Source organism: Peromyscus leucopus, chromosome 3, assembly GCF_004664715.2.
Source record: "Peromyscus leucopus breed LL Stock chromosome 3, UCI_PerLeu_2.1, whole genome shotgun sequence".
Taxonomy (NCBI): domain Eukaryota; kingdom Metazoa; phylum Chordata; class Mammalia; order Rodentia; family Cricetidae; genus Peromyscus; species Peromyscus leucopus.
In genome coordinates this window covers 57,122,207-57,409,858 of record NC_051065.1, presented here as the reverse complement: position 1 = coordinate 57,409,858, position 287,652 = coordinate 57,122,207, and the positions used below count along the sequence as shown (strand labels likewise).

Below are 287,652 nucleotides of genomic sequence, written 5' to 3'. Positions count from 1 at the left end.
CCAGAATGTTTCACACTAACTGAATGAGCTACAGAGCGAGCGAACTGTATATCCGACCACAGAAACTCGCCAGCACTAAGGAGTCAACCGCTTGCATCCCCCGATGTGTCTCAAGGACGTTATCTTGAGTAGAAAAACAGCCATCTGAAAAGGTTATATATTGGGCAATTCTGTTCATATACCATTCTTAAGATGGCAGAATTACAGAGGTGGAGAACACATTTGTGGCTGCCAGGGATAAGGGCTGTAAAAGAGGAAATGGGTGTGCTGGGAGAGGTACCATGAGGGAGCTACTGTAGTAACGAAATTCTTTACTCTGACTGTAGCTCTACACACATATAAATCTGGATTATATTAAACCTACATATATGAAGAGATGGCCTAGAACTATGCACAAATTGTACAAGCTTTAATAAATACCTAGTTCTGATGTGTACTTGTAGAAAACTGAGTGAAAGGCACACAGACCTGTCTCACTATTTTAGCACCTTTCTGCAAAGTTTTTTTTTTAAAGGGACATCAGAGTGGAAAACAGCTCTTAAAAATTAAAATGATTGGGGTCTAAGAGATATCTCAGTTAGTAAAATGATGGCTGGCCAAGCATGAGGATCTGACTTCGAGTCCCAGAATGCATATGAAAACCTGGGATGAGGGGCTGGAGAAATGGCTCAGAGGTTAAGAAAACTGGCTGTTCTTCCAGAGGTCCTGAGTTCAATTCCCAGCACCTACATGGTGGCGCACAACCATCTATAATGAGATCTGGTGCCTTCTTCTGGCCTGCAGACATACATGCAGGCAGATCACTGTATACATAATGAATAAATAAATCTTTAAAAGAAAGAAAAGAAAAGAAAACCTGGGATGATATGCCTGGAATTCCAGTGCTAAGGAGGCAGAGACAGGTGGATCCCTGGGGTGTGCTGCCCAGCCAGCCTGGCTTACTGCTAAGTCCCAAGTCAGTGAGAGACTTTGTCATCAAAAAAAAAAAAAAAAAAAGAAAGAAACAAGGTGAATAGCATCTGAGGGAGTACCTGAGGTTGCTGACCTACATATACATATACATACACACACATGACCCCCCACATACCCACAAAGATGAACACACACACACACACACACACACACACACACACACACACATCCATACACATGACTTCTTACCATATACCCACACATATGAACACACACACACCAATACTCTTCTCTCTCTCTCTCTCTCTCTCTGACACACACACACACACACACACACACACACCCCCCATAGATTACAACCAACAAAAGAATTATAAAATAAAGTTAAATTTCTTTAGCAGAAAGACAAAAACACAGAGACAGGAAATAAAAGTGAAAAAGCCAGAACCAGTTACATGGATCTAATATCAAAATAATGAATCCAAGAAAGAGGGTGGAGATAATGAAGTCAACAATAAAACAACTCAAGAAAAGTTTACAGACTAGAAAGATACAAGCTTCTGGTGTTTACCAAAGTGAGTGCAAACAGACCATAGCAAGGGATCTTTTTGTGAAATGTCATCAACACTGGGAACAAAATGAAGCTTCCTGAAGGGAAAACCAGTCACAAAGCAGCAGGATGGCTTTGGATTTTTCTACAGAAACACTGGCTGCTGGGCCACTGAGCAATGTTTTCAAGATGGTGATGTTTTCCAACCATGAATTCAGCCACAATCTCAGGAAAAGAAGAAAAAAAAAAAAAAAAAAGGGAATCTAGAATAAAAAGAGTTCTAGACATGCCTTACATTTTAGGTACAAAAACACTTCTGTATTCTTTCTCAAGAATTCCTGGAAACTCTCCTCCACTCAAAGACGGCAGTAAACACAGTAATTGTGTGTGCCTTCCTCCTCTAACACACTCTTCCTCCTGGACCCTCGTTTCCTTCATGAGAACCAATGAGTGGTCCCAGCTGGGAGTCCCAGCCATCCCTCTCAACGCCATCTCTCAAGGGTGCACATGCCCCATGGAGTGTTTTACACCTAATATTTCTTCTTCATTCTATCCTCCCTTCCTAACCCCAGTTTAGACGTTCATCAGCAGTCACCTAATCAGTCTCTCTGCTTCTTGCCTTGGCCTTCTCAACTCCATCCTCCACAGTGTGGCTGGCTGGAATTGTGCCTAAGATGCAAATCTGACCACACTACTAAAACATTGTAAAAGCTTCTTGAGTTCTGACCAACAGGCTGGAGAAATATGGTGTCGCTCTACAGCTCCCTCTCCCAACCCATCATAGGCATCTACTATTAATATTATTTTAGTGGACAAAACATTTTAATTTAGTGCTGATATGCACACACTGTGGAATTATTAAATCAAGTTAGTAAATATAGTCCTCACTTCACATTTTGTGACAAGAGCTTTGGAACGTTCTCTTAGCTAATCTGAAATATACATTAATTTTAGCCATCTGCTGTACAATAGACCTCCAACTCTTAGTTCTAACAAACTTGCTATCCTGTGACCAGCATCTGTACATCTCTTTGTACCTCCATGCCCAACTTCCGGCGACTCCTATTCTTTTCTTCTTCAATGAGTCGGACTTTATATTCCAAATGTAAGTGACTCTGTGCAGTACTTACACATTACTATCAAGGCTGGGTGGGGGTGGCGCATGCCTTTGATACCAGTACTCAAGGGGCAGGGGCAGGCATGGATCTCTGTGAGTTTGAGGCCAGCCTGGTCTACAGAGCGCGTTCCACGACAGCCAGGGCAACATGGGAGACCTTGTCTCAAAAAACCAAAAACATAAAATACTAGACATTACTATCATGACGCTCCAATGCACACGCTACAGTTCCCTCAAACACCAGGCATTCACCCAGAAGTGAAAGACCTACAGCTGGCGTTTGATCTGAAGGCACAGAAGGCCCCTCTCACCCTGCCCCTTGCCTCCCAAGATTCCAACAGGGGCTTGGTAGGAAGGAGTCCATGTCTCCTTAGCACCTGACCAGTGAATGGCCTTGGTGTGTTAGGACTCTTCCAGCTCCAGAACCTCCCTCATTCTCTCAGTTGAGCTCTATCTTTCCTCTTCCATGTACTCCCCAATCTCCCTGTACTCAACTCTAGCGTACAAGTTGCCATCACCAGACTGATCTCACAAAGGGTGGTGGGACTTTGTTGTTCTCTCTGTAGGCCTGGAACTTGTTAAGAGTCAAATAACCGTGGGTGACTGCAGGGAAAGGCGATGAGTAAGTCAAAGATACAACAGAAAGGGCCCCATTTTGCTCCCTTGGCAAGGGCTCGGTCTGCTTGTACCCCGCCCCTCAGCAGTGATGGCCCCTACATCTCCGTCCATGTTTCTGGAGAGGGCTTTTATTTCCACTGGCTTTGCAAGTGTGACTCCTAGACTGTCAACTCTTGGAAGGCAGGGGCTGTGTCTTTATGAACTTGGCGCCTCCAACCCTCACGACACGGGTGCGTCAGTCAGGTCAGCACTGGGGGAGCGCAAGCCTCTCACCACGGGCCTTGGGAAGCAGAGCCAGGGCCTGCCCCGCCCCCGGCCCTGCGCTCGGCCCCCTCCTCACGCTGGCTACTTCCCGCCTTCCAGGCGGCGGAAGTGGCCGGCTGCTCGTCCCTGCCCACGTGGCGCCCTTTCCGGTGCGCCCGCCCCCTCCGGCTCTCGGGTCCGGACCTGGCCCTCACCTCAGGATTCCCAATGTGCCTCCGGGCAGACATATTTGCTCCAACCGACCACGCTCGGGGTTCTAGCCTCACGTCTCGCTCCTAATCTAGCTTCCCACCCCCACCGCCCGCTCAGCCGCCTCCCTGTAACCTCGCTTCCGATTGGCCCGGCTGTCCAGGCCATCCAATAGGAGCTCCGTTTACTGCTTCGGCTGGGCGAGGGAGAGCGAGAAGCGGCTCAATGGTTGCCAAGGGCAACGCGGGACGCCCGCTAGCGCGGCTTTCGGGGCTGGGGCCTGTGGGCCAGCTCCAGCCTGAACGCGGGAAGAGGGGCGCGTGGGTGGGGGCTGGGGGGAGGGGAGGGGAGGGGAGGCTGCGGCTGCGCAGAACTGATGAGAGGGGGCCCAACCTCAGGCTGAGATGAGAACACAGATTCAGCCCAGGTCGCCCCTAACCCTCCGTACGGCCATTCTAACCAAACATAGGGGCTCCTTCTTCCGCGACAGAGGACCATAATATGGGCCATGGTTGTTCAGCTGGAACGAGTACATGGTTTATTATTTTCAGGTTAAAGTTATTATGCAAATTATGCAAAATAACATGAGTAAACACAGTAATTATTGTTGCTTTAAAAGCTTTTAGTCTAACTAAAGAACGGCAGCCTTAATTGCAAAGAGCACACACCGTTCAGTGGCTCATCATTCATTTAACAAGTATTTAATAAGCACCTTGTGAGGAAAGCTGCAGTACGTTTTGTGGAGGATGGGAGAGATGACTAAAACCCATTCCCGTTGTCATGGAAACCATTGTGACTCCTGCCACCAACCACCACCTGTTCTCATTCCAGATCTGAAAATTAAGTCCCAGCACCTTTACAAAACAATTACCCACACAGTTTGACTCGGCTCCTAAATGTCCCACCGAATCCATCAAAATTAGTATTTCCTTTTACAGGGAGGGAGCCACACAGTAACCCTTTGTCCTTCACTCTAAGTCGTTTTTCCAGGAATAGGGAAGGGATCCATTGGGTGGTTCATACTGGCTAACTGTGTGAATAATAACATCCACGTGAACTACGGCAGGGGCTGTGCAGACGACCCATTCAACAGCATGGTCTCCCATACTCCTGTCTTGCTAGCTGCTTCAGGACCCTACTCTTAGGGCCATACCTCTGTGGATTAAGTCATTCAGACAGGCTGGACCTCCAGGATCTTGGACTATTGTCATAGCTGGTCCTATGCTCTAACCTCCCAAGCTGTCCCCCAAGCTCCTTTACCATCTCTAGTCCTTTAACTCTTCTCATACCCCCACTCCCTCCCATTCTACTAGAATAAAAGATCGGGGGCTGCAACGAATTAGTAGGGAGTAGGTAGGAGAATTTTTATCAGATCTTTGCATAGGAAGCAGAAGCTTCTAGACATATATTTAGAGTGTGTGCTTACCTGTGCAGCGTAGACTTGGAGTGGCCATGGGAATTATGGGTAGAAAATGAGACCGGGGCAGGTAAAGTGGATAAAGGTCCTGACTGCCAAAGTGAATGACCCAAGATCAATCCTTGGAACCTACATGATAGAAGGAGAGGACCTACTACTTCCAAGTTGTCCTGTGACTTCCACACATGTGCACACACGTACAGACTCACAAAATAAGCGGATATGAAAACAAAAAGAAAAGGAGAGAGGAATAAGGCAAGAGGTGGGGAGAGAAGGAAGAAAGGAGAAACTTCAAGACTTCTGTAGGCGACATTATAGTTATACATGCAATGGGATGGGCAGGGTGAGGCACTGGAATGTATCAAGCGTGGCTATAAATCTTTAAACTTGGAAATCAAGTAAATGGGTGATAATGCACTAATGAAGTTGCATTAGTTACAGAACAGCAATCAAGTATCCCAAGAACAGCAAACATGAATGTCCGGCACACATTCGACTTCCATTCTTCAGTGCTGGAGTTCACCTCTTTGTAATTGTTATGAACTGTTAATTCTTGTTCTAGTGGGTCTAGAAATATCAGGTTTACTGACCATAGTGGCCACTGTGTTCATCAAAAGAGCAGCACATAAGACATATAACAAGGTTATGGAAGTGTGGATTCTTCGATATGATGCTGCTTGTGACTGGGGTGGAGTAACTTAAACACATGATCCTTCTCCATCCCCTGGATTTTGATACAGAAGAACCCAAAGGCCACGCTTCAAGGGACTCTGCTAGGGAAGAGCCAGCCTTGCTTTCATAGTTTGCCTCCACAGACCCTTTGGCAGTGTCAAGCTACAAACCAAAAGGCTTTTCTCATCAAGATCCCTTTCAGATCCTGCTTGTGTCAAAACTGGACCAAAATTAAAGGGAGGTGTTTACTCTCCACATGAAAAGTAGCTAAATTCTATCAAATGATAATCCATGGGAAAAAGTTCAATAAACAGTAAGATATGTCTAACAAGGCCAAGAGCTACGTCTCATTTTTCAAATAACAGAAAAAGATACTTCTATTTTTTAGAACGTTAGCTATATGGTGCCTAGCAATTCATGAAATAAACACCTTCGGATACAACTAGTGTGCATATAAAGAGGTGTGACCTGTTGAAGAGTAATTTATAATGGCTACAGAGAAGTCTTCAAATCTTTTTTGTTTTTGTTTTGTTTGTTTTGTTTTTGAGACAGAGTTTCTCTGTGTATAGCCCTGGTTGGCCTGGAACTTGCTCTATAGACCAGACTGGCCTCAGACTCAGAGATCTGCCTGCCTCTGCCTCCTGAGTGCTGGGATTAAAGGTGTACACCACTGGCTAGAAATCCTCAAATCTTAATATCCTAAGAATTTCTAGGGAAATAATCAGAGCAATGTATAGCACTGGCATGCGTCGATGTTAACTGGAAAAAATGGAACCAACTTAATTGATCATCAAGTAAAAGATGATTAAAATATATGATGGCATACTCATAAAAGATATTTTTACAAAACCATTAAAAATTATATTTCAAGGACTAATTGGGACAATGGAGAACTACTCCTGATGCAGTAAATGAGAAGGACATTGGGAAAATTCTTATTTAATATGATCCTGATATACATGGGGGGAAAATACAGGTCTCCACAAAGAAAAGAGTGGGAAAAAATTAATAAAAGCTATGTTCAGATTACAGAATACAGATATTTGTTTTCTTCGGTAGACATTTTGTGAATTTCACAGATTTTCTTTAGTGACTCTGAACTCATTCCATACTTTAAAAATCACATTCTTCCCCTAAGAAACAAAACTCGTGATCCTGGCTGTGTCCTGAAAGCTGTCTATGGCTTTTGTCTGAGCTGATTTAGAGCAGAACAGAATTCTGAGTAATTCCTCTATGTGAAGTGCTGTAGTTCTTGGCAGTAAAAGACTCTCCAGGCACTTGAGTGAGATCCTTGCAATCAGAGCAGTGATTGCTGAGAGGTTCGAGCTTTGTTTGCAAGAGAAGGAGTTCTGATTCTTTTCTTTAGAAGTTCCTACTCCCACTGATTAGTCCTATTTTTCTCCAAAGTTACAAGTGCTCTCATGAACTTTCATTTGTTTGGCGCCTCCTTTTTAACCCTGTGTGGGCTCCAGAAGCTTTTAGTCTCTGTTGAGGTGGCGGGGAGGGAGCCATCAGGTAAGATCAGTGTGGTTGATGGAAAGCTGGTCTGTAGTTTAGGTACCCCTGGGTCCACTCAGTCCCCCAGTTCCCCTCTCAAGAACTAAATGGGCATTTTGGTACCAGAAGGATGATCCTTCCCATGCTTCGAACTCCCTGTCCCTTCCTTCACCCTGAACCCCTCTAATTGTCCAGCTTCGCATCCTTCATCCAATTGTTCTCACTGCCCTCCCTTGGGTGTCAAATCTATTTTCTTGATTAAAGCTCAAATTCCGCACTCCAACAGACCTGTCTCATGATGTTCCTTTTTGGATATGGGCCTTGGCTCCATTCCTTGGCTTCATCTGTTCTCATTTCCTAAATGACATACATGTCCAGATGTTAAGGAAATAGTTCCACCCAGTCTAGTCCGGTCCTGGGATCCTTTCCTGGGTCCCCAGGAATGGAATATAGCTGAAGTAGAGAAACTCTACCCTGTGAAAGGTTCCTGTAACAGTGGCAACAATTTGGTGCTATTCCATTGGTGTAGAATGTGTCCACAGGAAGAACATACCGAATCTGAGTGGGATACTGGCCCTTGTCTACACATCTCGGTAGCCAGTCCAAAGGTGAGAGTGACCGATACTCAAGGCTGGAGTCACACACTGCACTACTTTCTGCTGAAACAAACAAATTGATGTAGATGATATCCGGGTTGATTTGCTTCTGGAGTCCATGTTCCTTCCTGTGCAGTTTTGCTGCCACGCCTGTGTCTTAGTACATTTTCTGTTCTTATAACAAAAATACCAGAGGCCAGACAAGTTACAAAGAATAGAGATTCATTTAAGTCAGAGTTCTAGAGACCGGGAACTCCAAGAGCATGGAGCCAGCATCTGCTTGGTCCCTGGTGATGGCTTTCTTACTGCATCATGACATGATAGAGGGCATCCCATGGAGTGCTTATTGCTGAGGGAGAATCCTTCTGTATGCTGTGAATACGTATTACTCTCATTGGTTAATTAAAAATCTGTTTGGCCTGTAGCAAGGCAGTATAAAGTTAGGAGGGACAATCAAACTGAGATCTCAGATGAAGAAGGACAGAGACACCAGCCAGCCACCAAACAAGCAGGACATGTAAAAATTGAGGTAACAAGCCATGAACCACATGGCAGAATGTAGGTTAATAGAAATATGTTAGCTTAAATGTAAGAGCTAGTGAGTAATAAGCCTGAGCCATCAGCAGAGCATGTATAAGTAGTGTAAGCCTCTGAGTGGTTATTTTGGAATTGGCAGGTGGGACAGGGAATGTCCATTTACATCTTATTTTCCAGAGAAGGTATTCTATTCATCTATTAATCCATGAGTGAATTATTCTATTCATGAGGACAGAGCTCTTAATGATCCTATTACCCCTCAAATGTCCCATGTATAAATATATGAATTAGGGGTTAAAATTTTCAACGTATGAAATTTGGAAGATACTTTCAAACCCTAGCAGTGGGCCACATGAACTGCCTTGCTGTGACAGAAAGTGGAGGTGATGTTCCCTCCTAGAAGATCTCATACTTGTGATAGAGGCCAGGATGTTAGGGTTAGGGTAATACAAGAAATGTTCTGGCCTTTGGCATGGGATTTTTTAAAATTATGTATATATTTACTATATATAATAATTATATATTTTTTTATTTTATGTGCTTTGGCATTTTGCCTGCATTCATATCTGTGTGAGGGTGTCAGATCTTGGAGTTACAGACAGTTGTGAGCTGCCATGTGGGTGCTGGGAATTGAATTCTGGTCCTCTGGAAGAGCAGTCTGTGCTCTTAACCGCTTGGTTTGGGATTTTTGTGGAACAGTGTTCTTCCACAGACCCAGTGCCAAAAGCACTCTGAAGAGCTGCCCTGGGTGAGAATGGAGGAAGAGTAGGAGTTTAGAGGTACTTACTATATTCTGGGCACAAGGAATGGCCAGTGGGCCTGTGTGCCAGGAGAAGTCCAATAAGGGCAGGATGTATCAGATGATCATATTTATCAAAAATAACACAAGAGCCGGGCGATGGTGGCTCACGCCTTTAATCCCAGCACTCGGGAGGCAGAGGCAGGCAGATCTCTGTGAGTTCAAGGCCAGCCTAGTTTACAGAGGGAGTTCCAGGATAGCCATGGCTGTTCAGAGAAACCCTGTCTCGAAAAACAAAACAAAACAAACAAACCCCCACAAGAACTCAGGTTTTCTGGTGAAAACTTGAGGCCACTAGTTTGTAATCCCATCCCCTTGCCTTCCTCACCTCTCATCCTCCCTCCAGATATAATTCTTGTCCACAATTTTTAAACAATCAAGATCATACCCATGGTAAAAACAAAACAAAAACACATTGACAGGCATTCCGCTTCCATTTAGTATACAAAGGACTGCAAGGGAACTCCACTCCATTCTAACGAATGGAAAAGTAGCTCATCTATAAAAATAACATTTTCTTGAAGCCTTCAGAGAGATGAGCTCATGTTCATAAGGCAACCACATAACTAACTCCAAAGTCCTGTGGAGTCCCACTCTGCCCACTGGGATGGACAAAAAGGTTCTGGTCATGGAAGTGGGGAAGAAGAAATGGGTTCATGCCCAGAGGCTGGATATGGGTTAGCAGACCAGGGTGGAATAAATAATGGGGAGCCTGTGGTAGTTAATTCTGTGTGTCAACTTGGCAGGACCAAGGCACCCAGATGTTTGGTCAAACATTAATAAGGGTGTTTTTGCAAAGTGTTTTAAAAGATGAGATTAATTTTGATTTTGAGCAAAGCAGATAACCCTGTGTGCTGTGGTTTGGCTTCATCCAAACAGTTGAAGATCTTAAGAGAAAAAACACTGACCACCCCCAAGCAAGTGACTTTCCCAGCAGGCTGCCTTTGGACTCTCTTCCCTTTGTCTCCAGCCTGCACACCCTCTGCAGACTTTTTTTTAACTCTTGCTTCTCCTCTCCCCTCCATACAGAGAAATCCTCTTATAGTTAAATGGGTAGAGATATCCACACCCCATTTCTTCTGTTTCTCTAAGAACATTGACCAGGATAGAGACCCTGACACATGAGGACATTTGAACTCTCTTGCCCATCCATGTTCCCTGGTTACTCACAGAAAGATTGGAGCAAGACAAGGTATCCAAGGGAAGCTACCATGGAGGAATAGATTTGCAGGAAGTGATCGGTCACTGCTGGGGACAGGCACAAACATTACCCCATATCCTATGACTCTTTGTAAGTGATAAAACCTTAGACCATCAGGGCAGGGGGGCCCACGAAGGGGGGAAACATCTGGGGCCAGGAAGGAAGCTGGCTTTCCATTCCCAGGAATTCCACAGACATCTGTTGTTTTAGAGAAAGGGTAGAGGTATAAGCTGGTTTGTGTTGGGGGCAGGATGGGGTGGGTCAAGAAAACTCTCTAGATCCCAAGAACTTGCACCAATATACAGCAGAGATAGAGTGCCAAGGGGCGTGGCAAGTGATGCCCTCCAAAGTTACCAGGCAGGTATGGGAGGAGGACTGAGCAGGCCTCTGGAGATGAATTATCCTTGCTGGAGACTGAGAGGGCCTGGACCCGAGGAATCTAAAACTGCCTTTCTCTTACTTCAGTCTGGTGACAAGCAGAGAGCTGCAGCTTCTATTGTAGATGGGGAGAGAGCGCTAGAGGGAGGGCTGTGGGTACCGGTGTGTACCCACACTTGGAGTACCAGTTTGCAGGGAGGCAGGGAATGCCAGAGGTATCCTGCACACTGAAGAAACCTGTCCAGCCCCAGGCACAGAGCTGTGACCGGTCTGGTACCCAGGGAAGTGAGGGCAAAACCCGAACATGAACCAGCTCAACTACTAAGTTAGCTAGACCCCCACAAGAGCACCCAAGAGAGGAGGCAGGCTGCCCACATCCGGTGTAAACTCATTACCTCACTTCTACTAACTTACATAATGGCTGCGGCTTGGTACCAAATCATGCCATAGAAACACAGAAGAGAGAAAGCAAGACTTATAGTCCTTAATAAAAGATCCATCAGACCTGGATTTTACAATAACTGACTAAATACTAAAACTTCTAGCGAAAAAGGTAGAAAACATATGGGTTAACATATGGAGAATCTTAGCAAATAGGGAGAAACTATGAAAATTGAAGTATGAGGAATAAAAACAGCGTCAACAGTGAAAATTTTGGGGCCGGCAAGATAGCTCAGTGGGTAACAGACACTTCCTGCGAAGACTGAGTGTCTGAATTTGGTCCCTCGGACCCACATGGTAGAAGGGGTGGGCTGACTCCTGTCCTCCACACACGTGCCACGGAATGCACAGGCACTAAATAAATACATTTTTTTTAAACGTTGAAAAATTCTCCTAATACCAGTGTCAACCTAGCCACAGCTGAGGGAGCCAGTTGTTGGTTTTAATGCAGCTGTTACCATGCGAGAAAGGCCACAAAGCACAACAAAACCCATTATCAGAGCTTGCTAGGAGGAGAGAGACAGAAGGGAGCATGGCCAGGCCTGTGGAAGGCAAGTGCACAGGGAAAGAGGGAAGGAGAAGAAGGGGTGGGGTCTGTGACCCACTTCTTATGGATTCGCCTGCACATGCGCATATGGGCGCAACGCATGCGCATAGATTGCGTGTTCGCAAATTACGCAATCTCCTGGTGCTGGGATTACATAGGATGTAAGGCCCCTTGCTTGGCTACTGAATTGCGCATGTGCGGTCATATACTGAATTGCGCATGTGCGGTCATATAGCTGGGGGAGTGGCCAGAAATTCCAACACCAGTGACCTTGAAGGCAAAGATCCAAAATGAAACACAGAGAAAGCCTGGAAAAGAAATACAGGGAAAAACAAAACATTAAAAATTCTGGCGGGGTGTGGGGTGGGGGGACATGGCTTAGCTGAAAAGGGTCTCTGTGCCTGGACACCCATACTCTCACACTCGAATGCACACAACCACACATAAACATCATCCAGGCACCCACAAGAGTTAATTTCTTTTTTCAAATGCTGGGAAGTCATCAAGACGACACTCAAGCAGGAGAGATGCTGATGACGGAGGTACAGTGGGGACGATTGTCTAAAATGACTGGAAGATAACCAAAGCAGAGGTCCGAGACCCAGCGGTGTGAGCGCAACCAAATGGAAGCAGAAATGAAACCCACCTACAGTGTTGACACAGGGGAACGTCAGTGACACTCAGAAAGGAAAGAAATACTACACATGGAGAACAGAGATCAGGTCACAGAAAAGGCCTTTTCGGTAACAAAACAGGGCAATTAAGGGATATGTTTTAAGTGCAGCAGAGGGGTGGGGGGAGGTCAATTCCGAATTCTACAATCAGAGTATCCATTTGTTGCCCAACGATGGTGGTGCACGCCTTTAATCCCAGCACTCAGGAGGCAGAGCCAGGCGGACCGCTGTGAGTTCGAGGCCAGCCTGGTCTACAGAGTGAGATCCAGGACAGCCTCCAAAACTACACAGAGAGACCCTGTCTCGAAAAACAAAAACAAGAACAAACAAACAACAAACAACCCCCCCAAAAAAACCAGAGTATCCATTTGTTTGTTTGTTTAAGGGGAGAAGGATAGACTTGGGGTTGTAGTTTTAGAGATCTCTGTCCTGGCAAGGCAATTGTATTGGAGCAGGCTCACATCCTAGTGTCAAGGCAAATATTTTTTAAAAAACAAAAATAGATATCCTTCAGACAAAATTTGGGAAATTCATTGGCAATTGTCTTGTATTAAACAAAATATTAAAAGGAGTTCCGTGCCAGAAAAAGCATGATCGTAGTGGGAATCGTGGCGAACACAAAGAACAATGAAGAATTGTTGAACAATGGGAATAATTTTTTTAATGAGGATAAATACAAAAGACATTTCCCGTCAATTTTTATTGTCTTGAAAAGAAATTCATTAAGTACAAGTGGTAACAATGTCTTATGTGATTTATAGTGTGCATAACAAAATACTCAAGAGTAGGTAATTTATGAGGAATAGACGCCCTGGGAGCTGAGAAGTTCAAAGGCACAGGGCCAGCACCTGCTCAGCACCTGTCGGGGCTGTCTCCATGTGTCATATGGTAAAACAGGCCAAGAGCAGAGTCTTACTCTCTCATAAAACCACTCATGCTGTCACGGGGCCCACTCTCATGATCTCAGCTAATCCTAATGGCCTCTCAAATGCCCCGACTCCAAATGTCATGAACATAGGAATCTGGCTATTGAGTTTCCAAAGGATGGCGTTTTAGAGGGTACATTCCAACCACACTAGACTTCAAAACTACTCAGTGATTCTCCACAATGGAGACTCTTGAGGTTCTCTTCCCACCTAGTGGCAGAGGTCAGCTTCTCACCACCCTGAGGACTCTGGTCACTCCAAAGGACAGCTCTTCCAGCACACCATGCCACCTCGTGCCTCTCAGTCCTCTGTCTACACTGTCTTTTGTTTGGCAAGTCTGTCTTCAGATCGTTTGCTTACCGTCTACGTATCCTTTAGGAGAAATATGAAACCGCCTCACTCTGGGAACCTTCCGTGACTGACCTCTGTCTTTATCCCAAACTTTGGGAGATACTGTTTTCAAATGCCACCAGCACAAGCCTGGAAACAGCCTGGACTATGATAGGTGATTTCTTGATCTGTTTCCTTCATCATTCAACATCCTACTTGACACTCCATGAAGCCTCATTCTTCACACTTTTGGTGTCTGGGATAAGATAGGTGTTCAATATTTGTCAAGAACGAACTGTCGACAGTTCCCATGAAGACACACAAGAGACTGATACGTGGACAGCCTCCTCCTTTGTCACCCTGGCCATCCTCAACCTGCTTATCTGCTATCTAGTATATCAATAATAAGGCCTAATGATAAATGATCTCCAGAAGTGATAAATAATATTTTCCTTTGATTGTTAGACCAATGAGACCCACATGTGATACACGCACAAATGTCTGCAAATGTCATCCTAAGAAACAGGATGCTGCAGAGCCTGGAACTCTAATCAAGGCATGACGGAATGTGAAGGAGAGCTGTAACCTAATCAATGGCCTTAACAGCTGAAGCAAGAGTATGGGAACAGGAGGGGGTTGGTCTGTGGGGAGTGCTGAAGAGTGGAGCCAAGGAACAAACATTTGTCATTGTGTCTCCAGCCCTGTCAAGGGAAAGGGTTGTGTTCTGACCGTTAGACATGAGCATGCAGTCCACCCTATATCCCCATGGATGCCACAGAACTCATCCAGTTCCCTCCCTTTGTTCTGATTTCATGCTCACAAACAACCTCCTGATTATAATTTGGCTTCCCATGTAGATTTTCCGACAGGAGAGAATGCGCTGACCAGTCAGCATGAACATCTGGTCCATTTGGCAGGGAGAGTTCTCTTTGTATATGAATGTATTAGTGTTCTGGTTTATATATCAGTCAGTTTATACACCCCAGGGGCTACAGAGGTGCTCATTCTCCCAGCCCTTGCTAAGGCCGTCAGCGGGGCCCTAGTTCCCCCTTTTCCTCACTCTGTAGGCAGAGGACAAAGGGTCGAGAGTGAGCCCCAGCTTCTACTGGGTCAAACTTTCCTTGCTTTGGGCTCACTTGTTCTACAGCAGTGGCAAGGGCACACTCCACTCAACCCACTGCCGGGACTCAAAGTCAGGGTGTGTCCGCCTGCTCCCCCTCTTCAGAAATCTGGTCCCCTGCTCAGTTCTTATCTGCCCACACCAAGTTTCTTCCCTAGTAAGTTCACTCATTTTAGTGATGACTTTTGAAGGTTGGGGATTGGAAGGAACATTTTCAGAGAGATGGTTAGCCTACAACTCTTTGATCTTGGATAAATCCAGCTGGTTTTAAATGTAAGGTAATCCTCCTGCCTCAGTGGTCCCAGTGCTGGAATTTTAGGCATGAGCTACCATGCACAGTTCTCGGTGCAGATTACCTAGCTCTCTTAGTCCACTTTCTGTGACTGTAACAGAATTCTGGACATGAAGTAATTTATAGAGAAAAGAGCTTTGTCTCACAATTCTAGAGGCTATAAGCACCTTCTCCTCTTCTGCTGAGGGCCATGTGCCGCTTAACCTCATAACGGGAAGTACAAGGGTGAGCTGCCATGATGAGAGAGAGAGAGAGAGACAGACAGACAGACAGACAGACAGACAGAGACAGAGACAGAGACAGAAACAGAGACAGAGAGGAGCTTTGGGGATGCAGAGATTAAAAAGTGCATGCAGAGGACAAGAGTTCAGTTCCCAGCACCCACACCAGGTGACTCACAACCGCCTGTTATTTCAGCTCTAGGGAATCTGACTTCTTTTAGCCTCTTCAGGCACCCACATATAGAGATAAACACACATATACATACAGATACACATACCACACACAGATACACACATACCCACCCACATACAGACATATACATACACACACACACACACACACACACACAGATACAAACACATACACATACACATAGTTAAAAAAAAAAAACTTCAAAAAAATAACAACAATGAAAAGAAAGAGATGGGTGTGGCACACGCCTTTAATCCCAGCAAAAGAAGCAGAGGCAGGTGGATCTCTGTGAGTTCCAGGCCAGCCTGGTCTACAAAGTGAGTTCCAGGACAGCCAGGGCTGTGCAGAGAGACCCAGTCTAAGGGGAAAAAAAAGTTAAAGGGACCCAACTTACGATGACTAGTCTAGCTCTTCAAGAAAAGCACCATCCCTTTGAGAAGGCCTCTCAGGACCCAAAGACTGCCTACTATGTCTCACGAACACAGCAGCCTGGGGGGCGGGGCGGGGGACGGGGCGGGGGGCGGGACCCCCGCGGCGAGCGTCCCACATGACTCATGAGGAGAGAGTCCGGCAGAAGACTAGCCTTTGGGTGCAGAAGAAAAGCTGGGGGCTTTTGGCTTTTTATATTTTCTTTGAAGAAGTGTTTATTCAGTAGTATTCAATTCGAAGATTAGGGTTTTTTTTTTTTTTTTTTAATAAAAACTAAACATATCCTACATATAAAACACTTACTAGATATAGAATTTGCAAATATTTTCTTTTTCCCACTTTTTTAAATTTATTTTAAATTTTCCCATATATTTCGATCATATTCTTTCCCCTCTTCCAACTTCATGTTCTCTCTCTCTCTCCCTCTCAAAAACATGACAAAAAAAACAAAAACAAAAATAAAAGCCCTTGAGGTTTGTGTTGGCCAGCTCCTCCTGATGTACCAGTGACACTCTCTTGGAGAAAACCCGATCTTCGCTTTCCCAGTGGGCATCGGTTGTGCACAGCTTCTTGGCTGGGGTGGGACTTGGTGTCCATGTCCTTTCTCCAGGCTGAAATGGTGACTGACTTCTACAAGTTTGTTCACTTTCTTGATGATATCTTTCCAAGAAAAAAAGACTGGAAATTTTTTATGAAGTCAAATTTATCTGTATTATTTTTCTTTTTGTATTATGTTTGTCCTTTGGTGTTGTTTCGAATAATCTGTGCCCGACCTAAATTTAGGAAATTTTACCCCTACATTTTCTTCTAAGAATTTTATTTTATTTTATTTTATTTTTTGGTTTTTCGAGACAGGGTTTTTCTGTGTAGCTTTGCACCTTTCCTGGGACTCACCTGGTAGCCCGGGCTAGCCTCGAACTCACAGAGATCCACCTGGCTCTGCCTCCCAAGTGCTGGGATTAAAGAATTTTAGCTTTTAAAGTTAACTTGGGTATTTTATCAATATTGTTAATTTTTACATAGAATATAAGAAAGGATCTACGCATTTTCTTTTGTATCCAATTACGCTAGAAATGGTTGTTGAAAGGAGTGTTTCTTTTTTTTTAATTTTTTTTTTATATAATTTGATTTAATATTACATATCAGCCACAGATTCCCCTGTCCTCTCCCCCCCGCCTTTCTTTTGTCTTAGTACCCATGTCAATGGACCAAAGCCAGACATGGTGTCCAACACCTTTAATCCTAGCAATCAGGAGCAGAGGCAGATGAATCTTTGAGTTCCAGGGCAGCCTGGTCTACAGAGTGAGTTTCAGGACAGCCAGGGCTACACAAAGAACGCTGTCTCAAACAACAACAACAAATAAATAAATAAATGAATAAATAAATAGGCCATAAACGACTGGGTTCATTTCTGAATTTTCATCTCTTCTGTCTGTCTACATTTTCATCAATGACAGGGTTCTGCACATTGTGATTTTCACAACTTGAATTTGGGAAGCAGCTTTGTTCTTTATCAAGATAGTAGAGTTAGGCTTGGGCTGGAGAAGTGGCTTAAGAACCTTGGCTGCTCTCACAGAGGACCCGGGTTCAGTTCCCAGCACCCGCGCAGCAGCTCACAACTGTCTATAACTCTAGTTGCATGGACCCAAGGTCCTTTTCTGGCCTCTCTGGGCTTGCAAACACGTGATACACACAAACTCATGAAGGTTCATATACATATCCACAAATAAAAACTAAATAAGTATGTGTTTTGAAAAAGAATGCTGGGATCTTCTCAGTTCCCTGTATTCCCATTCAAATCATCAGCTCGTCTATTTATGAATAAAAGGGGAGGGTTTAGAAACTTTATAGGAACTGAACTGAAACTATGTAATCTACTTCCGGAGTTTTGCCACCTTAACTAGAAAATCTCCCAGTTCTTCAGCAGTGCGTTATTCCATTTTCTAAGTTTCCTTCAGTTATTTCAACAACACTGAAATTTTCCACTGTACATGTCTCTAGTGTCAGAAGAAGCAGACTCTTGTGGTCTTGCTGATCATGTGTATAGCCTGAGGCATGAGTGTATTGTATGCAAACACATAACTCTGACAGTCCAAGAATATATGCATTTTGATCCCCCCAGGAACATTTCGTCCCTAGACTTTTCTTTTGAAGCTTCCTGGTTAGTCTATTATTTGTCCCAACCATTATTTGCAGACTCAAGCAGCCATGAAGTTAAACAATTAGCTCTAATTGTTTTTGACAAACATCCGAGGGAAAAGTGGGCTTTACTTGCACTGATGAACTCTAATCAAATAAAGAAAGCCTTGCAAATGGAGTCTCCCAGGGAAACCCCAGATAGGTGAAATAATAACAATTCTTTCTGAATGAAGCTTTGCAGAGGCTCCAGTTCTTCCAAAGAGGCGTGAATGGGCTCTCTCCTTAACTGCTGGGCCGCTGGGTTTATTACAATGGTGGCCTCTTTGTTTTCAAGGCTTCTATGGAGCTAGAAACCCAGTAGGGGAAGAGGGCAAGTTAAACAATCATCAACTCACTTAACAGAGACTCAGTAGCCTTTCTTGAATAAATGCTCACTCCCTGGATTTACTGAATCCATGGTTGACGTGGAACCATTTCACTTTATGGAGAAGTGGATTTTGAGGTCCTCAGTCCACCATGTTTACTGATGTCACTCATTCAATAATAGTGACAGTGATAACCACACAAGATTTCATTTTTTAGGCTGATTTAAATTTTCTTATTTTCTACAGTGTATGTGATGTGTATTACAAGAACAAGCAGCCATTTAAGCATACAAAAAGAAAGCAAATATAAAGCTGAAAAAAGGAACTTCACTTGTCTTCTCAGAATGAGTTTGGCTATTTAGACTAGACATCATAAGCTAGGAACATTCTTTATTTTATTAGTTTTTAAAATTACACTTTTTTTGGGGGGGGGGGTTTGGAGACAGGGTTTCTCTGTGTAGTTTTGGAGCCTGTCCTGGATCTCACTCTGTAGACTCACAGAGATCCACCTGGCTCTGCCTCTCGAGTGCTGGGATTAAAGGCGTGCACCACCACCGCCTGGCTAAAATTACACTTTTTTATTTGTTGTTGCTGCTCTGGTGGTGGTGGTGGTGGTGGTGGTGTGTGTGTGTGTGTGTGTGTGTGTGTGTGTGTGTGTGTGTGAAGGTCAGAGGACAACTTCTAGAAGTAGGTTCTCTCCTACCATGTGGGTCCCAGGGATTGAACTCAGGTCATCAGGCTTGGCAGCAAGTACCTTTACCCAGTGAACTCTCTCAATGGCCTAGGAACAGTCTTTTAATTTTTCCATATTGGTTATTTCCATTTTCAATCTCAGTTTAGTGTCTAAAAAGTAATGCCTTTGAAAGGAAAAGCCAGCCTTCATTTCTGTGGGGGCTGAGAAGAGCACAGTGTCATGACTGTGACTTCCCAGTTGGTTTTGAGAGGACCTATTCTGGGGTGGAGGGGCAATTATTAGAGGGAGATGTGCCCACGTCTCCCTAGAACAACCCAGTTTGTGTTTTGTTGACACGGTGCAACTGATAGCATTCACGTTTTACTCTCGAAAGATCCCACTTTGGGTGACATATTTTATGGTCACCTTAATGATTGACAGCTGCTGCGGGTGGGGCAGCCAGGCCACAGTTTTAGGAACCGCTGCAACCAAGGGATGCAAGGCCTGGGCATGGCTCCCCAGCGAGGGTAGAGAGGGCTGCCAGCGCTTCTCGGGTATCCTTTGAACTTCTATTTGGGGCAGTTCCTCTTCAGAGTTGGTTCCTTCTGCACACCTCACAGCCATTGCTCGATCTTCCTTCCTCTGCTTGTGGTGCCCAGGTGAGTTCAGGCTGCTTCAGGCTCTTCTGCTGTTTGCGTTAGAGCCTCAGTGGCTTGGCCGCATGGCCCCTCAAGCTCCTGAGGCCAGATTGTGGGACTAGCGTTGCTGGGCTGTTGGTTTGAAGAAAATGCTTGCTCTCTGGTCCTTCAGAAGTGCAGTGTAAAAGACTGTTGCAGATAAATGCCATGGTAAGCGATTGTGACGGCGTGGAGACTGAGGCCTGCTGCCTGTTCGAGGTAAAACCCGACTGTGGTTGAGAGAACTCTGCATTCTTCCGGGTTGAAGACAGACAGCTTTTCACTCACTGCTTTCTTGTTTGGGGACAAGAGGAGTAGCAGGCGGAAGTTCTCCTGGTCTTAATGTTGGGAGGCAGAGGCAGGCGCATCTCTGTGAGTTAGAGGCTAGCCTGGTCTACAGAGCGAGTTCCAGAATAGCCAGGGATACACACAGAGAAACCCTATCTCGAACAACAAAAGCAAAAAAAAAAAAAAAAAAAAAAAAAAAAAAAAAAAAAAAAAAAAAAAAGGATAATAAGATGGGAGAAATGAATTCAGTGTCGTTAGCGCAGTAGTGTAAACCCTCCCTGTGAGAGAAATCTTTCAGAAAAAGAGTCAGGACGCAGGGGTGATGTCATCTTGCCCAGGTTTGTTCTGGGCTGCACTGGCCCGCAGTACCCATAATGCAAAGCTCTTTGTAAAGGGGGCAAACAGAGGTGGTGATTAGGTGAGAGGCAAATCAGCAGCCGAGTCAAACCACTCCCATAACATTAGTCGGCACTGAACCGGAATCAGCTGGAAAGAGACGTTTTAAAAAGTACCCTGTGTGTGCCTACAGACTTCCCTGCCTCATTTATGGTCCCTCCTCACCTTTACTCCAAAAGTATATTGAATTATATCAACTGATTTTTGAATGTTAAGCCAATTTTCCATTCTTGGGCTAACCCCTGCTTGGTCATGATATGTAGTGTCCTTTTATTGTTACATTTGGATTATTAATATTGAGTCTGCTTTCATATATATGTTCACAAATGGATGTTTTGGAGTTTTGCTTGATTGTAACGTATGTGGTTTTGGAGTCGAGGTATTGCAGGTCTCAAGAAATTAATTAAAACGCATCCTAACCTCTATTTTCTTTCTTAACCATTTAATACAAACTAGTGAGACCATCTGGGCCTAGAGATTTTCTTGTAGAAAGATTGTTTATACTCAGCGTTATTGAGTTGTAATTTACAAGCAGTAACATGTACCAATTTCAAACATAAAATCCAATGAATTTTGAAAAGTGTGTGTACCCACACACACTCAGTTCAGTCACACTGGGAATGTCCTGTGTCCAGGAAGCACACTAAGATCCCAGGCTACCACAGATCTGCTTTTGTTACTACAGATTGGATATTCATTTCTGGTTCATCCATATAGAATCATATATTGTGGTTACTGAGATTCATCATACTGTCGTAAAATATCTGTTTAGTTTAAATTTGGACACAGTCATTGCACATATTTATGGGGTACAGGGTGACATTTCAATGCGTAAATACAATGATCTGGTTGAGGCCCTTGACTCAGAACATTATTTTCTCAGGAATCAGCACTCTGTTACTTTTTATTATTTAGTATAGATGTACCACAGTCTGTTTCCATTCACCCACTTATTGACAGATTATTTTCAGATTTTAGAGCCCCTGCATAAAACCACTATAAATATTCCCAGCAAGCTTTTATGTGGACATGTGTCTTCGCTTCCCTGTGTAAACAGGATGGCTGGGTTGCTGGATAAGGGTGTGCTTATCTGTGTAAGGAAATGACAGACTTCTTTGAACGTGACCGGAACCTTTTGCAACCTCACATGAGACAGAGTATTTTAACTTTGGAAGTCATAGTCATTGTAGTGGATGTGTAGTGGCAAAGATGGCGCTTTGGGATGCGTTTCTCTGATGCCTAATGACATTGTATCTGTGTGCCAGTTGGCTCATTAAATACGTTCATTTGTAAAGAGCTCTTTAGATCTTTGGTTTTCTTATTAGAGGATTTTAAGAGTTACATACATGCTGAATACAAGCCCTTTTTCTTATACATATGTTGTGAATTTGATTTTGGGTCTGAGTTATAAGTTGTGTATTTTGTTTAGGTGTCAGCTCATCATAAACTAATTCATAGGGCCGCTTTCTTCCCCTCTGTCTGTATTGTCTGGTGCTAGCCCTTCCTTCTGATGTCAGGGCATGCACTCTTTATTTCTTGATCAAGCCCAGGGTGTGTGAGTTTTGTTGATGTTTTTAAGGAAGGACTTTAAAATTGTCCCTTCTCTATTTTCTCCTTACTAATTTCTGTTCTTCTCTTTATTATTTCTTTACTTTATTGATCATAAGCTTTCTTGTTCTTTTTCCAGCTTTTTAAGGCAGAAGCTTAGATTATAGACATTCTTAGAGTCAGAAAAAGTTTCCCTTAGCTGCATCCCCCAAAATTCTGATTTATTACTTTTTTTTTTTCTTTAAAGACAGGTTCTCATGTAGCCCATCTGTTGTCAGACATTATATATCCAAGGATGAACTTGGACTTCTGATCCTCTTCCCACACTACACCGGTGCTGGGATCACAGACATATGCTATGATGTCTGCTTTTCTGTGATACCAGGCATGGAACCCAGGGCTTCACGTACACAAGGCAAGGAATCTGCCGACTGAGCCTCATTCCTCAGTCCCCAATATAGTTTCATTGTTGTTCAGTTCAAAATATCTTCTCACTTCCCTTGTGATTTCCTTGACCCATGAAGTAGCTATAAATGTGTTGTTTGCTTTCTTTCTGCTTGGCTATGAAGACCATACAAAGGCTTCTGGGACCTGAGTTACCTCTGGGTCTCTGAGGTTCATTTCCTGCCAGTGTCTCTTGCTTTCTGCAGGATGTTGTAAAGTTCACCCACTCCCCGGTCTCACAAGCACATGTGTTTGCTGCCTCTGAAATTTCATGGTAGGTGGGAGCTCTTTCAAGATCCCCACTGGCAGGCCTTTCCTGTTAGAAAACATTGCACTCTTGCCCATTCCTCACTTCCTGTTCTGAACTTCGTCCCAGAAAGCCATCTTCTCTACAACTTTATGAAATTAATATTTCTTTGATCATACCAAAGGAATACCATCCTGTTGACATCCAAACATGTTCTCTACATCATGGTAGGATTGCCGTGACAAGGGTTTTATTGAGTTCTAATTTTTTTTAGTGTTATTGTGGTCTGAGAGTACACTGTATGATTTTCATCCTTTTACATGACAGTTATGCTGTCTACACTGGTGAATAAATAAAACAGGCATTCTAAAGTCATTGGAATATGCTCTACAAATGTCAAGTGGGCCAATTTGGTTGGTAGTATTGCTCAAGTCATCTATATCTTCTTTTTTCTTTTTTCTTTGTTCTACTAATTACTGAGAAGGGCTGAGGTATCTAACCATAAATGTGAATTCGTCTACTTCTTTTAGTTTTATTAGTGTTTGCTTCATGTGTCTTGAGATTCCATTATTAGTCTATGAAGTGATTATTGTATCACTGTGAAATATCCTCGTGGCTGGAAGAATTCTAAAACAACCATATAGATTTCTTGTCCCTCTGGTGAGTATGGCTGTACATGGCTGCTATTACCCCTAAGATGGGAGTTGTCTGGGTTAGTGCGACCTAATCACTTGCAAGTGGAGTTTTTCTCTAGCTGGTCCCAGAAGTCAGGCCAGCAGTTTGAAGCATAAGAAAGATTTAACACCTTGGTGCTGGCTTGGTGAAGATGGAAGGGACCACATGTCAATTATGGTAGACAATCTGTGGGAACGAATGATGACCTCTGGTTGACAGGCAGCAAAGATCTGCAGGACTCAATAATAAACCACAAGGAATTTGATTCTTGGAAGTAGATTTCCCCCTCAGAGCTTCTAAATGAAGCTTTAACTTGGGAATTTCAGTACTGTAATAACTGGAAGAGAAAACTCAACAATGCCTGGCCAGTCTTCCCATGCACAGGATTGTGAACTAGCACATGGGGATTGTCTTAAAGTTAAACTAATAGCATTGTGGTCATTTATTATAAAGCAATAAAAAGTGGACACATTCCTTTATCTCTGGTAATATTTTTCATCCTGAAGTCTGCTTGGCTGAACTTCATGTGGTCAACTCTAGATTTCTTATGCTTCGGGCTTGCATATTTCATTTCATCTTCGTCTGTTTCTTTAGATGTTTAAGTCTTTCTGTAGCCACCACCGAGTTAAATCTTATTATTCACTGTGATATTATCTGCTTTACAACAGAAATTTTTGTTCATTTAGATTTAAACATACATCATTTTACCTGTGTCTACCCTTGGGATTTTATGTTTATTTTACCCGCATTTGCTTTTTCCCTCACACACCTTCTCTTGCTTTAATTTGGACGTGGTTGGGGCTTTATTTGGTCTCCTCTGTTACACTACTGGTGGCAGCTCTTTGCTCTCTTTTCCTGTGGTTGGTTGTTTGATGCCATTTAATACTCCTCCTTCAGGATTGCATTGTACCTTCAACTGGTATCTTATTATGTTAAGTCTACAACTGTACATTGGAACAGGACTCGTCTTTTGACTTATTAATTATTGTGTGTGATATGTGAGGGAGCATGGGCATGTGTGTGCCATGGGACATGTAGAGGTCAGAGAAGAGCTTTCAGGCATTGGTTCACTCTTTACACGGTGTGCTCTGGGCACTGACTCAGACTGCTAAGACTTTGTGGCAAATGTTTTTATCCATTCAGCCATATTGCAGGCTTCGTGCGCCTTCTCTGTCCTTTCTGTTCTTGTCATACGTTCTGCTTGTACATACACAAACCCAGTTAATATGTCAGTCTAAATATCAGCTATACTAAGGAAATTATCAAGGTGGAAAAAATCTTTCTTTTAACTCATGTTCTTCTGGGTGTGCCTTGGCTTCCTTTGTGTCATCCTGACAGACTGTCTGAGGGAAAGGGCCTGATGGAGGAGAGATTCCTGGGCTTTCAGGATTTCAGTCTATTAAGACAGGGGAGGCATGGAAGGCAGGAATCTGAGGCTTAAATTCTTCACATAGTGGAGGACCAGGAGTTAGAGACGGTAGCTAGAGGGCTGGAGAGGTGGCTCAGTGGTTAAGAGCACTGGCTGTTCTTCCAGAGGATACAGGGTCTGTTCCCAATACCCACGTGGAGGCTCACAAGCATACTCAACTCCAGTCCAGGGGGTCCAATGACCTCTTCTGACATCCTTAGACACCAGGCATCTACATGGAGATCAGGAGGCACATCTTATCGGCAGGATGTCACTGGTGAGGGTATCCTCTGTCCTTGGGTGAAGTCGTCTGCTCTTGCCTTCTCTATGGTGTAGTTGTTAGTCTCCATTCAGAGTGAGTCAGGGGAAGAGAAATTTCAATGCTCCAGGCTGGACTGGAGAATATCTGCAGATGGTTTGGGGTGTTGGCTAGAGCTTGAGTTCTGCTTCACTTGTTTATTACTCCTTTGGGACTTAATGTATACTTACCTTACTTGGATCCGCATTCTACACACTTTTGTTGTTACTTGAATTGTCTGAGATTTTGGCCTTGAGGAAGTCTCTCCCGCTGATCCCTCACAGCCTCTGCCCACCCCTTTGTGTTCTGAGCATTTCCTACTTTCTGGCATTGCAAAGGGCTCCGGACTGGATTGCACCATCCCACTCCAGCATCAGTCTTTTCAAGATTCATGTTTTGATTCCATTTAATGTATCTTTTATAGCACTAGAGATAGAACCCAGGGCCTCATATGTGATAGGCAATTGCCTAACTCTGAGCTGTATACCCTAGTCTAGCTGTGTAATAATTTGAAAATGTTACATACTAAGCTAGATGTTGATACTAGATTTGTTCATTGTGTTTAGAGTTCACAGCACATTGATCTAAGAAATGTATATATATATATATATGCTAATTCATAAAAATAGATCTCAATGTTTTTCCATATGTGTGTGTTCATGTGTATATATTCATGTGTGTGTAGAAAGAGAGATAGGTGATTAGGTAGGGAGGTAGATGAATAAGTTCATATTGATTTTCTGACTGCCATGCAGCCTCACAGAGTTCATTTTAGCTGTCCTATCTTGTTTTCCTGAGGCTTTCCTTTCCAACAGTAGGAAAGTTGGCTTCTACTTCTTCTACTCTGGAACTCTAACAAACCTAGGAAATCGTTCAAAATCGTTGGTGAACTTCAGTGTTGCTCTAAGGATACCTGTAGAGTTTTTACTCAGAGTGGAAAATTGGCTTTCTTGGCATCATGAAGGCAAGTGCTATTGGTCCTGCTGTGGACTCACGTAGCTGGATGGATGGAGGACTGATTTGTTGTTAGGCACACGCCCCTAACAACCTGGGCTACTTTAGCTGCACTAATAGATGAGTTTGCTTGTTTATTTATTCTCTAGGCTGTCCTGAAACTTACCTTTTAGCCCAGGTTAGACATAAATTTGAGGCAATTTTCTGCCTCATCCTCTCAGTTGATCATGCGTGGCTAGGAGAGTCCTTTTAGATATTAGACTAGAATATTCTTATGATGGGGTTAATGGCCCCATGCCCTAGAAACTTTTAAAGAGCTCATTCCTCTTGAGATGTTTAAAAATCTGGTTATTTGGGATTATCAATAATGTTGATAAATCTGTAGCCATTTTGTCAAAAAGAAAAGAGAGAAGAGACAAATTACTCTGTAAGGAATGAGTAAGGGGTATCACTACAGATCCTGCAGATGTCAAAAGGACATTAATATTTATGAATAAAAAGTATGCCAAAAATGACAACAAAATATACTACTCAAACTCATTCAAGATGGAAGCAGATGACAAGAATTGTCATGTATCTATTAAAGGATTCCGATGTATAGACTAAAAACCTCTCTTTCACAAAACAACCTCACCCACTACAGAACAACCCCTCCAGGCCAAAATGTCTTCACTGATAGTTATACCAAATATTTAAGGGAGGAATAATACTCGTTCTACATAAGAGCTTCCATAGGATGGAAAAAGAATCACTTTCCAAGTCATGTTTTTTAGATCAGCAGTGATTAGGTATTAAAATTAGACAAAGGTATTATAAGAAAACTCATCTTAATAAAATCAAATACTGCATCTTCCATATTTGTCTAAGAGAAAAATCTGTCCACATGTGGTGAAATACAACTTAGTCATAAAAAACAAACAATATGTATAGATCTCAAAATCATTATGTTAAGTGAAAAAAAGCCTATTAGAAGGGAGTACATAGGGAATTGGCAATGTTGTTCAGTGGGTAAGGGCACTTGCTGCCAAGACTGTCAACCTGAGTTCAATCTCTGTGACCTGTGCCTGTAGCCTTCTGGCTATGGGTGGGTTAGGACTTCTGTTGGTCTTTTCTGTGTCGCACAGATTGCAAGCCCAGTGCCACTTTGAGATCTTTGGCAGCAGTCACTCTACAGCTCACGTGGTTGAGTCTGTATGATAATGAGTATTCAGAGACGGGTAATGCTTGGGGGGCTGCCATCAACCTAAGACAAAGCACTTGTGTGGCCTGTGCAGGTGTGGCTATGATGGGTAAGGTGGTCTGCTGGTCCCACACAACCTAAGTCAAAAGCTCATTTAATAAAAAGGGGGGACCTGTGGGCGCCATGGGCCCTGGCCCCCGACTGTGAGTGGCTGCAGCCTTGCTTGCTGACCTTTTCCAGGTGTCCTCCCTATTCAGATTCCCTGCCGGTGTCCTTCTCACCTTAGGATCATCGGAGAGCTTACCGGAGGTTCTTTGTTCCTACATCCTGCTTGTGGTGTAAACAACTTAGGTGCATCCTGTATTTGGTGTAAACAACTTAGATACAAGAATACAGAACATTGGGTCTGGAATGTAGACCATTGGTAGCAAACTTCTGCCCTCAGGGGATCCTCCATTTGTGTTGTAAGCCTGTATTTAAGGTTTCTTCCCTCTTTCAATAAAGGGCATTCGACATCCAATCGTACGGATGACCCGCTGTCTCTTGTCTCTATTTTTTAATCCGCAGCCCTTCGCTCAGACATGGTGAACGGGTATCGGTAATGCGGGCGTTACCGCTACAGTAGAAGAGGAAAACTGACTCTCAGAAATTGTCCTCTGATGTCCACATGCTTACACACACAAATATGTAAATTATTAAAAAAAATTAAAGGGTACTTACCACATAGCACTATTTACATATAACCCCAGAATATGCTGATTGATCTACAGAAATGGGAGGTGGGACTGAAGGACAAGAAGTGGGTTAGAAAGATGCATGAGTGCAGGGAGGTGGGGGTGGATACAGGATGTGCCCATTATTTTGAATATGGTGTTATTTCAGAGTCTACCGTATCCTGGAATTTGTGAAACCACACACTTTTTTTGGAAGTTATTGTACACTGAACAATAACTTGTTAATGTACATCGCACAATAACAATTGTACAAGGACGCCATTCAGAACTTATAAACACTCAAAATGGAGAGAGGCCTGGCAAAAACTCTAGGATAACGGACTTGGACTCTGGAGGTCGCCCACCTCTGGCTCCTGAACTCTCCTGGTCTCATCCTGGGATTTCTCTAGTGTCTTGATCCTCACGCACTTTGTGTCTTAGTTTTTATTTCCTGCCATGCTGTCCGCAGTTTCAGGGGTTGGAACTTGAAGAAGGCACCAGGTTTCTCAGTCTCTCCTAAGCCCTGCTAGGTCTCTTGGCCTTCTTGGTCCCCCAAAGCAGAGGCCCTTTGGAGAGAAACAGCTTTGTTGCCCCATATTTCCTGAGCATAGTCCCCACCTGGAGAGGCTGGGGCTCTTCTAGGGCTGCTATGTAAAATGAAAAGCTTAATGATAACTAGAACAGGCAGATCATTTATTTTGTTTTTAATGCCTTTGAGTCTTTAGTTATAAAAATCTACCCATGCCTTGCTGAAACATGAACATGGCTTTACCCCCGATGCTGGTCCAGGTCCTTATATCCAGGGCTTTGGGCCCCATTCCTGACCCCTTATATACCATTTTCTCTCTTTTTCCAAGAGTCATTTTAACCAATTCCACAGCCTCCAGCTGCTTCAGCGTGAGAGCAGATGCCACACTAACAGCAGGCAGAGTTCTCCTGGTGCGATTTATGGTTTCACAGTTCTGAAAATTACAGTCATTTGCAGTCTTCTCCATTAGTGCCCTGGCCCCAGCCCGTTATGTCTACATGTTTGGTTCCTGGTGTTTAAAACTTCTTGTTGCTCTCTTACCTGGCTTCTCCAGGCTGAAAATGTGCCTTTCTGGTTTCCCAGGGGTCTTCTGAACTGCACACCTGGCCAAAGTTGAGATCAGAGGGCTACGTTTGTTTGCTTTCCCTTATTGGGCTCACTAATTCTTCGGTCACAAACCCGTAGTTTTCCATTGTTCGTGCTAGAGGGGAGAGGTGGTTGTGAATTCTCATTCTTCTCACAGCCCTACCACTTAAGCTGGTGCTTTACACTTCTCTTTCCATCCTTCACACCATCCGTCTTGTGCCTGTCTCAGACCCGGATGTAACTACCTGCAAGGGGATTGCATTACTTCTCGGCTTGTCTGAGCTGACTGTAGGCTTTAAGAGGCCTGCTCCCCAGCAAGTGTGAATCCAGTATCCATCAGAGGCAAGTCAGGGTGGCTTGAGGAGGGTGCTTCTTAATCCTCAGGGCATACCCGGACTGCTTTGAGAGTTTGTGAGACAGGCCCTGGTTCCCACCCCTGGAGCCGCTGATTGCTGGGAACTGAGTGTCAGTGTCTCAAACCCTAGCTCAGGAGCTTCCTGGCCAGGGTTCCTAGAGTTATTTCATTTTATATGTTTTATGTGTATGTGTTTGCACTTGCCGGTGCCTTTGGAGGCCATAAGAGGTCCTGGAACTGGAGTTACAGATGGTTGTGAGCAGCCCAGGGTGGATGCTGGGAACCAAATCTGGTCCTCTAGAAGAGCAGAAAAACCCCTTCACTGCTCAGCCATCTGTCCAGCCCTTTGGCCAGGTTTCCCAAACCATTTCCCCAACTACCCAGTTAATACGAAGCCCTTTGCTTCAAAGCTCTGCACACACTCACGTCTGATGCTGCAGGTGATTACAGGCACCTGGGAGGAAGCTCTGCGTTCATCTTTAGTCTTCCCTGCTAATGGCTCCCCGAGAACACCTTTGCTGGTGTGTTCTGGGGGCGGAAATAAAGAGGCAGTGTGTGCTCCGAGCAAATGTTCCTCCTTCCCAATGTGAAATCGCTCTAGGATCTGATCACCCGTCTTAAACACTACATGGAGACAACAGAGGAACGACCCTCTTCCTGGCTTCATTTTCAAAGTGGTTAAATCTGTGTTTGTCCTTTTCAGTACAATTCCTTTATGTGGTCTAGCCTGGTTTCTGAGATTTCAACCATCGTAAGTAGTGCCCATTTCCCCCCTTCTTCTTCCCTTAAGCCCTTGCTATTTTCCTATTTGCCATTTCCAAGCTAAGACGGTCTCCAGGGCAACGGTCCTCTGCTCCCTCGCAAGTCCTCAGCCCCTGCCCCCTCAGCGAAGGCCCTTCCACTCACTATGTGCAAATTGGATTTTCAGAGCCTAATGCTCCAGGTGCTGCGGCTGACTGTGATTGCCCTTTCTCTCTCTCTCTTGTTTGCTCCACCCCCCCCCCCCCCCCCCCGCTTTTGCCTTTGGGTTTGTGCTTATTTAATTTTTTCCAACCACCTAGGCCAAAGAAGCTATATTGCCAATTTAATTCTTCCCTCCTACCCTACACTCCTTATTCTCCGGCCTTTCAAATCCACTGTGATAATCAAGAGTTAATGATTAAAATTCCAGAAGGCCCCCAACAAAGAGAGACAGAAATTATTGGGATGTTGGACATCCTGTGGTCCGGCTGTAGGTTTGTGTGCATGGCCAGGAGCTGATCCTTCGACCTGTATGTGGATGAAAGCACAATGCATCTCTTTTATGACCTGTAGAATTACATAATTTAAATGAATTTAGCATGATTAATATACAAAAATATGAAGAGTAATCACGTTTAGGGTTGGTTAGCAGTTTGTTCACAGAAATGTTGAACGATCTCTAGTAAACCACTTTTGTATCAGTGAGGCAGTCTGTCATTTTCCTTTTTTCCCTATTTGTCTTTCTTGTGTGTATGTGCATGTGTGCGTGCATGCTTGTATGTGTGCACATGAACATGTGGAGGCCAGAGGTCAACCTTGTTGTGTTCCTCAGGAGCCACCCACCCCCTCCGTTCCCCTTTTTTTGAGACAAGGTCTCTGACTGTCTGCCCAGGGCTCTGCCTGCCTCTGCCTCCCTGCCCTAGGATCTCAAACCCCACTATTGATTCTGGGCTAGAACTCACCACATCTCCTGAGGAGCACTTCCCCAGCCATCCCCCAGCTCCCCTGAAGTCATTTTCACATCACTCTGAACATGGGGAACTACCTGCCCACCACTGACTCTTAGTCCTTCTGAATAATGTGGCCTCTCATAAAGACTTTTTTGGTAGTCTCCATGAAAATATAAAAAGGAAGTCTAGCTTATAGACACTGTTGTTCTTAGGGGGAGGGCGATCAGTTCTAGTTCATCTTTGTCTTCCTTCCTTCCTTCCTTCCTTCCTTCCTTCTCCCCCCTCCCCCCCCCCCCCCCCCTCTCGGTGGAGCTCTGTTGTCTTATCAACCCTGTGAACTCAAGACCTCTGTCTGGGCTCCATCTCTTTTGCCACTGACTCTGAAGCTAATGGCCAGCTTGCTGGAGTGGGTTGTTCTTAGATGAACTTTCTCTGATCCCTAGCTGCCTCTCTGAGAACACCAGGTTCCTTCTTCTACCAAGAGACACTCATGCAGACCCCAGGCCAGGGCAGGCTCCCATACTTTCCATGTGAAATGTCACCCAGGAATGCAGCTGCTCCCAGGCCTGCATGAGCAGCCCCAAGCCCCAGTCCCTCAAACCTGTGCACGCACTGATCCTGCCAACCCAGCCAGATGTCTGTGCTGTCCTCAGTAATCCTTCCACTTGGAATATGTGCCTGGCTTCTTCTGCCCAAGTGTCTGGACACTGGGGAAAAAAAAAATCCAAGAACATTGCTGATTCCCAGTCCTTATTTTTTGAAGAGGTACTTTGCAAATGTTTCTACCAAAATCTTCCTAACAGCAGAGGAGAGAGCTGCATTTGCATGAAGAGGTAGCAAAAAGCAATTTTTAAGGGATTATTGTGAGCATGAAATTTGCATTTGATCTTAAAATTCATGTAATGCTTATATTTGACTTCGTAATGAATTCCTATTTGTATTAATATGAATGTGTTTCAAATGATTTATCATCAAGCAAAATAGGTCTGACCTTTGGAAGCACAGTAGTTTCATCCTGGTGCTTGAGACAGACAGGTGGCACAAGAGATGATGGCCCACGAAGGGACCCCACTGGTGACCTGCCCGGAAGTTGGCCCAGAGGTCCTTTATTTACACCTAGCTAACTTCCTGTGGCATTTCCCTCAATGGAGTATTTGAAATACAGCTTAATCTTGTTTTGACCTCTTTTGGGAAATTACCTTCTGTTTCAGCCAGAAGAGAAGAGGTGCCCTCACATGACATCTCCCTTCACCCGCACATCTCCAAGAGTGCTGGTCCATGGGGTCGGACGGATACCTCCCTCCTCCTTCATGCTATGTTCTTAGAGATGCCAAGAGGCTATTCCCTTATGCTCAGTCGTTCTAAACAACAGCTTTATTTTCCCATTTGGAAAGTAGTACCATTTTCCGATTTGGAAAGTAGTACCTTCTACTAGGCACCAGCTGCTTTCACTTGCCTGGCCACAAGCCCTCTGTTTCCTCCATTTGTGCCTTACTCCACAGTTGCCGGTTCTTCTCTCTCCCTCCTCTGCTCCATGGACAAAGCCCCCGCCTCGGCCTGGCCATCAGCATTGTGTTCAGAGAGGGTCACGTGCCCAAGCTGGGACATGACTCAGCTCTGTCTCTCTCTGGGGTTGCCAATCAGTAGGCTGCTCTGTCATAGCATCCCAAGGGGCCAAGCGGCCCAAGAAGGAAGGCGACCCAGAGGAAAGAGCAACCAATAGGTGGAGACACCTTGTCTTCAGTGGGTCCATCCCAGTACCCCGAGCTGGCTGTGTGTGAGTCCACTTCAGACCCTGTAGGCACAGGAAATGGCAGAGTCCCCCTTCTCTTGTTTCTTTATTAGCAACTAAAAGACTGATAGAGAAGTCACCTTATGAAAAAATAGAAATTATAGAATTAAAAGGTGCAATAGAAGGTTTTTTTTTTTTTTTAATTATTTCTATGTTCTAGTTAAAAAGCTTTGCCTAGTTAAAGCCCGCTGAGTATTTTCTTCCAGAGCCCTTGGTTCTTATATTTAGCTCTGTGATTCATTCTGAATATATTTAATGTTGCCTATGATTTATCTTGAATTAAGTGTGTAAATGACGTAAGGGTTCAAGGGTTTTCATTTTTTTCACGTGCACATCCACTTGTTCCGTTTTGTGTAACATTATCTTTTTATTCTGGGTCTCTCTGGTGATCAGATGGTCATGCCTCTGTAGAGTGATTTCTGGGCTCTTTATTGAGACACTGCCCTATGTGTCTGTTTTTATACAAGCATCACCTCTGCAAGGTTTCCACAGCTACAGCGAGTCTTCAAATGGGTAATTTAAAGGGGAAAGAATGTGATCAAAATATATTATATGAAAAAAATAAATTTCAAGATAGGGAGTTGATATCCTGGGACTTTATTCTTTATTTTTAAAATTTGACTATCTTTATCCTTTGCATTTCTAGTTTGAGCTGATCATTTGCTTGTTTGTTTTTGAGACTGGGTCTTTATAGCCTAGGTTGGCTTGAAACTCACTATGTAGCTCAGGCTTGCCCGAAATTCATGATCCCCCTGCCTTAGCTTCCGGGGTGCTGGAACTACAGGTGTACCACTGGTCTTTGCATTTCACATAAACTTTGCATCAGTTTGCTATTTTCTGCTATAAAACACTTCAGATTCTTGTGATTTTTATTGAATCTACACATTAGTTTGAAGACAAATGATCCTTGAAAAAATTGAGTCTTCCAGTCTAGGTGCTTGGAACAGCTCTCTACTTACTTAGATAATTGATTTCTCTTTAGAGTGTTGATTGTTTCGTGTATTTAAATTATCCATAAGCATTTAATAGTTTTGAATGCTACTGTAAATGGTGTTTTGGAAGTACAGTTTTCAACTGGCTCTCACTGGTAAGCAGATGTGTGCCGCTGATCTTATTTACTAACCTTGGGTGTCACGACTTTACCAGACCGATTGCTTCTGGTAGCTTCTGTGTGGATTCTTTGGATTTTCAATGCATACAGTCATGCGTATACACGGACATGGTTCAATCTCTTCCTTTGCGATCTCTGTGGTCTTATTTCTTTTTGTTACCTTATTTTCCAGAACAATGTGGAAGAAAGGGGTGAGAAAGCCCCCTTCTCTTGCTTGCTGTACTCGGGGAGAGACCCTGGGAGTGATGCTGGCTGTAAGTTTTTGAGCCCTTGTTAAATTTGAGAGGATCCATTCTGGTTCTAGTTTGCTGAGAGAGCTTAATCAAGAATGGAGTTTGAATTTTGCCAAATGCTTTTCTAAATCTATTGAGATGACTCTTCACTTTTAATCTTTTAATGTGGTGAATTACATTAATTGGCTTCTGAATATTAAAATGATTTTTGGCATTTCTGTAACAAACTCCATTTAGTTATAATGTGTCATCCATTTTATGTATTGCCAGGTTCACTTTGCCAAAAAATGTATTAAGAATTTCTGCAAATGGATTTTGTGGATTCATTGGTGTGTAGTTTTCTTGTATTGCCTTTGCCTGTTCAGCAACCAAATAATGCTGGCCTCATAAAATAAGCTGGAAAGTGGCCCCTTCTGGTTCTAGGAGACCGAAGACAGGGCTATTTCTTCCTGAGATATTCAGAAGGGCGTAGTAAGATCACTGGGATTTTCTTCGCAGGAAGGGTTTGAACCCTGAGTTCAGTTCATTGAAGAGATACGGGGAGCCTCAGCCTCCCTACTCAATGAGCTTGATAGTTTGGATTAAAGGGATCAATTTCATTGAAGTTATTAGATGTATTGATATAACATTTCCTTTTTATTTAAGGATCCTTTCCAATTCCCTTCTGGATACTGGTAATTTTTCTCCTTTTTTTTTCTCTCTCTCGAGCTTTTTAATTGTATTGATTTTTTTAAAAAGGAATTAACTTTTATTTTCATTGTTTTTTTTAATATTGGCTTTCTGTTTTGTTACTTCTGCTCGCTACATTTCCTTTTCTCTATTTACTCTGGGTTTACCTTGTTTCTGCTACCGTTTCTCTAGGCAGAGGTGGGTATTTTTTTGTTTGAAACATGTCCTCTTGAATCATTTATTATCCAAACTGCCATGATAGCACAGTGCAGGCTACACCCTACAAGCCTGCTCTCTATGCTCCCATTTCTAGTCCAGTGGATATATTATTTGAGCCATGGATTACTTAGAAATTTATTCTTTTAATTTCTAAAAATTTGAAGATTCCAATATATTGTTCTATAATGAATTTATAATTTGTTTCTATCGCAGTTTTTGAATGGGTCATATGAGTTTCAAAATTTGTTGAGACTTATGGTCCAGACTTGATTTATCCAGTCATCAGATGATGGACCTTTCAGGTTTGCCTTGAAGGACTTGCACATCCCTGACAGAAATAGAGGTAAAAGGGTGGTAAGTGGCTTGTAACCCAGCTGCTTCTGTGCCCGCAGACTCTCTTTTTGTTCTTTTCTTTTTCTAAGAAATCAAGCCAAAATGATAGGGAAATGTGGATTTTATTTCCTTCACAGACTACTTTCTCCCCTTCAGCCTCACGGTGGATTCTCCATTCTTTATACCTGTTGTATACTGCTGTCTACTCACCCCAAATAGGGATCCCATGACAGACCAAAGTACAGATACCACCAAACTCCAATTCACCAATGAATTTTATTGGGGTTACTTATAGGAGTGTGGTTGAGGGGTCACTTACAGGAGCAGAAATGACTCAAAGACAGCTGCATCACCAACACCCACCCCAGCATGGCTGACAGCTCGCAAAAGCTGGGAACCTGGAGCACACTGCATGGCCTGCAGGCAGCTCAACAGGTTGGTCTCAAGTTCTTCCAGGCATCCTGACTTGTCTGGGGATCTTCTTAGCAGCTCAATTCTGCTCCTCTGAGAGGAACTCTCAGCTTTTACTGCTTACTATAGCAGAGAAGTGGCCTGGCGAATCTGGTCAGTTTCAGGGACTTCCTGAAGCTGTTTTGTTTCCCTTGCTGCTTGAGGAACTTCCCTATACTGCAGCATTGAAGGTTTTAATCTTGAAGGAAACTGTTCCACAACACTACCACAGAAGAGATGACTCTGAATTACCCACCTTCCTTCAGCAAAACTTTTTCAAATAAATCATTTTATTCTGCCGAAGAACATCCAGTAGATGAAACAGTATGGCATAGCTTGGGAACTCTCATGCCAGTCTGTCTAGCTGCTGCCAAAAACCAGAGCATGTTTCATTTGGAAATGTCCTTTGTTCTTCTCCTGAGCTTTTGCAGACTCAAAGGTTTTTAACTGTGGAAACCATCAATCCTTTGTGGTGGGCAGCATGAGCCAAGATAGCACCAATCTTCTGGAGACCTTGGCTCAAGGATGTTCCAGTTTGATTTCCATGGTACCTTGGCTGGGACCACCCCTGTTTCCTATACATCTGGTGCCAGCACAGTAAAGAAGGAGGAATTAAGTCAGAGGCACCGGAGGGTGAGACCGTCCGGGATAGTCAGGACCAGTTGTTCTTCCTCTGTACACTAGACAGTTGCCCAGCAGCTCAGGTGATGGAGCACAGATTGCAGTTTTCGTGGAGAAGGAGGACAAGACACTTGGACATTCTCTTATTGCAGTGGCTGAGAGCAGAATGAAAGAAGTTTCAAATGTGGGCTTCATTTGTCCTGGCTTCCCTGACTGCTATCTGAACCATAGCCATGGCTTCCAAACCAGGGCCTCTTCCTTCCCTACTGGCTTGCAGTTCCCACTCCCACCCCAACCCTTTCCCTGCCAGGAAAGATCTGGGTCCAAGCCCTACCCTCCCTTGAGGTATGAAAGAAACGTTTGCTAGCCACATAGAATGGAAAGTGAAGACTAAGCAACCATTCAGCCCTCCTCCTCCTCTGTCAGTTTTTATGTATATTTAGGGGCCAAGTACCAGGAGAGAGGAGGGTGTGGGTGAGGAGGCAGCTTAACGGGAACAGCAGGGGACACCCTCCTAAGATATTCAAATTTAAATCTAAAACCAAGCAAACCTTTCAGAGGAACAGATTTGTCCCTGGGACCCGCTCTATCAACCCCCCACCCCAGCCCCAGGGTTTTACAGGCATTCCTGATACATGACGGAAGTTATTCCTGCTATCAGAGTGACATACTGATCCTATATTTAACAACATGGACCATACGTGCTTTCCTGCACGAATTACAATGTACAGGCTACTTTGAATTTTGCTCTCTCACACAACACTGAGAAGTTTGGCATCTTAGAGGACCCCTTCACTTGTACCCTATAAATGGACATTGAAGTCATTTCCAGTTTAGAACAAAAAAGAAAAATTTCCTAAATAATGCAGTATTGTTCAAACTTGGACACATGCCAGGGAGCATACGTGTAGGATAATTTGACAAAGTGATATTGCTGGGTCCATTTTGATAGTGCCAAACTGTCCTCCCAAACAAGATGGACCTATTGAATTTTACCAACAGTGTTCCTCTGTTTAACTTCAACCCTCCAACCCCCGCCATGTGTCTCATTAGTGGTTTCCATCAGAATGACAGCTCCCTTCCACCAGGGCTCTGGGGATGGATGGGTGGGTGGGGGTGGGCAGAGTGAACAACTCACGGAAAATTTCTATTTGTTGAAAAACGGAGGAACACAAACAGGTTTTGCCTAAAGTTAATGGCCTGTGGTAAAGAATGTCGATTTTCAAGCAACCTTCCATGTCGTTTGGCTGGGGAAACAGTGGGGCAGTATGCTAGACACCTGGCCTCGGTTGGGATTTCAGGAGGAGGGGGGCCTTAGCGGGCTGTGCCAGCACAGTCGGCCCCCGGCCTCCCCCTTGCCTCTCACTTAATGTACACATCACTATGTTTGTACTTGGCTGTTTCTTCTACCAGAGAGGGAGACCCAGGACTGGGGGATGGGGATGTGCTCTTCTGTCCTGGAGTTTGATGTCCCTACTTGGACTTCCAGTTGCATCTGGAACTTCCTTTTCGTACAGGTCCATGGCAGCATAGGTTTCCATGATCTCTTCCACACTTTTGATGCTCTGGTATCTTTTGGTACAGTTCCAGTTCTGGAAAATTCTATCATGAGACCGCTGGGTGCCGTCTAATTTCCTTACCACTCTCCCTGTTCCCTGGGGGATCTCACTTGATACTCCCTTAGAACTTTGATCACAGCCATACTAAATAATCTATCATTTTGCTTCTCTGTTTCCCCAACACTGGGGAAGTTATCTTAGTGGCAACAGTAATTGTGGTAATCTAGTGCTTCCTGGATGCCAGGCACATTAGTGTCAGCCATGAACTCAGACCTCACGATATCTTGGTATCTCCATCTCTGGCAACTTCTTGAACATTCTAGTGATTTTCAATTTAGATCTCTGTTCTCTAACTTATCCACAAGTTTTGGATACCACCAACAACAAATAAGACATAATTGTTTTGAATCATGACATCCCTTAGCAAAAATATTCATCACATTTACTAAAATCTGAAACTATGAAGTAATAACAGGGCTGTTTTCTCATGAAGCCTGTCATCAAGACTGTCAGCTTTAGCTTCTGCGCCATCAGTTTTAGGTTAGAACCCTCTCTGGCCATCCACTGGAGGTAGAATTGCTGTGCTGGAGAATTCCCCTGAAGAGAGAAATCAAACTGCAACACTAGTACCATTAGGAAATGACTCTCCCCCTCCCAATTCTCCTAAATTCTTTGATGAGTGGATAAACATGGTTAGACTGAATTGGATTCAAAGCCTACCCAGCAATTTACCAGTCTTGAAATCTTGGCTGGAACTGTCAGACTTTCAAAGCCTCAGTTGTCTTATTGGTAAATATAAAGATATAGACAGGGACTGGTACAAAAATGATCAACAGTGTTTTGCTATTCTTCATTCTTGTCATCCTTATAAAATACTGGGTGGACAGCAGAGACACAAATAAATGACATGGTCCCTTGACTTTAAGGAGTTCAGATATGTAGGAGAGGAGACAAAGCAGATCTCCAAATATCTTAAGAGAATGTGGTAGGTGCATCTGTGGAAGCCTGCCTGAGGCACGGTGGAAGGAGGGAGATGTTTCTTTAGGAAGGCAGACAAGAGATACAGTAACTAAACTGACTTTTGATGAATGAATATGGCTTTTTTTAAAGGTAGACACAGTGGGAAAGGATACGTTTGATCAGGGCAGAGGACCTGTGTGAAAGCATGGGAAAAAAACCTGCTTGGTATTTTTGATGAGTAATGGTTGGTCAGATTGTGAAGTGTCGGAGCTCGGACAACTAGGAGGGCAAGAGAGGATTTCAGAGGGAGAGGCAAAGGCCAGATTTGGAAGGGTTTTGCATGAAGCATTTTGTACGCCAATCTGAAGAGGTTGGATTTAACATCAGTAACACATCTTAAGAAGAAATGAGATGCCATCAGATTTGCACTTTAGAAAAATCACTTTGGCAGGTTTGCCAACGAGGAACTAGAAAAGGTGTGATGGTGGAGGTCTGGGAGCCAATTAGGGAAGCCAAGGTCCAGGTGAAAAGTGAGGAGGCCTGAGCTAAGAAAAACGGTGATAGCAACGGAAGGGTACCAGGGAAATTCAAGAGGGACTTGGGAGGCAAACTGAAAAGAAACGTGTGCATGGAAGATTGGTGGTAGTCAAGACAGGACACCGAAGGAGGCAGAGAACGCGGATGGGTCAGTTTGCAGTGTGGGAAAAAGGGGGCGGAGACAGGGCGATGAGTTTAACCTAGACTTTGTTGGGTATGAAATGTTTGTTTCCTACTTAAAGATGAACAGAGGTCTTGATTAACTCTATAGACGTGGGGTCAGAGGCTAGGGTTGGAGCTGCAGACATGGGAGTCTTGAGGGTAACTGTGATGGAAGACTCACCAAGATGGCGCCATAGTTAGTAACTATCAAAACACTGCTTCCTTGGCCTTCGCTTGTAATGGTCGAACGTAGAAAGTACTCAGATGAGGCCCCACAGGACCCATTGCCCCACAGGATCCATTGCCAGGGAGTGTCAAGGGGCGGCCTGCCATTTCATCCCCTTTCCAACAGGTGGCGCCAGGCCTGGCAGGAAGAAGGCGCCAGCAATGCTGGGCTGGGGGCGGTGGGCTAGAGCGCCGAGGTGGAGACGCTCTAGCCAGAGCCCAGTATTCAGTGGCCTGACCCAGAAGACCCTGGGAACTGGGCTAAGATGAGACCAGACCTCTGGTCCCAGGAAGTGCATGTGCACCCTCCCTCCCCCCATCGCGGGGGTCCTGTAGGACAGGTCTTATCTGAACCAGGTAGGAGGAGGGCCGGTCCCACTTTCTCCTTTGCCCCAGGAGTGAGACTGATTCCTCTCGGGAAGGTGGACCTCGTCAAGTCCTGGCACCACGGGGAATGACAATGGCGTGGGCACTCTCACAAGGACAGGTTCCCCCACCCCCGCCCCAGTCCTGGGGCTGCACCTCCTCTGGAGGGAACACAAAACTCTCCTGGCCGCTGACCGACTCCCTCCTGCACCTCTCCTGTTAAGCTGGAGAGGGCCAGACTCTGCGGGTGCGGATGCAGGTGCGGGTGGGTGCCCGGGGGAGGGAAGACACATGGAAAGAGCTGAAGGGCGGAGAGCGAGGCCTGGGGAGTGTGGGCTGCTGGGGACGAAGGGCCCGAGCCAGAACTGCAGGTGGTGTGCATGGGGTCCGGTGCAGGGCCAGGAGCAGGGCAGCTGAGGGAGGTCGAGTACCAGTACGGTTGAGAGCAAGGAGGCAACCCAAAACACCTGCCCCAGGGTCTGCTCATGGGATCTGGAGGAAAACCCTAACGTGAAAGATAGCAAACAAAACAAAACAAACAAAAAAACAAACAAACAAAAAACAGGAGCAAGGGGTCCGGAGGCAGCGAGGGTGTCCAACGCGGTAGTCTTCCTTCCCAGGCAGCTGGGAAAAGAACGCCTGCTTGCTTGAAAGTAGCTGCTCCTTAGAGGGCCTGTGGCGAGCAGCAAATGAGATAATGTGTGTGAGAAGGGCAAAGAGCTGTGAAAATGCAAGATCCTATTAGTTAATTAGAATCTTTCAAGCCTACTGATGTTTGAGTGGCTAAGATGGCCTCTACCGGCAGTGGAGTAGACAGAGGGCTTCGCTAGTTCCGGGTTTGGGATTATGGGAGGCGTGGAGTACAGGGTGTGTAAGGATTGTTTAGGGGTACACTGTAATACTGCAGTGTAAGGAAAAGGCTGCTGTCTGCCCTCTAGGTTCATCTTATTTCATTATTTGGCTTCGATATTATTCCTTCCTCTATCACTCATGTTTGGTGCTCTTTGCTGCAATTTTTTTTAACCTCAAAAAGAGTCTGAAAAGGGAGGAAGATATCACTTAGGAATATATTAGAATCATTGGGTCGAGCAGGGGGGTGGGCAAAACAAACGGAAGGAATTATTAATAAACTCATAGCAACCTCTCTCCCACCCCTCAATGTGTCTACTATTCCTAAGTGAATCTGGGGCTCAGGATCGTGACTGGGGAAGACCGATGGTTCCCTGTGTCACCGAGTGGTACAAACCCTCAAAGGCCATTCATTGAGCTAAAGACCGGGACCTTACATACCTGCTGCCAGCTTGCCAAGTCCCTAGTGACAAGGAGCTTGTCATGAGCCACTCAGCCCTCTAGCAGGGTTGGACTGTTGAAAAATTCTTTATGCTGAATGGATTTCTGTTTCTGTGCCGTTTGCTCTCCTTGGAGCCATATGGAATAAAATGCCTAATGCTGCTTCCACAAATATTTGAAGACTGTGAACACATTTCCTCCTTCCACTCACTCCACAAGGCTCCTTTTCTTTAGACTAAACATGCCCATTTATTTCAAAGAGCGAGGCAGTGTGGGGCAGAGGAAAGAACGCCAGAGTCAGCCGCATCTGTGGTCAGTCCCCGCTCCTCCGCGGTAGCGCGCGATACCGGGACCTGCAGAATCTTTCTCAGGGTGAATGGAAATTCTCACCTAGCCGGTTCCTGTGGAGATGGGGGGTACATTGGGTGATACAGTATACTAGCTGCTCTGTGTTGAGTCGCATGATTTACAGAGCATTTTAGTTTTACCCCAATACATTAGTGTGTGTCTAAATGCCTCTTAATATTTACTCTGTAAAGCGGAATAAAATAGTCTCAGTGGGGTTTGATGAGCAAAATAGCACAGGATTAGGTTATTCTGGGTATATCTCCATAACTCCAGACACAGTAGATTTTTTTTCTAATCCCCCCCCAAAGGAAACCCCCGTTCCTCACAGACCCAATGAAACCTTTTTAAAAAATCAAGTAAAGCCCTAAATCTCTTTAACCAAGTGTTATTGTTCAAATGAGTTTGTCCCATTCTGCACTTTTTTAGTTTATTCAGATCTGTAACTATGGCTTTAGAAAGTGGCTCTGTGCTGTTGTCTATAAGCATCCTTGTATTTGTCCTCTTATTACAGCGCTTAAAATGGGGTTAGAAAAATAATGATTGAACCTACGGTAGAAGCCGGGCTGGTTTCTTACTGCTTGCTGTTGTGAGACCGTAAACGAAGACGTTTCTACGCTGATTTTTGCACAAATCTGAGGTGCTGTTATGTTGGGAACCCATGTTAGAAAAGGAATGTGAAGGGAATGTGGGACAAGCTGCTGGCCGGGAACTCTGCTGCGGGTCACGTCCGCCAAGATAGTTAGTGCCTGTTTGGAAGGGGGGAACCAGCGGCAAACTCGGTAGCCGACTCTTCATTTATGAAGTTTCATGTTTTCTCAGGTGCTCCCAGGGCTTTTAGAACGGAGGTCAGATTCTCCCCGCTGTGGAGGAGAAATTCTTCCCTCTAGAAATCAGTCAGTCCTGGTTGGAAGATTTCCTAACCCTTCGGATGTTAGAAAGCAAAGCTTTCCCCAGCCTTAGTTGGTCCCCAGCAGTGCGCGTGTTCCTCGGCTCCTTGCCTTTGTGTCGGAGCTGCTATCTGCTTTCTCGGTCTAACCGAGTTCTGTAGTCCACGGCATTTCAACGGCATCCCGCCCTTTTACCACCCAAGTTATTCCTCTTCATCCTGAGCAGAGAGGATTCCCCGGGCCTGGGCTGGATTGCTTTTGTGGTGCAGCAAAGCTTTCACTGACTTTCTTTCCCTGGGGGCTTAAACGTGCCCGCCCCCACGACCCTCTTGTTCCATGTGGGTAGACTGCTCCCCGGCCTTCAGAATGAGATCCTTTGTGGGGCACTCAGTCCATTAATTAGAAAATTGCCTTCATCTTCGATGCTGGTGCTTCGGCCTAGTGAGAATGAAAGTGGAATTGTTTGTAAGGCTCAAAGGTCCCATTGACAGCAAATAGGGAAAATATATACTGCAGAAGCTTTCCGTGCGGGCGGTTGTTAAAATCAGAATGCCTTTACTCTATAGAAAGCACTAGTTCAAATTTTGCTAAGTAATTTGGCCTTTAAAAGGTTTGGCGGTTAGTTAATGTAGGTAGGTAATCCTCTACTTGTAAAGGTACTAATTTAAATTGCGGTCTTAGAGGGTTTTTAAATACATCTGCAGCTTTTCATTTAGGACAAATTCCACATTCCTTCCGATGAACTACTCTTTCTGGTCCCCCTCTCCCCCCGCCTTCCAATCAGTGCTGGCGCCCAAAGGAAACACTTTTTTTTTTTTTTTAAACCAAAGGTTACGCGGTATGGAGCCCCCAGTGCTTTGCGAAAGCCGTCCCCTCGGGCTGGAATGTTCTTTGTCTCTGGTAAATGTCTATTCATCACTCAAGACAACCCCTTCCTCCCTCCCCTTAATTACTTCCTCCCCTGTGCGCCCTCAAATTCTTGAACTTATTCATGCGGTATTTGTTAGGGGCCTGCTTTGTTGCCCACCCCATGGCGGGATCTGGAATACAAAAGGTGAATGAAACATGGGTTCAGACTTTGAGGATCTTAGGCTGGGAAAGAGGGGGCCGACCTGTTAGAAAATGTTCTGAAATCAAGGAGAAAATGTATAAAGTGCCACCCTTCCATCCTTCACTCACTTTATAACCCCGTGCATCGCCCGCGGTGGTTCAGCACGACCCTTTATTTCATGCCATGCCCGAAGAAGTATGCCCTGGACCGCGCTATGCGTTCTGATGACCCTCTCTCAGGTGCTGGCACTTTCAGTGTCTGCTGGGTGGCCCCAGCTCCGGGAGCGTGGTTAGATGCCCACAGGTTAGATGCCCACAGGTTAGGTGCCGCAGGTTCAGCTGACCCACTGCGGTCCTCTGGTCGAATCTTGCTCGCCTGTATGGCCGGTCTTGGATGCCTCAAAGCCAGAGCTGCTGCGAACGGGGCGCCGAAGAGAGACCTGCAGCGCCCCCACTGGGCCAGCCTGCGCCGTGTCCCTAGCTCGTGCCTGAGCTGTTAGAATTTCAGCGTGCAGCTCCCAGCAGCACACAGGCACCACGATGCTCGGCACTTGGCGAAGATGCCTTTTTAAAAAAAGGATTATGGATTTAAAAAAAAAATCTGTAGTTTTACCCACACCTCTAGGGTGTTTGCATTGTGATGGTACTGCGCGCAAATAAAGGAGGCTTGTGCTCCCGAGGAGCAGTTCCCCCGCGCTGCTCCAGTTGGGGGCTGCGGCAGCTTCTGGCATGCCGACCACGTCGTGCTGCTGCAAAGGAAGCGTCCTGGTGCCACCCTGGTGATGGTGGTGACTTGGGCCCGCTTTATGTGGTCGTGGCCCTTCCATGACTGTGTCCACTTAGCCCAGAGGAGATAACAGAACTTGTTCATTCCCTAACCCTTAAGTGTGTCCTTCCTTCATTGTTACCATGGGTAAAGGGCTCGGGGTTGCCGCGCTCTGGTGGTCCACGTTTTCAGACTCATCGTCACTCCTAGGACTCAGCACCCACTTACGATGTAGAAAGAAATGGGTGCCACAACGAAAACCCTAGCCCTGAGGTGATTTATGTCTAACAGCCACCTTCTGGGGCTGCGGACCTGTGCGTGGTCCAAGGGAAGGGTCGGGAGGGTCTCAGGCCATTTGCCATCTTTGCCTGAGGCATTATCACACGGGAAAGGGTTTCTTCAGCAGAATGTGGGGTTCAGGATTAGAGATCTGGCGAAGAAAGAGGGGGTCGGTAACCCGGGAGGCGCCCACGAGAGAGGCCCCCCCTTCTCTGCAGCGGTGGGGAGGGGCTCTGCGGCGGGAGCGGGAAGGAGGGACACTGCAGCACGGTGGGCGGGCCAGGGGCGGGGCTCAGCGGGCTTTTAAAGACGGTGCCCGCTCGCTCCGCTCTGCCGCGGCCACCAGCACATCCCGGTGCATCTTCGCTGGCGCAGCAGCCCTCCTCTGCGGCAGCCGCGCCTCGCCTAACGGCGCAGTGCCGCAGGCTCGCCCGAGAGGCCGCTCGCCGCTGCCGCTGCCGCTGCCGCGGGCCGCCCTGCGCGGACCGTGGGCTGCGCCGACGCCACCTCCGATCCTGTACGGTTGTGGGCGCCTCGGCGCGCCCTGTGCTCCGCAATCCTGCGGCGGGCGGCCTGGGATAATGCGGCCATGGTGCGCCGAGAACGCTTGCGCAGGTGGGTGCTGCCGGCCGTGCCGCGAGGGGGGTGTGGCCGGCCCGACTCCGTGTGGGTGCCGCTGCCACCCCGGAGCTGCCCGTGGCAAAATCCTCACCAAAAGGTGGCCGCGCTGCCCCGACTGAAAGGTAGTCGCTCGGCCCGAACTTGGGATCGCCCTCGCTGGTGATTTTTTTAAAAACCCGGGGTCATTTGCCTGAGATTTAGGAAATTTAGGATCTCCGTATTACCCTGGGAATTAGGGGGTTTTGTCAGGGTCTTCGCTGTGGTGTGATTTAGGAGGTGGTGGTGGTGGTGGTGGCGCGATTTGGGATTTGTGTACCCCGGAAACGCCCCGGTGCGTTCTAAGATTTGTAGAGCTGGTCATTGTTGTGGCGTGACTTAGGATTTCTAGACCCTGGTGCGTGATTTAGGAGCCGAGATTGCCGCGCGCGACTTAAGATTTCCAGGTTCTGGCATCGCAGTGGCGTAGCTACTGCATAGGTGTGACTGGACCTTGCCGCGCTGTGCGACCGCGGCAGTAAGTGTCGTTCCAAAGCCAGAAATGGGACCCTCGGGAGGCCGGGCACACGGCCAGACTGTTAAAATGTTATGAGAAGTGTTTCCTTCGTTTTGTGGGTTCACAGCGTAGTTTTCGCTGAGAAGTGGTCAAATGGGCCGGTTTGGTGGTATTAGATAAATGTGTTTTTACATCATTTACAGAAATAAGAAATCACGGCACGTAAAGTTTGTTTCGAGAGTGGGCTGAATTTTTAATCTAAATCATGGCGCCATCAAATAATGGGGATTTGACTTAAAAATATGTATTTAACCCTTTCGCCTGATTGCCAGTTTGCTTGACCACTGAAAATTGTTAAATGTTCGGGGTGGGGGGGTATTTTTACCAGGGTAACTAAGACAGAACGGCTGGGGGGGTGCCCCCTCTCCTGAGTGGAGGAGGTGCACGTATGGACGTGGGTGTGGCACCTCGGTTCCCCTGCGAGCGGGCGGGAAGCCCCTGCTCCCGCTGTAGCCCCTCCCCGTCTTCTGCTGAGTCACTGCGATTCAGTCGGAGACCTGCACCGATGCCCCGGAGGCCACGTGAAGATGTACGAACAGGTAACAGGACCAAATGGGACCGAGGAAAACAACCAAACAAATAAAAATGGACAATAACAACAAAAAAACCCCAAACCTAACACTTTTGTTATTTGCCTTTCAAGGAGGTTCGGCGGTAAAGCCCGTTAGCGGATCACAGACTGCGATAAAACCATCATGTTCTGGCACTGTTCCAGTCATTTCTAGTATTGCCTTGAAAGGTAGAACCAAGCCATTGTGGCTGTTCAGTGGACAGAGACTTTGGAGGGTGAAAAAAATACCCAGAGTCCAAGTCTGAAGTTCAGGCAGGCAGTCGAGGTTTCTCAAGGGGTGTTGGTTTTTCCCCACCATGTCAGGTTTATTGTTAGAGTTAAAAAAAAAAAAAAAAAAAAAAAAAAAAAAAAAAAAAAAAAGAGCCACCCTTCCCCCCAAAAAGCCAGTTTTGTGAGGTTGCAGGTAAGACGCCCTAGGGCGTTCTCTACGGAGTGAGCCAACAAGCGAGGGTCCACGAGGACTCTGGCGATGACTTTGTTTTACCTGTAGCTGCCTTCCTGGCATCTCTAGTTTCAGTTTAGGATGCATTATCCCTTTTTGTCTAGGGAACCCTCTCCTTGGTGACCATGGCAAGTCACAAGTAGAGGAAATGGTTTCTAATCCCGCTTTAATTCTTGCCTCCAGTATAGATAAATTGATCTGGACCTTCAGAATTCGGGTGTAGCAAGCTGGGGGGGGGGGGCCCGCACAAATCTGTGCTTTCCTTCCACAGACAAAACCAAGTCCTGAGTGCTAGGTGTGTAGGTGGGGTCTTAATTTAAAAAAGGGAATTGCCTCAAGAGTCTGCTAAGAAAGCAAAAATATAATCTGCTGCCCAGACTTCTAAGAGATTAGATATTCAGGGTCAGGGCAAAGCTGCTTACTGGATGTGAAGTGCTGCAGCTATCTGGCTCTCATTTCCCACCCCTCTGTCCCCCTGCCCCCTCCCACTCCCGTCCCTCCTCCCCCACTCCCTCCCACTTCCCCCACTCCCTCCCACTTCCCCCACCCCCTCCCACTTCCCCCACCCCCGCCTTTCTCCCCCACCCCGTCCCTCCTCCCCCGCCCCCCCCCCCCCCCGCCCACCTCCCTCCTCTCCCGCCCCGCCCACCTCCCTCCTCTCCCGCCCGCCCACCTCCTCCCTCCCCCTCCCCCGTCCCTCCTCCTTCTCCCCCACCCCCACCCCGCCCATCAGTTTCTTAGCCCAAATCCAGACTGTAGTGCCAAGTGGGTCTTCCCTTGGCCAGAGGACATGTATTAAAGAATCAGGAGCAGCTCTCTGCTTAAGAACATGTAATAGGTTACATATATGCTTGAGGATCACATAAGGAGAGAATGGTGGTAAGTACGGTGAGTGCCAAATAGTAGAGACGTTTATCACACTTTCTCGGTAAACTTTTCTGCCATGGCCACGTGGGGTGGTATCAAAGTATTTACCTCATAGTGTCAAAGTTTCCCACCCCATGTTCCGTTTTGGTTTTTGGAAATGGACAATGTCACCTTGGCCTCTTTTCCCACAGGATGAGGGAGTGGTGGGTCCAAGTGGGGCTACTGGCCGTGCCCTTGCTGGCTGCGTACCTGCACATCCCACCTCCTCAGCTCTCTCCTGCTCTGCACTCATGGAAGACGTCGGGCAAGTTTTTCACCTACAAGGGACTTCGCATCTTCTACCAAGGTGAGAACTGGACAGTTGGAGAATCCCAAGGACATGGGTCATGTAGGTCCCAGATGAGGTCCTTATTTTGTGTCCCTTGGTCTCTGTTGCTCCATAGTGACGGAGGGGAGTAACCCCGTTTGTAAAGTGTACCTGAAATAATGGACTAATTCCCTTCATTCTTGAGAGCAGGGGAGTCAGCAGTGGAGGGAGGGGCGGGGTGGGTGGGGCCGTACCTGGTTTAGTAAGTTTCTTCCAGCTCCATCGGACACTAGTTTTCTCTTGAGCGCCCCCTAGTGTCAGGTAACATGTATATTTAGAGACCTTTCCACACCTTTGTTCCCCACCCCCGCCCATTCCTACATGTCATTTTATTATTTCCCGTGATTTGTTATATGTATCTAAACCTGATAAGATTTACTGGGGATTATTATAGCTGCTACTTAATTACCATACTCAAGGCATTCTGTTATATTTTTAACCTTCATTATCTTCATTTTTTCATTTAATCACAACAGCACTTGGAGATAGGTGCCATTAATCTCATTTTATAGGTGAAGAGACTGAGAAACAAATTGGAAAAGATATCTTTTGGGCGGGGGTCAAGAGCAATAACGAAAAATGTTTGTTTTTCGTAAACCGTTTTTCATTATTGCTCCTGACCTCCTCTCATTTGTTATATACAGTCAGGTAAGTATGAAGACTTCTTTATGTTGGCTTGTTGGTTCTTTTCCAGAACTAATATTAATTAATATTATTTGTGTAGATTCTTCAGGCTAAGTACAGTACATGATATTGTAATTGCTAATTAAATAATTTTTGAAAACTTATTACCAAAATTTTATGCCATTGACAGTATTAATTTAAATCCAGTACTGTGGCAAGGTAGTCTATTGTTTGACCGATTTGAAAGATGTCACATACAGAAGAAAGTTCATGTTCCTATTAGCCTATTTTTGTAGCGGATAGAATTTCGTAAGTTCGTTTCAGAATTGGGTGTGTCTGCTATACTGGATAGAGAGTACGAACTCAGGTGCTCCAGGTGTAAGAACTCTCAGATCATAGGAAATGTGATAAAGCAGGGATAAGGTACAAAGACTCTTTAATTTTGCTGTGATTATAACATTTTAATTGGTTTTACTTTTTATTTAACTGGTTTACTTTTTACTAAATGAAAAATAATTTGCATTTTAATATTAATAACTAAAACATGGGAATGTCTCTAAAAAATTTAAGTGATAATCAGTAAACTGTTTCCAGAATTTTCATGTAAAGTGTGCCATTTACAATTTAAAATACTAGTAAGAGGAAGCTCCTCTTATCTGAAGTATTGTAAGCTTGCATTTGAAGAACAGCATTTTATAGCATTAATTTGGTCTGCTCCTTTGTACTGAATTAGATTTTGGTGTCTCTGAGGCTACTTTGCAGGGAGTTTGCCTGATCTCTCTTTCTCCTCCTTCTAGACTCTGCCGGTGTTGTTGGAAGCCCTGAGATAGTTGTGCTTTTACATGGCTTTCCAACATCCAGCTACGATTGGTACAAGGTAATGAAGTTTGGTTTCTAGGTCCTGTCATGTCCTAAAAAACTCAAACGCTAGAATTTTTTTATTTTTGTCAGCCCTAGAAGGCTCTTGCAGATTTGAACTGCTTGATAAAAATCTCATTAAATGTAGAATTGCTTTTCATGTCCTATAAGGGAGTAAAAAATTGGCTGTCCAGAAAAGATCATTGCCAAGTTAAAGGCTGGAGTTATACTCTCAACATATTATATGCTAGGAATCATCCCTTATCCCAGAGGATCACCCAGGCCTGTGGTGGTTTCATGATTTTTTTTCACGTTATCCAAGCTGACATACAGGCATGAGTCTCGTGGGCTGCTGTGGGCAGGGCAGTGGCACGTGAGAACAGAGTACATGGCATGCTTGCTTTCTTACAGATCTGGGAAGGTCTGACCCTAAGGTTTCATCGAGTGATTGCCCTGGACTTCTTGGGCTTTGGCTTCAGTGACAAACCGGTGAGCAGCAGCTAGGTGGACCCCGGGATGGCAGGGTGGCTATGGATGTTAGTCAGGCTCTGTCTGGTGACGTCATGCTGTGTCTCTGACTTTTCTTTCCCTAGCGACCACACCAGTATTCCATATTTGAGCAAGCGAGCATCGTGGAGTCCCTTCTTCGCCACCTGGGACTCCAGAACCGCAGAATCAACCTGCTGTCTCATGACTACGGAGATATTGTTGCCCAGGAGCTGTTGTACAGGTCAGTGAGACCAGACTTCTATCCTTGGCACAGGTGTCAGGAGCTTAAGATGACAGGAAGTCCAACTGTTTTGGGATCTTCAAACCTCTGAGGGTTGTCTGCAGCCTCCTGTATGGGTACCAGTTGCTCAGCTACATGTGTTTCTTCTTGCCCTGTTACAGGTACAAGCAGAATCGATCTGGCCGGCTTACCATAAAGAGTCTCTGTCTGTCAAACGGAGGTAATTGCCTTGGTGGAGGTGGAAAGTGGGATGTAGCCTAGAAAAGCCATCTTTTAAGTCATAAAGACATCTATATTATAAGCAGACACTAGACATAGGGCATCTTTTACCTTTACTGTGCCATGAATAGTTTTGATAGTTGATAGCATTTATGGAAGACATGTTTTCAAACATACAGAAAATAAAAGGATAACCAAGGGAGGTGTGGCAAGATAACTCAGGGGTTGAGGGTGCCAAGTCTGTCAATAGGAATTTGATTCTGGAACACCCCCCCCCCACTGTTGAAGGAGAGAACTGACTCCTGACCTCTGCACATGTGTCTTGGCACCCATGTACACATGAACACAATAAATAAATGGCTTTGTTTTGTTCTGTTTTTTAAAAAGAGCTGGGCATGGTGGGGGATGCCTTTAATCCCAGTACTTGGGAAGCAGAGGTAGGCAGATCTCTTAGTTCAAAGCCAGCCTGATCTATGTAACGAGTTCTAGGACAGCTAGGACTACACAAAGAAACCTTGTCCCCCAAACAAAAACAAAAAACAAAACAAACAAAAAAGGACTACCACAAATGTGATCCTGTTGATCTGGCTGGTAAGTTGCCAGGTGTCAGCTGGGAATGAATGAGTGTTATCTGGAGTTTATTTTTCTTTGTCATTGAGGAGCTCATTGGTCCAGAAATGCCCAAATGCTCCTACCTGAACGTCTTGAGGGTGGCTGGGAAGAAGACTAGTGGGTCTGTCCCAGTATCAGTGCAAAAGAAAAGAAGTCATTTTCTTTTACTGGAACCTACTTTACAAGTGTGTTTGCAGACGAGTTCATTAACAGCACTGTGTACTCTGTGAGCACTGGGAGGAGATGCTGAAGGGCGTTTAGGCCTAGGCATCAATGCATTATGGAAGAGCACATGAATTACTTTATCCATCTTTGTATCTTTAAAATGAGGAAAGAATTCCAGTGTGTTGTAATTTGACAGCTAAGCAGAGAATCTCACAGAAATGAGCAGTGTATATAGTCATTCCTCAGCTTGGTACACATATATGCAGTTCTGTGCTGAGTGTAAGTTGTTAGGCAGTGCATAGCTATTTTTATTCATAATTCTGTTTTGGCAGTGAAAGCCTCAAATTTAGTAACCATGCCTAGGGTGATTAGTTTCTGGTAATAGCTGTGCTTTTAACTTAGAGTTGTTGGGAAATGACTAAGAAGTCTCTTTTTCCACAGGTATCTTTCCTGAGACCCACCGTCCTCTTCTTCTCCAAAAGGTTGGCAGCTCTACTGCATAGCTCCTCAGTTAAGATGTCTGTGACATTAAACACACAAACAAACCTAGGACCTTTTAAGGGCCATACCTGCAGTGACAAGCCAGACTACTGAAATCTTCATTATTATGAATTCACATTAAAGTTCATTTTTCTCTCCTTAGTCAAATAAAGCAGGCTTTCTTACACAAAACCAAACATTTCTGAGAAACAGGAGATGAATATTTAGAGAAATACAACTATATGAAGATCTTTGTCATAAGTATGATGTTTAAATAAATTGAGATCCTAGGCTAAACTTGATGATTTCATCAGTTACATTTAGGGATTATACATTTTTTTTTTTTTTTTCAGAAGAAGATATGGCTAAGTTCTATTTTATCTGGTATAAAACATTTTGTCTTGGGGAATTGCCAACTTCTCTGGATCCTTGATTTGTACTTTCACTTCTTATCTGCAGCTCCTCAAAGACGGAGGTGTGCTCTCACCTATCCTCACACGGCTCATGAACTTCTTTGTGTTCTCTCGAGGGTAAGTCATCATTGAAGACTGAGTGTGAGCTGTAAACTTTCTGAGTGGGCAAAGGGGCAGATAGTATGGCCTTCTGAGGTCCTAGTTCTGTCTGGTGCTCTGAATTCCTTCCACATGTCTGACCTTCCTGCATTTGTACTCTTTTCAGTCTCACTCCAGTCTTCGGACCATATACTCGACCCTCTGAGAGTGAGCTGTGGGACATGTGGGCTGGGATCCGCAACAATGATGGGAACTTGGTCATTGATAGGTAAGACCTTGCTCTAGGCCCCAGCAAGCTCTCTTGGAGAGAGAGGCAGGTGCAAAGTTACATTCTGCTCCTTGCTGGCTTACTCCATGTCACAAGGCTGGTTAGGGATTATGAGACAAACTTGAAACAGTCCTGCTCTCTGTTTTTCAACAAAGAAATCAAGCACAGGGTAAACCTTACTCCTAAAGCATTTGGCACAGAGAATGTGGACAAATAGTCGCAAATCTTAGTGCTTATTTGCATGAAAATGACTCAATGACTTCTTTAGACTTTTGGATAATATTAAATATTTCAGAATGTTTTAATCATAGTTTTGAAAGGAGCCTATCTGTCTCTTAAAGTACAAAGCTCTTCCTTTGCCTGTTTCTCCAGTAGCAACATGGTTTGAGAAGCAAGGCTTTGGTTTAGATGAGACTGTAGCTGTTTCCTTGGAGAGACTGGGAGACGGTAACATGAATCGCTCCTTTTGCCAGCTGCTCTGTGACTCCCTGTGTTCTAACTGCTGGCTTTGTTGTGAACTCTGTATGAGAGGCATTCCTCCCTCCCTATCCTAACCTACAAGATCCTTAATACAGTTTAAAAATATTAATCAAACTAAAAAACAGGCATGCCTTGCTTCTCCTGTTTTGCCTTACTAACTGCCCTGGAGTTAGGGAGAGCAGTCAGAATGCCATCTGGGCTGCAGTGTGGCTGGTGACCGATTCTAGAGCAGGAAGAGTTCTCAACTCCTTGGTGAGATGCAGTGCAGTGATCGAGCCCTGATCCCCGAAATTCCTACACTGGTACTTTTAGAGGTGGCTATCAACTCAGAGATTATGTGGTTTGGTTTTAGTTTCAAATGATGAATTTGTTAAAAAAGAAAAAAAAAAAAGGCTTTCTCAGCCATAGAGCTAGTTAGTAGTAGTGGAATCAAAACTGGATTCTTAGACCCAGGTTTTAAATTATGTACACTCCAAACCAACTGTAATCCTTCAGAAGATCTCATTTCCTGCTTAATAAATGTAAAGAACCATCAGTGCTCATGTTGATAGTCACCTTTGTGTCTACATGGTAGTTAACACAATGGATGCAGTAGGCTAGCTATTCCCGGGCCCCGAGGCTGCTTCTGTGTGAGGACACTTCTCTGTGGCTCTGTGACCTCCGGAACTGCACTGATAATAGTTCTTGCTCCACTCTTGCTTACTCACCTGTGCTGTATGTAGTCTTTTACAGTATATCAATCAAAGGAAGAAATTCAGGAGACGCTGGGTGGGAGCACTTGCTTCTGTGACCATCCCCAGTGAGTATCTGTGTGTAGTCTTCTGTCACTTCTTGACAGGGACCCTTGGGGAATAATGACTTAACATAATTACCACTCATAAAATCTCCATGCAGGGTTGCCAGGGTTAGCAAATAAAAACATGCATCCAAGTCAATCTGAGTTTTACATAAAAAAATAGCTACTTTTAGTATAAGTATGCTATAAAATATTTAGGACATACTTTTTACCCTTATTCCCCGTACTGAAACTCACAGAGATCCGAGTGCCAGGATTAAAGGCATATGCCACCACTGCCCAGCTAATTGCCCAGTCTTTATTCACTGGCAATCCTATTCCAAACACCTGGAATGCCAGAGTGAGGGTTTAAGGCACTGAGGTACTACTACAGATGGAGCTGGTATGGCTTACCTGCTATGGTAAATATGAACTGTTGGGACAGCAAGCTAGTAAGGGCATTAATGAAGGCGTAGATACCGGGCTGTCCTCTCTTCCACATAAAAGGGAATTAGCACAGATCACTAGCCTCACATACTAGTGGTCAAGATGTCAGAGGGCAGTTACAACAGAGGGAACTTCGAAGGATGATGATTCTAGCTACATTTCTAGAAAGAAGATCTTCAAAGTGAGCTTACTCCTTTGGGTTCAGAGTACAGAAGAGCAAGTAGGGACCACATAGTTCTATGTAGAAGACTGACTGGCCTGTTCACTACGTTCTTTATAGCTCACTTAGTAAGAATGTTTTCTATCATAACATTTTTATTCACAGATTTTAAAAAAAAAAAAAGAAGTGGAGGGAGGTCAGTTTGAGGGTAGCAATAGGAGCATAGATGGGAGTTGTTAGAAATTCCTTCTTCTTCTCTTTCCTAGTTCATTTTATCTACGGGCCATTGGATCCTATAAACCCCTATCCAGAGTTTCTGGAGCTGTACAGGTGAGTCCTCCTCAGAGGTCTTTGTTTTGTTAGTATTTCATCCTGACAGGGTTGCTGACACTTGATATTGCCTCTGACCTCACTGGAAACATACAGTAAATAGACCTAGATAGGGACAGGAAATCTTATTCTCACCAAAGTAGAAAGATCAAGAGATTTGATTACACATTCTCTGGATTCATACATCTGGATTCATACATCCTATTTTCACTGTCATGGCTGTTATCATATTCCTAAGTATAGAGGAAAGAGGAAAAAAACCTTTATGTGAACTGAACATCTTAAGAAATGTGTTAGTCTGACTGTAAAGCCAGTTCACTGACCTCCACTGAGCAGACTTCAGTGAGCAGTTATGAACAGCTCACTATGAAAAATGCTTTTTCATTTTTCATTGGTTGTTACTCTCTCAGGGTAGTTATTCAGAAGGTGCTGGAATATGAAATCTTGACTGTCACGTAAGAGTGTTCCATACCTTCCTGTGCCCTAGTAGAAGGCTCTGGCAGTCCACAGCTTGCTTACAGTTTTAAACATCACTCATGAGGCTAAGGAGGTTCTCTGTCTGTCTTTGCTTGGGCAGTGAGCTGCTGAGTGAGTACCTCTTGTTGCTTCTCTAAGGAGCTGGAAGTCATGACTTTTTGAGGACTGTTACCGAAGTGTTGTATTTGCAAGATGTTGTCTGTTGTGTTCTGAACAATTGAACCAGTTTAAGTGGAACTGGCAAGTTTATCTGGCTGAGGTATAGTTCCCAAGTAGAAGAGGAATAAGCTTTGTTTGCTTCTTCCAGTGTGGTATGTCTCCAGGGGCATTTACGGGGCTTCCCATCGCTTACATCCTCTCATCCTCCAGCCTTAAGTTCACCTCCATGCTGTTCTCTTCCACTAGGAAAACGCTGCCGCGGTCCACAGTGTCGATTCTGGATGACCACATTAGCCACTACCCACAGCTAGAGGATCCCATGGGCTTCTTGAATGCATATATGGGCTTCATCAACTCCTTCTGAGCTGGAAAGAGTAGCTTCCCTGTATTAAGTACTCCCCATTCTCGTATCTGTGTGTATTCCACTTAGAAATGCCCAAAAGAGGTCCTGGCAATCAAATACTATTCTTTCATAAAGTCCATTTTAATCACACTGGTGAACAAATTATAGAAAATAGGCAGCAAAAACTCTAAGGATGACATGATAATCCATCTCTCATTCTCTAAAGGGTGACATGATATTCCTCCCCTCATTATTACTGTGAAATCTGACCAAGTGTAGGGATCTACTGTTTTGTGTTATTACTGTTCTCAATTATGCAGAAAAACAGCATCGGTAATTTTTTCATAAAATACTTAAAAAAAAATCTCCCCCCCCCATTCTGTGGACTTTGCTGAAATATTTAGAAATGCTACCTTCTGGCCCAACCCTAATTCGAATCCTGTAGTAAAGAGTGAGGGAGGAGCTTGCTTATATCCCCTTCAAGCTCTCTATACCGCACAGCTATGAGAAGGAATATCTTGTCACACCTTACATTTAGTTTCATCAGCTGCTTCTAATTATAGACGTTTTGTTGAAACAGACATTGGCTTAGCGGGCTGGGGACGTAGCTCAGTGGTAGTGTGTCTGCCTAGCAAGCTAAAACCCAGCTTGGGTTCAATCCCCAGCACTGCCCCCCCCCCCAAAAAAAAAAAAACCTCACCAAACCAAAGTAGAATCATTGGCATAAATGATACAGTGTTCTGAATATGCTTTTAAGGCTGATTAGCATACTCAAGTGTGTAGTTTATAGGGGTATTAAAACAGTTGGCCTGTACTTGCTAGAGTAGAGAACCTCATCACACATATAATTTGTAAATAAACAGATTCCAATTATTTACAGAATTCCTAAAACCACAAGGTATTAACCAGTTGCATCTGTGCCCGAGATTTACTGTTACTGGCTAGGAAGTCCAAGCCGAGCAGTATATAACAGCCTGCCTCCTCGCATCAGAGCTTAGGTGCATGCTCCTTGAGGGCTGGAGTGGAGTGGAGGGGCCGCTGTAACAGCCACATGTCCATGAACACCTTAGGATGATGGCTGCTTAGCATCCCACTGGCTGTTCAGAAAGGCTTTCTCATGTAACTCAGCAACTCCTATACTGAGAGACAGGCAAGTCCCCAGACACTTAAGAACAAATGCTGAAAGACCTAAGCGCAAATGGTGCTGAATACTTTTTTAAGCAACAGTTTTAACTGTCTTAGTTAAAGCAGCATTATTGATTATTTTAAATTCATTTTTTAAAATTAGAAATTTCAAGTATAGCAACTTTGAAACTGGAATGAATGAGTGTTTATTTTCTATTAATAAAAACAAACTGTGACAAAAATGGATTCCGGCTTCCCCTCCCCCTCCACCCTTCTGGGACAAAATTTTCCAACATTGCCAAGAGTTTTCATACATTAAAAAAGGCATATAATGAAGCCAAGCAGCTGTAGAATAGCATACATAGATAGTATCTGGTTTTCAAGATCATTCAAAGCTGCATTGTCATACCAAAGCTGAACAAGTGAGACAATGAGAAGGGATGAACACTAAAATCCATGCACAAGACAAATATTTGCTTGATCTGCTGGCTCAGGGCCAAACATTGGATTTGCTTCTTCAAAGTCTATTAATCTTTAAGTGTGATTCTGGGAAATTCATGCCACTAAAAATCCACCAACAGGGAGAGCATAGCCACACCACCTTTCCCAGCAAGAACCTATCCCACAGAAGCCAAGATAACATCCACAGGTGTTCTCTCTTTGCTTCTCACAGTCACCTGCATGGTCACTCCATCTGCCAAGGCCAGCCTAGACCGCACTAATAAGTCACAGCCACCTCTGTATACACCTGAGAGAAGAAAGTTAGGAAAAGTATATTAAGCCCCGACTAATGGAATTTGTCATGTTTTGCCTGTACCTCCTTTCTATTATTTTAGTTTCACACGGATAGAAATTTATAGGAAATGAATCCTACAAACAATCCTACTTTCTAAATGTTCTTATGAAAGCCAGGAATATGGATGGTATTGAGTATCACTGACTTAGTGTACTCAGGGAGTGGTGCTGGCAGCTGTTAGAGATTCCAGTATTTTTGGCCAGATGTGCCTCCTCCAAGAATAAGGAGAGCCTGTAAAGGTCTCCAGTGTTGAAGGACAGACAACAGCAGGGCAGGGAGTGTCCATTCCCACCCCTTCCTTTTAAACTCTGCACTTTCAAAGGGAAAGCTGACGGGAGTCTCTTACCTGCCAGATAGAGGGAGTGGGAATTCTTATTCTCAGGTACTTTGTCTGATCTCTCACATGGCTGCATGCCCAGAAATGTGATGATGTTGTTGACAGCCTCTGTTGAGAAAGTTGAGTAACGGGTTACAGGAGTTCAACACGAGGGGCTGCCCTGCTCCAGGATGTCCTAGGAGCTGCAGCTGCACAGAGGCTACTAGTCTAGAAAATGGCTGATTTGGTCAGATGATGAAGACAAGTAGCTGGTTTTGAGTAGATGAATTAAATTAAAACATACTCAACAGAAAGGAGTTCCTTTGGAACTGCATGTATGCTTCCTGGATTTTATAATGGCCCCAGGCAGCTCAGTGGCAGCAAAACGCTTCTCACCTTCAAGGGTTTTTGTAGAGCTAAGGGCAAAGGTTTCTTCTTTCTCAAAGGTGTCTCCCACCTCTTCCCAGGCAGCAGCAAAGTTAGGTTTTAGTACCTTCTGAATATGGTCAGAGACAGTCACTTCAAGATCTTCCAGCTAGTGGACAATAAGCAGGGGTCAGTAAATAAAAGTCCTTTTGAGTCTACAACAAAAATAGAAGGAACTGATCATCATGTCTACAAACCATGCAAAGGGCCTGAAGGAAGTTCTTTCCCACTACTGTGGCCTGGGTGAGCCTGATGCTATAGATTCTAGTTCAGATGAGCAAGAGTCAAGTCAATGTAGGTTGAGTGCCAATGGCCCTATGGTGCACAGTAGTCCTATTGCCACATTTGGAGCCCTAGTTGAGGCCATACAGCACCTTCTAAACCTGACACTCTACCCCTCCTTTCTGTCAAAACTTTTCAGTCCCTGACTTGCCAATATTAGAACCAACCAAACAAAAAGTTGCTGAAATAAAACCAAAACCTCCTTTATAAACAAACTCAATCACATTAAAAATGATGCAATTATCTTAGTGATCCCCATTAAAAGAGAAAAAAAAAAGTGCATTTCTTTGCTTTAGTTATAAAGTGCTCCATTTAAATTCTGGCATGATACAATTCTATTACAGAGAGGGTTAGTCTAGGTCCCATGAGTTTTGTCAGATGTTTCTAGAAAAATGCTCTTGTGATTAGAAGTCATTTAATGTTGCAAAGGTACAGGGTCTGAAGGGAAGACTCACCACATATTCATCATCATATCCATCTTCATCTGGAACTCCAGTGTTAGGGTCACAATCCCGGACTGTAAACTTCATGGTACAGCTAAAGGTGCCTGCAACTGGAGGGAAGAGCAGGTGAATGTACATGAGTGGATAGGACAAGCACATTTCCATCATTACTGAGGAAGCACCACCTGTGCTCAGCATTGTGTTCCACATTTCAAGTGTTAACATATGCATATCCTGTTCTAAGATAGTAGAGTTCCTGATGCAGCTTGCAAGCTGGTCAAAAAGTCAGTTTCACAAGTATGATTTGAAAATATTTCTGTGCTGTAGACTAGAAGAGTACACAGGAGAGATGAACTAAGCACACTGTTTTTGTGTTGATGTGAAGACACCAGGGGAGATATTTTGGGGGGGACTTTTTGTCATGCTGGTCAAAAGGGCCAATATTTTGAAAACTGAAAGAGCCACTCGATGCTGTAGGACACAACAAAGCAAAAACTACTGACAGCAAAGCACACAGATCATCAGATTAACACTGACCAAGTACACAGTTGCAATGCTGTCTTTAGATTGTGGATTTAGTGGATCCACAGAACACCAGAATAAACTCCTCCTAAGTCAACTTTCAACATGCAGTGAGTAGATGAAAGTGAGGTTTTACTATTGGTAAAGTCTGTTTCAAATTGAAAAAGCAAGTAGGCAGTGTACATTTTAGATGACTGACAGAATTAAGTAAGAAATGAGTAATAATAAAAAACACAATTTGGGAAAGTGAAAGAGAGAACTTGGCCAGCATGGATGGAGGAAGGGCATCTATGGTCTAATCAGGGGTCTGGAAAAGGGTTATGTGCACAAAATACTAGAAACTGGAGCATTAGAAAGCTGTTTTGGGGTATGAGCAAGAGAAGAAAGGAGACTCAAATGTAAGCATGATATTATGGGCAATAAGAGGTATTTGTTCAGTCCATCCATCCATCCATCCATCCATCCATCCATCCATCCACTCACCCATCTACTCACCCCACTGACATTTAAGTAAAGGTATAAGGCAATGTAGTAGACACAAAAATGAGTTAGATATGACCTCTGTTTCCAAAGCCCATTGTCTAGGAGTTAAATTAGTGTGATTATATATACGATTAATCTATTCATGGCACTACAATTCAATGCCATAGATTCTTTAGTACAAATTTTAATAGAGTACTATGTGAAGTTGCAGGATTAGGAGCCTGGGGATAGATTGAAGAGAGACAAAATGAATGGTAGAGTAGACCACAGACTGGGACAGACTAGTTAGCTTTGATGTAGAAGCCAAGAGAAAAGGCATTTAAAAGTATTGAGGATGTGATACCTAGGGATGGATTGAGGAGGAATGTGTGAATGACACCTTTGTGGCACATTTTTTAATTAAATGATTTGGTTGATACAATGAGGACTTTCAGGGAACCTTCCAAGAGCTCCATTAAAAGCCAGGGTTAGTAATGCATCAGTAAAGCTAAAGAAGAGACAGACATTGGGAGACAAGAGGGCAGGGCAGAGGGACCCTTCCAGGGCAAGAACAGAACTTCACTATCATAACGATTACAGCTTCATCAAACAGGAAAGGCAAAAACTAAAAGGAATAAAGAAAACAAAACCTGAAGACCTCTGTTAAAGAGGCTTAAAAAAGGAAGCATATTTTTTATAAGGACTGGCTAAAAATGAGAGTTAACTGCTAAGGAGATAAGTATGAAAAGAATACAGAATTGGAAAAAAATCAATGCTGGAAGCTAAATAGGGAGAGGGATGTACAGTTGGGCTGGGGACAGAGTGTGTAGTAAACACATGTCAGGGTGGAATTGAAGTTAATCACTGAGGGGCAGACTGGTAAAAAAAAGAAGAGATACAGATCTGAAGAGATTCCTAGGTAGTTGAAGGAAAGGATGTGCCACGAGAGCAAAGAGGAGAGGGTTAAAGGAATGGATCTGCAATAGGCTGCCTGCAATGATCCACAGAGGTCTAGACTGAGCTGAGAACACAGTACACAGGAAGTTAAGGAGGATGAAGTGTTACCCGGTGAATGTAAAAAAGAAAGAAAAAATGAGTGATGGAGATGGATGTTACTTAGCAGATAGTGCTGAATCCATGGGAGCACTACACACAGAACAGGAGGGATGCTAAAAACTAAGGCTATCTCTAGATTATCTTTAGATTAAAGGAGGAGCAACAGTACAGAATTATCAACATTAAAGTTAACCACAGATGTGAAAGAGCCAGCAGTAAGGAACGACAGACATCAAATTAAAGTTAAGACTGTATTTGTGGGCCTCAAATCAGGAAGGAATGAAAATAAGAGGTAGACTGGAAGCAAAGGGAAGGAAAACATGCCTCTTAGAGGGCCAACAAGCAGAGAAAGTGGAGAATAAAGATCTCAAATGCAAAGTCCTGTCAGAGCTCAATGTAAATCTACTTGGTCACATTTGGGCATTAGAGACCATGGCGAACAGTATGAGGAAGAAGGACCTGAACAGGAAGGGTTGGAGGGAAATTGGAGGATTTGGTTGTTATGGAAGGGAAAGTTTACCGATTAAGATGCCATAGTGCTGGTAGAAAGTGGCTGGTGACAACTTTATGGAGACACTAGGATTGCTTAGTGGAGGGTGTGGGCAGGTAGCTTGTCCTGAGAATAGACTACTATTACAAGATGGAGAATGAGTAAAGATTATGAGGAAGCAAATATATCTCAAGAATTCTGCATCCATGTTGACTATAGTGCAGGTGGAAATGGAAAAGATGACAGATGCAGATTATTGCATAGTGCGCCATTAAAACTGCTGATATGCTTTGTGGATCTTGGCTGACTCTGAGTGACATACTTAGGGAACCTTGTATGAAAGTATCACAGAGAAGACAGGTTGGAATCTGAAAAAGAAAAAAGTAAGTAGCATTTTGAATGGAAGGACAGAGTGAGTACAAAGGGTGGGTAGGGAAGGGCATTGTAGAGGGCCAAAATGGGGAATGCTGAAGAAAAATAACTGAGTTGAATTTGTAGGAGAGAAATTGTGTTATGCTAGATTGCAACCAAAGATGGAGAGAAGACTGTGGCTATGAAACAGTGTTATGAAGGAGTATCATCTGCTGGTTTCTCCTTGAATGGCATCTGAAGCCACCAATATGACTCACAGACATAAGGGTTGAGGAGTATGAATGGGATGGCTCTGAGCTATGGCCAATTGCAGGAACCCTCTCCAAGTCTGAACTAAACCATATTGTACTGACTACCATGGTTGAAGGAGGAGGAGGAGGAGGAGGAGGAGGAGGAGGAGGAGGGAGACTGGGAGTTATCTGAAGGCGAGTTAATGGTAGGAGCAGCATGGCAGATGGCATGGTAATGGTAGTCCCCAGAATGGAACCTGTGAGACTGAAATAATGAGGGTCTCAGGCTGGCTGTTGGATCTTAAAGCCAGACTTTCAAAAGTGGCATACATATGTACTGGGAGAAGAGTGAGGGCATTAAATTAGGGGAGGCTTTGGTGGGTGTTTTCATTCAAAGGAACAGGAAGAGATGGACTAGGCTGGACCTTGATAAAATGACACCAGGAGAAGTCTCTGAGTAGTGTGTCCACAGAATAGATGAATAATATTGGGAGAGAGTGACTGAAGATTATGATGGGAACCCAACTCAAAAGTAAAACTTCATTTTTATTTCCAAGGAGAAATGGGGGATGGACATACATATAATTAAGACATAGGAGTACAAATTGATACATGTGTGCCATGTAGAGTGCTGCACCAAAGTTCCTCGGCTGTACAAAGGGTTTTTGTTCTTGTTTTGGAAGAGGGAGACATCTAGAGAGAGAACCTGGCTAGACAGCCTTGTTCAAGAGGAACACAGGTGGTTTCTACCAGAGGGCTGATCCTGTTTTAGGACAAGCCAGAGAGCGAGGAGGGAAGGAGTGGGAAAACAACAGGTGAAAATAAATAACGGCAGGCCCTGTCCAGGAGGAGAAACCCCTTATTTGGGTCACAAGACATGAAGAAGAGAGGTTAATGCCCCAAAGGAACTCTGAAACCTAGAGAATGATTCCGATGAGAGAGACCACGGAGCTGTAGCAGTTTCCAGAACTAAACTCTGATCACAATGAGGAGTGCATGCACAGAAAAGAGAGCAGGAAGGAGTGCTGGAGTCAACTTGTGCTGATGCCCGGGTGTGAACTTGGTAACTTACGGGCTTGGTGGAAGGGAAGGGAAGGGAAGAGCAGTGTTTCTTAACTGTGTTCTAAGTATACAGTCACAGCCCTACTGAACCTGAAATTCAGGTGGGCTCAGTAGATCAGATGAGGCATGCAGAATGTTTAAGATATGGTAGGGAGAGACAGGAAAGTTGGAGGCTGGATTGGCTGGGGACTGTTAAGGAATCTTGTAGAGTCAACTGAAGGTGAGAGACGTGAGACACAATCAGGAGAACATATATACGGGGTGGGTGTGCTTGAATGGCGATAAAGTAAGCCAACTTAGGTCGTTTAGAACACTAAGGTTCAGAGTGTCAAAAGCGACAGGCCACAAAGAGGAATGCAAGTATTACTAGCTCTGAAGTACACAGTCTAAAAGTAGTTAGCATGTAAAGTTCTTGTACACACACATGCGCACACACCACCACCACCACCACCACCACCACCATGTGCTTAGGAAGCCTTGTACCAGTTAGTTACACTCAGATGCTAATGCTAATGATTCCCTTGTACATAAGCCTGCTTGGGGTAGTATAGTTTTTTTATTTTTTAATGGCCATAGTACTTATCAGTAGGCTCATTTCCTATGATCAAGGACCGTAAAAAAAATGCTGTGAAATATTCCTGTCATCTTCCCAATAATATGGGCGAGATAACTCAAGAAACTCATCAGTTGGTAAGTAAATATTTCCAAAATATTTATTTATATTCTATGTATTTAGTATGTAAGGTATTACAACTTGTTACTTATGTTAAAAATATCACTGTTTCATCCTATAGTATGAGTATGGGATCATTTTGTACTACATAAAAATGTGTCTCTTATTGAACACTGCATGTAAAATAATTGGACAACTGTTTTTAAACATGGTTTATATTGTAAAATAGTCTTAAAATTTTTCATTATCATTTTAATGGTGGTTTGAAAATGTGCTTTTTTTTTTCTCCCAAAAGGGAGCTGGATGAAGGCCTTTTCAAACTCAGAATGTAGTGTATTTACTATTAAAAGAGTATGTGTATGGGGGGGGGCGGTTAATGATAATTGCTGGTATTTACAAAGCAGTTGAGTCAGGAAGAAGGTGGTTATTAAAGGAAGAAAGGGAAGGAGATCAAACGATAACTAAAAACAGGACATGGGAGGGAGGGGTAATGTTCAGGGAAGTATATACAAAGAAAGGTACAGTTGATAGAAAAGTTAAGAATTAGGTTGTATGTGTGTGTCCTAGGGGTGGTGGCACACACCTTTAATCCCAGCACTCAGGAGGCAGAGGCAGGCGGATCTCTGAGTTGGAGGCCAGCCTGGTCTACAGAGGGAGATCCAGGACAGCCAGGACTACACAGAGAAACCCTGTCTCTAAAACCCAAACCAAACAAAGAATTTGGTTGTGTAGCCGTGAAACAAAGCGAGTGGCTGGATCCTGCTAAGGAGCGACCAGAGAACCAGAGCAACTAAGCACAGTCTAGGAAAAGGGGAACTATGAAAACAGATTGAGGGATGATAAATTAGTCATCCCTAACACAGGCAGAATAGGAACAGGTAAACAGGTAAAAAAGCAAGGCTAAACTTACCCTTACACGGGAAAGGCCATGTGAAGAGGACATGCTGAGAAAAAAGTCTTGGCACTGTAATTATATCAAAAGGAATAGAATGTAGGTGGAAGCTAAGTATGTTATGGGTTTGATAATAGAGGGTTAGTTAGTGTCACAAGACCTTCAAGAGTGAGGTTAGCAACCAACAACAACCAAAGGGGGCAGCAGAATCAGAGCATGAGCCAAGAAAAGGACCAGAGCACGAGAGACCAAGTACACTGACGGGAAAGAAGCAAGTAGGAGACAGTCATGTAGGGCAGGATGGAAAGGAGGGTGGAGTATAGTTAAGTCTATTCAAACAAGGGGGATTGGGGAAGGGAGCAAAGACACTGAATGAAGCTGGGGAAAGGAGCTCAGAGAACACAGGGGAAAAGAGCACATCTATGCCTAGAAAGCATGTTCCATGACGACGATGACACCAGAAAGATGTTAGAAAGCAGTGACGGAAGGAGGTGGAAGGGGAGGTAAATTGAAAAATCCACGGAAAAAAACAGATACTGGACCTCTAAGTTTTAAAGAGGGAAAACAAGTGGAAATGAGGAGTAAACTATCAATCATACAGTGCAGACTATGGTTAGAACATGCTGCATGTGAATGGATGAACAGGGAAGGGAAGGAGGCGGCTCCAAAAGGAGGGTTCAGGGTCTATACAAGAAGGGAGGCACTGAGATGCTTGAGTGAGGACGTCAAGCAGTCACCACCAGAAAGCTAGGGCATGGAATGGAAACCAAAGGACAGGGAAGACAGGGGCTATCCACAGCAGTGATTCTTAACCAGGGGTGGGGGGGTGGGGGGTTCCACCCGAGGGGGGGGGCGGGCATGGCCCCAGGTGGCCTATCAGAACATCAGAGGCAGAGCAGTGATCTGCTCACAAATACCAACAATAACACCATCCAGAAGATGTTCTGATAGGCTACTGGGGGGCCATGCACCCCTGGGTGAGAATCACTGGTGGAGGGGGGGATGGAGATGGCTACAGAGAAGGAAGGGTGAGCAGATGGAGCCTGTGAGTCCAGGCAGATGGAGGCATCAGATCATGACTGTCAGACTTGGGAGAAAAGGTGCTGTCAGTGCAGGGGATGACAGTGAGCAGCTGGATGCAGCTGGATGCAGTGCACAAGGAAGGTTTGAGGAAGGATGAGAGCTGTGTGAGGGTTTGCTGTCAGGGGCAGGGAGTGCAGTGCCAACACTGTGGTTCCTGCTGAGGACTGAGGTGGAGGAGTGAGGCTGAGATGGGTAGTGTTCAGTAATAATGAAAGTTGAGGCTTGTTATCCAGGGGGAAGCAGGGCTTTAAAGAGGAGAATGGAGCTCGTAACAAAATGGAGGTCAAGGAAGAAGTTGAGTTGATTGGGAAGAGAAGCAGGACCATCAGGCAGAGGAGTTGTTGTTAGGATCAAGTTAGGGTAAGAGTAGAGGTTACTAGGTCAGGATGGGGTGGATTGTCTAGAGCAGAATACAAAAATCAGAGAGGCAGATGTTCCCTGAGAGCTTTATCAGAGTGTGACTAAAAGGGTGTGAAAAGGAGCAAAACAGGTTACAGGGAGCTGTGGATGTGGAGTTCTAGAAGGAACTCATAAGCCTGGGCCACCGAGAGTGATGGGCAGAGGGTGCAGACTTGGTACAATCAGTCTAACCCAAAGAGGACCAAACGTGGTGAAGGGGCGGGTGTGGAGGGCAGGTGAGTGAGGGTGCAGGTTCAGAGGTCCACAGGATCCAGCAGAGCATCACAGAGGGCATCTGAAGGAGCTACAGACACTGAAGGTGTGACAGAGCAGAAGAGAGTACAGTGAGAGAAAGGGCCAGCTGGGCCCAGGAGAGGGGAGAGCAGGTGAGGGCATGGAAGAAGAGCTTCTTACTGGGTCCAAAGGAGAAGTAGTGGAAGGAGCAAACAGCCAAGAGAGCAGAGCACAGAGAGCTAAGGGAAAGGTACCACAACACACCAGAGAAGAGGGGAGACAGGAGTGAGCCAGGTGAGCCAAGCTGGGAGGAAGAGAGTTTGGGTAGGACAGCCAGAGCAGGAAGCAGAGACTGGGAAGGCCCCTAGAAAACTCTAGGACTACCATGGCAACGAAAGACATGGTGAGATGACGACAGCTTCGAGGGGAAGCCCCAAAGGGAAGAAACAACTGTGTCTAATGCAGTAAAACTAAGACGCTAGGATGATTACAGGTGAGGTCAGACAGCTCAAACAGCACACTGGAGACCAAGGTGAGCTTGCAGCGATGACTTTTAGGAAGGGAGCAGACAGGGAGGGAAAGACACTTGACTACAGTGTCACTGGAAGGTGGCAGGAGAAGTAAAGGAGATGCTGAAGTACAAGCACAGTCTTTCAGGAACCCACGGAGAGGGGGTGGAGAGAAGGATGGTGGGGATGGTGAGACAATGGTTAATTTGTACCCAAGTAGGAAGAAAGCTATTAAAGCTGCCAGAGGAAGGTAGCAGATAAGAGTATTTGTTAAGGAAAAGAGCTGATTGGAAAGGCAACACTTGGAAAGTACATAAGGGGCAGTAAGTGAGGAGTCTGCAGAGGTCAGCCTTGAACATGAGATGATTACGAAAGGATTGGTGGGCTCCAAAGTTCCCATATGGAAATGTGTGCAGGTACCGGAGACAAGTCAGTATCAATGTCAAACCACAGGAGAAGAGCAGAGAAGGAAACCCGAAGCCTAGGCATTTGCAAAGCAGTAGACTTAGAGAATATGGCACAGAGAGCCACAGTGACTTCTGTTAGATCCCAAAAGTGAGGCAATGTTTGTAGTACTGGCAGGTAGTCTCAGGAACATGGAGACGGACCCATGGACACCAAGTCCAGAATGTGGGCCAGGAGGCTGGTAAATGGTGCAGGAGCATCTGCTCATCACTGCTGAGTAGACATTTTGTAGGTTTAACTTAATCCATTCTTCCCCTTTGCAGGGTGGCTAGAAGTTTGTATTGGCTGACACAGAAGGCAAGGTGGGATGAGAAGTTGACAGTGGGACCCACTGGGCATTGTGGGTTTAGTATTGGGGGTAAAGAAGGTAGACAAATAACCGAGCAGGAAACCAGGCTCTAGGAGCAGAGGGCTTTGGGGCTGTGTGGGTCTATTCTGGGTCAGCTGATCCAAAGGGCAAGAGAGGACACGGAACAACAGGATGGCAAATAGTAATTACTTAAGAAGAGGGTCTTAAAATCTAAGAATGGGTGTGTGAAGGTGGTATGTCAAGGCCGGAAGGAGAAGCAAGGGAAACTGGACAGCCTATGATCAATGGAGGTTCTTTTAGGGGGAAATAATCTGATGAGAAGAAAGGAGGAAATAAAGAAGAGCTTTGTGGAAATGTATTTCATGGGATGGGAAGAAAGAGGCTGAACTATTAGTAGGGGAGAAGTGGGCAAAGACTACTGAGACACAGAAAGGGTTGGAATCAATGGATAAACTGTTAGTCAAAGTCCCTGAAGAGAAAGTGGGATAGGGAGAGGAGGGAAAGTGCTGGGCAGTGAGAATGGGTTAAAGAAATGAGTTGATTCTTAGGAAGAAATGAGGCGGGAATACAAAGAAGTAGATCACAGGAGTATGTCTAGGTACAAGGCAGGGAGCTTTCTCTTGCCTACGAAAGAGAAGAAAGGCAAGAACAGATGTGGGGAGATTTCTGATGAGGAAGAGAAAGAGAGGTCAGCTATGGAAGACAGATAGACATGAGGCACCAGGTGGACAGACAGACAGCACTGAGTATGGTACAAGTGACACAGGCTGGACCAAGGAGAAGGAAATGGTTCCAAGGTTACAATGAAGGCAAGCACACAGAGGGGGACATAAGAGAGGGGAGAGAGAGGAAGAGAGAGAGAGATGGGAGAGCAGATGGAGGGAGGGAGAAAGAGAGAGAACAGGAAAGGTATAGAGAGTAAATGCTAGACAGAAATGTGAACACCATTGTCAAGGGTATAACATTTTGGCCAGGTTCTTGGGATCTAGTAGGAATTTAAGGATCTAGTAGGTGGGTGGATTTAAGGTGGGGTTTGGGATAGGCCCAGACTAGGCTAGCCTGGAAGGCAGGGTTGGGAGTAGTAATATATTAGAGGTGGAAGTGGGGATTGAGGACATAGGCCTAGAGATAACAATTTTCTACAAATGAGCTTGTAGATTCTATTTTGAGTGATGAGGACAATTAATGCAAGTTGAAGAAGTCTACTCTTCTTACAAAAAGAAGAAACTAGAGCAGCTTGAAGTACAGTGGGAAGGCGGGCAAAAGCAAGGGGCCATTTTCACAGGAAACAAAGCAGTATGCTCTGCAGAGGCTCCTTGTGTCTGCATAGAAAGAGGAGGGGAGGTTTAAGGAAAAAAAGATGAAAGTCCAGAGAGGACCAGGATGGAAGCAAAAATATTGACATAAGGGTGGGAGAGTATGATGGGTGGGATAGGGCCTTCAAGAGAATAATTCTCATGTCGTGTGTAAAGGGAGTAAACACAGAAAGGAAGGAGGTGGTTGGAAGAGAATGTAGGTCTAAATGAGAGGGAAATCACTGAGATGCGTGAGTGAGGACATCAAATGGTCACCACCAGAAAGCTCTTAGCTCCATATAGAATGGGACAGCAAGGGCCAGGGAGGACAAGGGGCCATCCATAGCAGTGATTCTTAACCAGGGGTGGGGGGGTGGGGGGTTCCACCCGAGGGGGGGGGCGGGCATGGCCCCAGGTGGCCTATCAGAACATCAGAGGCAGAGCAGTGATCTGCTCACAAATACCAACAATAACACCATCCAGAAGATGTTCTGATAGGCTACTGGGGGGCCATGCACCCCTGGGTGAGAATCACTGGTGGAGGGGGGCGGATGGAGATGGCTACAGAGAAGGAAGGGTGAGCAGATGGAGCCTGTGAGTCCAGGAAGATGGAGGCATCAGATCATGACTGTCAGACTTGGGAGAAAAGGTGCTGTCAGTGCAGGGGATGACAGTGAGCAGCTGGATGCAGCTAGATGCAGTGCACAAGGAAGGTTTGAGGAAGGATGAGAGCTGTGTGAGGGTTTGCTGTCAGGGGCAGGGAGTGCAGTGCCAACACTGTGGTTCCTGCTGAGGACTGAGGTGGAGGAGTGAGTGAGGCTGATAGAGATGGATGATGCATAGGGGTGATGGGTGTGTGTGTGGCTGGTTGTCCATGGAGAGGCAGGTAGGGAAACTCAGGGAAGGAAATGAATGCTAAAGGAGAAGGAGGAAAAGGAGTCATGGACTGGAGTGCCCAGGAGAAGCACTGTCAGCCCAGCAGCGGGTGAGAGTGGGGTGGGTACCTGTGTATGGATATGGGGTAACCTTTGTGGGAACAAGAATGAAGGCAGAAGACAAAAGCATGCATGGACAGGAACATAGTATAGAATGAAAGACCCAGTTTTCCTCGGCATGTTTTCAGAAGAATGTGAAAGGCAATGTGATATGTGTCACCTTGTGCCACAGATGTAGGATGCTGAGAGGATACCATAGTTCAGGCCATGAGGAGGCAAACTTTTGAGTGCCTAGGTATGGGAGTATAATGGTACAGTATGACTCCAGCTTAGTGAATGCAATCCAACACTGGGCACCAAGGGTAGCTCAGGAAAGGAGGACTCATGAAAATGTCTACTACATCAGCTAGAGGATTCCTAACAGCAGCACAAAGCATAGTGGCAAGATAGTTCTTAATTATGCACTAAAGAGAAAAGCAGGAGAAATGGTTACTCAGGGCCCACAAGTAAGAGGTTAGAGGTTTTCAACCCAAGGGAGACCTGTGATAGCTAAGATGCTATTTGGCAAGAATGAGAAAGAACAAAATGAAGGAGCCCAGCAGGAAGGAAAGAAAAGGCATGTTGAGAGGATTACGGAGGGCATTACATCTAGGAAGACATGGCCAAGACCATGGGCATGGGAATGGATAGGGAACATGCAGAAACTCTGTCTTAATGCAGGCAGAGTGCACAAGGAAGCCCAGGGAAGATAAAGACCATGGAAGAGAAGTGTGCAGCAGAGAAGCAGATGAGGCCAGAGCAGAAAGAGGGAGGAGTGGTCATGGTACTTTATCACTGATGTGCAGAAGTGAGGAAAGGTGGAGGGAAAGGATCCAGGTACGTCACTGCCTTTAATATATAGAGAGAACTTTAGAGGTGAATTTGAACAGCTGATGGATCCAGTCTTGCTGGGTAGGGACAAAGAGGCTGACAATAGTGGCAACAGTGAGGACAGGTCAACAACTGAGCAGATAGCAAGGGAAAAGAGTCCTGAGTCCATGAGTTGGCAGGGAGGTGGCAGAAAAAGTAAGGCTGGATGCTGATGGGGAAGTGGGGGGTCTCTGGAAAACAACAGTAGAGAGAGGCATAGGGGAACACCATGCAAGATTTAAATTCATGTTCAGGGCAGAAAGAGAGACTGCAGTTGGCTGCCATGGGAAAGTGCCCAGTGGGAGTCAAGGAACTGATAGGAAATGAGAAGAGAAGTCAGTCCAGGAGAAAATGGAAAGATCTTGTGTGGTGGTTTTGGCTAAAGCAAATGGGCCACTGTACAAAAGGGGAAGTCTGGATGTAAAGCTCTCCAAATGGGGGCACTGGCAAACTCAGGGGTCAGTCTGGTAGGATGGAGTATCAGTGTCAAGTCTTAGGAGAAGAGAAGTGAAACAAACTCCAAGGGTTTGCAGAATGGGGCCCTTAGGAAAAAGTAAAGGAAAGGGTCAAAGTGACTTGGCTTAATTAGAGGGAACCAAGTGACATGCACTTTATGACAGTTCCTGGACAGATGGCACTAGAAGACAACCTCAGGGACATAGGAATGGACTCAAGTGGAAAGAATTGAGCATGTGGATAGATAGAGGATGCATGTCAATGGTGGAGGCACAGCTGGGCACCAATGCGGAACAGCCATTCCGCAGTGACCACTAAATCTGCGTGCGCTTCCACCGTTCAAGACTGGCTAAAGGAGAGAGGTGTGCTGTGTAACAGAGACTGCAGGGACAAGGGATTAGTGGAGCCTTGATGCAGGGATCTTGTGACTTCAGGAGGTTTGTAGGTTTAGTTTTAGAAGGTAAAGAAAGTAGGTAACAATATTTTTAAAGGATACAGCAAGGCTCTAGGGGTTTGAGGCTTAGGAGTTCAGGGGCTGGGTTTTTGTTGTTATTTGTTTTATTTTTTATCAAGAGATAAAAAAGAGAAACAGGATGAAGACTGGTATGTGTATAAACAATGTGTATAAACAGTAGGACTTCAAAACTGAGTGAGTGTTAGTCTTATAATGTAGTGGGCCCAAAGGAGAAAAAGAAAACAAGAGTGACTTAGACTATAGGACTGATAGTGAGAAGGCAACTGTACTTCACAGATGGTGGTGCAGTCCCACTTTTTGGGAAAGGATCCTGGTACATTAGAAACAACAGAGGAAGGGAAGCTTCAAAGGAAGCAGTGTGCAGACTTTTGAGGAACCCAGTGGCTATAATGGAAAGACAGCTCCCCACCCCAATCCAAATCATTGCAGTGATAAAGCAAAGGCAGCCTAAGTGTGTCTTGAAGCCAGAATTAATGGACTATCCAGATGAGTGACAGCTGTTGGCTGCAGAAAAGAAGGTAATAGGGAGAGGATGGAAAGAGGCTGAGAAGGGTCCAGGAAGACTCCAATGGAGAACAGAGCAGGGGAGGGGATGAGGTGGCAGACACTAGGTAGCTGAGAGAAGTACAAGCCCCAGAGAAATGGGAGGATGAATTCTGTAATGCAGGTGGTAAAAGAGGAACAGATAAGAAAGAGAAAGATGGTTGGGCGGTGGTGGCACACACCTTTAATCCCAGCACTCAGGAGGCAGAACCAGGCGGATCTCTGTGAGTTCGAGGCCAGCCTGGGCTACAGAGTTCCAGGACAGGCACCAATACTACACAGAGAAACCCTGTCTTAGAGGGAGGGAGGGAGGGAGGGAGGGAGGGAGAGAGAGAGAGAGAGAGAGAGAGAGAGAGAGAGAGAGAGAGAGAGAGAGAGAGAGAAGAATAAAATGTGACCAGAGGACAACAATGCAGTCACAGTATGGCAGGCAGGTATGGAAGACAAATGGTGCAAAAGGCACCCAGGGAAGATGGAGAGCAAGAGTCAGGTGGAAGGGAGACAGGCTAGGCAACAATAGGCTAGGAAGCAAGAAGAGAGGTGCCAGGGTGGGTGTGATGGCCCTTGGAGGACTTAGCTAGCCTTCAAGGCTGGGCATGGGGAAGGGAGGGTAGAAAATGTGCTCTTAAAGCCTTGAGTGTGCTTGGCTAGTGCAACTTTTGGCCAGGCTCTGTTACAGACTGGTTAGGGATAGGTGGCTGGCAGGAAAGTTTGTGTGGTGAGGGTGAGGTTTATTTGGGGATTAGCTAGATTGGCTAGGAAGGGGAAATGAGAATAGTGGGCTGAACATAGGGAGATGAGAGGGTTAGGTTGAGAAGGTACAAGCCAGGATTCAGGTATTGAGCTTGTAGCCCATAGAGACTCCACCTTGAGTACAGAGGTTGATAAACAGAGGCTGAGATTGAGTTGAGTTTACTAAAAGACAGAGCGGGTGGGAAGGAGAGCAATGGTAAAGTGCTACCTGTAGCAAGAGGACAGTCGTTGACAACAGTGACGCGCTGTCTAGACTCTCTGTGTGTTGTAAAGAAGAAGGATCACAAGTGGGGGGGGGATAATAAGCAAATCTAAGGACCAGGTTAAAGTAAAAACTAGTATCAGAATGCCTGAAAGTCATATTTGGTGGGAGTTATGGGGAATGTGGAGGAATAGGTTTCTTTAAAGAGCTCTCTTATACAAACTAGGCTCCGAGCACATTGTGTGTGAAAGAGGAAACAGAGAGAAAGGAGGTGATTCTAGTTATTGAGTGTTGGTCTGTATGACATGGGGAAAGCACTGAGATGTGTGAGTGAGGACATCAAATGGTCACCACCAGAAAGCTCTTAGCTCCATATAGAATGGGACAACAAGGGCCAGGGAGGACAAGGAGCCATCCATAGCAGTGATTCTTAACCAGGGGTGGGGGGTGGGGGGTTCCACCCGAGGGGGGGGGCGGGCATGGCCCCAGGTGGCCTATCAGAACATCAGAGGCAGAGCAGTGATCTGCTCACAAATACCAACAATAACACCATCCAGAAGATGTTCTGATAGGCTACTGGGGGGCCATGCACCCCTGGGTGAGAATCACTGGTGGAGGGGGGATGGAGATGGCTACAGAGAAGGAAGGGTGAGCAGATGGAGCCTGTGAGTCCAGGCAGATGGAGGCATCAGATCATGACTGTCAGACTTGGGAGAAAAGGTGCTGTCAGTGCAGGGGATGACAGTGAGCAGCTGGATGCAGCTGGATGCAGTGCACAAGGAAGGTCTGAGGAAGGATGAGAGCTGTGTGAGGGTTTGCTGTCAGGGGCAGGGAGTGCAGTGCCAACACCATGGTTCCTGCATTGAGAAAGGTGGGTACTGAATATGTGGCTGGTTGTCCATGAGGAGGCAAGAACAGAGGAGAATGGAGTCAGCACTGCAGGGGATTTCATGGAGGGAGGAGGGAAAGTCAGGGACTGGACTGCCAAGAAAGAGAGCTGTAAACCCAGCAGAAAGTCAGAGTAAGAGTGGGTGATTCTGTGGGCAGATGGAGTAGGCATGTATGAGGCAGGAATGAGGGCAGAAGATAAAAAGCATTAGGGCTAAGAATTAGGTAGTAGAATCCAAGGCAGTTCCCTAAGAGCACTTTTCGAAGAGTCTGAAAGAACAGATGTGTAAGGCTGGATATGGTGACACATACCTCTAACCTCAGCTCTCAGGAGGCTAAAGGTATAGGATATTGTGTTGCAGGCTACCTTGCCATACATAGTGATATCCTATCTCATAAATGAAAAAAGAAAAAATGTAAAAGGAACCCCTAAAAGATTATAAGGAGGGAAGCCATGGTTGTTGGGAGTCAGAAAAACATACATTTGGTAGACCAGAGTGGCTAGCCTAAGAGGCTGGGGAGAGCAGGTAGATTTTGTGTAGTCTGCCTAATGAAAGGAGTGTTGGATATATTTTCATTTGTTGAGACCACAAAAAGAATTCTCATGGAACGTGACAACTGTCAGACAAATCAGAATAGCTAAAAGAATGGCAGATGGGGAAGGTTACATACTATGTAGAATTGTCGGGAAGAAGGATAAATAATTAACCTATAATCAGGAATGAGAGGAGGAAAGGAAGTGAGAAGTTTTAATTTATGGAAACCAGAAAGATGAAAAGCGCAGGAGCCCTGAGGGCTGCTGAGATCACAAGAAGGGGTGAACCCAGAGAATCCAGGGACTTACCATCCATATGGGCAAAGAGAATTTGAAGTCAAATTTTTGAGAGAAAGGACTATGACATGGATAGAGAATCCAGGAAGGAAGTGATGGTAAAAGAGGTCTAGAGAATGAGGATGTAGAGGCAGCCATGACCACTGAGGACCACTTGTTGAGTAAGAAAAGGTACAGGAAACATTTTTTGCAGAGAACACTGTCACCAAAATAGCACAGCTAGGATGGTCTGGATGAACTAATGTAACATAAAGACTTAGGAGAGCAAGCTGGAAACAGAGGTTAGCAATAATCCCAACAGTAAAAGAAAAGTTAGGAATCCAGTAGACATGGAGAGAACTGCCTGCGAGCTGGCAGGGGAAATACCACTGCATATAGGGAGGAACTGGAGGATCTCTAGAAAGCATAGCATGAGAAAAGGAAGAGCTGGCTGGGCAGGGTTCCATTCACATTCAGGGCAGAAAGAGACACACTGGAGGCGGGATGGCATGGGAAAGTGGCACATTCGAGTCAAGCTGGGTCAGGGGAGTTGATGGGAAAATGGAAGAGGAAGCAACTCAGAAACAAATGTTATGCATTTGTGGTAGTTTAAGCAAAGGTCAAGGGGCAACAATGAAAAACAGAAAAGTAGACTGTAGAGTTTCCTAGCTGGGAACACTGGCAGATCTCAGGGGACAGATGTATAGGATTGGTGGCATCAATGTCAGATTTCAGAAGAGGAGAACAGAAGCAAAAGCCTGGGTGTTTGTAGGATGGAACTGATGGCGTTTTTGGCAAAGGGACAAGAGTGGCTTGAGTTAATTAGAGGAGACCAGGTGAGGTGCACCTTATAGACTCCTGCACAGACAACTGTTAAGCCATCTCAGAGACGTGGGACTGGACTGAAGAGAGTCCAGTAAAAGTGTGGATACAGGATGTGTGCAAATGGTGGAGGCACAGCTGGGTACCAATGCGGAACAGCCACTCCGTAGTTGACCTCTGAACCTGTGTGCTTCTACTGTTCAAGACTGGCTGAAAGGAGTGAGATGTGCTGTACAACAGAGACTGTGCAGGGAGAAAAGGTGTAGTGAAAGTGGGCAGAGGGCTTCAAAACTCTTCAGGGTTTGTAGATTTCATGCAGAAGGTAAATAGGAAGCTTGTTAGTAGTGCAAAGTAGGGATTCAATTGAAAGGCTTCCTTTTTTGAATGGCAGGCAGACCAGAATGGAAACTGGTGCTTGTGCAAGAAGATGTCTTTAAAATGGTATCATTCCTATTGTGAAGGTAGGTACAGGCTGGATATGGAAGGAGATGGATGATCTAGATAATCTTTAACTGTGCTGAAGCAAGTGAAACAGACAAGGCTGTATTCAGTCTGGGGAGTCCTTTGGTGGACAAGTACAAGTAAGACAGGGAAAGAGCAGTAAGTGTAGGGTTGGCTGTAATGTTGTGTGCTTCTTTTTGATGGAAGGAGAGGAAAGAAGAGAGAGAAGGCTGGTGTGAGGGTGAAAAAGAAAAAGACCATCTTACGTCAGGTATGAAGTAAGGCCAACTGAATATCCAGACCAGTGACAGTGCATGGCTGCAGAAGAGAAGGTGACGTAGGGATGGAAAGACCATGAGCATGCGAGCATAGCCAAGAGCAGACCATCCACTGTGGACAAAGAGGTAATGAAGTGACTGATACTAGGTAGATGAACAACGAAGTAAGCAATGAAGCCAGAGGGGTTTACCTCAGCCAGGGAGGAAAGAGAAGAAATACAGCAAGGAAAAGTACCGCTACAGGAGGATGATGCAGTATACAGCAGACAGACAGGGCACAAGACATACCCAGGGAGCATGGACACCAGAGAACGAGGTAGAAGGAGACAAGCTGGAAACCATCATGGAGTAAAGACACATGGGAGGTCCCAGGATCAGAATGATGGCACTTAAAAGTGCCCAGAACAGCTTGTAAGCCTCAGCATGGGGAAGGAAAAGCAGAAAAAGGTAGTCAGCAATAGGTAAGGTAAAATAGCTAAATTATTGTCTTGAGTGTTCTTGCGGAGTAAAATTTAGGCCAGGCTCTTTACTACGGATCCGGCGGGGAAGGGTGGGTGGGTGGGAAGGGGTAAGGGATGGGGCTTACTTGGGTTAGTGGGGAGGGCAGGTTTGGGAATAGTGGGGTAGGATGGGGTGGGGTGGGGTGGGGCTGGGGGCGGGAGGACTGGGATGGGTTTTGGGTGGGGACACGAGCCAAGTGCCAGGTATTGAGAGAAAATAATTCTACTGTTTTGAGCTGGAAAACAATTCCATGTCTAGTGTTCAAATGAACAGACAGACACCTGCTGGGAAAGATGGGATCTACCCAAAGGAGAAAGAGTAACTTCAGGTGGGGAGGATAGGAAAGAAGAGGATCAGGGGATGTTTTGTAGGAAGAAAGGAAAGACAAAAATTCAAGATGATTCTTCAGGGCTCATTGTTTTAACTGTAAAAGAATAGGGGAAATTAAAAGCGATAATAAATACTAAGCAAACAGAATTTGATTGGGATAACATCAAAATGTTGGATAGTCATATTTGGTAGAGGTGATTAGGATGAGGACAAATGTGTTTGACAAAGAAAACAGAGCACTCATACAGACTGGGATTGGGCACTATAACAGTATAAAGGAATGAACAGAAGGGAAGGAAGTAATTCTAAGTGGAAAGTATTCTGTTCATTTGAGATGGAGAGGCACTGAGATGCCTGAGTAAGGACATCAAGTAGTCACCACCAGAAAGCTAGGGCATGGACTGGGAAGACAAAGGCCAGGGAGGACAAGGGGCCATCCATAGCAGTGATTCTTAACCAGGGGTGGGGGGTGGGGGGTTCCACCCGAGGGGGGGGCGGGCATGGCCCCAGGTGGCCTATCAGAACATCAGAGGCAGAGCAGTGATCTGCTCACAAATACCAACAATAACACCATCCAGAAGATGTTCTGATAGGCTACTGGGGGGCCATGCACCCCTGGGTGAGAATCACTGGTGGAGGGGGGGATGGAGATGGCTACAGAGAAGGAAGGGTGAGCAGATGGAGCCTGTGAGTCCAGGCAGATGGAGGCATCAGATCATTACTGTCAGACTTGGGAGAAAAGGTGCTGTCAGTGCAGGGGATGACAGTGAGCAGCTGGATGCAGCTGGATGCAGTGCACAAGGAAGGTTTGAGGAAGGATGAGAGTTGTGTGAGGGTTTGCTGTCAGGGGCAGGGAGTGCAGTGCCAACACTGTGGTTCCTGCTGAGGACTGAGGTGGAGTAGTGAGTGAGGTTGATAGAGATGGATGATGCATAGAGGTGATGGGTGTGTGTGTGGCTGGTTGTCCATGGAGAGGCAGGGACAGAGAAAAATGGAACCAGTAGTTAATAGGAGCTGCAGAAAGAAGATGAGCTCTGAGGGGACTGGAGTGCCCATGAAGAGAGCTGTCAAAGAAAGGATGGGCATTTCTGTGTTAGAGCTTGATGTCAGATGGCAGAAGAAATGTGCCTGGAAACTGCAAGGAAGTAGAGGGAGGGTCTCTAAAAAAAAAAAAAAAAAAAAAAAAAAAAAAAAAAAAAAAAAAAAAGAGAGAGAGAAACAGAAGATGAGGGACATGCAAGGATTAAATAGACATCCTGTCACTAGATTTGGCTGCCATGGAAAAGTGGTATGTGGGGCCAACTGTATCAGAGCTGATAGGAAGACAGAGGGATGGGGACATTCCAACTGGGAGAGAACCTCTTGAAAATGGGAGGTAGGCTGGCGGTGGTAGCGCACACCTTTAATCCCAGCACTTGGGAGGCAGAGGCAGGAGGATCTCTGTGAGTTCGAGGCCAGCCTGGGCTACCAAGTGAGTTCCAGGAAAGGCGCAAAGCTACAGAGAAACTCTGTCTCGAAAAACCAAAAAAAAAAAAAAAAAAAAAAAAAGAAAAGAAAATGGGAGGTAAGAGTGGTGCCTGCTTGTAAAGGGGGAAGGAGATTGCCGTTTCCAAATGGAGGGCATTCAGCTTCTAGTAGACAAGTCAAGGAGACAGGATGAGTGGTATGTGCTCAGGCCAGACATGCATAGACAGCACCAACAAGTAATGAGACTTGGGAAAGGCCTACTCCAGACTGAGATCATTATGTCTGTCAGCAGCAAAATACTTGCAAATGGCAGAGGCGCAGCTGGGAACCAATGCGGAACAGGCATTTCGCAGTGACCAGTGAACCTGTGCTTCAGCTATTTAAAAGTATCTAAAAGGAGAGCTGTAATGCCTGGCAGACAGACAGGCACTGGCAAACAGCATCTGGCCAGTGAAAATGGCAAAAAGATGTGGATAGGCCATCAAACCCAGCAAGGCATTATAAGTAAATTACAAGAAGGTAATGAAAGAGTAAACTTGTTTGGCCAGAGAGCACCACCCTGGGGGAAGGTTAGTGTGTCCAGGCTCAGCTTCTTTTGGGGGAGGTTTGAACCAAAGGAAAACAGGTAGGAAGAGGCAGCTGGAGAGTGGGCCTTGTGTAAGAAAGGACCTTAAATACTGAACACAGTGTGGTGATACAGGCAGGCCAAATAAGGAATGAAGAACTGGGAGATGTACATGCTGTGAATGGGTGGAGTCTATGGTAATAGATAGTAGGTATTTCCTGAAGGGAGCCCTGTTGGTGGTACAGAAATGATGAAGAGGAGGAAGTATGGAAAGTACTGGGTAGACTTTCAAGTTTTGTGGGAACCATTTTGGTGGAATAGGAAGAGGAAAAAAGAAGGAATCAGGATGACGGTGGACACAAGAAGCGAAAAGGTAGAGGAAAGAATCAGTGGATGGTAAGAAGAGTGAAAACAGTTGACTCTGGAGAAGCAGGTAGAATGTGGGGAAGATGCAGGAGTTGGCGCAGTGATGACAGGCTCAGGAAACCACTGGGGGACATAATATCTGACAAAGTGACAGGAACGAATAATTGAGAATACAGAAGAGGCAAAAAAGCTTTTTCTCTTGGTGAGGAAAAGAAGAAATAGATCAGGAGCAGAAAGCTACATGAAAGAGTCAACTATAGAAGACAGGGCAGAGACACCAGAGAGAACAGAGCAGGGAGCAGAGAGCAGGGAGCAGGGACACAAGCTGGACAACTGCAGGCACAAGAAAGTGGGAAGTCGCAGGGGCAGAAGGAGGCCCTTAAGAGCAGTCTGGCCAACTTGCAAGCCACACTTTGGGAAGAAAAACCAAACCAAAGCAAGCAGGGATGGGAAGCAAGCAGCAGGGAGAAATGGGATCTTAAAGCCCTGAATACTGCTATGTGTGAAGGAACAAACCAAGAAGGGAAAGGAAACGGCTCCAGTTTAGAGACAGGGAAGCCCTGAACTGCTAGAGTGAGGATAGGTAATGGTCACCACCAGAAAGCTAGGGCATGGACTGGGAAACCAAAGGCCAGGGCAGACAGGGGCCATCCACAGCAGTGATTCTTAACCAGGGGTGGGGGGTGGGGGGTTCCACCCGAGGGGGGGGGCGGGCATGGCCCCAGGTGGCCTATCAGAACATCAGAGGCAGAGCAGTGATCTGCTCACAAATACCAACAATAACACCATCCAGAAGATGTTCTGATAGGCTACTGGGGGGCCATGCACCCCTGGGTGAGAATCACTGGTGGAGGGGGGGATGGAGATGCAAGAAAGGAAGATGATGGGCTCGAGTGTCCTGAAAGAGCGCTGTCCTGTTAGCAGCATGTCCGAGAGAAGGTGGGCATCCTTGTTGGAGGATGAGTAGGCAGAAATGAGGGCAGAGGACAAAAGCATGTAGAAGCAGGAACATTAAGAGACAGATGCTCTCTGTGGGCTTTTCAGGAATAGTGTCATACAAAAGAGCAGCAAAGGAAGCAAAACAGTTTACAGGGAGTCACGAGTATGGAGTTCTAGAAGGAACTTACATGGACTGCTGGGTATAATATGCAGGCTTGTACAAGCAGTGGGTTGCAAAGATGAAGGAGCCTGTTAGAACAGTGGGTGTGGAGGACAGGCGAAGCAGAGTGCATACCCAGGTCGCCAGACTGAACCAGCACATCACACAGAACAGTGGAAAGGGCGTCCGTCCAGTGTGGGGGGTATGACTGCTTCACTGGAGTAAAGAGTACAGCAGGAGAAACGATCAGCTGAATGCAAGAGACGTGAGAGGAGGTTAGGAGTTTGCAACACATGAAAGAGCAAGAGAAGAGAGCATGCAGGGAAGGGCCTGATCCAAGACAAGTACACCTAGGCTCAGAACAGTGTCAGTTAGTCTGGTCATGGTGCTGAACTCAGGAGGCAGAGGCAGGCGGCTCTCTGAGTTCAAGGCCAGCCTGGTCTACAGAGTGAGTTACAAGACAGCCAGGACTGTACAGAGAAAGCATGTCTCAAAAAACCAAAAACCAACCAACCAACCAATCAAAAACACCAAAAAACAAAAACAAAAACAAAACCAAGGAGAGAGAGAAAAGTGGGTCAGTTGAGTAGGAACTCTGTTTTTAAAAGGCTGCAAAGAGAGAGAATGAGCGTGATGAATTCCGTAAAAAAGAGCATGGCCTGGGTAGTCTGGGTAGTACAATTAAGGGACAAAGGAAGAGTGGCAAGAGTGGAAAGAACAGCAAGGCTGAGGGGGTTGGAAGCACCTAGGAAAGATTGGTGATTATGTGTCAAAGGGCAAGGCAAGACGATGAAAGGCCAGTGGAACAGCCGTGACCAGAAATGACTATATCTACTTTGGTAGAAGTAAGACTTTGGGATGGTAAGAGGTGAAGTAAGGCAGTAGCTGCTCTAAATAACACCAGCTGGTGCACTACAACAAGGATCTTGAGGACCAAAGGTATAAGCTCTGCAGGGTACCATGTGTTTTAATTGCAGAGGAAGAAATGAAAGAGTAATAAACAGAAGACTTGAGTGATGCTGGGTAGGAAGGATATGATGGATAGGACTAAGGGTTAAAAAGAATAGCTTTCACATGCAGACTAGGACCAGGGTATGTTCTGTGGGAAAGAATAAACAGTGAAAGGAAGAAGGTGTCTCAAAAAAGGGAGTGAGACTAGGAAGTGCCAAGATGCTTGAGTGGGGACACTAAATTGTCACCACCAGAAAGCTCAAGGCATGGGATTGAAGAGTGAAGGTCTGAGAGGAGAGGTGGCCATCCACAGCAGTGATTCTTAACCAGGGGTGGGGGGGTGGGGGGTTCCACCCGAGGGGGGGGCGGGCATGGCCCCAGGTGGCCTATCAGAACATCAGAGGCAGAGCAGTGATCTGCTCACAAATACCAACAATAACACCATCCAGAAGATGTTCTGATAGGCTACTGGGGGGCCATGCACCCCTGGGTGAGAATCACTGGTGGAGGGGGGGATGGAGATGGCTACAGAGAAGGAAGGGTGAGCAGATGGAGCCTGTGAGTCCAGGCAGATGGAGGCATCAGATCATGACTGTCAGACTTGGGAGAAAAGGTGCTGTCAGTGCAGGGGATGACAGTGAGCAGCTGGATGCAGCTGGATGCAGTGCACAAGGAAGGTTTGAGGAAGGATGAGAGCTGTGTGAGGGTTTGCTGTCAGGGGCAGGGAGTGCAGTGCCAACACTGTGGTTCCTGCTGAGGACTGAGGTGGAGGAGTGAGTAAGGTTGATAGAGATGGATGATGCATAGGGGGGATGGGGGTGTACAGACTAGGTACAATCAGTCTGACCCAAAGAGGACCAAACATGGTGGTGAAGGGGCAGGTGTGGAGGGCAGGTCAGTGAGGGTGCAGGTTCAGAGGTCCACAGGATCCAGCAGAGCATTGCAGAGGGCATCTGAAGGAGCTGCAGATGTTCAGAGTACGACTCTCCTTCTCTGGGCAGTGAGTGGATGGGAAAGCAGGAGAAAGGGTTAGCCAGACCCAGGAGAGTTGTGAGGAGGTGAGGAATAGGTGGGAGAGCATGAGAGGAGAGCTGGTCAAACCAGCACAAGCAGTGGAAGGAGGCAGCAGCTAAGAGAGCAGAGGGTGCTGAGAGGCTCAGGGGAAGTTAACACATCAAGGATGACATAATCAGAGTGAAGAAAGAGGAAGAAGACAGAAAGTGTGGAATGTAGCCCAGGGAAGAAAAAAAGGCATGGTCTGGGTCAATTAGAGTAGGATGAAAACAGGTGAAGGAAGCATCTGTAGGAGCCTGTGGTGATCGTGATCCTCATGAAATCTTAGGACACTATGTTATAGGAGGCCAATGAGTTCATCAGTTGGATATAAAGGTCTCAGACGAGTAACTGACTTGCTTTAATGTGGTAGAACTAGGACGCCAGGCTGGCAGGGGTGGGTTCCAACAGCATGGACTCAGGAGAACTGGTTTTGAACACAGAGGCTGACAGTAATGTCTGGAATGGGTGAAGGTCAGGAAGGGAGTCGAGAAGGGGAAGACTGATGAGTCCATGCATCGACTGGAAGGCAGGAAGTGAAGTTAATAGTGTCAACACAGTGTTGGTGACAGAGAAGAGAACAATCTGCAGGGAATGATGGGAGAAAGTTTATACCACCTGCATGGAACACAAATAGAGATCTTTGGCTTGCTAAAGAACGGTGGCAGGTGGTGTTGAACTGGCCTAGGGCAGTTCGTGTGGGACAAAAAGAAGAAGCATTTCAGTAGAAAATTTCATGAGTTTGTGGTGAATTCAGTCAAGGTTGAGGGGCCACTATGGAAAACAATAAAGCAGACAGTAGAGTTCCCTAACTGAGATACTTGGCGATCTCAGGGGACAAGTTTGTTGGATAGATGGTATTAATGTCAGATTTTAGCGGGACAGAAAAGATGAGCAAAAGCCCGGGTGTTTGTAGGATGGAACTGATGGCGTTTTTGGCAAAGGGACAAGAGTGGCTTGAGTTAATTAGAGGAGACCAGGTGAGGTGCACCTTATAGACTCCTGCACAGACAACTGTTAAGCCACCTCAGAGACGTGGGACTGGACTCCTGAAGAGAGTCCAGTAAGAGTGTGGATACAGGATGTGTGCAAATGGTGGAGGCACAGCTGGGTACCAATGCGGAACAGCCACTCCGTAGTTGACCTCTGAACCTGTGCTTCTACTGTTCAAGACTGGCTGAAAGGAGTGAGATGTGCTGTACAACAGAGAGACTGTGCGAGGGGTCTTGGTGAAGCCCAGGGTAGGAAGGATGTTCTAACTGCCCAGGTAGGAAGGACCTTCTAGCCGCTCAAGGTAGGAAGGACCTTCTAACTGCCCAGGGTAGGAAGGACGTTCCAACTACTAGGTAGGAAGGCCCTTCTAACCGCTCAAGGTAGGAAGGACCTCCTAACCGCTTAAGGTAGGAAGGACCTTCCAACACCATGGTAATCTCATAGGTTTAGAGTGAAGTTAGGTCACTAGTCCATGAGCAGTGGAATGAGCCTGGTCTAAAAGGCCAGGGTCTGATGATAGGATGGATGGGCTTAGGCTACCGTGTGCTGGATCGAGAGGATAAAAGGTAAGGAAATAAAGAAGAGGATGTAGTGTGGTACTTACATAAGGAGAATGTTTCCAAATATAAATACAAGTATAATGAATATTGTATTTCCAAGTGGCAGGAAGGAAAAAAGGAACATCCAGTGGGCTTTAAAAGGTGTGTCTGCAATGAGCAGGGCTATATTCTTTTTCTGAGCTTTGTAGTGGAGGTGAGGAAGTGAGAAGGAGGAGGATGTGGGAGGACTGGCTTTACTCTTCTAACTTGCCGCTTGAGAGAAGAGGAAAGAGGAGGAGGATGGCTGACATGGGAGAGCTGAAGGCAGGGCAGTCTACGATAAGCAGCAGGGAGAATCAATGGAAAACCCAGAGCGGTGATTTGCACAGCTTCAGTAGTGGTGGTGGGACAGCAATGGAAACCATCTGAGTACGAAAGCAGATACAGGAAGGAAGAAGGTCCTAGAGACAAGAGTCATGAGTTAAGACCAAGTGGCAGGTTTTAGGTTTTTAGAACAGTATGGTCCACAGAGAAAACGCTGGGAGTCTTCCACTAACCAGAGGGCACAAGAAGAAACAGGCTTGAAGCAGAAAGGCTGCAGGAAGGAAGGAGGCACATCAAGATGATGTAGCACATGGTGGAGTCAGCTGTAGAAGACAGGGCAGAGACACCAGAGAGAACAGAGCAGGGAGCAGGGACACAAGCTGGACAACTGCAGGCACAAGAAAGTGGGAAGTCACAGGGGCAGAAGGAGGCCCTTAAGGGCGGTCTGGCCAACTTGCAAGCCACACTTTGGGAAGAAAAACCAAACCAAAGCAAGCAGGGATGGGAAGCAAGCAGCAGGGAGAAATGGGATCTTAAAGCCCTGAATACTGTTAGAATGGTGCAAATGTGGAGCCAGGCTCTTAGTCTGGATCTGGCAGGGAAGGAAAGATGGTGAGGATGGTTGCAGAGAGAGGATTTGGGCCAGGGTTAATACAGCTTGCTGGACTGGATGGAAGGGCAGGTTTGGGAGCAGTGGGGACTGGGGTGGAGACACAAGCCTGGTTTTAGGCATTGAGAAGACATCTTCCTGAATTGAGCTGGTGGATGGTTCTAGATTCTGTGTTTATAGTGATGACTACAAGCTTGGGAGAATACTGAAACCGCCCAAGAAAAATGAGTAGCTGAAGAAAGGACAGCAGGAAAGGGTGAAGAGCCAGTTTGTAGGAAAAGAGAAGGCAGTGGCATGCTGTCTGTGAAGGACTAAACAAGTGAAAAGAGTGGTTCGAAGAGGAGAACGTTTGAGGAAGTGCTACGATGCTCGAGTGAGGATTTCAAGTAGTCACCACCAGAAAGCTCAAGGCATGGGATTGAAGAGTGAAGGTCTGAGAGGAGAGGTGGCCATCCACAGCAGTGATTCTTAACCAGGGGTGGGGGGGTGGGGGTTCCACCCGAGGGGGGGGGCGGGCATGGCCCCAGGTGGCCTATCAGAACATCAGAGGCAGAGCAGTGATCTGCTCACAAATACCAACAATAACACCATCCAGAAGATGTTCTGATAGGCTACTGGGGGGTCATGCACCCCTGGGTGAGAATCACTGGTGGAGGGGGGGGGGATGGAGATGGCTACAGAGAAGGAAGGGTGAGCAGATGGAGCCTGTGAGTCCAGGCAGATGGAGGCATCAGATCATGACTGTCAGACTTGGGAGAAAAGGTGCTGTCAGTGCAGGGGATGACAGTGAGCAGCTGGATGCAGCTGGATGCAGCTGGATGCAGTGCACAAGGAAGGTTTGAGGAAGGATGAGAGCTGTGTGAGGGTTTGCTGTCAGGGGCAGGGAGTGCAGTGCCAACACTGTGGTTCCTGCTGAGGACTGAGGTGGAGGAGTGAGTGAGGTTGATAGAGATGGATGATGCACAGGGGTGATGGGGGAGTGGGTCTGGTCATCCACTGGCAAACATGACAGCAGAGAATAGAGCCAGTAGTGCTTATGGAGGGAGATGAATGCTGAAGACAGAGAAGAAGGAGCAGGATTCAGGAGACTAGAGTGCTCAGAGAGTTGTCAGCCCTAGCAGCATTAAGACAGTGAAAGAGAGTGGGGGGGGGTGCAGACCTTTAACCCCAGCACTCAGATCTCTGTGAGTTTGAGGCCAGCCTGGTCTACAAACTGAGTTCCAGGACAACCAGGATGGTTACCTATTACCTTGTCTCAAAAAACCAAAAAAACCAAAAAAAAAAAAAAAAAGACGAGTGAAAGTGAGAGCCTCTGGAGATATGATAGGCTATGTGAGCAGACCGAAATACAGGCCAGGGTACAGGCCAGGAAGAGGCTGGCACAATCAGGGATGATGTTCCCTGAGAGCTTTATCAGACTATGACTCAAAGAGTGTGAAAGGGAGCAAAACAGGTTACAAGGAGCTATAGATGTGGAGTTCTAGAAGGAACTCATAAGCCTGGGCCACAGGAACAGTTGGGCAGAGGGTACAGACTAGGTAAAAATCAGTCTGACCCAAAGAGGACCAAACGGGGTGAAGGGGCAGGTGTGGAGGGCAGGTCAGTGAGGGTGCAGGTTCAGAGGTCCACAGGATCCAGCAGAGCATTGCAGAGGGCATCTGAAGGAGCTGCAGATGTTCAGAGTACGACTCTCCTTCTCTGGGCAGTGGATGGGAAAGCAGGAGAAAGGGTTAGCCAGACCCAGGAGAGTTGTGAGGAGGTGAGGAATAGGTGGGAGAGCATGAGAGGAGAGCTGGTCAAACCAGCACAAGCAGTGGAAGGAGGCAGCAGCAGAGGGTGCCGAGAGGCTCAGGGGAAGGCACTATACCAAGAAGGTACACTCAGGATTTTGGGGGAAAAGAGAAGATGAGGTGTTCACTTCAGCCATGACAACTGGGGTGGGGTGGGAGGCAGGACAGTATCTAGAAAAATAACTGGGAGCACTATGCCATTGAAAACCATGGCCAGATGGCTCAGGTCAGACAGCGCTCCCAAGCAAGAACACATTTCTTCCCCACAACGGTAGGCTAAGAAGCTAGGTTGGTTATAGGTGAATTCAGAGAGCACCTGGCCTCACAAGAGCTTGCCCCAGGCTTAGAGGCTAGCAATGGAGGGAGCAGTAAGTGCGAATCAGGAAGTGATCAGATGGGGGTAGAACGACTCCTGAGTCGATGTGTCAGTGGGAAGGTTCCAAGAAAAGTGTTGGGGAGGAATCAGGATGTCTCTGGAAAAGTTCACATGAGAAAAATATAAGGAATGGTCTTACAAGAATTAATCCTGCATCCAAATTAGAGAGACACTGAAGTAGGTGGCCACAGGATGGTAACAAACACTTTGAGAGGGCTAGGGGAGGATAGAACCAATTGAAATTGTGGCTCACCCTTGATAATGGAGCCTGTGCAGGAAAGCAAAAGGCAGAATTCAGGGTTTTCCAAGGTGGGAGATGTTATCAGATCTCCAGGTTAAGCAATGAATGATACAAAGACTTTCAAGGCCTAAATAGAGTTGTCTTTATAAGAGAGGCAAGTCAGGTGACACAGCCTTCATGTATTATGAAAACAACTTCACTGGTTTTAAAAAAACAGAAGAGCATTAAACAAAAATCACAGGATAGTAGTAACATCATCACATGGTTAAGTATAAAATCAGGAAATGTGAGTTGGGTTTAGGGTTTAGTGGCAGGAAGATCACAAGTTGAAGGCCAGCCTGGGATACAGAGGGAGACCCTGTATTAGAAAGAGAGAGAGAGAAAAAAAAAAAAAAAAAAAAAGAGAAAAAAAAAAAGGGGAGGGGGAGGGACAGTTCAGAGAAGAGTTGGACATAGGCTGAAATATATTTAACATGGCCTGCAACAGCCCAAATGGAAAAGAGGTACTGTTAATGGAATTGGGCTACATGACTAGTGTTCATTTTACTAGTGTTCAAATTATTTAGGACATTTTGATGGTCAGATGGGTAGTGCTCATTGAAGATCTATTCTGAATCAGGAATAAAGGAAAACAGGAACTGTATACATTAAGAACTTATCAACACAACATTTGGCTGCCTAGAAGCTTCATCAGATATCACTTGATGAGTGGGCTGAGTAAGGAGAACACATGATCATATAGAGATGAGTTTGTGAATGGCTTGATCAACAATCTTCAGAAGCCAGTATTTGATAGCCAAGGATGTTTATAGATTGAGCAAAGAAAGGTATAATTAATGGAATAATATTCTGGAGAATACTGGAGAGCATGTATCTTTTGAATTGCAGAAGAACTGATTTTAAAGATGATTAAAGGAAAAGATTTAAGCAATTCCCAGAATTAAACAAAATGATGTCTATTATTTACTGTGTCTGGTGCCAGATGAGACTTATACAAATAAAATTATTTGTCCAATTCACAGAGTCAATATGTGATAGGGCCAGTATTCAAATTATTATACCTATCTATTAAATCCATATTCCTCTCTAATATTATTTTCAAGTTGAAGGAAATCATAACCAAGAACTTATATTTTTTCCCTTGTGACCATAAGGAAAAATATTTTTCTGAGATAAGATAGATATTAGAAATGATAAATTTTGAAATGACTGGTAATTTTTAAAGTATCTGCAATGGAAAAAAAAATTAAATGTTTTAAAAAAAAGGATGGGAGGAGGGATAAAGACTCCAGTACCACCTATATCCTGGTATTCACTTCATTCATTGCAAAGTAGAGTTGAGATTGGCTATGGATTAAAACTTCATGAATTCTAATAAAAACTAAAGAATAGAAAGGAGTAATCATGCATATCGTAGGTCAAACATGAAAAAGCTGAAACAAGATTAGAGTTTATAGCCACACTCTACCACTGATCAGGAAACCCTCTGAATCTAACATAAAGAAAATTCTCTAATTGCCAAATTTTTTAAACAAAATCCAAATAGTCCATGGCCAGCAGACCAAAAGTTGAAACCTCTGGGCTAATAATATGTAAGATCTGTTTTCAAAAGAAGTCACCTCCTCAGTGAAGGGGGCTGAGGCGATGTCTCTTTCTTGTCTTGGTGGATGTGTTTAATGTTACTGTTGCTTTCCTAGAATATATGTAACTACTGTAATTTCAACAGTGTTGTTTGTGTATTTTGGTATTGTAAAATTGTACTTATTCTTTTAATCCCATCCCTTGGGTTGTGGGTCCCCTGAGTTATCCTACAGCAGCGTGTACCTGAAGAGCTGGAATTAGGTAGTATTCACAACTGGGAGGGGCTGGAGTTTTCAGTGGTTCAGACTGCACTTCCCTTTGTAAGTAAGTGGTAAAGTAATGACATTCCTTAAAAATAAAACAGCCCCTCTGTTTAGAGGGCAGTACAGTGATTGTAGAGGAATTCCGAAGCAAGGGAAGAAGGCTGCTGGAAAAACAGATCAAATGCACAATCTCCTGGGATGATGGCAAGAGACTTAGAGCTATATTAAGACTGAACCCAGATACAAGTTTGGAACAGTGGCAAATAAAACTAGTTTCCTTGCGCGAACAGAAAGTTTAATTATTCCTGCTGACATCCTTCAGATACATATACCTAGAGAGAAAACCAGAGTAGGTGAGCGAAGTGAAGCAAGCGACAAGGAAACGGAATGTGAGCCATTTCACAAAGGAATAAAGGAAGTCATGAAATTTAAAGACAGATGGCTGTCAGTGTCCAGATAGGAAAGTGCCTTCCCACCCAGGGGGTTACAGATCCAGATGGCTGTACAACACAAACACAGTTCCACTCAAGATCAGAGGGAACAACCTGGGATTCAGACTCAGCAACGGTGCCAACATGAATCTACCTCGTGCCAGAGTCTGAGTAGTCTAGTCTAGCACCCAACACGGTTAAGACTGGTCAGGGGCTCCTATGAATGAACATCGAAGAAGGGATTTAGGAGAGGGGCTATAAAAATAAATCGGACTAAGCCCCAAATATAACTGAATGATGACTGGGGATAACTATTTACTAGTACTTTTCTGATTTCTTGTAACTCTGTAACTTCCCTGATGTTTGTTAACACTGTTAATTTCTGTATTTCCTGTACTTAACTAGTAGTAAAAACTGTTTAAATATTAATGTGGTATGTGTGCTTATTTCTGGGAAAGCTGGGCAACTACTGTTAGGTGGTCTGCAGTGAGCATGGGACCATTGAGTGGAGTAATGAATTCAAGTGGGATAGATAGATTCCAACATATATAGAGGATATATTGTCTAGACTACCCTAAATCCTAAAATTATAAATACTATCACTGGCACTAGCAGTTGGCTCTCTCTCTCTCTCTCTCTCTCTCTCTCTCTCTCTCTCTCTCTCTCTCTCTCTCTCTCTCCTTTCTCGAGATAGAGTTTCTCTGTGTAGCCCTGGCTGTTCTGGAACTCATTCTATAGACCAAGCTTTCCGGGAACTCAAAGAAATCCACCTGCCTCTGCTTCCCGAGTACTGGGATTAAAGGCGTGCGCCGCCACTGCCTGTCACAGTTGGCTCTCTTTTAGACCCCTTATACCACCTCCACACCAAGAATGAACATAGGTCAAGTAAATGATACAGCCTTTCTCAAATATGGACACAAAATGGTTGACTAAGTTTATTAAGCTGAAACACTGCAGACAATAGCCTTATACTACAAGATGCTTAAAATAATGTATTAAAATGCCAACCATCTGCTAAATAACCAAGCTTTCCCAGGAGCCCTGGAGAGAAACATCGTGATTCTTCTAAGACATAGCAGGTATTAGAACCTTCAGTCACGGTTACACTGTTTCAACAGATAACCTGAATCCTTTTTGGGGGCTATCACTATATGCATTCAGTTTCTCTTTTAACATTATCAGCAGCAAGTTTTTCTTACAGATTTAGTTTTGAAAGTAGTATTTCTACAAAAGTAGCCAATTTTATAAACATACCCCTCCCCCGACAACATTACGTTCTGGAAAGACCCACATTCTTGAACATTAACTACTTGTCTAGACATTCTAAGAGCTCAGGAGGTGATGCATTGTAGTTCACTAAGTATCTTCTCCTTCTAAGAGTTGGTACCTGCTATAGGGTCCTCCTCCGGCAAGCGAACAAGCGTGTAACATATTCCTGGCTGATTGTAAGTGAGGCTGGGGGCTGGGATGTAGCACAGCACTTCATAGGAATCGGATGGTTCCATCTGCACTGTTACTTTCTCCAGCAGCTGGTCATTCAGTGTGTTGGTACAATCAAACTGAAAAGCCAGCAACAGAAAAGTGGTAAAGAATAAGAGATATTTTCCGACAAGTTGTTTCTACTCATTCATAGTCCACCGTTCAACTCTGGAATCCACTGTATTCAACACTATAAATAGCACCATAAATCTCCTAAGAAGTTTTTATGAGGGACTGAACCCAGGTCTCACTCCCCGCTCCCCTTTCGACTGCCTCTCTGAAACACTGACAGGCTTCTTTTCGTTTGTCTGTTAGCCACCAATGTCTCTCCCCTGATTACTGACCTTACAAAGTGCTACAAATCTGACAACTATCAAATCTAAGTTCTTAAACAACCCACGTAGTTTATCTTGTTTAAATGCTGATTTTTCAAAGTTATACTATACATTGTCTATTTCTTGAGACACTCAATTTTTTATCCTTTAAAATTTTAGTTATCAAAAATAGTCCATCAGAAGAAGAAACCTCTATACCTCTGAAAAGGAAACTAGAATTATTGCTAAATTAATCCTCTCTGAAAGGAACTAGAATCATAAACTAAAGGGAAGTGCTATTTGGCTCCAAGATGGCAGCTTATATTTAAAGGCCTAGAAAGAACCAAGAGTCCTTTATCTCACCTGGAACACAATGTGGTCAGTAAACACGTGCTTGATGCAGCGCACGAAGTACTCTGTCTCAGCCTCTGTGAGCTGAACAGGCTCAGAAGACTTGAACAAGGGCCCCAGACTCATAAACTCAGGAATGGCAGCCAACTGTTCTGTTAAGCACAAAGAGAAAGAAAAGTAGAAGCATACTATGAAGAAGACAGGAAGAGACTTTATTAAAATGCTTTAGTTACCACAGAGTAGTACTCTGTAGTACCAGAGAGTAGTAGTACTCCGTGGCTTTAGTAATAACTAAACACTAAACCAGTGCTATCCAAGCTTCTGTGAAATCATTCCTTAAGATATCAAGTTTAGCCGGGCGGTGGTGGCGCACGCCTTTAATCCCAGCACTCAGGAGGCAGAGGCAGGCGATCTCTGTGAGTTCGAGGCCAGCCTGGGCTACCAAGTGAGCTCCAGGAAAGGCGCAAAGAGAAACCCTGTCTCGAAAAACAAAAACAAAAACAAAATCAAGTTTATATACTAGATTCCTATATGTAGTGGGGTGGGGGTGGGGGTGGGGGGGAACTAAATTGCTAATTTTTTTCCCTCTTAACCAACAAAATACACACCAGACCAATATCCTCAGGTAATAAACTAGTCACTGGAAAGTCCATGGACACCAGGTGATTCCAGCCACTATAACCTATGACACAGGTACACTTACTGAACTGAGAATTAATCAAATTGAAGAAAAGTGGTGGATGTTACTAATTTATAATGCCTAGGGATTAAAGATTATGACTTGTACTCATAAAAACATACCTTGGAAAATATCTTGCCTGGAAGGAGCCAATTTCTCTGGCTTAGGAGTCACAAGCGTGATTTCTACAAAGAAGGATATAAGCAACCAAGTGAGTCTCTTTCCACTTTTAGCTAACCTTGCATACAGAAAGAGAGGAAGGCAGTAACTTCTAGCAGATACATAGTGGCAAACAGCTCTAAGTATTGTGACAGTTTGTATTAAATAACTTAAAATTTTTTTTTTTCATCTTGGGACATTTTCCTGTTCTTACTTCTGGGTAAAATCCAAGAGACTTAAAATTAAAATTCTAAATTTAAACAATGTCATCTATCTCAGTACTAAAAGATCACCAATGGTGCACACCTTAAATTCCACACTTAGGAGGCAAAGGCAGGTGGGTCTCTGTGAGTTCGAAACCAGCCTAGTCTATAGTGTGAATTCCAGGAAAGGGCTATGCAGAGAGGCCCTGTCTCAAAAACCAAACAAACAAAAATTTAAAAAATGAAAGAGAGAAACTATGGTACTTTTAAAAGCTTTTTCTTGTTTTACCTTCTAGGTTAGGAGATATGTTAATATTTACAATTTTGTTTGTTTTTTAAATAAATTACTTACACACAGAAAAACTAACAGAGTTAAACAGTTCTGTTACCTGACTTCTGTTCAAAGACAGGAGCCGTAGCAAGAGGAATGGACTTCAAGTCAAAAGGTTTTTCCGAAGGTTCTAGGGTATACTGGTGTAAGGCCTTTTCCATCCCTGGTATAGAGACTGTCAGACCTATAAACAGGAAAGTCTCAGTATTATAATCTCTTCTAAACGCTTTCTGAAGGAAGAGAAACACATTTCAAAAGACTATAGCAATCAGCTTTAAGTATTGTGACACATTCTGTATTAAATGACTTAAAAAAAAAAAACCTTTCATCTTGGGACATTTTCTTAATCTTGCTTTTGGGTAAAATCCAAGAGAATTAAAATTAAAATCCTAAATTTAAACAATGTCATCAATCTTATTACTAAAAGATCTCGAACAACCTTTCATAGGGATGGCCTAAGACCATTGGAAAACAGATATTTACATTAAAATTCATAACAGTAGCAAAACTACAGTTATGAAGTAACAACAAAAATAACTTTATGGTTGGAGTCACCACAACATAAGAAACTGTATTAAAGGATCACAGCATTAGGAAGGTTGAGAACCACTGCTCTAGCCTAAGTAATCAAATTAAAGATTACTATATAAAACTGCCTTATAAACTTAAAAGCTCCCTTATTTCCTTCAAGGAAACATAGGAGCAGAGCATTAAAAATGTCAGCAAAAGCAAGTACCTCTCAGGAACTCAAATATCTTAGCTAACCAGGAACAAGAAAACAAAAATGGGGAGAGCCATGGAAGATGGAGCCTAAGAAGAACCAGGGATAATCAGTATTTTTTGGACGCTTTTATATTTTAAAAAACATATTCTTATACATTATTTCATAGGACTGCTATCACCAAATCTGAAAGTACCTTTGTAAATATGGGTTTCCCTAGAAATGGAATTACACTCAAAGATTAAAACCATGCAATTGCCTAAAGGAGTCAGCTAATATATGAGTCACCATAAAACAGGCTTGACCATTGGTCAACCAAAGTGCTCTGTCTCCACAACCCCGCCTCGCACTGACCATTGAAGATATATGTAGCATTCAGGGCCATCTGTCTCTGCTGCAGTACGTTCAGGTAGAAGGTAGCTCGGTCCCGTACCTCATCATCCGTATCCATCATACACCTGTTTAGAAGAAAATGGCAGAGCTCTGTTTCTATATCCCAAAGATTTCCAACAGTTTTACCACTATTCCTGTAGAGCATAGAAGAGGCCATCGGATATGATTTTTATGACAGAATTCAATAATAACCAACAGGCTCCTAAATTTTCCACAATTCTTGAACTATTATGAATTACTAAAGAAATGCTCCTATTGCAAATCAGAGTTACTATATTAGAAGGAACCGAAGTCACTAGGAAGAACACAGTCACATGACATAAAAATGTAGAGTCTAGCCTTGAACCTGTAATTACAAGAGTCCAACAAAGACTTAGCTTTTCTAAACTAAGAAATGGAAATGTTTCACTAAGGAGACAAAGAAAACTAGCACTCAGTACTGTTCAAATGGCAATCTGCTTCATTTAAACTAGTCAGTCTTGGTTTATAACTTAATTGCTTTAATTATAAAATGCAATCACAAAATATTTGCTAAGAAGGCCTTTTCTTCACTAACTAGGGAGTTATGAAGATCATGAAAGGTTACTATCAATTCTTCATATAAATCATTTAACATCATTTTGAAGTTAGTGCTTACTGTACAAACTGAGGCACATGTTTACCTTACTCTTTCAAAATCATGTAAAAGAAACCCAAAACTCAAATTTCACATGTATCTTGCACCTATATAATTATCAGAAATAGAAAAAACCCATTTGCCCCTGACTAGCTCTGTTAGCTCTACTCTTAGCCCTGCAGTGTGTCTGACATAGTGTGATGGGGTTTTGACTACTTAGCTACATGGACTCTTTATTTTTCCAAAGCTGATATTCTTTTGCATACCTCTGTAAGAGTACAAGGATGCTTGGGAGAAGGCTCTCATTCTGAGCTCCAAATTTGGCCAAAGCACTCACAGCAGCTGTTGTGAGACATAGAATAAAGCAACGTAAGTACTGGCTGCTTAGAGTTCAGCAATAAGCATTCAAAACAAACCAGACACTTGGGAGGCCAGGGTAGAAGATTATTGAAAGTCAGACCAGCACAGGCTACATATTGAGTTCCAGGCCAGCCTGGGCTACAAAACCAAAACCAAAAGCAAATTAGAGAAGCAGCAAGTATTCAGTAGAAATAAAGTCTTGTTTCATTAGCAGTTTCTGGATGACTTAAGCATAAACAGAACTGTGAAGCATTTAGCAAGCTCTACACAGGAACATTAGACATTCTGCGAGGGAAAAGAATCACATGTATATGTGTGTGAGCTGTTTCTGCCCCATGACAACCTCTCATATAGCCTCTGACATGATTCAGTTCAAATTTCAAACAACTAGTGCCAAGAAACTATTATTAAAATTCCTTTCACTCAACCAAGATTCAATGCTCACCTAAATTTTATGTGGCAGTGTAGCAAAAGCTGAGGAGCAGAAAGATAAAAGACATGGTCTCTGACATAAGGAGTCAGAGTGCAGTGAGAAAGACAAGTAAGGAACAAGACTGGCCTGCCAGGGCCTGGAGTGATGGCTCAGTGGTTAAGAGCACTAGCTGCTCTTCCAGAGGTCCTGAGTTCAATTCCCAGCACCACATGGTGGCTCACAACTATCTGTAATCAGATCTGATGCCCTCTTCTGGCCTGTAGGCATACATGCTATATACATAATAAATAAATAAATCTTTTTTTTTTTTTTTTTTTAAATACTATCTTGCCCAGTAAATCTCTGGCAGAACTATATCCAGGATGTTCAAGATCTAGGTAAGTACAGAAATGGGGTCGGACAAGGAAGTGAGACACTACTGCAGTGACTTTTGTAGAACAGTTAGTTTGGCCAGTGGGAAAACGCAGGACAAGAGTATCAGAAAGAAAAACAAATCAAAATGTCCTGTACCCAGAGCAGAAACTGTTAATTACTAGACTTGAGTGAGAAAGGCTGAGCACTGGACCCATATTAGAGTGAAAGTAAGAGACCAGAGGTAAACTAAAAACCATACATAGCTCAAACCTCGGTGTTTTAATTAAAGGTTACACTATCCCACATAGATATAGGAAATACTTGTTTTTATGATTTTTAATTATGCAAAGTGTATACGCTCGTGTGTAGGTATGTACACATGAGTGCAGGTGCTGGAGGCAGCCAGCAGTATCGGATCCCCAGGAGCTGGGGTGACAAGTGGAGCCAAATCCAGGTCCTTGGCAAGAGCAGGAAGTCCTCTTAACTGCTGAGTCAGCTTTCCAGTCCAAATGTGTGTTCCTGTAATGCCCATTCTTCATGTTTCACTAACAAAGTGTCTGTGACAACAGAAGCAGATCAGCTAGGGATCAGAAAGGAATGAAAGCCTCACCCTGGAATCAGCGACAGAAACTAAGAGAGTGAAGAAGGCAGGACAGAGGCAGACGGGACAGGACTGTGGTGAGGATGGGGAGGGTTCAAAGCCATGACCTAAATCTCTGCCTTGAGTGAAGATCAAGTGAAAATGGCAGTGTGGATTAGTTTGAATTTCACATTACATCTGGGGCTGGATGGTGGACACTGATTCAGGGGAGTCATATTTATCAACAGAGCTCCAAAAAACAATCTAGAAGAATGTATCCAGTGATAGAACAATTCTAAGAATAGCCAATTAATGTACTAGAAAGAAGAACTATAAATAAGACCAAGGAATGAGACAAAAATGAAGTACACTGAGAAAATCAAGGGAAGAGAGTTTCATTAACAGTCAGTCAACAGTATATCAAGTTGGGATGTAAGCTAAGATAAAAATATTATGTAGTCTGATTCTCCAGCTAACTTATATGTAATTTAAAAAAGTAACTTGAGAAAAAAACGGGACAAGAACACATGAAGGCAACTCTAGTGATGGCTTGGAGTAGATCTGGGAATGACATGTAAGGATAGGTCAGGAGTTAACGGGAGACAGGACTGCAGGAGAATTTATCTACCAGTGCAATTTTCCTTTATTAGACTAGAACCACTTAAAATGTATATACAGACACACCCATACATAAACCCTACATACAATCTTACTTGTCGGTTTAATGAACAAATAAGAGGCACCACTATAATGTTCTGTTACACTGAAAGGTAAGGACTGCAGGACTCTAATATAAGGCAAAAATCTGCATGGAAGTTGGAACACAAAGGAAGAGCTGTATATCTAGACCCTGGGTTTCCTCCAAAATCTCAGCACACCTGTAACTTCGTTTTCCAATTTCATTACTACCCTCTTGAATTACATCTTTTTAAAGACCAGTAATTACATCACTAGTTGTGTTCTAATGACTCACCAGCTCTGACAGCCTCATTCTCCAGGACTACCCTATTAAAAATGAATCTGATATACTTGGAGGGGACAGGAGTTCTAGGGCCCTCTTTGCCCAGTAAGTGTAGAATCTTAGTAGCCAGAACGGTGTGTTCACAGTCCTCAATGAATTCACAGAGGTGGGCTAGACCAGCTTCTTTACTCTCAGGGTTCTCTTCCACAATGCTGATTATGCAGTCCACAATGGCCTTTTTGTATTCAAAACCTCCCTAATAAAAGAGAAGATAAAATTGCCATCTGTTCTTAGGACTTTCTCCCCACCACCAACTAACACCACTACTGCCATTCCCATTCTAAGGACCTTTTTTTTTTTTTTTAGAAATGCTTATATTTCAATATTTTTCACTACCCTATCCCCATTTTAAGTTACCTTTTTTTTTAAAGAAATGCTTGTATTTCAAGATTCATGCTTACAATATTTCAATTAACTTCCTTTATTTAATAAAACAATAACAAAGTTTTTTCCCCTTCAAGTAGGAAAATAAATAGCCATAATACAGTAATTGGAATTATGTATGGTATTTGAGAGGCATACAGAAATGAGAAAGAAATATATTTAATATACGATAAAGACATGTGCTTAAAATACTAATGGGAGGTCCTGGGTTGAGCTGGAGCAAGTGCAAGAGGAAGTGAGGAGCGGACATGATACCTTGAATATATGTGTACAATTTTCAAAGAATAAAAAATAAAAATACAAACCATGTAGAAGTGAGTTAACAACAACAACAACAAAACACTGATATTTAACAGTAATCAAGGGAATTTAAGAGAACAACTTCCTATGTTTAAAAAGTATTCTCTACCTACATCATCTCGAAGCATGTTGGAAAGAAAAGTCATCATGACGCTGTGCTTTCGAGGGTACTTCTGACAGAGAGCACTAATGGCCTGTACAACCACCACCTATGGAAAAACACGCAACAGTCAAAGGAGGTGAAAAACATTCCTTGTACTTGGTTAGGATTTTTCAACAACAATAAGATACCTGATCTTCTCTATGGTAATACACACATTTAATATGATGGCAATAAAATTTTTCATGAAATCAGGAAGCTTTATTTTGATAAGGAAAACGAACATACAAGCATAGCTAGGAAAAGAATAAAACAGCTTCGATGGGGTTTAACAGTTGCTAACAGGGCCCAACAAAGCTTATTAAGAACTGTGTGGCAGTGGTGTGCAAACAGGTAAACAAACAAGTATACAGAACAGGAAAAACAAGCACATATGGAACTTGAGTAAAACAAAAGTATAGAGTGTATCTGAAGTGAACATGAGTGAATTCCTCCATACTGAAGGGTAAGGATTCTGACAATCACTAAAAGTCAAATGGAATGGACAAAAAGACTGACAACTATAACTATGCAAAAAAAACAAACAAACCCAACAACATCAAAAACCAAACCAAATGAAAACAAACAAAAACAAAACTTATGCATTACAAAACCCATTCTAATACAGTAGATAAATTGAAAACTGGGAGGAAAAAATTAGTAACACGTTTCATGTTTGTATTCTTAACATACAAAAAATCTTTTAAAAAACTGAGAAAGAAAAACAAAATGTGGTGGAAAATCTCAATAGACAACTCACAAAGAGGTCTTATGTGACCTTTAGAAATGCAGATGGTGGTTAGAAACGCTGGATCAATAGGTATGCCCACCAAGTGCGAGGACCAAGTCCGGGCACAGAGCATCTATAATCGCAGTGCTCCTCCAGGGAGATGGGAGAAGGAAACAGAGAATCATTCCAGGCAGACAAGCTAGCTTGGTGAGTGTGGTAGCAAATAGAGAACCTGCCTCAAACAAGGTGGGAGGAAAGGCCTGACACTCAAGGTTGTCCTCTGTCCTTTACACATGTGCTCTAGCACGTGTGCACCCATGTCCACAAACATACTTGCACACCAACATGGTGCAAACATACCAACAGGGATTTCAAATGGGAAAGATGTTTAATTTTCCTCATAAAAACAGAATTCAAATTAAAGCTACACACTGAAACACCGTTTCTCATCCAAAAGGTTGGCAGAGTGCAATAGGTAGGCAGAGTACAATAGCTCAACACACACTACTGGTAAGATTATGGGAAACTAATACTTTTATACACTTCTGGCAGCATTTAGCATGCTCTATGAATGATGTATTTATTATATTTAGCTTTCATACTAAATATGCCTTCAGGACACAGATCTAATGTTCTGAAAAACACATGCCCAGGATATCCATTGTAGCACTGTTCCTAAACACAAAATAACTGTACACTACCCAAACAGGAGACTGGTTCAATATGCTACATTCTACACAACTGCTGGGGTATTATGCAGCTGTAAAGAAAAATTAAGCATCTCTGTGAGTTTGAGGCCAGCCTGGTCTACAGAGCAAGTTCCAGGGCAGCCAGGGTACAGAGAAACCCTGTCTTGAAAAAACTGAAAATAAAAATTAAAATTAAAATAAAAAAGAAGCATATCTCCTTCCAAAAACTTTGAATGACTTCTATTTATTTTTAAGCTGAAAAAAGGAAAAACACTGTACAAAAAGAGCACAACAGTATGCTATCTTGAATGTACAACAAAACAAAAAACATGCATTTATCTCATATTTATAAAAGGTGTACTAAAGAAGATAAATGTGCAAGCAAATAAAGTCTTATAAGGAAGTATGGGAGGAGATATGAGAAGTGATATTCTTCTGAATATATCAGTACTTCTTTGATTTAGTATAATGTTCTACATATCAAAACTGAAATAATTAAAATGGTAGGGGCAATACTAAAACTGAAATAAATTAGTCAATTTGTACTATAAAAGATTTATAACTGTACTAAAATAAAAGAGTCCAAATAATATGGACAATATTCAACCACTCTACATGAGTACTTACAGCTCTCATAGTATACACACAGAGAGCAGCAGTAGTTAACACTAAGGTTCATTGAGACCTTACAACAACTCTATGGGGCTAATTAGTACTATTACCATCTCCTTGGTATAGCCCAGGAGACTGAGGCAGCCAGAGAGTTGCATGTCTAGTAAATCACAAGACTAAACCCAGGCATGTAGAAGTCCTTTTCTTTTCTGAGACATGGTTTCTGTGTGTGTAGCCCTGGCTGTCCTGGAACTCGCTTTGCAGACCAGGCTGGCCTCAAACTCAGAGATCTACCTGCCTCTGCCTCCTGAGTGCTGGGATTAAAGCTGTGCCCCACCACTGCCTACCAGAAGTCATTTTCTTAACCACACAGATTCCTCCAAAATTAATTCCTTGATTTGACCTTTAAAATGAGTCTTGTGTATGCATTTCTGTAGGAAATATATTTAAGAGTAAAACTGCTGGGTCACACTCAGGGCATGGATTCATTCAGCTTTAGTAAATACTACCAGTTTTCCAAAATGACTGTACCTGTATTTCCACTTAATATATGCAAGTTTTGGTCTGTCTCATCTTCATCAAGGTAGGGAAGGTCCAAGAGACTTCTAAAACAAAACAATATAGACTACTGCCATTGCCCTTGGTAGCTTCTAAAAACTTGAAAGTAAGATTCTACTGCTGAAGACACCACACACTTTGGATGTCAGGCTTTCATCCTGCTTTTAATTATGGTTCCGAGGGAGGAGTCAATGCTTTTTAACAAAAGAAATGTTTAGGTACATGTTTTATTTATGGTAATTTTGTAAGATTAAATGTTTGCTTTCATGAAGGAAAGCAGGACTATTGAAGACTGACCTTGAAGAAAACAAATAGACCCCTTTATCTCAAGTTTTTATCTTCTAGAATGCAGGGAATACAAAGGGCTTTTATGGGACATGGGATTACAGTAAGAAAGCATGCAGGAAATCCATGGGCTGAGCAGGGATGGTCTCTTTAGAAGCCACCTTAGTCTGTTTTTCTTTAAAGTTGATCTGAAACTATTTCTTAGGGTGCTGTGATGGTTTGAAAGAAAACGGTCCCCAAAGGGAATGGCACCATGAGAAGGTGTGGCTTTGTTGGAGTGGGTGTGGCCTTGAAAGGAAGTGTATCACTTTGGAGGTAGGCTTTGAGGTCTCCTTTCCTCAAGCTACGCAGGTTTACCTCCTGTTGCCTGCAGATCAAGATGTAGAGCTCTCAGCTCCTTCTCCAGCGTCATGTCTGCTTGTGTGCCACCATGCTTCCTGCCATGATGATAATGGACTAAACCTCTGACCTGTAAGCCAGCCTTAATTAAATGTTTTCCTTCATAAGAGTTGCTGTGGTCATGGTGTCTCTACACAGCAATTGAAATCCTAACTAAAACAGGTGCCTTCTGCATTTTCTTTTTAGATTAAGCAATATGAATGGGGTAGGAGAGGAAAGTAAGTGTAAAGGATGGACCTTTAGAAGATTAAGGAAAGGTAATACCAACTGGTCAGTCAAAATGAAAGATGAGTCCACTGGTACAATAGTGGCAAGTCTGTTACGGGGAGAACCAACAGTCTTCTGACTAGATTTACCTTCTAAACTGTGTTTCTGTCCATATGTTAGTGCTGCTGTCAGCTGTGGCCAGACAGTCTTCTTTATGTAGTGATCAACAGTGAATACAAACAACTCATAACTGGTCAAGGTACTAGGAGTAAATGGCTGTTAAATACACAGCCATAAACAAGACCCCCCTTAAAGGCTCATTTATTAGCGTGTGCACACACACGAGAGAGAGAGAGAGAGAGAGAGAGAGAGAGAGAGAGAGAGAGAGAGAGAGAGAGAGAGAGAGAGATGCTCTACTACAAGGAACACTGTGGTAGAAGGGCAGAAAAAATGTCAGAACAGGAAGGAGTGTGGAGTGGTGTGCAATGCTGACTTCCAGGCTTGATAGGGCTGTTGCACTCTTGAACTCATAGCAGCTATTATCTGTAGAAGACTGGGACCATCAATACCTTGTCATGAAATGGAGAGAGGCCCATGGGCCTCCATCCCTCTCTGAGGATTTATTCACAATTTATGGTTGACAGGGGAGGAAGACATTTTCTTCAGTGGTATAGCCACTGGTAAGGTGCTCATGCTTCTGTAAACAACCTTAAAAAACTCACCGGGAAGCAATCCACTGCCCCCATGCATGCATAACATGAAAGTAGAAGGAGGATAGTTGGGGAAAGATTGTAGATTAGCAGGAAGTGGAGGAGTGGAGGACAGATTAGCAGGAAGTAGAGAAATGAAGGAAGGCAAAGAGGATACTGGTGTAAAAATGATTATGTATATAATGTATGAAATGTGTATGTTTGCTGATACAAATCAATGAAAATGCAAACACAGAAAAGATAAAGGAAAGGAGAGAGAAAAGTTAACACAAGATTAATGCCAAGACTCAGGGTGAGGGCAAAAATTGACACCCCCAATTAATGATCTCATATCCAAATTCTCCTCTCCCCAAAATAAAAAAAAGTAATGTATCTGTTGTTCTGAAGATTTTCCTGTATTTTCACATTCACAGTATAAATATGATTTTTGCCTACACTGTTACATTCCTCAGCGTCAATATTTTATCCTATTTGAACAGAATGTGGGATGACATCTGTAATGGCTGCTTCATGCTGTGTAGGGATGAAGCTGGGGATTCAGGAAATGGAAGGTAAATATAAATTCTTTTTTTTTTTTTTCCACCAGAGCTGAGGACTGAACCCAGGGCCTTGCACTTGCTAGGCAAGCACTCTACCACTGAGCTAAATCCCCAACCCCAAATATAAATTCTTTACTAGTTCTAGTCTCCCAGATTTATTTTATGTCTTATTATTTAAATTGTGTAACATATATGTGTGTGTGTGCGTGTGTGTGTGTGCGCGCGCGCGCGCGCGCACATACACACACACACACACACACACACACACACACACACACACACTGCACACCCCACTCTACCAAGAAATCACTCTCAGGCACGAGCAATCATGCTAAGGGTGCTGGCTTGCCCTTTCAAGCAAACAGGACTTCTTGGAATAACTTTGCAGAAGCAGAACTGAGGCAGTGATTGATTACTATGGAATAATCCTTCTGTACACTGTGTGAATGCATGTCACTATGATTGGTTTAATAAACAAGCTGACCGGCCAGTCAGCTGAACAGAATAAAGTTAGGTAGGAAAGCCGAACTGAGAATGCTGGGATGAAGAAGGGTGGAGTTAGAGGAGTCACCAGCCAGATGCAGAATGAGTTGGACACACAAAACTGGATAGAGATAAAAGCCATGAGCCTCAGGACAGAACATAGATTAAGAGAAATGGGTTAAGTTGTAAGAGCTAGTTAGTAAATAAGCCTGAGCTATCTACTGGCTAAGCATTTGAAATTAATATAAACCCCAGTGTGTTTATTTAAGAGCAGCTGTGGGACAGAAAAACTCTGCCTACAAATGGCGCCTACTGTAGGGCACAGATCCACATAAGACCTAAAAAAAGCTTTAAAAGATCCTAAACAAACAAAAATGGAGCCAAACACAGTCATGCCAGCTACAGAGCAGAGACGTGTCTCCCAATAGCTGCCTGTGAGATGGAGCCACAAACCAACCACCATGAGCTAAGTGGCATGGTGGGTCCCCGCAGTCTCTCACATGGGCCCCAGCACAGAGAGAGGTCTGCCAGAGCAAGCTCTGCCAGCATGCTGCATGGCTGGTTTAAGTTTTTTGCTCATAAAGACAGAAAAGGTTACAGATACTCAGTAAAGATAGATTCAGATGGGAAAAAAACAAACAAAAACAAACAAACAAACAAAAAACCTCTAAACAGGTTACAATGTGTTTAAAAATATATGTAGGTTTGGGAGAGAAAAGAAAAAGGGCAGAGGAAGTCCTTAAAAAAGAAATAGAGTAATAAAAAAATATAATAAGCCACGTAAAGATGGGAAATACACAGAGAGTCTGGATCCTGTATATTATTGTGTTGTCTTTGAATTTTTTGGCTGCTAAGACACAGTGGATTATAACAACTGCTAGATTCAACCAACCTATATATGTAAAAAATATCTTGACTTCAAAATTGAAGTAAAAAAATTTTACTTTGGAGGAGAGGTTATGCTTTTATTTCCACAGGAAATGAGAGAGACTATGGATTCATTCTGGGTTAAAGAAAATCAGGTTTGATCAAGGAAGATCCCCTGAAAAATCTGACTGCAAACACAAAGAAATAAACCTAGAAGAACTATAAGACATGTGATATATTTTTTACCTTTTCAAACATTAAAAAAATTACCTTTGGCTGACTTGTGTACAATGCAGTTATACCTGTATTAATGCAGATATGTATGTTACCTGTAAAAGTTTATGCATTTTCAGAGCAAAGGGACCAAACATCAGATGGCCCAGGTGATCCAGCACTTCAAAATGCCTCTGTTACAATCTCCTCAGAATTCTGCATCCAGAACAGCTTCAAGGCTGTTGGATGAGATGTTAGAGCCTCATAGAATATTCCAGTCAGGATTTGACCATAATCCTATTTTTTTTCAGGGTGCTGCAAAGACAACAGCTCCCACAAACAACAGGAAACAGTCTAGATAACTATGCCCACATTCCAAAAGACGGGTTATGGATATTATCATTTAGGAGTGGTTGGTTACAAGGTGTTATCAGTAATAGTCAGGAAAAAAAGCTAAACAAAGGAGATTAGATTCAGGGATATCATTCTGAAAAGAAAAGTAGAGGATATTGAAACAATAGGATAAAGAGTAGATTGTTAAATCTGCTTTAATCCCCAAAACAGCTATCAATCTCAAAAGATTTTACAATGGTATGGATTTTGGTTTATTGATACAAATTTAAAGTTATTTCTGTTATACTGCTGTATATTTCTACTCTTATTTAAGGTATTGTGCTTATGCAGCTCATTAAAAAATATAACATAATTAAAAAATAGAGATTAACAGTCATCTATAGTAGTCAAACTTATAGTCCCTGTCATTAGGTAACATTTCATCCTTCTGGGGTCTTTGATGGAGTTAAACACTAAAAAGTTAAACTTGTAGTTTTCCTTAATTATGATAGAAAGCAAATTAGTTATAAAACTTTGGACTCATCAAGGTAAGATAGACAATGGAGTATTTTCTCTAATTTCACCAAATACAAATAGACTGGATGTTGTAACTGTAATTCTTACTTGATAACTGTTTTTGTTGTATTTAATTTTACTATGTTAAAGGTAAAATCTTCCTTTTTAACTAGACAAAAAAGGGGAAATGATGTGGAATAACCCTGCCATGCACTGTGTGAATATATGTCACTATGATTGGTTTAATAAACAAGCTGACCGGCCAGTCAGCTGAACAGAATAAAGTTAGGTAGGAAAGCTGAACTGAGAATGCTGGGATGAAGAAGGGTGGAGTTAGAGGAGTCACCAGCCAGATGCAGAATGAGTTGGACACACAAAACTGGATAGAGATAAAAGCCATGGGCCTCAGGACAGAACATAGATTAAGAGAAATGGGTTAAGTTGTAAGAGCTAGTTAGTAATAACCCTGAGTTATAGGCCGAACACTTATAATTTATATTAAGTCTCCGAGTCAGTAATTTGGGAAATGTCTGCCAGTTATTTGGGAGCAGGCAGTTGGGACAAGAGAACTCTGCCTACAATAGATGAACCTGACACATCTTGAGCAAGACTGATAAAAGTATGCATGTGCATGAACATATATGTATATCTGTTTTATTCTGAGTCATGAAGATGTATTCATGTGTGTTTTTTTTTTTAACTACTTATTGTTTTGCTTTGTACAATCAAATCTGCAATCCAGACAGTACTGATTTCTGTCATGGTGTGAGTGAAGGGGTTACAAATTACTTTTTCTCTATGTGATTATCTAATTTTGATTAACTCTGATGTTTTAATAACATTTTATCATATTCAAAACAGTATCTAAAATCAAAGATGTCAGAAAGAGTCAACAATGAAAGACAAGGAAACAATAAGATTTAAAACAGATCTAGTAAAAATGATATAATACGATGTTTGATGGCAGATAAAGACAAAGAATGGTAAGCTGGGGAAATGCATTTAAAATTAGAAAATACCAGCCAGGTGTGGTGGCTCACATCTTTTATCCCAGCACTAGGGAGGTAGAGGAAGGCAGATCTCTGAGTTTGAGACCATCCTGGTCTACAAAGTGAGTTCTAGGATAACCAGGGCTCCACAGAGAAACCTTGTCTCAAAAAACCAAAAATAAACAAACAAATAAGATAAAAATAAAGTTAGAAAATACTGGTTTGGGTCTCAGTTGTGCTGTTAATGCCAGTGTGATCTTATGTCAGTCATCTTTCGTCCTCAATCGATCCCCATCCCCATAAAAAACACAAAGAGCAGCATGAATATCAGTCATTTTTTATTAGTTTATCTAAGAGGACAATGGATCTTATATATGATTATGGTTATAAAGATCTGTAACAGGCACTTAGAAGTTAGAAGCTACTTTTGCTCAAAATCATAAACTTAGGTCTATAAGGTAACTTAAAGCAAGATAAAAGCCTGGCATCTGCCTTATCTTGTATCTGTCTCCTTAAACTTTGGGCCAGTCACTTGCTTAATTTGCACAGAGGCAGGTTAATCCACTCAAGAAGAGCATAAAAACTTGTGATACCAATCCATTCCCATCCCCTTCAAGGCTGAAGACACAAAGGTAACAGTAACTGAGACATCTCATTACTAACTTTATGATACTTCAAAGGGTCCTAAGGCCTTCAGTCATGTCTTAAACCTGTATTTATCTTGGATTTTAGAAACAGAAGAACCTCAAGGTCAGATCACCCCGTTATGAAATCATTCACAGGCAGGAGCAATCATGTTATAAGAACTGGCTTACCCCTAAAGCATTAATGGCCTCTTACAGGGCCCCATGTCAAATTTAGTTCAATCATTCCCTGTCACACTCCTCTCCAGAGCAATTAAAGGACCTAATGCCTATTACAAACAAACAAACAAAAACCCACATACTGCTCTGGATAATAGAACAGATTTAGAAGATAAAACAAAAATTTCAGGAGAAACATAAAGTGAATATTTTGACAAACTTCCATAAATGATCAAAGACTAAAGCTAAAGGTATGAATAAATGCCATTGTCATTGAAGGTCTTATAGACACAGGGGCAGATGCAACAATAATTGCACCCAAATCTTGGCATCCAAATTGGTCTCTCCAGGATGTAAACGTTCAGCTTTTAGGGACTAGAACTTTATCTCAGGCAAAACAAAGCACAAAGTGGGTCAAATGTATAGGGTCAGAAGGGCAGAGAGGAAAATTAAAGCCATATGTAGCTAATATAGCAATGAATTTATGGGGATGTGATTTGTTACAGCAATGGAATACCCAAATTAATATTCCTCCAATCTCAGAAATAAACCATAAACTAATGTATGTTTTTGGGAAAACTATTAAAAGGTATTATAAAGAACAGTCACTGACCATTCAAGTTGTACAAGAACAGGGCAAAACTACTGTTGATCTTTCAAAGATAGCAATAGCCCTACTTTTAAATTGGTTGACTGACAAACCTGTTTGGGTGAAACAATGGCCTTTGACATCAGAAAAATTACAGGCCTCAGAACAGCTGGTACTGAGCTAAATGCTCAACATATTGAGGTATTGAATAGTCCTTGAATTCTCTTGTATTTGTTATTAAAAAGAAATCTGGAAAATGGAGAATGGTAACAGATGTAAAAGCTATTAATAAGGTGATTCACCCAATGAGCTCTTTACAGTCTGGAATTACCCTGCCTTCTCTATTACCTACAGGATAGTCTACTATAGTTATTGATTTAAAAGACTGTTTCTTCACTATACTTTTACAAGAAAAAATAGACAAAAATTTGCCTTCAAGGCGCCTACTTATAATAATTCTCAGGGTGCTAAGAGATATCAACGGAAGGTTCTCTCACAAGGGATGTTAAACAGCCCCACCCTGTACCAATATTTTGAACAACACATGTGTATAGAGAAGTTTCCTTTAGAAGGCACTAAAGAATGGGAAGATGTTTTTGAGAAATATAGTAAAGGTCTACACTTAAAATATAGCCAATGAAAATAATAAACAACTAATGACATTGATAATAAGTTGAGATCAATTGCCACACCAACTCCAGTGTCGTCCATGTGACATAAACAATTATGTCTATAATAGCGAACGGGAGAGATGTGTTCCACGGGACTAGGCTCCCTGGAGATCCCTGGCAGAGTGTCCGAGTTATGCTTCTTTCTTCACAGATGTGAAGATATACTTTACAGATCATGAGCTCCCTGGGCTATGGGTTCTGTATAACTGCTTTTCTGATAATGTTCTAATTAATCTATGAAGCACAGTCAAAATTAATGAATGCTTGGGTTGTGAACTATGGATAAAAGAGGAAGCTGGACTTGGAACTTAATTAAATATAGCAGAATGAGCTATTTTTTAAAGACCCCAAACTGCTAGATAAAGAAAGTATAATAGTTCAGGCACTTCTAAGGAATGAACACTCACCCACTAGGAATTGTTTAGGAATCCCAAATAAAGTGATTTGTGGTAGAAAATGTTATCTCATTGGAGGCAGATGGTGGGCCCCTATGTTGAGGAAGTTCAACATGGGAAACTTAAGGACTACAACAGAACCCCTTCCCCTTACAGGCGTAAAAGTACAAGAGTCCATATTCCAACAGGTAAAAAAGGTTTTATATTAGAAGAGATATGTGGTAAAAGAACTGAAGACAGACTTAGAGAGGGTCTGCAGCATCCAAATTGGCTAAGTGGGTCATGAGAACCAAAAAAGTAAAAGTGTATAATAACCTAAAAAACTGCTAAGATAAGATAAAGGACACAGCTGCAACCGCAAGAAGTCTGCACAAGTCTAGGGACTGTATTAAGTTTAAAAAACACAGACTGCTCTTTGGGTCATAAAGTTCTTGTGGGTGAAGGGATATGTCTAGCGCTGATTAATAATTGTGTGCTTGCTGTTTTTTAAAGATGATGTAATTAAATTACTGCCAAGCTCTTATTGTTTCTTGTATGACTTGATAGTTTTCTTTTCTGTATATAAACTACTGATTTGCAGAAGTAAAATTGCAGCAGATTCAAAACACTTCTGAGTGTGTTGTCTGTCTGTCATTCACCGAATCCTTGCCTTCCTGACTACTCAAGCCCTGGTTCTCCTATGGTCATGGTACCCCTGATGGGTCAGTCCATGGCAATCAATTCCTTTTTAAAGTTTCTTTTTATTTATTTATTTGTTTGTTTATTTTATTTATTTATTTATTTTTAGACAAGGTTTCTCTGTGTAGTTTTGGTGCCTATCCTGGATCTCATTCTGTAGCCCAGGCTGGCCTGGAACTCACAGAGATCCACCTGGCTCTGCCTCCTGAGTGCTGAGATTAAAGACATGTGCCACCACCACCCAGCTTCTTTTTATTTTTATAATTCCCTTTTTATTATAAAACTTCATGCAGTCACAGAAATCAATAACTAAAAAATTGAGAAAATCACTGATGTATACTGAGTTGTAAATAACTTAATGAGGATTTGTTTTATAAGGTTAAAAAGATAGCAAAATTAGTAATGGGGAGAGAGTCTACCAATTAAAGAATATAGCTTAACAATTAAAATTATTATCACCTTTTTCTAACTTTCTTATGGCATGTTTCAGACTACTTATTAAAATTCATATTTAACAAAGTATTATAAAAAACAATGCTTATACACTTCTTTCATAGTTTGTTTAAAAGATTTCCATAATCTGAATTTCTTTTATATACCTCTTTCCTGCCTGATCATGTCTTTTGTAGCCTTCCTTGATTTCTCTCCTGATATCTTTACCATTTCCTTATTTTTCTTCAGTTTACTAATGTAGCCCCAAATAATACATATACATATACATATACCTATGTAAGTTTTGCTTACTCTTTGGTATTTACATGACTGCTATCATTTTGTATATAACCTGCAACTTGCCCAATATGTTTATAAGTAATGCACACAACTGAAATAATCTCACAGTTCAAAAAGTGAAATTGTCGGATTCTCTCTTCTTCTTTTTTTTTTTCTTTCTAGTCAGACCTGGTAGCACCTATAATCTCTATTCTTGGAAAGCTGGAGTATCAAGATTGTGAATCTAAGACCAGCTCAGCCTACCTAGTAAGAACCTGACACAAAAAGAAAAAAATAAAAAATAAAAACAAATATTCAAAAAAAATCACTTTTATTAGACATTGGATTTTTGTTTAATTCTACAAGTAGTTGTACACAGGATAGATAAATATTTCCAATGATTCATATCCGGGCCATCAAGTTTTTAAAGTACTTTAATTTTCATCTTTCTAAACTTTTTTCATTTTCTAAAACTGAAGCCAGTAGACTACTACCCAATTTTGGTTGCATTCTGCTTGACTGTTTTTTCAGACAAGAGTCTGTTTACCCAGGATGTCTAGAACTTGTATGTAGCTCAGGCTGGCCAAAATTCATGATGCTTCTGCCCCAGCCTTCCAGGTATTAGGATTATAGGCACATGCCACCGTTCCACATTTATATTCTATTTTTGTAGGGTTTGAAAGCTATGATGGTTTTAGAATTTTTTTGTTTTTTTTTTTTTTTTTTTTTTTTTTTTTTTGTTTTTTGAGATAGTTTCTCTGTGTAGCTTTGCGCCTTTCCTGGAACTCACTCTGTAGCCCAGGCTGTTCTCGAATTCACAGAGATCTGCCTGGCTCTGCCTCCTGAGTGCTGGGATTAAACACATGCACCACCACCACCTGGCAGTTTTAGAGTTTTTAAAGAATTATTAAGAATAAAAATAAAGAATATGTAAATCGATAATTTTAGGAGCCTAGATAATCTATAGTATTTATTTTACAGTCATTTAGAGAAATTTACCAACTTCCATTCTAAAACATTATCCTTACCAATACACTTTCCCTACCATTCCAGTTTATTTTGGCAAACAGCTCCAACCCAATTATTACACTCCAAAGTTTTAATATGTCTACTTTTGTTTATTTTTTCTTTTTTTATATATATATATATATTTTATTTTACAATACCATTCAGTTCTACATATCAGCCATGGGTTCCCCTATTCTCCCCCCTCCCACCCCCTCCCTTTACCCTCAGCCTACCCTCCATTCCCACCTCCTCCAGGACAAGTCCTCCCCCGAGGACTGCGATCAACCTGGTAGACTCAGTCCAGGGAGGTCCAGTCCCTTCCTCCCAGACTGAGCCAAGTGTCCCTGCATAAGCTCCAGGTTTCAAACAGCCAACTCATGCAATGAGCACAGGATTTGGTCCCAGTGCCTAGTTGCCTCCCAAATCAACTGTCTCACCTATTCATATTAAGTAGACAGTAACAGTCCCTTGTGCTATATGGCTGAGCATTAAGAAAGAATGACATGGTCTTTTTTCCCTTTCTTTACACTAAAACTTAATGTCCTTTGATCATTTCTAATACACTGTCACTGGTTGTACTCAGCACTTTATTAGAACTGCTAGCTGTTTTAATAAGGCAAGAAAAAAGGAAGGAAAGGTCTTTGGGTTCAAAATAAGGAAACCTCATTTATACAAGATATTATTATTTATACAGATAATTTCAAACAATATAGGCAATAAGGGAATTCAGCAAGGTCACATGATACTTAGCAAATATGAAAAAATTAAAAGAAAAATAGTTTCACACATTAGTAGTAAATAATTATTTGATTATTTGATTTTCAAATAAAGACACCATGGTGGTTTGAATAGGAATGGACCCCAAAGACTCAGGTGTTTGAATGCTTGGAGAATAGGGAATGGTACTATTAGGAGGTGTGTGGCCTTGCTGGAATAGGTGTGGCCTTGTTGGAGGAAGTGTATCACTGTGGAGGCAGGCTTTGAGGTCTCATATGCTCAAATTGTGTCCAGCGTGGCACACAGTCTCCTTCTGCAGCCTATGGACTAAGATGTAAAACTCTCAGCTCCTTCTCCAGCACCTTGTCTGCCTGTATGCCACCATGCTTCTTGCCATATGATAATGGACTGAACCTCTGAAACTGTAAGCCAGACCCCATTAAATGTTTTCCTTCATAAGAGTTGCCGTGGTCATGGTGTGTCCTCACAGAAAAAAAAAAAAAAACCCTAAGACAGATACTAAAGCACTCCAATAGGGAAAGGAAGTCTTTTTAACTAATTATGCTGATATAACTGGGTTTGAGTATAGGAAAACATTGAACTTATCATACAAACATTAATTCAAGTGGTCACAAACCAAAATGTACAAGGTAAAACTCATGAAACATTTAGAATAAAACATCTTTACAACTTGGAGAAAGATAAAAGCTATTTATGTAGGATACAGCAATATCTAGGAAGGAAAAGAATGATAGCTCAGACTTGATAAAAAGTAAGACCTTCTCAAAAGATACTGTTAAGGCAAGCCATTGACCAAGGCAAAGCTTGTTTAAATTCTTACCTTGAACTCATCTGAGATTTCAGACACAAAAGAAGCTATCTGCTTCATAAGCCTGTCCACACTGCTCTCACTTCCTGTTTTGAGCAATGTAGTAATGGCCAGTGTAGCAATGCTTCTGTTTGAGTCTGTGATTAAGTTTTCTAAGTCCAGGTTGCAGGCAGTCACAGCAGAGGGGTGCTTCATTGCCACCTTGTAGAAGGTAGTGAGAAAAAAAAAAAAAAGTAAAGCACATTGTTGTTGATAAAGGCCAGAACCTAAACTTTAACTAAGGTAAGTGACAATCTAAAGGGAACAGTGTAGGCCAAAGTAATCCTTTCAGATCAGGTGTGGCGAATGCCTACAACCTCAGCACCTGAGAGCTGAAGGTAGAAGGACCAGGAGTTCAGTGTCATCTATGGCCACTCAGCAAGTCCCAGGCCAGCCCGGGCTACCTGACACCATCTCAACTCCCTGCCCAAAGTAATTGTTTTTTAACTAACAAGGTTTCACTTGATAAATGAGTAATGACCACAATACAGCATAGTACTCTCCTTTGTTAACCTCTCCCATGCAGCCTTAATAACAATATCAATCTCTTTTATTATAGGTGTCCTGTTATCCTTATAGTTTCTGTGTTCATGAACGTCTCTTCTACTAAACATTAGAACTCTGAGAAAAAGATCTATTATGGTAAATGCTGATCAACAAAACGTTCTGTTACTTTAAAGCACTCCTGCAATTAAACAAATTCCTGCCAAACTGAAGTGCCCACCACTGCTAAACTATGTCAGCCATTCTGCATTGATGCTGTCCATCTCTGTCTATCCCACATTGGCACAGATCATAGATCTGCAGATCATTATCAGTAAAACTCATTCAACAGGAAAAGATGACCCAGACTAGTGAAAAATTTTCATTTATCCATGTATCAAAGAATCATATGCTTTGTGCAGAAATCTTTGTGTATTTTAATGGTTGGTTGCTACTTCGGGCCCACTGGAGTTATTATAAGAGATAGCATCATATTATATAGCCTCTCTAAAATTCACAAATGTGAATTCTAAGACACAACTAGTTTCAAGATTAGAGATGAGAAACTGATAAAAATGTTCAATCTTTGTATTGTTTTGTATGATTTTCATTAGCACAAGTGGCTATAAGCATAGGTAGCATGATTAGAGTGACTAAGAAACAGAGTCCCTTACTTAAATCTTAATAAACTTAAATTGGCACTTGTGAATGGACTTCATATTGAACAGCGTAACTCTTGAACATAAAGTGCTCAGAAGTTAGAAATGAATTGTAATCTTCCATGAACTAACGGTATAAATGGCTACAACTAAGGCCACAAGCACAAATAAGTACACATGTGAAGCCTATAGATCATATATGCTAAGCTTGAAGAGAAAGCCAAATGCTCTGTATTTAATGTTTCTGAATTAAACATACAAGTCTATATTATCAGCAGGATACCTACTTTGTTCAAGGTCCTCACAGCTGCATATCTCAAGGCTGGCTTAGGAGAGCTACAGAAAAGTTGAAGAACTGGAAAAAGGGAAACAGAAAAGTCACTGTGGATCCCACTCACCATATAGCTGAAAAGTACAATGTGTAATGAATCATGCTCATTGTGTGTATCAGGAAATAGATCACAGCATCAAACCTCCATGTGAATGAACAATAATATCAAAAATAGGGGAAAAAAGCACTGTTTGTTCAGGCATAAAACCTTCAGTAGAAAACAAGGTTTGCTTTTCCTCTTTAAGAATTAATATCCCAATTTAAATAAGAGAAATAGTGCTAGTTATGAAAGCAAATGTGTTTTCTAAACATTAAAGAAAACTGCAGTCATTAACAAGGATCTTTATTCACTGAGCAATCTTGGCCCTAAACACCACTCTTACTGACCACTCTGCAGACCTGTTGGTTTAAAGAAATGTAAGAACATAAACAGAGGACAGCTGTCAAACACAACTGACCTGAGACGGCAGGCGCCAACTCTCTTGCAGTACAGTTGGGAAGATGAATAATGGCAGAGGCAGCTTCATAAATAACCATTTCATGTTTATTTCGCAAGCAACTCTCAATGAAGTCAAAGAGTGGACTTTCATGACTGCCAATAAATACATATAGACCATGTTTACATATCAAAAAGCAGGATGTATGCACAATGGTTAAAAGCACAGGCAGACTGAGATATACTTCTGGAACACTGGATAAAAGATCACTGAAAATTTACTTCTTTAAAAAGCAATGAAAATTTGTCAAAACTAGTTTCTTCAGAACTTTAAAATTTAACCCAGTGAGCAATTACTAAAGAAAACTACGAGATCTTAGAATGGTGAGCTTTCTGGTGCTTTAACTTGCAGGAGTCTCAATTTCTATCCTTCCTTCCTGGGATCACTGTAGCTCTGGAAACCAGCAGCCTCATAACCACTGAACCTGTGAAAGCCAGCAGCCTCAGAGAATTGGTTTAATATGAGTCAAATCAATTCATGTTACATATCACATTAAAAATATAAAATATGAAAACTACATAGTTATTATTCTAACCTAAGAATCATGATGCATACAAAGAGACAGTAAAATACTGCCCAAACACAAGAATAAAAGTAGTCACCAGCAATTACTCCTGAGAAAGCCTAGATATCAGTCTTACTAGACAAACACTTTGAGTCAACTGATACAAACATGTACAAAGGACTAAAGGAAACTACATCTAAAGAATTAAATCAATCTATAACTATGAGAGATTAAAACTAATTAAAAACCAGAGATTTGGAAAAAGCAATGACTGTTCATAAAACATTAATCAAGGAGGTTTGTTGTGGAATATTAAACTATGTAAAGATGTGTTACATTTGTTTCTGCTGCCTTTGTTAATGCTGTAAAGACATGTTACATTTGTTTCTGTTGCATTTGTTCAATTATGTAAAGATGTGTTGCTGTTTCACCTTGCCCCTAAAGCACTTGATTGACCTAATAAAAAGCTGAATGGCCAATAGCCAAGCAGAAGAGGGATAGGTGAGGCTGGTGGGCAGAGAGAATAAACAGGAGGAGCAATCTATTTTCGAAGAGAATGAGAGGAAGAGAAGAAGGAAGAGACTAGAGAGAAAGAGGGACACACCTGGGGCGGAAGCCAGGCAGCCACCAGCCAGCCAGAGAAACATCAGGAAAGTAAGACAGACAGAAAGCAAGAAAGAAAAGGTAAAAGGCCCCGAGGCAAAAGGTAGATAAAAAGAAACAAGTTAATTTAAGTTAAAAGAGCTAGTCAGAAACAAGCCTCAGTTGGTCGACAGTTGGTCGAGCATTCATAAATATTAAGTCTCCATGTCATGATTTGGGAGCTGGTTGGTGGCCCAAAGATTGCAAATGTGCACGATGGACAAAGAGCCAGAAAACTGATGTAGCCAGCAAAGGGAAATAAACAAACAAACAAACAAACAAACAAAAAACAGGAAGAAATGAACAAGGTTTGGAGACCCATGAAGCATGAGCAAACTCCATGTAATTAAGAGTCTCCTAAGAAAAGAGACAAGGGGGCAAAATATTTGAAGAAATAATGACTGAAAACCTCCAGATTGATTGATCAAAATCACATCTACAGGCCACAGAAGTTCAACAAATCTCAACAGGATAAATACATATTGATACAATGTTGTTGAAGTATTAAGTAAATAAAAAATTCTGACAGCAACAGGGCAAAAACCAAAACAACTCATCACACTTCGGAGAAATCAAGACAATTATACAATTAATGGCTGACTTTGGGGACTTCACCCTATGCATAACACCAGCCTGCCTCACTGCCAGCTCCCCTCCCAGCCTGAATATTAGAGGGCACAGAAAGAAGCTTGTCTAATTCATTCATTCATTCATTCATTCATTTTTTTTTTATTTTTATTTTTTTTGGTTTTTTCGAGACAGGGTTTCTCTGTGTAGCTTTGGAGCCTGTCCTGGATCTCGCTGTATAGCCCAGGCTGGCCTCAAACTCACAGAGGTCCGCCTGGCTCTGCCTCCCGAGTACTGGGATTAAAAGTGTGCGCCACCACCGCCCAGCCTCATCATTACTTTTGCCTTTACTAATTTTTAAATTCATAATTTTATTATACATTATTTTTACTATTTTCTTTTCTATTGCCACTTATGATGTAGTAATGACTTTAATGTCTTTTAAACTATATTTCTTTTAAAGATTTACTTTATTCTAAATTATGTGTATGTGTGGATTTGTGGGTATGTTACCTGTACAAAAAAATTCAACAACTTGGACTACAAATTCAGTACTTGGGATAAAAAAATTCAGCCAAAGACATCTTAAAAATGAAAAACTCCATCAGTCAAGTAAAAACTCTTACTAGAAAGTATAATCAACAGACTAGAGCAGGTGGAAGAAAAGCTATTAGGAGCTGATGACAAAGGCAGGAAATCGATATTTAGATAACGGTGAAAACAAAATTCAAAAATAATAAAAATAACATTCTAATGCACCACTAAGAGACCAAAGTGACCCAATCCACGGTGCAGAAAGACCCAAAAAGAACAGACCAAAGGGACTGAAAATTTATTCAGAGAAGTATGGCAGAAAACTTTCCAAATCAAGAAATGGCTCAGTGGTCAAGTTCATGTCAAATAATTCATAAACACCTATAACTCTAGTTCCAAGAGATCCAACACCCTCCTCTGGAATCCGTTGGCACTCAGACATACATGTGCATATACATACCAACAGACACACCCACACATACATATAAATGAGATAAAATACATCTTTAAAAAATAATTTCTTGCCGGGCGGTGGTGGCGCACGCCTTTAATCCCAACACACCCACACATACATATAAATACATATAAATGAGATAAAATACATCTTTAAAAAATAATTTCTGTGTGGTGGCGGCAGCGGCGGCAGCAGCGGCAGCGGCGGCGCACGCCTTTAATCCCAGCACTCGGGAGGCAGAGCCAGGTGGATCTCTGTGAGTTCCAGGCCAGCCTGGTCTACAGAGCGAGATCCAGGAAAGGCACCAAAACTACACAGAGAAACCCTGCCTCAAAAAACAAAACAAAACAAAAAAAATTTTCTTATATCTTATTTATCATAATGGAATAAAATTAATATCATGAGAAAGTACAGAAGCCACATAAAAACATGGAGATTGAATATGCAAACTATATTTGCTACATACAAAGTATAATTTTTAAAAAATTAAAGAAATCCTAGAATCAAGTGAAAATAAAACCACAATTTATTAGAATTTTTGGTATACAGCAAGGGCAGGAGAGGCAAGCTTATTGAGATGAGTGCCTACATTCACAAGTCAAGAGAATTCTCTGACAAACAAATTTAGTAGGTGGAAATAAAAAGAAATAATAGAGCAGGGTAGAAATTAATGAAATGAAGACCACAAGAAGATCAATGAGCTAGCTGGTGGCACACACCTTTAATTCCAGCACTTGAGAGGCAGAGGCGGGCGGATCTCTGAGTTTGATGTCAACTTGGTCTACAGAGTGAGTTCTAGGACAGTCAGGGCTACACAGATTTTTTTCTAAAAAAAAAAGACCATCAATGATGCAGTTGCTTTTTTGAAATGATAAACAAGACTGACAAATGCTTAGACAAACTAACCAAAAAGAAAGACTCAATAACATCAGAGGTGAAAGGGGTGAAGAAAATCCATAGGAAATGAATTCTTGGCAAAGGTGCCTATTGGAGGAAAGAATGCCTTAGCCACAAATGGTGTTAGGGAACTGGATGGCAAAGACTGAAACACAATCTTCATCTCTAACCTTGTACAAAAATCAACTCAAAATGGACTGAAAGGTCTTAATATAGGACATGAAACTTTGACCCTATGAAAGAAAAATATAAACATTTCAAGATACAGGGACAAGCATCAACTTTGAGTAAGACTCAAACAACTCAGGAAATAACAGCTAGGCCTATCAAAGATCAAATCAAGTTCGCGCACAGCAAAGGAAACAACAACCTGAAAAGAGCCTACAGGATGGGAGGTAATCTTCCTTAGTTACTCATTAGGCAGGGCACTAATAACTAGAATAAAGAGCTGAAAAAATTAACTGAGTAAATGAACTGAGCAGAGAGTTCTCAAAAGCAGTACAAATGGCCAATACATATATTAAATATTTAACCATCCTTAGTCATCACTGATTACAAATGAAACTACACTGAAATCCCATCTCTGCCCCAATCAGAATAGCTGTATCATAAGAAAACAAATGAGAACAAATGCAGGTGAGGATGCAGAGATAAAGGCACCCTTAGACACTGCTAGTAGAACTGTAAATCAGTACAGCCACTATGGAAATCAATATGGTGGTTCCTCAAAAAACTATAAAGGTATACCACTGCTGAGTATGTTTCTGGATGAATCTGTGTCAGCATACTATAGGTACTTGCATACTCATTCATAGCAAATAGATAATAAATATGTATTACACAACATACTACATTACATGTAATATCAAATATAATAATAATCATAGTAAAACAAAAATTGGTTATTAGAAAAAAATCAAATGTTAAATACTACATTAATACCCATTTACTACTACAAACAACAATAACAATATTAAGAGAAACAACCAGAGGTGCTGTGGAATAATGCTTTTGTACACTGGTTTAATAAAACACTGACTGGACAGTAGCCAGGCAGGAAGTATAGGCAGCATAAGCAGACAAGAATTCAAGGAAGAGGAAGGCTGAGTCAGGAGTCATCAACCAGACACAGAGGAAGCAAGATGTGAAGACAGAATTGAGAAAAGGTACCAAGCCACGTGGCTAAACATAAATAAGAATTATGGGTTAATTTAAGTGTAAGAACTGGTCAGTAATAAGCCTGAGCTAATGGCCAAGAAATTACAATTAATATAAGCCTCTGTGTGTTTACTTGGGGGGCGCGAGTGGGAGAGATGTGTTCCAGCCGGGACACAGGAAAACTTCCAACTACATAGAGGGCATGGTCTCAATTGGATAAGGAGATCTTTAAAGATCTACAACTACTACCAAGCTTAGTGGTTTCCCTGGAGAACTGCAGGCAGACAAAGAAGCCGCCTTTCAGCATTTCTACACACTAGTGTACTAAAGACCTGAGCCAGTGAAAAGGACAAAGCCCAAAACACAGAAGTTAGTCTAGAAACAAAGAAGTAAAACCATATTTGTTCACAGGTGACATGATTTTGTACACAGAAAATCCAAAGGAGGAAGAGAGGGAGGGAGGGAGGGAGGGAGGGAGGGAGGGAGGGAGAGGGAGGGAGGGAGGGAGGGAGAGAGAGAGAGAGAGAGAGAGAGAGAGAGAGAGAGAGAGAGAGAGAGAGCAAATGAGCAAGAGCATTAGCTAGGAGTCTAACAAGTTTATAGTCTATAGACTGACATAAAAACAACTGTATTTCAATGTGCTACAAAAAGAAATCACTCAGCAATAAAAAAGGAGCAAAGATTCATGTTGTCATAAAGTAAACCTCTAAATATTAGGCTAAACGAAAACAGCATGAATATGACACTATTTATAGGAAATGTTTACACAGGCAAAATTTAAAGAGACGAAAGGCAGCTCAAGGGCTGAGGAACTAATGACAGATGAAAGTGATGGAAACATTCTAGAGACAGCTGTACTGATGGCGGTGCAGCCGGATAAGCTTACCAATAAATTATACAACTGTATGCTTAGGTGAGTGGATTTTATCATCTGTAAATTAATCTCAATGAAACTGTTCAACAATACCCAATACTGAGCTGGGCATGGTTGGCTAAGACCTACGATCTCAGCACTTGGAAAGCGGAGGCAGTAGAATTATTATGAGTCCCAGGTAGGCCTGGGCTATAAAATGAAGCCCTATTTTAAAAAACAAACATATACCGGGTGGCAGTGGTGCACACCTTTAATCCCAGTACTTGGGAGGCAGAGGCAGGCGGATCTCTGTGAGTTCAAGGACAGCATGGTCTACAGAGTTGAGATCCAGGACAGGCACCAAAGCGACACACAGAGAAACCCTATCTCTAAGAACCAAAACAAAAACAACAACAAAAACCCCAAACATATTATATTAGTTGATCAAAATTTAAAATATGAAAATCTTTTCATATATAACATTGCTGAGAAGGAAGCCTAGTTGTCCTAAACAAACAAAAAAACTCATATTCATTTACTAAAAGTTATCAAGAGGTACCAAAACAAACTATTTAAAAAGTTTTTGTTTATCACTATCGATACTATGTGTGTGTGTGGGGGAGGGGGGATAAACTAATGTGGGTATGCATGTGTGGAGATCAGAGAACAGTGTCTGGAGGTGGTGCTCTCTCCTATGGGTTCCGGGAACTGAACTAAAAGGCTTGCCTGGTGAGTGCTTTTACCCACTAAGTCATCTATCTCATCATCTGCTGCCTCGATATCTGAAACTCTACAGAGCCGGTAAACCTAGATTATGTTCTTTTAAGTATTTGTAGTGTTCCTTTATACAGGTCTTTCTTTCTTATTCCTAAGTACGCAAGGAAACTGCTTTCAATCCCCATTAACCAACTAGGACTGACTTCTATCAATCAACTGAATAATTTACAACAGTTCTTAACCACATGCTCTCTTATAACACTAAAATTTTTTAAATTTCTTTTGGGGGAGGTAGTTCTTTTTGGTTTTTGTTTGTTTTGTTTTGTTTTCAAGACAGGGTTTCTTTGTGTAGCCTTGGCTATCTTGGAACTAGCTCTATAGTTAGTCCAGGTCAGCCTCAAACTTACAGAGATCTACCTGCCTCTGCCTCCCAAGTGCTGAGATTAAAGTGGAGGTAGTTCTTCAAGGTCTATAGCCCATGCTGGCCTCAAACTTACACTCCTCTTGCCTCTTCTGCCTGAGTGCTGGCATTACAGGCATGAGCCATCATATCCAGCTTGCATTTTAATAGTGAATAAATTAAGTGTGATCCCTACCTTTTAATATTACCCTCATAAATTCTACTATATTCAAAATATTATTCAAGAAACTAGCAGAAAGTCTTACATCCAGTAGCCCTAAAACAGTTTCCAATATCCTGTTGGATACTGTCCTGGTTTGCTTTCTATGGCTGTGATAAAACACTGATCAAAAGGGTTTATCTCATCTTACACGTCCAAAAGTCCATCACTTAGACTACCTTGTAAGCTCCAAGCCAGTGAAAGACCAGTCTTAGTTAGGGTTTCTATTGCTGTGAAGACACACCATGACTATGGCAACTCTTATAAAGGAAAACATGGGGTTGGGGATTTAGCTCAGTGGTAGAGCACTTGCCTAGCAAGCGCAAGGCCCTGGGTTTGGTCCTCAGCTCCAAAACAAACAAACAGACAAACAAAGGAAAAGATTTAATTGGGACTGGCTTGCAGTTTCAGAGGTTTAGTGTGTTATTGTAATGAAAAGAAGCATGGTGGCATGCAGGCTGACATGGTGGAGAAGGAGCTAAGAGTTCTACACCTTGATCTACAGGCATAGCTTGAGCATGAGACCTCAAAGCTTGCCTCCACAGTGACATACTTCTTCCACAAAGCTACACCTCCTCCAACAAAACCACATCTCCTAATAGTGCCACTCCTTATGAGCCCATGGGGCCATTTTCATTCAAACTGCCACTGAACCTATCTTAAAAAAAAAAAAAAAATCAGCCGGGCGGTGGTGGCGCACGCCTTTAATCCCAGCACTCGGGAGGCAGAGGCAGGCGGATCTCTGTGAGTTTGAGGCCAGCCTGGTCTATCAAGTGAGTTCCAGGAAAGGCGCAAAGCTACACAGAGAAACCCTGTCTCGAAAAACCAAAAAAAAAAAAAAAAAAAAAAAATTCAAGATGGATAGCAGCTGCATGAAGTTGACCTGTAGTCTCCATATGCATGTATACACATGTGCACATGCAACCACATACACATATGCACTCACATGAACACACACATATATGCACAAGAGACTATAATCAGTGGGATGTTCTCTTTTATAGAAATGATGTGCTGGGTGATGGTGGGGCACGCCTTTAATCCCAGCACTCGTAGGCTGAGCCAGGAGGATCTCTGTGAGTTCGAGGCCAGCCTGGTCTACAGAGTGAGTTCTAGGACAGCCAGGGCTACACAAAGAAACCCTGTCTCGAAAAACCAATTAAAAAAAAAAAAAAAGAAAGAAAGAAAAAGAAAAAAATTTCTTAATAGAAATGATGCTAGTCTTCACATTCACTTTACTATGTTTTTTCTGTGAAGCAGTATTTTTCAAAGATGAAGTCATATGGATAGAATTCATTTCTGATTAAATATTTAAGAATATCTTATAACTAAATTTTCTGTATGAGTTTTTTGTTGGATGCATATTAAAGATACCTCTCAGAATTCAGACATTATAAATAATATAGGAACTGACATCTTGTTTCCTTGTGCACAAGTATTCCTCTGTGGAATTCTTGAAGAGAAACTTCTGGATTACAGACAAGCAATGTATGTGCTTTTATTTTTTAATAGGCATGCAAATGACCCCCCAAAGAAGTATCTGTTCTGTTTTATACCCCCAGCAATGTTGAGAATATTTACATTCTAGCTAATATTTGATACTATAAAGTATTAAATATGTTGCCAATATGATGATAGCTGGAAATGGTATTTTATTTTGATGTGTATGTTTCTAATTAACGGTGAGGCGAAACTTTTTAAAAAAAGTCTATTGCAAAATCTTTGTTTTAGTAAACCATTAGCTTTACTTACTGAAGAGTTGTAAAACTGTTTGATTACAATTTGTTTTTATTTTGTTGAGACATGGTTTGCTATGTAGTCAGGTTGGCCAGCCTCCCAAGTGTTGGGATTATTGTTGAGACGCCACTATGCCCACCTTTCTTCTTTTCCCTCCGTTCCCTTCCTTCTCCTCTCTACACTGACCTAGAACAAATGGGCAATGGCGGGGCCAGAGCACCTAGCACTACTTCAGTCTCTTCTGTTAGAGTTTCCTCCAATGCATCTTATACCTGTTGGATTTATGAGTCCTACTTAGTCATTTGTGTTTGGTTTACATTTTTAAAATGTCATGCAAACTGGCCCTCAAGTTGGATTTCTGCCATGGCCTTCTGAAAGTGAATCAATGGATCAGAGGTGAAAAATTTACTTAGCACCACCAGTCACTGAGATTTATCACTGACTGACAGGAAGAAACAGCCCCAATGTCACAGTAATTGAGACACCTGGGAGTAAGAACGCACAGGTATTATAATTTAGAAGGGAAAAAAGTGTCCCCACAAAAAGATCATGGGAAGGCTCATGTTTTATCCCTGATTACTGAGAGGTGACTGAGGGCACTAACGTTAATCAATGGATTCATCCACTGAGTTCACAGCGCCTGGACTACTATGATGGAGGGCATTATTGGAGGAAGTAAGTCAGTAAGGGCATGCCTTTGAACGGTGTACCTTGTCCTGGCTGCTTTCTGTGTGACTGACTCCTCTCACCATGAACTCAGCCAGTTTTTCCCATGACATGCGCCCTACCACAATACTGTCTTACCATGCATGGCCCAGAAGCAATGGAGCAACACAACCACAGACTCAAACCTTTCAAACCAAGAGTAAAGAAAATCTTTCTTCTTTTGTTTCTAGATGTTTATCTCAATGATGCAAAGCTGATTAACAAACCAAGTTAGAACTCCTGATAATGTTATAATGGTCTTGATGCAAGTCTCCTAAGAATAAACAAACTTCACTGGAAAGAAAGATAAGTAATCCTTGCTCAGATTAGACAGACACAGAGAGAAATGAGTATGAAAAATAAGGCCCGAAAAAACTCTTGTGCAGAGCAAAAGATTTGCCTGAAGCATATCTCTCCATCATTGTAACAATGTTCAAGTCAGTATGGTGGCGGCTCCGGTGCTGCCAATGAGAGCAGTGGGAAACAGGAGCCCAGGAATAGACCAAAGCATGTAAGGAAATCTAGTTTTACAATAAAGCTGACATTACACAGCAGTGGACACAGACTCATTTCAACAAATGACACAGAGGCTACTGGCTTTCTGATGAGGGGAAAGAGTACGCTGCCATTTTATATCAGATCTAGGAAACAATTTAGATAGGATACAGACCCAAAACACGAAAATTAAAACTATAATGCTTGAAATAACACAGAAAATATATTTATGAACTTGGGGTTCAAGCAAGACAACAAAAACAGTATTTGTGAACCTGGGGCTTAAGCAAGACAACAAAAACAACATTCTTTCAATAAATGACCCCTCTCTTCCTGTTCGCGGCCTCAGGTGACCCGTGAAGATGGTTCGCTACTCGCTGGACCCAGAAAACCCTACGAAATCATGCAAATCGAGAGGTTCAAATCTTCGGGTTCACTTTAAGAACACCCGTGAAACTGCCCAGGCCATCAAGGGTATGCATATCCGAAAAGCCACCAAATACCTGAAAGATGTCACTTTAAAGAAGCAATGTGTGCCTTTCCGGCGGTATAACGGTGGAGTCGGTAGGTGCGCCCAGGCCAAACAGTGGGGCTGGACACAGGGCCGGTGGCCTAAAAAGAGTGCTGAATTTTTGCTGCACATGCTTAAGAATGCAGAGAGTAATGCTGAGCTGAAGGGTTTAGATGTGGATTCTCTAGTCATTGAACACATCCAGGTGAACAAAGCACCTAAGATGCGCCGACGGACTTACAGAGCTCATGGCCGGATTAACCCATACATGAGCTCCCCCTGCCACATGGAGATGATCCTCACTGAAAAGGAACAGATTGTTCCAAAGCCAGAAGAGGAGGTTGCGCAGAAGAAGAAGATATCCCAGAAGAAGCTCAAGAAACAAAAACTTATGGCACGGGAATAAATTCCGCATAAAATAAATGCAGATAAAAGTAATAAATAAATAAATAACCCATAAACTTAATTGTCTTACATTGAAGTAGTTCTTTCTGTTCAACAAAGATATCAGAAAAAGAATAGCCAATCTAAAGTATGGGGGAATGTAGCTGTGATATTTATAATCAATCAAGAACTTCTATTATTCACATATTAAGAATTCCTATGAATCAATGGGAAGAGCAGATAATACAATAAAATCACTGGGCAAAATTAAAAAACAGGTGTTTCCATAATAAGGCAATCCAAATGGACAGTAAACTCAGAAACAGAGTGTCAAGAGCATCAATCACCTTTTACATGTCTGTTTACATCCACAGACAAGGCTACTCTCAGATTTAACGAGAGAAGCTTCTCCTAGCAGTGAATGGAGGTGAATGAAGAGACCCATGGCCACATAAGATGCTAAGAACATTTGAGTGCTCGGACCTAATTAAGGCATTTACACAACTCCCCAAGGTCCAGGGAACACTGCAGAAGAGGGACAGAAAGAATCTAGGCTAACAGACAGGGAGAAGAGTGAGAAATACCATCTTCAAAGCATGACAAGGCCATGGAAATCAGATACACAGCAGTTGAGTAATAGGCATTGGGCCCACATATCAAGCCCTCCTAACAGGCCCTACCACTTACTTCTGAATTACTGGCAACTAACACAGAATTTGGGAGAATGGGAGAAATAGTATTCAGTTGTTTGTATACCCATGGGTGGGAGAAATAGTATTCAGTTGTTTGTATACCCATTGGTGAGCCCACCAGGTTCTAATGGATAGCTCCAAACTCATGGTCATAGACAGAAACAGTTCTAGCTAACCACTGCAGGACGCAAAAACAAAACAAAACGTCATGAATATGGGAAAGAGATTTGTAAGTAAGAAAGAAGGCCGACAGCAGTAGCAGGGAATAAGAAAGGGTGTGGGAAAGTTAACCATGAAATTGTCAAAGATCAAAATTTGTTAATAAAACAAAATATTAAAAAACTGTCAAGCTTACACATCAAAACCACAACAACAAAGATGTAAACTCTGATGAATACATAATCTTTTACAAAATAATAGTAAAGCAGCAACTATTAGTCTGTTTTACCATCACTATGACTAATATGCCCAATGAGAACAACACAGGAAGGAAAGATTTACTGTGGCTTACAGTTTTAGAGAGAACAGTAAATTTCCGCTTGGTCCCATATACTCTGGAAGAAAATGATAACAGGATGTGTACGAGAGAGGAGACTGTTTACCTTATACATCAGGAAGCAGAAAATGAGGAAGGGTATATGCACCAGGACCTTTAAAAGTATGCTTCAGTAATCTACTTCCTCCAACTAGGCCTCTAACCTCCTCAAGTTTCTAGAACCTCCCAAAATAGCACCACTAGCAACAGACCAAGTTTCAACCCATGGGGAAGAAGTTATTTTGTATTCAGATCATAATATTAGTATACAAAAGAATGAAATTGAACCTCTACTTCATATCATATTAAAAATTACTTCAAGGGGCTGGAGAGAAGGCTTGGTTAAGAGCACTGTCTGCTCTTCCAGAGGATCCAGGTTCAATTCCCAGCACTCACATGGCAGCTCACAACTGTCTGTAATGCTTATTCCAGTGAATCTGATATCCCCATGCAGTCATACATACGGGCAAAACACCAATGCACATAAAATGAGAAAAATAAATTATTTTAAAAAGTTTTTAAAAATTACTTCAAAATGGTTCAAAAACCTAAATTTCTAAGATAAACCTCTAAAATTAATCTTTGTGACCTTGGGATTAGGCAATAGGGGTTTTTTTAGGTGTAACACCAAAACCACAAACAAGCAAAAATGTATAAATCAGACTTGATCAAAATTTAAAATTTTTGTGCATAAAAGAACACTATGAGCCAGGCGGTGGTGGCGCACGCCTTTAATCCCAGCACTCGGGAGGCAGAGGCAGGCGGATCTCTGTGAGTTCGAGGCCAGCCTGGGCTACCAAGTGAGTCCCAGGAAAGGCGCAAAGCTACACAGAGAAATCCTGTCTCGAAAAACAAACCAAAAAAAAAAAAAAAAAAAGAACACTATGAAAAAAGTGAAAAGACATCATAAAGAATGGAAGGAAATATTTGCAAAGTATGTATCTGTAACAGAATCCAATGTAACAAGACAAATAATCTCAACTTTAAATGGGCAAAGATTTTAAACAGACATTTCTCCAAAGATGATACATAAATGACCAATAAATATGTGAAATATAACAATATCATTAGTAATTAGGGAAATGCAAATTAAAACAAGTAAATCTATACAACCTTCATGCTTTCTAGGACAGGTCTAAAACAGATAATGATGAAAACTCTAACATATTGCTGATAAAAATGTTATAAGGTATAGCCCCTTTGGAAAACAGTTTGGCAGTGCCCTTGTGATGGGGAATATTATTTTAAGGTGTGTTACTTTTGTTTATGTTGTATTTGTTTAACTCTGTGAAGCTGTGTTACTTTGCCTGTCTAAAACACCTGATGGTCTAATAAAGAACTGAACGGCCAATAGCAAGGCAGGAGAAAGGATAGGTGGGACTGGCAGGCAGAGAGGATAAGTAGAAGGAGAAATCTGGAGGTAGAAGTAGCCAGAGAAGAACTCCAGGGGCCAGTCACCCAGCTACACAGCAAGCCACAGATTAAGAGTAAGACTTACAGAAGAGAATGGGAAGAGCCCAGAGGCAAAAGGTAGACAGGATAATTTAAGAAAAGCTGGCAAGCAACAAGCCAAGCTAAGGTCAAACACTTATAATTAAAAATAAGCCTCCATGTGTGATTTATTTGGGAGCTGGGTGGTGGGCCCCCCAAAAGAGCAAAAAACAAAAACCACCACCTTCCAAAGTTAAACACAGAGTTAGACTAGGGGCCTACAGTTCCACTCCTAGGTATATCCATAAGAACTAAGAATAGAAACATACATTCATATTAAAAATTATACACTGGGCCAGGCACGGTGGTGCACACCTTTAATCCCAGCACTCAGTAGGCAGAGGCAGGTGGATTTCTAAAAATTTCAGGACAGCCAAGGTTACAAATTAAGACCCTGTCTCTCTTTGTCTGTTTGTCTCTGTCTCTGTCTCTCTCACACATACACATACAAAGAAAAAAATTACACAATTCAGATGAGCATTCTTCATAACAGCCCAAAGTGGATACAATCCAAATGTCTCTGAATGAATGGATAAATGAACTGTAGTACATCCACACAATGGAATAAATAGTATTCATCCATTAAAAAGAAAGAAAGACTGACACTTCCACAATACAGATGTACACTGACACACTCTACTGAGTGAAAAAAGACAGAAACAAGAAGCTGTATACTGTATGATTCCATTTATGAGCAATGTCCAGAATAGACAAATGGAAATTAAAAACAAAATAAAACTAATAAATGTTTTCCAGCTTTCTATGGGCAGAAGAAAGGAAGAATGAAGAGTGACTGTTAATCAAATTAGAACCTCTTTGTGATGGTGACCAAAGTTTCAGAATATACTAAAACATAAACTCTACATTTTCAAAAGGCAGATGTTATGGTCTGTAAGCTACATCTCACTAAAACTATACAAGGTACTTCAATTGGAGGTTTTACAATCTCACATCTCAGCTTCAGGAAATCTCCCTTCTCCATGGAATGTGTGTTAAACAACCATTTTAGAAAAACAGTCTGGTGTCACCTATAAAACGTAGAGGTATATATGACAATGATTCACAATCCCACATTTCCTTATATACTATAAAGAAGTGTGTGCTTAACCATGAAAATAGGGCTTTGGAGACTGTTGTGGTTTGAAAGTGTTCCTTACAAGTTTATGCATTGAAAACTTAATCCCCAAATCCATATGTTAATGCTATTTACAGTGGAGCATTTGGGAGGTAATTAGGATTAGATGGCATCATGGGGGTTGGGCCATATGACAAAAGTAATATCATAAGAGAAGATACCTCAAGTAACACCTCTCCTCTGTCTCACCATGTGAGGCAGCAAGAAGGCTTACCAGATGAGCAAATGCCAGCAGCAGGCTCTTGGCTTCCCAACCTCTAGAACTGAGCCAAATCCAACATCTCTTATAACAAATGTCTTGGTCTTAGATATAGATGCTCCTTAACTTACAAAAGTGGTATGTCCTAATAAATCCATTATAAATGAAAACAATATAACTTTAAAAAATCCTTTCATTGTTATCTACCAAACATTATAGCGTAGTAGCGCATCACACTTGGAGTGTATTTCTCCACCCTCATACTACATACCAGGAGCTATGCTGCTCTTGCTGTTCATCATCATAAAGCACCCTACTGAAGGCCTGGGGAAAGGTTTACCCCATACATATTGCTGTCACCTACCATAAAGTTTTAAAAAAAAATACCAAGTCAAACTATCATACATTGAGGACCACCTATATTTTTATAGCAACAAAAAGGAATGAAGACAGGAGTAGTGTGAGACAAGGAAGCTATTACAGCAGTTTTATTCACAAATGCCAAACCAGAAAACAATCCAGATGTCTATTCTTAGAAGAATGAGCTGGGAAATTACAAAGGAAACATGTCTAAATGAATAGCTATAAACAAAACCAAGTGTGATTCTTACAATAAAATTCTAAGTGAAAGAAAAAAGGCTACAAAATGCAGTATGAGTCTATCAATAAAATGTTCAGAACAAGATAAAACAACTATAATGTTTAGGAATGAATATAGAGGGAGTAAAAAAATATAAAGAAAAGCAAAGAAATGAGTGCTTTAAATGTCAAATTAGTTGTTCTGGATATCAATAGTTCTAACCAAGTAACATATATAAAGCACATCAGGCACTAGAAATAATATGCTATTTCCTAATGTATGCAATCACTCAGTCCTATACACATAATACACACACACACACACACACACACACACACACACACATACACACACACACACAAAACTAAGTTTTTTCATTTTCTCTATGTATCTTATCTTTGTTTTTAATGATCCCTATGGTGGTATTCTATTTGTACTGAAATGTGATTTTAATTGTATGTTAATAAATAAAGTTGCCCAGGGGTCAGAGCTATTAGAGCCATAGAAAGAGCGTGGCCGTGGTGGCACACACCTTTAATCCCATAGATCTCTGGGTGTTCAGGGATACAGCCAGCATTGGAGACATATGCCTTTAAGACCTAGAGGGCTGTACTTACAGGCAGTAACGAGGCAGTCATGTGTTTGGGTTTACAACCAATGAGAAGGCAGAACAGAAAGACTATTTAAAGACATACACACAGGAAATAGCTCTCTTTCAGGAAGCTAGGAGCACCACAGGAGGAGGGTAAGATTTTTGCTCTGAGCTCTGACCTCTCGGCTTTCTCTTTTACATTGGTTCTGTGTTTCTTATTTAATAAGACAGTTAGTTACATCTACATCTGGCGCCCAACGTGACAAGAATCCATTAAAAACCATTTGGCTTGGCAGCAGGTTTGGTTTCCCCCAAGGGCCGGCTCCCTAGCCCGGGCGGCTGGCTCCCTAGTCCAAGCTCCCTAGCCGGGGCCCAGGTCTGCTTGGACTCAGGCCGGACTAACCGTGAGCTGCTTGCTTAAAGCCGGTGCTACAAACAACTCAGGCCTGCCCTGCCGAACAGGGCCCCTGCCTGTAAAGCCAACACACGTGGTGGGAGCTTAAGGAAGCCAGAGCCAAGCCTTGACTCGGCTCAAGAGGGAACACGTGGCTGGATTTAAGCTTTAGCCGGCTACGCTTTCTTGTGCTCTCTCTCTTCTCTCTCTCTCTCTCTCTCTCTCTCTCTCTCTCTCTCTCGATTCACACCTCGGACACTAGGTGGCTGTTTTGAAATTTCCTCAGATTTCTACTGTTCTACACAGATTTGGTAAGTCATAACATATCAGATATTTTAAAGGAAACTATGTAAAAGACAAATTTTTTCCACATTAAAAAAAAATGGGTTTATGTGTAAATTGGAAGAAAATTGGGTTTTGTTTGAAATTTTAAGCAGTCTGAAAATGGAACAACTATATGAGAAGATTAGTATTGTTGGAATTATGCAGTTTATCACTATGCTCATCCTCATTTTAATATTTAAAAAGATAGTCAATTTAAGTGCCAGGATGACAGCTTTAGAAAAACTTGTTAAACTTGTAAAAATTCAGACAGAAGAAATTAACAGTGAAATTGTTTCAAGTTTGGATCATAAGGTTACAGAAAGAAAGCCTGTTTTCACACAGTCACCCTTGATTTATCTTGTAACCATACAGCAGTTGCCTGATCAAATGACTACACAAAATATTTGTGCTCCAATTGAAATGTTGGATTTAAAAAGATTTAAGGAGGCAATAGTATCTTATGGCATGCATTCCCCACATGTAAAGCAAATGTTAAATTCTTGGTCAACATATAATAGGATTGTACCACAGGACTGGCGGGAGCTGGCACAAGCTGTTCTGGAACCCAGTCAGAGGCTTCAATTTTTAACTTGGTTTAAGGATGAAGCTAAAAACATAGAAAAACAACGGAGGGATAAAGGAATACAAGTCTGCCAGGATCAGCTTATTGGAGAAGGCCAATATGCTTCAGTACAAACACAATGTTTGTATGATGTCCAAACCCTAATTTTATGTCGAACGGCAGCCTTGAATGCATGGGACAGAGTTGAGGAACCAGGAAAAAAAACTGAGTCATTTACAAAGGTTATGCAAGGCCCAAAAGAATCTTTCACAGATTTTTTACAAACACTGGCTTCAGCAGTAAAGAGAATGGTCTCGGATTCAGAAGCTAGTAAGATAATAATTGAATCTTTGGCCTTTGAGAATGCGAATGCAGCATGCAAAAGAATAATCAGGCCGTTAAAGGCAAGATCTGCACCTTTGGAAGATTGGATTAGAGATACAGTTAATGTTGAGGCTCATGAGCATGATGATATGTGGGTAGGAGAAGCAATTTCAAAAGGTTTGAGGAATGTTAGATGTTTTGGATGTGGAAAGCAAGGACATTTGAACAGGGACTGTAAACAGGTCATTCCTAGAAACAATGTTCCTTCAAGGAACAATGACAACAGAATGCCCCTTCCTTTTGGAGTATGCAGAAGGTGTGGTAAGGGAAAACACTGGACCAACGAATGTAGATCAACAAAGGACAGACAGGGTAATCCTTTGCCTCAGTCTTCGGGAAACTCCCAGAGGGGCCTCATGCAGGCCCCCATAGCAAATCCAGTTCAAACCTTTCCTGCAGCCGTAGAGGAAACCCCTGCTCAGAGCGATTAAATAACCAAATGCCCATTGGAATAAATCATGCTGGTCGGGATGATGAAAGGCATCTTCTGAGGCCAGGACAATATGGCTGCATCCCTGAAGTGGCCTTCGCAATCTGGAAAAGGTACAGTGCCCTTTTCTTCGAAGGCAGCTTAGCAGACAGAGGACCGATGGCTTCTGTTGTGCAATGGAACAGCAGCTGAAAGCTCACACCTCTAGATAGTAGACTGGCATTTAATAGAGGGATGTGGAGAAGGGGATGTTGAGATGAAGCCATATATACACAGCCAAGAAGAATGGACAGCTGAATTCAAAAACCGTCAACAATTTCCATAATTTAAAATCCTGAATCATGACAGGACACTAGTGGAATTCAGGTGTTTCTGGTACATGGACTGCTCTCACCCAATGTGAGGTTGAACTGTTGACCTTGTGTACATCTTACTTCACAAATGAGTCTGTCAGATACACTAAGCCTATAGGCTGAAGATGATGCCCCAACACTGCAGAGAAACCTGAGGTGACTGTCCAGGCAGCTGGCTGTTTCTGTCAACTCACAATTTTTTTGGAAGTTGTTTGCATGCACTTCCTGTTTTTATTTTTGTTAGCTAATATTATTTCCTTCTTGGGTCTCTGAGGGAGTTGAAGATTAGTTAGTTATAGTTGAAGGTTAGTTAGTTATAGTTGAAGATTAATTAGGATAGGAAGTGAATTAGATACATTTTGGACTTACCAAAATAGGATAGATAATGGAATTATTTTCTCTGATTTGTCAAATACAAATGGACTAGACATTGTTTAGGTATTTATTACTTGTATATATTGTATATAGTTATTGTACTTTTGTATATAGTTTTTCTTTTGTTAGTTATAACCTTTTGCTTTTTTTTCTTTTTATTAAAATAGAAAAGGGGAAATATGGTGGTATTCTATTTGTACTGAAATGTGATTTTAATTGTATGTTAATAAATAAAGTTGCCCGGGGGTCAGAGCTACTAGAGCCATAGAAAAAGCATGGCGGTGGTGGCGCACGCCTTTAATCCCATAGATCTCTGTGTGTTCACGGATACAGCCAGCATTGGAGACATACGCCTTTAAGATCTAGAAGGCTGTACTTATAGGCAGTGACGAGGCAGTCATGTGTTTGGGTTTACAACCAATGAGAAGGCAGAACAGAAAGACTATTTAAAGACATACACACAGGAAATAGCTCTCTTTCGGGAAGCTAGGAGCACCACAGGAGGAGGGTAAGATTTTAGCTCTGAGCTCTGACCTCTCGGCTTTCTCTTTTACATTGGTTCTGTGTTTCTTATTTAATAAGACGGTTGGTTACATCTACAGATCCCTTTGTATTTTTTATATGTATTGGTGTTTTGCCTGCATTTATGTCTGTGTGAGAGTGTCAGATCCCTTGGAACTGGAGTTACAGTTGTAAGCTGCCATGTGGGAGCTAGGAATTGAACTGTGTCCTCTGGAAGAACAGCCAGTAAGTACCCTTAACCTCTAAGCCATCTCTCCAGCCACCTTTAACCTTTCTTAATTAAAAAAATGTTAAATGACATTAGATATAGCATCCTAAATATCAGGTCAGTTTTGTTATTAGTGATATCCAGATCAACCATATATATATTTTTAAACCTGAGTCTCTTTCAATAGGTAATCCTTAGGTTTATTATGACGAATGATCTATTTTGTGTATTAGATAGCCCACAAAGATGGGTTCACCAAATACACACTGTTGACTATTCAAGTCCTGTGTAGTTTCTTTGCCCAATATTGCATCAGGCGGGTATAAGAGTAACAACAGAACACTTCCAAGATTGGGTTACAAACACTACAGTTTCCAAGTTAGGTTCTCTCCCTTACACACTTGCTTTGGAAGAAGGTAGCTGTCATGCTAAGCAGACATTGGACAGACAATAAAAAGCTCTCAAAGGTGGGAAAGTGGAACATCTGGCCAATAGCCAGGAAGAAAGTGAGGCTTGCCAAAAAATATGTGAGTAAAATATGAGTGGATCCTCCAGTGACAGATGACTGCAGGCCTGACCAACATGACTCTGTACTCACAAAGTACCCCACATCAGAACCAGACAGCTAAGCTGTCACCAGATCCCTGATGATGGTAATTGAAATAAATGCTTATTTTAAGAAGTCTGAGGCCAATTCTCCACCCAGCAAGAGCTATCTAATACACGGACACTTCCATCCTGTCTCCTCCTTATATGTATCATTTTATCTTTCCCCTAACAACCTTCAGGCATCTTTGTACCATTTCTTTTTTTTGTTTTTAATATGTTGAAAAGTTTTTATTCAATTTTCACTCTTAATTACTACTATAGTTTGAACATATCCACCAACGTTCATGAATGGGAAACTAAGGCTCCAATAAAAAACTGTTAAGAGGTGAAACTTTAAAGACTTAATCCAGTCACGCAGACCTTTTAATGGCTGTTAACACAGCAGATTAGTTACCACAGAAGAGATATACTAACAGGAGGATTTTGCTCCCTTTTCCTTTTCTTTTTCAAATGGACATGGGGCTCGCAACAAAATTCCTCTGCCTTGTGTGATGTAGCACAAACACCATGCCAGATGTTGGTGCCATGCTCTTGGACAGGCCAGTTTCCAAATAGCAGGACAAATAAACTAGCACTTATAATCTACTCAGTTTCTAGTACTCTATTGCAAAAGCAGAAAGTAGACTAAGAAAATTAATAACCAATACATTTTAAAAAAATTTTTCAAGACAGGGTTTCTCTGTGTAGCCCTGGCTGTCCTAGAACTCTCTTTGTAGACCAGGCTGGCCTTGAACTCACACAGAGATCCGCCTGCCTCTGGCTCCCCAGTGCTGGGATTAAAGGCCTGTGTCACCACTGCCCAGCTGCATACTTTAATTTTTTTTTTAATTTCTTAAATTTTTTATTAAGAAAAAATTTCATTCATTTTACACACCAATCAAAGATCCCCCTCTTCCCTCCTCCCGCCCTATCAGCCTCCCCCTCTGAACCCACTCCCAACTTCTCCCTATAAGGCAAGGCCTCCCATGGAGAGGCACATCCAGTAGAGGCAAGTCCAAGCCCTTCCCCCTGCCTCAAGGCTGCACGAGTTGTCCCATCATAGGTAGTGGGCTCCAAAAAGCCCGCTCATGCACCAGGGATGGATTCTGATTCTACCGTCAGGGGGTCCCCCCAAGCAGATCAAGCTATACAATTGTCTTGCCATGCAGAGGATCTAGTCCAGTCCCATGCAGGCTCCACAGCCATTGATCGAACTTTCATGAGTTCACACTAGTTTGGTTTGATCGCCTCTGCAGGTTTCCCCTTCATGATCCTGATGCACTTGCTCATAGAATCCCTCTTCTCTCTCTTTGACTGGACTCTCAGAGCTCTGCCTGGTGTCTGTGGATCTCTGCATCTGATTCCATCAGTCATTTATACCACATTCTAATCACAACTTATTATGTTGTGATCCCCTGGAATCACAGAGCTTATTATTATAGTTTTAATAAATTTTAAAAATGGTTTAGAAGCTGAGAAGGGGTTGGGGATTTAGCTCAGTGGCAGAGCGCTTGCCCAGCAAGCGCAAGGCCCTGGATTTGATCTTCAGCTCAAAAAAAAAAAAAAAAAAAAAAAAAAAATTTAAATAAATAAAAATAAAAACATAAAAGAAGCTGAGAAGGCAGCTCAGTGGATAAAGTGCATGTCATCAAGTATGAAAACCAAAGTTTGGATCTCCAATACCTACATGAAAACTGTGTGGGAGTAACAACTTGCCTGAAATCCAGGTCCTCAGGAGACTGAGACAGGGAATATGTTGTTTGAATCTTAGATGGAATTTAATAATAATAATAATAAACCCCAGTGCTAGATATCAGGGTGAAAGCTGAAAGATCAGAGAAGCAGAGCAAGCCATAGCCAACCTCACCTCACCAACTCCTCAGCTGATCCTGTTTCCTTAGACTAAAATTCCTCACTTGAAAGGATCTCAGCTGAACTCTCTTAGTTCCTGTTTCCTCATGCCTTATATACTTTTCTCAGCCCTGTAGTCACTTCCAGGGATTAAAGGCGTGTGTGCTTCCCAGCACTGGGATTAAAGGTGTGTACCACCACTGCCTGGCTCTGTTTCCAGTGTGGCCTTGAACTCAGAGAGATTCAGATGGATCTCTGCCTCCTAAGTGACAGGATTAAGGGTGTGTGCCACCACTGCCTGACCTCTATGTCTAATCTAGTGGCTGGCTCTGTCCTCCAATCCCCAGTTAAGTTTATTAGAGTACACAATATATCACTACAGGAATGCCCTAGGGAAGCTGGCTAATTAGACTAGGTGAATCAGTAAACTCTGGGCTCAGTGAGAGATTCTGTCTTAGTAAATAAGTAGAAATCAATCAAGGAAGACATCAGATGTAAATTTCTGGCCTCTACATGAACATGTATACATGCCCTACCTGTATGCACATGCACTCAGCAATGAGAACACACATACATACACATCTCAACACTCAAAATTTTTGACTTAGAAATACCAGCTTCTGGGCTGGGAGTGAGTTGGTGGGTAAAGCGTTTTCTATGTAAAAGCAAGGACCTGAGTATGGATCCCCAGAACACACAAAGTCAGGCACAATTGTACACCTCAGTAATCCTGGTGGTCCTAAGGCAAGATAGGAGGCAGAGACAGGAGAATCACCGGGAGCTTGTGGGTTAGCTACTGTGGCACACACAGCAGTGAACATGTCATGTAAGCCTTCAGTTTGGAGTATTTTGTTATGACAGCCCACAACTAACATAGTCAAACTGGACAACAGTCCCCAATGATTCTTGTGTCCTTCTATCTGTTCCTTTTACTATTCTTAGCCTTTCTTTCCAACAGAAATGTTGGCATGTTTCTCTAAGACTAGGTCAGAAAAAATTATGCACTTTTCTCTCTTGTTCTGGAGAACACCAATGCTGTAAAGACCCAAAAAACACTATGGAGAGACATACATGGCAAAGAACTGGGATATCTCTGCCAACAGAACACCAGTAAAATAATTTAGAAGCCAAATTTCCAGGCTCCAAGATGACTACAACCCAAACAATTATCTTGACTGCAACTGCAAGAAAGACCCCATACATCCAGTAGCTAGCTGAGTATGATGGAACATGACTATGATACTTTGTGAGGAAGAAGCAAGTGAATCAGGAATTCAAGGCCACCCTGGGTTGCACAGCGAGGTTCAAGGCCAAACTGGGCTAACATGAGACTCTAGCTCAAAAAAATAGACAGAAAATATGAAGAAGAAAAAAAGAAAAAAAAGCCACAGAAATTGTTTGGGAAAACAAACGTTTATTGTTTGATGTTATCTTAATCTGGTAAACTTTAGACTAATTTCTTATGTAACAATTGATAATGCAGTATGTGATTCTTAAGGGAATTATTACAAGATTAACATGATAAGAAAAACAAGTATTTCAAGAACTCCAGAAGCACCTCCAGGCCACCTCACAAACACTACCTCAAAGATAATCACTATTTTCTTTCTGCTTTTTGGTTTTGTTTTGGTTTTGGTCTTTCGTTTTTTGAGATAGGGATCTTCTGTGTAGCCTTGGCCGTCCTGGAACTCGCTCTGTAGATTAGGCTGGCCTCAAACTCACAGAGATCCTCCTGCCTCTGCCTCCCGAGAGCTGGGATTGAATGTGTGCACCACCACTGCCTGGCTTATTTTCTTTTTTCTGATGGCACTAGACTTAAACAAGGACTTCATGCATGTTAGACAAATGCTCTGTACTGAGCCAAACTTTCAGTCTTATAGTAACCTTTAATATTAGCTTTATCTGTTAAGTCTGACATGAATATTAGTGAGCCAAGTATGATGGCATATACCTGTAATTCCAGTATTCAGCAACAAGAGGTTGAGGAAGGAGGGTCATTGTGAGTTCAAGGCTAGGCTTGGGATACATAGTGGGACCCCATTTCAACCTTTTCCCACTGAAATTAACATGAGTAGAATCTCTGTCTGTCTGTCTGTCTGTCTCTCCACCCCATGCTGTTGTCTGTAGTACTGCAGACTGAATCTATGGTCATGCCCATGCTCTACCACTGAACCACATCCCAGGCCCAGAATGTATTCTTTTGTGTACGACATCTCAGTCAGATTTATCCATGTGGTTGCATTCAAAAGTAATTGTCCATTTCTATTGCATATTATTTATATAAACACATCAAATATACTGATGGACATTTGAACTGCTCCATCTTAAGATTAAGCGTTCTTGTACACGTCTTTTTATATAATGTATGCATTTCTTTTTGGTATTTATAAAGTGACTGAGGTTTTTTGCTATAGACTCATGGAATCCACAGGTCAATTTAAAAAGAGATGATATTATTATAATATTGAATATTTCAGTAGAAAAACATAATATATTATTTGATTTTTTTCAAGTAATGCATTAAATAATATTTCATAATTTTCTGTGTAGAGACACATACAATTTGGGCAAATTTATTCCTATAGACTTTATTTCAATAAAAATATAAATCATGCTACCTTTTCAAAATTCTATCTCATTTACTGGTTGCCTGAATAAGAAATAAACTCATTTTAGACACTAATCCTTTATCTAGAAAACCTGGTAATTTCATTACAAAAGATTATAGAGATTACTTTGTTTTAAGGGAGGGTCTCACTATATATGGCCAGAATACAGGGGCACAGCAAAAGTCAGGGAGTGCTTGTACAAGCTGGATCCTTGGTGCTCTCTCTTTTTGAAAAGGCATCAGTATTCACCCATAGGGGTTCCGCCCTGATGATTTTATCTAGTCCTAATCACTTCTCAAAGGCTCCATTTCTAGACATCACAGTTCAATGAAGTTTCCAAGTTTTTATTTCTATTATTTTATTTATGTATATATATGTATGTGCACATATATATGTATGTATTTTGAGACTGTCATATTCTGTAGGCCAGACTAACCTGAAACTCAGACTAGCCTCAAACTATTGGCAATCCTCCAGCCTCAGCCTCTCCAGTACTAGGATTTATACACCTTGCTCCAATCTTTTTGTATGTCTGATGGGAATTAAAATTTCAACACATGCTGGGACACACTCAAAACAGTCTACCTACACTAGGCATGGTTCTCTAGAGGAACAGAACCTATAGAGTGTGTGTGTGTGTGTGTGTGTGTGTGTGTGTGTGTGTGTGTGTGTATTATAAAATTGGAGCCAGACAGTTCAACAATGGTCATGTGTACAAGGTAGAAGCTGAGAACTGAGTAGCTACTCAGTCCATGAAACTGTCTCAGCATCTCAGTTCAGCCCTGAAGGTCTGAGCTCCCTAGACAGTCAGTCACCTGTACTGAGAGTAAGTTGGAAATCCAAAAATGACTGAGTATGATGTCAAAAGAGAACAGCAAGAGCAGCAGTGACAGACACACTCAGATAGGAGCAGAGAAGGCAGGCTGATGCACATTTTCCAAGTATGTCTTGAGTGTTCTCACCGTAGGTAGGATTAAAAGTAGTAAGCCTATATCTTACGCTATCTTGAAATTTCCTCTGCCAAAGGTCTTGGTTTATTATTTCTGAATTCAGAACACAGGTAGAAAGGAGCCAGATTTTTTTTTTTTCCAGAATGTAATATGACTGGCCTCTGGTACAATTCCCAATAGTCCTTATTCTCCATTGAAACTGTGTTAGCCAGGATTTTACTGTTCACATTTCTATCAGTCCCTGGTCTTCTCTATACCTACCAACATGACTCTGATTACAGCATTCCAGGGCTTCCCTATCCCACAGGTCCAAATTCTTCCAAACTTCTCCCACCAATCAGTTCCAGCCAGGCAGTGGTGGTGCATACCTTTAATTCCAGCACTCAGGAAGCAGAGGCAGAGGGATCTCTCAGTTCAAGGCCAGTCTGAGCTACATAGATCCAGGACAACCAGAACTACGTAGAGAGATCCTGTCTCAAACAAACAAACAAACAGAAAGCAGTTCTGAAGTAGCTGGGACACACAGTCAGGCAGTCTCATCAACAGCCCTACTTTCTGAAATCAGTTTTCTATGTCAGTTATTTTCTTATTGCTTATTTCTTACGACAAACCAAATGAAAGGGTTTACCCTGACTCACAGGTCAGCATGACAGTGAAAGAGGCTCAGCTGTGGCAGCTGGAGTATCAGCAGCTGGAAACATTCCTACCAAGGTCAGGAAGCAGAGACAGATGAACACGACGCCAGCTTACACTCTCCTTTTGACCTTTTATTCAGTTGGGAACCCCAGGCCACATTCAGGCTAGGTCTTCCCTCTACAAAGTTAAACCTCTCTAAAATGTCCTCACAGACACCCCCAGAGGTGTGTCTCCTAGGTGATCGAAACCCAGTCAAGCTGACACTGATGAAGACCCATCACAGCAATGGTTATTCCTACTCATCTCCTTGACTCTAACATGCTGTGCTCGCTTTGGTTCCTGACTTTGTAGCTTTCTTCCACGAGCCTAGCGGTAGTTCCTTCTTAGTCATTCTATCTGAGCTCCCTCGTCTCCCCGGGTCTGCAGTTGACCCTTGTCTCTTCAAATACTCACTTTCCCCACTCCCTCTTCTCTTCCAGAGTCACACTGCGGGTACATTAAACTATGAGGTTTTTCCCCAGGCTTCAGATAGTCGATTCATTTTCCCCTTATTCTCTTCCTATATTTCAGCTTAGGCTGTTTCCACTGAGCTGTCCTCAAATTCTCTAATCTCTTTCCCACTGTAATTAATTTACCATTGCATCCTTCAAATACATTTTTATTTCTGATATTATATTTTGATTCAATTTCTTTCCCAAGTCTCTACTGGTTTGTGAAATTTCTTACCTATTTACACATTTTGTCCACTAAATCTTAAAACATTTTTACAATAGTTGCTTTACATTTTTTATAAGTTCAAGTGTATAGGGGAGTATTCGTGTGTAGTGTATGTAGGTGCATGTTCATGTGTGTAGCAGCCAGAGAACAACTTCAGGTACCATTTGTCAAGTGCCATCTGTGGATTTTTCTGAGACAGTGTCCCTCACTGTCCTGGAATAAATACATTGATTAGGAAAGGCTTTGGTGATGCAGCTGTCTTTGAGTCATTTCTGATCCTGTAAGTGACCTCCCACTCATATTTCTGTAAGTAACCCCAATAAAACTCACTGGCCTACCAAGTTGGACTTTGGAGGTATCTGTATGGTCTGCTGTTGATTTCCTATCAGGAATGAGGAGACATCTGTTCGTGTCTCCCCAGGAAACAGTTTTGTCACATAACGTAATCGGCACCCAAACAGAGACATCCAAGAGCAGAAGATGAGTTGGGAAGGAAGGAGTGAGTGCACAACCCAGGCTTAGGGTAGAGAGGCATGAAACTGAGGCTGAGAAGCCTGGGGGAGGAGCATCCCCTTTCTTTTTTAGTGTGTGTTACTGTACCTTTGTGCTAGGACAGCAGCTGTATGGTTCTTGTAGGGTAGTGAGGCATGCAACTAAGGCTAAGCCCTTAGGATTAGGAGTGTCTGTGGGAGTGATCCCAGAGGGCAGTCTTCATCTGTGTGGTATGGAATTGAAAGGGAAACAGAGCCAAAGGTAGTCTACATGGCTGAAAATGGACACTTCCAGAGTCTATAAGGTTATTTATGAAAACCCTAGTGCCAGGGGTGGGCTACCTCCCTGTGAGTTGTTGGCCAGGGAAGCCCGAGGCCTCACAAACCATAAGGCTATTGCTACTGCTGTTGACTATCTCCCAGAACTAGATGGTAAGACCCTATTGCTGAAGAGAAAGCATGTGCATGCTTTGACTGTAGGAATAGAAGAATTAAGCTGAGACTGAATAGGAACTTCCACCCTGCTGGCTGGCTTTCATGCTTGGCTATAAACCCTAGGTGTTGAAATACCAATATGCTAGACAGGATCAGCCTGCTTGTGCAATAGTGGTTTGGCTATTGTGGGTAAGACCAACAGCTTTCCAGTTGATTTAAGGCCCACTCCACAAAAGAGAGTTCACATCTGAAACTGTAAGGCCAGAACAAAAATTTGTAGCTAGGCATAGGTCCTAATAAGGAAGCAAGTTCTATGGTTTTTCTAGATGGATGTGATGTGCCTGTCAAATAGCCTTCTAAACATGTGTTTATAGATAGATCACTGTTGTCAGCCTCAACTCATAACCACTGGTGAAGCTCCTGAGAACAAGCGACTATTACTGTGGCATGGTGGCCTATTTCTATAGTGGAGATCGATAGTCACCCTCTCCAAAGCTCAGAGATCATTATAGAAGAGGGAGTGGGAAGAATGTAAAAGAGGTGGAATGTCACATTAAGGGTCTCCTTCAATATTGAAACATTCTATCCTGCAGAGAAGCTCCTTAAGCAGGAAGGTAAACAATTCAAAATAGCTTCAGGAAGTCCCTGAAACTGACCAGATTCTCTAGGCCACTCTCTGCCAGAGTAACTAATGGGAACAGAGCTGCAAAGAAGATTTAGACAATTTGAGCTACAGAGAAAACTCTCAGAGGAGAAAAGCTACAAAGGAGTATCTGAGACCAACCAGCTGCCTGGAAGAAGCAGAAACCAGCAGAGCTACCATGAAGAGTTTTAAACAAGAGTCACTTGGAAAGGACACTGTCCAACCTGTTGAGCTGCCTGCAGGCTGTGCAGTGTGCTCCAGGTTCCCAGCTTTTGTGAGCTGTCAGCCATGCTGGTGTGGGCTTTGGTGGTGCAGTTGTCTTGGAGTCATTTCTGCTCCTGTAAGTGACCTCCCACCCATAATCCTGTACAACTCCTTTGTCCACCCAATTGGACTTGGGTGGTATCACAATTAAGGAAACTAAGTTCTAGAGATATTGAGCTGTTTAAGTCACAAGAACCAGTTACTCCCAGGATCAAATTCTAGTCAGATGTATCACATCTAAAAGCATAACCATTCCATCTATTATGTTTAAACATGTCTTTAAAGTTAAAAGAATAGGAAACTGTCAAGATTAATAGACCTGGTTCCAAAAGTTATAAAAGCTGTAAAGTCAATCTCAACTACCAAAAAGCACTTCCATCAGAAAGTGCATCTATCAAAATTAGAAAAAGTAACCCCCCTATGGTGAAACTGTTAGGATCTTGCCCTCACTTCTGCACATGCGCAGTTCGGGGTCTTGTGTCATCAGTGTGTGCTGGCAACTATGTACGTGCCTTAAAAAGTCAGACGCAGACCCCATCTTCTCTCTCTGTTCTGCTCCCCTCTCCCACCATCTTTCTCTCTCTCCCCAGGCCTGGCTCTCCTCTTTCCCCTTCCCCCCTTTTCCTCCTAATAAAGTTCTGAAAACTAACACTGGGTTCTGTTGTGACCGTGACCGTGACCTTTCCACACGCTGCAACCAGTGCCGTTTATCATCCTTTCAGAAACTGTTACTAAAGTTGCTATTAACTAACTCCCAACACGTGGGTCATCAGTAAATCTGTTTCTAATACTTTTTCTTCATTAAAGTCACACTGTTCTTGCCTCTTTGTCCTATTTGACTGTTAAACTCAAGTACTGCTTATGAAAGTATAGTACAGACTAATATAAAATAATACTAAAAACAAGAAAATAGCAGGTTCTTTCTGTTATGAGAAGCCAGTAGCTAACCTAGGGCTCAGCTGTTTAGGTTTTAATCAAATTCAGCATGCTACATTCACAACTGACCTGAAAGACAGATTACTAGGCTTCCCTTCTCACAATGCTTTGATACTCAACTAGTCTAGAGATCTTGGTGTTAACAATCAAAGGAGAACTCTATTTTAAAATTAAGCCATAACTGGCCAGGTAGTAGTATATATGCCTGTAATCCCAGCACTAGGGGGCTGAGGCAAGAGAGGACAGCCTGGAGAGATCCTATCTATAAGTTAAAAAGGGAAAGCCACAGCCATTTGGGATGCGGATGCTTCTTTGCTCCAGGTTTGCTATACCTTAAAAGATCCCTAGCTTCCGTACTCCCTCTAACCTCCAGGACTGCTGCAGTATTACTAAGTCCATGTATAATTTATACTTACACAGTGACCTTGGGCAAACCATTCAATTTAGTATTTCAACATTCTCTCTTATAAAAATACAAGACTTTTTTTTTTTTTTCTAAGACAAGGTTTCTCTGTGTAGTTTTGGTACCTGTCCTGGATCTCATTCTATATATAGATCAGGCTGGCCTTGACCTCAGAGTCCTGAGGTCACCTGGCTCTGCCTCCTGAGTGCTGAGATTAAAGTCATGCACCACCACCGCCCGGCACACAAGACTCTTAATGTCCCTCCTAGCTGTCATGTTCAATCATCTGTACAACTTATGATCTATAGTACTTTTGTCCACTATCAGTTTGTAGGTATATTATTAATAATTACTATATATACTATATATACATATATACATACATTAAAGTAAAAAAAAGTGTTACTTAGAATCCTCAATCCCTTTTTAATTTGGAAAACATTAAACTTATCTGTAAAGTCAGTGCTTCCCTAAAAATATTCATAAAGGAAATACATTCTAAGGTACATTAACTTGTAAACTGAAACCAACTCAGTTTAGGATACTTACCCATCCTCACTTTCTTTCAGTAGGCGACTAGCAATTCGAATCAGCATACAGTATGCAAACTGTGATTTGAGACCACATTTGGTGAACTTATTTAACATCTTGGAGACAGCGAGCCGATCATTCTTCCTAAGGTGATAAAGCACTCCCAATGCGTGGTACTAAGAAGAAGAAAAAATGCACCATGAGCTTAGAATGATGACAAGACACCCACAGGAAAGACAACTGCATGGAACTAGACAGAAGAGTTTCGAAAAAAGGTATGCAAGTCAAATGGACACAACATAGTATCTTTTGATATGGAATTCAACACAGGGAACACTAGCAAAGAGTAGCTTACTTCAGAAATTATACATTTAGAGTAGACAAATAGGAAGGGTTGAATACAACCTGAAGCTAGATCTAGTGGGCTCAACACTGGCTCACACCCTCAGATCTAAGGTTTTGCCAGCACCACAGATTTACTCCCTTCCTTATTTATTTATAGACAGGGTTTTGCTGTATTTCCCAGGCTGGTCTCAAACTCATAAGCTCAAGCGGTCCTCCTACTTCAGCCTCCTAAGTGCTGGGACTGTAAGTACATGCCACTGTACCTGGTTCAAGGCCCCTTCAAGTGGTTTTAAATCTGTCACCACCTTAGCACAGGATTAATCTCCTAAAGTAGGCTAGGAGAGTGTCATCATCCTGACCCTTTGTATAAAAGTACAATGATCAGAAGTAGATCAATGGGTGTCTTTGAATAGAAAAATGACTGTTTTTCACATTATTAAATATGCTAATATAAGAAGCTATAAATATTAATATTTTCTCAAACATATACAGAGATTTCACATAAAACCACCAGTCAAAAAATTGATATTCCTTTTGATAAGAATAGCTTAATAAGCTGGGCGGTGGTGGCGCACGCCTTTAATCCCAGCACTCGGGAGACAGAGGCAGGTGGATCTCTGTGAGTTCGAGGCCAGCCTGGTCTACCAAGTGAGTTCCAGGAAAGGCGCAAAGCTACACAGAGAAACACTGTCTTGAAAAAAGCAAAAAAAAAAAAAAGAATAGCTTAATAAATATCTTAAGATCTCTTTGATAAAATTTCTTCATGTTTTATACATTTAAAAAAATGACTATTTTTATAACATCTATCATCAATGCCTAAGAAACAGAGTTTCCTTTACACAAATTATTTTCAAATAAAGGACCAGACTGCATTGGGAATCCCTTTGAATAAGCATATCTTTCTACTCCTCTGAACACTCTTACTGGAGATCATCTATCTTCCACCAAAGACTTAAAAGCCAATGGAAAGAATCAAAATTAGTAGATACCTACTTGATAATATGACTAATAAGTGGATTAATATGTCAAAAATTTGCCTCTAATACTGGATAATCAATACTTTGTCCTGAAACATAAGATGACAAGATTCAAAGATAGTACCTGCACCATAATATTGTCACTTGATGCAGCTTCTTGAGCTTCATTTATCCATCGTTTAACCACATCATAGCTTATCTTCATCATGTGCTAATTAAGAGAAAAGGGAGAATATATAATGCATGATCATTAGACATTAGAAACGTGAGTTAAATTTCCTACAATATCACTAAAAGACATTTCCCAAACATATTGGTCAAACTAGAGGTCAAAGTTGTTTTTTGAAGCAAGTTCTCTCACTGGGACCTGGGTCCTAACAAATGTCTAAAAATATTGTTGCTTTTGAAGTCTACGAGGTCTCTATTCCTAGGGCAACTGTAAAGTGTAATTTTTTTCTTCAATATCTCTTTGCAAGGTAATGGACACTGACACCTTTGTGATCCGGAAGAGGCAAGCTAATGAAAGCAACAAAAGGGCAAGGACCGAAGCACCAACCAGAATGGTACTGAAATAATGTCAACCAATATAAACTTTCACCCAGGAAATTCTCCTGGAAGAGAGAGATAGAGCAGAACAGACTCCTTGATCTAAACCTGATCCATGACATCCTAGAATCAGGCAGTGTTATGATTTCAATGCTCTAATGATTTATATGCATGTGTGGGTAAGTATGTTTGTTCATGGGGGTGGGATGTTGTGAGTGGGTGTGCACATATGTCCAGAGGCTAGAGGTCAAAGTTGTTTTTTGAAGCAAGTTCTCTCACTGGGACCTGGGTCCTAACAAATGTCTAGGCTGGTTGGCTGGTGAGCTCCAGGAATCTGCCTATCTCCCCCTTCCAGAGCTGGGATTATAAGCTCATGCCCATGCATATCTTTGTCTATGGTTCTGAGACTCTAACTCAAGTCCTCATGCTTACTGGTAAGCATTCCATCAGCCAAGCTGTCTCCCAAGTCCCACATTTTCTGATTTTAATCAAATGCAATGTGTAATTTTAATGAATAATTTTGTTTTGATGAAAGGAGAAAAAAGCTATTTCTGAATCAAAAGGTCACTTCTTGCAAGGAAATTCAGAAGTGGTAAGGGAGACTTTAAAGGACACAGACAGATACAGGAAACCAAGGGGAGCTAAGGACAAAGAGGCAGGAGGTAAACACGTGTGGGGCACAAAGGAAGAATGTAAACCAGCACTGGTCTTCCCTGTCCACTACTCTTATCTAACTCACCACCTTTACAAAGTACACAATTGTCAGGTTCCCAAACCTTCAAAACATGGGAAGTTCAAGTTTTTACTGCCCATTAAAACTGCTCAGTGTTCTTCCAAATAAAACACAGTTGGATAAAGTAACAGGATGTACACACATTTTTAACTGCTTCTCTTGTGAGAGAACAACAGTGATAATTTATTTTTTAACTAGAACCTAGACCATGCATAAGAAACAAACAGCTGCCTCATTCATCACTTACTAAGGAAGATACAAGTGCTGAACTGGATACACTGGAGACTTTATCCACAATGGCCTGCTTCATGTATCTTTCAATAGCTTGCAACATTGTTCCCTAATAAAATCAAAAAAGAAAAAGTTGTTAAAATCATTCATGTAAAATTACTACCCACAGAAAAAAATGTACAAAAACTGGCTATATATGTGTTCTATATAAAGATTCATTTTGCAGTAAAAGATTATATAGTAATAATATTCTAGAGAGAAGAATTCAAACAATCCAGTACAGGCTACACACACACACACACACACACACACACACACACACACACACACGCACGCACGCACGCACGCACGCACGCACGCACGCACGCAGAGACGGGAGAGAGAGAGAGAAGAGAGAGAGAGAGAGAGAAAGAGAGAGAGAGAGAGAGAGAGAGAGAGAGAGAGAGAGAGAGAGAGAAGAGGCCAGCCTGAGCAAACTAGTTAGACTCTGTCTCCCCCTAAAAAGAAAGAAAAGAAAAAGAAATTCCTATATGACAGTAGAGGTTCCTTTTGAAATCCTGAAGATGGTTAGACATTTTTATATGAAAAGTACATGTTCTATATCTTGAACAATCCTATTCATCAAATGTAATTTCTGATTATTTTAAGACATAGGAATAGTGTAATATCCTGCTATAGCAACCCCTTAGCATAGAATCTTCTGGAACTAAGGTTGTTTTAAACTTTAGCATGGAAAAAGCTTTTTGTCCTGGAAGGGTAGTGGCAGATACGAATGAAGAAACATACTAAGACCAATATTGAGATTAAAGAGAATTTTACTGCTAGCAATAATAGTTCCAAGTATTATACTAAGAATATTAAAATGAAAACCACAACAAAGTAATAAGATAGCAAAAAACAAATCCAGCTGTTTATATTATTTCTTCTAGGATTTAGATTTATAAGATTTCCAATTTGATCTGGATCAAATTATAAAATGTGAATGAGGTATGGTGAGACACACATTTAATTTTAGCACTCAGAAGGCTGAGGCAGAAGGATTATGAATTCAATGCTAGTCTGACCTATGTAGCAAGTTAAAGATCCTGTCTGAGAAGAAATTATAAACCTCGAGAAGATTGCAACAAACACAGATAGACCCAAGCATAAATCTGCAGCTATATTATCCAATCTGCCTGGCTAACTCGACCCTTTAACTTTTCCTACTCAGGGTTCCTAGAAGAGACAGCCTAACAGTCTATATAATCTCACCTCTCCACATAGAACAGACTATATTAGAGTAAACAAATGATTCAGGCCAGGCAGACATAATCTACTGGCTTTCTGGTGGCTAGTCACATATCTCTCTTCAAGTATCTGCATCACTGTTAAGTGATGGACCACTACCTGTGACTAAGGGAAACCTCACTGCTGATTTCCTGGCAGATGCCCTATTCCCTGCTTTATAACTTAATGTTTAAGGTATATCTCAGATTCTGAGAGATCTGAGTCCTACAATAAAGCTTCTATAAAAAGCTAAAATGGAATGGGTTTTTGCTTCCTATGTATGATATACCCAAGTATAACAGTTCATGAGAGCAAACAGAAAAGAACAGACTACTATAAATAAAAGGAAAAACAAGCTGATGGAGAAAATACTGGACTTACAAAACCTCTCTTCACACTGAAGATTCACCAAGTCAGACCTGGGAGTCTACTAGATCTGCATGCTAACTACAGAGATCCTTTAGCAACCCACTAAAACAAAGAGAACTTACATCTGTGATTCTGCAGAGAGCCCTGATGGCTGGGCCTCGGTATACATCTTCCTTTCCAGTCATGTCCTTGGTCAGACTAAAAGACAAATTGGTTTGAATGAGTTTAATCAAAACATTCTCTCCCTAAAGTTCACTTCTAACCAATTCCTAAACGTCTTCATAATGACCTCTCTACTACTGTACAACAAACACTGCCCTGGAAGATCCATTCCAATAGGGTGAAAAAGAAAAAATAAACCACACAAACAAATAAAAAAAAATACATAATTTTAAATACAGACAGACAATAAACAATAATGATGGCGATAATAATGGCAATGTTATAGAAAGCCCTAGGCTGAAATCTCCCCAAATCCTAGAAAGCCATCAGACTAGAGAAACTTTCTATATGAAATTAACATATGATATGCTCATTCATTCCCCCTCTTATCTCCTCAGCCACAGGTCCTAAAGTAACGAATCATCAATGACTTCAGCTCTTTCTGCCAAGCTTTAGAAATAGGCAGATGGCATGAACTGAGATGTGAGGTTCCACGTTATGATTTTAAAAGGATCCCTTCTCATGTCTTCTATGCATCTAGACTACTCCCAAACTGGCAATCAAACTCCACCTTTCTCAACTCCTCTCATATAATCTAAAATGACCACAACTGACTCATTCTGTTAGGGCAGCAGGAGCAGGAAGTATGAAAAACTGAGAGCCCACTTACTGTTTACTCTTTAAAATAGAAAGTAATTAATTTCACAAAACTTTCTAAATATTAAAAAAAAATAAATGTAACACTTGTCTCTTCTCACATACCAAGCATTCAATGCCACTAAACTGGAGATAACCAGAGCTTCTTAGTAAGGAAGTTACTAGCACTAAACACAATACCAAGATTTATTAAAATGCTCACCCATGGGTGTTGCCCTTTCCTTTTTTACTTAATAATATAACAAGAACCTTTCTAGGTCCTTGCTATTTTTCTTTTCAAAACAATATTGTTTCTTCTTACCAATTAATTGTATTAGTTAATATTCCAAAAGAACAGTACATATTAGGTATTTTATCCCATTTAATCTTCCCATTAAATTAACTGTAGTGCTGCCATTTAGGGGATCAGGCTCAGGACCCTGAACTCACTTTACCACTGAGCTGTATCCGCAGCTTTAAGTTTATGACATACTTTAGTTGCCAATGCATTCTTTACCTCTTTCTGTTTCTCAACATTTTAAAAAGAAATAGGCATTGAATTTTGACAAATACTCTTTGGATATATAATCATGTAGTTTTTGCCTTTAAATACTAACACAAGACAATACATGAAGGGAATTCCATGTGTCAAGGAATTGATAAGGGGCAGGGCGGTGGTGGCGCACGCCTTTCATTCCAGCACTCAGGAGGCAGATCCAGGTGGATCTCTGTGAGTTCGAGGCCAGCCTGGGCTACAAAATGAGTTCCAGGAAAGGCACAAAGCTACACAGAGAAACCCTGTCTCAAAAAACCAAAAAAAAAAAAAAAAAAAAAAAAAAAAAAAAAAAAAAAAAAAAAGGGAACTGATAAGGGGTAGCCTGAGTTCAATCCCTGGGATCCACATGGTGGGAGGAGACAACTTCCTTCAGAAAGTTGTCCTCTGACCTCCATAAGTATGCTATTATATGTGTATGCCAACATATCTACATACACACATAATTTAAGAATTGACCTGAAACTTCCTTATTGTAGTGAATTTTATTTAAAAATTTAAGATGCTTTTATTAGAAATATGGAATACTATCCTGCAGATATGAAATATTATAATTTATTATAATCTCATTGTGTAGCCCAGGCTAGATTCAAATTCACAATTTTCCTTTCTCAGCCTCCAAAATGCTGGGACTGGAAGTGTATACTACCTATGTGGCTACAATATGATTTTTATAATTTTTTTTTCAAGACAGGGTCTATTCTGTATAGCCCTGACTGTTGTGGAATTCACTCTGTAGACCAGGCAGGCCTCAAATTCACAGAGATCCCCCTGCTTCTGCCTCCCGAGTACTGGGATTAAAGGCATGCACTACCACCTGGCTATAAAAGTTTTAAATAAAACTGGGGATGGTGGCAAACACCTTTAATCCTAGTACTTAGGAGGCAGAGGCAGGCAGAACTCATTCAAGGTGAGCAACATTCATAGTGAGACCCTGTTTCAAACAAAACAAAAAACCTGTTAAAAGGAATTAATTTCTACAGTTAGGGTCAGTTTAAGTTTTCTGTCTCAAATTATTCCATTGTATCTTTTCCAGATCTCCAATGTAGTTCTGTAACCCTACCTACTATATATCATACAGAGGATATAAAGCTTCAGATAGGTAAATCACAGTTTAACATAGATAAGTAAAATTAACATGGAATATGGAAAAAATGTGTTTCACTTTCCTTATCATATTAAAATAGAAACTGATAGAATCTGAAGTCAAATTTTGGAATGCTGCTTTTTTCCCCAAAGGGAAGTTTTTTGAGAGGCTAAGAAAGCAATGATAATTGCAGCATTAAAAATGTTGTAAAACCTGGGGTCTAACTTAGTAATTTTGTGTATGAGCATTTATGTCCATTTTATCTGATTGTCAAATTATATGTTAAGCTGTAAATACCGAAACTGCATCATTAAATCATATTTTCTTCTTAAAAACAAAAAAAATTTGTCTCTTCTAGAGACAATTTTGTTAATTTATATTTTCATAGGAAATCACTTCTTTCAAATGTGTTCCAAACTTATTTGCATTAAAGTTTACAAAATGTTCCCGCAATAATTTACTTCTTAAATATTCCTCATTATTTCTCTTTTGTTCTAATTTTGCACAATATTTCTTTTCCTGAATTAAGCTTATTTCAGCCTTTTAAAAAATAGTTCTTTGGCTTATGCTAGTTTTCTGTATTACATTTTCATAGTTTCTGCTTTGTCATTAGTAAGTTCTTCCTTCTGCTTATTTCTAGTTTTTTTCTAATTTCATAAGTAAAACATTTACTTCATGGGGTTTTATTACTTACTCCTCACTGAAGTGGATACTACAGGTAGAGCCCTGCGTGGTATTCTAACCAGACCCTATCATTGCTGTCCATTTCTGACTGGAAAACTGACTCAAGCTTCCCAAACTACAGCCAGAGCACAGACAGAACCAAGCAGACTTGAATTTACTAGTGGGCAATGCACAGGTCAGTAAGGTCTTGAGTCAAAAGCTGCTGCTGTGTCTGGTATGGCTGCCATGGAACAGTGCATGCTTCATTCTGAATGTACCCCAGTGTTTAGTAGATGGTGGGAACACCAGCTGCTAGAGAAGTTCTGGGTGGTCAATATTTTTCTGGGTCTCCTCTCTCTGATTCTGTAGGACATACTCTTGGTTCTCTAGGCTTTCAGGAACATCTAGATCCTACTGTCAACTGTAGAAAACCCTCGGCCACAAGACATTCACTACATAATTTATACGCTAATGGCTATGAAATTTCTTTGAGCATAGCTTTAATTATTCATTGTTCTTTCATTTTCTAAATAAATTTAGTCTGATTACACTGTAATGAGAAAATGTATTTTCCACTATATTTCCATTTTCTGAAATTAAAGGTTTTCAGGGCCTAAGTGCATGCAGAATACTTTTTAATTATTCCATAAACACATGTAAAGGTGACTTTTCTATTATAAAGGTACAATTTTATAAATGTTAATCTTAATAAAATATATTATTCAAAACTTTTATGTGCTTTTATCTTCTTTGTATAATGAGACTGATAATATTTTGCTTCTAATTGCATTTATTGTGCTTTTGGTTTATGTTCTTTGATCATCTATTAACTGGTTAAATAATTCACTACCATTTTGTTCCCATTTTTCATGATCAAAAAGTACTTCTTTTGTCTCATTTAAAACTTTTTTGCACGAAAACCAATTTCCTGGTACTAACAGCATGACCTGCTTCTTTCATATGTTTTTGCCTATTCTTCTACATTCACATTTGACTTTGTATTTTTCATAGATCACAATATCTAAAATATAAAGTTTGTTGGGGTTTTGTTTCTTATTTGTTGCTTCTGCTGTTGGGATGTTTTGAGACAGGTTCTTCTATATTGCCCAGGCTGGCCTTGAATCTGCAATCCTCTTGCCTACACTTCCTAAGTGCTAAGATTAGAGATGTCCATCACCACACCTGGCTGTACTTTATCTCTCTATCTCTTTTAACAGACTACATTTAGGGTTAAATGCATCCAATCATTCTGTGTAGCAATTTTATTTTGAATACTTTCTTTGTTCCTTATAAGGCAATGTTCTTTGAGAGACTTTCTGCAATGATGGGATGTTCTATACTGACTATATTATCTGTAGGTTCTATGTTATTACTGAGCACTCACAAAACAAGGGAGGAACTAAAGAACTAAGTCTTAAATTTAACTCCAGTTAATATTCACTAATTTTAGTAGGCTTACATAGCTACTTGCTACCTTACTGAATAGAGCTAGAGTTACTGGGCTCTGCTAAGTGTTGTGCTTTCTTTCTGACATGTGGAAGATTTATATTTTAACTTTAGCTGTTTTTGTGATTGCCATAAAATTTTAGATAAAAAAGTTAACTTATGAAACCTAAGAAAATTAATGTACATATAACATCTCTTTTGTCTGCTTGCCCATCTCTTCTCAATTTTGTATCACATTTTTGCATTATTATGAAAAATATTTATAACTATATATGTATAATATTTATATTCAAATTGTAACAATAATTTCTAGAGTGGTTTACCCTTACTTTTATAATCTCAATGTTCACTGCTAACTCATTTTCTACAACTATAGAATTCACTCTTAACTTTAAAGATTACTATAATTTGAAATTTTAATTATAAGAAATACTGATTAATGTTATGATCCTTAAGTTCTTTCAAGTCTGAAAGTCTGGTTACTGTCCCTGCATTTAAAAAAAAAAAAAAAAAAAAAAAAACGGTTGCTTAGCAATTTGTAAACTACTCTTGAATTTCATTCTTCCTCTTACAGCTTTGCAGACACTGTCCCCATTCTTTTCTGACACTTAAAATTGTCATAAATGGCTAAAAGCAGACTGGGTCAAGTGGTCTGCTGTTGTCTGTCACTATGTAGCATAGGCTGGCCTGGAACTTGCTATATAGTTCAAGCTGACTTGGAATTCAGTCCTTCTCTTTCTGTTTACAAAGTGCTAGGGCTGCAGACACCCATCATCACATCTATGTTTAAGGACTAGCACTCTTTGTTTTCCAAGTTGCGTACTGGTCATTCTATTGCAAGTTTTGTTTGAATGCTGTATGCTATTTGAAGCTATAAATTCCTTTCTTCATAAGCCAAGAAAATTTCCTCCTATTTTATCACTGAATGTTTTGTTTATCTATAAACTGGGTTTGTCCCAGCAATATCAAAAGTTTGCCCCTCACTTCCATTAAGTTACCCTAATTTTTACCTTTTGTTCCACATTACAGTAAATGTTTATTACATAGCAAGTGGTATTCTGGAGATTTGGATATGTTAATGAGCAAAAGACAAAGATTCCTGCTGTCAACCAGTGTATATCCTAACAAGGACAATCTAGGGACTATTTTAGGCTTTGCAGGCTGTCAAACCTCCTCATAGCTACTCAGTTCTACTACACTAACACAAAAGCATCCAAGCACAACACCCAGAAGAGGGGGAATATTATTCCCAAGGCTTAAGCCTGAAAGAAGTTTACATGATTAGATGTCAAAACTGTTGAGCATTATGAATTCTGTCTTTCTTTCTATGCTTCTCCCTTTAAGAATGAGAGTGAGTATTAAGTGTGACTCTGCCCACTCCACCACTATATCTGGGGAGCACAAATGGAGAGACCTGTGGACCTATGGAACTAGGAAGCACAGTATTCTTCACGAGGAGGAACTATGTCAAGAAACTTGCCCATATTACATTTTGACAATTTAAATGATGACATCTAGGACTTTTGAGCTAGAGTTGACATCACGGATTTTAGTCTTTAGAGGCTATTATGAGAGGGAGAATGTATTTTATATGAAGGGTAGATGTGAACTTGGAAGGACTAGAGGGAAGACTGATCAGCTAAATGCAAGGTTCCAAAGATACTCAGGTATTATTCTCTAGAATCTACAAATTTATGTGGCAAAGTTCTTTGTAGATGTGATTATACTAAAGATTTTAAGATGGGGAATATCTCCCAGAATAGTGGGGGTAGGCCTTAAATATAAACACAAGTATCCTTTTAAGAGGAAGGCAGGAGACTGACACAGGAAGTAGAAGATGTGACAATGAAGCTCAAGGCAAGACACTGCAGGCAGCCTCCAGAAGCTGGAGAAGGTACGCAAACACCCTAAAGTGGCCACACCACTGACTACAGCCCGGTGAAATTGCTTTTCAGAGTCGTCTGGTGTGTGTTGGTATACGAGGTGGTCCAATGTGTGTCACAGCAAGCATGTGGAGGTCAGAGGAAAACCTGAGGTGCTAGTCCTTGCCTTTCACCCTGTTGTTTTACTGCTCCCTAGACCTGAGCAGCTGGCCCAAGAGCTGCCTGGGAAGCTCCTGTCTCTGCTTCTCATCTATCTCACTCAAGGACTGTAGCACTGGGTTACAGATGCTAAGGGATTCAAACTCAGGGCCGCATGCTTGCAGAGCTAACTCTGCCCACGGAGTCATCTTCCTAGCCTGATCTTAAAAGAGTCATCTGTCCTGTTTTTAAGTCACTAAGATGGCTGTTTAAGGTAGCAGATTTGTAGTAACTTGCTACAGCAGCATTAGGAAACAGGCTTGGCATTTTTCATGTTGTTTCTAAAAAGGATCAATTAGTAAACGTTTTAGAATGTAGCCTATCCGTTTCTTCAACACTACTCAAGTCTTTCATAGCATGAAAGCAGTCATACACAATATATTAAAAATGGGTATGGTGGGTTGGCCTGCCTAGCAAACACAAGGCCCTGGGTTCGGTCCTCAGCTCCAGGAAAAAAAAGGGGTGGGGGGTGGCTATATTAAAATAAAATTTTATTTTAAAAGATTAAGCAGTGATTTTAGTCATGGCCCATGGTTTCCTAAATTATGCTTTGTAACTGTCATAGCTTCCCTGTGTGTAGAAAGGCTTTGCTCCAGAAGGCTTACATGGGAATGTGTTAAAAGAACCATGAAGCAAAGGAAAGACAGCAGGTTAGTAGGTAAAATCAGTGTAAACAGATTTTCTCCAGTTTGCAACTAGTTATTTAATAAGCAACTGTATGGTTGGGGTGTGAAGTACTATCTCAAAAGGCTCATGTGTTCAAGATTCAGTTGCCAGCTAATGGGCTTTTGTGATCCTCTAAGGATTTGTAGTACGATGGCATCACTGAGAGGTGCTGGAAACCTTAGGAGGGAACACCTAGCTGGAAGAGGTATGCTTTGAAGGGCACATTTTGTCCCAAACTTTCTTCTCTGATGCTTTCTGTCTCCTGCTTGCCCCAAATGGCCTTCTTGCACTACCTGTACCCCAGCATGATGATCTGCTTCACCAGGTATGAGACCAGAAGCAAGAGAGCCAATCGACAATGGCCTGAAGCCTCTGAAACAGTGAACTGAAGTCAAAGTCTTTCCTCCATTCTTTTCTTGAGGTATGGTATCACAGAGACTAAAAATTAACAAAACAATCTTCTAAGGAGCCTTAAACAATTCTCCCACATTTCTGTGGCATATGGATATGAGTTGTATGTAATCCCACTGGATGGGAAACAAAATATATAATACAAGCCAGAAATAAGGTAGTATAAATTAAATGAGCTAAATCCTGCACAAAATTGCTCACTATACCACAGCTGAAATCAAAGAAGCCTGAAACTATGCCAAGTGGCTCAGAAGAAGCATCTAATACAGGACGTACACATCCTTCAATCTGTTTATCTCTATTAAGTCTAATCTACTATTGAAATCTCAAGATGGTAACCACTTACTATTTCAACCAAAGCCTAAACAAAGGAAAGTGAGCAGAACACATAATATGTAATCCTTGTTTCTACAACTACTTCTGAGGCTAACTGTCCATTGTAAGAGAGGCTGCCCACGTCGGAGTCAGTAGAGAACATACCCAGACACCAAATTCTTAGCACAAAGGAGATTTATTACCTGGGAGGGACAAGTGGTGGGTGGGTGGGGTTGGAGGGGTAGGGGGGTGAAGGATAAGGGGGAGGGCTGCAAAGCAGCAGCAGCAAGTGCAAGCAGGCACCAAAGCAGATATTTTTTGCAGGAGTGGGTTTTTAAGGAGAAAAAGGGAGGAATCTGTGCTAGGGTGAGTTGGTAAATCCTGATTGGACAGATTAGCCAAATAATGAGATTGTTTTTAATCAATGGTAAAAATATGCATACCAAATTGCTATACAATATATTTCTTCACATTATCGGTAAAGCTTTTATTTATACTCATTATAATTATCTGTCTGGAGTCATATAGTTTAATTGCATAGGCAAAAGGTGGTGTTAAGTGGAAACCAATCAAGGAGCCCTGGTATGGCAGTCATACGTAAGTCATTTTCAGCTTTCTGAGGAATCACCCTTCTCATCTCCCCTGGTGATTGTACTAATTTACACTCCCATCAGCAGTACATACGAGTTCCTTCCTCCACATCCTTACCATGCTTGTTTTTGGTTTAGTTTTTTGGTAATGGCCATTCTGACTGGAGTAATATTGGCTCTTGGTACAGTTTTGATTTTCACTGTCCTGATGCCTGGAGATACTGAGCTGTTTATTACATATTTATTGGTCATTTGCCCTTCTTTGGTTGGATTTGATTTTTTATGTTCTGCTTTCTGGCCTTTATCTACTCTAGATGTTAATTCACTGTCAGATAGATGGTTATCTGCAGAGCTTCCCTCCCACACTGTAAACTGTCTCTTCATTCTACTGTGTCCTTACTGTGAAGAAGCTTACTGAACTGAATATCATCGTGCCTCTCAGTGCTTGCTTCTCTTTCCTGGGTGACTGGAGCGCCACTGACTACCTGTGTCAATGTTTTCTTCTAGTACTTTCAAAGTTTAGGGTGTCCCACTAAAGTTTAGGATCTATTTTTAGTTTACTTTTATACAAAATAAGTCTAATTTTCCTAGCACCAGTTGTCAAAGAGGCTGTCTTTATCCCAAAGCAAGCCTTCAGCATCTTTTGCAAGAATCATTTCGATACAGACGTGTGGGTCTATTTCTAGGTTTTCTGTGGGTCTATATTTGTGCTGGTATCATGCAGTTTTTTTTTGTTTGTTTGTTTGTTTGTTTTTACTACTGTGACTCTGGAATATATTTGAAATCAGGTGCTATGGATACCTCCAGTTCTTTTTACTCAGTATGCTTGGCTATTGTCTTAGTCCACTATTCTACTGCTGTGACACCATGACCAAGGCTTAGTCCTTGCTTACAGTTTCAGAGGTCCATTATCATCATGGCAGGAAGCATGGTGGTATACAGGCAGGCGCTGGAGCAGTAGCTGAGAGCTACACCCTGATCCATAGGCTGAGATAGAGACTCTGGGCTTGGCCTGGGCTTTTGAAACCTAAAGCCCATGCCCACTAACACATTTCCTCCAACAAGGCCATATCTCCTAATCCTTTCAATCCTTTCAAACAGTGCTGCTCTCTGGTGACTAAGCATTCAAACACGTGAGCCTATGTGAGCCATGCTTATTCAAACCACCATGGCTATTAAAGATCTTTTTTGTATCCACATGAATTTAAGATTGTGTTTTCTAATTCTGTGAAGCATGCTATTAGTCTTTCAATTGGTAGTTATATTAAAGCTGGAGATCACTTTTTGTACCCTGGACATTTTAAACATATCACGAGACTTGAGTTCTATTAAAAGATTTGGGGATGTTGATGTTTTAGTTAGAAAAGAATTAACTCAGTTCCAGATCCTACCTGTCCTATGCACGTTGATTTCAAAGTTAGTTCATATTTCAAAACCTTTGATGTGACTTTTCACATCTGTACTGCCTTGAAAAAGCACTCAGATCTTTCCAGATCTTCTAGAATTTTCCAATCTCCCTGAATGTCATTTTTGCCATACACTCTGGCTATCAAAGACCTTTTATCAGTTCTCTTAACTAGAAACATGAGGTTACTCAGTTTTAGTTACTATGCTAATGCCCAATTTTACATAAATGGGCTCACTCTCAGGATAAGGAAGACTAAACAGAAAGTTGTTAATAATATAAGTGGATTTCTCCATACTTATCATGCACCAGGAACCCCCTTTCCAGGGACAGCTTTTTTTCTCAGGGTTTATGTGTCTATAATATCAGTTACATACCATCATAGTACAAGGGTTCTATCACTGGGGCTGGCCTCAGGAAAAACTAAAAGTAAAAGAGGAAAAAAGCAACAAGAATTCTTCCCTGTGCTCTGCAGCTCACAGGTTCTCCACTGGCCCACCTCCTTTAAATCTGTGCTCAGGCCAAAGAGGCAGATGTCTCCTTGGAGGCCCCTTTGGTACAGAGTCCTAATTGAGCCTACCCAGAACCCATGAAGCTTACTGTTGTTTCATCAGTCATTTATTAAGTAATGCTTTCTCCCCCCAATTTACTTGCTATAATTTCCTTTTGGAAGGCCTCAGTAGTTTACTTTGTATTCTTACTGAAGTTTTTTGTTGTACTGCTGGGAAAGATAGACTACAGTGTCCTTACTTATCTTGGCTAGAATTAAAAGCCCCTGACCTTCATTTCTATTCATTGTTGTTCATTAGGTTTTGAAGAAGATGTTTTATGATGTGGCCTCACTTTGCTACCTCTCTTCAAGTACTTGTCATAATTTCATTTGAAAGGGAGATAAATGTTAATCCAAATAATCAGGCTTACAAACAAGGTATGAAAAAACAAAGGGAAGCAGACACAGAAAGGTCTCTCAACACCCATTAAGTCACACCTCTCACACCTGTGACTGTGTGGAAAGCCTTTCCTAGGACAGAGAGGAAGATACAGAATCCTCTGTCTTTTCAAGGGTTTCCAATGCCCTTGCTTTAAGGAGAAAAGCAGATCATGCTATGTTCACCTTCTGCAACATGCCTATACTGAATTTCTATAAATGGAAGACACTGTTCCAGTGTTAACAGTACAAGTAGTGTAGGATATGGCTCTTGCCCTCAAGACTAATAGTGCAGAAGGCAGAGAAATGTTTAAATAGTACTTAAAAACACACTAAATATTGGACATACATACAAAACAGTGCTTTAGAAACAACTGAAACTGGTAAGACTATCAAGCAGAATAGGGAAATCAAAACACAAAATACTAAGTGTCTGAGCTATGCAGAAAAGGAAACAGGACAATTCTAGGCATGAAAAGAAACATGTAAAAAGATACAAAGTATCAAATAGCACTCGAGTTTGGCCAACAGAACTGCACTGACATGCACTCCCAGAATTCCAGTGTTCCCCTGACAGGAGGCAGGAGATGAGTAAGCACTTCTGAAGAACACACTGGAGGAGAGATGGGAGATCATTTAGGACTAGAAAATTTCTCACAGCCAAAGATGGTAGACCTTCAAAGATCAGTTGGAAATTCATTTTTTTGTTTTGCAATGAAAACATTACTAAAGATCTCTGAAAGAAGAATTCCACCACAGAAAAGACTGACCATGTCCCTGACAGCCACTCCTCAAACTAATCATTCAGGGACAACAGAGTCATTCAGTCAGGAAAACTGGCTTAGGTTTGTATGCTTCTTATCAAGTAAATGGGAAGACTTCACTTTCCTAAAACTATTTTCACTCCTCAGCCAAAATCCATACATTAACTGTACAATTTAAAAGTTTTACATGATTACAACTCTACAACACATTTATTTCTCCCAAATCATGATTTATGAACTACTGGTTTTATAAAATGAGACTAGAGATGTTAACTCCTCAAACTGAAACACCACCACTACCACCACCACCACCACCACCCCACCCCAGTCTCACTTCCTTCCTCATAGCTGTACCAATTGCTTTACAGAAACCAGTAGGATTTATTTTGGCTCATGGTTTCAGAGGTTTCTGCCCACTGTGTTGAATAGGATACAGCAGAGCAGTTGAAGTCATGATGGGCCAGGAAGCAAAAAGATGGGAAATGACAGCATTCTGCTCACCTTCCCCATCCTATAGGCCTCCAGCCTATACAGGGTACCACCCACATTCCAGGTAGATATTCCTTCCTTAGTTAAGCCTCTCAGGAAAGAACTTTACAGACATATCCAAAGTTGTGCCTCACCAATCTTCTAGGTGATTCTAAAGCTACTCAGACCAGCAATGAAGATTTACCATCACCCCTGCCACAGACATACTACTCCCAAGATTCAAGTGAAGAACCATTCTTCAGAACTCAATTCTAGAATCCTAAGCACTCTTCACACATGAACTTAGACACAGAACAGTATCACTAGACATTAATCTATATGACCAACTTTAAACCACTAACAAAATCTCTTTAATTTATTCTTTGACTTGCAATATAAACCAAAACAATACAAGTGTTCAATTAGATAAATTTTGGCAAGTGTGATGAGCATATAACCACCTAAAATAAACTATTGAACATCTGTCTGCATGTCCATAGAAAGCTCCCCCCATGCTCATTTCTAGGCAATTTCCTCCAAGCCCCCAGACTTGTAGCTTCTATGAACACAATGAGTTTGGGCTGTCTTTGAGATTTATAAAAGTAGAACCACCCATGATGTATCTTTTGTGTCATTTTTATTTTGTTCCAACATGAAGTTTTAGAGGTTTATTGATGCTGTTGTCTGAATCTGCAATTTGTTCCTTTTGTTAGCTGTGGAGCAGGCCACTGCATGAGTATATCACATTTTGTTTATCCATTCTTCTATACACGGGCACTTTGGGTTATCTGTAGTCTAGACCTACTGTAAATAAAGTTGCTACAAAATCCTTACACCGTTTTGTATGTAGACATATATTTTCATTTTCCATGGGTAAATACCTAGACATGTTACTGGTCACAGGGTTAATACATGCTTAACTTTACAAGAAACTGTTTTCTAAATAGTTACAATTCTACTATAGTGTATGCAGTGTGTAGTGTATGTAGTTTCAATTGTTCCATCTACTTTGTACTAGAATAAAAGTTTGTTCTTGTTGTTCTTATTTTTGTATTGCCAGGTTTCTTTAATTACTCTATGGTATAATAGCTTATTAAGATTTTATTTGCATTTCCCTGATAAGAACAGTTCCATATATTTATTATTCATTCATATATTGTGGGAGTCTACCGGGAGACCAGCTCTGACCTGCTACCACTTTATGAAGAGTTCTTGAGTGGAGGAGAGAGGAATGAAGAAATGATAGATGGAAAGATAGACCTAGACGAGGAGGGGAAAGACAGAGACACAGGATAGCTTCAGGAGGGCCTTGGGTCAATACCCAACACCCCAGAGGTTTATTCAAAAGGCTTTTTACTTTACTTTTTTTTTTTGTTTTGTTTTGTTTTGTTTTTCGAGACAGGGTGTCTCTGTGTAGCTTTGCACCTTTCTTGGAACTCGCTTTGTAGACCAGGCTGGCCTCGAACTCACAGAGATCTGCCTGCCTCTGCCTCCCGAGTGCTGGGATTAAAGGCATGCGCCACCACTGCCCGGCCTTCAAAAGGCTTTTTATAATATGCCAAGGGAAGAGGCAAAAGACCTCCCTCTTGCAAGATCAAAGCACACCATACAGCCAAGTGCAGATCCTTCCAAATACCTGGTAAACACGCCCATGATCAAATCATCCCACTATGCAGCCCTGCTGGGTAAAGCAAGCTCAGATTCTCAGACCCTGATTAAGTTCTCACTAGGAAGCCTCTGTGGGTCTCCACAATAAATATTCTATTACAAAGTATCTGCCTTCAGGTATTCCTGCCCTCTAACACAACTGTCTATGTACACAGAATGGCCATCTCCACTATTTGTTTTCTATTCTTACTGAAACAAATGACCACAATTAGAGGCTTAACAGCACACATTTATTATTTTACAGTTCTGTAGCATTGAAGTCCAACATAGTGCTCACTAGGCCAAAAACCATTGTGCCATGAAAGCTACATTCATTTCATCTGCAAAATACATTCAACCCATCCCAAGATCTCCCCAGACTATAGTATCAAGTATGCAGTATCAACATACTGTAGTATCAAGTCAGTCTAAAATCTCATCTAAGTTTCACTGATTCAAAAGTCCCAATATTATTATCAAAATCGTCAAATTAGATTTGAGTGAGATCCTTGTCATTCCTAGTGCAACAATTCTCCCTATCTCTAGACCTGTGACAAAAACAAAATATAAGAATTCCACAGTGTAACAATTACAGATGTGCCCATTTACAAAGAGAAAATGAAAAGATGAAAGTCATTGACCCTGTAATGGCTAGTGCAAATTATCAACTTGACAAAACCTGGAATCACCTGAAAGAGGGACTTTTGGGCATGTCTGTGGGGGATTATTTTGGACCTGCCCACTGTGGGCGGCACCATTCCCCAGGCAGGGGATTCTGGATTGTATAGGAGTGGAAAAAGCAAGCTGAATACTAAGCATTCATTTGTTCATCGCTCTTTTCTTCTCTAAATGTGGACATAATGTCACTAGCTCCCTCAGACTCCTGCTGCTGTGACTTTCCTGCCCTGATGGACTATAACCCAGAACTTTGAACTTTAAAAATAGGTGACCAGCTCTTTCAAGTTCCTACTGCTTTGACTTCCTAGTAATAATGAAATTGTAAACCAAATAAACCTTTTATCCCTTAGGTTGCTTTTGTCAGGGTCTTTTATCACAGCAACAGGAAGAGAAACTAAGGCCCTAAACAATATAGGTATAAATCTAGCCAGGAAAAGTGCTTAAGCAGGACTCTAAGTAGTTCTCAGCAGCACTCTTCAGGCCTGACCTCTGCCCATGTAGCCAGCCACCTCCACTTGGTCATAAGGTGCCGTTAACATGTACTCAAAACTGAGTAGGTCTATTAGCCTATTTCCTATGTGCTGAATTCTGAGATGTTAAAAGCTTCTTCACTTTGTCCTCTTTGTGTCCCTTCAGGTCCAAGACAGACAGTAGTATTTCTGCTGGTATAATATACTCAAGTACCTTGTGGGTCTACCGTAAGTACGGAGACTCATTGCATTTAGACAGAAGCTCAACCACAGACCTTGCCTTGATAATCTCATCTCTATTTTCAGTTTCTGCTTAAGGCTAAGGACTCACTATTGACCTCTTTAGTGTTACAAATGAACATTCTGACCTTTTCATCTAATTTTTCAGCACGGATGCCTTTCACTGTTTCTCTACAGCACACTTTCATGACAGTGACTCTCTCAGGCTTGGTACCCTATGCCTTTTAGACAGACAGAGAATTTCCAAAATTATCAAGTCCTACTTTTTTGGTGATTTGTGCTGTTGTATTTCTTTGGTTTTGTGGTGGTTGTTGGTTTTGAGACAGGATCTCATGTAGCCTAGACCAGCCTCAAACCTGCTATGTTGCCAAAAATACTTTGAACTCCTGATCCTCCTGTCTCTACCTCCCAAGTCCTAACTTGGTATCCCCTCAATTTACCTACTTTCAAATTTTACTTAACACATAAAAAGAAATCAGAATGCATCTTCAACACTTTGCTTGGAAATCTCATCAATTAAAATCTAAGTTTATTTCTTGTAAGTCATTCTTCTCACATAATCACAGAATATAATTTTGCTAGGCTTCCTGCCACTATAATAAAAAGATTCCCCTTCCTACATTTTCATTTTCATCTAAATCCTTACTATCGGCATCTCTAATGCCTATGTTTCCACTAACAATCTATTCACAATGATTTAGATATTCCTTAAGGTGATTTTTTTTTTCCTGCTCCTTTAACTTCTGAGTTTTGCACGGTGATTAAAATCCAAATTTCCACTAACAGTCTAGGGCAGTAGTTCTCAACCTTCCTAATGCTGTGATCTTTTAATTATAGTTCCTCATGTTGTGGTGACCCCCAACCATAGAAGTATTTTCTTTGCAACTTTATAACTATAATTTTGCTACTGTTATGAATTATCATGTAAATATCTGTGCTTTAGGTGACCCCCATAAAAGGGCCGTTCAACCCAAAGAGAGTGTGACCCACCGGTTGAGAACTACTGGACTAGGAACATATCCTCAAAGTTCCAAAGCTACTTTCAGATTTTCTGTCCTAGCAGCATCCCAGATTCAGGTATAAAATCTGTATTTCTTTTCTACTCTACTGTTGCTGTAATTAAGGACCACAAAGTTAGAGGGTTAGAGTAATCTTCATTCTATGTTGTAGTTAGTTTACAGTTAATGAGTTCATTTCCAAAACAGGTCTCACTGGAAAATCAAGACGTTTGGAGGCCTATATTATAAAAGCTATAGGGGTTTGCTGGGTTTGAGTATGACCTTTAAAGGTCCAGATACTGGAAACTTATTGCCCAGAATGGCAGTATGGATGTGGCAGAACCTGTAACAAATGGGAACTAGTACAAGGTACTTAAGTCATCGGGAACGCTGCCCCCAGAAGTGATTATTAAAATCACTGAGGACATGGTTAGTCCTACAAGATCAAGTTGTTATAAAGAAATAAAGATATAGAAATCCTGGCTTCCTGCATTCCTCTGACTCCTGGCCTCACCATCTGACCTTTTTTATATACACTGCTGCCATTATGATGTTTAATTATATTGTAATCCATAGAGCCCCCAGCAGAGGTCAAAGAGATGGAGCTACTCAACTGTTGTGATTTGAATGAGAAGTGTCCCCATAGGTTCATGTGTTTAAACATTTGGTCCCCAGCCGGTGCTGTTTGGGATAGTCGTGGAGTCTTTAGGAGGTGAAGCCTCATCAAAGGAAGTGGGTCACTGGGGCAGTAGTCTTTAAGGCCTTATAGGATGGCCCATCTCCTATTTGTTCTCAGCCTCTTGGATGTAGATGCAATGTGACCAGCCAGCACCCAGCTCCTGCCACCCTGCCTTCCCGACCTGCAGCCATGTCTTCCCACCAAGACAGACTGGAACTTACAGGCAAAATAAACCTTTCTTCCTTAAGCGGCTTTTTTCAGGGTATTTAGCATAGCAACAGAAGAAACAAAGATACCAATCTTGAACTTTTAGCCACAAATGCACTAAATAAACCTCCCTACTTCTTAAAGAATACAGCCCCAGGCAGTGTTTTAGCAACAAAAAAGTAAAATGGATGAATCCATTTCCTCTTTGTCTCAATTTCAAAGGTCACCTGTGCTCTATGACTGAAGGCCCCTTTTTCTATTTTCAAATCTTTAACAGCATCTCTCTGACCATGCTTGCCTCGTATCTCTTTACTGACACTCTTCTTCTGCCTCCCACTCACGTTTTTATAAAGACACATTTGTGTGTGTGTGTGTGTGTGTGTGTGTGTGTGTGTGTGTGTGTGACTGAATGACATGAGGAGGGCAGAAGAGGGCCTCCTCTCAGATCCCTTAGAGCTAGAGTTACAGGAGGTTGTGAGCCGCCCAGTGTGGTGCTGGGAATCAAACCCGGGTCCTGTGGAAAAGCAGCAAGCGCTCTTCACTGCTGAGCCATCTCTCCAGCCCTCTACTTCCATTTTTAAGAATGCTTACCCTTTTAAAGGACCACATGAATAAACCAGAATACTCCTATTGACTTTAACTGCCCTTTGCCATAGAATATAACATGTTCTCAGGTCCTGAGAATTTGGACATGGGCATCGTTAGGGGACTATTATCCGGCCTACCATACACACTAATCACTTATGAGCACTAGAAATAAACTATAATTTTATCTAATTAGGCTCAGAGGGAAGCATTAACCACTGAAAGGAAACAAACAATAGTTATTTTATCTTTAATTTTTCAAGTATTCAGTGAATTTAAAAAAATGTAACTGAAGGGTTTCTGTTTCTTGTTTGTGGCGGACACCATTAGTTGACTAATTCAACACTAATTTTCAACTCCTTCTTCCTTGCCTGCCCCTACTACTTGGACTATAAAAGCTAAATACTCACTTTCCTGGCCTCCTAAGAAGAGTCATATAATATAGATGTGCCACATGAAATCTAAAAATTGCTCAGGAAATGCTGCTGCATTCCTGCTAAAAGAGGCAGATGGTGCTGGCGCCCCTTGGACCCTTCCCAGTGTTCTCCTGCTTGCACATGGGACACTGCCAGTAATTCAAGCATCTACTCTGCCATGATGGAGGACGTCCAAAAGAATCCTAGTCCTGCCACTGTCAAATGGGTGCAGCAACACCAGCCAGCCTGTGCCTGCAGACTTACAGTTCCATGACAGGAAATACATTTTCTTCTTGTTCAAGATACTTTTTACATCTGCTCTTCTGATATTTCCACTGAAAGCTTTAATTGAAATTGTATTCAACATAATAAACATAAGCACCTTCCTTCAAAATGTATTTCATTGTATGAAAACTATATTTAGTTAAATGAGTTATAGTTAATCACTAAAAAGGCAACTATTTTTAAGTAATACTATATATTTTACTATAAATTATACAGATTTATTCTAAGATATTTAGAAATTACCAAACATTTAAATAAAATATTAGCCACAATTCCAAGCAGCCAAAGATAAATTACTATTACTACTTTATTGTGTTCACCACCATATTACACACATATATACACTACTACTACATTACTATGTTCACATTATACATATATATACACTACTACTACATTACTGTGTTGAGCACCATATGCTACACACATATATACACTATTATTAATACATTACTGTGTTCACCACATGTTATACACATATATACACTATTATTAATACATGACTGTGTTCACCACATGTTACATACATATATAAACTATTAGTACATTACTGGGTTCACTACCATATGTTACACACATCTATATAATATTTCAAAGTCAAACTCAAAAATAATTCCAAAAGCTTGAAATATCTCCTAATGTATTACATGACTAATTAAGTAATTTAACAATGACAGAAACACAACAGATGAGTAATTCAGAATGTAGTATTACTGAGGATGAAATTCTCCAGTCATAAATGCTGCCTAAGTGCTTTCTAGAAAAACAAAGTCCATTTAGAACTCTACCTCTGTGTACCAGAGCACCAGTCTTCCTTGGAGGAATGTAACAATACTTCTTTGTTCTTTTGCTGATCTGATAAGTAAATATATTATACCTCATTCTTAAATATTTAACTTACTTATTTTGGTTAATAGTGTCAGAGAGTAAAGATATTTAGATCTTTAGAATGGTTATTTTATGAACTATCCCTCAGTATTTTTTTAAGGATAAAAATTCTTTATATGTAAAATGATAATTTTTGATATTATTTGTTGTAAGTATTAATACCTATTTCATTAAGCAGTTACTTTTCAGTTTTGCTTTTATTTATTTTTATGAACTTAAAAGATATTTTATGCCTGGTGTGGTGGCGTACACCTTTAATCCCAGCACTTGGGAGGTAGAGGCAGGTGAATCTCTGTGAGTTCAAGGCCAGCCTGATCTACAAAGCGAGTTTTCTAGATAGTCAGGGCTGTTACACAGAAGAACCCTGTCTTCTTGAAAAAAAAAAAAAAAAAGAATATATTATGTTTTATGTTTGCAAAGTATCTGTTTGCAAGTATGTATGTATATCACGTGTGTACCTGACACCCACAGGAACCAGAAGGTGTTGGATCTCTGGTAACTAGAGTTACAGATGGTTATGTGCCACAACATGAGTGCTAGGAACTGAACTCAGGTTCTCCACAAGAGCAGCAAGTTCTTAACCACTTGAGCCATCTTTCAGCCCCAATTTTTATAAACTTTTAAAAACCAACCCACAGCCTAGTATCAATACCCTTTGTAACCCTCTTAGCAGATAGGGATGATTTTTATATGATGATAACCATGTTTTAGAAAAGAATGGTTTAAGATACAACATTCTTACAAATTCTTTTTGGCAGTCAAAAAGAAACATCAAATCAAAAGAATAATGAATATCATATATGACAATTGTGTTTTGGAAAAGAATGATTTATGGTATTCTTATCAATTCTTCCTGGCAGTCAAAAGAAAGAGAACAGCAAACATTCCACAAGTACCTAAGTATTTTATCGCAGACTATTCACATACCTGCTTGTGACGATGATCACATCTTCAGAGATGGTGGCCATTTCTTTGATAGTAAGGTAGCACATTCTCCTCAATGTTTGCTGAAAATGTATTTATGGATTATAGCAGGTTATTTGTAAAACAATTATTTTAATTTTTAATTAAATTACTTTCTTTTTAATTATTTTAAGTAAGACTTCAAGTATATTAAGAGAGGTGATCTTAGAGCAGCAAGACAGCTGAGTGGGTAACCGATGGCCTGAGTTTAATCCCTAGACCCCAATAGTGAACGCAGAGAACCAACTCCCACAAGTTATCTACTGACACACACATGAATAAACATCAAAACAAGTAAGGGAGATAGCCTTTAAAATATCAACCAAGCCTGGCAGTGGTGGTGCACACCTTTAATCCCAGCACTCAGGAGGCAGAGGCAGGCGGATCTCTGTGAGTTCAAGGTCAGCCTGGTCTGAGAGAGATCCAAGATGGGCTCCAAAACTACACAGAGAAACCCTGTCTCGAAAAACCAAAAATAATAAATAAATAAAATATCAACCAAAACTATCTTTAAAACTATATGGATATTAAAAAAATAATAATAAATAAAAAAAAAAACCCACCAAACTCAAAATACTACTATTTCTTAAACAAAAACACCACTTGATGCATGGATACCTGAGGCAGAGACAGGTGAATCTCTTTGAGTTCAAAGCCAGCCTGGTCTGCAAGGCAAGTTCTAGAACAGCTAAGGCTGTTACACAGAGAAACCCTGTCTCGAAAAACCATCTATCTATCTATCTATCTATCTATCTATCTATCTATCTATCTATCTATCTATCAATTACTCTTCTACAGAGATATAACTGTTTTAAAGTGATAAAGACTTTTCTCAGAAAATGTATTTTTAAGATTAAGAAATGTGTATGAAGAGATAACACTAATTCTGTTTTCCCTTCCATTCAAATACCAATGTTTCTCCTAAAATGACTCATTACTAGATAATCATCTTCCATTTTAAATTATCAAAATTTCCAGGTGGACACCAGGATCCAAAGTAAAGACAGTAACAATAACAAAGCCTCCAGCCCAGCTCTCCTCAGTTGCATCTCTGGTTCACTTGCAGACCCCAGGCTCCTTTAGTCTGTCCATACCCTTCTAAGTACCTTCATCATCTTATAAGTTCAGAAACTCACACACATCAGACCCAGTTCCATAGCCTAAGCTACAGAGAAAACCTGCTTGGCACCACTGAGCCCAATAAGAAAAGAGAAGAGGAAAATGAAAATTCTAAGTGTGATTTAACACAAGAAGGAAGGGAAGGAGAGAGAGAGGAAGAGGAAGGAAGGTGCAGGAGGGGAGGGAGGCAGGCAAGTATACAACAGATCAAAGCCATACAAGCACAAAGCTAACAACAAGAAAATGGTAAATAGAAATCAAAATTTCAGAACTAAAACAAATTCCATTCTACATAAAAGACCTAGCATAAAATGCAGATGAAAACTGGATGTGCAAAAAATTAGCCAAAGTAGAAGAAAAAAATGGGTGCTCAAGTTAGCAGTCTTAAGGCAAACGAAAATTAGATTCAGATACTACCTCATGCCCTACAAAATGGCAAAATTTCTAAAAACTAACACGGCAAAGTAGTGGCATAAATGTACTTTTAGCCAGCAAAACACATTATGTAGAAAAATACACAGAAATGTTAAACAGAATATGAATCAAAGTTTATTTTTAAAAATAGTACTTCACAGAATAAGAACTATTTGAATGTAATATATATGATAGGGCCTGCATCTAGATTATATGAACTATTATAACTCAATAACAAAAGCACAACACAATTTTTTAAATGGGCAAAGGATTTGTTAATTTTTAGAAGTTAGTTCTCTGAGAAATTCATATATTTTGATCATATCCTCTCCCCCTCCCCTTCCTTATCTACCCAACTCTGTGCCCTTTTCTAAATTTTTAAACCCAGCCAGTCCAACTTATGCTTAGGGAAACATGTGAAGAGACATTTATTCAAAAAGATACTAATGGCCAATAATCACATGAAAAGATTGATCCCAAAGTTGTACTATGTATCCATGGACAAAATACAGAGAAATTCCCAGATCAGGGGTCCTGACAGCGAAAACAAACACTCATACTCATGAAGTATAAACATGGGATGTCATTGGATGAGAAATAGTATATAAAGAATAGATTCTAAAAAGTATATTCTACAGGTGCAAGGAAAACTATTTCAGATAGTAATTTAGACATATAACAAGGAATGAAAATTAGGAAGGAAAAAAGTATTAAAGACAAATTTGAATGAAAGGGAAAATATATATATATACATTTAGAAATATATATATAAGCATGTCTGTTTACATAGTCATATATATGGTTAAGAGTATCTAAGACTGTCAAATTTCCCACAAGCAGAGAAAAGATAAAGATGAATATTAGATTTTGCTAAGTTCATGAAGCAATTTAGGGTAACTGTCAAAAACTGAAGATATTATCTGGTATGTAATGGGTCGTCTTCTTTTTCCTGTTTTCTTCCTCAGCTCTTCTCAGACTGCTTCTCTATCAGCTGTCTTCGAGTACACTGATTTTCCCCTCACTTTTCTCCTCTCTCTGGTACAATACTGTCTAAAACTGAAACTTGGTGTGTTTTGTTTGGGTCTCTAGTATTTAAGGTAGCAGGGTAAATCCAGCCCTTCACCCAGCTGGAAAACAGACCAGAAATGTGGTCCTTAACATCAAAACATGGAGTCATTTACCCGAAATAACTGTTCTTTTCCTACCCTTCCTTCGGCTTCTTTCACTGGTGATTTCTAACCCTGCTGCAGCACAGTTAGGACTACAACTAAAGAACACAGTCTGTGTGGGTTTGTTCCTTTAAAATGACTTGTCTGCTATTATTCCAGTTCTGTAGTGAAGTTCTGTAAACACCGTTCTTCATTTACATAGAAAGTCAGATAAATCTATGTGACTGTCTGTCTTTCTCTTCTCTTGCTCTCATTCTCTTACTTCACCTTTTCAATGGGTCTCACACTGTGACACAGGCTAGACCCGAACTCACTCGGCAGTCAAGAATGGCCCTAAGCTTCTGGTCCTCCTGCCTCTACCTGCCAAGTGATTATAGGTGCACACCATCCCTCATGGTTTAGGAGGGGCTGGAGACCGAACCCAGGGCATCATGCATTCAAGTCAAGCACTCTACCAACTAACCAGTATCCTCAGCTCACTCTCTTTTCCCCCCTTATTTTAGAAGAGAAAAAAATAATAGGAAAAACAATGAATCAGAAAGCTTGATCCATGAAGATATTTAAAAGATATAAACCTCTAGACGAAACTCTAAGGAATACAAGAAGATGTAATTTAGCCATATCAAAATGATAGATACCATTACAAATTCTACAGACATTATAAAAAAAAAAAAGGATTATGAACAATTCTTTTTTCCATCTTCCCACAAACTCAAGCTTGTGCACACACACACAGTGCCATGTTCTCTGACTCTTCATCAGAAAAAGTCCTTATCATTCCAATCTTCTTCCATAAATGTTCCTATCCTTCTATCAAACTGAAATCTTCTATTCCCTAAGAACTGCCCTGCTTTCTTTCTAACTGGTGGCCTCCAGACAAAGAAGCTACTCTTCACTGCTTTTCAGCTCAACACTACCTTCTTTCAGTGCACCTCCTTCCCTAAAATGTTCCAGATTTGAAATATTATGCCCTTATTCTATATCACCTACCATCATTCATTACAATGGTGACTCATTTTCACTGTCACAGCCTCTATCAGTGATAGCCACCACTCTTGGCTTCAACAACCCTGTTCACTCTATCATCACTTATAACCCCTTAATCCTGTAACTATTTGCTGACCCCATCTGGCCCAAAACCAGGTACAAAGCTGCAAAATCAGAGCTACATACAGCCTTGCCTGACTTTTATAATAGCAAGTCTTTGGGCCCTATTCCAACAACTTGAAATGCCTACTTTTCTAGTCTAATTCCTGAAGGAAATCCCTAATCCCCTAATATTCACAGTGGCTCTACTTCTTTGATTGAACCCTGAATTGTTGGTACAGGAAGTTATTAAAAGGAAGCATGTCCTGAAGGCTAAGAACTTGAAACTGCTTCTCTGTTTGGACTGAAGACATCAATGATCCTGTTTCTAGAGAATCAGGGAATCTAAGTAGTCCATAGCATGAAATAGTATAAATATGTAAGTTATCATTCGCAAAGACCTATAGAAGACAACATTTTGGGTAAATAAGCAGTTGTTGCCAGAGTACATTTTAATAAAAATTAAGTTGTTAAAACTTAAAATGTTAAAAGTAACTTGTTTGGGGGGCTGATAAAGATGATTCAGCAGGTAAAGGCACTTGCTACCAATACTGAAGACCTGAGTTCAATCACTGGGACCTTCATGGTAGAAGGAGAGAAGTGAGTCTTGCAAGTGGTCTTCTCCACAAAGGCACCATGGCATGTGTGCACACACACACATCACACACAAATCTTTTTTTGAAAAAATGATGAGCTTAACAAGTTTAAATGGACAGCTGAAAGTCTGTGAAGGACCAGTGATCCTCTCTGGTTAGGGGTGTGTGTGTGTGTGTGTGTGTGTGTGTGTGTGTGTGTGTGTGTATGTATGTTTATGTGTATGTGTGAAATAATATCTATGTATGTATGTATGTATGTATGTATAACAGGAAGCCTTTTGCCATGACCATGTGACCACAAAACTGGGAAAGCATATCCTGCAGGAAGTTTAATTACAAAACAAATTGAAGCCATACCCCTGGAGAACTTGATTGGCAAGGAAGAGGATCTAAAAGTGAGGTAGAGACAAGTGGACAGATTCTGACGAAGGTACCTAAAAGCCCAAATTCTGCCAAGCATCTTTTGTCAATACAAGTAATCTTTGATCTGAGGGGATCTGCCTGAGCATATATAGAAGCCTCCCTTAATATAACTGTCTTACAGGGGTCTGTTGATTTTCCTGAAGAACTACTCCTAAAATTTTCATTATCTAGACATATGGACAGACTCAAATCTCCAGTGGTCCTGGGAATTGGACACAAAATGTAGCAGCCTGTGCTGTATGTATGAAAAGAATTTGGCAAACATATGCTAACAGAAAGCTAAGAAATATATATCCCAGAATCCTACTCCTGTGTGTTTCTGTGCTAAACCTGGGCATAGAAGAAATGTGCCACATTCAGAAAACGGGAGGAGAGCAGCAGCAATTGTGCTCTAAGCACTGAGGTGCCCAGGGTAATGAGAGCAGCTACAGCGGGGCTGGCAGGCTTACTACTGCCCCCAGTCCAAACCCAGCTCTTGTCCACTGCCAGCCCCGCTGACCAATAGTCCAGGCCCACAAGAAACCCGACTAAGAACCAACAGATGTAGACCTATAGGTATCAACATTTTTCCCTAATGACTTCAGGAACAGCTTTATGCTACATACTTTAATTCTTCCACGTTCACATATTATTTAAAAAGCATTTGTAAGTTTTATAAAGATAAACGGCTGTAAAGTAATTTTAAACATTTCAAGCAACGCTCTTTAATTTGGAACATTCTAAGTTCCCTGGGGAAAATAAATGTTTTCATCATAAAAGAATAAAAAAGACTTACATCATTAGATTGAAACAAGCGAGTCATTGCAAAGAAGGCTTCTGTAGCTTCCATAGTTCCAAAGGGCTCACCCTAAGTAAAATTTAAAACAATTTTTTAAACTAAAAAAATATAAATGTTAAGGATTTTCTCTTTATTTCTCAAGAAATCATTTTTAATTCAGGAGATTTCTTTATAAACATTCTTGGCAACTTTTCTGCTTTCAATTTAGAAACCTGCAGGGGAGAAAAACCCCTCAGGGCCATTTAGAGACTTATTATTTAAAATAATTCAAAATAGCACAGCACAGTTCTGGAATTGTAGTCTCTACAGACCTTTAACAGAAACTGCCTCAGGGATTTACAGGGAGGCAAAACATGACAGGAAGTAGAATTTCCGATCAGCATTGCATAATAAGGTCACATAACCTAAAAACAGGGATTACACCTTGTAAATTTCCACAATCTAATGCCTGGCACATGCCCAGTACAGGACAACTGCATCATATATATATAAAACTGTAAAGGACTGCTTATGAGGAATCCCAGAAAATATGGCAAAACAGGGTCCAAACCAAAAGAGGAGGATCTAGATTCACCTTATTATTACGTTTCCAGGTGCTATGGAGCCCAAGACACTGACCTAAACTCTTAGACGATGATTTGGATCTTACGATTTTTAATGTGAATAACAGATCATTTAGGGGCGTTGTCAAAAATACAGTCCCCTTCAGTGAAATCTTGAGGGGACATGGCATTTTTCACTTGGTACAAGCTCCCAGACATGCCAATGCTGCTGGTCTGGCAGTAGCTCAGCTAGACAACTTAATTCACTAATTTTCAAAACATTTCTGGTCACAGACTTCCTCAAATATTACCATTTCAACACTTACTCCTTTCATTAAAAATGATCCTATATAGCATAATGGGCTCAATTTGTTTTCAGAGTTCAGATTTTACATAAAATACAAGTAGTCTTATATCCATTTGCCATGGGTATAAGAATTTTAATCAAAAAAAAAGTCTCAGGTTTAGGATGAAAGACAAAGAATAACAAGAGTTTGCAGCTATTTCAATCGGTGTCCAACTTGCTTATCAGCAAGAGAGAACTTTCTTACTGTGAAACTTAACAAATACCCAAAAGCCTGTGGGATTCTTCAGTCATATTAGAAAAATCTTGTTACTTTTTGACTTACAACTCAGAATATGTGGCTCTGTCAACTCTGGTAGAAATTCTGAAGGTTTTTGTTTTTTGTTTTTCCCTCATAATGTTCTACCAAGAACCAGGGAAGGAGATAAAATAAATGCTCCCAAACCTGTTTACATTACCAAGTTTATGCTCATTCTCCTTATCAAGACAACTGTCTCAACATGAGTTGCTCCAAGAAAGAGATATTGGCCAATTCTGACTTTGACTACTTTGAATCAACTTTGACTATTCCAAATTCTGCTGATACAATGGAGTTAGCCCCTTTGGACACACTACAACATATGTAACACAAAGTTAAGTCAGACTGATTTTGGCTTAAACGTTCCTAACATGCTGACACAGTAGGGTTATGCTGTTCATGAACAGATAATGTCTTTTTTAAAATTACATGCTTATTTCTCAGTCTTCATTTGCAAACAACAAAATTTTGTTAAATCTTTAGGTCTTTAGTTATAAAACAACATGATAAAAATGTTATTTTAGAGGCTGATGAGATGGCTCAGTGGACAAAGACACTTATCACCAAGGTTGATGACTTGAGTTCAATCCCCAGACCTACATGGTAGAAAGAACTAACCTCCACATGCACTTGATGCAAGCACACATAAAGTTAATAAGTAAATGTAAAAAAATAATTTTTTTTCTTAGAATTTAAGTTGGTAAGTATAACATATTTAGCATTACATATAAATATCTTAGGTATATGATGTATATAGGTTTGTATATAAATACCTATAAAGATATATATTGTCTACAAAATAAAATCATATTTTCTAAGGCTTTAAATGTTTGTGAGACTGTATTTACAGTTTGAGGCAAAAGCAAAAAACAAAATTAATAGCAATAATACAACACAGAATTAAAAAAAATTTGGGGGAGTTTTATCTGCTATAACACCAATGCCTATATAACACCAGTACATAAGATACAGCAGGTATGCAATAAAACTTGCTGAGTTACAAATGGAAAGTATTTCTAAACACAAACTATGTACCTAACACTATTATGATAATATGGTATTATCAAGTGGCACACACCTTTAGTCCCAGCACTCTGGAGGCAGAGGTAGACATCTCTGTGAGTTCATGGACAGCCTGGTCTACAACGTGAGTTCCACAGAGAAACCATCTTGGGAGGGAGGGGGGTATTGGTATAATCTTCATTTACAGAAGAGCAGTAAGGCATATAATGGTTAAATTACTTGCCCAGAATCACATTGGTAGTATTAGTGTAATAATGATACTCATATAAAACCTGAACATTAAGACAAAAACTTCAACATCTCACAATTATGCCAAATAAATAAGCAAACAAAATACTTGAAATCTGTCTGACTTAACATTGAATTTTCAAAGGATCTCAAAGTACATGTAAACTGATCTGGAGAGTTGGACCCAGCTTTGGTTCCCAGCACTGATGTGGTGGCTCACAACTGTAACTCTAGTCTCAGGGGACCTGATGTCCTCTTCTGACCTCCATGAACACCGAGCACACACATGGTGCACATACATACATTCTGGCAAAACATTCATACACATAAAATAATAAAATAAATAAAACTTTAAAAAGTTAAAAATAATTACATGTAACAAGTATATTCTAAGTATTATTTGTTGAATTCAAATCACTATATCTATTGAAATGTACATGTTTAGCTGGCTTAATACCTCATGAATTTAAGAAGAAACATAGTCCTTATATTAAAGAGTTTTTACACATTATTGTTCTAAACAAACACTGTGGATTTTCAAATTTCATAATTTTTTAAAAAACAATTCTGCCTTTTCAGTAAGTATTTCACTATGGGTCATGGATTTCTGTCCTAATACACAAATCTAAGGAAGTCAGAATAATTTACCTGGTTGAGTAAGTACAGAATCTTTGTCAAGATATGCAAGCATCTTCTCGGATTGATGGGGGTTTCATTGAATATGCGTGCCTACAGAAATATGCAAAACAATATGCTATATATAGTGTATTTTCTACCACAGACGACAGCAAAACATCTTTAATAACATGAACATCATGTTAGTACAATATCCAAATAACGTCAGTTGTCTATGCTCTCAAGTTATATGGTATACAGTAAGTAACTGGATGTGACCCGGACTTTCCTATCTATACTCTCTCATTCCCTTAGGTTGACTACTTCAACTTTAAAGACTCTACCAGAACCTCGACTACATATGAACATCAAGAGCTCAGTATCTGTAAAGTCTTCCAATAGCCTTGCACTTACCACTACTTCTTCTGGTATTTCATTATAATCCCCCAGGTCACAACAGAGCCTGTATGTCTGTATATCTCTATAGTTCTAGACTGTCCTTTTCCCTATATCCTGTGCACTCGGTTACACTCTTTCATTACTTTTAATATATAATGAAAAATGAATTTCTTTCTCTGATCAAATATGGGGAAGAGTGATTTTTAGCCTGTCAGGTGGGTCTACGCCCATCATTCTCAAACAGAATCGACAAGGGACTGTACACATCCATGCCATACCTCCTGCAAGACAGCACTCTTCTCCAAATGCTGGAAAGGATTGGAACCACTACCTATAGCACAAGAAAAAGAGAAGGTCTTCAGTAGCTGTCCTACAAAGACTTTTCTAGAGAAGGATATTGCATGCTTGGGAAATCTCACCTAAACAGGATGATCCCTTGGAAGTCACAAGGACAACCATTACTAATATGCAAATACATTGGATGAAGTAATTTTTATTCTGGTACAGATTCTGTCATTGACATACTGGGAGAATTTGGACTTCTCTAAGACAGAAGAACCCTGTCCAAAATGAGGCCTTCCTTGCCTGCTTCCCCCTCCCCCATCCCATGGATGTTAACAAATGTGTCGTTTCCACCACCACCAAGAGAAATGAGATGACAGGACACTATGGATTTCCCTAAAAGCAAGCCCTATCTTATGTGTCTCACACATGTACTGAAGCAGAAAGGAACAGTTTCGCAGAGAATCACAAATGTAAAGAGGCCATGCAGGATGAGGCCATGAAGGTCCACTAACCCAACCTTCCACCACACTTGTGAGAGCAGCTACCACTGAAGAGCTGAAGATTTTTTTTTTTTTTTTTGAAGAGGCTTGGCATCTTCCCCAGTTTGCACTGCACCACAGACAGGTATCAACACGCAAGTCACTTCTGGATGCCTGCGCAATTCAATGAGCTGTGTCCCACCGGGCAGTCTTAACCCCTGGGAACAGGAGAATCAAGGCCCTTCAGAGTCCATAAACACGCAACCCTGGCCCGGTCGACCCCAGCCCCAAAAGACAAGGGGTGCTCGCCCTGGGGCCTAACCCCACCAGCAACCCCAGGCTACCGAGACATGCGCGCGCAACTCCTCGCCCCCCGACAGGGCCCCGCGGAGGGCCGGCTCTGAGGGGCGCAGCCGGGGGGCGGGCGCGGGGGGCGGGGACGCGCCGGGGCGGAGCAGCCGAGCGCTCAAGGCGACACCCGGGCCGGGAGCGCGCGGCCCGAGGGGAGGCCCCGGCGCCGGGGGAGGGGCTTCGGGCAGACCCCCTCCGCTGCGGCCGGCCCCCCGGAGCAGGTGGCTGCGGGCGAGGGAAGGGGACCTCTGCGCTTGAGGGTGGGCGTCCGGAGCGCCGCGCGTACCAGACTCCTCGTCCTTCTTGTCGAATTTTTTAATCATCTTGGACGGCTTCCCAGCGCCCAGACCCACCGCAACCGTCCCAGGCGCCGCAGCCGGCGAGCGGAAGACGCTGCAGGAAGGCCGGCCCCGTATTCTCACACCGGTTGGGCCGGCGGGCCGTCACTCGGGGCCAAGGCCCGCCCCCCTCGGGCAGCCGTGGCCGCCCTCGCCCCCTAGGGACGCAGGCACGCCCTCTGCTCCGCCCACTGCCGCACAGGGGCGGGGCATAGGGGCGGGGCCAGGCGCTGCCCCGAGGCTTGCCCCGCCCCGCTTCCCAGCCTCAGCAACCCAGGTTTGAGGCAGCAAGTGTGGAACTTTATTTGGTTGGTGACTTCTCTAGGCCTCCTCAGTTTCTTGGAGAGCCAGGAGTTGGACTTGAAGGATTTGCCTTCACTTAATGACAGCGGCATTTTTGATAACCCACTGCTGGGCCCTCCCGTAGCGAAAGACGCTATCTCCTGGCACACATCTGGTGGGCTTCTCTTCCAGGAGCTTTGAAAATGTCAGTGGTTCCCAGAGCACTTGCGAAGTTGGCTTCTCACCCTCTGACTTCTTGGAAGCTACAACAAAGCACAGGACACATTGAAAGTGCATCTCCAAAAGTACTAGAAGGATACTTAAGGAAGGCGTGATGTGATACGTTTGGAGGGACCAGAAAGCTGGTCTTTACTCTTACCAAGAGGGTAGATTTTGGGACTGCCATTCCTGACCTCTTAGGCTTCTGGATTCCTTCTTCACTAAAACCCACTGCCAGTGTAGTCTTCGTAGCGCTCACCCTTTTCAAATGATTCAATCTGCAGCCGTATTAACACTAAAGTAATTTAAGGGACACACTCATCACACGCCTCAGTGCTTTCCCAAAATGTTTTCTCATTTTCCTTCTGGTCTCGGAGTATGAATAACACACTTTTTCTACCTTTAGTATGGATGGCGTCACATTTCTAGATGGTCTTTCTGGCTTCACCTGTTCTTAGGGCGTTGTCTATTGATGAAGTATCTTAACTGCTGTCCTTGGTTCAGGGCGTGGTTTGCCACTTAGGCAACGTCCTAACCATCTTCTAACAACTTCTACCCAGATCTCTCTCTCACACACACACACAAAATATCACGGGACAACATTTGGGGGACAGAGGAGATATTAGCTTGGAAATGCTATGATAGAGGTTGGAGAGATGGCTCAGTACTTAAAGAGAACTTGTTGCTCATGCAGAGGACCCAGGTTTAATTAACAGCACACAACTATTAGTAACTGCAATTCCAGGGAATCTGATGTACTCTCTTCCGATCTCTGGATACCAAGCACACATGCGGTACACAGCATGTAGGCAAAACACTCATACATAAAATAAAGTTAATAAATCTAATTTAAATTTTTAAGTACTATGCTAATGATTATAGCTGCCTCGTATGGCTTATGAAGTCTAACCCATACTCATTAGGTGGAATTTCTCATAAAAGAAATAGATGTTTCCTCTTCTATATTCTGGGGCTGAAAATAACCAGGCTTTGGAGGAGAAAACTGGTGTGGGATAATCTTTTTGTACACTTTGAAGATGTGTCTCTGCCAAGGCACCTTCTGATTGGTTTAATAAAGAGCTGAATGGCCAATAGCTAGGCAGGAGAGGATAGGCAGGAGTTGGGGGTGGGGGAGGAACTTGGGAAGAATCTGAGGCATGCTGAGAATTAAGCCAGTGAGATACAGAGGTAGTTAGATGTACAGTGTGGAGGAGAGGTAAAGAGTTATGTGGCAGAATATAGATTAATATAAACAGGTGAGTTTAGGTTAATATAAGTTATAAGAGCTAGTTGGAAACAAGCCTAAGCTAAGGCCAAGCTTTCATAATTAATATTAAGTCTTCGTGTCATTATTTGGGAGATGGTGGTTCAAAGAAAGTCTGAAAAGAAAGACCTGCTATAGAGACCCTCTTTTCCCTTGGCCCATAGTTATTGGGAGTCAGGTAGGGACAGGGTCATGAAACCTGGCAATTACCAAGAACAGAGAATGGGAAGGAAATCTGTGGAAGAGAGAAGAATCTAGAGGTGCGGTGAGGCTGGACTCTTTAAGCAAGATGGACCCTTCTGCTTCTTCGGCTCTTTTATACATTGATCCATTTTCCCCCTCACCACAGGTTGGTTTTAGTTGTATATGGGTAAAGGAAAAGCATAGATAGGTATAGAATGGAAGAGATGGCAAAGCGGTGTAGGCGGAGCAGAGAAGATGAAAGGAGCCAGTGAAGGGGTGGTATAATAGAACCTCTATCTCTTCAAAATGACTGTCTTAGGCTAAAGCTCTGGTTGGTGAAGTTAGTTGCATGTCTAATATACAGATGTATTTGACACCCTGAAACCCTTCAGTGAGGCCCAACTATTTAATGGAGAAAATCCAAGCCCATATTTATATACTATACAAGGCCCTTCTTGATCTAGACTGTCTTTACCTTTGGTGTTCAGTACAAGTCTAACACAGAGCTCCCCTCCATGGGTGTTCTCAAATGAGAGACAATATATGAGCTTTCTTACTATACCTTCTTCTATAACCCCCTTCCACCCTCTTCTCAGCCCTATCTCAAAGAGACTTGTGGGGCTCTGAGACTCATACTTTTTGTTGTCCTTTCAAGAGGAGGTCTCACTAAGTAGCTCTAGCTGTCTTGGAACTCACTATGTAAACCAGGTAAACTCATGAGATCTGCCTGCCTCTGCCTCTTGACTTAGCCTTTGGCCCTTTAAAGCAATTTTCCAGAAAGTATGATATGCACACATCTGAGAGGCTTTAGGTTGTACACAGATAAACATTTTAAGCTATATGTACCTAAATTGCAAAGCAATGTTGTCAGCAATTATAGTATTTAGTTTAAGAGGTTTGTTTTTTGTTTGTTTGTTTGTTTGTTTACTTTAAAATGCATCATGGCAAAAACTATGAAAGTAGTAGATGATATCGTTCAGGAAACCCTATACTTTCTTGAACCTTCTCCAATTTTGAGTATCAGAATAGTCTAGCACCATCTTAACTTTCCTTCTACAATGAAAAGTAATGGGGTTGGGGATTTAGCTCAGTGGTAGAGCGTTTGCCTAGCAAGCACAAGGCCCTGGGTTCGGTCCTCAGCTCCGGTTAAAAAAAAAAAAAAAAAAGGAAAAGTAGTGTTTGGACCCATCACAACAGATGCCAGCTCAAGCCACTCTCTAAGCCTGGCAGATTCTCCCTCCAGGCCACATCTCAGTGTTGTAAGGCACAGTACGGAGAGAGGAGAGCTTACCGTCTTCCTTTGCCCTTCTCTGGCAGACTGGAGCGAAGATGAGCTTAGGATACATTTTTTTCTGTTTCCTCAAAGCATAGATTTCGGAATACCTCCCTTCGGTCTTGAAATCATTCTCAGTGGAAAACCTTAACCAACAAAAGTACATGTGGTTGATCTAGGGCTGTGGGTTACTGGCTAGTCACCTAAAAGTCAGCTACATCCTCAGAGATCCCAAGAAAGAAAGGACAATGACCAGGGGTTTGGGGTTATTGGTTAAAAAAAAATGGAGGAGTTGGGATACTGGTCACACTACAAACCTTTCAGCTAATTCCAGAATCCCCTGTCTTCTCAATATGAGATAAACTCTCCTCCTATGAATAACTTTCAAATAAAACCTCCTTATGTTTATTTTAAAAAATTGTTCATGTGTGTGCATGCATCTGTGCATACAGAGGTGCTTATGTGTGGAGGACAGAGATATGTGTGGGTGTCTTCCTCAATCAGTCTCTTACTTTGTGAGATGGGGCTGTCATTGAACCTGGAGTTTGCTAGACTGTCTGGCCAGGAAACTCCAGGGATCCTCCCGTCTCCACTTCCCGGTGTTGGCAATCGGAGTTTGCACCACACAGCCTGGCCTTTTAACCTGGATGCCAGAGATCAAACTTCAGGCCTGAAATGAGTGCAGTGAGCACTTAACTGAGCCAACTCCCCAGCCTTCCAAAACTTCCTTTTATTTTGTATCCTCATAGCATTTGTTCCTCTGGTCCTTAACTCATGCTTTCATTTTGCTGTCTCCTCCAAACACAGACCTTAGAATATATTTTCCTTCATTCTTGAAATTATCGTCAGTGGAAAACTTTACTTTTGCATTGCTGTGTTTCTTTCATTAGCATGTAAGTGATATCATAGGTCATAGTGTCTTATTTTTTGGTTTCTTTGTTTCATTTTGTGTTTTTGTTTTTCAAGACAGGGTTTCTCTGTGGGGCCCTGGCTGGCCTGGTACTTGCTCTGTAGACCAGGCTGGCCTCGAACTCACAGAGATATGCCTGCCTTTACTTCTGGAGTGCTGGGATTAAAGGCATGTGCCGCCACCACCCTGCTTTTTTTTCTTCCTTTTTATTGAAAAAAATGTTTTCCATACAAAAAATTTTGATCATGACTTCCCCTCCCTCAATTCCTCTCAGATCCTCCTCATTCAGCTTTCTGTTTTCTCTCTCTCCAAAAAATGAATTAAAATAAAATAAAATAAGAAACACAAAAACCCATAAAAAATGAAAATCAAAACAAACAAGCAAAAGACCAATAAAATGCTAAAACAAAGAACAATTAAATTAAAAGTTCACAAAAAACAAAAAACAAAAAACATTGGTTTTATTTTGTTGTGTTGGCCAGCTCTTCCTGGGCTTGGGGCCTGTCCTGAAACGTAGTCAATATACCTAGTGAGACTCCATTGGAGAAAACCAATTTTCCCTTTGCCTGCGGGTCTTAATTGCATATAGTTCCTTGGTTAAGGGTAGGAGCCCACATCCACTTGTCAGTGCTGGGACCCTTCTGTCTCGAATCTACTTGGGTCTTGTACCAGCTGCCACAGTCTCTGAGTTCCTATGTGCCTCAGTGCCTCCGTGTCTCCACTCCCTGATGGCAAGGCCCTGTTGCTGAAGACAACACTTAGCTCATGAAACACGAAGAACGTCTTAGGTGTTTTGACATCTTTACAGCCAAAACTGCACAAGGATGCCTCTCTGTTGCATCTGCTTCCAGCCGACCTTATCCTAAATCCACTTGGGTTCCCATGTGTGTTTGCTAACTGATCTAGCAGGATGTACAAGGGAAAGAGGAGAGAAAAAACGAGCACAGTAAGAGCCAGCACTTCACCTAAACCACTGCTGCCCCTTGGCTGTAGGGTCACCTATCCGGATCACAGGGAAGACTGACTTCAGATCTGGTCTTAACTTCTTTTCCTGAGGCATTGTGAGAAGGCAGAAGTTCTTGGTGGGTTTGTGCTGATGGCAAGTTTCCTGAGGGGGGAAAAAAGAGCAAAGGAGGAAGGAAGCTGAATCCCTACAAATTTACAGACTGAGCTAAGTTCCTGGACTAAATGAGAGTGGAATACGGGGAAATGGTGCACCCAACCCTCCAGAGGGAAAAGGGGAAACTCAGAAACCACAGCGAGAGGAGTGGGAAAACACGAGATTTGTTGTCAGGTAACTTTCCCAGAGCTTGGTCCGTTTCCTGAGTAATTGGCTGAGCTACTCAGTTATGGGCTCCTGAAAAACGAATGGCAGAGGGCGTTCCTAGGTCTGGGGGAAGAGTCTATGGCGGTCACAACTGTGCCCTGCTCTAAGTTATTCCACATTGTGTAAAACAGCGACTCTCTATCTGTGCCTCTCTCCAGGTTTCTTTGGCTTCATTTTGAGTACAAAGGCAGAAGAGGAGGATTCTGTATTTCGTAGCACACATAGAAACCTTCTCCCATTCAGCACCAATCCTGAGGCAGACTGGAAAGTAACTTATTCCTAAAACTGCAAGGTAAAACCATATCAGGAAAACCTTACTGGACACACCAGACCAACGACTCTCTCCTGAACTCCATAAAGAGGAAGACACCTAACACTGTGATGGAGGCAGTCCCAGAAGCCGGTCATGTGACCAGTGTGTGTGCCAAGGGACTGACGGGTTGAGAACTCATGACTGCCCCTGAGGCTTCAGCTCAGCTGTGTCTCCACCACTTGGCAAGGCTTCCTTGGTTTTCTGCCCATCCACCCATTCCATCACCCATCCAGGCCCCATGCTGTGCCTCATCGCCATGGCCCTTTGCCTTCCAGCTCAGCTGGACCCTGAAACACTGCCACTCAGCTCCGAGCTTCAGGTAGCTTTCCAACTGGGGTCTTCTCCAAATGGCTTGTTAATCTTATCTAACTACCTCTGGTAACTCTTTTGCATCCATTCTAGCTCTCTGCCTCTGCCTCCAGTAAGATTTCTTTAAGCTCCCTAAACTCTGCAGCCTCTATAATAGACATTCCGAAACCTTCATGTCTATAGATGGATAGAGGGATAGATAGATTTGCTGTGTGGTGTGTAATGTGTACAAAATGGAGATTTTTTTTTTATTAGTAGTTAAGATTGTAATCAAATGATCTGTGTTTGCCAGCAGCCAGCTATCAAGGGAAATCAGGACTGCTTGGCAAATTGCAGCCAACCAAAGAAAGCAAAGTCGCCTGTGAGTTTATTGTTATTCAATGAATTCTGACATGGGGTAAAGACACAGATGTGCCTGTCTGTGTCTCTGACATGGCACACTTAGACCCAATCAGTGAATTGCTTGGGAGACCAAATATTTAGGAGTAAATTGGGAAACAGACCCATGGAATACTACCTTCCTTCCTTGGAGATAGCTGCCTTATCTACTACATTCTTTTCTCTGCTGTGGAACGGCTATAGAATGAAAGGTCTTATGAGGTAATAATTTTACCATTCCTGAAGGTCACATAATCAAAAGCTTTCAGACTCTTAAAAGTCATCCAGTGTGACTGTCCATCTGGCACTCGTATCCCATCCATAATCTCCCTGCCAGGTGATCCCGTTGTCCTATACAAAAGAAAAAAAAAAAAAAAAAAAAAAAAAAAGCAAACCCAACACAAGAGGTTGGTGAGCTGGCTCAGCAGGTAAAGGCACTTGCTGACCAAGCCTGGAGACCTGAGTTCCAACCCTGGAACTAATTCCACAACGTTGTCTTCTGATTTCCACATATGATCTAATATATGCACGCCTGTTCTTCCTCCTCCTCATGTAACACACACACTAATCATCATGACAATGATGCAAATAATAAGCTTCCTCTTCAACCAATCAATATCCATCTCCTTGTAGCTTTTTTCAAAATAGCTTAAACAGAAGGAATCCAATGCCTCCTGCGTAGCATGCCTCCTAGGCTCTGTTTCTCCCAAGATAAGCATCGTCAATAATTTGAACTGTTCACCTGATTCAGTTTGAATTGCCTTATTCTCCTGATTTATCTCACTAGAGAAAGTTCCGGTCAATGTTTTCCTAATGTGAGACTGTGTGAAAGGAGACCAGGATGCTGGGAGCAGCAATCCCATGTTACTTCCCAGCCCTAAATATCTATTGAATAGTCACAGCCTCTCCTGAGAACTTCCCTGAATCACACTATCTAAAACTCCCACTCACGTTCCATTCCCTGTTGCTGATTTTCAAAGCACCTGTCACATTATGGGTGATCTGCGTGGTTGTTTCTTTGCCTGTGGTCTGCATAAATAAGTCACTAGACTTCTACTTCAGCAAAGCAAAGATGCTACCAATACATGCCTAGTCTCAGTCTTCATGGGGTCTGGCACACAGTAGAAGACAGAGGGTGTCAATTGACATACCGAGCTCTTACTTTCATAATTTTAAAATCTTTTAAAAAATACATGGCATGGCCACTAAACTATTGCTTTCTTCTTCTGAACTCCTTCTCTTTAAGCTGGTCCAGTTTGAAGACACAGGACTCTCTGCAAGTTAACAGGTGATGTAATGAGACAGCAGAACCTAGAAACGAAGGCCTAGTTGATGACCCTGCCATTAAAAACGGAGAACCTAGAAACGAAGGCCTAGTTAACAACCCTGCCATTGAAAACAGCGGAACCTTAGCAGAACTGGACCTCAGAGGAAAAAAAGAAAGAAAAAGAAAAAGAAAGAAAAAAAGAAAGGAAGAAAGAAAGAAAGAAGGAAGGAAGGAAGGAAGGAAGGAAGGAAGGAAGGAAGAAGGAAGGAAGGAAAAGAAAAGGGGTGGAAAAGGCAGATAAGGCCTTATTGCCAAGTCTGATGATTCCATGATGGAAAGAGAGCCCACCCTGGGAGGATGTCTTCTGACCTCAGTGAGTCACCCCTCTCCTCTCAAAAATAAAGGCTTTTTTCTTTTCTTTTTAAATATTTAAACACAAATAAAATAAGCAGGAACTGAAAGTTATTTAGGATTCAAGATGGCACTAGTGGAGAATTCCCAGGTGTCTTAACTGGAACATATTAACAAGTCCCTTCCTGTCCTCTTCCACTTCCGTCTCTCCCCCTCCCTCCCTCTTCTCAAACTCTGAAACTTCTGTAGCCCTTCTGTAACCTATATGTATACGTGTGTAGAGATGGCTCCAAGGACGCAAGCTATGTGATTATATCTACCTTTCTCCCTGACTCCTGTTTCCTTCCTTCCCTGTAACTGCAACCAAGCATGTTCCGGGCCCTTGCACTACCCTCTACCCCATGATTTGATTCTTTCATGGCATCACTCTGTGTGCCCTTTCTTTCTTTTTCTTTCTTCTTTCTTTCTTTCTTTCTTTCTTTCTTTCTTTCTTTCTTTCTTTCTTTCTTTCTTTCTTTCTTTTTTTTAGATAGGGTTTCTCTGCGTAGTTTCAAACTCACAGAGATCCGCCTGGCTCTGCCTCCCGAGTGCTGGGATTAAAGGCGTGCGCCACCACTGCCCGGCCCTCTGTGTGCCCTTTCAATCTTCATTCCCATTGCTTTAATCTTTTCATTTTCTAATTTGGGTGCTTAGAAATGAAAATCTGGGATTTACTCAGGGATCTGGGGGCTAGCATGTTGGTTGGTTTAGTTTTGCTTTGTTTGGGTTTGGAGGTAACGATCTGCACCTCAGGTCAGTTACCAGCCTAGGACTTTAGTGACCCTGGATCTTGTATCCATACCTGGTCCATACTAGGAGTAGAGATAGGGTTATCCTGTGCAAAACAAAGCCACTGAGGCATTCTCACAGGAGACAGTGCTAGGAATGGAGTCACTTAGAAGGGACCGAGGGCAACAACTTCAGCTTGCTTACTGGAATCTACACTGTGCATGGGCACAGGAAAGAATACTTTCTTTGCATGGAGTCCTAGAACCAAAAAAGTGGTGTGTGTGTATGTGTGTGTGTGTGTGTGTGTGTGTGTGTGTGTGTGTAGCAGGAATAGTAAAGATACCATGCTTTCCAGTCTTTAGAATCAGAGACTTAACTCTGTCCACTGATATGATACAATTCCACTAGTACCGCTTGCTCATGAGGACGATCGGGTCCCGTGCCTGACCTCGGGGACTCACAAGGGACAGCGTTGGAAAGAAAGCGTTTTGTGCACTCTACGTGTTTGCTTGGTTCCCTTCTCTGTGTTAAGGAAAGCAGCCCTGGTCCACATTTGTTTCTTTCTCAGAAACACATCGCACCCACTGTCACAACAAACACTGAAGTTACTGTCAAAGGGCACAAATTCTGAGACCCGGGGACCACAGACAATGAACGCATGCGTTCTTTTTCAGTGTCCACCACTGCGATGGGCTGCCACCCACGTAGTGACTACAGAAGCACTAACTCCCAATTCACATTTGTTCTGAGGCTGGGACTTTGGGCTAGCCCATTCCCAGACTCTAATCTCTGTTAGATTCTTCTGTTTGTACTTTTATTTATTTAATTTCTTCCTGTTAGACTGAGCCTGCTCTCCAAGCTGTCAACATCTTTCTTAGCTCCTGACTCTTAAATCAATTTTCCTCACTTCCTCTGCTATTTTGAATTTAGTTCAAATTTTCAGCATTGCTCATCTCGACTATAAAAGTAACATCATAACTAATCTTTCTGCTTTTGTCTCTTCTGTAACTAATGCACCTCCCTTCAACCTGCAAATGTGCTTTCTAAATCACAAATTTCTCTCTAGAGCTCCATGAAAGCACCTCACTTTCTTATATCTCCAAGCCTTCCCAATTCCCTCAGATTGGAACGTTCTCCTATTCTTTTGTGATGAGACACCTCCCTGATTACTCCCCTTTCCCCAACAGGGAGATTCTTCTCTAGTCTATATCATTTCTATATCTTAAGTATTCTTAGATTATTCACATATCCTGGTACAGTAGAATTATTTTAATGTGTATCCTTTTTTGATCTACTGGATTCCAAGATTCTTCAAGATAGACTTTGTCCTATGATAATCTTCATAGTCTTTGTCTAGGTTTTAGCTTACTGAATATGTTCCACAATTATTTTTGTATTGTTTTGTTTTGTTTTGAGACAGCAGGGTCTTGCTATGTAGCCCATGCAGACTTTAAACTTACAGCCATTCTGATTTCATGGAATGTATGGTCAGTGGGCATGAGAAGGAGGTAGTTAGCATCTTGTAACCCTTCTCTAGGTTCAGTTGGCTTTCTCCCAGTTTACTCTAATCCCTCCCTCCCTCCGGTCCATACCTAGGCTACCAGGAGACTTTCTTGGGCACCATTACCTTTAGCTGGAATTCCGGAGGAAAGTATTTTGGAGCACCATCATTTTCCTCCTGGCCCACGGAGCAGGGAGGTGGGTTGTTGGTCATGAGCAGTAAGGTCATATCCTGATCATACTCTGTCACTTTCATCATGAAACTATTGATTTTATTCCTTTGAGTCAGGAATCTTTGCAGTTTACTGGGCTTCAAAGGCTCATAGTACTTGGCCTGAGTAGAGAGAAAGGTTTCCAGACAGACAGACGAAGGGATTAGGTCAAGGGAGGACTAAGGAATCAGTTGGCCAATCCCCCTCCCCTTGCAGGGTAAGCTGAGAGGTTGAGCAGGGCCTGAACAACGCTGCCTGCCACCTTTAAATGTGTTGATTTCAAACTTTTGGAAGCTCTCTGTCATAGCCTTCCCTTAGAGCTGCAAATAAACTAGGGGCCTGGGGAAATGCACCGGAAGGGTTACCATAGTAACAGAACAAGATGATTAAAGTCTCTCTCTCTCTCTCTCTCTCTCTCTCTCTCTCTCTCTCTCTCTCTCTCTCTCTCACACACACACACACACACACACACACACACACACACACACACACACACACACACACGGTAGCATCTAGCCCTGGTATCACAAATAGAAGTCTTCTGTGGCCCAGCCAGTTGGCCTTTCCACACCTGCCTCTGAGGCAGAGGGGAAACCCCAGAAGCTCAGCTCTGCTTTTCTCTTGCTTCCTCCAACATCGCTCCCCAGGCACAGGCATTATTATCTAGCTGTGGAGCAGTTAAAGGAAAGGCAGTCACGAAGCTGAGTGTCACTGCAGGTGTGGGTGGGCAAGGGGCTGTCACCTCCCCGCTCACCTTTCTCTGAACAGGAAGACCAGGGCAGAAGGGCGGGAGGAAGCATGGCTTACACGCGTTTTCTCTACTGAAGAATAAAATGAACTGGGACCACTTTCTCCCCGAGAAAGTCTCTCCTCCCACCTCACCAACCAATCCCAGTGTATATCCCAACAGCCTCTCCTGCTTCCCCATCCTGGAAACTGGGGGGTACTTGGAGGTATTAGGGGTACTCTGTGTCAGATCTCTGGACCCATTGCTGAAATTCACCCTTAGAGGTCTTGGGGGCTTTTCCACCTACCATATTTGGATGGACTGTGTAGTGTCTGAGGTTCTTAAGGACAAATTTTGATTGCCCTGTCGTATCATATATCTAAAGATAAGAAACAGAATTTAGTGATCTCAAGTCGCATCCCCCCCCCCCCCCGTGTGTGTGTACTGGTAGAGAGAAGTAAACATCAGGAGCCTTTCTTTCCACCTTATTTTTTGAGACACTGTCTCTGAACACAGAGCTTACTGATTCAGCTAGACTAGCTGGCAAGCAAGTTCCAGGGATCCTCTTGTCTCTGGCCCTTCCCCCCAAATACTGGAGTTATGGACCCACACTGCCACATTAAAAAAACAAAACAAAACATTTTTTTTTTTTTTTAAGACTGGGTTTCATGCATCCCAAGCTAACTTCAGATCCTCCGGCTTCCACCTATTAAGTGGGGGTTCCAGGCTTGCTCCGCCATGTCTGGTTTATCCAATACTGGGATTTAATGGAGGGCTTTGTGAGTGCCCGGCAAGCGCTCTGCCAACTGAGCCACATTCTCAACCCTGACCTGGGGATTCGACCTCAGGTCCTTCACACTTGCTGTGTGAACATTTTCCCCACTGAGCTAATCTGTCTAGTGCCCAAGTCACACCCATTAAATGCATGACCTCATCTCATTCTCACTAAAATGGTCTTTTCTAGACACTAATTGAGGAGAACCTATTCTGCCTGTGCTATATTCTGGGGTTTTTGGAACAAAGTCTACAGGCAGGAGAACAGGATTCTGAAATCCTAATATATGGGAAGTTTGTGGATGATTATGTGGACCTGCCTTATTCCATATAAGGAGACTAGGGAGCTAACTCAGACCAGAAAAGTGCTTGCCATGTGAGCAAGAGATCCCTAGCAGTCTCATAAAAAGCCATGCATCATGGCACATGATTGCAATCCCATCTCCGGGCAGGCAAATACAGGTAGAACCCTGGCGTTCCTTGGCTAGTTAGCTTAGCCTAACCAGGGAAGCCTGATACCAGTAGGAGACTCTGTCTCAAAAAACAAGGTGGGTGGTTTACAGGAGCAAAGCCTGAGGGTGACTTCTTGTCTCCATACACAGATGCACATGTACCTTCAACCCCCATAGACCCTCACACCCATGAACACACATGTACACACACATACATTGCTTCAAAGGCTGTAGTGTGGTAGACAAGTGAAATCACACCTTTCCCCTTCCTTTTTCCTCTACAGGAGTAGGTCAGGTGGCATCAACCCAGAGGCTAGCCCAGGGGCTAACCTTTAAGGAGAAAAGAAGTTACAAATGGACAACAACCTAAGAGGTGTAGATTCCAGGGGCCTCCAAGGACAACTCTGGCAACTGAGCTGGGACCCGACACTCACAGAAGAAGGGAAAAGGGAGAGCACTTTGCATTTCTGAATATCTCTGCAAAATATAATTCTTTCAGAGAGGTTGAGAAAATCGTTAAATTTTGATGTCCCTTCTGTCTAGTGCTTAACATCATTTTATTGGTAGAAGTGCTGGTATTGGGACTGTTGGAGTGTCCTGTCTGATAAAGGCCGGGCTCCTCCCCATGTACTTAGCCCTGCATTATCTAAGGATGAATGAAAGTAAGAACACAGGAGACAGAGACCTTCCTTCTTAGCATACTCAGAGATCAGAATACAAGGAGACAAGCACAATCCTCTGTTTGGATCATCAGTTTGGAAGAGGCCACGCCTCCAAAGCGTTAAGATGGGCTTCTGGGGAAGGAGGCCCCGAAAAGTGAACAAAGCTAGGGGCAGATGGAGGTGAGGGAGACAACAAGGATGGGGTGGGACTGTAGGAAGCCAGCACTGGCCTTCAGGAGAGCACGGCCACGAGTTGTGGCCCCTTCTGTTAGAAAGGGTGAGGAGAAATATGGGACAAATCCAAAGAACTAATGGTTTTGTTTTTAACTTTTGGAAAACTGACATCTACTTGTTCAAAACAAAAGTTATGAAAAACAAGCATATTGTGTGATATATGTATTAGGAAACTTAGACAGTTTTGTTGGGGGAAATGTTTGAAGGCTTTTTCCCCCCTTAAACTTTTGTTTTGTTTTAATTAATTTTAGCAGAAAAAGTCTGTGAGGAAAATATTTGAACTTCTGGACTTTTCTGAGGAATTGCGCCTCTGCTCCAAATCAGCCTGTAGCAGTTGACTAAACCTAACAATTGGAATATGTTTTTAATTTTGTCAAGTTGACTTACATTATCGCTGGTGAAATAAAAGTTGGCTTCAAAAATTCACTTGAATATGATAATCTTGGGAAAGCAACCAAGATATTCAATGGAATTTTGCTATAAGCAGTGACCTGGAAACCCTTAGGCACTGCTGGTGGGAGCTTACACTAATGCAGCCACCATGGAAGTCCATGTAGAAGTTTCTGAGGAGAATTGAAAACAGGGCTACCACAGCTATACTACTCCCAAGTCAACAGACCACAGAGAGATCTATGCATATTTATGCTTATTGCTGTACTATTCACAATTGCTAAGGGGTAGAAACCAGCCCAGATATCCAATAGATGAATAGATAAAGACGTTGTGGACTTTATTTAGCTTTAAAGAATAAAATTAAGGCATTCTCAGGAAAATGGTTGGGAACCCATCATGTTAAGTAAAACAAGCCAAACTTGGAAAGATAAATGCACTTGTTTTTCTTCCATATACAGAAACTAGATTTAAATGTGTGTGGGGGGGAGGTGAAAATAGAAACAAAATCATCAATGGGAGGAAGAGATCTCAAGGTGGTGGGTGTTCTAGTTTCCTTTCTGCTGCTGTGAAAAAAACACACAGATAAAAAGCAACTTAGGGGAGGAAAGGATTCATTGGGCTTGTACTTCCAAGTCATAGTCCGTCATAGAGAAATCAGGGCAGGAACCTGTAGCAGAAGCCAGGAAGGAATTGCTGGCTCACTCCCAGGCTTATGCTTAGCTAGCTTTCTAGCCCAGACTATTTACCCAGGGAATGGTGCTGCCCCACAGTGGACTCAGCCTTTCTACATCAATTAGCAATCAAGACAACCTCCTACAGATATATCTGCAGGCCAATTTGATTTGGGTGATTCCTCAAGAGAGACTACCTTCTAGGCGACTCTAGGCTGTGTTGAGTTGACAGTTCAAATTAACTAGGCCAGTAGATTGTATACTATAGGTGATATGAACACAGAAGAGGGTACTATTTGAGAGAGAAGAAATGGGTCAGCAAGAGGAAGATAGAGAACATAGATAAACAGTGGCCAGAGAAGGACAAATAGGAATAAATTATATTGACATAGACATATGACACATTTGATGTCATAATGAAACTTATTACTTTGCCAGGCTTGGTGGCATAGGCTTGTGGTCTTGGCTCCTCCAGAGGCAGAGGGAGAAGGAGCTTGAGTTCAAGGTTACACTGGGCAACTTGGTGAGACCCCGTATTAAAAAGTTAAAAAGAGAGGTGTGAAGATAGCTCAGTGATAGAGTGACAGACTGGTATCCATGAGGCCCTGAGTTTAGTCTCTAGTACTAAACAACAAACAAGCAAACAAAACATCACTTTATAAGCTAACTTTAAAAAGCAACTAAGTGACGTAAGAAAATAGCCTTGATGTCTAAGTGAATTAGAATTTAATACATCCTAAGGCAAGTTACTAGTTTTTAGGTTTTGTGTCCTGATTTGTTGCTAATATGTCCTTGTTGCCCACCTTAGCTTCTGTTTCTTTTTTAGAAAATAAAATAAACTAACCTCACTCTGTATATATGTGTTTGCTCCTCTTTGCTTTTGCTTAGGAAGTTTAGAAAGTCACTGTTAGTAAGATAGTTTAAGCAATCCCAAGGAAAATGACACAGGACATATACTACCGGTTTTCCTTACCTCGTCACCATCTGGACCTATTTTTTTCTGAAATTTAATAGAGACATTTCCCGCAATCTTTGATGGTCTGTTATCATGAAACCTGAAAAAGGGGTGGGAAGTCCAGGTGCATTACTGACCCGCGCCCCAACTTTCTGCACACCCTCAGCCTCCCTCTGTTAAAGTATGGGAGCTTAACGAGAGATTACTAACTTAGGTGCTCATGAATTGAATAGAACTCATGGCCAGTTTGCATGCTGAGGAAAAATTTAAGATTAAAGGGTTGAGCAAATACAGATGTCTCTGAGATATGCTGGCATACAGTAAGTTAACTTTTTTCAGTAGAACTTTTGGATCATTCAAAGAAGTTGCTTTAGAAGACTGCCCAAGGAAACTCTGCAGACAGCTAGACTATCACAGTACCTTAAAGACCCCTACTACTATTTTGACTACCTACCTGCTTGTCCTCTGCATTGAAATGGCCCTGACTTTGCCAGGGATGGCTGATTGGTCAGTCATGAAAAGGAACGTAGCTAGGGAATCCCACAACTAAATTTCTGATTCCTATTGGCTTTGCTTGGATTACTGGTCAAATCATTTTCCTAACCACATCTAAAAGTTTCTTTTCCTAGAACTAGGATATAGAAATAGCCATCAATGGCAAACAGTTAGATGTACTATTGTTTCATTTACTTTTCCATCTTCCACCACACACCAATTCCTTTTGAGGGAAAGGAGGAAGTTGCAATACCTAATAATAAAGTCTTTTGGAGTTCTTGACCTTCTTCTTTTCCCATACTGGTGATGGAACCTGGGGACTTGCACTTGCTAAACAAGGCCCTACCACTGAGCTACATCCCTAGCCCTCCAAGTTCAGACCAAAGGGCTTAAAAATATCCCCAAGTATATTGGATAGATTCAAATATGTTCATTTTGACTAAACATCTCCAAGTTTGTGCCTTTTTGATGTATTCTCTTATTGTAATGCATAATAATACTATTGCATCATTTTTACTGTAGCACTTTTCAAAATGGGGTGTGTGTGTGTGTGTGTGTGTGTGTGTGTGTGTGTGTGTGTGTGTGTGTACAAAACAGCACAGAGTCTCAGACTCAGCCTTGAACTACATGAAAAGCTCTTCGATATCCCAGCAGTGCTCATCTTGGACAGCCTGGTGCTTTGTTTTTGGCAAAAGTCCCTTTGCTGCTACATGAAACACAGATTCAACTCTGTTTTGTTTTGGTTTTTCTGCAAATAGTTGGTCAACTAAAAAATATTTAGTAAAGGTCTACTCTGTGATTCACACTGTCTAGAGTGCCGTGAGTGGCAAAGGAAGCTAGTGGAAAGTTGGTGTTCATAGCTTATTTGAGAAAAGAAGATTACGTACTTGGTATATTTTTTTGGGCCCATGGCTATTCACTGAGAACTGGACCAACTTGCAGCAAGTATTCACTGAGGCTTAAAGTCAGCGTCTCTAAGTAATTCACATTCTATGAGAATTTAAGTCAATAAAATATTCTTTTCTTAGCACACACTGTGTGCCCGACCCAATCTTGATCCTGTGTGGGAAACAAGAGAAGACTAATAAATGGTATTGTAGATGTGGGAGATGAATAAGCATGATCCTTGCCCTTGAGAAATTAAATTTATTTAACTAATGAGGGGAGAGGAAAGGAAGTAATTATTAAATCTGAAACAAAAAAAGAAAAAATACATGCTAATATATCAGCAACTTCATCTCTTAGAAGTCTCAATTTCATCTGTAAAGTTCAATCATTGACTGAATGATTTAAAGGTGACATTCTAATCTAGTGACAGTGGTGAGATTTAACCTACATAAGGATTCTAAATGAAATGAAGTCATATATATGTACAAAGGAGGGGGAAAGTCTCCGGAGCTTCTAACTTTCAGTTGACTTCTTTCAACTTACAACCATCTTTAGCTACAGCTAAGGCCTGAGACGTTCGTGTGTGTGTGTGTGTGTGTGTGTGTGTGTGTGTGTGTGTGTGTGTAGGGTGGAAGTGCTATACATTTTTTTAAAAGATGTATTTAATTTTTAATTACGTATGAAGGGTAGTACATGTGAGTGCAGAGGTGTCAGATCCCCCGAAGCTAGAGTTAAAGGTGGTTGTGAGCCACTTGATGTGAGTGCTGGGAACAAAACTCAGGTCCACTGCAAGAGCAGCAAGGACTCTTCATCGATGAGCTAGCTCTCCAGTTCCTGCTATGATTCTTAATACAGACCATTGGGAACGTGGGATACAAGCTGAGGGAACTTGTCATTTAGAGAGAGGAAAGGTTAATGGGGCTTGGGAAGGAGGTTTTCTAAAGGACGTGGGACTTAAGAAGAGCCATATAGGATGGTGTGTGAAGCATCCAAACTGGAAGGTTAGTGATTGCTGTTTTGAGCAGTAAGAAATAAAGGGATATCTCTTGCTTATAGACTCCCTCCTCTCTCTCGTCGATTGGACTCCTGGAGCTCCACCTGGGACCCAGCCATGGATCTCTGCATCTGCTTCCATCAATCACTGGATCAGGGTTCTATGATGACAGTTAGGGTATTCAGCCATCCAATAACCAGAGTAGGTCAGTTCAGGCACCCTCTCGACCATTGCCAGTAGTCTATGGTGGAGTCATCTTTGTGGATTCCTGGGAACCTTCCTAGCACTGTGCTTCTCCCTGTTCCCATGGTGTCTTCATTTATCATGGTATCTTTTTCCTTGTTCTCTCACTCTGTTCCCATTTCAGCTCGAACCTCCCACTCCCCTAAGCTCTCATCCTCTCTCTCTTGCCCTCCACTAACTCCCCTCACCTCCAGTTTGCTCATGTAGATCTCATCCATTTCTCCATCACTTTGTGATCCATGCATCCTTCCTAGGGTCCTCCTTACTAGCTAGCCTCCCTGGAGCTGTGCGTTGCAGTCTGGTTATCCTTTGCTTTACATCTACTATCCACTTATGAGTGAGTTGTTTGTCCTTCTCAGTCTGGGTTACCTCACTCAGGATGATATTTGATTGGAAAAAGTACAGAGACAACTAGCCAAACTAGTGGAAACACATGAACTGTGGACCAATAGCTGAGGAGCCCCCATGGAACTGGACTAGGCCCTCTGGCTAAGTGAGACAGTTGTTTAGCTTGAACTGTTAGGGGGCTCCCCCGCAGTGGGATTGGGACCTGTCCCTAGTGCATGAGCAGGCTTTTTGGAGCCCAGTGCCTATGGTGAGACACTTTTCACAGCCTTGGTGCAGGGGGGAGGGGCTTGGACCTGCCTCAACTGAATGTACCAGGCTGAGTTTAATCCCCATGGGAGACCTTGCCTTGAGGAGGTGGGAATCGGGGGTGGGTTGGGGGGAAAGGCTGGGTGGTAGGAGGAGGGATGACAGGACTCTGTGGTTGGTATGTAAAATGAACTGAAAATCTCTTAATAAGAAAAAAGGAAAAAAAAAAAAAAGAAAGAAAAGGAGGTAACCAATAGGGCCTTGAAAATTAAGGAGAACGTTGGTGAGACTGGGAAGCCCAGGTCCTGTAAAGACCACAGTTTGGAAAAATATTCCAAATTCATATCAATAGGTTCCCTGCCCCCTTAGGCTTTCTGTCCAGTTTGCTTGTCCAGACTGTGACTAGACTGAATGAAATCCTGAAAGATCCCTTCTTGAGAAGGGGGCTAATAAGCTCTTTATTCTTTTCTCATGTTTAGCTTTTTCTAGAATTGTCTGTTTAGTTTTGAGTGTGCATTGAAATTGAAATAAAAAATTTACTATCAATGAGAAGTTGTATGTTTTGTGTTGTTTGTGTGCAACGCAGGCTGGAGGGGAAGAATCACTGGAACACAAAACTTCAGCCGAGACGGAAAGCTGTATCTGGGCATGGTGGTACGTGCCCGGTGTCCCGGCTCCTCAGAAGACTGGAGGAGAAGGAGGAAGGCATAAGAATGAGTTCAGGAGGTTGAGGCCATCCTGGGCAACATAGAAAGACCATGACAAAGAAAGAAAAGAAAGACATGTAAGAGGGAAGGGAAAGGGAGGGACGGAAGGAGAGGGAAGGAAGGGGAGGGGAAAGGAAAAGAGAAGAGAGAGGAAAGAGGGAGGAAAGGAAAGATCCAGCGTACCATACCTTTAAGGACACTAGAAAATCTCAGGAAGATACAGTTCCTTAATAGGGAAACTTCCCATGTTGAAGGCCAAGATTCCCTTCTGGATTCTGACGGGGCTGAGGAATTTGTGATGGATTAGCAATCTAGAATGCTGAAGTATTCTGTTCTGAAGACAGAATGTAAAGGACAAAGACACATGTTTAAAGAAAAAACAACAACAACTCTGCAAGCTCTACTCTTGTCTGTCTAACCTATTGCTCCTCTCCCTCCCACCGACCTGCCTGTATCTCCTGATCTCTTCCTTGACCAACATTTTCATCCCATCTCAACACAATAAGTATGCCGTACGCACCTCGAGTTCTTCTCTCCCGTCTCCACCCCATCTTTAAACTCTCCCCCTGACCATTTGATTCTTCTTTATGCTGGTACTCAGGTCAACTTTCTGCTCCTTGCCTGCAGGCACTGTTTTTGGTGCACATAAGTATCTTGTTGTTCTAATTGTATTTTTCTTACACTGGTCTTGTTTCCCTCCAAAACAGTCAGCTCCTAGAAGATGGGGATGTGAGTTTCATACATATTTTCAGGCACTCGGTGTTTCGTATGTTAGGGCACCCAAAGTCAGCTTATTTTAATATATGTGATAATGCACCAGGCACCATCCTGCATCACTGAAACCAAACATAAAGTCAGTGTGTTTCTCAACCTTAAGGAGGGCAATTAACCCAGACAGAAACACAAAGTGCAACAAAGTGTGATGGCTACATTAGAGACAAGTTCAGGATGCCATGGGAGTAGCGAGGAAGAACACAATCCAGGGTAAGAAATGTCTCAGCGGTTTAACAGCACTTGCTTCTGTTTCAGGGGAGCTGAGTTTGGGTCTTAGTAACCATGTCACAACCACTTTTAACTAGGTTTGGAGGATCTGATGCCTTCTTCTGTCCTCTGTGGGCACACATTGACACATTTCGAACAAAGACACACATAAACAATGAAAAAACCCATATATATATATATTTTTAAGAGCCTAGTAGAGACTGAGAACTGGCATCTAAACTGAATTAATAGGTAAGGAGAGGATTTTGGGAAAGAGGAAACAGCACAGCTAAAAACATAAGACTGAAATAAAGGAGGGCTTGTTCAATGGTATTGAAATGACTGCAGGATGTCCAGGGTTTAAAAGTGGATACAAGGAAGCATGAGGTGAGATTAGAAGGACACAGAATCTCAATTTAAAAGTGGAGACACTGGTTGGAAGCTCGTAGGTTGTCCTGAGCACCGAAGAGTTATCAACAGGTCTTAAGGAAGAGGGCACACTAAACACTAAGCCAGGCGTAGTGGTGTACACTGTGATGTGCATGTTTGGGACAAGGAGGCAGAAGGCCGGGCGGTGGTGGCGCACGCCTTTAATCCCACCCAGCACTCGGGAGGCAGAGCCAGGAGGATCTCTGTGAGTTCGAGGCCAGCCTGGGCTACCAAGTGAGTTCCAGGAAAAGGCGCAAAGCTACACAGAGAAACCCTGTCTCGAAAAAAAAAAAAAAAAAAAGAAGGATCAGAAATCCAAGATCATCTCTGATTTCATAGTGAGTTTGACCCTGTCTCAAAAAAAACAAGAACAGCAAAAACAACAGACCCACACACGCACGCACGCACGCACGCACGATCAGATGAACAAAATAGAAAGTATTTTTAGACTATGACGACGGTGGCATTGAAAGTGACAAGCGAAGCTGTAAGGCTAGAAAACGGCGAAGAAGTAAAGATGAGAAGGGGTGTTGGCACTGTGGAGGATCTGCTGGAGTCGCAGATGTGCGCCATTTACCCCTGGGTCCCGACCCTGAATGACCTGATCTCTTTGCTGAAAGCCTGGTAAAGAGACAGAGATGGAAGATGACTGGATCTGTGCTATTTGCTGAAGACCCCAGATTCAGCTTTTCCTGAGGCCATGGTTATTCAGCTTTCCTTTCAAGTCTCTGAACTTTGCCAACATTCTTTCAAATAAACATTTGTGGCCTAAATTAGTCAGAGTTCATTTCCATGATTTATAACAATAACAACAGCCACAAAGTGCCTCAATAGACATTGTCGCTAAAGCACATGGTGGATGTGGGGAGAAAGAAAAGGCATCGGGATGGTAGGATTACCAGGATTGAGTAGCCGTGGGATAATGAATACCATCACATTTCAGTCTTATTGGCTGAGGAAGTGGGGATGCAATTCTGCAACTAAGAATAATAGAGAATGAGCAAGTGTGAGGAATACATGAGTTTGGTTCTGGTGAGTTTATTTGGGACAGGGTTTCTCTGTGTGGGCCTGACTGCCCTAGAACTCCCTCTATAGACCAGACTGGCCTTGAACTCAGAGATCTGCCTGCCTCTACATAATTTTGCTGAGATTAAAGGTGTGTGCCATTACTGCCCCAGATTGGATTTTTTTTTTTTTTTTTTTTTTTTTTTTTTTTTTTTTTTTTTTTTTTTTTTTTTTGGTTTTCTAAGACAGGGTTTCTCTGTGTAGTTGTGGTGTCTGTCCTGGATCTCACTCTGTAGACCAGGCTGGCCTCGAACTCAGATCCGCCTGCTCTGCCTCCTGAATGTATTAAAGGCGTGTGCCACCGCTGCCTGGCAAAGATTGGAATTTTATATTCTCCCAAGATCATAGGTTGATGCCTAACCCTCAAAACAAGGGTACTAGATGTTATAGCCTTTGGGGGAGGTAACCAATACCCTTCTAAGGGATGCTCTAGGAAGCAGCTTTGTCCCATCTGCCATATCAAGGCACAACTGAGATGCCTCTGTGAACTAGGAAGTTAATCAGAGACAGCATCTACCAGCACCTTGGTCTTGAACCTTCAGCTCCTAGAAGTAAGAGAGATAAATTTCTGTGTTTATAAGCGCCTCCCCCCCCCCCAGCATTTCACTATAGGAACCTAACTGTATTAAGACATTTGGGATAGAACTCTACAGTGAGGAGTCAGCCCCAAGTGAATGTGCTAGTTGAAACAATGGACTATGAGACTAGAGAGAAAAAATGGTGCTCTGAGAAGATACAAGGCCTAGGGCAGAGCCCCGAATTACATAAACATTGGTGAGACTCTTAACAGATGGATTAAAGAACATGGAAGAAGAAAGGCCAGGGCTGGGAGGAGAAGCACGAGGAAGCGGCTCATAGTCAGGAGAAGAGGTCTCCAAGCAAAGAAGGCAAGCCTCCCTCTTGGAGGTAGCATCTAAACGGCTTCTCCCGAAGGTACAGAGAAAGACCAAAACGTCTGCCAGGGTTGGAGGTACAAGCCTATCATCTCAGCAGTTGGAAGACAGAGGCTTGAAGACCAAGGAGTTCAAGGTCATCTTCAGTTACTTAGTGAATCTCAGGCTCCACAAGAACCCGTGTCAAGAAAACACGCCACAAAAATGACCAACGCCTTAAAGAACAACCCAAGGCTGCCAATTATAAGGCAAACACCTGAGAGATTGCCAGGTGTGTGGCACACGCCTTTCTTTAATCCCAACACTCAAGAGGCAGGTGGATCTCTGTGAGTTCAAGGCCAACCTAGTCTACAAAGTGAGTTCTGGGACAGCCAGGGCTGTTACACAGAGAAACCCTATCTCAAAACACAAAAAAACAAACAAATGAAAAAACCTGAGAGATTGAAAAAGATCTAGTAGGCTTGAGTTCCTGGAAGAGCCAGGGTTTGTTCAAAGACTCAGAGACATCTGATAAGAGATGATGTGAATGGCCATTGATGACTTTTTTCAGAGACATAGGGGGTTGTATCGACATAACTCGGGGTACACATCATTTCCTAGAACTCATCTGATGTTTACGAATGGTAAGACCTAAAGACAGACTTCCTCACCCCTTTATCTTCAACACTTTGCACATTCAGCTGGAGTCCATGCCCCAGAAACATCTGGGTGTAAATGATGGGGTCCTAGAAGTGATACTGTACATTTTAACTTTTTAAAAAACTTGTGTGGGGCTGGATGTGGTGGTGCATGCCTTTAATCCCAGAACTCTGGAGGCAGAGGCAGGGGGATCTCTGTGAGTCTGAAGCCTTTACATAGTGAGTTCCAGGACAGCCAGAGCTACGTAGAGAGACACTGTCTTAATGGGGACCAGAAGAGGGGGTCAGATCCCCTGGAGCCGGATTTATAGGCTGTTGTAGCCACCTGATGCAGGTGCCGGGAAATAAGCTTGGGTCCTCTGGAAGAGCAGCAAGTTCCTTTTTTTTTTTTGGTTTTTCGAGACAGGGTTTCTCTTGTGTAGCTTTGCGCCTTTCCTGGAACTCACTTGGTAGTCCAGGCTGGCCTTGAACTCACAGAGATCCGCCTGCCTCTGCCTCCCAAGTGCTGGGATTAAAGGCGTGCGCCACCACCGTCCGGCAAGCCAACGAGCGTGTCCCTGGGTGGGCTCGAACCACCAACCTTTCAGTTAACAGCCGAACGTGCTAACCAATTGCGCCACAGAGACAGCGTGCAAGTTCCTATAACCACTGAGCCATCTCTCCGGTCCCCATAGTGCTTTCTACATGTGACCTCAGGAGCAAAGAAGGGGCGAGGGCACAGGCGAGAAGACACTTTCATCTTCCGTTTCTGGGAAGGTAGATTCGTGGTTCTTCCTGCAGTGAAAAAAGTGGTGTATGTGTGCTAAGCAGGACATCTCCCAATTTGGGCTTTCTTCCCTTTTCAAATAGCTGCTGACAACACATGAAGCTTTTTTTTTCTTTGTCAGAGGGAGCTCAGTCTTTCCAGGTCAGAACCCAGCCACCGATTCCAAACCACCTTCTAGAGGGAAAAACAAGAGGGAGTTTGAACTTAAGTGATCATGCATATGCTTATTAATTGCTTTGGAGCCTGTATGAAAAAGACACATGATTGGAACATTTTAAATGCTCAATACTGCAATATTCTGGCCAGGGAAAGTACCACTATTGTAATTTTAATATACCACATTGATTCAGATACCACAGACCCAGCAAAGAAAAGTTCTGGGAAGCTGTCTCCTTAACAAAGGAAAAGAGAAAGAAAGGAGAGAGAGAGAGAGAGAGAGAGAGAGAGAGAGAGAGAGAGAGAGAGAGAGAGAGAGAGAGAGAGATTGAAAGCAAACCCGCCCCCTGGAAATGGGAGACTGGGCAGGGAGATTTGCTTAGCAACCTGCCCTGGATCTATGGGCAGAAAGTGGAATTAGCGTTTATAAATTCATTCACCACAATAGCACATCTGAAGAGAATTAGTATTATTCAGAGATGAATGACTGGGAGATGATTATCTAAGCTAATAAGCTCTGCGAGGAGGTGAATCCTGCAGTGGCAATAGCCCTTTTGGCACACACCGGAAGCTGAGGCAGAGCGGCAGAAACGAGAACAGTCAAGATTGAGTGGGTGATAACGGCTAATCTAAAAACCAAGAATCAGGACCATGAAGTGTATTTGTGTGCATCTCTTTTTAACATGTGGGGAAATATGCTTCCATGAGGATAGAGTCTCTCTCCTCTCTGTACTTTCATTCAGTTTAGTCAGCGGTCTGTCAGCGGTCTAAGGACCAAGAAGGAAACATAAAGAAAAAAAAAAAAAGGTTCTGAAAGTCCAGGGTGCATAGGAAGGGGTACAGGGGAGCAGATGGGCAAACTCTCGGGACTGGAGATGTCTATCACAAATTTCCAAATGTTCCCAATACAAGAGGCAGAAATAAAAAGAACAGGGCACGCGCTTACATCCTAAGGTGCCTCCTCCACCCTCAGACATGCACCTGTCTTCTTGATCTGACGTAACAGAACCAAAGGGTGAGGCAGCAGTTCTTAACCTTTAAATGCATCCTTCAGAAGTTCAGTTGTAACACAGAATGGTTTAGCAAATAGATGTGATCAGTGCAGATAACTCTGTCTCACAAAGAAACAAAAATATTAATCCTAGAGATTTCTATCCAGATACGGGAGACATTTGTGTCACAACAGAGCATAATTGATTGTACTCACTGAAAGGGACTCTAGGCAACTAGAAATAATTTATTGCAATCTCAGTGATGCCGAATCCAAAGAGCGTCTCCCATTCTCTCACTCATGCATGATGCATTGGCCAAAGGACAACTCCAGCTGTCCCTCAGGTGCTGCTGACCTTGTGTTTTGGAGATCTGGGCCTTTGGCTGACCTGGAGCTAGCCAACTGGGGTAGGCTGACTGGCCAGGGAGTACCAGGGATCAGTCTAGCTCCACCTCCCCAGTGCTGGGATTACAGACCCACGCCATCACGGCTGACTATTGTAGATGGTTTCTGAGGGTAAAACAAGGGTCTTTATGTTTATGCCAAGCAAGCCCTCTATTCTCCGACCCACACCTAGAGGCCCAGCCTCCACTTCTTAATAGTTTTCTCTTCTTCCAGCTCTTCCAAACGACTCCAGACTCCATGTGGCATACTAGCCCCCAGTAGTCAAGAGAGGATAACACAAAATTGCACCAAACTATTATCATATCTGTGCCCACACCTTAAATCCTCACAGCCGGCTAGATGTTGAATCTTATTACTGGCAAAAGCTTTAAGAGCATCCATGTTAGCAGAGTTAGAGTGATGGGGCTGTGGTGAGCGGCCCTCATGGAAGTCTCTCCCTTCTCATGGTCCCACTCAGCTTTTTCTTAAGAGAATAATTCATATTGTTATTTGTATTTCCTTTTCTTCTCAGGGGAGGGCTCTAGGTATTAAACGTTCATCTAGAAGGGTATGGCTCAGCCCTCTGTCCTGGCCCTGGACTTCATTCTTTTTTTTTTTTTTTTTTTTTTTGTTCTCCTATCCTGCGTCCAGGGTTAAGTTCAGATAAGAGGATGTCCTCCTGGGCTCTTTGCTTCTTTGAGTACTCTTCGACACTAGTTATTACCTACTGCCTCTTGGCTCCACACCCCCACGCCAGCCCCCTTTAGTTCCACTCTGAGATCCCCTTGTCCAGTGGGCTTCCTCTTAGTTTCTGTCAAAAAGAGGACTTGGCTGAAGGAAGGAGAAGCCCTCCCCATTTTCCCAGTTCTTGTCTGCCTCTCTCTGGCAAAAGCGGCTGGATCATCTGCAATTTCTCTTAGCATTTCAGTTATTGATAAATAAGTCTCCACTGCCAACTGGCTTTTCTATTCAGCCAGGGCTGTGGTCCAGGACGTCGAACTACAAAAGCTTCAGCCGCATGTTCACTCAGTTATCCAAGAAATATTTATTCATCACCTACTGTGTGCCAGAGCCTCTTGTAGGTTCCAGGGACACAGGAGCAAAGGGAAGCAGCCCGTTTCTGTTTGAGCTTACCCTTGGAGTGGGAGCTATACGCAGCCAGAGTTTTTGGATATCTAATAGGCATCTCAGACTTGAGGGGTTTGAAATAATCCTTGACTCCATCTCCCCTTCAAACCCATTCCTTTCATACTCTCCCTTACCTCCGTGGCAAGGCCACTCATTCTGTCTCTTAGACAAAGACAACTTTGAAGTTATTCCCAATTTTTCTCATTCTTTTCACATGACACATCCAAATGGTCTTTTGTCAACTCTAGCTGATCTTGTCTTCAAATGTATTCTGAATCTGAAGTCGGGATGCTTTTCAACCATCCGGGGTTACACCAAAACCCTTTCTTACACTGGAGCTTTCACTAGTGTGAATTCCTTTAGAGGGAGAGGTGGGGGTGGGGCAGAGGGAAGTGATATTAGGAGATGAACACCAGGCAGCAATTAGGCTGTGTGCTGGGTACGCTTCTAGGCTCTGTTCTCTTTAAGAACTTATAAACTACTTCTATTTTTTTAAGACAGAATTCTGAATGGTCTTCCTTGGGCCCAGAATCTCTGAACTATAATCTCAGACACCATTTCTCAGAATTTGCAGCTCTGCCTGCCTTGTGGAAGAAGAGAGGAAAAAAAACAAATATATTTCTACAGATCACTTAAAATGACCTCTGTGTGTGTGTGTGTGAGAGAGAGAGAGAGAGAGAGAGAGAGAGAGAGAGAGAGAGAGAGAGAGAGAGCGAGAGAGAGAGAGAGAGAGAGAGAGAGGGGGGGGTCACATGTGCCTCAGCAGGTACGCCTGTGGAGGTCAGAGAACAACTTGGTGACATTGGTGCTTATCCTGACCCTTTTATGGGTTTTCAGGACTGAACTCAGATTGCCCAGCTTACTCAGCAAGCACCTTTACGGGTTCAGCCACCTCACTGGCCCCTATGAATTATTTTCCGTGTAAAAGAATCATGGAATTTTCTTGTTCAAAACCTGCCTAATATCTTATTATATTTGGGATAAATTCAAACTGCTTGTCATTTTTCAAAAAAAAAATTTATTCATGTGTATTTATGCTTGTACGTCTGTAAACCATGTGTGTGTAGTGCCTCTGGAGACCAGAAGAATGAGTTGGATCCCCTGGAACTGGAGTTTCAGGTGGTTGTGAGCTATCATGTGGGTGTTGGGAATTGAACCCAGGTCTTCTGCAAGAGCAACAAACGCTCTTAACTGCTGAGCCCACTCTCTAGCCCTGCTTATTTATAAAACTTATGTGGTTCTCCCTGCTTCTGCCTAACTTCGTCTCCTGCTAGTTCTCTATTATGTCAGGCACTCTTGCCATTTGGGGCTTCTTATTTCTTTCAAGATTTATTTATTTATTTATTTATTCATTTATTTATTTATTTTTGATGTGTGTGGAGGGTGTTGGTATGCATGTGAAGCATGTGTTACCGTATCTGGCTCCCACCAACCCCTGCTCCATTTGACTAATTAATTTCTCACTTTTCTTAGTTCAGAGAAAATTTTGTACAATGTATTATGAGTGTATTCAGCCCCTCCCCCAACCCCTCCCAGATCCACCCTCCCTACCCTACTCACCCGCTTTCCTGTCCTCTTTTTTATGTGGGTGCTGAGAACGGAAGTCAGGTTCTCATGCCTGCCTCGCAAGCATTTTGCTGACTGAGCCCTCTTCCCAGCCCAGTCTTGGACTTGCTGGTCCTCGAACACACTAAAGTCAATTCCTTCTAATCATGTTCTATCTCGTCACTATGCCTGATGGATGTGAGATGTTTTTGTTGAGAATGGATCCCAGGGCATTTTCATAGAAGAGGAAAGAAATAATGCAAGGTACCGATTTGGAATTATACCCCCAGATGAAGCCTAGATCTAGGAAACTATTGAAAGTCGCCCTCTGATGGTGACAGGTAGAAAGTTTTAATAAGAACAATTGGTAGACACTCCTTTGATCGTTGGAACAACCACTCAAAATGGTTGCAGAAAATTTACATGATCCCTCCCCCCTCAGCCAATGATCAAAAGATACTTTGAGAATCCTTCTGTGGATTCAGGATGGCATGGTTTTTGTGGGTGGAGAAGCATGGCTAACACAGGCCCCAAAGAATATGTCCAGGTTATGTTCGAGGTCAGGACTCGAACGAAATGAGATCCACCCCAGGGGCCAGAATGCCATGTGATAGAATGGTCTAGGGCATTATGGACAAACAGACCCAGTCTCCCTCTTTTTCCATCTGAAATGAGCTTTGAAAATTTGCGTATTGAAAATTTTAAATCGTTACTAAACACATGCATGAATATTTCCTTCAGAGTTCCATGCTTGCCACTATATTTCTTTGATTTTAAATTCTCATTTCGGGGTTGGGAATTTAGCTCAGTGGTAGAGTGCTTGCCTAGCAAGCGCAAGGCCCTGGGTTCGGTCCTCAGCTCCAGAAAAAAAAAAAAAAAAAAAAAAAAAGAAAAAAAAAATCTCATTTCATTGAAATATATCTCTTAATACAATGTTTTCCACCTAATAAAAATTTGTATTCATAGCTCTTGAATTCGATACAACTCTAAAAACATTCATTTTAAAGATATCCAAGCAGTGATAATTGTATTTAAATCCCACCTAAAATTAGCAGAATGTGGAAATCACATGTCATTATAAAGCACAGTATTGGCAAAGGACTATGAGTTTCAGATGGAACCGATGCTAAGGGACCAAATTATTGCATCAAACCAACTATTTCTCAACAGTTACATTGTTTCCAACCAGAATGCATTTTAAAGCCTTCTTTCTAATACTAGTGTCTGATGACTCTAGAGATGATTTTGTTTTGTTTTAGGAACTTGCTTGGACAGGGGAGTTGTTGATATATAAAACCCAATGTAGTATTTTCTATTTAAAATACTAGGAAATAAGATCATGCTTAACATTTTCATATATAATATCTGGTTTTCAGGAAAGGACTGCTAATTGAAGTGGGAGACGTTTGAGGGTTAATTTACAACTTTTAACTATATAGAAGGGAGCAGAGAAAGTGTGACACATATAAGTGAGGAAATGGGGAGAAAACAAAAGCAAATCAAAAATGTTGTAACTTGAATTAAAAAATAAGAAGTAAACATAATTTAAATCAACAAACAGTAAACAAATGGATTAAACTCACCTATGAGGAAGATATTTTCAGGTTCAATTAAAATTACCCAGCCACCAGCCAGCAAAACAGCTCATCAGGTAAAGGGACTTACTTCCGCAGCTGATGACCTGAGTCCAAGCTCCAGGACTCACATGATAGAAGGAGAGAACTGGCTCTTGAAAGCTCCCCTCTGGCCTCCATATGTGCATAACGGTATATGTATGCCCCCCTAAACGTGCACCATAAACAAATAAATGTAATTAAAAAATCCAGCCATGCAGTCCTTACCTGGATACACTTCAACTATAAATACAGAATAGTTGAAAATGGAATATAGTTCAAAGGAAAAGGTTGCTTCATTCCCTTCTTTCTTCTTAGTTTCTCGTCACCTCTACTTTACTTCTGTGTGAATATATGTCTATGCTATAGAACAGACCCAAGTGTCTCTGTGAGATAAGGAGCTACTAAGAGCAGCTCGGTGGCATTCAGGTGACTCTAGGTGGGTATTTGATTACCTTGGCTAGGAAAGCTAACTGCTCTCATCTAGCAGGGACAATGACACACTTTCACCACTTGCTATAACCTCTTACTTCCCATAACCTGCACGATAGTAGGACAACTAGACTCTGTAAACTTTATTTCCCAGAAGCCTTTGCTGGTTAGCTTTGTGTTAGGTTCTAGCAACTGGAGACTTACGGTTTGACCTGAAGTGTTTCCCACAGGCTCATGTTTTCAAAACTCGGTTCCCAGTTGGTGGTGGGACCTTTAGGAAGTGGGGTGCAGCTGGTAGAAATGGGTTACTAGGCATAGTAAGGGAAAAGCGGAAAAGAGAAGGAAGGAGTCTCCTCCAGATTCTAGCTAGAGCCTGCATAACCTACAGTACACAGCTATGGTTCTAGCCCCCGGCTTCTTTAAACATTCTAAGCAGTAATCTTCTATGTTCCATAGAGACAGTAGTGGCAGCCAGGCCTACCATTTGCTTTGGTCCATTTCTTCATGGCCCCTTAAGTGGCCTGGTTTCTACCCATCACCAATTAAGCAAGACTAGTATCATCTTGTCTAGATTCTGATCTCATCTTTCTTACTTTTTGTTCTGTTTTAGGATTACTATTGCTGCAACAAAACACCATGATCAAAGCAACTTGGGGAGGAAAGCGTTTATTTGGCTTATGTTTCCATATCACTGTCCATCATCAGAGGAAGTCAGGAAAGGAACCCAAACAGGGCAGAAACCTGGAGGCAGGAGCTGATGCAGAAGCCATGAAGGAATGCTGCTTACTAGTTTGCTCACTATGGCTTGCTCAGTCTGCTTTCTTATAGCACCCAGGACCACCAGCCGAGGCATGGTGCCACCCACAGTGGGCTGCCCCCCCCATCAAGCACTAATTAAGAAAATGTCTTACAACCAGATCTTATGGAGGCATTTTCTCAGTTGGGGGAGACTCCAGCTTGTGTAAGATTGACTTAAAACTAGCCAGCATAGTTCTTCTGGGTCTGGAGCGGCAGCTGCTTCTAAAGATAGCAGTCTCTGAAATCTCCAACCTCTCTTTTTGCTTGTGTGGTGTTCTGAGGCGTAACTAATTCTGTTGATTAAGTGCCCTTCATTTGAAAAATTGTATGGTTTCTATCAGGCTGATTGGACCCTTGATTCTCTCATTATTGAACAGAAAGCAACTCCAGTCCACTGCACTGAGAGATTAGAAATCAAGACATGTCCTCAAAGCTTTGATAGACTACAAGTGTGCAGAAAAGAAGAAATATGAGGTCCTCTATATTCATGTATATAGAGGATGCAATTTGGGGTCATATAGGGCATCTCAAAGTGGACTGACCAACCTTATACTAAGAAAAAGGCAAGATTTTGAAAGGTGACATATGGCACATGTGGGTGTGTTGCATCAACAGATTCAACAGATGACTGGAAAATTGCCTGAGATGACTTGAAAATGAATCCACATCTTTACCTCTATCCCTCTTCCATCTTCTTTTCTTTTCTTTTTAAGTAGGGTCTCACTTTGTAGCACACACACAGACACACACACATGAAAGAGGGGGGAGAGAGAGAGGGAGAGAGAGACAGAGAATCTAGGCTCTGCAGCCAAGAATGAACTTCTGATCCTCCTGCCTTCATGAGTGCTTGGATCACAATTGTGTGTCACCACGTGCAGTTTCAATTATTCCACACTAAGTCATTTCATGTGTGTCCTTGACTTTTCATTTGACATGTATTTTAGAGATCCAAGTTCTGAATATGGATACTATGAAGTTTTATCAGTACTTCGTTCTTTTTTAAATAGCTAAATACTCTCCCTGTGTGGACATTAATTTCTCCATTCTTTCATCCCTAGACATTTGAGCTGTTTCTACTTTGTGAATGGTATGAATAGCACTGCTGGGCCACATGGTAATTTTGTTCAACCTTTTAATGAACCAGTAAATTGTCTGCCACTGTGGTTGAGCCCTTGTGTATTCCCACCAGCAATGGGTGATAGTTCCAGTTCCTCTACATCCTCACAAACACTTGTTATCTGCTATAACAAAAATAACTCTCATGAGTATAAAGTGGTACTTTATATGTTGGATCAATTTTGATGCAGTCAGGTACATTCATGCTTTGTCTTATGGTTTGTATTTTCTAAGTTTTATTTAAGAGCCTGTTCTGGGAGCTAGATGGCTCAGTGGTTAAGATCACTTGATGTACAGGATCTGGGTCTAATTCCTGGCCACAACTGCCTGGCATCCAGTGCCCTTTTCCGACTTCTGTGGATACCAGGCACATACATGGTACACACACACACACACACACACACACACACACACACACACACACACACACACATATATATATATATATATATATATATATATATACAAGTAAAACACTCATACACATAAAATAAATAAACAAATCTAAAAGAGAGATCTTGTTTCTTTTTTCTTTTTTCTTTTTTTTTGGTTTTTTGAGACAGAGTTTCTCTGTGTAGCTTTGCAACTTTCCTGGAACTCACTTGGTAGCCCAGGCTGACCTCGAACTCACAGAGATTCGCCTGGCTCTGCCTCCCAAGTGCTGGGATTAAAGGCATGCACCACCATTGCCCAGCTCTTTTTTTTTTTTTTTTAAGGGTGCTGGGAACTGAACTCTTATATTTTTGGATGTGGGCCTAGCCTTTAATGGCTGAGCCATCTCTCCAGCCCCGAGATCTTGTTCTTGAACAACAACAAAAAACCACTCTTTTTTCTTCAATTGATAGATTCTCCTTCCCACGTTTGAGTATTTAGACCATCTAGAACCCACCTCCCCTTCACCACCATCTAGAACCCACCTCCCTTCACCATCTGACCCCTCCCTTCACCATCTAGATCCCACTTCCCCTTCACTACTGCTTTGTGTTGATGCCAGGCAAGGATTCCAGTTCCCATTTCTTCCCAAAATGATGATGCAGTGTTGCTAATAATCCACTCTTTGTTCTACAGAGTACATCAGTTTCCTCAACATCTACTAGGAAAAAAATCATTTCTAATAGATTTTTTTGAAGCCTTCATTGGTATAAATGGCTGTCACTGAATTCTATCCCACTGGTCTTGAGCCCAAACCTGTTAATGTCCCTTACAACAAAGAAGTCTATTTTGCTGTTATTTTTCTTTTTAAGTTTAATGGTTTTAAAGTTGACTTTTATCAAGTTTTAAGAGTCAGTTTGTTATCTTAAAAATGTCCAACTAAAATTAATTTTTAATTCGATTATATTAAAGTTACAGATTAACTGAGAGAAATGTTACTATAAATTGTTTACTTTTCTGTTTGCTTGTGTTTTTGAGAAAGTGTCTCTTTACATAGCATAGCCCTGGCTGTCCTGGAACTCACTGTGTAGACCAGGCTGGCCTCAAATTCAATGAGCTCCTCCTGCCTCTGCCTCCTGAGTGCTGGGACTAAAGGTGTGCGCCCCCACTCCCAGCAAGCTCTATTACTTAAAAGCATAATTTTTTTTCTATTCATATTTTTATCATACTGATTAGAGGTTTTCCTTATAACTAAGTTATTATACTGTCAAATTTATCATTTAAAATGTAACATGCTTGGGGCAGAGAGATAGCTCAGTAGTTAAAAGCACTGTCTGTTCTTGCAGAGGCCCTGGGTTCAATTCCTAGTCCCACATGGCAACTCACAACCACCTGATCTATAATGGGATCTGATGCCCTCTTCTGGTGCACAGACTTACATGCTGACAAAGCACTCATACATACACTGTGGTGGTATTGTGTTCCCCAAATATTGTGCACACTAATAAACTTATCTGTGGTCAGAGAACAGGACAGCCACAATATTAAACATAGAGGATAGGCAGAGGTAGCACACACCTTTAATCCTAGCATTCCAGAGGCAGAAATACCTCTGGATCTCTGTGAGTTCAAGGCCACATTGGAAACAGCCAGGCATGGTGACATATGCCTTTAATCCCAAGAAGTGAGCCTTTAATCCCAGGGAATGATAGCAGAAGGCAGAAAGATACACAAGGCGTGAAGACCAGAAACTAGAAGCTTTTGGCTGGTTAAGCTTTCAGGCTTTCGAGCAGCACAGTTCAGCTGAAATTCGTTCTGGATGAGGACTCAGAGGCTTCCAGTCTGAGGAAACAGGATCAGCTGAGGAACTGGCGAGGTGAGGTAGCTGTGGCTTGTTCTGCTTCTCTGATCTTCCAGCATTCACCCCAATAATTAGCCTCAGGTTTGATTTTATTAATAAGAACTTTTAAGATTCCTGCTACAATACACACATAAATAAACCTTTTTTTTTTTCTTCTTGCTCTGTAGACAAGACTGGCCTCAAACTCACAGAGATCTGCCTGGCTCTGCCTCCCAAATGCTGGGATTCAAGGTATGCGCCACCACTGCCCAGCCCTAAACCTTTTCTAAAAAGAATAAAATACAAGTAATTAAGTAATTTTATTTAGGTAATTTTTCCCCTTTTTTGGAGTTTTACAGTTTTTTTTTAATAGAAATGTTATGTATTGGGGCTTAAATTTATGTCTGTTGTGAGATATTTGATTGCATTGTGTAAAAATATGTCACTGTGATTGGTTTAATAAAAAACTAAATGGCATGCCGGGCGGTGGTAGCACATGCCCTGAATCCCAGCACTCGGGAGGCAGAGCCATGCAGATCTCTGTGAGTTCGAGGCCAGCCTGGGCTACAGCCTGAGTTCCAGGACAGGCACCAAAGCTACACAGAGAAACCCTGTCTCGAAACACCACAACAACAACCAGTGTCTTACTTTGGTTACATTTCTAGATATGTATTATTAGTTTAAACTAGTTCTTAATAGTTCTGCCTTTTGGCCACTGTTGATCAGTGACCATCTTGTACAGATGAGGACAGTTACATCCTTTTCCCTTCAGCCATTAATACAATTTTTCTTTCTTTAGAAAACTGGCTAAGACATTATGAAAAACCACAAAGACAGAGTTGAAGCAATGTCTTTTCTTGACCACTTGGATACCCTTTTTATGTAGTAATGTCTTTTCCCATTTGCTGTTTTGTGTATCAACCCTTCTACCTGTTCTCCGCAAATTTATCCATACTGGTAAACCTGCCTTAGCACGTATCTGCTGGAGCCAGTGAGGGGTGGGACCAGTTCTCCTGCCTACCACAGTTGGTGAGGGGTTAGGGGGAGGGCACGTCTTTCCCTCGCCTGAGCGCGACAGGTAAGTTATACTGAATTCCTTCAATCATCAACGGATTGCTTTTTATTTCTTTTGAGACAAGGTCTCAGGCTGGCTTTGAACTCAGTGTTTAGTAGCCAAGGATAATCTGAACTTCTGATCCTCCTGCCTTTACTTCCCAAGTGCTAGGATCACGGGTGTGTGCTGCTTTCCCCGATGGTTTCCCTTGCCTGCTCGTGGCTCCCATTTTTGTCGTCTTTGGATTTAGTGTTTACTCAGACATTGGGGATTTTGTCATTGTCTAGCACTGAGCTGTACCCTCGGCCCTCATACAACATTTTTCTGAATCAAGAAATCCAATCACCTCACAAGAAGTAAAGCGCAGGCTGATTACGCCCATGAGGGTCTACTGGCTTTACCATGAACTCTGCCTTCCAGAAGCAGCCAGACAGAAATGCTGTCTGAAGTCTCAGGTTAGGTGTAGGCTGACAGAAAACACTTCAAGGTTGTGGTACTGAGCAAGTTACGTGGTATGAACCAGCACTGAAAGATGATGCTGTTTCCCAAAAGCCAACATCAGGGGAAATGTCACAGTGGTCTTCCTTCTGGGCTTTATTAAAAGTTCTTTTTTTTTCTCCCCCACCCTAGACCCCTGCTCCACACTGCTTTTTGTTTTTGAGACAGTACTCATATGTAGTCCAGGCTGACCTTGAGCTCATCATTCTCCTACCCTACTTCTGAGTGCTGAGATTACAATATACACCACCACACCCAGTTTACACCTAGTTTGTTTCAAGTTCTTAATATCAAAGAAGAAATGCTTCCATGGTGGGCGAGGGGTCAGGGATCCCATAAAACTGGAAGCTAAGATTGCCTCCTACCCAGTCAGGGTGTGTTCCACATACCCCTGAGACAGTGGTTCATCTATGGAAGAGGTTGTTTATGCCCTGCCACATGGTTTAATTTCAAGCCTGCTCCCTCTGTCTTCTAGACCAAGCATTTGTAATCCAATGTGTAAAACTGTCTCCTTCCAGATGATCTTCAAAGTTAGACAGGACTCTAGGCAACAGTGTTTATAAATGAACATCTGCTGTTCTGCAGCCCACGGTCAAGCTCAGTACTTCCAGATGTTCCCTCACAGGTGACTTTCTGAGGCCCCTCTCTGAGCCTTTAGTGGCTGCCTAGTATCTCTCAGACTGTCCCAGTTTGCAGCATCTTATCCCCATGAGTACAAGTGTGGCCACAGTCTGCCCAAAAGGACCCTTCTAGCCTGCCTCAGAATTACAATAGTACTCTGGAGTTTTCATAAATGATGGTGGGTGTTTGACTGTTCTGACTTGCTAGGCTATCACTATTATTATTTTATTCATAGTTTAGAGGACTGTTCATTACAAACATAAACATGATTATTTAAAGAGTATTGGTACATTAGCGGGACATGCTTTAATCCCAGCATTTGGAAGGCAGAGGCAGGTAGATCTCTGAGAGTTTAAGACCAGATTGCTCTACACAGTGAGTTCCAGGACAGCCAGAGCTGCATAATAGAGAGTTCTTGCCTCAAACAAACAAACAAACAAACAACCTAAATAAATAAGATTTTTGGCACAACATACCTCTGTAAATATTGTGAAGTTGATGACTCTGAAATGATTCAGAAAAAATACAGGTGTGGGAGCATATTTATGTCATCTGTATGTACACACACATATGCATACATGAATATATACATACATATATACAGTGGGTATATGTGTGTTAGGTGCCATCTGGGAGATCGGCATGGGAATAACAGGTAAATTTTGCACACTGTTACTGTAATTTCTTTGTCAAAATACAAAGTATACAAGTGTTTTTATAAGTGAAGAGATTTAAAAACACATTTTATAGTATTAGCATTAGTTATCACTACACTGGGGTTATGAGACAGTTTTATGTTCTCTTTTTGGTTCGTTTGTGTGTCTGAATGTCCCATGATGAAGATGTATGACTTTTGCTTTATGATAAGGACAAAAGAAACCTTGAAACTGTGAGTTGTTGAAAGGCTTTCAAAATTAATCTTTCTGGGTTAGATGCTAACCACAAGTCTGCTCTAGATCTTCCTGAGAGATTTGACTTGGATTCTGCATTCATTAATGTGTGGTCTGCTTATCTTGTCTTGGGTGAGTAGGTGTTTTGTTCTGTAATCAAAACAGAGGAAAAACAGTAGTTTCTGAAAAGCCTCTGGCAGTCCTCCAGTTCTTGAAAAGTAGTGGTAATGTCCTGACCACCTTCTGAGACCATCCATATCTATTCCCATGCCTCCTTTTCATCAACCTGGCCCTGCCTTATTGTCTCGCTTCCATTGGATTTGGCCAATAGCAGGGAAGGAACAAAAAATACATGGGAAGGAGTTCTGGGTAAATTTTTCTTCTGGGCCACCACTACAGGCTTGCTTCAGGTTGGCCTAATACTCTACTGAAGAACAGTATGTCTCCCACATGCATGGTCTTCTTCCCTCGGCTTTTTCCTTCAAATCCACCCATGGAAACAATACCGCACAGTCCTGGCTGACACCCCACCCCCTTAGCTTTTGCTCACATCCTGAAGACAGTGCCCATTTGAGTGCGTCATGTCTCCTACTGGGACCCTTAATAGAATAGCAACGTGGGGTGTCTTGTGGTTTTAAAAGACATTTCAGCAAGCGTTCCTGAGAGCCTTTAGGAGTCATTCTCCACACTCCTTTGGCAGCTTGCACAGTATTTTCTGGTGCCAGGGAGCTAGCCCACGGGAAGGAGGCTTTCAGGTTAGACCCAGCTTGAATAATTTGAGCCCTGTGTCTGAAGTGTGCAGCGTCTTCAGCACTAGGGACTTAACCTTTCAACCTCTGAGAAACAGGCAAGGACAACAGCAATAGCTTCTGTTGTTTTGAGAGTCACGTGGACTACCCTGACCAAGCATTGGAAAGGAGGTTTCTCACCCCTGGTACTAGGGACTTTGTTAGTCTATGGTTCTTGTGGGGAGAACTGTCAGTCCAAGCAGCATAACTCCCTTTGCTCACACACACACACACACACACACACACACACACACACACACGCACGCACGCACGCACGCACGCACGCACACACGCACGCACGCGCACACTTATAGTGTATAATTTTAGGAAAATATAAAATAATGTGATTCACTGAGACTTTATGGAACACCCTTGGTGTTTGTGTCTCTCCTTCTGTGTCGAGCTCCGCTTCCCTAGCTGAAGCCCCTCTTTTTGTCTCCCATTTCCCACTTCACATCACCTGATTCCTGCTATTTCACACACACACACACACACACACACACACACACACACACACACACACACGCACGCGCGCGTCTCTGCCCCAACTCACGGTGTCTTCACATTTTCCTGGTTTCTTTGTATACTCCATGTTGCTCACTTACCTCTAAAGGTTGGGAGCTAGGAGCTGCAGATGAGCGAGAACATGGGGTGTTTGTTTCTGGTCGGGTTACCTGACTCAGAATAATCTTTTTTAGATCCATCCATTTATCTGCAAATTTCATTTTTCTTTACAATTGAATAGTATTCCACTGTGCATAGAGAGGTACCACATTTTCATTACTCATTCATCTGTTGAAGGGTGTGTGGGTTGTTTTCACTTCCTGTCTATTGTGACTAGGATAGCAATAAACATTGGGAAGCAACTATCTGTGGAGTAGGATATTGAACAAAAGATTTCAACATATGATGAAAGGGAAGGGAAGCTTGTTCTTTTCCAAGGATCAAAATCCTAAATCAACTCTCTGATATTTTCAAAGGATACACCTAAGATCAGTGGTTCTCAACCTGTGGGTTTTGGCCCTGGGTGGGGGGATCAAATGACCATTGGGTGGCCTAAGACCATTGGAAAACACAAATATTTATATTACAATTTATAACAGTAGCAAAATTAAAGTTATGATGTGGCAATGAAAATAATTTTATGGTTGGGAGTCACCACAACCTGAGGAACTGTGTTAAAGGGTCACAGCAGCAGGAAGATTGAGAACCACTACCTTAGATGCTAGTGGGACCTGGAGGGCAAACTTTTCTTTAAGAAAACCGAAAAGGTGCAATCCAAGTATGGAATGCTGATATGCAGGAATAACCAGACTCAGTTTCCCACCTGGCATCTACCCTCAATATCCAATTCACATTTGCCTGAAGTTTCAAGCTGTGGAAAAACCAGCTTTTCCAACAGCTGGACTGTCGGGAAGTCAGCGTGGGGCTAAGGTGCTGGGTTCTCCTTTCTTCATGGCCACCACTCCAGGTAAAATGTGGTTTAATGGTCTATACTGAGGACCTGGGGATAGGTGTGACTGGTGGGATCTCTCAGCACAGCGCTGTGGCCCAGGCACATACACCGCAGTATGGAAGTCTGGGAAGAAGAGGGAAACCTCTGCCCTCAACCCACATCCCCCTGATGAGCAAAACTGAGATAACTGAAGAAAGTCTTCCAGAGTGACCAGGCTTTGGAACAAAGCCTTCTTTCTTTTTATGCCCACAGAGCTCAGACCCCTAAGGATGCTCCCAGAATGACAGAGAAGCTGAGGACAGAATTCTTAATGTTGGAGAACTGTTAGGAGCAAGACTGGGAAGGGCTGACCTGTGACTCTCAGCAAATAGCATGACTGTCTCCAGCACAATGTGAAGAGTGGATGCTGAGACCCTGTAATCCCAGGCCTGCCCAGCCTCCAGGATGAACTATGTCAGCACCTTAGAAATAGCCTTGGGGACATCCCTGTGTCCCTGACAATAACCCAGTCTCATTAAGCTAATTGCTTTCTGGGGAAAGTGGCTTTGCTTTATCTGTCTTAACATCTGGGGAGAGAGGATAGTAGGATTTTTTTTTTTAAATTAAGATTCCAGAACAGAAACTACCTGTGTGCCACAGGAAATATACCAGGACAGACTACACTGTGACCACACTGATAGAAACTCTCCACTTGGCCAGAGGCCCTGGTAAAAGGCCATATGGCCTGTCACAAGGACACTAATGCCACCAAAATGAAGTAGAGGATCCAGTCTGCGCCAGTTACTACAGTTATAACAGATTAAAATACCCCTGCTCAACCTTAAAAAATGGTGATAGGAAAATAAACCGTGAGATATTAGCGATCTAAGGAGAAAGGCAGAGAATAGGACATCACTCAGAAGTCAGAATTTATCACTTCAAAACACTTTAGTGGGTCCTGTTCCTTTGTTGTCAAATCTAGACATCTACTGAGGGAGACAAATGTCCCATCATGCATTAGATTGGTATCTGAGTAATTAAGGTGCCGCTGGGATGCAGAGCAGACCTTAGTGGGTAGGAAATCTAAATCTCCCATAAAAAATAACAACAAGCAAGTAGTTGGGCGAATGGAATGGCTTATGTTAGAAGTCAACTTATTGCTCAAAAAATAAAATAAAATAAAATAAAATAAAATGCTATTTTTTTATTTGTCATGATCCAAGTGTCCTCTCTTACCTGATGTCTGTGTGTGTGATATGCATGTTCCCACATGTATGCACACGTATGTGTGGAGGCCTGCAGCTGAGTTTGGGAGTCTTCCTTGATCATTCTCTACCTAACTTGTCAAAACAGGGTTTCTCAACTGAACCCACGGCTCACCACAAGGCTAGTCTAGCTAGCCCTTGCTCAGGAAGTCTCCTGCCTCTGCTTTCTCAGTGCTGGAATTGCTGCAGGCTGCCATGCCCACCCAGCATTTATGTGGATGGTGGGAATTCCAACTTGCCCGGCCAGCATTTTAACTAGGAAGCCATCTCTCCACCCAGCCCCTGGATGTGACTTACTGCAAAAATAAACATCATAAACATATAGTAATAAGTACAGAAATAATAATATGATGGGCTGGAGAAATGGCTCAGCGGTTAAGAGCACTGGCTGTTCTTCCAAAGGTCCTGAGTTCAATTCCCAGACACCACATGGTGGCTTTTAACCATCTATAATGAGATCTGGTGCCCTCTTCTGGCCTTCAGGGATACATGTAGACACAACACTGTATACATATTAAATAATAAATCTTAAAAAAAAAAGAAAGAATAATATGATATTGAATCACTTTATGCTATTGGAAGGAAAAGCAAAACTGAGATGTCTTGGGCTAGGAATATGGCTCAGTGGATAGAGTGCTTCCCAGCACGCACAAGGCCCTGGGTTCAATTCCTACACACATAAAAACGAAGCGTGGTATACATGCTTGTAATCCCAGCACTTGGAGGGGGAGGGAGGAAGCTCAGGAGTTCAGGCTCATCTTCAGCCACAGGGGGATTCTGAGGCCAGTCTGGGCTACATGACACTCAGGGATTTTGTTTTTGTTTTTGTTTTGTTTGTTTGTTTGTTTTTAAGCTTCCCAGGATGTTTCTCTTCTTGCCATGACTAGCATAAAAGCAGTAATCACACTGTCAGAAGTGTATCCCCCTCTCTAAGAAGAAACTCTGGAGTAATGGAAAATATTGACAGGAACCCCTGGGGAAATCTCTCCTTGTTAGGTTCAGACCCCTGCAAGCACATATTACTCTGTAGCAATATTATCTTTCATTGAGTGTGAGAGTTACATTAAGTCATAAATTGTATGTTTCAGTCACAAGATTCAATTAGTGATTTACTTCAGAAATATCAGTGGGTCATTTGTCAACATTTCTTAATAATTTAATCTCCAGGCTCACTATCGCTGTTGTCATTACTACCCTTTTCTCTCTCTTTTCTTTGAAGTGCGGGGTGTTATGAGGCAGGTCCTCACACTCACTATGTGGCAGATGACCTTGAACTCCTGATCTTTTATTTCATTTGCGCTGGGAATTTATTTCCCACTATCTTTCTCCAGCCTAATGTTCTCATCCCCTTTACACCCAGCTTAAATTCTGTGCTCTGTCATTGCAGATACGCCCACTCACTTCTCTCTGATTCCCTTGTTTGCTCGCACTGATTTCTTTTGAAACAAACTAAAGTGAAACAAACTCAGCTTGTCTGCCCAATCTGTGCCTAAAACCCATGTAGTTAAGTGAAACTGCAGTGTCCATATGGACATGGACGCACACCCAGAGAGCTATCATTTTAACCTCACAGCCACAAGCTATGAGTGAAATTCTTAGGGCTGTCTGCCAATCACACCTCCTGGTTAATTTCTCTCTCAGTTTCCCCAGGGACTGTCACACACTTCGTTCTTCAAACCCTAGGAGCTCGGGTGCTAGTCTGGATCTTGCTTGGTGACCTTTCTTTTTCGGACCTTCCTGAGAAACTTTGAGCTGTCATAAAGACCTTCCACTGACTCCCATAACCACTTCCATGCATTGTCTACCACAGTTTGCCTTCGCAACCATTGTGAGATGAAACACCCATAGGGCTAGTGGAAGTCACCAGTACACAATCACCCATCTCCGTGCACACACTGGACTTCACCCATCCTCCTCACCACACCTCACCCATCCTCCCGTGCACACACTGGACCTCACCCATCCTCCCGTGCACACACTGGACCTCACCCATCCTCCCGTGCACACACGACTCACCTCCCCATCCCCTCCCCCCTGCACACACTGACTCACCATCCTCCCTGCACACATCCTCACCATCCTCCCCCACACACTGCCTCACCCCTCCTCCCATGCACACACTGGACCTCACCTATCCTCTCGTGCACACACACACCAGGACCTCACCCCCCCCCCATCCACTACCTCACCCTCCCCACACACTGGCCTCACCCATCCTCCCGTGCACACACTGGACCTCACCCATCCTCCCATGCACACACTGGACCTCACCCATCCTCCATGCACACACTGGACCTCACCCATCCTCCCTGGCACACACTGGACCTCACCCATCCTCCCATGCACACACTGGACCTCCCCCTCCCATCACCACTGCCTCACCCCTCGGGCACACACTGGACCTCACCCATCCTCCTTGCACCACTGGACCTCACCCATCCTCCCATGCACACACTGGACCTCACCCATCCTCCCGGGCACACACTGGACCTCACTGCTCTTGTTCTGCAGAGGGAGAGAGTGTTCCACTCACTCTTCTTTCTCCTTCTCTATCTTGCACTAACAACTATTTACTCCCTCTTGGGTTATTTTCATTAACAGGTTAATTTCTTTCCCATCTTTAACCCAAAAAGTCGCTTATCTTGTCTGTTTTTCCAAACGATTTCCACTCCTTTTTTTTTTTTTTTTTCAAAACAAACCCCTCACAATGGTGCTTTATCCTTGTGGTTCTCACTGCCCTCCCTTTCTTTGTAGAGTCCACTGCTCCTAACACTCCTCCACCACACTTGCTCTTACCGTGGTCGACAGTGACTGACTGATAGCCAGAGAGACTGTCAGCTCCCCAGCCCTCGGCCTCACTTAGCAACCACTTAGCAACCGCATCTGATGATGTGGACCACTCCCATTTCATGTGCTTTCTTTGTGAGGCTCTGGGGATGTTTCGCTCTTGGCTTTCTTTCTGCCTCACTCTCTGTCTCTTTTGCTGGATCCTAGCCCCTCTCACTTCTTCATGAATGAGTGCTCTCGGGAAATGCTTTTCCCTTTCCCTCTCTCTAGTTATTTTGTCTGTGTGGTTCAGACTTACAGGTTTCTAGAGCATCTAGACATGCTGTTGTTGATTTTTCTATTTAGACCAAACTTTCTCCAAAACTCTAGACACTATTTTGCTGCCTATTCAAATTTTCTCCTGGGATGTACAATACACAGGAGTCCAACATGTCCAAAATGGATGCTTTTTCTTCCCAATGAATCCACCCCACTGCTGGCTTGCCTCATCTCAGCTGATGGAGACTCTATCCAGATGCGTTGGTCAAAGGCCTCTGAGTCACCTGGGCTCTCTGTCTTTCCATCCTTCCTAATAGTTAAATCCTTTAGGGAAGTCTAAAGGCCTTTCCTTTAAAAGCTATTCACATTTGGTCTCTCCTCCTTAGGCCTCCTACCATTGGGCAGGACAACATAATTTTCTAACTAGATTAATGAAATTGCCCCCTGATAGACCTCTCTGCTGGACATAACTGTCAAAAGAGCTCTTGAAACATACAGTGAGTTATACTCCTGTTTAACATCCTCAAAGAATGTGTTTTATTCTGAGAAGAAAACAAAGTCATTGTGATAGCTTCTAAGGTACATATGGTCTAGCATTCTCCCTCTCTCTGCCTGTTAGTGTGCCACAGCCATGCATCTGGGCCCCAGCACCTAGCTGTTTTCTCTTCCTGGAATGCACTTATTTGCTGGCTGACTTTCTCATCTCTTCCTTCAAGTCTTCATTTGCATCTTATGTGCACAACAAAGCTCTCAGCCCAGCTCTTACTCCCAACTAGCACCCTCAGGTCCATTTAGCATCTCTGCTTTTTCTTAATTCCACATCTTCTATTGCCTAACAGTATATAATTTATTTTTTTTTGTTTATTTTATGTATCTCTTTAACTGGAATATGAAAGAGCTATTCTTTCTGTTCAGTTTTATTTCCCAGTATACCTAGGACAGGTTTGACAAACAGTGACTGGATTGCATGTCCAAGGAAACCTGGTTTTTAAAGATCAAAGCCAAGGCGACATGACAGTCCAGAAGGAAAGTCTTTCCCACCACCTCTGGGCTTTTCTGAGCATTCCAGTCTAATCCATTGCTGACCCCTGCTGGAACTCACTGACCAAGTTGCCATCCTTCCTTTGATGGGACAGGAAGCCCTAGCTCTCCCTGGGGACCAGCCGTATGACAAGATTCTACCGCCGCTGCCTCTGCCGTCTACTGTGTCCTCACTCACACAAAGTAGGAGTGATGCAGCTCTTCCTCTGTCTTGGTCATTTCCTAATTCATAGGGCTCTGCAAAAGACAGAGTTAGCTTCTGCCTGCCTTACTTGCAGTGACAAAAGTCTTCACTAGAAGGGCTTGGAGAGGAAAAGCAAACTGTAAAAAAAAAAAAAATGATTTTTCCCTTTATTTCTACCTTCACAACTAAGAACTCAGTCTTTAAGCTAACCAAAAATTGGCACAAGAGAAAAATTTGTTTTGAAAAATATTAATATTCATTCTTTCTTTTTCCTTTTCTATGTGACTATTCTCTTTCACCTACTGTAGGGCAGGAGTATAAAAGTAAAGGACTCGACTTCATCTTGCACATTTGATCTCCAACTCAATAGCAGTCCCAAAATTTTTGTTGGAAAAGAAAGGGGATCCTAAATCTCCAAGTCTGGCAAATGTTAAGAACAAAGCACGTAGCCTGAATCTGAACTTTTACTGTAGTCAGTAAACAGGTGGAGCAAGCTTAGGATGTTAGCTCCTGAGTGAGAAAGCCAAGTTCTTTTCCTGTTGGAAGAGCCAAGGGCTGGAGGGAACTTAGAAGGACTGGAACAGAATTGGATACTTAGGTTTCTGAGAAGTAACTGACTAGTCGTCCCTCATTCATATGCCAGGATGGGGGAAGGCACCATATCAGAAACCCTGTATACACTAAGGTAGAATCTGTAATGTCTGGGTTAGTCCTCTACCCCATGCCTACTGATAGGGTAACATGGTGCCATTTAAGAAATGGAGGCATCTATGCAGATGGACTTCTGTTTGTACCCAGCTCCCTGTGGCTTTCATATGAGATGGAGGAGAAGCAAAAAATTTTTTCACACTTTGCCTGGAATGAGCAGGCACGCTGAGAAAACTGGAAGTCTGAAAGTCTACATTGTAGCTAAGAAGGTCACACTCAGTGGGGACATCACAAATGCAGAGTAAGCCAGACCTCAGACTCCAGCTTGAATACCAGAAAGGTAACAAAACAAAACAGTAACAAAACCCAGACAAGATCTATTAAAATTCTTTGGGAGCAACCACAATTTGCCCAGAAACTTCCATACTGACCATGTAAGCAGGGAAAATGAGCAAAGACCCAGAGAACAGCATCCCACACCGTCCCAAAAGCACTTCCTGTCTACTGTTCTGAGGTTATGTTAACTCCCCGACATTTAGAGACCATGGCAAGAAATGGGGAGTCTCTCAGGAGGAGCAAGCTCTGAAAGACTTTGAATTGATTCAACTTTTATCTCAAAAAGCAAAACTAAATGAAATGGGAATACTTTTAACTGAAAATGACAAATTGAAATAGAAATTAATTCTGTTACCTTAATTGACAAATTTGCATTTTTTCCTCTGTCACTAATTGGGGTGGGAGCTTATTAATCAGAGGCAGTAGCTGTAGATAAGAAAGAACATAACAGGGCTGGAGAGATGGCTCAGCAGTTAAGAGCACCGGCTGCTCTTCCAGAGGTCCTGAGTTCAATTCCCAACAAGCGCATGGTGGCTCACAACCATCTATAGTGGGATCTGATGTCCTCTTCCACCATAAAACTGCACATGCAGATAGAGTACTCAAATACATAAAATAAATAAATAAAATCTTTAAAACAAAGAAAGAACATAACAGTTTTTCCTTCAAATTGATTTGCTAGTGTTTGTGCATCTGGTTTTGCTCCTCACTTCCTCTACAGAGCTAGAACTTTTGAAAGGGCCACTGGTGTTCAGGGTCAAACCCTGAATCCTCGACAGGTATTCTGAGTAACTAAGATGGGCATATGTATTGTGGAGGAGGGGTAGGGAGATTTTCTCAAAGGGATCCACGTTGTCCCTTTGTGACTTAGCCCGCGCTGACATTTGCTGACTCTGTACCTGCAGTGGAAGGACGGCCTCAGGAGCGGCGAAGACAGAAGAACCCTTTGCCTCAGTCATAGGGAGCATCATAGCTCCCAAGCTGACTGCCCTACACTAGGAGCAGGAGGTCCTAGGATGCTTTGGGTTCTTAGTATACTTTTTTCTTCCTGTATAAAATAAGTCTCTATCCTACTAATGGTTTTGACTTTGAATTTGGACTTGATATTGTAGCATGTCACATTTACCTGCTTTGATTAACATTTACCCAGTACATGTTTTCCTATTCCAACACCTGCGTTTGTTCATTTTCTCTAGCAGGGTCTCATTATGCAGCTCCCACTGGCTAAACTCTGAACTTCCTGGCTTCTGTCTCCTGAATATGGGATTACAGCATGAACCAGGGTACCTGGATGCTTCTGGCTTTTTGTTGTTGTTGTTGTTTATACATTGTTTTTTTTCTTTCATTTTTCTTTACTAAGAAATTTTCTACTCACTCCACATACTATCCACAGATCCCCCCTCTTCCCTCCTCCCATCCCCAGCCCTCTTTCCCAAGCCATCCCGAATTTCCACATCCTCCAAATCGAGGTCTCCCATGGGGAGTCAGCAGAGCCCAGCACACCGAGCCTAGGCAGGTCCAAGCCCCTTCCCACTGCACCAAGGCTGTGCAAGACATCACTCCACAGGCACCGGATTCCCAGAAGCCTGCCCATAGACCAGGGACAGATCCCAATCCCCCTGCCTGGGTGCCCCCCCAAACAGTTTGAGCCCTGGCTTTTAAATCAATTTTTCTTCCCTTTAAGATATTTTTAAAATGTTATCCCTTTTAATTGATTCAAGTAATATATAAAGAAATTCACCTTTTAAAGGGCCGATGCTCCTGTCATTCTTAACCCTGTACTTTTCTTTAAATGCCCATCCTTTGGCCACTTTGTGTCTGTATGAGTACAGTCCCTCATCTCCTGTGTTGGCTCTTAATACATTCTGGACATTAATCTTCTGACTGCTATTGTTTTTCTCAGAATATAGCTCAATATTTATTTATTGGTTTTCAAACGTAAACTATTTTTAAATTTTAATTTAGCCAAATTCTTTTCCTTCTTGATTTTTTCCCCAGCATGCATGAGGCCCTTTGTTTAAGTCCTAACCCCACAATAAATAACTCAATATATAAAAATAAAATTGTGTCATAACCAAGACAACTTTCCTTGTTTAATGACAGGAGAGAGATTTGCCAGCATTTTTAACTTTTTTTTTTTTTTTTTACTTTAAACGGTTTAAGTATTTACCACGAGGAATTCATCTTTTTGAAAGCTGTGTGATAGAGAGCAACGTTGCCCTTGTTTTCCTTTCTTCATGAGTAATCCATTGTTTCTGTAGTATTTATCAGCTCGTCTGTTTTTCCTGTACTTATGTGAAGTGTCTTTGTTCCTATCCATCAGGAACTCTAGTCACAGGTTTATTTGTGGGGTCTTTATTCAGCTCTTCTCATCCACTTGTCAGTTACTACACGATGTTATGGTGGTTCAGTCCTTTCCACTTTATAATATTTGACATCTGCCGAGACAGTTTCCCTCCTTTTCTTTTGAGTCTTCTGAGGTATTTCTTTTTTAAATGCTCCACGACAGCTGAGGTAGATAGCTTGCCTAGTGTGCTTGAGGCCCTGGCTTCAAAAAAGAAAAAAAGAAAGAAAAGGAAGAGAAGGCAGGCAAGCTTGGGGGAGAGCCACTGGGTGAAGGGTGTTTGAAATGGTACCAACAATACAGGCAGATCTGAAGGAAGAACAGACACTTTCTCGGAATTACTCGATTTCACCACCATAGACAGGACTTCTACTACCTACCCCCATTTCTTTAGTAACTCATTAAAAGTTTTACAGTTGTCTCCATGAAGGTTGGAAATGCTGTTTGTTGCTATCATGCATGGAACCTTTTAGTCTATTATATGTTCTGACTGATGGTTGCTGAAATATGAACACGTACTTGATTTTCTTTATTCAGTTATTATGTTGATATATCATTATTATTGAATTAATCTTACCTTGTTGATATGGACTTAATGAGATTGTGATGCTTTTCTTTTTCATTTGATGCTGAATTCAAATTTCTAATTTTTGTTCAGGATTTTTTGTGCTTGTTTTTATAGATTGAATAGATATATTTATTCCTTATGGTTTGCCTTTTTTGGTATCAAAACTAACTGTATAAAACAGATTTATATGCTGGGCGGTGGTGGCGCACGCCTTTAATCCCAGTCCTTGGGAGGCAGAGGCAGGCGGATCTCTGTGAGTTCGAGGCCAGCCTGGGCTACCAAGTGAGTTCCAGGAAAGGCGCAAAGCTACATAGAGAAACAGATTTATATCTTTTTTAATTCTTTGCTCTGGAACAGTTTATAAAAGTTAGAAGTAATCTATTTTTTAAGCATCCATAGAGGCCAGAAAAGGGCCCCAAATCCCTAGGACTGCAGCTACAGGTGACTGTGGGCCACCATGTTGGTGCTGGAAGTGAATCCTGGTCCTCTGGAAGAGCACCCATTCTTGGAGCCTTCTCTCCAGCTCTGTGAAGCAATCTATGTTTTATAGATTTATATCACTTGCCTATACAAATGCCCAACCTTTTAGAGAATAGATCTCTTACTACTATTTCAATTTTTTTTTTTTTTTTTTTTTTTGTTTTTTTTTTTTTTTTTTGAGACAGGGTTTCTCTGTGTGTGTTTTGGTGCCTTCCCTGGATCTCGCTCTGTAGACCAGGCTGGCCTCGAACTCACAGAGATCCACCTGGCTCTGCCTCCCAAGTGCTGGGACTAAAGGCGTGAGCTGCCGCCGCCGCCGCCGCCGCCGCCGCCGCCGCCACCACCACCCGGCCCTATTTCACTTTCTACATTGTCTTAGGTCATTTTCAAATCTTATATTCTTCTTATAAAATTATGCACTATTTTCAATTGATACAAAGTTATTTGTATCATTCTCTTATAATTAAAACTTCTGCTCACAGGTATATGGTTTTGTCCTTTTTCCTGAGAATGTCTCTGTGCCAACTCTTTTATTTTTAATCCATATTTGCCTTTAAACAAAATAATTTTATTAGGCTTTTAAAGATTTTGCCTGTTATAGTACTGTCTTCTGTCTCACTAATTTCTTCTTTTAAAAAAGCTTTTAAAAACATTATCCCACTAAGATTGTTTTGGGATCTCCTCATAATCATTTCCCATCCCTGGCTTGTTATGAAATCTTAAATCACACATACGGTGTATATATGTTTATGTAATAGGCTCTCAGAAGCCGCAGCCACTGTCTAAGAGGACCCCCACCTTTATGAACCTCTTTTAAAAACTGCTTTGGGACCACTCTCTTTCTGACTGAGAATACAGGGCCCATGGCACGCACACTTTTATTGGATTGTTTTCCTTTTCTTTTATAGTTACAAACCTCAGTTCATGTATTTTCAGCCTTTCTTTTACCCGAAAAAAGTTCCAGGCTATAGACTACATTTCTAGACTTAGCACTCTTCGTCTGCATCAAGTTGTCTGTTTTCCTTCAGTTCTACATGTTGGTTAATCTCTATTTTTATCTTAGTTATGGAGAACTTTGCTTTCAGACTTCCAAAATTATGTTTTAAGGCAGTTTGGATACATTAGATGCATTTTATGTTACTATCTGCTTGATTATTAAGCTAATTCATCTTACCACGTGCTCAGTAAGAATGTTGCAAACTTTCAACATCCCAGTCTGATATTTGCAGTAGGCTTTTGATAGATGTTATTTACCAGTTTCAGAAATCACTGTTTGCTATGAGTTTTCGTGTAAATTAAATAACAAATTGGTGTTTTGTTTTGAACAAATACTTATTTTGGAGCTGACTTAGATGTTCATGACTACTTTCCTTTCTTAATTTCTTAAATTTGTTTGATTAATTATTTGTACATATTTGAGTCTTGTTTTCCCCTATTTTCTCTTGAAGGAATAATTATTCCACTCTTCAAGCCATCTAGCATCCCTACATCAGAAACAAAAGGATGATTTCTCAGCATCCCTACATCAGGACCAAAAGGATGAGTTCTCATTATTTTCTCTGCAGACTTAGGCAAATGCTTCCCAAAATTTTCTTTACCAGAGATCTTCAGTGGAGATGAGAATTTCTCTGAAAACTTGCTTCAATTTTTTTGTTACATCTCTCTCTCTCTCTTTTTTTGGGGGGGGGGTTTCAAGACAGGGTTTCTCTCTGCATAGTTTGCGCCTTTCCTAGAACTCACTTTGTAGACCAGGCTGGCTCGAACTCACAGAGATCCGCCTGGTTCTGCCTCCTGAGTGCTGGGATTAAAGGCGTGCGCCACCACTGCCCGGCTAGATCTCTTTCTAATCACCTCCTCTAACTTAATAATGACTACAGTGTCACCTCTTTTATAATCTTGTCTTTAAGATTTATTATCTCAGCACACGCCTTTAATCCTAGCACTCGGGAGGCAGAGCCAGGCAGATCTCTGTGAGTTCGAGGCCAGCCTGGTCTACAAAGCGAGTTTTAGAAAAGGCGCAAAGCTATGCAGAGAAACCCTGTCTCGAAAAACCAAAACAAACAAAAAAAAATTATTATCTCTTGATTTTGTTTTTCTTTTATATCAGTACTATCACCCAAAACTACAGTCTTTCTTAATAAATCCGTTTTCTCTAGCTTAACCAACCACCTCCCTTTATCTCCCTTTATTTTTCACTAACTCCCTGCTTCTCTTTTGAATTCAGTTTCTAAACATATATGATTGGTAGAGGCAGAAGTATCTAGACACAACCCTTTTAAATATCTTTCCTGCATTTGGGATTATAATAACATTGCTTCTCTCTTCCATAAACTCCCACGTAGTTCACACTCCATTCTTTTTTATGTATTTATGACAAACACCATCATTTCTCTAGTTGAACACAGAGGATTTCAGTTGAGAAGGTCCATGAAATTCCATTTTGGGGGCTTACACAGTTAACAAATCTAGCAACAAACACAGAAAGTGCACCTGCCCCACACGAAGAAAAGACCTTGGTCCTCCCATCAGTCTCTCTTTGACTCTATAAAAAGATGCAATTCAGCAAGATCAGGGAGAATCAAGTTTGGAAAATGGATCTAACGCTGCATGATAATCTCTAGCACAATGTTAGGGCAAGGGCCTTCTAAGCTTGTGCTCTAAAGTACAGGGGGAGTTTGTAACCTAAAGTCACCATTTCCCACTGAGGTTGGGAATAAAGGCAGCAAAACAATTATCCATTCAATTGTGTAATGTATTCCCTTTCTGCAGCAAGCTTGTCTCAACCATATCTATGAGATTCAAGACCAGCCACAGACTCTTATGCAGCCAATTTTTGCAAACCTTAATCTTCAATGCCTTTCAAAAATAATGATTTAAAGGTAAAAAATTGTTATCATAAGCTGTTCAGACTTGAAAATCTCAAAGAACGCATTCAGTAATCAGAGGCAGGTGAATCTCTGTGAGTTCGAGGCCAGCCTGGTCTACAAATGTGAGTTCCAGGACAGGCTCCAAAAGCTACACAGAGAAACCCTGTCTCAAAAAACCAAAAAACAAAAACAAAAACAAACAAAAAAAAACCTCAAAGAACTACAAGATTCAAACTAACTAAAGCATTAAAACTGTGTTCTAGCACATTAGACACCCTATTTCATTCCCTTAACTCCAGTCAGGGTGCCTAATCAAGATCTAACATCAAGGGCAGGAGAGATGGCTCAGTGGTTAAGAGCACCAACTGTTCTTTCAAAGGTTTTGAGTTCAATTCCCAGCAACCACATGGTGGCTCACAACCACCTGTAATGAGATCTGGTGGCCTCTTCTGGCCTGCAGGGAATACTGTATACATAATAAATAAATCTTTAAAAAAAAAGATTTAACATCAAGGCCCACTTAAATATGTTAAGGATTAAAGGAGAATTCATTTAATATATATATATATATATATTTATAAATATATATATATATTTCCCTCCAAGTTCTCAATCAAATGAGTAATAGATTCAGCAATAAAAATCAAAGTATCAGTACTTTGCTGATAAAGCTATATTATGACCAATAAGGGCTTTCAAATACTGTCTCCCCAACATCACCCAGTTCTTAGACTTGGGATGACCCCCCCCAAAGAAAAGCATACAAAGGAAACACTTACCTGGATGGCAGCGTGGGCCATGATGCCCTCAAAGAAGTTAGGACCCAGATGCTCTTCAGGCCTGCCTCTGGAAGGCAGACCCAGGTCTCAGCAAGTGTGATGCCCACATGAAATCAGGATCTGAGCTGTGTGTATGCACACCAAAGCCAAGCAGTCACAGAAGACGTAGGGGCATGGAGAACGTGTGCACAATGACCTGATTCTTTATGCCCTGATTAGAGAATGCAATCTTTTTATTATGGGAAAAGTGAGAGGTAGACAGGGCAAAGAGAAATATTTCAAAATGATTCCTTGCTTGAAAAGGGACAGAGAAATAGGGACAAAACCAGATTATTGCCACCATGGGTGGGGTCAGCCTGTTCTCTTCACCTCTAAGCAAGATAGGGAATACATTCATCTCACATCCAAGATCTGACTTGGAATTAATTCCCAGCTTCCAAGCCAGATTTCAAGAAGACTTCTATTAATAGATTCTCTTACTAGTTCATTCCTAAATCCGATCTGAGAAGAGAGTGGGGTAAGGACACAGAGGTTTGGCCCCAATCCAGCCAACCCCCAGATACATTTCCTCACTGAGCCTGGTCTAATAGACAAAAAGTAGGAACAGAAAAACCAAGAGATTTAAGATGTTCTTCTAAGGCATCTCATTCATAACTATTCTTCAAAATAGTGCAAAGAATAATACTCAAACCAAGAAAGACCATTAAAGCCGGGTGGTGGTGGTGGTGCATGCCTTTAATCCCAGCACTCGGGAGGCAGAGCCAGGCGGATCTCTGCGAGTTCGAGGCCAGCCTGGGCTACAGAGTGAGTTCCAGGAAAGGCGCAAAGCTACACAGAGAAACCCTGTCTCGGAAAACCAAAAAAAAAAAGACCATTAAAAAAAAATCTTGCCTCTTTCATCCGTCCACTATGGAGTCCTGAATGTCTCTTTGCTTGGCACTCCAAGACCTGATAGCAGTAGAGTGTCAGAGAGCAGTCCCAAATCAAAGTCTCCAGGGTAGAATCCTACTGTGAACATGGTTTGAGACCTTGAAAATTACAAGTTATGTACCAGTTGGAAATCTATTTTTTCAACAATTCCAGAATAGTTAATAAGAGTTCTTGTTGGCTTCTTTAGTTCACTTACCCAGTGGTAGATTCTCTACTGAAAGAGACAAAGAGAAAACCTTACCTCCCTGGGCCCCACAGGACCCGAGCTATCTAGCCTCACATGAGAAAACAGACAAGCAAAAGGAGGCCTCTTTCTAATTAAAAAAAAAAAAAAAAAAAAAAAAAAAAATCGCCGGGCTGTGGTGGCGCATGCCTTTAATCCCAGCACTTGGGAGGCAGAAGCAGGCAGATCTTTGTGAGTTCAAGGCCAGCCTGTTCTACAGAGTGAGATCCAGGACAGGCACCAAAACTACACAGAGAAACCCTGTCTTGAAAAACTAACTAACTAAATAAATAAATAAAAAGTTAGGGGCTTCTTCAAGCGCAATCCCTCCTGTTCTTCATGGCCTTGTTATAAAACACTGAACCTCTTGAGGATTATAGGCCTCCTTCTTTGGGCCAATCCAGGGATCCCTCCCACACATAGTTTATGAGAACCTAGTGCATTCCAATTCTATGTTTGTAATCATCTATTCCCTCAAGGACACCTGAATGCCCAGGACCAGAAACAAGATGAGAAGTGACACCAAGAGTCAGTCTATCAGACCCAAGGAAAAAGTTTCTCCCAGGATACCAAAGGCCCATTTTCCCTTTAAAACCACAGGGTGTGCCCATGAGAATTGACTTCACCTGTTAAGAAAGGGTTTTGGAGCCCAGTGGTGGTGGCACACACCTTTAATCCCAGCACTTGAGAGGCAGAGACAGGAGGAGTTCCTATGAGTTCCAGGCCAGCCTGGTCTATAGAGCAAGTTCAATGACAGCCAGGGCTTCACAGTGAAACTCTGCCCTGCCCCCGACAAAAAAAAAGTAAGAAAAGAAAGGAAAGAGAGAGACAGAGAGACAGAGACAGAAAGACAGAGAGAGGAAGGAAGGAAGGAAGAAAGAAAGAAAGAAAGAAAGAAAGAAAGAAAGAAAGAAAGAAAGAAAGAAAGAAAGGAAGAAAGAGAAAGGAAGAAAGAAAGAAAGAAAGAAAGGAAGGAAGGAAGGAAGGAAGAAAGAGAAAGAAAGAAAGAAAGAAAGAAAGAAAGAAAGAAAGAAAGAAAGAAAGAAAAAGAAAGGAAGTAAGAAAGAAGAAAGAAAGAAAGAAAGAAAGAAAGAAAGAAAGAAAGAAAGAGAGAGAGAGAGAGAGAAAGAAAAAGAAAAGGGGTTTGGGTATTAAATACAATAGCTAAAGGACTCAGCAGCATGCAACATTAAAGATTTATAGACGAAGCAGAAAACAGGATGAGAGGGGATGTAGTGATAGGAAGGTAGTACCTTTTGTCTAAGGTCCCAGGGAGTGAGAAAATGGAGACACAATGACTAAAACCATTTTAAAGTCAAACACTTTACTTTTAATCACAGCTCTTGCCAGAAACTTAGCATATAACTTTGAGATAATTTAAGCTTCAGCATTTAAATATATAAGACAGGGGAAAGCAATTGACTTTATCAGGTGCCTCTTATGATCCCATGAGATTACAACATCTTTTACAAGTTAATTGATGGGGTGGTCTAAGATATCCAGGAGGGGACCATAGGGGACCTTATCAGGTTAGGAAAGGCCTTTCAGCCTCATATTTAATGAAAGGAACACAGGCACATACACACACAGGCACACACACACACCAATAATTTCAATCCACAGTAGCTGGAACACACAACAGAAATCTCTGATTCCTTTAAGGGGGCAGAAGGGCCCTAAGGTTGTAACTTCAGACTCTGTTGTTAGAGAAAGATGCTCCTATTTAATAATAGCTATTATCTAGCTGCTTCTTTTCCAAATCCAAGACAGTAGCTCTCTAATATAAACTAATCTCTCACTTTTTTCCCCTTACCCACCAATTCACCTGTAACAGAAACAACAATGTGCAGACCTCCATGGAAATCAAGCCCTACTTAGCCACTAAGAGGTGAACAGCCTCACTTATGCCTGAGATTACTTAGGGTGGGGCAGTGGGAACTTCATTTTTCTGTTTCTCTGAACAGCTATCAAAGGTTGTGAAAAGTCTGGTTTTGTATTTGTCCCACCCAAAAGTTACTTGGGCTTGCCTTCTAGGTGAAGGAGAAATTATTTCAGACCAGCCTTTTCTCTCTAGTGCTATTATGGTTGTTTTCTAATTACTTAACCAAACTTCTCATAATAGTGAGCCAGAAAGTTACCACCCTTGAGAAGGAATTTTATAAAGGAAAAAGGCTACAATGCAAGCACGGGGTTCCACAATATGCTATAGGAATTGCAAGCAGACTCAATAGCACTCCCCAGGCACAAAAAAGCATATCCCAGCCATACATCCACAAAACAGAGGTAGCTGGGGCAATTGGGAGAGCGGAAGACATTAGCTTCCCATGAACCTGGAATTTTTGTTTAAAAGATAATAAAAATAAATTAGTAAACATTGCTGTTTACAGAAATAGAAATAATTTCTGTTTCCAAAGGCCTCTCATCTTTCAAGTCTGGACATTTCCAAGACTGCCACCCTAGACACCATCTCCATGGTCCGCCCTGGTCAATGGCTGAGACACCAGAGTTCTTTGGGACTGGGAGTGCCTCAAGCATTTGAGAATTCAGTTTTACATGTCTGGTGTCATGGAGGGAAGAATCTTCAGTACGCTGAAGAGTACCGAAAGTTCATCCCTTCTCACTGGTTCCTTGCAGGCTCTTTTGAAGCAACCGTTCCTTTCAGATGGTAATTGCGTTGCTGAGACTTCCCACTATGTTCTGGCTCCCAGTCCCTCTCCAGAGTCCGACAAGCTTGTCTGGAACCCATCTTCAGAGCGGAGCAACCAGTCTGTGCCTTTGTCTAACGACCCTAGAAAATAGGAATGGACAGAGAGAAGGCAAGGACAATGGCCTGGGGGAGTTGTGCTCGAGGGGAAGACAGACAGCAAGGACAGTCCTACAGGCAAGCAGTGAAGCTGGTCTCCTGGCCAGAGTCGGGGCTGGAGTCGGAACCGGAGCTTTCCACCATGGCTGGGGGTGGTGGCTCAGGGCGGGGAATGCGACGACGCCCGCGGTACTCGATCATGTCGGGATGGTAAGTTGGATGGCGACGGGCATGCTTGGTCAAGTGGTCGCTCCTGGAGAACTGCTTGGGGCACAGCGGGCAGGAGAAGCGCTTCTCACCGGTGTGCGTCCTGTAGTGGCGGGCCAGCTCATCAGAACGCGTAAACTTCTTGTCGCAGTCGAGCCAATCGCAGGAGAATGGGCGCTCCCCCGTGTGGGTGCGCTGGTGTGACTTGAGGTGCGAAGACTTGTAATAGGCTTTGTTGCAGCCCGGGAAGGAGCACTGATGTCGCTTGGCTGCGGGTGTAACTTGCCTCCTCCGGAACGTAGGGCCTATTGCTGGCCGGGGGGCGGCCCCTGGGGGCCCCTCGGGCACCTCTCCGCTGTCATCGGGGTCTTCTGGGACCTCAGGTGCACTCAGGATGGCAGGCTCGCCAAAGGAGCCCTCAGCGCCGGAGAGCTCTTCCTCGAAGAAGGCGGGGACCGGCTCGGAGCACCCAGTGGGGCTGGAGCACCAAGTCGGCTGGCAGCAGCTAGTTGAGGCACACGGAGCTTCTCCCGAGTCCTCCCGGGAGCATTCCCCGCCACTGCAGCTTAGATCCGCCAAAGCGCTCGCAGCCAGCAGGTGGGAACACTCTTCGCTCTCGCTGGGGCCAGGAGCGGGGATCTGGAGGACCGGGGGTATCCACAGCACTCCCCGTGCCCCGGAGCCCGTCCCCGCCGACTCCCGAGGCACCGCACCCACCTCGGCGACTGCTGCTGCTCCCGCGCCCTCGGGGTCGGTTGCGCGCTGGTGCAGCACCGGGCCGGTGGACATAGACACCAGGCATTCGGCAGCGAAGTAGTCCAGGCAAGCCACGGCGGCTGACATGCTGGCGGCGCCGGGTTGTGGGCTAGCGCCGTCCGAGCGCGGCCAGCCGCTGGCAGGAGAGTCCCCGGGAGCGTCCGTCCCGCCGCTTGGAGCCGGACGAGCTGGAAGCTGGTGCGCGCCGCTCGCAGCCCGCAGCGGCTGCTGCCAGCGCCGTGCCCGCCCCGCCTGACGCGCCCTGACGCACAGGAGCCTGCGGGGGTGGCGGGGACCCGCCCCGGCCCGAGGACACCCCTGGATCGCGCTGCCGCGCGGGCTAAGGCATTCCCAGCAGCCTGAGAAATTATCTTGTCTGCGCTTTCTCTCCGCTGCTGGCGAGCCAGGTAATTTCAATGCGCGCAAGTCCCGGATCGCAACTTCTGGGCAGCCTGCCGGCCTCGCCCCCCGCGCCCCTGGTCCCCGGCCAGCTGGGTGTCCGGCGGAGTCCTAGAAACTTTTTTTTTCTTTAAGGGGGGGCGAAAAAAAGCCGCGTTAATACCTGACTTGTCTTTCGCTTCGCAAACGCGCGATCGCTGGCGAAGTGGGCTGGGATTGCGTTTGACTCGCGTCCACCGCTCGCTGCCCAAATTGAAAATAGCCCCAAGTCTGCATCCAAAAGAAAACGGGGGCTAAAGAAAGTTTTCTCATTTAGCAGTTCGACTGTTAATGCAGGGTCGGCAGCCGTATTCTTAATAGATCCACCGCGTAGCCATTAATTAATAGCAGTTTGAACCAGAAACGGTTTTAACCCTGGCGAGAGCGAAGAATCCTCCCGGCTTGAAATAGAAACTTAAAATCCTTGGAGTAACGATTTAACTATTCAAGCAACGAAAGAAAAATGCATGTTTAAACTGCATTAACCTGTCACAGACACACAAACAAATTTCCGCGCTGAAATATAAATTACAGACTAGCAGCGAGATAAACACATTAAAATGGACTCCCACAATTTTAATAATAGAAAGTCACGCTTCCAATTAGGCAACGTCTTCTATTCCTCTTTTGACAAAAAATTAAAAATTAGAAAATACAGCAAAATGGTATAGAATGTTCATCCAGTGTTTTATGATTGTGGGGGGCTTTTATTTTTTTATAATCAAATATGTGAATGATTTCTTTCACATGTCTTCACTGCTTTGTTTGCTCTTCCCCTTTATTATTTTTTAAAATTAAAAAACCCACAGAAAATAAACAGGATAGTTTCTAAATATTGCCCTACCACAGTTTGGGATATATCCAGGCTTTACTTTTATAATATTAAATTATGGGCATTTTGTTTGCAGTGGTTCAGTATTTTTTCCTCTGGAAAATTAAAATGATGCACATGCATCAAGAATAACATGTGTCCATACCTATAATGACTAGAATAATCAAGTATGCTATTTTTTTGTCGTGTTTGCTTCACATTTTTTATTTATATTAAACATTCAGAGAGGGTTGCCTGTCACTGTCCTCCTCCCCCGTCCCATTCATTTCCTCCTTCACTAGTCACTATCATAAAGTGTATCTTCTTCTAATGCTTGCTCAACTCCATTGCCCAGTCACCTATGCATGTAAATATGCACGTGCAGCCTTGTTAGCGTGTTTACAATTTTTAATCAATGTGGCAGTGCTGCCCTTGTCATTTTGCAGCTTGCTTCTCTCAACATGATTTTTATGTTGATACCTGTAGAGCTGCTCATTCATTTCAGCAGCCTTAAAATAATATTGGCAGCCTTATTGCTACTAAGGAAACCCAATTCTGAAACTGATGATTTTTGCTAAAGGTATGTGCCTCAAATTTTCAGGTGCTGCAACAATCTATACATGAAAATTCTATCAGAATGATTTACTACCTGTTTTTCTTTTCAATTTAGGATTTAGAAAAACATGTAAAGATATTTTTAAATGCTGAAAGAAGAAGATACAAGTGTACCTGTCTTCTTGATAAATGTTATTGATTATAAACCTTGATAAATTTTAATTGATAAGTGTTATCATTTTTGTCATATCTGTTTCAGATCTTCTTTTCAAATTTGAGCTGTTTGACATTTCTGATAAAATTGCAGTCCACTTTGCATGGCTCCCTGGCAGCACACTCCACCCTTTCCCCCAAAGGCAAATACTATCATGAATTTAGTATGCAGCTTTGCAATTTAGGCTGCATGCTTTCAACTGCATATGAATCCATATGAGATATTGCTTTTTAAAAATGTATACACATGGTTTTAGGTTGTATATATTATTCTGCAGCTTGTTTCTTCCTCCTTGGTGTATTTTGTTTTTCCCTATTCATGTTGGTAAATATAAATCCAGTTAATTCATCTTAATTGTTCCATCGTAGACCCATGCATATGAATGTGTCCTGTTTATTCATGGTCCTATTGATGAATGTTGGAGTTGCTGCCAATATTTTGATATTGCTGGTGCATGTTTGCCTTGCACATTTGTAAGACTTTCTCCATGTGTATACCTAGATGGGGATTGCTAGGCAGCACACACGTTTGGAGCTTTACTAGGTACTGCCAAATGACTCTCCAATTTTTGCACCCATCAGTAGTGGGTGAGAGATTCTGTCTCCCCCACACGATATTAAACACTTTCTAGATTCAGCCTTATTTTTGCCAATTTTAATTTTTTTTAAATACCCAGTATCTTGTTATTTTATTTGAATTTCCCTCACTGCTAGTGAGGCTGGGCATTTTTCCATGTATTTATTGGCTGCTGAAGTTTCCGAGTCTGTGATTTCTTTCTTCACAGCCCTTGTCATTTCCCCAATATGCTACGCATGCTTTTTATCTGTCATCCCTTGGATTTACAGTGCTTCATGTGTGTACACATTAAACATATTGTCCCAATCTATAGCTTGTCTTTTAACTTTTGATGTCTTCTGTATTATAGGAAATGTGAAATGTAGCTGTAGTCACACTAATCCCTTAAAAATAACAACAGCAACAACAGGTCCTGTGACCTCTGTATCATTAAAGAAACACCACACCTGATGCGTGAAGACAGCCTCTCATGCCCCTCTCTCTGATATTTTCCTTTCCACGTGAGAGAAGCTTGGTGTAAAGCAGGAATTAATCGCAGTGCCCTCTCCCCTCACCATGGAAAGCCTGCTGTGACCTGACTTACTGAGCAGTCATCATGCCTCTATTAATGTGTAATACCACCATGATTGTAAATTAAATTTCCATATATTCATGGAAATGTTCCTAGTTTGTCCTTTTCCATGGATCAAAACAATTCTGAGCCACTAGCACACTCTTAATTACTATGACTTGATAATAAGTCTTAATTATGATGGCTTGATAATAACTCTTGATGTACAGAAGGACATGTCATTTCTTTGTTCATTTTTACAACCACACTGGCCATTTTTAGGCTCCACTCCTGTACTAACTTTAGCATCAGACTGCCGAATTCTAAAGAAAAACTTTTTTTTTTTTTTTTTTGGTATTTTGCTGGGTTGAGTTTGCAGTTTAATTTGAGGAGCTATGGCATTTTTATGAAGCCAAGTGATCCAGTTCATGAATATTATTCTGATTTTCAAACATCCTTTAATAACATTTTATAATTTGTTTGCAAAATGCTTGTGCCTCTTCGTTAGTCGTCCCCCCCCCCGGGGGGGGGCTTACAGCTTTTGTTGTTGTGACAGTGGGATCATTTTTCTATTAGAAATTTGCTGATTGCTGTTTTTGAAAGGACTGATGATATTGTTTAAAAAGCAAATATTCTTATTAGTTTATTTTTAGATGACTTTTATATTTTTCATGTAGATCATCATGTTATTTGTAAACAACACCCTTGATGCCTTTCCCCCTTGATCTCACTGTGTGCTGGGACCTCCAGTGCAGTGAGAGGGTTAATAAGTGCCCCCCTCTTTCTGTCTCATTGAGAATATGTCTAGTGTCCATCCTTGCTTATCCTGTTTGCTGTGCTTTTTTTTTTCTGTCCCAGCTGTGTTTAAAGTAGGACTATTTAAAAAACTTGAGATGGATACTGAAATTTCAATATATATTTTTCCTCAGACTGTTGAGGCAGTTACAGATTTTGTTGTTGGTATGTTAAAGCAACAGGTCATACTGTAGATTTTTCTAATGTGAATCTGTTGAACCTTTAAGATAAAACAGCAGTGCTTTCCATGGTCTACTGTCATATTTTTAATATACTGCTTCAAGCAATCTGTAATTTTTTATTTTAGCATTTTATTCATAAGTGAAGGCTTAGGATTTCCCTTCTTATACTGTACTTGACTGCTGTCTGGAATCAGGGTTATATTACCTCTGCAAAAATGCATTTGGGATTTTTTTTTCTTTTCCTATTTTCTCTGATGGTTTGTTTCTGATAGATATTATTTCCTTGAATGTTTAATGAATCTCATCTGTGAAGCTAGCATATTTTGAAAATTTAATACAATTTTTTTAATCCTTTAAACCATTTTGGTAATTCAGATTTCTCTTAAAAACAGATATATTCAAATCTACCAAAATTTGAAATTTGGCTCATAGCCTCTCATTTTAACGTGTGCTGCTCTTTCTCTCGTCATACTCCATTGTAATTCCACATATATACATATTTGTGAATTCTTTTCCTCCTACATAAACAAAGGTTATTTATATTTTTTACGAGCCTGTTGGTATTTGCCTGTGATCCTTTCAAACGGGGCAGCTTCAGTTGCCAATATTTGTTTCTTTTACTGTAGAGATACATGTTTACTTTCTGTGTTTGTTTTTTTTAATCCCCCTGCACTTGTGCTGAGTGTCACACTTCACTGTGATTTCTCAAACGTTCAGTTTTCAGAAGGGCGCTCTTCCTGGACTCCCCTGCTGTTAGGTCACTTGAGCCGGTCTGTAGCCAGTGTGTTCATTGTGTATGCCCCTGGGAGCTGGCTCTTGGACATACAATTGAGGATTATTTGAAATGAAAAGTAGAATAAGGGTAAATTCTCAATGTGATGTATACAGTGGCCTTGAAATAAATGTTACTAAAATAATCTTGCAAGCCCATTCAGAGGCTCCCAAGAACGTCACACAGATGTCCTGGAAGGCCATCTCGACATCCCCTTTGACCTAATGATTCAATGCGGGAAAGGGGTAAGGGACTTAACAAATACACACAGAATAGAGGAGTGATTACCAATCTCAAAAAGACAGCTTTCCTGGAGACCCTGCAGCCTGTCCGCTCTGGCTCAGCCTCCCTCCCTCCCGCCCTCCCTCCTTTTTGTCAAAAGCAGGTCCATTCCTGTTCTAGGCCATTACCTTTTCTTCTCCCAATTCCAGTTCATCACGCTTCCTCCCTCTCCAGCGTCTTTTGTCCTTTCTCCTTTACAGCGTAATTGGAGTCAATATTAAATAATAGACTAATAGCTTTAATTTTAAACCCCCCAATACAGCAGCCACCATAACTATATTGCTTTCAGAGCCACGCTTCTCAACCTGAATACATTCTCTGTCACCACTTCCCTACCCTTGTGTATTCAAGTCCCTTCAGCATTTAGCTCTCTTTTCTACAGATTGCCCTTGTTAAGATAATACAGACGCCTCACGGTGTGTCTGTGCTCAGCACCACTGAGCTGTATATGTTTAAGAATAGCAAACTTGGTTATAGATATTTTACCACAATAAAATCTTCCTTAAAAAAGAAAAAACTAAATAAATAACACGGGTCCTCTCATTGCTAAATCCAACCATCAAGTAACTAGACTTCTCAGAGCAGTTGAGCAATCGTGAGACATTCTCTTCTCTTGGCTTCTGGAATCCGACATTCTTCAAGGCTTTCTTCATTCCTTGGTTCTTTAGCAGTTTAAGTCTTAATTACTCATTTTTTTTCCTGTTTTACCTAACCTCTAAAATGTAAAGTTCTGCAGAGCTATATCAAGGGCTATCTTCTCTCACTTCTACCCAGCCTTTCTAGGTAATTTATAGTGTTTTCCATGATTTAAGCACATAGGTACACTCTTGACTTTTGAAATTATGGTCTCTCACCCAGACCTCTTTTCCAGAGATGTCAGTTTCAAATCCTCCTAACCACTTGATAATACCCTAGCCCTCCTGACATGTCTAACAGATATTTCCAACAATAGGTTTAGAAGTTAAATTCTTGATCGTCATCCTCAGATCTGCTCTGCACATTCTCCCTGTCTCAGCAGCCTGCACCTGCTGTCAAGCTTGTCATTCTTGTCTCTTCTCTTGACATCCGCCCCACATATAATTCATCTCAAAGTCTGGTCAATTAGACCTTCAAAATAGATCTTGATCGTCCACTTTTCTCATTTTTCCTACTAACACCCTACTTCAAACTGTCATCGTTTTTTGAACAAGCTACTGCGTTCCCAAGTTCCCCTCACTGATTACTCTGCTTCCCCTTGGTCTCATCCGTTCTCTTCCCTGTCACCCAGTAGATGACAAAACCCTCAAAACCAGTCACAGTCAAGGCAAGCCCAAAATGCCAGACAGCGGTCTGGCTTATGCTTGCTTTCCCACTTTGTGTTTTCCTCTCATTGTACTCCAGCTCCCACTGGCCTTTGAAAACACTAGGTCCTCAAACTCTCGAGATGTGTAAGCCTTTGTATGGGTTTCCCCCTCCTCATCCTTGGCTGCTCATTCCTCACTCAGTCACTGAGTCACTCTTACGAATCCTTACTATTCTTACTGCCCCCAGCCTGACCCCCCAGCCTGACCCCCCAGCCTGACCCCCAGCCTGACCCCTGCTCTCTCTGTTACAAAGTGACCCACGCGTTTCCTAAGCATTTATCAGGATCCTCTCCTTTGCCTGACATAACACGAGGCACTAAAGATGCAGGGATGAGCAGAACGGGCTCTGTTTTCATGTTTGCATTTTAGCAGGAAGACAAATAACAAAACAGGAAGCGGCAACCGCATATTTCAGGTCATTGATGGATGCTATAGGGGACAACATGGGAGGACCAGTGAGGCAGGAGTTCTGAAGGGGATATTTTGTGTAGGATTATTGGGAAAATAAAAAATAGGAATAGAAAATGCAGACATCTCAGCCAGGCACAATGGCACGTGTCTTTAATCCCAACACTGGTGAGGCAGAGGCAGACAGATCTCTGTGAGTTCGAGGCTTTGCTTAGTGAGTTCCATGACAGCCAGGACTACATAGAAAGACCCTGTCTCAAAGGAAAAATAAATAAATAAATAAATAAATAAAGAAATAAAGAAAGAAAGAAAGAAAGAAAGAAATATAGAAAGAAAGAAAGAAAGAAAGAAAGAAAGAAAGAAAGAAAGAAAGAAAGAAAGAAAGAAAGAGAAAGAAGAGCAGGAAAATGTTGAGGTGCTGGGCAGCAGGATTTTGGTGGCTGCTGTAGCAAATTACCATATAAGCTCAGTGGCCTAAAACAACCAAAAAATTGTTTTCTCGTGGATGTGTAATTCAGAAGGCCAAAATGGATCTCAATGAGAAAAAAAAAAAAAAAAAAAAAAAAAGACACAGCAGGTCCCAGGAAAAAATCACTTTCTTGCCCCAGCTTCCAGAGGCAGCTGAATCTTGATCTACAAAAGACACCTTCCAGGCTGGTGGGATGCCTCTTTAAGCCTCTATCCCTAGGACCCTCATGGTGTAAGGAGAGAACTGGCTCCTAAAGGCTCAAGTGCCACATGTGGACACACACACACACACACACACACACACACACACTCACACACACACACTCTCGTGCACACACACTCTCGTGCACACACACTCTCGTGCACACACACTAAATACATGTAATGATTTTTTTAAAGGACACCTTTCTCCATCACCAATAGGAGCAAGGACAGGCCACGTCTTTTCCTATTGCATCGCTCTGAACTTGGGTTCTGCTCCTCACTTTCAGCAACCTTTGTGACTTCGTCCAGCACACTTGAATGATGGCCCAGGATGATCTCTGCATTTCAAGATCAGCTTTAGTGACCTATTTATCACCTTAACTATGCATTGGCATGCAACATAACATGTTCACTGGCTTCTGGGTATTAGGATGTGGGCATCTCTGGGGAACCATTATCCTGCTTAGCACAAAGCTAAGGCAGGCAGAGCAAAAGGAAGCATGGAGAGAGAGAGAGGAAAGGGCTCTGGCATCTGGACCAGGTGGCAGGCAGGCCATGTAGCACTTTGCAAACCAATGGAAGGAGTTAGTTAGGCAATCTTAAGGAGGATTTTGAGCAGTGGTGTCATATAAATTAATTTGTAAAGATTCTCCCTCGATGCCGTGTGGCAAACACAATAGAGTTCAGGAGAGAGTGGGGGCAGGAGACCCCCTCCCCAGGCTGCTTGCAGATACAAGCAAGAGAGGGTGGCAGCTTCTGCCATAGTGACATGGTAAAGGCAGGGGGCTGCAGCCAGATTTGGGGCGCTGTCTGAAGTTAGAGTGTAGGTATTTGCAGAAGTGTTGGTTGGAGGGTGTGAAAGAAGGCTGGGTTGATGAACTACTCCAGTGATTTCATCTTCAAGGCATGGTTTTGTTTGGAGATGGAGACTTAAAAAGAAGTAGGACTCAGAAGACAAAAGCTGGAATTTGGTTTGGGAGTATGAGAGCCATTCTTTTAGACATGGAAGTGGAGATGCAGAGCTGAGTCCATAAAGGTTCTGCTGTGTGAGGTCCAGCCGCTTCCTGGGATAAAAGGACCAAAGAACTAGTGTGTTCTCACAACCATCCCTGAAGGACAGGATGAGTTTCTTAAAATGCTGCATGTAATTATTTGCTTAATGATTTTTTTTTTAGTATACTGATAATATTGTTAAAGCTACTGATTTAGTGTTAAATTCTAAAAGTAAAATACTTTATAAAAATCTTATCATGACATACAATGTTCTAGGTTGGATTGGTAAACTGTTATGTTCTTAACGATCAGGTGTCATTTAGATCCAACTAAACAGTTTCATTTCACACTCAGGCTCATGCTAAATTCCAAGTTGAAGTGAATTATATACTATCTTATGGCGGTGGTCAACAGTACAGAGTTACAGCTGGATGAACAGTATAAGTTCTGTTACACAACACAGTGGCTTTAGTCAACTTTGGGTGCCCTACATCTTTCGAAAACAGAATGGCTCTTAATTTAACTAATGGTCAATACTTCTCAGAGCCTGTAGTGTGAAGAGAACTGAAGAGAAAGTCTTCAGTAAACTTTCACATAAGACTTGACTCCAGAGAGTTATCTAAACTCAGAAAGGAAGCGGTTCCCATGAGATTCTCTGGTGAGAGCCCAACAGTTAAGCAGCCTGGGATTTGACTTTGGAGTTTAACGAGCTAGATTGAAATGCAGTGCCCCCCTCTTTCCCATGGAGGGATTGTGAGTTGGCGCATCAATGCGACAATAACCTGTCAAGATGATGGTGTGCAAGCCTTGCTACTTAGCAATTTTTTGCTTTGGTGACATGCCTTGGAGAAACTGATAATCTCCCTCCAAGATCATCTACAAACATGTTCAGTGCAGCATTTCCTGTGATCTTTTGAAGCAACCTAAATGTTTATGAAAATGCAAGGCAGTGCTATATAGGATTAAAAATAAATGGCGAAACAAAGCTTGCTAGATCATGGGTTGTGTTCAGTAAATAGAATAGAGAAAAAAACAGTCTAAGATTTTAGAAGTAAGTGTCAAAATGATACCACTCTTATTTTAAACAACAACAAAAAAACCTGCTTAATTTTGTGAATATATGCTAATTACACTTGATCAGTGTATCTTACTTTGTGAGTAGTACAAACAGCAGCCAGATTGCCAGGGTCTGATGCTGTCACCCACTAGCTATGTGACAGTAATTAAGTTACAGTCCCTGGTTCATAAAAAGACTAATAGCAGCTACCTCACCAGGTTATAGCAGGGATATGTTAATGTAGCAATATGATTCTATTGCACACAGGCAGGTAATGAGCCCTGTGTTTGTTACTGTGTGCTGTTTATCTGTATATTATCCAACCACCTACATCTATAATACTGTTTCCGTATTTTAAAAGTATAATATATCAGTTGTGGTAAACAAAAATTTAGAGCAGCGTATGGAAGGAAAAGGAATAGTTTTGGCTGATTCTTTACTGTTTTGTTTATTTAAAAAAAACTGAAATGAATGAGGCAAAATGCTAAGATTTGTCAATGTAAGCACTAAGTACATTGCTGATTGCCTTATTATCCTCTATACTTTTCTGTGCCCAGGCCATGTTTATTTTTTTAAAGTCCCAGAACACAGCTGGAACATTAGATGCACAACAAGTATCTGGTAAATGAGTGAGTGGTTAAGGGGTGGCAGGGACCAGGGAAGGAGCCCCAGAAATGTCCAGCCAGATGCCCCTTTTAGCTTGCTTTCCTAGTCGTTGGAGAGAGCAATGGGGTATGTTGGCCATTAGGAGGGAAAGCTTCCTTTAAACCACGTGGATGCGGGGCACAGTGAAGAGGTGCTTTCAGGCTTCTCTCGGAAATGATTTGAACTTCAGATTATCTGCCCAGGTGAACTAATCAGTCAAATGTAAGGACAAAATAAAAACACTTTAATAAAGGCACAGACCATACAAGACCCTCCCTGGAAGAACAGCTAGACAGCGTGTTCCGGGAAAATGATGGGCAGAAAGAGGGAGGCAGGAAGGGCAGGAAATTTGGTGACAAAAACACGGTGGAACTTAAAATAATTATTGATTGAGGAGAGGGGGAGGGGGCGGTGCTGGGAGAGGGGAAACAGCCTTCGGAGCTGTAACTAAAATCCCCGGGGGTTTCTACCTAGAAGGCAGCAGAAGGGGCAGGGGAGGCTCCCGCTTGTTTAGTGATGAGCTAGTTAGAGTGGATAATTGAACATATTGATTTTATAAACACGATTAAACATGCGCTTAAAAATTAAAGAGTCAATCATTGGGGAAAATTGGAGTAAGACTCTTTTTTTTTTTTTGTGACATAAGGGGAACACCATAATCCAACAAAGGAGGGGCAGGAAAAAGGGGGAAATATGCTAAACAGGGAACAAGGAAACAGAAGTGGCTAGATTAAAGTACCAGCAATACTATTGTGAGTAGATTTACCACGCTGCAAATACGGAGACTTTCAGGTTAGAGTTAACAGAGAGAGGACCAAAAATCCTAAAAACTATATGCTATGTATCCACAATGCCTAAAACCAAATCACGCAGGAATTTAAATTTAGGCAGTAGAAACAGACACACTATGTAAATGTCAACTGTATGAACCAATGTTATTTTTAAACATTTCAAGTAGCAAAATGAGCATTTGGTATATTCTAATAAAATAATTAAGAGACTTTATACTCAAGAAATACTGGGTGTGCAGTTTGCTTAGACTCACATGGAGTTCTTACCAGAAAAGTCCAGGATAAGACAGAAATCACACAGCCTACAATTGTTGCCATATGCATAAAATCACTATTTAACAACAAAAAGGTAATTTTTAAAACCCAACAAAGACAGAAACCACCATCCTCTTGGAAATGAGCAAGCACACATCTAATTAGCTTGGATTACAGAGGAATTAGATTTGAAATTACAAACTACTTGGACACGAGCAAACGAACCCATCACACTTCAAGGGCTGCCGGGCTGCCAAGGTGCTGCCAGTGGAAAGGCCTGCAGCCTTCAGAGCTTGCAGGAACAGAAATTACAAAAATAAACAAACGGAGCTTTTGACTCGAGCACTAGAAAAATAACAGAAAAAAAAATCCTGAGAAATAAAAGGAAGACAAGAATAGGAATAAAGTAGACATTAACCAAGTAAAAACAAAATTAGTTGGACCTCATTAATAAAATCAGTTTCTATTCTCTGGCAAGACCAATAAAATAGATGAATGATTGACTGAGAAAAAAAAGAAAAGACATAATCAATGTAAGGAGCAAGAAGGTGAGTGATCATTGTGTACAATTTAAAATAAATACAACTAAAATCAAGATGAAATGCTCTATCCATGAAAGCACAGATCCCCAAGGGTTCAGTAGGCAGGAGACACCTCTACCCCCACCTCCACCGGGCTGTCATCTACAAACGAATGGATGCTGGGTATAGTGGCAGACACCCATCATTCTAGCAGGTCAGCCTTAGCTATACAGAAAGTCTGAGGCCAGCCTGAGCTATACAAACCCTGTCTTGAGGTATATGTTGGAAGGATAATAAATAAAACAATAAAAAAGGAGAAAATAATCAAAGATCAGAAAGAAACCAGAACCAGACCTAAGTAATTTTGCCATGTATAGCTATGAAAACTAAGGAACAGACATTTCTCTATTGAGTAAGTGATTGTAGCTCATGAACGAGCGGACACCTTTTCATTCACCAGGAACAGCTATTTCCTTCTTCTGAAATAGCATAAGGATAGGACTGTAAAAGAAGTTAATCTTGCTTGTGAACAGCAATTCAAACAGTCTAAACCTAGCGCTGTATTGAAAGAGCCCTGGAGCCCTGCTCAGGCTGGTGAGTGCCTTCCGGCTGGACCTAGGCAGAATTCATGGTATTCTCTGAAGATCAAAAGGATGATACTTTCAATAGGTGCTTCAGAAAGTAATTGATCAAATGTAATACACAGTTCTGGTTAAACATATCTTAGTGGATGCGTCATAAGGGGAAGAAACATTTGTTATCTGAAACCAGTTCTCTACCAAACATCTGAGGCTTGAACTTACTTTCTAATCATGGAATACTTGAAGAATTTCCATTATATTGGGAACAATGAAGGAATAAATGTAGCATTGAGCCAGATGTCCCATCCAATGCAATACTTTTAATAGTGCAAAATAAGCTACATAGATATTCTTGAAGATACAAAATTGTTGCTTTTTACAGATATCTCCATGTAACTTTTTTAAAAAGCCCAGGAGAAATGTCTCAACACTATGTAGTTAGTAGAATATCAGTGGGATAACTATACACATATGTTCATGAAGGAAGTAAACAATGAAATTGAAGTACACAAATAATGTTTGAATAAATAGAGAAACACATCGTGTTTTCTAATAGAGACGCTTGGTGCTATGAAACAGCACTGTTTACAAAAATCAGCTCAGTGAGAACCGACAGCTATACAGTATTGAGTGTATTTATAAATATTTATAAATACGGTGCTCTGCCATGCAGAGGAGCAACAGGTTTCTGCATGGGTCTGGTGAGCGGATCTGAGTTCATCTGGAAGAGGAAAACACGGCATGGGTAACATTTTTTAGCAGCTTTCAAAACATATCCTAAAGCTTAGGAACTGATTCAGTGTGGTGCTGGCATGGGAATAGTCTAGTTAATTGGTATAACAAAAGACATGATCCAGAAACAGCCACGCAGACGAGAGGGACATTCCAAGTGAAGGGAAACGCGGACACTTATTGAACATTGACAGTTAATCGCTTCGGGGGGGAAATTAAGTTCAATTACTTTCACATACAGTCTTTAAAAAAAAAAAAATTCTATGTGGATTAGCTATCTAAGCACTAAAATAAAATTTAAGATGTGAAAGAATATTCTCAGTAGATGTAAAATAAGTATTTGGCAAAAACTAAAAACTCTCAGAAAACTTAGATTGTAAATGGGATCTCTGAAAAAGGTTCCATTGTACTTAACGATGAAGCGTGGGGTGATCTTCCCCTCCGCCACCGGGAAGCGAGGGCAGTCCACTCGCCTATCTTTATTCAACATCAACTGGAGGTTTTCATCCCTTTTCATGCAATGAGGCATGAAAACAAAACACAACAGAAAAGGCATCTCTGCTGGAATGTCAGAGAGAAAACCAGCTTTCTTCCAGATGAGATTAGTCTATTTAAAAACTCTCAAGGAATCTATCAGGAAGTTACCAGAATCAAAAGACAATTTTAGGAAGGTTTTAGGATGTAAGGTCAATATTAAAAAAATCAATTACATTCCTATATCCAGACAGTGGACAAATAAAAAACAAAAGAAAAAAATTGTCTTCTACTAAAATTAGCATTGATGAGAAATATTTAATAGATGTTTAATGAAATGTGCATTATCTGTGATTATAAAACTAATAAACACCAGTGAAAGCTAATATATGCACAAGAACCAATTCATGGAAGACAGAGCATCAGGTAAGAATTGCATAGATTCAGTGTGGTCCTAATCAGAATCCCAGGGGAACTGTGCCTCCTATGGCGGTCATTATCTATGGATAGGAGCTAACGTAAGACAGTTCTGGAAAAGAATAAAGTACATTTTATCATAGCATTTGATTTCAGGAATTAATCTATAACTGCGGTCGTTAGCACAGTGTGAGCCTGATTGCAAGCGAGGAGCCATCCTGGGCTACATAGTGTGAGTCTGTCTCCAAAAGCAAGCAACAACACGATGCTGACCTAAATCTCATATCTCGTACCTTGCGGCTTCTAAAAAATTATGACTGAAATGGATCATAGATCAAATGTAAATTCCAGAGCTATGAAGAAAATCCATAGAAGGAGAAAAAATGATTATACACAATATCCAAAGCATAAAGTGTTAAGAATTGATTTCTTTAAAAATTATAAACCCTTATATAAAAATTTTATTCAATGCAAAAAAAAAAAAAAAAAAAAAAAAAAAAAAAAAAAAAAAAAAAAAAATTATTAATTTTTTTCTGCAAAAGACACTGCTAAAACATTGAGGACAAGACACAGACTAGAATAAATATTTGCAAATTGTATATCTGACAAGAGATATATTTAAAAATATAAAGAACTTTAAAATTCAATTAAAAAAAACCCTCAATCTATAAAGTGAACAAAATCTTTGATCAGATACTTCACCCAAAAAGACATATGGAATTTGCTAAACATGATCAGTTGTTAAAGTGTGAATTAAACTCACATTGAATTACCAATGTACACCGACTAGAAGATAACTTCTAACCAGGCAATACTAAGTTCAGAGCAAGTGGACACCTCAAACATGGAGGGAGGAACATACAACAGTATCATCACTGCTTTAGAGGAGAGTCTGACAGTTTGTGAAGACCCACTAACCCTTTAGAAGCCCAAACCTCAGAAGCAGCCTAATGAAGTTCCTCATATAGAATGCAGTATAAATAAGCCATGGGAGTCGCACACGGATCCACACCCCACCAGGGTGACTCTCGGCCTCAGTATGCTGAGTGGGAGAAGTCAGGTTTGTGTACATGAGAAATCCCTTAACATATCAGAGGGGCTGGAGAGATGGCTCAGTGGTTCAGAGCACTTGCTGCTCTTCCAGAAGACTTGAGTTCCGTTTCCAAGCCCCATGTCAGGAGGCTCACAACCACCTGTAACTCCAGTTCAAGGGGACCTAACACCTCTGGCCCCTGAAGGCACTTGCACTCATATAAACACATACACACACACACACACACACACACACACACACACACACACACACACACACATACCCCTACACATATTAAAATAACAACAACAACAACAATAAAAACAGATCAGGGGTTACCATGGGCTGTGGGAGGAAGAGAAGAATGAGTTTTGAGGATTCTAAAACTCTTCTGTATCTTGTGGTGGTGGCTGCTACATAATTCTTTCAGATAAATTTATTCAGATTTATGGAGTGGAACACTTCAAAGAAAATTTCTTGTTTGTAAATTTTAAAATATGAATTAAAAAGTTACTGTGAAAACATATACATATTTATGACTTCTCAGTAGTAGAAGAGGAAGACACAAATCCCAAAAGCCAGAAAAGAAAATATGTGTAGGTTTACATCCTACAAACTCTTAAAAATCTTGTAGGCAAAAGTCATCACAAACAACAACAACAAAAATCAGGCTATGAGCTCATAATTAAATTTTTCAGCAAATATTCCAGACAAAGCATTAACATACATATACGGGGCCCCCTACTAATTATTATGGAGGGAGACAGTGTATAGGCAAGTTGGAAAAGTACAGGGCGTTCACAGTCTCCAGGGTCAGTAAATATCAGTCAGAGAGCTATGGCTTAAAGCTGTGGCAAATGCTACTTTCGTCATCTGACATGGGTCCTGGGAACTGAACTCGGGTCCTCTGGAAGAGCAGCAAGTGCTCTGATGGCCAGAGCACTTATAAATTGTTAAGACTCAAGCTTAGTATGGTGTGAGGTACTAGGTGTGCCTCTTGAGGGTGTGTGTTCTTGTGTGTGTATGTGTACCTGTCCGTGTGTGTGCATGTGTATTTGTGGTGCATGCGTGCGTGCGTGCGCACATGGGCATGCATGTATGCAAATGTGTGCATGGGCATGAGTGTGTGTATACTAATGTATGTGAAGACCATAGGACAATTTGTGGGGTCAGTTCTCTCTTTCCCCCTTTATACAGATTCTAGAGATTAAACTCAGGTCACCAGACTGTGCAGCAGGATCTCTACCCACTGAACCATCTCACTGGCCCTCGATTTCTTGAAGATAGTTTGGTAATAATTATGAAAACCTTAAAGGCACACACTTTTTTGACTCAGTAACTTCACTTGTAACTATCAACACAACTGTGTATGTCAAAGATTTGTTACAAGAACATTGTTGAAATGAAAATTGAACATCGGTCATCAGAAGAATAGCACATGACTTGGGAAAAGCCATCTCATGGGCCGCTGCCACAGCACAAATAGCAGGTGTGTGAGCACTGATAAGACTCTCGGCCCCCCACCCCCACCCCGCCTACTTACAGTGAGATCTAGCGAATGGAAGAAGAGCAGGAAGACACGGGTATTGGTTCTGTTTCCGATTTTTGAACTATTTACAAATCTGCATGCACACACACCCTCACACAGGCATAGAAAAGTTTGGACAATATATACTGATGCTAGCATGGTGGCTGTCTGTGGGTATTAGAGGCAATGAGATTGGGGTTATGAAAGAAACTTACACTTTTCTCTACATACCTTGATCTTGTTTGACGTTTGTTTGTGACCGGATCTCACTGTATATAGCCCAAGCTAGCCTAAACTTTCCTATGTAAACTCAGGCTGGCTTTACCTCCCCCCAGCCCCCAATTCTCCTGCCTCAGCCTCTCTCAGGGACTAGGATCTCAGGCATGCTGCACCATGTTTAGCTACTACTTGAATTTTTCAAATACAAACATTTCACTTGTGCGGCTGCTTTTTAGCTAATGAACTAAAATAGTTTAATTTAACCCTATCTATACAGTTACAATTAAGTAAGCTCAAACAAGAAAGCAAAATGGAAAATAATTTGTGAATCACACATGGGAGGGGGGAGTAACATGGAGTGAGGACAAAAAGGGAAGTGTTAAGAACAGAAACATAAAATAAGTGAACAAGACTAACATTGAGTCTAGCTCTTGCCATGATGTGATTGGCTAAAAAACGACCAAAAGCCAAAGTTATCAGACTCCGTGGGAAAAAAAGGGGGGGGGGGACTTTGTCATATGGTGTTTCTAAAGTGGGCAACAACAACAAAAAAGTGAGATGGGTAGGAATATTAGCGATGAAAGCAGACGGAGAAATGCATCCATGTGTGCCACTATGGTATTAAAGTCATATACAAAAGGATTCAGGAACAGGATGTCAAAAGGAACAAACATAATTACTTTCATAATAATAAATGATTTGGTGCCCTGTGAAGGTGACATGATCAAGGGCATAAATCCTCCAGGATGGCACTGTGCTCACTTATATTCTGATAGCTAATTATTTATAATAAGCCTGCACAATGAATCTCTAGTGTAGGAAACAGACAATGATCTGGGATGGAACACATCCAGAAGCAGTGTGATGTAGCTGTCGGCTCTTAGTTTTGTTTTTGAAGCTGCATTTAAAAGAGAAAGGGATCCAAAGCGTTGCAGAAGCAGGTCAGTCCTTTGTGAGTGGAATGGAAGAGGACAGACAAACAGAAAGAAACGGAGCCCAAACGGAACAGTATCACTCACAAGGACATCACCCCAAATGCTCAGCTTCTCAACCAGCTGGAGCTGATGTTTGTCAGTAACCTGTGTCACCCAATTCCTAACAGACGGGGCCTCCTCGTTCTGGGAAGAGGGCTGCCTGGTGGTGACTTGGAATCCTCTGCCTGAGACCTGCCCAAGTTACCCCAACCTATGATTTCCCTGATTGCTGTGTTGGGTGACCTATGACTGCTGTGGAATATTCTATATGTGGTTCCAAGAGGCTAGAAAGGTTCAGACTGACCCAGAAGCCTTCAGGCAGTTGAGGGAAATGCCCTGTACCACAGGGACCAGATCCAGTGGGAAGGAGACAGCTGTGGCTTCCTCTAAGGACAGACAACACCTTTGGTCTTGGAGTGCCCACTGGAAGGCTTATTCTTGCTGTCTGACCTCATAACATTGTCACAGACTCTCCTGCAGTTGGGTTTGTCTTGCTGCTGAGAACAGGACAAATGAGGAGAGAGTTGCAGAGAAATAACATAAAGAAGAGGCTATTGAGTCACATAAGTCATGGTGAATATGAATTTGAACTCAGCTCCAGGGAGCACATCCTTTTTCTATGATCTGGGGCAGCGTTATGAGGCCAGAGGGCATTCTTCTTATGCTTTGTGAGCCAGGGGGTTGCTGTCCTCTGAGTTGCCTTGAAACCCAGGGATTGAAGAGGAATCCTAACACAGACAGGAACAGGAATTGAGGTTACAGGCAAGCCTGGCTAAAATGAGCTTAGACGTTGATAGTAATCCTGCAATCTCAAAGGAAATAGTAGAAGGTTAATGGCAAAGCTGCAGCCAGGGCTGACTGTGGAAAAGAAAAGAGGAAATTTTCCAACAGTGCATACATAGTTCCATGGATGGAGTGTGGAAATCTGCTCTAGGGCACAGACTCGGGGCGAACTGGAGTGAAACGTCACCACATAGGACATAAGGAGAGAAAAAGGACTGGGTTTCAGTAGAGTACTCTGCATGCACAAGGAAAAACAGTGGGCTGAGACTCGGTTTCTCTTCCCTAACCATGAGTGTCTTGGGGTGGATCATTATGATGGTGATACTTGAAGGTGAGTGTGCCCCAGAAGCATGGGGGGATGCTGATGGGTGGCCTCACCATCAGGCCCCCACCCCAGTTTCTGAAGTGGCAAGTCAAGAATGAAGTACTAAAATCAGCATTTGTAACAAGTTCCCCGGGTGGTAGCTGCTGGTCCAGGGAGGCCAGCTGAGTTCGCTGGCAGGAGACCCTAATGGGCAGTGGACAGGAAAGCTAAGCAAGGTTGAGTTCAATCCCCAGCATCACAGGAACTGGGGACAGCTGTTACCTCAGCACTCGGAAGGTACAGGCAGGAGGACCAGAGTCCAAGGTCATCCCTCCACGATGTTCAAGGCCAACATGGGATACATGAAAACTTGTCTTTAAAAAAATAAGTAAACAAAATTAAATTTAAAAATTAAACGTTGTTTGAGCCCCTTCCCACATCCAAAGGAAATTCCGGTGGTTTCCCTAGGGTTTCTGGGGGTTCCCTCCTCACATCACCTTTGCCCTTGTGCATCTGCCGCTGTTTCCCATCCCCCACCCCACTTGCAGAAGTTGGTGTTATGGAGCGGTCATGTCCTTGGCCATCTGCAGCACCCTCTTCGTGGTTTGTCGTAGTCCAGTCTTCACTGGGGACCCAGCCTTCACCTCGGAGACATGTATACAGCAGGCTGTTAAAACACCTCATGACCCTAGGCTGCTGAGTCGCAGCAATCTGAAGTCTTCCTGGACCCTGCACCTGGAGTGAGGTGTCCCTGTGGATATTCAGTGAGTGGCAGCCTAGACGGACGCCCACCGTGCGTTTCCAAGCCTCTTTTCTCAGTATGTCCGTTCATTCTTTCGTCTGCTTCGTATCTTCGGATGGGTCCAGATGCTTGGGAGTTGGCCACCGTCTTGCCTGAGGGAAGAAGCAAGGGTTTGGGCTCTGGGGGTTCATATTTCATCAGTGCTAGGAATGCAAGATAGACCATTAAACAGTCTTGGAAGGCTTTGTCCACTTGGCCGCAGGGCCGTGCCTCTGACATCTCTCCTGCAGGCTTTCATAGCCTCGAGGGCTGTCAGCCTCCAGCTCCCCTTCTCCCACCACCGTCTGCCCTTTCCCCGATTTCTGCCTGCCTTCCAATGCCTCCAGCTGGCAGCTTATGCCTGCAATCCCAGCACTCAGGAAGCGGAGTCGGGAAGAGTGCAAACCCAAGGCTGGACTGGGCTGCATAGTGAGACCCTGTCTTAAAAACCCCAAATAAATAAATGAATAAGCCAATAAATCCCTAAGCCAACAAAGACATCTTTATCAACCACGCGAGAGCTACTGGTGAATGGTAGTGTAGAATCAACAAATGGGTTGGGATGGGGGTGGTCAGACTATGGCTCAGGGCACAAGTAAACACAGCCCACAGCTAAGAGCTTTAAAGAAATCTCTAAACACACACACACACACACACACACACACACCACGAAACATTGTAATCGGTAAAACAGCACCAGAACTGGATGGCAGAGACCTATTTACCTCACAAACTGTAAATGATTCATCTTCTCTGACCCTTAACAGAGTGCTCTTGGTATCAGGAGGCGGGGTGGTGGTGGTGGGGGGATGGGGGTCTCATGGAGTAGAGCCGGACTGGGCTGTTTGAGTGAGGGTCACCTTCTGGGGTCACAAAGCCCTTTATGCCTGTCCTGTTAGGCATGGCTAACTCCTGTTGAAAACGAGACGGAAAGGTTCTGCAGTCACTGTGTGTGTGTGTGTGTGTGTGTGTGTGTGTGTGTGTGTGTGTAGGGGGTGGGGATGTGCTTGAAAGTCTCCGTGTTTGGAGGCCCTGCGAGGTGGGATGGGGTCTCACTGGAGGGAGAGGCGGCAGGGTTAAGAGGCTGGCTGCTGGCCAGGTGGTCCTGCCCCCCCCCCCCCACCCCCGCCCCCGATGCTTATGAGTTCCGCAGAAGGGGAGACACAGTGGCTCGGTTGTGAAGAAAGACTGGGGAGCGCTCGAAACGTGTTTTCCCAGAGTGCTACAGGGGCTCAGACACCAAGTTAACTGATTCTGGTGCCAACTGTCCCCCTCCATGTCTTCTCCACCCAAAGCTGCCTCTCTGCCCCCACCTCCCCACAGACTGTCACTTGAGATTCTGCTTTTCTTCTGTGCTTGTCCCGGATCTGGTATGATTTGTCGCCCCTGAATCCTAGTTTGTCTCCCCCATTAGAACACAAACGGTGACAGCCGAGATGGGGGGTGGGGCGGGGCTGGTCCATCGCCTCTCTCTGCAGCGCTTTGAACTGCACCTGGTACACAGCAGGTGCTCAATAAATGCTTGCTGATTGGATCCGGCAAACCTGGTTCCATCAGAATATTCAGGAAGGTGGGGAGTGGCATGGAATGCTGACCATGACAGGCTGTTGCCCTCAGGACCCACAGCAGCTGGGATTACCTGCACACGAGTGGACTCCCCACCAACACCATGTAATGGAAAGGGGGGGTGACTCAGGGCTGGACCCCTCCCTGAGGATTTATACATAGTAAATGGTTGACGGGGAGGCAGAGATGTTTTCTTCAGTGGTGAGACCACTGGTGAGGTGTCTGTGCCCCTGAGGACAACCCTCCCACATAGTCCAATTAAGTAAGCCTAACCAAACTCACCCGGCCATCAAAAACCAGTAAGCTGTGAAATAGCAGCAGGACTAGATGGGAAGACAGGGTTCAGGAAGAGCAAAAGAAAGAGGTGAATCCGATTTAAAAACAAAAAACAAAAAAAAAACCATAGCTGCTTGTATGAAATGCCATAATAAAGCTCCTTATATAAACTAATAGGACTGATAAGAAGTAAGACAAAAAAGAATATTCCTAGGTAAAGAATGCCTGTAAGTCTCAATTTGTGGCTAAAAAGGGACTGGGTTTGGTCAAGGAGGGGTTTAAAGTCTCTCCAAATTGAACATTAGTGGGATGTGAGTGTATTTTGTTTCCTAAACTACAGGCTGTATCAGATCAGCTGCCCCTTACATTCTTTCCTTGGCAAGATATTTCTATAATGGGGGGGGGGGGGGGGGCGCAGCAGAAGGCTTCTTGGTTGAGTGTGAAATCAGAATCCAGGAACCCACACTGTCACGAGTGGGATGTCTCACGCCACATGCGAGTGACGTCGATGATGCCTCTTTCAAGGGGATCAAGAACCTCAGGGGCTGTCTGGAGCCTTTCTCTCGCAAGAAAATAACAGCCCCTCTGTGCCAGGCACAGCGTTAGCCATTTCCCACGTCATTAGCCGAGTAGCTTCTGAGTAACAGTGGCTATTTTGAGTGTTTACAGTGTGCTCTTCAGGTAGCGTTCTCACCGTGTCTCATTTAACCCTTACGGGACTCATCCTGTGCAAGACAGTCTCACTGTCCCCCTCATGCTTCAGACAGGGGACAGGAAGCTCGGAGGAGCTGAGCAATTCTTCGGGGTCAGAGAGCTCAGCGAGTGGGGGAGCTGGGATCTGGGCTTGGGAAGCTAGATGGGGGCGGGGTGGGGCGGGGAATGATGGTGGAGACTTACTAGTTACACCGTGGGTCTATAGCACAGCAGATCCACATCTAGTAGTCTCCTGATTTAGATACCAGGCATATTCCAGGGACGTCTTTTTCTGGAAGAATGGCTGCCCCGTGAGTGGACTTGCCTGCCTGTCCACTGCCATCCGCAAGGGCCTGCCAGTCTTTAAATCACACCCCTGTGAAACCGGCTGCCACTTTAATTCTTAAAACAGGACCGCATTTTAAGTGAATCAGGAGAACATTCCATTGCGACTTGTGTTGAAACCGTCCATAAATCCGAGAAGGTTTTTTATAACCATCACATCATTTTTGTGTTTTGTAAGTCTGCAACACTGCCTGTTGGATTTTCTTGGGAGAGAGAGACACATGATTCAAAAGGGAACCTTAACCTTTTAATTCAATGAAGCAAATGTTTTTTACCCTCCTAGGGATTCAAACTGAACTGGAGGATGAAAGAGAAATGAGTTTTAAACACAAACTTCCTTTCTTGTGGAGGCAAACACAGGATCTAATTTGATACTCGGTAAAACTGCTTTTTACGGTAAGGGCGGAAGAGGATGGCGCAGACACGAAGCGCAGAGCGTTTAGATAAAGGGAGGCTATCTCATCCCAGGATCGACATTTCATTGTTGCGAATGTTTTACACTTATTTCCCCTTCAGGTGGACTTGACAATGCTTTGTGGAAGCTTTCTCCGTTGGAAAAAAACAAAACAGCAAAAAAAAAAAAAAAAAAAAAAAAAAAACCCGCAAAACCTCCCAGCTCCCCCGCCCCCGCCCCGCCTCGCCAGTCTCCCAAGCTCTCCAGCTGCTTAGTGGAGGCATGGTGCCACCTGGTGGTGAGATAAGGAGTTGCACTCATGTTTCCTTATTTTCTGGGTTGGTCAACAAATGTTGAGAGCTGACTCTGTATGAAGGTTTGTGTTAAGGATGTACAGATAACCGAAAGCTTCTTTTATGAAAAGCTTAAGTGGTTGGACTAGACAAGGGTGAGGAGCTGTGATATCCTCTATCCACAGTATCACATAGTGAGAACAAGAGAGCTCTAGACAGATCGTGAGGGATGGGGCTGAATAAAGATGTCTTTGAGGGGTTAAGGAAACATTTCAGTTTTTTAAAAAAGAAATGCTTGTTGCTCTTTTCTTTATTTAATGTAACTACACGTTTATTGTAGAACATGTATGAAACACAACTGATTTTAAAAGTTATTCCACCCCCAATCTGTTGTATGTGCATAATTTAATTTATAGCAAAATATTGCTCGTTTCATGATCTTCATTAAATCACTTAACATATTTTGAAATGTTTCTTGTGACTAAATACATAGACACAATATTATTACTCCTTTCAAAAGTAGTCATCAGTAATTTCCCCACTTTTTTTTTCATATGAACTTTGGAATAAATTTGTTACATGGTTAAAATCCCATTGGTGCTTAGTTTGTGAGGAAGAGATTTATTTGGGGAGAGTTTTGTATCATTATAACAGTAAATGGAATCTTCTTGCCTAGATGTGGCAGATCATTTAAATCTGTGTTCCTGAAGTCACTGTTGTCTCTTTTTGTTTTGTTTGAGACAGGGTTTCTCTGTGTTGCCCTGGCTGTCCTGGATCTCGCTCTGTAGACCAGACTGGGCTCGAACTCACAGAGATCCGTCTGCCTCTCTCCCCCGAGTGCTGGGATTAAAGGCGTGTGCCACCACCGCCCAGTGAATGCTGCCATTATTTCCATTGGCATCAACATGACAGTGTATAGGTTTATTTCTTTTACTTCGTTATTTTATTTTTTAAGTTAACACACAAAGGTATGCATTTGGTTATGGCATTTTCATCGTTCTGTGTTATTTTTACTTTGCCCTGTCCACCTCTCTCCAGCTGTCCTTCCTCATCCCCCATCCCCCTTTCTGGTCCTGTTTCCCCACAGTTAATCCCACCTCCTGCTTTTATGTAACATATATTCCATTTCTCTCCTCCACTTACAATCTCTTCCTCTCTTGCTCACACCCCTCCTTTTCTACTTTCATCACACACTCACACACACACTCACACACACTCACACACACTCACACACACTCACACACACTCACACACACTCACACACACTCACACACTCACACACACACTCACACAACTCACACACTCTCACACATACACACACACTCACACACACACACACACTCACACACACTCACACACACTCACACATACACACACACTCACACATACACACACACACACTCACACACACTCACACACACACTCACACACACACTCTCACACACACTCACTCACACACACACACTCACACACTCACACTCACACACTCACACACACTATACCTATATGAGAAAAACATGCAGTGTTTGTCTTTCTGAGTCTGGCTTATCTAATTTCACTTAAAATACTGATCTCCAAATTGGACTCATTTTTCCTGCAAATCTCACTTAATTTCACTTTATACCAAATAAAATTTAATAGTGTTTGTGTGCCACGTTCCTTACCCATTCATCTTTTGGTGGACACCAAGGTTGGTCCATTTCTCAGCTATTGTGAATACAGCAGCAATAAACATGGGTGTACAAGGACGTCTGTGCCATGCTGGGTTAAAACCTTCAGGTAGATATATGTCCAGCAGTGGCAGAGCTGTGCCGAATGGCAGCTCTATTTTGAGATGTGAGGATGCTTCCTCACTGACTTCAATAGTGCCTACATCGCTGGGCGGTGGTGGTGCACGCCTTTAATCCCAGCACTCGGGAGGCAGAGCCAGGTGGATCTCTGTGAGTTCGAGGCCAGGCTGGGCTACAGAGTGAGATCCAGGAAAGGCGCAAAGCTACACAGAGAAACCCTGTCTCGAAAAACCAAAAAAAAAAAACAAAACAAACAAACAAAAAAAGTGGCTACATCAATTTGCACTCCCACCAGCAGTGAACAGGGCTCCTCTTCCCCACGTCCTTACCAGGATTTGTTGTTTGGTTTGTTGTTGTTCGATGGTGGCTCTCCTAACTTGTGTGAGAAGTCTCAGCAGTTCTAATGAGCGAGCCCTTGATGACTGAGGATGCTGACACTTTTCAGGTTCTGTTGACTGCATTTCCTCTTTTGACAACTGTTCAGTTCATCTGGCTATTTTTTTTCTTATTTTTTTATTAAATATATATATATATATATATATATATATATATATATATTATTTTACAGTACCATTCAGTTCTACATATCAGCCATGGGTTCCCCTATTCTCCCCCTCCCACCCCCTCCCCTTCCCCCCAGCCCACCCCCCATTCCCACCTCCTCCAGGACAAGTCCTCCCCCGAGGGCTGCGATCAACCTGGTAGACTCAGTCCAGGGAGGTCCAGTCCCCTCCTCCCAGCCTGAGCCAAGTGTCCCTGCATAAGCTCCAGGTTTCAAACAGCCAACTCATGCAATGAGCACAGGACTTGGTCCCACTGCCTGGATGCCTCCGAAACTGATCAAGCCAATCAACTGTCTCACCTATTCAGAGGGCCTGATCCAGTTGGGGGCCCCTCAGCCTTTGGTTCATAGTTCATGTGTTTCCATTCATTTGGCTATTTTTTTTCAATAATTGAGTAAAACTGAAATTTATTATAAGTCACAGTTGTCCTAGGGACCTCCATGCTATATATATAGACTCTACGGTTCTATGGGTTGTGGTCTGATTGTTCTTTATTTTATATCTAGAATCCACTTATGAGTGAGTATCATCTGGCTATTTATTGATGGATTATCCTGTTTTTTTTTTTTTTAGCTTTTGTGGCTTTTGGTGTACCCTAGATATTAATCTCCTGTATGATGAGAATTGACAAAGTTTAGTCCTGTCTGGTAGACTGACTCTTTAATCTGATGTTAGTTTTCTTTGCTGTGAAGAATTTCCAATTTTTTAATTTTATCTAATCACATTTTTTTAATCCCTGGAGATTATTTCCTGAGCTAACAGAGTCTTCAGAAAGTCCATGTCTGTGAAGCATTTTAACTCCCTCTCCCTCTCCCTCTCCCTCTCCCTCTCCCTCTCCCTCTGTTTTCCAACATTCAGGTCGTATGCTCAGGCTTTCGGGCCACTGTGGCTTTACTTCTGTCTGGATTGAAAGATGTGGCTTCAGTCTCTGCAGGTGGACGTGCACTCTCCCAGCACTGATTGCTAGGAGGTTGTCTTCCCTTCTCATGTATGTTTTTGGCTCCTTTGTTGAGAGTCTGGCACCTGTCGCTTGACATGTTTATTTCTGGGTCCTCTGCTCTTTAGCTTTTTAAATCTTTCTTTACTGTTTTTATTATTGCATGTGTGTATGCATGATGTACTGTGTGAGTTGGGGTGTGCGCGTGCCACAGTGGGCATGTGGAGGTCAGAGGACAGACAACTTTTGGGAGTCTGTTCTGTTTCTATCATGGGTTCTAGGGTCAAACTTGGGTCATTGGGCCCTTTCACCTCCTGATGGAACACAATCTACACAAGAAGAGACTTCTGTTGTGGAATATTATTTTAAGAAGTGTTACATTTGTTTATGCTGTGGAACATTTGTTTTAATGATGCAAAGATGTGTTGCATTCTTTTATATTGCATTTGTTTAACTCTGTGAAGCTGTGTGACTTTGCCTGTCTAAAACACCTGATGGTCTAATAAAGAACTGAACTGTCAATAATGAGGCAGGAGAAAGGATCAGCGGGCCTGGCAGGCAGAGAGGATAAATAGGAGGAGAAATCTGGGAGGAAAAGAAAAAAAACCCAAGAGAACAAGGAGAGAAGGATGCTGGGAGGCCACCCAGCCACCCAGCCACCCAGCCACCCAGGCATCCAGCCATACAGGCACCCAGCCACACAGCCACACAGCCACTCAGCCACACAGCCACCCAGCCACCCAGCCACCCAGGCATACAGGCACCCAGCCATACAGGCACCCAGCCATACAGGAACCCAGCTACACAGGCACCCAGCCACCCAGCCACCCAGCCACCCAGTCACACAGCCACCCAGGCACCCAGCCACACAGGCACCCAGCCACACAGGCACCCAGCCATACAGCCACACAGCCACACAGCCACACTTCACGGAGTGAGAGTGAAAACAAGGTATACAGAAGGTAGATGGGATAAATTAAAGTTAAGGAAAACTGGCAAGAAACAAGCCAAACTAAGGCTGGGCATTTATAATTAAGAATAAGCCCCCATGTATAATTTATTTGGGAGCTGGGTGGCAGGCCCCTTAAAAGAGTAAAGAGTAGAAACAACTAACTACAAACTTCTCTGATGAAGACTGGATCTATGGGCATAGCAATATGTCATTTTATCGACCCGTTCCTTTAGCAGAATAATCATACTGGGTTTCCCTAGGGCCCATGGCCTATCTAGTCTTACATTCTTAGTGGCTTTAGTAGTGTCAGGCATAGATTCTGTCTCACGAAGTGGACCTGAAATCCAAGCAGAAAGTGGTGGGCCAGCACTATACCATCAGGGCTATACTGCACCGGTATATCTTGCAGGCAGATCACTGTTGTAGGTTGCAGAGTTTGTAGCTGGATGATCCGGATGGTAAGTTTTTCCTCCAGTGCACAGAGTACCTTCCAGCACCAGGAATGCTAGTCAGGAGTGGTGAAGCTTTGAGTTGGGTACCAGCTTGATCTCTCCATGATGGATGACAGCAGTGGCATCTTCAGCAACAGGGCCTTACCAGCAGCCAGTAGAGGCTGTGATGATCACATTCAGGGTACCAGGCTCAGGGACGTCTTACCTGCTAAGACATCCTGCTGCCTTATCATTGATTTTTCATGTAGATCTTACATTCTGCAACCACACTCATAAAAGTTCTTTCCTTGTTTTGACCTTTAAATTTTTTCTTTCTTTGTTCCTCCCTCCCTCCCTCCTTCCTCCCTCCCTCCTTCCTTCCTTCCTTCCTTCCTCTCATTGATTACTTGGTGTGATAATCGACCTTGATCATCAACAACAAGACTGCCCAGCTGGTAAAGACGCTCGCTGTCGATAGTGCAGGCCGGAGTTTGACTTCTGGAATCAGCATTAAGGTGGAAGGAGAGAGCCGAGTCCAGTCTGTCCCTTCACCTCCAAATGTGTGCCGCCCTGTACACAACCCACACACACATACACACAACAGTAATGACAAACACAACCTGAACATTTCTGAGTGTCCCCAGCTTTTCACTGTTTGGGATCTACTGCAGTGAACACCCCGCCACAGCCCTCGGCTGGGAAACACCATCGGCAGGGTGTTTCCCTGCCATAGAAGCTGACTCAAGGGAAAGATCAGCTCACATCTGGTTTACAAGACCAAGCTGTCTTTCCACGTGGGCATTGCAATGCACAGTCCTGGCAGTTAGGAAGACTTCATGACAACAAGCAGCAAGTATGTAGGCCGGAAGGAGAGGGTGCCATTTTAGATAGGATTCTCAAGATGGATCTCTCTGGTCGGTTGGGATTTCGGAAGAAACCCGAGGAGGGAAAGAAACACGTGGTTTCTGGAGGCGAGCATTCCAGATGGAAAGCTCAGCTGGAACAAAGGTTCTGAGGCGGCAGCCTGGGTGTTTGGGGACATGTGGAGGCCACGCTGGATGGGACAGAAGGAACATGTGCTTGGGAGGCAGAGAAGGAAGGAGCGGATTGTGAAGGGCCTTGACGGCCAGGGTGAGAACTTCGGCTTTTATGCTGAGTGGAAGGGGGATCATGGCAAAATTCTCAAGAGCAATGCGATTTGACCTCTTTGTAAAAAGTGAAATCATTATCTAGACAAAGTTGACATAATAAGCTGCCCATTTAAACGACAGTTTGACTAGTTAGGGGCCAGTTATATACTCCTTGTTACCACCCTCTGTTGCCCCAAAGCGTCTACCTCCTTTGGGGTCGCGGGCAGACAATCCCTACCTCATCCTTATCTGAGGCCATTTTTAAAAAGTTTTTTTTTTTTCACCATAACCATAGATTCAACTTGCCCACTCTAAAGCATGATAAAAACAGAACTTTACAGCATGTGTCCGGCTCCTCTTGGTCCACATATTGTCTGGGACATAACCAATGCTGCCACCTGCCATGGCATGGGTATTTCACAATGACATCATTCCCAGCTGCTGCTAAGCCTTTGAGCTGTTTTATTTTTGGACGACGACGAAAATAATTTTATGGTTGGGAGTCACCACAACGTGAGGAACTGTATTAAGGGATCACAGCACTAGGAAGCCACAAGGCAGAAAGTAAACGAACAGAGATGGGTTAATTAACGTTATAAGAGCTAGTTAGAAACAAGCCTGAGCTGTGAGCTGAGCTTCCGTAATTAATAATGAGTCTCCACGTCATTAATTTGAAGCTGGCTGGAGGAACAGGAAAATCCACCTACAAGGTTGAGAACCACTGTCCTAAAGTGTAGTTAAATCCAGTGTTTCCTCATTGATTTCTGTTTGTGGGTATGCAAGCCAGAAGTTCATGTTATGAAACTTCATCCATCATACGTCACCATCAAACCTAGAGCACACTGACTCAGGTAAACTAGCTGGCTAGCAAGCCCCGAGGGTCCTTGTCGTCTCCACCTCCTCAGTGCAGGGATCACAGACAAGCGCTGCTGCAGTGTTCTGTCCGTGGGTGCTGGGAAGCCGAGCCCACGCTGTAGTGTGGCCATCTTGACGGAGCCTTCTCTTTATCAGAGGTTTTTAAAGAGCTTCTCTTGACTATCATTGTAAGCAGAGTAAGCAAGGATGCTGTTATGTTGATTTCTTGTTTTAGGTCCATTATTTGGCTTTTGCATTTAGGCCCAGTGTTGGAAATATATTTTTAAATTTTTACATTTCCTTGTTGACTCCTTTTTCATTATATGTCGGAGCTTACTTGCCTCATTTTACAGTTTTTTTTTCACTTAAAGTCCACTTTTATCTGATTAAAGTTTAGCAACTGGTGCTTACTTTTGCGTCTGTGTGTCTGATTATCTTTCTCACCCTCCACTCTCCAAACCCTGTATGCCCTTAGCTGTTAAGGAGGAAGAGAACTGGTTCTTTTTCTAAAATGTAATCTAAGTTTTTTGTTTTATTTTGTTTTGTTGTTGTTGTTGTTTGACACAGGGTTTCTCTGTGTAGTTTTTTGGTGCCTGTCCTAGATCTCGCTCTATAGACCAGGCTGGCCTCGAACTCACAGAGATCCACCTGGCTGTGCACCACCACTGCCCGGCGTAATCTAAGATTTTTTTTTTTTTTAATTTCGTTTTCTTCTACAAGTTCTAGAATAGTTTTTAGGTGGGAAGCAGAAGGAGTCCAGAGTGGACGTGTGTTAGCCTTCCCCTGGTTCAGGAGTATTGACAAGTGGTTGCCCTTCATTTAAAACCAGTGTGTGCAAAGTACTGATCACCACCCCTCCCTGGATGGCTGCAGCCTGAGACTGAGCCCTTATGGAGATTCCTGCTGACTAGCTAACCTGCATCCTGCTCATGCCTACTGCATGATAAATGCACTGAGTTTCCGGGCAGCTGCTGGCACATCTCCATCAGAGTGCACGGCCACCTGACCCCAGGTTTCCTGTCCGTTCTTCATTCCCTTTGCTCCAGTCAAACCAATCCCTAAACCATGCAGCTCATGGCCGTTTTAACATTTATATTAAGATCAGTCATTTCTTTGAGGTTTTAGTTCACATATAATAGGAAAATTGAGGATTTTGTTTTGATATAGGGTCTCGCTGTGTCTTTCAGGTTGGACTTGAACTTATCTAAGCTTCCAAATACTAGGGTTACAGACATGCGCCACCATCCACAACTGATACTTTAAAAAATTACTCCTCTATCGGTGTGTATGTGTCTATCTGTGGGCACACTTGTGCTGTGGTGTGTGCGCGCTGTCAGAACATAGGTTGGAGAAGTTGGTTCTCTCCTGCTACTTTGCAGGCCCTGGAGACTGAACCCAGAACGTCAGAATTGGTGGCAAATGTCTTCACTCACTGAGTGATCTTGTTGGCTCCAAAGTTCAGTATTTCCAGACCATCTCAAATGAGTTGCTGGGGTAGACACAGAAGTCTCCCTTTGTGCCAACCACAGCCAGAATCAACACATTTGGAAGTTAAGGCTGATGACCCTTTTGGACACATAAAGAAATCTGTTCGGGGCTGGGGTGGCGGCTGGGTGGGCAAAGTATAAGCACAGAGACCTGAGTTTGATCTGCAGAACCCGCATGAAAAAGCTGCTTGTTGGCCCAAGTTTATAATCCCAGCATGGGGAAGATGGAAACAAGAGGATCCTTGGGCTCTCTGGACAAGGAAGCCTCGCCTAGAGAGTGAGCTCCAGGCCCTTGAGAGATCCTGCCTCAAAGAAATGAGGGAGAAATCTCTGAAATAACAGCACCCGAGGTTGACTTGCAGGGTGCACTCGTACTGTAATGTGCATTGTAAGTGGTCAATTGTCACGTGCTGTGTGACTCAATGGGAAGCTGGCTCTGGAAACTGGGCTATCCCCTCCCCCACTTCAGACCCAACCGTGTTTGTTTCAAAGTGTCCCCCAAAGCTGGGCATGGGCTGCTCCCTCAATCCCTAACCTTGTGGCAGGGAGGAAAGAGAACAGCATCCTGTCCTCGAACACACCTAGAAGGCAGACCATGTCCAGCAGAGGTCACTATTGTTTGCCCTGCGGTGTGAAAGTGAATGCAGTGGATACAGGAAGCCCAAAATTTGGTTCTTGATCACTTACGCCCAGAGAACCCAACTGGGGACTCCAGCTGCCTGCCTCAGCTTCCCATTCAGTTTCTGCTGGGCACATGACTGCCTGACTTGATGATGTCGTCTCTATTTGTTGCGGCTTCTTCTTTTACCAAAAGCTTCACCTGCAGGGACACGCTGCTCTGTTGGGGACTCTATTAGGAACTCCAGCCAGTTGCCATAAAGGGGCCTCCCCAGTCAATTTCCACTGGATGGTCTGAGCCTTAATTGGATAATGTTTGCTATTTATCTATCTCTTGTTATTTATTCTTTTACTTTGGTTTGCTATATAACTTAATAGACACACTCATTCAAAACCAAACTATGGCTGTCATAGACCATTCTTCTAACTGTATAGAATGTGCACATATATGTCCACATGTGTACACATGCACACACACACACACAAAGTTGTGAAAACATATTGCAAAGTATAAAAATGGGAGAGTATTCAACAAAAGGAGAACTAATTCTTAGGATAGCTCAAAGTAGCAGCTGACTGGCCTCAATTCAAGGGCAGACAGTGTTTACCCCATTTTTCTAAGTTCTGGATGCAGATGTGTGCGTGCATGCCTAGGGAATCTTAAGGACTTGTGTCTGTCCCATGCCCTGTGATCTGTCCTTTGTGTGGAACTCTAGGGAATCGAATCCCCTAGTTTCATGTGTTGCCCCTCTCACCTGTCACTTGTTATCCTGGCCTGCGTAAAGAGCCTCAGTTTCCCAGTCAGAGGAGCAAGGCCAGCTAAGGGCTTTGCCTACACCATCTATTCTGTGCAGTTATTAACTTCTCTTTCCGGCTCATCCACTGCTGATGCACATCCATTCCTCTGTTTGCTCCAGGCTGTGATGTCCAGTCCCAGACCATGGTTTCCTGTGGCAATGTACCAGGTAGGAGATCCCAAAAGGACAGACGTGTGGAGAGGGCCCAGGATGCACACTCACATGGGAGGCCAGGGCCATCTGCATGGTGAAAGCCCACCTGGTTTTCCTCTCTCATTCTTCTCTGGAGAAATCAGAAACCTTCATTAGTTCTTACACTGTAGTTTTTAGTTTTTCCATTTGACAAACATTTTTACTTGTCATATGCTCTTTTCTTTTCTTTTTATTTCTATGTTGTTCTTTTTCATGGGATCTGATTTTTATTCTATGGGTTATATACCCCCTAGCTTGTTGTGGGATAATCTCTTTGTACACTGTAAGATGTGTCTCTGTCAAGGCACCTTTTGATTGGTTTAAGAAAGAGCTGAAGAGCCAATAGTTAGGCAGGAGGAGGATAGGCGGGGCTTCTAGGCAGAGATAGGAACTCTGGGTTAGAATGTGGCATGGGGATTTTGCCAGTGAGACATGGGAAAGTTGGACATATAGAATGGAGGCAAGGTAACAGGCCACGTGGAGGAATGTGGATTAATATAAACAGGTTAATTTAAGTTTTAAGAGCTAGCTGCGGGCAAGCCTAAGCTAAGGCCAAGTGTCACATGATTATTAAGAAGTCTCCGTGTCATTATTTGGGAGCTGGTGGTCCAAAGAAAGTCCAGCTACACTAATCCTTTCTCCTGTCCTCTTGGTTAGCTGATTCCTCTGAGGACACTGTCCCTCTTGATTCTGGTGTCTCCTCTATCTTGGGTACCTTCCCCCAAGTGGGTGGCACTTGTCTGGTTTTCCATGCCAGGAGTTTCTCTTTTTCTTTTTAAAATAATCACACAAAATAATGGTTTCATCAATATGTATGTGCATATGTGTGTGCACGTGTGTGTGTGCACGTGTGTGTACATACGTATAACTTGCATTATTAGCTCTCCCTATTACCATCTGTTTCCCCTTCTCACTAGTCCTCACCCTCTCCCCCAAATAGCTCCCCTCTGATACAGATATTTTCCACACCTGTGTGCTTTGGGGAGCGAACATGCAGCTTTTCCTTATGGATCTCATGTTAGAAGTTTCTATTAGCATGTGAAAGTCCTTGGCATCCACACCAACACCCAAAAAACGTCGGTATGAGTTCTTTCTCCTTCAAGTGCACTGTTGCATGATGACAGTGTGTCTAAGCCCTTAGGAACTGTCTCAGGACAGACGCTGTGACAGTGAAGCTGTGTGTGGGAGCCCGTTCTTGGGTTCCTCGTGGCTTTACCCAGCAGGTCCGAATAGAGGATGATCAGGACCACGGGCCTGAGTGCAGGTGTCTGAGATGGTCTGCACTTGGCTGTGCTGGGGGAGGAGGTCTTTTGCTCCACCCCTTGGCATCTCTATAAAAACCCTGGGCCAGAGACAGTCGGGGCCTGTTGGAAAAGGTTCCAGGCCCTCTCGAGGTGATATTCTCTACAATAAATCCTTCTATCTAATATTTCCTGCTGATCACACTCAAGAAAACTCTGGGAAGCTGTGGGGGTGGTGGGTAAACGCCCCACAGAATGGCGCCATGAATAGGGACTAAAGAAAAAAGAAAAAAAGGGGGACTGAAGAAAAAAAGGGGGAACAAAAAAGGGGAGGACTAAAGACAAATGAACAGGGACTTAAGACAAAGTAATAGGGACTAAAGATAAAGGAAAATAATAGTTTTATTACAGAGTTTTTGGTGAAAGTGCTGAGTCAGCCCTGCCAGTGGAAAGGCATGCCAGTGTTATGAAAAAAAATATATTTTTTATATATATTTTTTGGGGAGGCAGGGGTTTTATCCTCAAGAGAAAAGGAAAGCAGACTGGAAGGATGTCCGATGCTGCAGCGAAATTCTCTTCTGTCAAAATTTTCTATCTTCTATCCCTTTCTCAAATTCTGTCTGTGAAAAATAAGTAAGGTATAGGGTAGTAATATAGTTTAGGAAAAACTTAGAAGTGTAAGATTGTGTAGGAAAAAATAAGTAAGGCAACTAGACAGAAAAACTCTTCAATTTTCTAACTTTGGGGGCTTTGAAAGCAAACTGGGAAAAAAAAAACTTTCTTTGGGCTTTACAGGTAGTGAAAAAGCTCTTCTTTGAGCTTATGGGGAAGAAAAAGTTTCCTATGGAAGCTTTTGACCTGGGGACAGCTGAAATGCCAAATCCAAGAGGCAGGAGAAAGTGATTTCTCCCTGAGGCAAAAATGGGGGTGTAAGAAGTCAAAGTTTAAAGTTGGGAAGTTTTGGGAAATGTTGGTCTTTCTCCTGGGGGAAAAAAAAAACCTTTCTCTTAAACTCTAAAGCTTTTCTTGAAAAATTTTGGGGGAAAAAATCTCTCTAAAAAGCCTTAATCTTTCTCAAAAGCTCTCTTAAACTTAAAAACTAAAGCCTTTTCTCAGAGGACAAAAATTAGAATCACCTGGGGATATTAGTGTGAGAATTACCCGCGAGTAGCTTTAAGAAAAAACAAAGACCTCTTGATCAAAATGGGGCAGGAAAATAGTAAGCAGACCTTTGAAGAGTCACTTGCAGAGAGACTAAAAAACAAAGGCATTAAGGTGGAACTACAACAAGTACAGAGGTTCTTACAGTTTGTAGAAGAACTGTGTCCCTGGTTTCCTGAATATGGGAAGCTGGATGAGGATTCCTGGGAGAGAGTTGGGGTTGAAATACAAAAATACTATGAAAAACACGGGCCAGAAAATATTCCCGTGGAAGCCCTTGGGCTGTGGGCGTTAATCCGGGATAATTTAGATCCTAACCCTGAAAAGCAGGAGGGGTCCTTCCCTAAGGCAGATGAGGTGGAGACAAAACCCTCTGCTCCGCCAGCAGAACCTGAAAACCCTCGTACAGCACCGATTAAACAGGGTCCAGACGCTAAGTTTAAGGAACAAAAATCTTTGAATAAGACAGGGGAGGAACTGAAAAACTTGAAAAGCCTAGTGACTTCTCTTACTCAAAAAATAGAAACTCTCCAAGTCTCTCCTCTTCCCTCTGTAGGGGTGGAACTAGACTCACCTGGGGAGGCGTCTTTTAGAATGGAAAAGCCACCTGTAATTGCCATAGCACAGAGATCCTCTGAGGCAATGTGAACCCTCTCTGTTAAAGCTCTATCTCCTCTTCAAGCCAGCCTCCGGGAAGCTGCTAGTAAGGGGGAAGAAATTCAAGGCTTTCAAATGTTTCTGGTCCTGGAAGAGCAGGACTGCCAGGGTAATATCATAAGAGTGCATGTTCCCATTCCTTTCAAACAGCTTAAGGAGTTAAAAACAGCATGTAGTCAACATGGCCCGACTGCTCCTTTCACAACAGCATTGTTAGAAAGCCTGGCTTTAGCTGGGTGGTGGTGGCGCACGCCTTGAATCCCAGCACTCGGGAGGCAGAGCCAGGCGGATCTCTGTGAGTTCGAGGCCAGCCTGGGCTACCAAGTGAGCTCCAGGAAAGGCTCAAAGCTACGCAGGGAAACCCTGTCTCGAAAAACCAAAAAAAAAAAAAAAAAAAAAAAAGCCTGGCTTTAGAAGTTTTACCCCCGGGTGATTGGAAACAAATGGCCCAAGCATGTCTATCTGGAGGTGACTATCTGCTGTGGAAAAGTGAGTTCGTGGAACAGTGTCAGGCCACAGCTGAAATAAATCCAGCATAACAGATTCCTATCGCCTTTGATATGCTCGCTGGGGAAGGCCCTTATCGAGAAACAGGTCAACAGTTAAACTTTGATATAGCAGTGTATGCTCAGGTTCAGGCCGCTGCCAAAAGGGCTTGGAATATGCTTCCATCATCAGGAAGACAAACTGAGGATTTGTCCAAGATAAGGCAAGGGCCTGATGAGTTATTTCAAGATTTTGTTTCCAGATTAATGCAAACGGCTAGCAGATTAATTAGTGATTCCGAAACTGAACTTTTACTTGTAAAACAACTTGCATATGAAAACGCCAATGTAGCATGTCAGGCCACGATACACCCTTTTAGAAAAAAGGGAAACATTTCTGACTATATCCGACTTTGTTCTGATATAGGACCATCATACACTCAAGGGATAGTCATGGCTGCAGCATTACAAGGAAAAACGGTTAGGGATGTTCTATACCAGCAAAGACGCCCTAATTCCAGACAAGGGAAAGATATTGGACCTCCTGGAAGTTGTTTTGGGTGTGGACAGATGGGGCATTATATTAGAAGTTGCCCTAGCAAGAGAAGGGGCTTCGGATCAAATAGAGAGCCTGGGTAATGTCCAAGATGTAGGAGAGGGAAACACCAGGCTAGCGAATGCACGTCAAGGACAAATACCCAGAAGAGTCCGTTTCAGGGAAACGGACGGAGGGGCCCACCCCAGGCCCCGAAAAAATAGACCTTTGGGGTAATTCAGCAGTCAATCCTCCGGCAAAGAAATATATTCAAGACCTCTATAGAGCAACACCAGGTAGTACTGGATTAGACCTCAGTTCTTCCATCTATACAGTTTTGACCCCTGAAATGGGAATGCAAGCCCTCCCTACAGGTGTTTATGGACCTTTGCCACAGGGCTCTGTGGGGTTATTGTTGGGCAGAAGTAGTACTACCATGCAAGGAATTCTAGTTGCCCCTGGAGTGATCGATGCTGACTATATGGGAGAAATAAAGGTGATGACTCATTCACCCACAAGAATTTCAGTAATAAAGATCGGTCAGAGACTTGCACAGTTAATCTTACTTCCTCAAATACAAACAAAAAATCCAATTACAAGAGATAAGAGAGGAGAGGCTGGATTCGGTTCTTCAGACGCCTATTGGCTACAAGCCATAGGACCACGACGTCCAGAACTTACATTAGTCATAAATGGGAGAAATTTCTCGGGTCTTTTAGATACAGGCGCAGATTTATCTGTTATATCTGCTAGTCGGTGGCCTGCTATGTGGCCCAAAATGGAGACTATTACACAGCTGCAAGGGATTGGTCAAACTCAGTGTCCCGAGCAGAGCAGCGATGAGCTCTCCTGGAGAGATGAGGAGGGTCATGAAGGGACTTTTCGGCCATACATTGTCCCTCACTTGCCGGTAAATTTGTGGGGTCGAGATGTTATGAGCCGTATGGGAGTATACTTATATAGTCCGATACAACTAGCTATGAACAAAGTTCCTGACCAAAAGTTAATGGAAATGTCATCTTTATCTCGTAAAGAAAAAATTATTAACATTATGGAACATTTTTAGGAAGGGTCATCGAGCAGCCTGTACTCCATGCAGATCCTATAACCTGGAAATCCGATCAGCCTGTGTGGATAGATCAATGGCCCCTAACTGAAGAAAAAATACAGGCTGTCCAGCAGTTAGTACAGGAGCAGCTGGATAGTGGTCACATTGAACCTTCCAATTCTCCCTGGAATTCTCCTATTTTCCTCATCAAAAAGAAGTCAAGGAAATGGAGATTATTACAGGATTTGAGAAAGATTAATGAAACCATACAACCTATGGGAGCTTTGCAGCCTGGATTGCCTATCCCTACTGCTATACCAGAAAATACGTATAAAATTATTTTGGATTTGAAGGATTGTTTTTATACCATTCCTTTAGCTCCTCAAGACTGTCAAAGATTTGCATTAATGTTCCCTCAGTTAACTTTAAAGAACCCGTGAAAAGATTCCACTGGAAAGTTTTGTCCCAAGGAATGGTCAATAGCCCAACACTGTGTCAGAAATTCGTAGCTCAAGCTATCCAGAGAGTTAGAGAGCAAGTTCAACAGGCTTATATTATTCATTACATGGATGATATTTTGCTTGCACATAAAGACGAAGAAATTTTGCTTGACACTTTTGGACGGCTTCAGCACTATCTTACCTGTGCAGGGTTAATTATCACTCCAGAAAAAGTACAAAGACACTCGCCTTTTCAGTATCTAGGACATGTATTATACCCTAAGGTGATAAAGCCTCAAAAATTGGAAATAAGAAAGGATGAGCTAAAAACTTTAAATGATTTTCAAAAATTATTGGGGGCGATTCAATGGTTGCGCCCTTATTTAAAAGTATTTACTGGTGATTTGAAACCTTTAAGTGATATTTTAAAAGGAGAAAATGACCCTAATTCACCCAGAAAGTTAACTGAAAAAGGTAGACAAGTTCTTCTGCAAGTTGAAAAGGCTATTCAAAACCAGCAAGTACATTACATTAATTATGCCCTACCTTGGTATGCACATATTTTGCCCACTAGACATACACCTACAGCAGTATTATGGCAAAACAAGCCTCTCTTATGGCTACATCTTCCTGTTTCACCAGTCAAAGCGTTAAATCCATACTATGAGTCTGTAGCTTGCTTGGTACAAAAAAGCAGAATTGAGTCTAGACGTTACTTTGGTAAAGAACCTATGGTAATTAATGTTCCTTTTACAAAGCAGCAAGTTGATTGGCTTTTTCAAAACAGTGATTCTTGGGCAATTGCTTTTTCTCAGTTTTCAGGCCAGATTGATAATCAATTCCCAGCTGATCCATTATTGCAATTCGTTCAAATGCATTCCTTTGTATTTCCTAAAATCGTTATGAAAGACCCTGTAGAAGATGCTGTGCTAGTTTTCACTGATGGATCTTCTAATGGAAAGGCTGCTTATGTTATTAATGGAAAAAGTTATGTAGTACAAACAACCCCAGCCTCTGCACAGATAGTGGAATTACGGGCAGTGAACATGGTTTTTCAGGTTCTTGAAGACAGATCGTTGAACAGTCAATATATTTATAGAGCTCTTCAAGTCATAGAAACTGTTCCCTATATTGGCACTAATAACAACCAAGTCCAAATGTTGTTTCTACAAATTCAAGATGCTATTCACAAAAGAAAGCTGCCATGCTTTGTGGGCCATATTAGAGCTCACTCCAATCTTCCGGGTCCTTTAGCTGAGGGTAATGCGATGGCCGATAAGTTAACAAAGTTAGTAGCATTATCCCAAGTGGAAATGGCTCAACAGTCACATGCTCTTCATCATCAAAATAGCAAAAGTTTAAGAAAGCAATTCAATCTTACCAAAGAAGCGGCTCGTCAAATAGTTAAACGATGTGGGGTATGTCCAAAATATTTTTCTGTCCCTCACTTAGGGGTAAACCCTCAAGGTCTTCTTCCCAATCATCTATGGCAAATGGATATTACCCATATTGCAGAATTTGGCAAATGAAGATATGTACATGTGACCATTGACACTTACTCAGGATTTTTAATGGCTAGTGCACAACCTGGGGAAGCTACAAAACATGTCATTATGCACTGTTTGAAGTGTTTTTTGTATATGAGTTTACCAAAAATTATTAAAACTGATAATGGTTCTGGATATAGTAGTAAGGCATTTCAACAATTTTGTACCCAATGGGAAATCGTACATAAAACAGGTATTCCTTATAACCCTCAGGGACAAGGTATTGTGGAAAGGGCTCACAGCAGTCTTAAAATACAACTTCAAAAAATAAATATAAAAAAGGAAGAAATTTACCCTCAATCACCACATAATGCATTAAACCATGCTCTTTTTGTTTTGAACTTTTTGAATATGGATGTCTATGAACAGTCTGCCGCAGATAGATTTTGGCACAGTGGCACCCAAGCGACTTTCGCTCAAGTGAAATGGAAAGATCCCTGCTCGGGGTTATGGAAGGGTCCCGATCCTGTGTTAATATGGGGTCGAGGACATGTTTGTGTTTTTCCGCAAGAGGAAAATGAAGCTCGGTGGTTACCGGAGCGTTTGGTAAGGAGTGTGGAACTAAGAAAAGTCAGCTCCAATGACGTTCCTATAAAGGAACCAGAATGAAAGTGGCTCAATTAGTATTTCTGAGGTTTTGTCACTGGTTTAATGCAAACAGTGAGGAAATAAGAGTATGGAGCTGTGCCGCTTTTGGCTTTACTAGCGCCTTTAGAAAAATACCTTATATCACCTAATAGCTGTGCAGTATTGGCGAAGAGCTTTACAGCCGCTAAATACAGTAATTTCACCCTCAGCATAAAGTTTTTCAGTAGAACAAACCAAAAGTACTGCTGTGATAGAAACGTTTGTTTGAATTGAAGTTCTTAGGGGAGCTATTATGAATTTGGGTGAAGGGACAGCCTCTAGTTAAAAACCGTTTACCGTTGACAGTACATCTCTGCCGGTTCGAAAAGGCAACTTTGGGGTGTGGCTTCGTCCTGAGAATGTTACAATCCCCTAGCAACAAGTATCACAACTCTATAATGACAACACTCACTAAATTCCAGTGCTTTATAACAAAGCTAACTATAAACTATAAACTTTAGAAATGATGTACGTACTTCCTGTCTAGTTAAGAGAATCTTTCTGATAGAGATGGTGATAATAATTAAGAGTAAGAAGTAGAAAGACGAATATAAGATATGTGAGTTTGTAAAAATTCTGTCTTGTTAGATCTGTGTTAAGAAATCTGTAGGTGTTTGCTAAGTTAGATATATGCTAATGGTAGCCTATATAAGTTTGTAAAATAGATCTATAGAGTTCCTTTAAGAATATAAGCTTGTAAGAAGTATCTAAGGTAGTCTTAAGACATGTAGTAATAAGCTTGTAAGATGCTAGTTGTAAATGTAAGTTTAAATAAGAAATAAGATGGAATGAATATAAGTATATAAGAATTAATAAGAAATATATTTGCTAAAGTAGTTCTATAGTTTCCTTAAAGTATAAATAAGTAGATGTTAATATGTGAGTTTGTAAAAATGTGTAATGTTGAGTGAGTTTATGCTTAAGCACATGTTATGTGAGTTTGTGAAAAAGTGTAAATGTTAAGTGTGAGTCTATTAATGTATATGGTGAAAACACCTGAGACACAGGAGATAGTGTCCTAGTAGACTGCAAGGTAGGCAGTCTGAATGGTTTCAAAAGCTCCAGAAGCCACTAAGAAGCTAAAGAATGGCGGACGCCAGAACCAGCACAAGGCATCCGCAGCTGAGATCCGTGGAATATCAACGCAGCACAGAAAAACCTGAGTTAACAGCAAAAACAGTGCAGTTTAAAATATTACTATAACTAAAAAGGTCTGTCTATGAGAACAAAAGTTGCAGAGACGCTTGTTTGAACAAAAATTATTAACTGCAAAAAGTTTTGGTTGAAAAACGTCTCTTCATATTTGGAAGTGAAAGCCTGATACCAGAATTTATTTCTTGTTTGAACTTTTTGAACTTAAAATGAGATAAAATTACAAAAACATTTTGGTTATGGATTTCTTCAAATTTGGAAGGCTAGTACCAATATTTATCATTTGAATTTTGGTACTTAAATGAAATAAACAATAGAGATTTCATTGCAATGGGACAATTTTGAGCTTACTTATAGTAATGACCTAGGAACGGTTTTCTGGATTGGGTTAAAAATGGAACTGTTTAAATGAAGAAATGTATTTCTACTTAGAATCAAGATGCAATTTTGTGTATGCATATATGCTTTATTAACTGGTGATTTATGAATTGTTTTGTGGAACTGTTTATGTAAAAATGGAATTACTTATGGAACTGGTTTTGTGTTACAAATGGAACTGTTTAAACAGAAAAGTTTGGGTTTTCTAATTAGGCTTGAGATTTTGCTTAAAATTATAAAGAAAAGGGAGAGTTAATATTCATTAGTCTATTTAATTTAAATTGTTGTTTGAGTGGATTAATGTCATGTTTTGTTAGTAAGAAATGCAAATGGGGTATACTAAGAGACTACTTTTAAAGTGTGTAAAGAGTTTTATTAAGAAACTGCTTTTGGATGTTTTGCTAAGTTTTCAAAGTGTTAATGGTTAGATCGAAAATATTGCTTTTCAATATGGGTTTGTAGGAATTGTATAAGTTTGGGTTCCTCTAACTAGGTTTGAGTTTTTGTTTAAAAATTATAAAGAAAAGGAGGAGCTATGAGATTGGATTATGTTCACAGAAACCTATTGATATTAATGCACCCTGGTTTTGTGGAGTTGAGGAAATGTTTAAGTTTGATGTGAATACATCGAAGTTTTTCCTATGTTCTGTTAACAAGAAAAATGACTGAGTTAAAGTTGTAAGATGGAGAAAATTGTTAACTATATATAGCACCATATATGCTAATTCAAACGGTTCTGTTAAGAGTTTGCTTTGAGTTGTAAGATTGAGAGAATTGTGACTATGTATAGCAATATTTATGTTAACCTGTTAATGGTAATGATGAAGCTAAGGGATTCTTTAAGTTTGTAGTTGCCTTAAGAGTTTTTGGTTTAGAAAGGGCTTGAGGCAGCTAAGACTGCTGTAGTCACCTTGGACCTAATTAATTCAAAAGAGAAATGCCATCTATATCATCCTCGACTCCCATACTGGGAGGTGTATCAGCTATGGAGATTAATAGTTTATTTATTTTTTCTTTTTTTGGTTTTTTTCGAGACAGGGTTTCTCTGTGTAGCTTTGCGCCTTTCCTGGAACTCACTTGGTAGCCCAGGCTGGCCTCGAACTCACAGAGTTCCGCCTGCCTCTGCCTCCCGAGTGCTGGGACTAAAGGCGTGCGCCACCTCCGCCCGGCTATTTTTTTATATATTAAGAAGGGGGGACCTGTGGGAGCCCGTTCTGGGGTTCCTCGTGGCTTTACCCAGCAGGTCCATATAGAGGGTGATCAGGACCACGGGCCTGAGTGCAGGTGTCTGAGATGGTCTGCACTTGGCTGTGCTGGGGGAGGAGGTCTTTTGCTCCACCCCTTGGCGTCTCTATAAAAACCCTGGGCCAGAGACAGTTGGGGCCCGTTGGAATAGGTTCCAGGCCCTCTCGAGGCTATCCTTTATTTTCTATCTGTTTATCTCCGCGATATTCTCCGCAATAAATCCTTCTATCTAATATTTCCTGCTGATCGCACTCAAGAAAACTCTGGGAAGCTGTGGGGGTGGTGGGTAAACGCCCCACAGCTGTGTCCTGTCTTTGAGGTGACATGGGGGGGTTCCCCCAGCCCACCTTTACATAGTCTCCTTCTAGGTCAGGCATTGTGTTCTTAATAATGTTTTGTGAGGAATGGAAAGAGAAAAAGATTAAGGAAAAGGTGTGAATCAAAACTCTGTAACCAATGCACCAGCACAGCCATAAAAGCGATTTTCACTTGGCTAATTGGTATTCCTTTATCAAGGCTTATTCCGAATTACAAATCCCTGTACCTGAACTGTTTGATTCAGGCAAATTTGTTTTGTGTCTCAGAGGCTCGGGAGTACAAAGCTTCAATTACTCTACAACTGGACGCATTATTTACAATAAAAATGTAGATGAGTCTGTAATTCTTCGGCTTAAAACAGAAAGAAGGTCTGAAATGCTTAAGAATCTTAATCCGTGATGGAATTGGGTGAGTATGACATGACAGTTCAGGTTTAAAACTCTGCTTCCCGTGGTGGAGATCTCCCTGTTGGGGTAAGAAGATCAACAAAAGGTTAAGGCAAGGAATTAGCATTTTTATAGCTGACATCAATATATATACCTGATTTGTATTTATTATGCTGTTCTATATTTATTCTTAAAGGCCTTTAAAGCAGTTACAAGAATCCAATCTATTAGATCCAAGAAATTTAAAGTTTCAATCCACATCTGGGGAACCCTTATTTTCTCTATCCGTTTGTTTTTTTATTTCCACTTAAGTGAATGAATGTTTTGGAGAATTTTAAACCGTTATAACCCACTAGACTTAGCAGGATAGTGGAATAATTAAGTATTGAAACAATCAGTTAGAGACTAATCTCCTCGTCCAGTGTCTGCAGCCTGCTGACTACAGAAAACCTTCTCTCTGATCTCACCGTGAAAGGAGAGGTGTTCAGGGCACGGGTGTGGGCACACAGTCACAATCCCAGCACTTTGAGACAACAAGCTACCAAGTCAAAGGCCAGCCTGGGTTACAGAGTGAGACTATCTAAAAACAAACCAACAAACAGAATTCACAACAAAGAACAAACAAACCAATGAAAAGAAAGGGACTAAAGAAATTTGAAGAAAGAAAAGTAGAGCATCCTCCCAGGGAGTGGAAAAGACTGGACCAGAAGGTGAATTCTTACCATTAAGAATTCCATTTTTGCTGGGCGGCGGTGGTGTACGCCTTTAATCCCAGCACTTGGGAGACAGAAGCAGGCGGACCTCTGTGAGTTCTAGGCCAGCCTGGGCTAGAGAATGAGTTCCAGGATAGCCAAGACTGCTTCACAGAGAAACCCTGTCTCAAACAAACAAGCAAACAAACAAACAAAAACCCCCCAAAACAAAACAAAACAAAATTCATTTTTTGTGGCCATGTTTCTCTGTCCCATTTTATTTTATTTATCTTGTGCATGGTATTTTTATTGATAATTTGGGAATTTCACACAATGCACCCTGACCACCCTTACTTCCCAGTCCTCCCAGGTCTGCTCCCCTGCTCTTGTGCCCTCTCCCAAAAAGAGCAAAAATGAAAACAAACAAACAACAACCCCAAGTCCAGTATGTGTTGTCCATGTACTCACTGGAGCACGGTCAGGCTCCCTGTGGCCAGCCCCTTAAAGAAAAGTGAGTTCTTCCCCACCCACCCCTGCCAGTAGCCGTCCATTGTGGAGAGCTGCACTTCAGCAGCCTTGTCACCATTTTTTTGTTTTGTTTTGTTTTGTTTTTTTGTTTTTTTCGAGACAGGGTTTCTCTGTGTAGCTTTGCGCCTTTCCTGGAGCTCACTTGGTAGCCCAGGCTGGCCTCAAACTCACAGAGATCCGCCTGGCTCTGCCTCCCGAGTGCTGGGATTAAAGGCGTGCGCCACCACCGCCCAGCCCTTGTAACCATTTTTAAGAGTTCTCTTCGGTGGCTTCCTGTCTAGGTTGTTACTCTTGGGGGGGTGGGGCAGGGACAGTTGTCACAGAGGCCTTCCATGTCTCTTCTTCTCAGCTGTGAGTCTACAGCCATTGATGCCACTGCAGAAGAAGTTTCCTTGTCCTTCACAGTCAGCAGAGGCACAGATCATGGACTTTGACATGGTATCTGGTGACAGCAGAGACCATGGACATCCACCTGGCCTTTGGCATCACCATGTGCCACAGACCTCAGCATGCCCTCCACTGGCCGAACAAGCCATGGACACCAACACAGTCCCCAGCGGCAGCCTGACCCATGGACATCAATATGGCTTTAGGTGGCAGCACAGACCACAGACATCCCCATGGCCTTTGGTGGTAACACAGGCCACAGATATTAACGTGGCCCCTCCCTAGAGCAGAACCACTGTCCCCAGCATGGCCCTCGGCAGCAGCAGGGACCACAGACATCAACATGGCTTCAGGCAGCAGTACAGACCATGGATATCGGCATGTCCTTCGATGGTAACACAGGCCATGGACATCAATACAGCCCCAGGCTGCGGTTGGACCACGTTCTGTCCCTGTATACTTCTTTCCCCTATCCTTACAGGTATCAATTCCTTGACTATACCTCCCAAGAAAAGTGTAATGAATGTCATCTAAAAGCAAGTTTGATGAGTCCCATTAGAGACCTTCAACACACTAGGATGTGGTGTTTTGAATAAGAACGACCCTCATAGGCTCATATATTTGAATGCTTAGTCATCAGGGAGTGATATTATTTGAAAGGATTAGAAGGATCAGGAGGTATGGCCTTGTTACAGGAAGTGTGTCACTGGGGGTGGGCCCATGCTAGGTCCAAACTCTCTCTGTCTATGGATCAGGATGTGGCTTAGCTTCTTCTCCAGCACCATGTCTGCCTGCACACCATTACGCTCCCGCCATGATGATAATGGACTGAACCTCTGAAACTGTAAGCCAGCCCCAATTAAATGTTTTCTTTCCTAACAGCTGCCTTGGTCACGGTGTCTCTTCACACAATAGAGCACTGACTAAGACTCAGGGGAAAGTCACCCATAATAAATGCATTACCCCTTTTACAAAAGTACAATCACCACCAAGACTCACAACAGGCAACATCGGAGCATTCTGGGAAGTAAAGGAACACAACAGAGATGAAAATGTTCTGTTTTGAACTCAGAAAGACCCACTGTACTCAGTGTGAGTTAAAATAGAAGACAGATGGGCTTCATGCTGATAACAATTACAACAATGATTGACATGCTGAGAGACACATGCTTCCGGCAAGCTCTATTTTGGTTCTTACCTGAGACCAGCCAGGTGGGTGACATCACAGTTACCATTCTGTGCTTTGGGAAACAGACCTGCAGAGAAGCGTATATTGTTACTCACAGCTGCACAGATCTTCCATTGTCAAGGTAACATAAAGAGATTTCTTCTTCTAACTTGTACAAAACTGCACGCTGTTTGAGTCTGGTAAGACATTATACTTCTTGTCTAAATATGAATATGAAAATGTTACATGGAAACTTCATCCTTATCTAGGTGCTCCATGGCTCACAAGGATACTAAACCGTAATTTGTGACATAAAGAAAATGTCAGTAAAGAGTTAAAAAAAATCTGACTTTTCTATTTCAGGCTTCATTTTATTTAGGTAATGAAGGCTTTGGGCCCCAAGATAGAAAGCCTTTGGCATTCTGCCTGGAACAAGCTACAGTTTCAAGTATTAGGAGGAAAGTGATGGCAGAGGTTAATTTGGGACCTTGGCTTGCGGCCACAGCTCATGTGGCTTCTGAACTGAGAATGTGGTGTCGATGCTGGGCTGGGTTGCTCCCTCCCGGAGTGTCAGAGGTCTGTGAGGAGAAGGCAAAGGGATGGTGTGGGTCAAAGGGAAATCACATATCCTAAAATAAGTGAAAGATCAGCTCCTCGGCACCAGGACCCTGGAGGGATGAGTCTAGTGCCAAGAGGCATTTCAGGAGAGCAGGAGAGGCAGGGGAGAGTCTGCAGAGACTAGCTGGGGCTGTGTGCGGGCACCGGGCAGCATGACGCTGAGAGAAAGTGTCTTCAAAGAGGACACTGCTTCCTGAGACAGACAGGTTAGGGACCCAGCACAGAGTGACAG

The 287,652-nt window shown here is 42.4% G+C and overlaps 6 protein-coding genes, 2 long non-coding RNA genes and 1 other non-coding gene across 13 annotated transcripts in view; 2 read left to right on the top strand and 7 right to left on the bottom strand.

Moving 5' to 3' along the window:
• The window catches only part of Cep41 (centrosomal protein 41), a 46,880-nt gene extending 43,107 nt beyond the window's left edge, over positions 1-3,773 (bottom strand). The window contains exon 1 of the mRNA XM_028866170.2: positions 3,656-3,773. Coding sequence (XP_028722003.1) covers positions 3,656-3,688 — 33 coding nt within the window. The 5' untranslated portion in view covers positions 3,689-3,773. The remainder of the gene's footprint in view (positions 1-3,655) is intronic.
• A 34,700-nt stretch (positions 3,774-38,473) lies between these two features.
• On the bottom strand, positions 38,474-40,433 carry LOC119087604. The gene is made up of 2 exons (XR_005091072.1): positions 39,913-40,433; positions 38,474-38,669 (listed from the first exon to the last, which is right to left on the bottom strand). It is a non-coding gene; the product is annotated as an uncharacterized LOC119087604 (long non-coding RNA).
• Positions 40,434-45,264: 4,831 nt separating this feature from the next.
• Positions 45,265-56,681, top strand: Mest. 2 transcript variants are annotated; one of them, XM_028866169.2, is made up of 12 exons: positions 45,265-45,557; positions 48,188-48,342; positions 49,785-49,864; positions 50,257-50,334; positions 50,439-50,575; positions 50,737-50,795; positions 52,013-52,053; positions 52,511-52,581; positions 52,730-52,831; positions 54,034-54,110; positions 54,960-55,023; positions 55,906-56,681. In XM_028866169.2, exons 1-12 carry the CDS (start codon positions 45,532-45,534, stop codon positions 56,021-56,023), a joined length of 1,008 nt encoding a protein of 335 aa, XP_028722002.1. In that variant the 5' UTR covers positions 45,265-45,531; the 3' UTR covers positions 56,024-56,681. The 2 variants fall into 2 exon arrangements, with proteins under 2 accessions (XP_028722002.1, XP_037059569.1); XM_037203674.1 differs by lacking the exon at positions 55,906-56,681 and adding an exon at positions 55,639-55,887.
• Copg2 (COPI coat complex subunit gamma 2) lies at positions 56,292-181,629 on the bottom strand. 4 transcript variants are annotated; one of them, XM_028866167.2, is made up of 25 exons: positions 181,497-181,628; positions 180,893-181,077; positions 180,374-180,426; positions 179,730-179,810; positions 176,684-176,755; positions 171,066-171,145; positions 150,993-151,068; positions 149,252-149,344; positions 147,850-147,936; positions 146,422-146,579; positions 115,756-115,889; positions 115,254-115,321; positions 113,798-113,986; positions 99,229-99,324; positions 98,384-98,627; positions 95,950-96,025; positions 95,029-95,132; positions 94,012-94,137; positions 93,383-93,445; positions 92,594-92,733; positions 91,825-91,996; positions 59,403-59,500; positions 58,636-58,774; positions 58,270-58,368; positions 56,292-57,875 (listed from the first exon to the last, which is right to left on the bottom strand). In XM_028866167.2, exons 2-25 carry the CDS (start codon positions 180,972-180,974, stop codon positions 57,745-57,747), a joined length of 2,661 nt encoding a protein of 886 aa, XP_028722000.1. In that variant the 5' UTR covers positions 180,975-181,077; positions 181,497-181,628; the 3' UTR covers positions 56,292-57,744. The 4 variants fall into 4 exon arrangements, with proteins under 4 accessions (XP_028722000.1, XP_028722001.1, XP_037059567.1 ...); XM_028866168.2 differs by lacking the exon at positions 180,893-181,077 and having other exon boundaries at positions 181,497-181,627; XM_037203672.1 differs by having other exon boundaries at positions 57,783-58,368; positions 181,497-181,599.
• Positions 126,007-126,627, top strand: LOC114691061 (60S ribosomal protein L17-like). Its single transcript, XM_037203675.1, has one exon. It carries the CDS (start codon positions 126,041-126,043, stop codon positions 126,593-126,595), a length of 555 nt encoding a protein of 184 aa, XP_037059570.1. The 5' UTR covers positions 126,007-126,040; the 3' UTR covers positions 126,596-126,627.
• A 197-nt stretch (positions 181,630-181,826) lies between the features above and the next one.
• On the bottom strand, positions 181,827-201,178 carry Tsga13 (testis specific 13). Its single transcript, XM_028866252.2, has 8 exons — positions 201,082-201,178; positions 198,355-198,526; positions 196,991-197,072; positions 193,139-193,210; positions 192,020-192,226; positions 186,645-186,787; positions 184,788-184,915; positions 181,827-182,093 (listed from the first exon to the last, which is right to left on the bottom strand). Exons 2-8 carry the CDS (start codon positions 198,375-198,377, stop codon positions 181,924-181,926), a joined length of 825 nt encoding a protein of 274 aa, XP_028722085.1. The 5' UTR covers positions 198,378-198,526; positions 201,082-201,178; the 3' UTR covers positions 181,827-181,923.
• A 4,273-nt stretch (positions 201,179-205,451) lies between these two features.
• On the bottom strand, positions 205,452-205,525 carry Trnan-guu. Its single transcript has one exon. It is a non-coding gene; the product is annotated as a tRNA-Asn (tRNA).
• Positions 205,526-237,377: 31,852 nt separating this feature from the next.
• Klf14 (Kruppel like factor 14) lies at positions 237,378-239,889 on the bottom strand. Its single transcript, XM_028866251.2, has one exon. It carries the CDS (start codon positions 239,887-239,889, stop codon positions 238,912-238,914), a length of 978 nt encoding a protein of 325 aa, XP_028722084.1. The 3' UTR covers positions 237,378-238,911.
• A 19,216-nt stretch (positions 239,890-259,105) lies between these two features.
• Positions 259,106-260,302, bottom strand: LOC119087525. Its single transcript, XR_005090990.1, has 2 exons — positions 260,214-260,302; positions 259,106-259,601 (listed from the first exon to the last, which is right to left on the bottom strand). It is a non-coding gene; the product is annotated as an uncharacterized LOC119087525 (long non-coding RNA).
• Between the last annotated feature and the right edge of the window lie 27,350 nt (positions 260,303-287,652).

What these genes read in the sequence shown, in the direction of transcription:
- LOC114691061 (XM_037203675.1), top strand. Translation starts at nt 126,041, where the DNA reads ATGGTTCGCTACTCGCTGGACCCAGAAAACCCTACGAAATCATGCAAA.
- Klf14 (XM_028866251.2), bottom strand. Translation starts at nt 239,889, where the DNA reads ATGTCAGCCGCCGTGGCTTGCCTGGACTACTTCGCTGCCGAATGCCTG.
- Mest (XM_028866169.2), top strand. Translation starts at nt 45,532, where the DNA reads ATGGTGCGCCGAGAACGCTTGCGCAG. An exon ending in GTCCTCTTCTTCTCCAAAAG is followed by an intron (nt 52,054 to 52,510) that starts GTTGGCAGCTCT and finishes TCTTATCTGCAG; the next exon opens with CTCCTCAAAGACGGAGGTGT. An exon ending in TGCTTCTGTGACCATCCCCA is followed by an intron (nt 54,111 to 54,959) that starts GTGAGTATCTGT and finishes TCTCTTTCCTAG; the next exon opens with TTCATTTTATCTACGGGCCA.
- Tsga13 (XM_028866252.2), bottom strand. Translation starts at nt 198,377, where the DNA reads ATGGGCCCAAAAAAATATACCAA. An exon ending in TAGGTCCAGATGGTGACGAG is followed by an intron (nt 193,211 to 196,990) that starts GTAAGGAAAACC and finishes TCTTATCTTTAG; the next exon opens with ATATATGATACGACAGGGCA. An exon ending in ACACAGTCCATCCAAATATG is followed by an intron (nt 192,227 to 193,138) that starts GTAGGTGGAAAA and finishes CTCTCTACTCAG; the next exon opens with GCCAAGTACTATGAGCCTTT.
- Copg2 (XM_037203672.1), bottom strand. Translation starts at nt 180,974, where the DNA reads ATGCCAAGCCTCTTCAAAAAAAAAAAAAAAAATCTTCAGCTCTTCAGT. An exon ending in CTCTCTGCAGAATCACAGAT is followed by an intron (nt 149,345 to 150,992) that starts GTAAGTTCTCTT and finishes TGATTTTATTAG; the next exon opens with GGAACAATGTTGCAAGCTAT. An exon ending in ATCCTTGTACTCTTACAGAG is followed by an intron (nt 95,133 to 95,949) that starts GTATGCAAAAGA and finishes TCTTCTAAACAG; the next exon opens with GTGTATGATGGATACGGATG.